Source organism: Microcebus murinus, chromosome X (assembly GCF_040939455.1).
Source record: "Microcebus murinus isolate Inina chromosome X, M.murinus_Inina_mat1.0, whole genome shotgun sequence".
NCBI lineage: Eukaryota > Metazoa > Chordata > Mammalia > Primates > Cheirogaleidae > Microcebus > Microcebus murinus.
Window position 1 is genome coordinate 35,404,826 of NC_134136.1, and position 288,358 is coordinate 35,693,183.

Genomic DNA, 288,358 nt, shown 5'->3' on the forward strand with positions numbered 1-288,358 from the left:
TACATTACATCTATAAATCATTTTGGGTAAAACTGACATCTTTATAATATATTGAGTCTTTCAATCCATGAACTTAGTAAATTCCTCCATTTGTTTATATCTGTTTGAATTTCTCTCATTAATATTTTATAGTTTCCTGTGTAGAGGTCTTGTTAGACTAATTCCTAGGTATTTTATGTTATTGTAAATGGTATCTTTTAAATTTTTTCATTTACAGTTGCTTGATGCTAGTATATTAAAATAAGATTGATTTTTGCATATTGACTTTTTATTCAGTGAAATTACCAAATTCACTTATTAATTAGAATATTTATCTGTAGATTCTTCTGTGTTTCTACATACATATTCATGCAGTCAATACATTTTTTTCATGAATGTATGTGTATATGTATGTAATCCAAATGTCCACTGGGAGACTGTAGCCAAGGGATGCCTTTCATGTGACTACAAACTAATCTATCCACTGTAGTTACCACTGAGCATTTACTCTGTTCCTTCTTCTTTTTCTAAATCCCATTTGTCTGCATTTGCTGCCTATCAAGCTACTCAGAAAAGCATCACCACTGACCACCTCTAGTGTCAAGTAGACCGTCTCTGCATGCTTCAAAAATGCCCAGTCTTTAGGGTATCAGACTTATATGGGGTCCTATGAAGAGGCAAAGAAAAGGGTTTCCCTATTCTGTGTTATACTGTGTTGCTTTAGATCTAAAGCTAACCTGCGTGTGTCCGGAATTTCAGAGCCTTTCTTGAATACTCCCTGCAGCTCTGGCTCTCTCATCCTTCTTTAACCACAAGGGGTCACTCAGTCCACAGGGCTGGGGACACATCCCCTATCATCACCTCTGTCCTCTTTCCTCATCTCTTTTGATTCCTCTTCCCAGAATAAAAACAAAACAAAACAAAATGAAAAAAAATTCTCATACTTTATGAATGGAAGCAAATAAACACTATTAATAGCATATGGAGAGTGGAGAGTAGACAGGGAGCTCCTTACACTAGCCGCAGCAAACATAAGTTCCCATTATACTTTAGCAATAGTAAAATCTTTGCAATCTCTTAATTTAATTGATCCTTCCTTAAAATGGTGTATGTTTTGGATGGGGTTGCAGTCACAAATACAGGCATACCTCAGAGATATTGCAGGTTTGGTTCCAGACCACCTCAATAAAGCAAGTCACAGATTTTTTGGTTTCCCAGTGCATATAAAAGTTATGTTTACACTATACTGTAGGCTATTAAGTGTGCAGTAGCATTATGTCTAAAAAATGTACATAGCTTAACTAAAAAATACTTTATTGCTAAAAAATGCTAATGATCATCTGAGCCTTCAGTGAGTCCTAATCTTTTTGCTGGTGGAGAGTCTTGCCTTGATGTTGACGGCTGCTGAGTGATCAGGGTGGTAGTTGCTGAAGGTTGAGGTGGCTGTGGCAATTTCCCTCCCTCCCTTCCTCCCTTCCTCCCTTCCTCCCTTCCTTCCTTCCTTCCTGTATCTCACTCTGTTGCTCAGGCTGGAGTGCAGTGGCACAATCATAGCTCACTACAGCCTCAAATTCCATTCCTAGCTAGATTTTTAAACTAGAGATGAGGTCTCGCCATGTTACCCAGGCTGATCTCCAACGTCTGGGCTCAAGCGATCTTCCTGCCTCAGCCTCCTGCAGTGCTAGGATTACAGGCGTGAGCCACTGTGCTCAGCAGCAATTTCTTAAAATAAGACAACAATGAAATTTCCCACACCAATTGACTCTTCCTTTCGTGAAAGATTTCTCTGTAGCATGCAATGCTGTTTGATAGCATTTTAGCCACACTAAAACTTCTTTCAAAATTGAAGTCAATCTTCTCAAATCCTGCTGTTGCTTTATCAACTAAGTGTATGACATACTCTAAATCTTTTGCTGTCATTTCAACAATGTTCACAGCATCTTCACTGGGAGTAGTTACCCTCTCAAGAAACCACTTTACTTGCTCACCCATAAGAAGCAACTCTTCATCCATAAAAGTTTTATCATGAAATTACAGCAATTCAGTCACATCTTCAGGCTTCACTTGTAATTCTAGTTCTCTTATTATTTCTATTTCTTTAGTTATTTCCTCCACTGACATCATGAACCCCTCAAAGTCATCCATGAAGGTTGGAATCAATTTTTTCCAAACTCCTGTTAATATTGATATTATGACCTCCTCCCATACATCACTAATGTTCTTAATAGCATCTAGAATGGTGAATCTTTTCCAGAAGGTTTGCAATTTACTTTGCTCAGATACATCAGAGTAATCAATATCTATGGCAGCTATAGCCTTATGAAAAGTATTTCTTAAAAAATAAGACTTGAGGCCAGGTGTGGTGGCTCACACTAGTAATGCCAGCACTTTGAGAGGCTGAGGCAGGAGAATCAATTGAGGTCAGGAGTTTGAGACTAGCCTGAGCAACATGGCAAGATTCCATCTCTACAAAAAAAAAAAAATAGCCAGGCGTGGTGGTGTATACCTGTAGTCCTTGCTACTATGGAAGCTGGAGTGGAAGGATCACTTGAGCCTGGGAGTTAGAGGTTACAATGAGCCATGATCACTGTACTCCAGCCTGAGAGACAGAATGAGACCCTGTTTCTTCAAAAAAAAAAAAAATAAGACTTGAAAGTCAAAATTACACCTTTATCCCTGGGCTACAGAATGAATGTTGTGTTAGCAGGCATGAGAACAACATTAATCTCCATGTTCATCTCCATCAGAGCTCTTGGGTGACCAGGTGCATTGTCAATGAGCAGTAATATTTTTAAAGGAATCTTTTTTTTCTCAGCATTAGGTCTCAAGATTGGGCTTAAAATATCCAGTAAATTGTGCTGTCATCCAGGCTTTGTTGTTCCACTTCTAGAGCACAGGAAATGTAGATTTAGTGTAATTCTTAAGGTTCCTAGGATTTTTGGAATGGTACATGAGCATCGGCTTAAACTAAAGTCACCAGCTGTATTAACCCCTAACAAGAGACTCAGCCTGTCCTTTGAAGCTTTGAAGCCAGGCATTGACTTCTCCTCTCTAACTATGGTAGTCCCAGATGAGGGACTTCTTCCAATCGGAGGCTGTTTCATCTCCATTGATAATCTATTATTTAGTGTAGCCACCTTCATCAATGATCTTAGCTAGATCTCATGGATAACCTGCTGAGGCTTCTACATTAGCACTTTCTGTTTCACCTTGCAGTTTTATGTTTTCAGATAGTTTCTTTCCTTAAATTTCATGAACCAACTTCTGCTAGCTTCAAACTTTTTTTCTGCAGCTTCCTCATTTCTCTCAGCCTTTATAGAATTGAAGAGAGTTAAGGCCTTGCTCTGGTTTAGACTTTGGCTTAAGGGAATGTTGTGGCTGGTTTGATCTATTCAGACGACTAAATCTTTCTCCATTTAAGCAATAATGCTGTTTCATGTTCTTATCATTCATATGTTCACCGGAGTAGCACTTTTAATTTCCTTCAAGAACTTTTCCTTTGCAGTCACAGCGTGGCTAACTGGTGCAAGGGACCTAGCTTTTGGCCTTTCTCAGTTTTTGACATGCTGTCCTCACTAAGCTTAATCATTTCTAGCTTTTGATTTAAAGTGAGAGACATTCAACTCTTCCTTTCACTTGAATACAGAGGCCATTTTAGGGTTATTAATTGGCCTAATTTCAATATTGTTGTGTCTTGGGAAATAGGGAGGCTCGAGGAGAGACAGGGGAACACCATTTCATGGAATAGTCAGAACACACACTACATATATGAATTAAGTTCACCATCTTATATGGCACCCCAAAACAATTAAGATAGTAACATCAAAGATCACTGATCACAGATTATCAAAACAGATATAACAATGAAAATGTTTGAAATATTGTAAGAATTACCAAAATGTGACATAGAGACATGAAGTGAGCACATGCTTTTGGAAAATGCCACCAATAGAGGCAGAATTGCCACAAACCATCAATTTGTAAAAAACACAGTATCTATGAAATGCAATAAAGTGAAGTAAAATGAAATGAGGTATGACTGTACATAGAAAATAGGATAATAGAAGGGGGTATTTGACATGCAACTGTAAACAGACTACAGAGATATAGAGACTGGGACTCTTTTGGCATACTAACTGATAGGAGTTATTTTCAAATGTTAGACTGATGGAAGTGGCTTCCCTTCACTCCATACTCTATCCACATGGATTTAAAGCCCTTTCCATCTTCAATGAAAGAACTAGATGGAACAGATAACAAACAATCTGAGTCAAAGACTGAAGCAAAGAAAATGTAGGAACTCAGAAGAAGAAAGCAGAGGGGTTTAAGAGCAGGAGGCAGCTATGGAAGGATAAATGAAGAGATAATGACTCCAACAAGAAGAGGTTCCCTGGGAGAAAGGTAACTATGTGGGTGGCTCCAAGAATCTAGACAAAGATTCAACACACCTATTAGGAAGCAGGCAGGTAATGCAGAAAATCTACTTCTAGTTCTCCTGGAAGGAGAACCCTTCCCTGCACATTCTTCTGTCATCTGGGCATGTGATTAATCTGCTAACAGTAAGATTTGTCTTTTTGGGAATGCATCTTATTGTGCTTTGTGTAAGTATGTAGAACATAGTAAAGAGGTTACACCCACCAACTCTAGAGTGTTTGGCTTGGAATGGCTTTCAGGGAATCTGCTGTGTTGGCAATGATCCTCATTGAATGCAAGAAGTAGAAGTTTCACATTTGACTCTGATGCCTTTAGCCATCTTCAGCCCCAATTAGGTCCTATGTCTATAGTTTTCCCTGCCCAAATGGCTAATACCGTCTTGTAAAACTCTCAAAACCATGGGACTAGCATTCCTGAGGTATAATCAGTTGTATCTGTTGCGCCTGCACATGATATGATGTCATATACCATTAATCAGTACCCATTTATGCTATTCTTCAAGCAAAATATTTATTTCTCTGGAGATAGCTTATATAATTTCTCCTACGAGGCCTTGGGTTTTTCCATTAATCAGCCACATTAGCTTGCATTCTATCCATTGTCCTTTCCTTTGGGTCTCACTTCTAGTTGGAACATTGACAAGTTGCCATGACCACAGAGTTAATCCCCATCATAGACTCAGTTTTTGGAGGCAGCTCCAAGCTTTCTGCTATTTTCCACTCAGAAAAGTATCTTACACATTTTTTTTTTGAGACAGAGTCTTGCTCTGTTGCCCCTGCTAGTGTGCAGTGGCATCATCATAGCTCACTGCAACCTCAAACTCCTGGACTCAAGCCAGTCTCCTGCTTTAGCCTCCTGCCCTCACCTTCCCAAGTAGCTGGGACTATGGGCATGCCCCACCACACTTGGCTAATTTTTTCTATTTTTTGGTAGAGGTGGGAGTCTCGCTCTTGCTCAGGCTGGTCTCGAACTCCTGACCTCAAGCAATCTTCCTACCTTGGCCTTCCAGAGGGCTAGGATTACAGGCATGAGCCACTGTGCCTGGCCCGTGTCCTACACTGTGGGAGCTACAAATGGCCCTGAACCCTTCATTGAAGATAGCCTGTAGTTTTGCCTTGTGAAAGACACCATCAACATCCTAGTCTTAAGCTCAGATCTATAGAAAATATCATACTGAATCATAAAATTAACATGTTGATTTTACTCCTAATAGCACCTATCTTGGCATTGGTAAGTACACACAGATAGGCAGTACTTACAAAAAGGCACATCATAAAATATGCTCTGTAAGAGCTCCTTTTAAAGTGAAGAACAATATTTTGTGAATAAGATATTGAGTCTCACCTTCAGACAGACTTATATTGGCAATAGCTATATATATTCTCTCTTCATAATTGTCCTAATAAACCACAATCCTAATTTTAAAAGAACGGTAAATACAAGGTTTGGTGAGGTCAAAAAATATTAGGACAGAAGCCTAAGCAGGTCATCAACAACTGAAGTATTTATCCATATGCTAGGCCTTTTCTGGCCAATTCTTAAAGGGGTAGGATGACCTGCCTACCCTATATCTGATCATTGAACTACCCCATTTTTAATCTGTTAACTCTAATTCAGTTCATAAAAAGGTTTCACAAGTCTATAGTACCCAATGAACCCCAAGAAGATCCTTAATTTCCTATAATTGTTGAACAAGGCCAGCTGATAAGAGTGAAAATTTTTTTTAAAAAATCTGTGATTGCCTGAAGTTGTGGCATAATATGCCTACACAATCCAGAACTGGTAGAATTGGCATTTGACAATGGAATTTTCATGGTTGCATTTTCTTTCAAGGGGTTCCATATCAGAAGCAGTCATTCATTGTCTTCCAAGTTCCTGGAAAATATGATTATGCCACTTACATAAACTAATATCTCCAGATAATTAAAATTACCCATCATTTTTCCATCAACTGCTGGACTATAGTAGCCCCTTCCCCAGGATACTTGGGGCAGCCTTTCAGACTAATAAAATACCACAGGACAGATGAAAGCTTTCTTTTAATTGTTCATTTCATCCATAGGAATTTATTAATACTTACACCACCAGTCCAACAAATATTAATTCATTACAACCCTACATGGTAGTTGCTATTATCCCCCTTCTACAGTAAAGAAACTGAGGCACATAGAGTTTAAGTGATTAGCCCAAGCTCATACCCTAGTTAATAGTGAAGCTGAGATTTGAACCCAAATCCAGAGTCTGCATTCTTAATCTCTACTTTTCAGTCTTGCTAGATGGTTTCTTACATGAGTAAAGATTCCTGCAACTCCATTTTATTTTATTTTATTTTATTTATTTATTTATTTTTTTTTTTTGAGACAGAGTCTCACTCTGTCGCCCAGGCTAGAGTGAGTGCCATGGCGCCAGCCTAGCTCACAGCAACCTCAAACTCCTGGGCTCAAGCGATCCCCCTGCCTCAGCCTCACGAGTAGCTGGGACTACAGGCATGCACCACCATGCCCAGCTAATTTTTTCTATATATATTAGTTAGCCAATTAATTTCTTTCTATTTATAGTAGAGATGGGGTCTAGCTCTTGCTCAGGCTGGTTTTGAACTCCTGACCTTGAGCGATCCTCCCGCCTCGGCCTGCCCAGCCAACTCCATTTTATACTTGTCAACTTGAGTACAGCCCACATTCCATTGACAGAGGGAGAAAACCCTATTCTTGGCTCAGAACTTCTTCTTCAGTCTTACCATCCTCTCTTTAGATGTTAGTGAGTTTTCCCAATTAAAACTTCCAGGATTTAATTAACCTAGGGGACCAGAAAGTGTTCTCCTCCAGGATAGAAATATGGTTTGGGGAAATGGGACAATGCCAAAAGAGAATTTTAAAAACCATCACTTCACTCAAACCAAAATGAGAAAGGATACAAATCTACATATCATTATCATAGCCATTGGCATGTAGGCTCTGCTAAGTCTACCACCAGGTTTGCAAATGCAGTGGAATTGATAAAAGAACCATTGAGAAGTTTGTGAAAGCAGTAGCTAAGATGGGAAAGAAATTCTTCAAATAGGCCTAAGACTTGGATAATTAAAAGTTAAACGTGAAAGTGGTGGCATCACCAATATTTTTCTGTGGAAATTTGAGACCATAAAATCCTATGTGATCATCATTGGTGTTTCAGGACACATTTTTTTTCCTTAAATATAATATTTACATAAACACTTTAGCCTGATAAAACTGACTAATGTGAAACAACAGAGTGTTAGTTTTAACAAAATGAATCCCACTGAAATATTCCACAACCACGAAATACATGAGGAAATTATCAAATGATCCAACCCTTACTTTTTAAAAATTGGCTACAATCCAGACACTCTAGCACTGTTCTAATTTCTAATTGGAATGGGAAAAATATGCTGGAGTCGAGCTCCAACCTGACTTCATCAAATGGGTGAAAATTAATATATAAGGATGACATTGCTTGAAATACACTGCTTGAAGTTTTGGGCTCCATCCTGGAGGAGGAAACATCTCTAACATTGTCTAATTTGGCCATGGAAGTTTAAGTATAAGACTAATTAATGATAATGATGCATCGTAAAACCTTTAGATGGAAAGATATATTTTGTGGATCATTTATTCTGTGGAAGTTTGTAACATACTATGTCAATTTCCCATCCAACAATTACTAGTCCCATTCCCTTGCTGGTGGAGGTATAATCAATTAAATATAGGCCAAAACACCTATATATGAAAGATTATTCATTCTAATCAATACCTATGCTTTAAAGAAAATACCTTTATTCTTTGCTGGAGGGGGTCGGAGGGGGTCGTATCTGCATGTGATAGGTGAAAATACTGTAGCAATTTTGCAATCATGAAGGGAGATTATTACTGATATACTGAGAATGGCAAAACTTAAAGAACACCTGAGTCTCTGATGACATCAGCTGCTGCACCAACTCAGGAACCATCATGCATCTTTACTTACTATGTGAGATGATAAATACATTTATCATTTAAGTTGCTTTAGGTTGGGCATTATGCTATTGCATGTTATGGGCTGAATTAGGTCCTCCCCAAATATTACTACATATATTGATGTCCTAACCCCTAGAACCTCAGAATGTGACTATATTTGGAGATAGGGACTTTAAGGAGGTAATTAAGATGAGATCTTTAGTTGGGCCCTAATCCAATATGATTGGTATGCTTATAAGAAGAGCAAAATTTCGACATAGACAGGCACAAAGGGAAGAGGGAATACCATGTGAAGACACAGGGAGAAACCATCATCTGCAAGCCAAGAAAATAGGCCTCAGAATAAACCCATCCTCTGGACACCTTGATCTCAGTGTTAGGGTGGAGAGCTAGTGTGGAGCTGGTGCACACGGGTTTGAGAAAAATTTCTCCAAGCAAAGATTAGGATAGAAGGAAGAAGTTTATTTTCTTTCCCAAAAGTGGGAAAGGGCTGAATATGAGGGGAAAAAATGGAAATGTGTGTTGGCCTAGAAAACCAGCTACTCAGACCGTTTATGTGGAAATGTAAAAAAAAAAAAAAAGGGATGAAAGGGGATTTATGGTTGTAGTCAAATTAACAGGGTGTTGTGAACTGCCCTATCCGCTCCTTCTCTTCTTCTTAACTGCAAGTAGATAATAGAATGGGCGGTGTGAAACTGCTGTATCCATTCCTTTTCTTTAGCAATAGATAGCAGTATTGGCTGTTAGAGATCTTGTCTGTGACCTTGCCCTCAAGATACAATTTTGGGCAGGGTTTGATGTCTGGAGTTTGTCCCCCATGCTGTCATCCAGGAGCTTCTCAGAAACTACTCCAGGCTTTGGAAACAGATGCTAAAAGGCAGTTTTAGTCAATAGGTCTAGCAACTATAAAAGGAAAAAATTTACATTTCCTTTTTGTCTGCTGGGCTCCTTTTAGATACTGTGAAAACAGAGCTCCCCAGGGTGCCTTACCTAGGAGGAAAGGGAGGGAGAGAGCAGAGAGACAGTGGAGAGTAGAGAGCTGATTTATTTTGCTCCCTAGACCCCACTACTGTCCTTTCACTCAGACTTCTAGCATCTAGAAATGTGAGAAAATAAATTTCTGTTGTTTAAGCCACCCGATCTGTGGTATCGTGTCAGCAGCCCTAGAAAACTAATACATTGCTCCCGAAAGCACCATAACCAATATATAATTTAGTTATTAGTTTATAAGATTGGTACTTTAAAAATGGAAACAACTTAACCAAAAGCTGCCACAGGTTTTTGGAACAATTTAAACAAAGTTAATGTAAAAACAAAACACAGACAAACAAAAAAGACTAGGTGGCAGGTGTCTGGCCACATTTATCCTTCCACCTGAAACAGCTATAAAACAGGACAAGTTATACAAAATAATGGATTTCAGACATTGTACAACAGGCAGTGCAGGACATTTATATCCAAGAGAAAGAAGAAGAAGAAGAAAAAAAAGAGGTGAGCTCTAAATTTTCCCAGCTTACTGCCTGGTAATATCCCTGAGTTGAGGAAACAATTCAAGGAGACCAAGACACCTAGTATTTGAAAGGCACGCTGCTGGAGATGAGACAGGTGAAGGAGGTAAGGAGAGGAGGGGAAAAGAAAAATGAAGAGGAGGTAAAGGAGAAAGGGAACAGAGTAGGAAGGAGGAAGGGGGAGAGAGAGAGAGCACGCATGACCTTGAACAAAAGGGTGAGCATGTGAGCACTCCAGAGATCTGCAGAGGTTTCCTTAAATTTTTAGCTGAGCACTGATCATGCATGTGAGGAAACTACCTGAGGCAAAGGGGAAGAGGAAGGATGCAAAAGCGTAGGAAGAGGAATTACTGAGCGCTCACATGGGAAGAGGAATATTTTGTATTTCCACCAGCCAGAATGGAAAACTCCATAATTCTAGGGCATCAGGAACCACAAAGGCATTACCTCAGAACAGGGATGAACTAGCTCTAGACTAAAAGCTGCTCTGGTCTTACCTAACAAAGTTTAAAAGTAAGCCTCAGAAGTAACACAGGATTTCCAAGTAATTTAACACCATCCTAGACAAAACACACAAAAAATTACAGAAATTTTAAAAATCCATCACTCATCAACAAAATATTCAAAATGGCTGACACTTAATAAAACATTACCAGGCATACAAAGAATCATGAAAATGCAACCCATATTGAGAATAAAAGTGAACTCATAAGGTCACTCACGCCTGTAATCCCGGCACTTTGGGAGGCTGAGGTGGGAGGATCACATGAAGCCAGGAGTTTGAAACCAGCCTGGGAAACACAGCAAGATGCTGTCTCTACAAAAATTTTTTTGTAACTTGCTAAATATTTTTACCTTTTTTAGGTTTCTAAAAAATTTCAAAGTATTATTGGGGTACAAATATTTTCAGTTACATGGATCACTTTTGTAATGCTTGAGTCATGGTTATAAGTGTGCCTGTCACCCAGATGGTGTTCATTGTACCCATTAGGCAGGTTTTCAACCATCCCCTCCCACCCCTTCCCCCTGCTTGATTTCTGTTAAGTTTTACTTCCCTCTATGCACATGTGTGCTCATCAGTTAGTTCTAATTTATTTAATAATAGTGAGTACATGTGGTGTTTGTTTTTCCATTCTTTAGATACTTCACTTAGGATAATGGTCTCCAGTTCCATCCAAATTGTTGCAAAAAGCATTAAGTCATCGTATTCATGGCTGAGTAGTACTCCATGGTATACTCCACTCATGAATTGATGAGTACTTGGATTGATTTCACATCTTTGCAATTGTGAATTGTGCTGCAATAAACATTTGAGTTCAGGTGTCTTTTTTATAAAATGACTTATTTTCCTTTGGATAAGTACGCAATAGTGGGATTGCTGGATCAAATGGTAGGTGTATTTCTAGTTCTCGGGCTCGCCTGTCTTGGAACCCCTCAGTCTCTACCATCAGTTGTGTTCATGTGGGCCTCCTCTCCACCAGAGTCTAGTTCCCAGATCTCTTCCCTGTGTCCCCAGTAACCCACTCAAGTCTGGGGGGCACAGGGTCTGGCCTGCTTGTCCAACCTGCTGGTGTGCGACTCCACAAAATGCTGGTGGGCAGGGAGCTCTCTAATTAGGCACCCGGGGTCCACTACAGGCCTGCAAGTAGAAAGGTGCAGAACCCTCACACTGTGGGAACCTTGGCCTACAGCACACGCCCACTTGAGGGGAAGCTGCTGCTCACCAAATTCTTGGCTCAAACTGCACTTCCAGTTGGGGTGGTTGGGTGAGGGATAGGGGTAGACGTGTCTGAATGGAAGAAAGCTGGCTTTCCAGCCTCTCATGACACTCTCCTTGGAGGGGAGCCCCACACAGAATGACCAAGCTTTGGGATCACACAAGTTTTCCCCACTATTCCATGTTGCCACCTTGCCCAGACTCGTAGGGGAGGAAAAGCCTCCAAGAAACTTGGTACCTTGCTGGTCAGTGAAGGCTCATGGATGGGAGAGAGGGACCCCGCCTTATCCTTTCTCTGGGTTCTGAGCCTCCGTGGGTTTGATCCTCATGACATCTTTTTTTTTATTTATCTTCTTCCTTCTCTGTTCACAATTTTCCTCTGTGAGGTCCCTGGCAGGCTCCAGCACCTCTCTGTATGATCTACACCTGATCTGTGTCTCTTCTCCCCTCTCCTGTATCTCAAACCCAATCTTCCCTCCGGGATGGTCTGGCAAGCAATGCCACTAGTCAGCCATCTTGACCCCTGACCAATTAAAAAAAAAAATTAACCAGTCATGGTATAGTCTCAGCTTGAGCCCAGAAGTTGGAGGTTCCAGTAAGCTATTATTGCACCACTGCACACTAGCCTGTCTCAAGAAAAAAAAAAAGAAAGAAACATTATAGAATTACTAGGCACCAACATTAAAATAGCTATTTAACTATACTCCATATGTTCAAAAAGGTAAAGGAAAATGTGAACACATTAAGAAGAGATATCGATGACCCAAAGTAAACTTCATCAGAAAAACACAATTTCTGAGAGGAAAAATACCCTCAATGGGAATAACAGCAGATTAGATATTACAGAAGAAAGATTAATGAACTTGAAGACATAGCAAAAGAAAAATCCTTAATGAAATACAAAGAAAAAAAGATACTATTTTTTTGTTTTGAGATGGAGTCTTGCTCTGTTGCCCGGGCTAGAGTGCTGTGGGGTCAGCCTACCTCACAGCAACCTCAAACTCTTGAGCTTAAGCGATCCTCCTGCCTCAGCCTTGTGAGTAGCTGGGACTACAGGCATGCACTGCTGCACCTGGCTAATGTTTTCTATCTTTAGTAGAGACAAGGTTTCACTTTTGCTCAGGCTGGTCTCGAACTCCTGAGCTTAAGCAATCCTCCCACTTTGGCCTCTCAGAGTGCTAGGATTACAGGTGTGAGCCACTGTGCCCAGTCCTAGACTAAAAAATTAACAGAGCATCATTGAGCTCTGTGGGACAACTTAAAGCAGTCTAATATATATGTAATTAAAGTTCAAGGGAAGAGAAAAATATTTGAAGAAGCAATGGCAGAAACTATATGATAAAATCTATAAATCCACAAATCCTAAAAGCTCAATGAATCTCCAGCACAAGAAATATGAAGAAAAATATACGAAGGCATATCTTAAACTGGTTAAAACCAGTGATAAAGACAAAATCTTAAAAGCAGCCAGAGAACACATTACATTCAGAGACACATTACTTACAGAAGAACAAAGATAAGGATGGCAGTAGATTTCTCATTGAAAACAAGGCAAGCTAGAAGAGGGAGGAACAATACATTGAAAGTACTGAGAAAAATACACTGTCAATTTATACCTAAGAAAAAGATCTTTCAAAATGAGAGTAAAATTCAAATTTTTGCAGACATATAGGAGCTCAAAGAATATATCACCAGTCAATCATCAGTTCAAGAAATGTTAAAGGGAATCTTACAGATGTGAGCAAAATGGCAGAGTGGTGGGCAGCTCCAAATACCTGCCTATTCACAGAAATATTTAATAACCAAAAAAAAAAAAAACAAAAAAAAAACCCAAAAAACAGAGCTGTCAGAACCAACTTTGTGAGAACTCTGGAAAACAGTCAAATGTTTACAGCAACCAGGCAACCTTTTTGCTGTTTTTACTTACCCTTGCCCCACCCCTCCCCAGTTTAACAGCAGTCTTGATGGAAGCAGCTTATGTTCCCATGTACATGCCAAGGACAGGACCACGCTTACAAAAGAGCCGACAAGACCCTGTTTTCATTACTGGCTGGTCTATAGGCTCAGTGCTAGTTAGAATTGAAGGCTGAGGCAGAATTATAAATGGACTAGCTAAGTGTTAAAGAAGGTTTCAGCACAGAATCAATCCGTGACTGGAAAAAGTTTATTTTTGGTTTTTGTGTTTTTTTTAAAGTTCCTGGCATTCAAGAAAATCTCAGTCAAAACACTGTTTGAACACAAGCTAAACTTTCAACAATCAAGAACAAACCCTGGGGAAGGGGGAAAAATCTGATTTCCGGATTTATCACATTATAATATTTGTTTGATTTTGAACCAAAAGAATCACAAATCATACAAAGAAACAGGAATGTATCTGGCCCATTCAAAGAAAAAAATAAATTGACAGAAACTGTCCCTTAGGAAGCCCAGACATTGGGCTTTGTCTTAGTGCCTTTGTGCTGTATAACAAAATACCACAGACTGAGTAATTTGTAAACAACAAAAAATTTATTTCTCATAGTTCTGGAGGCTGGGATGCCAAGATCAAGGTGCTGGCAGGGTTGGTGTCTGGTGAGGGCCTGGTCTTTACTTCTAAGATGGCACGTTATTGCTGCATCCTCCAGAGGGGAGGAACACTGTGTCCTCATGTGGCAGAAGAGCATAAGAGAGTGAACCCACTTTCTCAAGCCCTTTTATATGGGCCTGAATCCTACCCAAAAGGGCTTTGCCCTTATGAGTTAATCACCTCTTTTAGGCCTCACCTCTTAATACTATGCCACTGGTGATGAAGCTTTAACATATGAATTTGGGGGAAGACATTATCATTTAAACCATAGAAGGCTTACTAGACAATGGCTTTATTTTTTTATTTTTTAAATTGACAAATAAAAATTGTCTTTATTTGTGGTATACAATATGTTGTTTTAAAATATGTATACATTGTGGAATGGCTAAATAAAATTAATTAACATATGTATTACTTCACATACTCATCTGTTTTGTGTATGTGTGTGTTGGGAACACTTAAAATCTACACTCTTAGCAATTTTCAAGTATAAAATGCATTGCTATTAACTATAGTTACCATGCTGTATAATAATAGATCTCTTGAACTCATTCCTCCTATCTAAACTTTTATATTCTTTGTCCAGCATCTCTCCAGTCCCCCCAGCTCCAGCTTTTGGTAACCACCATTCTATTCTCTGCTTCTATGAGTTTAGCTATTTTAGATTTCACAAATAAGTGAGATTATGTGGTATTTGCTTTCTGGGTCTGGCTTATTTCGGTTAGCATAATGTCCTCCAGGTTGATCCATGTTGTCACAAATGACAGGATTTCCTTGACAAAAACTTTAAATCAACTGTTTTAAATATTCTCAAAGGGCTAAGGGAAACCATAGAAAAAAACAAAAGAAAACCAGGGAAACAATGTATGAACAAACCAAAAATATCAATAAAGAGATAGAAATTCTGTAGCTAAAAAGTATAATAACTGAAATGAAAAATTCACTAAAGAGGTGGAACAGATAATTTGAGCAGGCAGAAGAATCAGTGAAATTTGAGATAAGATGATTGATTGAAATATCCAGTCTAAGAAACAGAAACAAAAAGAATAATGAAAATGAACAGAGCCTGAGGAACCCATGGAATACCATCAAGTGGACTCCAATACATGCATGATGGAGGAAGAAGAGAAAGAAAAGTGGACAGAGAATATCTGAAGAAAAAATGGCAGCTGAATGCTTCCCCAAATTTATGAAAGACATGAATCTATACATTCAGGAAGCTCAACAGACTCCAAGCTGAAAAACCCAGAGATCCAACCCAAGACACATTATACTCAAATTTGCCACAAGCCAACAACAAAAAGAGAATCCTGAAAGCATCGAGAACATCTTGAAACCAGAAAGAGAGGAACAACCTTTACATGCAAGAGATCCTCAATAACAGTAACAGTTGATTTCTCATCAAATTATGAAGGTCAGAAGGCAGTGTGATGGCATATTTAATGTGCTAAAAGAAAAAAAAGTCAATCCCAAATTATATATCCAACAAAACTATCTTTGAATAATGAAGGAAAAATAACAATAATAAAAAAACAAAACCTAAAGGAGTTTATTACTAGTAGATCTGCCATAGAAAAAAAGTGAAAGGGAATCCTTTGGACTTAAATAATAGGATACTATACAATAACTTAAAACCATATGAAGAAATAAAGAACACTAGTAAAGGTATCTACATAGATAAATATAAAAGCCAGTATTGCTGTACTTTTAGTTTGTAATTCCTCTTTTTTCTATATTATTTAAAAGACAAATGCATAAAATAATACTGATAAATATACACTGATGGGCACACACTGTATAAAGATATAATCTGTGACAATAATAATATGAAGGAAAGAAATGGAAATGTATAGGAATGGAATATTTATATACTATTGAAACTAAGTTGGTATTATTTAAACTAGGTTGTTATAAATTTAGGATATCAGATGGCAGTGAGGGATTAAAAATTTACCTATTGGGTACACTGAACACTATTCTGGTGACAGGAACACCAAAAGCCCTGACTTAAGCATTATACAAGGTATCTTTGTTACAAGGTTTCTATGTAACAAAACCATTTGTACCCCCTTAGTATTTTGAAATAAAACTAAATAACAAATAAATAAATTTAGGCTATTTACTATAATCTCCAAGATAACCACTAAGAATATAACTAACATATATATACAGAAAAGGAAAGAAAAAGGAATCAAAATAGTAGACTACAAAAAATCAACTAAATATGAAAAATGTCAATAATGGAGGAATTCAAGACAAAAAGGACATAAGATATACAGAATGCAAATAGCTAAATGAGAGAAGTAAATTTTTCCAGTAAATTTTTCAGTAATTATTTTAAATATAAATGGATTAAGCTTTCCAATTAAAAGAAAAAGATTCGAAGATTGAAAAGAAATCTGTTCCATATATACACTTTCTAAAAGAGACTCACTTTATATATAAAAACACAAACAGTTTGAAACTAAAAGAATGGGAAGTGATATATCATGTAAATATTAAATAGTAAGCATAAGAAAGCTAGGGCATCTATACCATCATCAGACAAAATACAATTTAAGTCATAAAAGATTACAAGAGACAAAGAATTATATATTGATAAAAGTTTCAATGATTCAAGAAAATATAACAATTATAAATATACATGCACCTATAAACAGAGCCCCACCAATGAAGCGAAAAACTGACAGAATTGAAGAGAAAAATAGACAAGTCTACCATAATAGTTGGAGATTTTAATACCCCTTCTCAATAATGAATAGAACAATGAGACCGAAAAACAATTTTAAAATAGAAGACTTGAATATTATTAACCAATTATATCTAACAAACATATAAAGAACATTCCATCCAATAAAAGCAAAATGCACATTGTTGTGAGCTGCACATATAACATTCTCCATAATAGACTATATGTCAAGCTACAAAAAAGTCTTAATAAATTTAAAAGCTTGAGATTATAGAAAGTATATTTGTCAACCACATTGGAATGAAGCTAGAAATCAATAATAGAAAGAAAATTGAAAATCTCACAAATATGTAGAAAGAACACACTCTTGCAAACAGTAAGTCAAAGAAGAAATCACAAGAGAAATGGGAAAATATTTTTGAAATTTAAATAGCCATAAACACCTACATTAAAAATTAAGAAAGATCTCAAATTAATAACCCAATTTTACATCTTAAGTAACTAGAAAAAGAAGAAAAAACTAAACCCAAAACTAGCAGAAGGAAGAAAGTAATAAAGATAGACATGGAAAAATGAAATAAAAATAGAAAAATAGAGAAAATCAACAAAATGAAAAGTTGGATTTAAAAAAATAAACAAAATTGACAAGTCTTTAACTAGATTGACTAAGGAAAAAAAGAGAAGACTCAAATTATTACAATCAGAGATGAGAGTGGGAATATTACTACCAAATTTACAGAAATAAAAGTACTATAAAACTACAATAAACAGGTATACAACAACAAATAAGATAACCTACATAAATGGACAAATTCCTAGAAACACAAACTGCCAACCTAACTGAAGAAATAGAAAATCTGAATAGAACTATAACAAGTACAGAGGTTGTATCAGTAAATAAAAACCTCTCCAAAAATGAAAATTCCAGGACCAGACGATCTCACTGGTGAATTCCACAAACTATGTAAAGAAGAATTAACACCAATCCTTCTCAAACACTTTAAAAATATTGGAAAAGAAGGAACATTCCTAACTCATTCTATGATGCCAGCAGTATCTATTCTGCTACCAAAGCCAGAAAAATACACCCACAAGAAATGAAGACTACAGACCAATATCCCTTATGAATATAGATACAAATATCCTCAAGAAAATACTGGCAAATTGAACTGAGCAGTATATAAAAGGATTACACACCATGACTAAATGGTATTTATCCCAAGTATGCAAAGGTCATTCAACATAAGAAAATCAATATAATAAATCACATTAATAGGAAAAAGAAAAAAACAAACAAAAAAAACCCCACATGATCATCTCAGTTGAAACCCTATGAGACATTGGTCTAGGCAAATAATTTTTGAGGAAGACCCCCAAGGCAATCACTGCAACATCAAAAATAAACAAATGGGATCTGATCAAATTAAAAAGTTTCTGCACAGCCAAGGAAACTATCAGTAGAGCAAATAGACAACCCACAGAGTGGGAGAAAATATTTGCTCTCTACACCTCTGATAAAGGTCTAATAACAAGAATCTATCTAGAACTGAAAAGAATTAACAAGAAAAAAATCAAACAATCCCATCAAGAAATGGGCAATGGAAATGAACAGAAACTTCTCCAAAGAAGACAGGATAACGGCCTACAAACATATTTAAAAAATGCTTTACATCTCTAATCATCAGAGAAATGCAAATCAAAACCACAATGAGATCCCACCTAACCCCAGTGAGAATGGCCTATATTAAGAAATCCCAAAACAACAAATGCTGGCGAGGATGCGGAGAGACAGGAACACTCTTACACTGCTGGTGGGACTGCAAATTAGTGCAACCTTTGTGGAAAAGAATTTGGAGATACTTCAAACAGCTAGAAATAGAAATGCCATTCGACCCAGCAATAGCATTGTTGGGCATCTACCCAAAAGAGCATAAAACATTCTATTATAAAGACATCTGCACCCGAATGTTTATCACAGCACAATTCACTATTGCACAGTCATGGAAACAACCCAAATGCCCGTCAATTCATGAGTGGATAATTAAAATGTGGTATATGCTCACAATGAAATATTACTCAATTCTAAGAAACAACAGTGACCTAGCACTGTTTATGCTATCCTGGATTAAGCTTAAGCCTATTATCCAAAGTGAGGTGACACAAGATATGGAAAATGGGCTCCATATCTACTCGCCATCAAATTGGTACTGACTGATTAAAACTATGGTGCTCAAATGGTGGTAATGTTCATCAGGGACTGGGGGGAGGGGAGACCCACATCTTAGGGATGTGGCGAGCATTGCAGGGGGTAAGGGCATACCTCTAACCATTCTTAGGGAGAGGCAAAGATATACAATGTAACCAAAATATCAAAAAAAAGCAAACAACAACAACAAAAAACTTTTATCCGGTGGTGGGCAGGTGGGAGGGCGGAGGAGGAGAAGGGTGTATACTTACATAATGGGCGCGGTGTGCACCACCTGGGGATTGGACATGCTTGAAGCTCTGGCACATGGGGGGGAGGGGTGGCAGGGGCAATATATGTAACCCTAACAATATTTGTACCCCCATAATATGATGAAATAAAAGGGGGAAAAAAAAGAAAAAGTCATTTGACAAAATCGAATACCCTTTCTTGATGAAAACACTCAGCAAAATAGGAATAGAAGGGAATTTTCTCAACATGATAAAGGGCATTTATGAAAAGCCCACAGCTGACATCAGGCTTAATGGTGAAAGACTGAAAGCTTTTCCCCTAAGATCAGGTACTGTTTCTCAGGCCTGTTTCTGCAACTTCTATTTAACATTGTACTAAAAGTTCTAGGCAAAGCAATTAAGCAGGAAATAAAAAGGCATTCCAAGTGGAACAGAAGTTAAACTATATCTATTTGCAAATGGCCTGATCTTATATCTAGAAATTCCTAAAGTAGTGATCCCCAACCTTTGGCACCAGGGACCAATTTCATGGAAGACAATTTTTCAATGGGGGATGGGGTGGTGGTGGTGGGGAGGCAGAACTCAGGTGGTGATGCCAATGATGGGGAGCAGCTATAAATATATATGAAGCTTCACTCACTCACTGCTTACCTCCTGCTGTGCATCAAGTTCCTAAGTTTCATGGAAGACAATTTTTCCGCGGATGGTGCTGGTGGGGGTGGGTGGGTTGGAGCTCAGGTGGTGGTGTGAGGCCCAGTTCCTAACAGGCCAAGGACTGTACAGGGTGGCGGCCCAGGGTTTGGGGACTGCACCCCTAAAGAATTCACAAAAAACCTGTTAGAACTAATAAATTAATTCAGCAAATTTTCAGGATTCAAAATCAACACACAAAAAGTTCAGTTGTATTTATATACAACAGCAATAAACAATCCAAAAAGGAAATTAAGAAAATAATTCTATTTATTACAGCATCAAAAAGAATAAAATATTTAGGAATAAATTTAACCAAGGAGGTACAAGACTTTTACACTAAAACTATAAAACATTGCTGAAAGACAATAAAGAAGATATAAATAAATGGAAAGGCATTCTATGTTCATGGATTAGAAGACTTAATATTGCTAAGGTGACAATAGTACCCAAAGTGATATACAGATTTAATGAAATGCCTATCAAAATTCCAATGACATTTTTTTACAGAAATGAATAGTCATCCCAAAATTTATATGGAATTTCAAGGAACTCACAATAGTCAAAAGAATCTTGAATAAGAGAACATAGTTGGAAGTCTTACACTTCTCCATTTTAAAACATACTATTACTACAAAGCTACAGTAATCAAAACCATATTGTAGTGGCATAAGGCTAGACATATAGACCAATGGAATAGAATTGAGAGCCCAGAAATTAATTCTCACATCCATGGTCAATTGATTTTCGACAGTGATGCCAAGACCATTCAATGGGAAAAGAACAGTCTCTTCAAAAAATGATGCTGGTAAAACTGGATATCCATGTCCAAAAGAATGAAGTTGGACTCTTTCCTTACGCCATATACAAAAATTGACTCAAAATGGATCAAACACCTAAATTTAAGAGTTAAAAGTATTAAAATACTTATAAGAAACCACAGGGGTAGATTTGTATCATTTTGGATTTGGCGATAATCCAGCAAATCTAATTTATTTCTATGTATCTATATATTTATATAGATATAGATATGTATGTATATACCAAATAATTGAAAACAGGGACTTAGATACTTGTATGCCAGTGTTCATAGCAGCATTATTCACAATAGCCAAAAAGTGGAATCAGCCCAAGTGTCCATCAACAGATGAATGGATAAGTTTTATCTATATCTATATATACATGTATGTGTCTATATATATATATATGTTTTTCAATGGGGGATAGGGTATGTGTGTATGTGTATCACTATATATATATATATATATATATATATATATACACACACACAAACACATATATATGAATGAATGAGGTTCTTATGCATGTTACAACATGGATAAACTTTAAAAACATTCATTATGATAAATGAAATAAGTCATTGTATTTTCTTTTCTAATTTGATCTTGAGGTCTCTCTCACAAGATGGGCTATAAATTCTAGCCCTACCCTGATAGGGATCCAGGGATTTGGTTATGGGTATTTGCAATGTACCTTACATGGGATACTTGTTTATCCTGGTAGATGATCTAATGATCTAATGCCTCAGTGTCAACCTGTGACCAAGTGTCCCTCTCACAGGAAACTTGTTTATACTGGCAGATGCCCTGAGGCTCTTGTCTGACCTGTGTCCAGTTTATTCCTACCCAGATAGCCACTCTCTAGGACAGCCCTGACTGGGAAAGAAGTTAGGTTTTGGTGTATTGGCTAGGTGAGATGCAGAGGAGGCAATTCAACAAAACACATGAAATAACAGAAGCAGTTTATTACTTAAGATCCTAGAGAGAAGAGGGCAGCATGACACATAGAGCCAATGGGAAGTGAGGAAGTCTGGGACACACTCAACTAGCTGGTGGGGAGTCGGAGAGAAGGGGGGAGAGAGAGAGAGACCTGTGGGCTGAAGCCCTTATTGGGGTCCAGGGCATTACCCAAACAGATTTCTCATGGGGATTTCTAATTGGTAGATTTAGAGCAAGCAGGCATGAGTTCCACAGAATCATATTGAGACAGAGAGGTGCTAACTGTGGTGTATCTGCATAGTCCATGCACAGTGTAGGGGTCAGTGGGGCAAATCAAGTAGGTTGCATTTAGCTGTCCCATAGGAAAGTGGTCACCAGGAGGTGGTTATATAAGGTACATATATGGATTGAGTATACTAAGGAACAGGAGGGAGGTGGAAAACTGGAATCTGTGTTAAGGGTGACTAAGCCCTGCTTTTGAGTATGAGAAAGTCCAACTTGTATTTAAAATGGGTGCCAAGGCAACATAAAATTATAAGAATTCACTACAGTCAGAAAAAAAAGAACAAATATTGTATGATTCCACTTACATGAAATATTTAGAATTGGCATATTCATGGACAGAAAGTATATTAGGATGTACTATGTGCATGGGAGGGGGAAATGTAGAATTATTGCTTAATGGGTACAGAATGTCTGTTTGAAGTGATAAAAAATCTTGGAAACAGCAGTGATGGTTGCAAAACAATGTAAATGTAATTAATGACACCAAATTATACAATTAAGAATAGTTAAAATGACACAAAAATTGAACTATACCCTTATAAAAAAGAAGTTCTTCAGGTAAAAGGAATATAATTCAAAATGGAAGTCTGGATCTACACAAAGAAATGAAGAATACAAAAAAGGGAAAATGTAAGCTTTAAAAGATGAATATTTTAATGCAAAATTAATAAGAATGAATTGTGGGCTTTATAACATTTGTAGAAGCACAATTTATGCTAACAATAGCATAAAGGCTAGAAGAAGGGTAATAGAAGTATACTTGCTGTAAATGTCAAGTCAACTAATATTTGCATTAAGATACATTGTGATAAGTTAAATATGTATATGTAAACCCTAAGGTAACCACTAAAATAAAAAGTTATGGCTAATAACCCAAAAAAGAGATAAGAAGGAATCATAAAATACCTAATTAATCCAAAGGAAGGTAGAAAAGAGGGAAAAGAGAACAAAGGACAGGACAAACAGAAAACAGCAAAATAGTAGACTTAAACCTAATAATATCAATAATCACATTAAATGTAAATGTCCAAAGCCCTAATGAAAAACAAATATTGTCAGAATGAATAAAAAGCAAGACCCATCTGTAAGAAACCACTTGAAATAAAAAGACATAAATAGGTTAAATAATGTTAATCCTTATAATTGAGTGGAAAAAATATTCCACTTTAATATTAATCAAAGGAAAGCTAGAGTAGTTATAATGCTATCATACAAAACAGATTTCAGAGCAAATACTATTACCAGGGATAAAGCAGATCATTTCAAATTGAAAAAGGGGGCAATTCATTAGGAGGACATAATGTTTATGTGCCTAACAATGGAGCTTCAGAATTCATGAAGCAAAAACTGATAGAACTGAAAGGAAAGACAGACAACTGCACATTTATAGTCAGAGATTTTAATATCCCTCTCTCAATAAATGATGGAATATGTATATATAAAGCCAGTAAGGATATAGAAGACTTGAACAACATTATCAACCACTTTGACTTAATTGACATTTATAAAATACTGCACGAAATCATAGCAGAGTGCTCATTCTTTTCAAGTGCACGCAGAACATTAACCAAAGTATGCCATATTCTGGGTCATAATACAAGCCTCAATAAAGTTCAAAGTATTGAAAATGCATAAAGTATGTTCTCTGACCACAATGGAATTAAATTAGAAACTAATAATAGATTTGAAAATTCTCAAATAATTACAAACCAAATAAGACACTTCTAAATAACCTATATGTCAAAGAAGACATCAGAAGGGAAAATAAAAAGCATTTTGAATTGACTGAAAATGAAAACACAACATATCGAAATTTGTGAGACGAGCCTAAAGCAGTGCGTAGAGGAAAGTTTATAGCATTAAAGGCTTATATTAGAAAATAAGAAAATTCTCAATAATCTAAGCTTCTATTTGAAGAAACTAGGGAAAAAAAGAGCAAACTAAACCCAAAGTAAGCCCAAGTACAGAATAATAAAGGTTAAGTTCTCCCATGCTACTTTTGTAGCATGTCCCCTAGGTTTTTCTGATGTTCTTCTCATGATTGGACTGGAGTTTTGGGGAGGAAGACCACAGAAATAAAGTGCCTGTAATTCTAGCACTCTGGGAGGCCGAGGCCGGAGGACTGCTTGAGCTCAGGAGTTCAAGACCAGCCTGAGCAAGAGCGAGATCCCGTCTCTACTAAGAAAAAAAAAAAATAGAAAAATTAGCCGGGTGTCGTGGTGTGCGCCTGTAGTCTCAGCTACTTGGGAGGCTGAGGCAGGAGGATCCTTTGAGCCGAGGAGTTTGAGGCTGCAGTGAACTACAATGATGCCACTGCACTCTACCTGGGTGACAGAGCAAGACCCCATCAGAAAGAAAGAAAGAAAGAAAGAAAGAAAGAAAGAAAGAAAGAAAGAAAGAAAGAAAGAAAGAAAGAAAGAAAGAAAGAAAGAAAGAAAAGATGCTCATCATCACTAGTAATTAGGAGAACAAAAATTAAAATCATAATGAGATACCATGCTATACCTATAAGGATGGCCAACACCCCCCCCCCCAAGAAAAAACCCTGATAATACCAAATGCTGGCAAAAATGCTGGAACTTTCATACTATGCTGATGGGAATACAAAATGGTATATCTACTCTGGAAAACTCTCTAGCATTTTCTTATAAATTGAAACATACACTTACCATATGACCCAACAACTCCAGTCCTAAGTATTTACTATAGAGAAACAAAAAATTTACTTTCACTCTAAAACCTGTACATGAATGTTTTATATAATAACAACTCTAATTATAATCTCCAAAAAACTGTAAACAACACAAAAGCTCTTAAAGTGGCTAAATAGATAAATAAACGTTGAAATCCATACGATTGAATATTAGTCAGCAATAAAAAGGGACAAACTATTGATACATGCAACAGCCTGGATGAATCCTAAAAGTATTATGCTGAGTGAAGAAAGCCAGTCTCAGAAGGTTACATACTTTATGATTCCATTCATATTACATTCAAGGAAAGACAAAGCTATAGTGATTGAGAACAAAACAGTGGTTATGAGTGGGGTTGCAGTTTGACTACAAAAGGATAGCACAAGATAATTTTGGAGGGTATTGGAACGGTTCTATATCCTGATTGTGGTGGTAGTTACATGAATCTCTATATATATGTTATAATTCATAGTACTGTACAAAAAAAAGCAAAGTCAATTTTACTGTATTATTTTAAAAATAAAACCAAAATCAAAATGAGTTACAAGAATTATTTTTAAAAAGCTACATTCTGTATGATTCCATTTATATCATATATGGAAAGGCAAAATTATAGAAACAAAAAAATAGGTCAGTGGTTGCCAGGACATGGGGCTGGAGGGAGGGATTGATTCTAAAGGGCAGCATGAGGGGATTTTTTTGGTATTGGTGGAACTTTTCTGTATCTTGATTGTAGTGATGGTGGTCACACAACTTGCATGCATTTATTTAAACTCATAGAACTGTACCCCCCCAAAGAAGGAGTTTTTTAAATTTTACTAAATTTTACTAGAATATGGAAAAAATACACTTTTATGAAATGAAAATGCAAATCACAGTCTGATAAAAAATTTGCAAAACATATCCATCAAAGGACTTAATTCTAGAATATATAAAGAAGTTTTATAATTTAATAATCAGGAAAAACAACTCAATTTAAAAATGGGCAAATAATGTGGATAGACATTTAACTCAAAAGATATACAGTTGGGTGATAAAAATGTTATGGAATTACATAGCAGTGATGTTTGTAAAACTTTATAAATATATTAAAAACACTGAATTGTGTACTTTAAAAGGGTAAATGTTATGGTTTGTGAATTATATCTTAATAAAAAAGAAAATATTCGGATGGGATATAAGCATATGAAAAGATGCTCAGCATCATTAATCATTTAGGAAATGAAGATTAAAATCACAGTGAGATATCACTTTGAACCCATTAGGATGCCTAAAATTAAAAGGACTAATACCAACAAATATTGGTAAGAATGCACAGCAAGTGGAAATCTCATATATTGATGGTAGAATTGTAAAACTACTTGGAAAAACTGTTTGACAGTTTCTTAAAAAGTTAAATATATACTCATCATATGATCCAGCCATTCCACCCCTTAGGTGCTGGAATGCTGCCTACATGATTGGACAAGCCATGCTTTGCATATTAGCTAGGGCAGGCATACAACTACTAATGTTTCCACTAATCTTTCAGGAAATTTCAGCCTTAAAATAATATAATTGAGATTTGTGTATCCTTCTGTACACAAAATACATAGTCCCCAGTTTAGTCAATTGGATATTGGAGGACAACCACTACTCTCTGACAAACTGTTATTTTCCAATCTTTCCAGGATGTTTTTCGACAACGATATATCAAGTTCAGAATATATCAGCTGCATTTAATAGAAAGACTGAAACAAATTGCCTTAAATAATGAAGATAATTTATTGTGTCTTGTAACCAAAAGGTCCAAAGTTAGGTGAGATTTCAAGTGAGGCCTAATTCAACAGCTCAATGGTGTCACCAAAGATCCAGCATTATTTCAACTTTATTTTCTGTCTTCATTGATATCTGCTTCATTTTAAGGCTGGCTATCTTTCCATGTGCTCACAGACTGACTTCTGGGGGCTTTTTTTTTCTCATTCACATTCAGAAGAAAATGGACATCTTCTCCAGATAGCTTTCACCAAGGAAGTTTCTTATACAGAAACCCCAGCAGCTATCTGTTTGTCTTCTTAGACCAAATTAGCTCGAGTCAATCTAGACCTGAATCTGGGAGTGGAATCATTTCCATTAAAGCACATGGGCTGTGCTGGGGAAGAAGGGACAGCTACCTGAATGAAAATCAGGATATTCTTACCAAAGGGATAGGGAAATGGATACTAAGTAGCTAAAAACAGAAAATGTTCACTACAATTGGGAAAAATACAGATGGGATTTCATGGTCATAGTCTTTGCACATATGCTCTCTCCTGACTCTTATCTATAAAATGTTAGCAGGGCAGCTGACTTTGTGGCATCCTTGAACCACTTCATCCAGTGGTTTTCCCTATGAGGAATTATAAGAGGCCATACACCTTTTCTTCTTTCTTTTTCTTGTTTGAGACAAAGTCTCACTCTGTTGCCCCAGCTAGAGTGCGGTGGCATCAGCCTAGCTCACAGCAACCTCAAACTCCTGGGCTCAAACAATCCTGCTGCCTCAGCCTCCCGAGTAGCTGGGACTATAGGTGCAAGCCACCAGGCCTGGCTAATCTTTTCTATTCTAAGTTGCCCAGCTAATTTTTTTTTTCTATTTTTAGTTGAGACAGGGTCTCACTCTTGCTCAGGCTGGTCTCGAACTCCTGAGTTCAAGTGATCCTTCTGCCTTGGCCTCCCAGAGTGCTAGGGTTACAGGCATGAGCCACCACGCCTGTAAGAAAAAGCTTACACCTTCTTTTTCTTTGAACTTTTCATCATTTGTACTAGTATCTACAGTCACTTTAGTTTCTGGATTTCCTCTTTTGTGATCATGGTATCTCCCCTGCCAGGTAAGTATGGATTTCCTCTTTTGACTGGCTTACAACCTTAGCATTTTCCTTCTTTCTTTTCCACATCATGTGTAACATGGGAAGGAACAAGGGGTCTGTCCTTAGGTAGAAAGCTAGAGTTTTGGCTGCATGTCTCTCGGGATAGCCTCTACCTTTACTAGCTTGAGCTTATCAATTGCTTCCTTTTTTGACTGTCTTGAATAAGCATTTCCAGCCTTAAACTCTTAAGTAGATATCTTCCCCCCCATACTCTGCTAAGTAGGAAGGGGTGTACTCCACACATCCCTGTGGCTCTCAACATTGCCAAATGCCAACTCATGAGTCTTCAAAGTTTGATCTACCTGAAGCTTTGCTTCCCTGGAGAATATGAGTTACTTTAGGTTGTTTTCATCACTGCCCTTCTTGTTTCTACATCTGGCATATGCTATTCGTGCTGCATCTCAGCTGCATATCCCAATCAGAGCTTGTAAATTTCTTTCCTTGTGCTGGTATCAGGCTACCTGAGAACACTCAGTTCTTCCTTACTTACGATCAAGAAGAGGCTAAATTGTTTTTCCCCACCAACTGTCCACCAACTAAACTAATTTTTCATGTGAAACAATTAGAGTTTGGGCTGTAGAGGTGTTTTTATACCCAAGAAATCTGGTCACATCCAATAACATTTGTCTCTTCATTTCTAGGCAAAGATTCAGTCTTCTTTATAGGAAAGACTAAACAAATTTTTTTTGAGTCCTAGAGAGTAGGCTAAAATAACACATGCCATGTATTCCACTTTTCCTCTTTCTTTTTCCGGTATCTCCCAGGGCTTGCAGAATAATGCCGTCATGAAATGCTAGTAAGGCCACATTCACACACTCTTCTTCCCTTTTGAATAATTATTTAATATTTGGCATTATATATTTGCTGACTGAATTGTGAATTAATGGAAATATAGCAATTACATATCAAGTAAAAAATCCAGTTTTAAAACATATGTAATATTATTCCTCCCTTATAAAAATCACATATATTTGAATATGCTTATATGCATAGAAAATTCTGGAATTATACATAAAATATTGAATAGTTTGCTCCTGAGAATGGGGTGAAAAATTTAAAAATTTCTTTACTTTTGACATTTATTTTTTATTATTTCCTTCTTTCCTTTTTAATTTTTCTTCCCCTCCTTTATTCTTTCTTTCATTAATTTTTTTCTTTCTGCTATAATCATGTTTCAATTTTTTAATAAACTTTTAATTTTGGAATAATTTTAGATTTATAGGAAAATTGCAAAGATAGTTACATGGTTTCAGTTTCTCTTTATGTTATCTTACATTACCGTGGCACACTTGTTAAAACTAAGAAATCAACACTGGTGCATTATTAACTCAACTCCAGACTTTAATCAGATTTTACCAACTTTTCCATTAATTTCCTAGGATCCAACCCACTTGGATTTAGTTGTCGTGCTTCCTTAATTTGCTCTGGTCTGTGACAGTTCTTTTCCTTGTTTTTTATGACCTTGACAGTTTTGAGGAGTACTAGTCAGGCATTTTGTAGAATGTCCCTCAATTTGTGTTTATTGGTTATTTTTATCATGATTAGACTGGGTATTGGAAAAAATACCATAGACATGATGTGAGGAGTACATGGTATCAACATGACTTATCACTTCTAATGTTAACTTTGATCATTTGGTTAAGGTGGTATTTGCCAAGTGTCTTCACATTAAAGTTACTATTTCCCCTTTTCCAGCATGTATTAGTTATAATAACTAATAACATATTTTCAAAAGTAGAAAAATTACACCAAGGACCAGATGGCTCCCTGCAGATCAATGTCTTCCCAACATGTCCAGAGCCTTTCTCAGGAGAATCAGATATCAAAAATATTCTTACTTCCCAGAGAACAGAAGAATGATGACCTACTGAAAATTTCTTTTTATTTACTTTCCTCACAAAATTAAATTTCACTCATATCCTTTCCATTCTTCCCATCAGAAACATAGGACTTACTTTGTTGAAGCAGTTTGAGTGATAAAGGAAAAAGAAAGTTCCCACTTTGTTTTACATCAGTCTGGAAAGGAGTAAATTGATTCTTGGAAGTAGCTTGAGGTGTCCTAGGAGGATCCTAGACTACAGCTGTGCTGAATGCACCCTTACATTTAGGGTATGGTATCATAGAATGTTTCTCTGTTACCTTCACAACTGGAATGACATATCAAGGTTTCATTGTGGTTGAAGTTTAAATTTAAATAATTAATGCCTTTGTTGAGAAATTCTCCTGTGTCCCTAAAGCAATATAGAAAAGTGGCATTGTTGCTCAGGTACCGCAATCCTTTAATTTCAATCATGAAAAAAATGATGATCTGGTTTTTGCCAAATAATATTATGTAGTAGTTAAAGCTTTTTATTATATAGTAGTTATGTAGTAGTTAAAGCTCCATAAGCTTTTTTATGGATCCATTATTTACTATCTGTGTAGGTCCCTTAATTGTCCTGACACTTAGATTCCTCGTCTGTAAAATATTGGAATGATAAAAAAGAAATACTATCTACTTTATAGTATGAGAACTATTGTCTTCCTGTTAAATTGACCCTTTTATCATTATGAAATGTGCCTCTTTATCTCCAGTATTACTTCTTGCCTGAAATACTAGTTTGTCTGACATTAATATAACCATGAAAGCTTTGTTGTCATTGTTTTTGTTGCTAGTGTTGATGTTTGCATGGTATATTGTACTTTCAATCTATCTGTAACTTTATACATAACATGTGTCTCTTGTAAATGGCATATAATTGTATCTAGAATAGATTTTATTCTGTCAGACAATCTTTTGTCTTTTAGTTGAGGTATTAACATTTAGTTCATTTATATTAATGTAATTAATGATATACAGTCATGCATTGCTTAACAACAGGGATATTTTCTGAGAAATGTGTTGTTAGGTGATCTTGTCATTGTACGAACATCATAGAGTGAACTTACACAAACCTAGGTGGTGTAACCTACTACACACCTAGGCTATATGATATAGTTTATTGCTCCTAGGCTGAAAACCTGTACAGCATGCTACTATTTACACTAGCATCACCACAAACACATGAGTAATGCATTGCATGGTGACATTAAGACAGCTACAACATCACTAGGCGATAGGGATTTTTCAGCTCCATTATGATCTTATGGGACCACTGTCATATTTGCAGTTCCTTGTTGATGGAAATGTTATGTGGTTCACATTTGTAGTTGCATTTAAGTTCACCATCTTGCTATTGTTGTGTATTTGTCTAATCTGTCCATTCTTTGTTCCTCTTATGCTCTCTTATTTTGGATCAATTCAGTTTTTCATTATTACTACTCCATTTTGAGTCCTCCATTAGCATTTTATTTATATCACTTTCCAGTGTTTTTAGCGGTTATTCTAGAGCAATGGTTTCCCAAACAGGAGTGATTTTTTCACCCAGGGGACATTTGGCAATGTCTGGAGATATTTTTGGTTGTCACACCTTGGGGTAGGTGCTACTGCCATCTACTGGGTAGAGGCCAGGGATACTGCTAAACATCTTAAATACACATGATAGCCATCCACAACAAAGCCCCAAAAGTCAATGGTAACAAGGTTGAGAAACTCTGCTCTAGAAACCCTGCAATCCTTGATTTATTACAATCGACCTTAAATTAGTATGTTACCACCTCATAATAAATGCAAAAAAATATACAATAGTAAAAATCCATTTACCTGCTCCCATCCTTTGTGCTATTATCATATTTTTTTATTTCTACACATAACTCTACAAGGCATTGTTATTATTGCTACTTCAAATAATAATCTTTTGTATTTATCCACATATATACCCTTTCTGATGCTCTTCATTCCTTCCTAAAGATCTGTTCTTCAGCATAGTATTATTTTCCTTCAGCCAGAAGAAAATAGTATTGCTTACAGTGCAGTTTTGTTGGCAGTGAAGTCTCTCAACTTTTGTCTGTCCAAAAATTATTTATTTCACCTTCATTTTTTAAAGGATTTTCACTAGGCACAAAATTATAGATTTGTGGTTTTATCATATAGCATTTTAAAGATGTGATTACATTACATTGCGGCATCCATGGATTGTGCTGTGTTGTAGGGGGTTTTGTTAGTCTTATTTTCACTTCAATGAAGATAACTTGCCTTTCCCCCCCTTGGCTACTTTTAAGTTTTACTCTTTATCCTTGGTTCAGAAGTTGGACTATGATGTGCCTAGGTATGGTATTCTTGTGCTTATCTTGCTTAGTGTTTACTGAAATTCTTGAATCTATGGGTTGATGTCTGTCATTACTTTTGGGAAATTACCAGCCATTATCTCTTCAAATAGTTTTTTTTCTGCCTCATTCTCTTGCTCTCTTCCAAGATTCTAATTACACATGTATTAGACTGTCTGACAATCTGTATATCTCTCCTCCTTTTTTCTCTTCTTTCCATTATTTTTTTGCTATATACTTTAATTGGATAGTTTTTACTGAACTGTCTTTGAGTTCACTATTCCTCTCTTCTGTTGTGTTCAGTCTACTATTAAACCCATTCATGGAGTTCTTTTAAATTAAAGTGAAATGCACAAACATAAAATTAATCATTTTATTTATTTATTTATTTATTTTTCTTCTTTTTTTTTAATTTTTTTATTTTTTGCTGTGTGGTCGATATCTGAATATTTATTTATTTTTTGAGACAAGGTCTTGCTCTGTCACCCAGGCTGCGTGTAGTGACACGATTGTAGCTCACTATAACCTCAAACTCCTGAGCTCAAGTGATCCTCCAATCATCTTCCCAAGTAGCTAGGACTATAGGCGTGTACCACCATTCCCATATGATTAAGATTTTTTTTTTTGTAGAGATGAGGTCCCACTATGTTGCTCAGGCTGGTCTTGAACTCCTGGGCTGAATTGATCCTCCTGCCTTGGCCTCCCAAAGTGCTGGGATTACAGGTGTGAGCCACCATGCCCAGCCAAAATCAATCATTTTAAAGTATGCACCACCACCTCTAGTTCTAAAACATTTTAATTACCCCCAAAATAAACCCCATATCCATTAAGTAGTCACTTCCTATTCTCATCTCCCCATAGACCTTGGCAACCATCAATCTGCTTTCTGTCTCTACGAATTTATCTATTCTGGGTATTGCATATAGGTGGAATCAAACAATATGTGACCTTTCGTGTCTGGCTTATTTCACTGAGCATAATGTTTTTGAGGTACAATAAGATTGTATCAGGTATCAGTACATCCAACATCTGGATCACTAAAGGGTCTACTACTGATTATTTTCCTTTTCATTATGGGTCACATTTTCCTGTTTCTTCATATGTCTTATAATATTTTTGTATGCTGACAATCGTGTATAAAATGATGATAGAGTCTGATGTCAATGTTTATTTTCCTCTTAGAGAGGTGATGCTCTTTTCTTTGTCAGGAAAATGGGTGAGGAGCTAATGACCTCAAACCAATTAGGAATTGAGCTAGGTTGGCACTGGGTTTAGTTCTACTCTGTTCTAACTAAAACTCTAGAGGGCAAAATTTGAAAACAGATTATTTTTTTTGGTAGAGAACCTTTTCTCTGCCTAGACTTTGTCTCCTATAAATCATGAAAATTAAAGTGATTTATCTCTGATTTTCGAACCCAGCCTCTTAGCCTCCAATGCCACTCCAGTGGTCAAGAAAAGTCCATGGGAAGAAACCAAAGTGAGCCCTATTGTGAATTTGAGGCTCCTCCAAATTCTGATCTCTCATGTCAGGCCACGAGGTTGTCAAAAGTTCTGCTACATTTATCCCCTTAGCAGAGTGTCTATGGCAAAAAAATCCTAGACCCACACCCAGACTTGGCAGATGCCCCACAGGAGGAAAGTGGTTGCTAATCTTTGCTTTCATAGAAAAGACTCTTCTTTCTCTCCCTCTTCCTCTCTCTCTTTACATACATATACACGTACATACATACATATATATTTTTCTAGCTGTTACAGTAGAGGGAAAGTCTGTTCCTACCTTCTATATCCTGTAGATCCATCGGATCATGTAGAAAAGGGTTTATGAGAATTATATTAATTAATTTTACTAGTTTATTCAACTAATATTTATTTTTCACTTTCTATGTGCCAGGGATTGTTCTAAGCTCTACAGATATTTCAATGTTCTTAGCTTTAGCAGCTGTGTGAATAGCTGTACCATTTAAGTGGATGTAACATTAGGGATGGGATCAGTTTTTGAATAGGAAGTGTATCAACAGTTCTGTGTTGAGCAAGCTCAGTTTGACATGGCTATTAGGCATCCAAGTGGAGGTGTCATGTAGGCAGCTAAATATACAAGTCTAGATTGTAAATTACAATTCAGGGGAAAGACCCAATGTGGATAAATTAAGGGGGTCATCAACATATGGATGGGATTCAAAGCCATGGGTCTGAATGAGATCATCTAGGAAATGAGTATAGATAGAGAAGTGTTCTGTAGTACTGAGCCCTGGGGAAACCCAATATTAAAAGATGTGAGAAGAAAGAAGAAAAATCAGCCAGCAACGGACCAATGAAGGAGAAGCCCATGAAGGAGGAAGGAAACCAAGAGTATGGTGTCACAGAAGCCAAGTGAAGAAAACATTTCGAGAAGGAAGGAGTGATCAATTGTGTTGAATACTGCTAAGAGGTTAAGTAACATGGGGACGAAAAGGTGGCCACTGCATTTGGCAACTGGTGGCCTTAGAAAGAGCTGTTAAAGTAGAGAATAGGGCCAAAAGTCTGGCTAAAGTGGGTTAAGGAGAAAATCTGGAGGTAAAGAGGTTATAGGAGAACAGGTTCTTGGATGACCTTGGCCAACCCCACTCTTTCAACTCCCACTTGAAGTTCTTTGAATAACTGCAGAATATACCAAGAATGCAACATATTGAGATAAGGAGGAAGTGTCTGAAACAATATGGCCTATGCTCCAATTCTGCAACATTTGTGCTCAGTGAGCCAAGTGGTGCCCAAAGTATGTAAACTCAGGGCAAAGTGCTTTCAGGGTTGCTCAGCTGTGGTATGATGTGGGTCACGTGCAGACAAGACCAAACCACCCTGGGCAACTTTCCTGAGCCTTGAGGGACCAGCTTGCAATGGATCCTAGGCTTCTGTTTATCCTTGCTGCCTATATGTGACTGATGTAATCTGTTTTGCTTGACTTGTTGTGTGAGTGTTCTCTCTCACCAGACTCAGGCAAGTGGTAGAGATACTGGGGCATGTTTTGCTTCTCCTCATAGGTGTCCTCATGGTGTTGGAACTGCTGTGGTAGCTGGGTCCATTCTAAGCCCCTGCCAGATTTATGCATCTTTGCAGAAGTATAAACAACTCTGAGTGAATTTTACTATTAACGGGAGCAAAAAATGGGATGTCAGCTGGGAGGGCATCAACGGTCAAAGAAGAGGTTTTTCATTTTAAGAAATATGAGATTATATGACATATAAAACATTTAGCATGGTAATGGTAAATAAGTTATGTTTACTATTATTATCTTACTATAAGAATCCTTTGAACTTTGGAGATAGTAGTCCATACAATTCTAGGACTTTTAGTATTCATGTTCTGATTCTTTAAGTTTGGGCCAAAAAGGAAAGTCAAATTCTCAGAGAAAGAAATTCATAATTTTGTGAGCATACTTGTGGTAACTGACCACCCTGTTTGCTATATGCAAGCTTATCCTACCAGAGAACAGAAGGCATCCATAGTTGCCCAGGATTATAGGAGAAATAATTTTTTGAATGTGAGTTTCTTACTAGGATCATTGTAGGGAAAGATTCTGAGAATTAGATAATCTGTCCAATATATCTTTTCATTCACTAATTCAACAATTACTTATTAAGCAACCATGTGACAGACACTATTCTAGATGCTTGAAACATAGCAATTAAAAACAAGATTTCTGCTCTCTTGGAAGTCATATTCTAATGGAGGAATAGATAAGTATGAAAATAATTGGTAAGATAAATTCACATAATTTTGAGTGGTATGAAGGATATACACCAGGTAATGAGATAGAAAGTGACAAGGGGTAGAGTTGGTGAAATATGTAAATATGGTAGCCAAAGAAAGTTTTTTTCTGAGGAAGTAACATTTGATCTGATGAAGGAGGCAGCCATGTGTATATATGGGGAGCAGACAACTTTCTAGGCAAAGGGAACAAAGATATCAAGGTAAGGAGAAGCTTGACTTGTTTATAGAACAGAAAGAATGCCAATATGCCTGCTGTATAATGAGTAAGGGCAGAGTGGTATGAGAAGAGGTCAGAGAGGTAGTGAATAATCACATCTGGTATCAAGCTTTGTAGACTGTGGTAAGAGGTTTGCTTTTTTTTTTTTTAAGTGGAAAACATAACACATAAGTAGAAACACATAACATAAAACTTACCATCTAAACAACTTTAAAGTGCACAACACAGTGACATTTAGTACATTAACAATGTTGCTCAACCATCGCCTCTATCTAGTTCCAGAACATTTTCAACATGCCAAAAGGAAACCCTGTAATCATTAAGCGGAAAGTCCTCATTCTTTCTTCTCCCCAACCCTTGAAACCACTAATCTTCTGTCTCTATGGATTTGCCTATTGTGGATAGTCCTCATAAATTGAACCATAGAATATGTGACTTTTTGTGTCTGGCTTATTTCATAGCATATTGTTTTTGAGGTTCAACCATATTGTAGCAGGTATCAGTACTCCATTCATTTTTATGGCTGAATAAAATGTGGCTATACCACATTTTGTTTCTCTATTCATCAGCTGATGGATATTTGAGTTGTTCTCACCATCGCCTACTGTCAATAGTGTTACTACAAACACTAGAGTACAAGTATTGTTTGAAGGATCATCTAGTAATTCTATGCTTAACTTTTTGAATAACTGCCAAACTGTTTTCCATAGCAACTGCATCATTTTCCATGCTCTCCAGCCATGTATGAGGGTTCCAATTCCTCCACATTCTTGCCAACACTTGCTATTTTCCTTTTTAAAAATTATTCTTATACTCATGCTAGTGGGCATGAAGTGGTATCTCATTGTGCTTTTGATTTGCAATTCCCTAATGACTTGTGACATTGAATATTATTTTCATGTGCTTTTTGGCCATTTGTATATCTTCTTTAGAGATATGTTTATGCAAGTCCTTTGCCTATTTTTAAATTGAGTTGTCTCTTTTTTTGAGTTGTAATAGTTTTTAAAAATATATTCTTAATGCTAGACTCAGATATTTGGCATAGAAATATTTTCTCTCTTTCTGGGTGTTATCTTTTCACTTCTATGATAGTGTTCTTTGATTCATAAAAGCTTTTATTTTGATGAAGTCTAATTTATCTACTTTTTTCTTTTGTTATGTCTGCTTTTAGTGTCAAATTGAAAATCCATTGTCAAATGTAAGAACACAAAGATTTATCCTTATGTTTTCTTCTAAGAGTTTTATAGTTTTAGCTTTTATAATCATGTCACTAATTCACTTTGAGTAAATTTTTGTATATGGTCCAAGATAAGGGTCCAACTTCATTATTTTTTTTTATTTTATAAGATATTTTATTTGGCTTAGAATGGGATGCTATGACAGGGATGAGTATATAAAGTCATAGTTGATGGGAGGGTGTTCCAGATAGTATGGATCCATCTTTACAACTAGAGAACATGACTACTAAAAGGGCTCTCAGTCACACACAAAAAAACTGGAAGTTTTCAATACTGGGCAGAGATTAGTAGAAGGATTTGTTTTGTGTTTTCCTTCTTTATCCTGAGTCAGTAGGAGCATAGACAGAAAGAAGAACCTGTCTAGTGAGATAGTTTACTGTTCATTAGTCCCCTCCCTGCCTTTCTCTCTCTTCCCTGCCCCTCTTTGGGTGGTTCAGGTTCCATTTATGTTTACTGTATATTCATGAGAGAGAGTAGTAGGATGAATTCACCATATTGATGCAAGTCTGAACACTGATACTTTAGTTTTGATTCTGCCATCCCTATAAGATCTTGAACCAACCACAAACTATTTGGTATTTTAAATGCCTTTTTTCCCCATAAAGAACAGCTGAAACTTCCTAGTCCTCTCTGTTCTCACATTGATGCTGAGAAAATCACTGAAACAAAACATGTAGAAGTGCTTGAAACATTTTCACAACTAGGCAATTTTAACTATTATAGAACAAAAGAAAATGAAATATATGTATACTGGAGATAAACTGTTAAGAATTGGAGTCCAAGCATGTGAGCTTACCAAATTGGAATTCAAGGAATAAAAGTTGCAGCTGACACTGAGGGTCAAGGTCTTGCTCAGCCACACTTGAGAGGCAGAGCCTGGGTGGGGATGGTGGAGGGTGAGATCAGTTATTCCCAGCTTAGAGCAACTTTGGACACATCACTGAAGCTTTTAATATTTTATGTATCTACAGAAAGACACTCTTAAATTGGAAAACAAGCATGTGTGGAGGGCCTTTAAGAGCCGTTTCTTAGATTAGAAAAGACTTGTGTTGAATCCAAGGAAAGAAAACATCACGGTGAAATGGAAAGTTTACTTGAGTTTTAGTTAGAGCCAGAATTTTCTTCATTAAAGTAAGTTTAGACCAGTAGTAGTTAACGGTGCAAGCATGCATTTTCCAATGGCAAAAATGATAGAGACTAAGAAGCAACCTATAGGACAAATGGCCACAAGACATAAAATAATTAAAAATGACAGTTTTCGGTATAACTAGAGCTACAGTCTCTGAGAAATTACCTTTAATGACGACAGCAGCTATACTGAATAGGTAGAATTTTGGGTGTTTCTAAATGGCATGGGTACCTTATTCTTTATATTGAAACTGTATTGTAATTTAAAATTGCAAGGTGTGGGTTAAGCACGCTTTTGCCAACTTCATTATTTTGCATGTGGACATGCAGTTCTCTCAGTACCATTTATTGAAGAGGATATTCTTTCCTCATTGAATGGTCTCAGCACCCTTGCCAAAAATCAATTGATAATAGATATATGGGTTAATTTCCGGAGTCTCAATTGTATTCATCTATATGTCTAATTTTATGCCAATACAACACCATTTTAATTACTACAGTTTTGTTTTGAAATTGGGAAATGTGAGACCACCAACTTTATTGTTATTTTTCAAGATTGTTTGGGCTACTTGGAATCCCTTGCAATTTCATATAAATTTAAAGATTAGCTTTTCCATTTCTTCAAAAAATTCTGTTTGCATTTTGATAGGGATTGCATGAAATCTGTAGATTATTTTGGGTGCATTGCCATCTCAACAATATTAAGATTTCCAATCCATGAACACAGATTGTCTTTTCATTTATTTAGGTCTTTAATTTCTTTCAGTAATCTTTTATAGTTTAAAGTGCACAAGTCTCATACCTCTGTGGTTAAATTTATTCCTAAGTATTTTATTCTTTTTGATGTTGCAATAAATGGAATTATTTTCTTAATTTCTTTTATGGATTGTTCATTGCTGTAATGTAGAAATATAAATGATTTTTGTGTTAATTATGTATCCTGAAATTTTGCTGAATTCATTTATTAGTTATAACAGTATTTTATGGATTTTTAAGATTTTTCTAGATAAAATATCATGCCATCTGTGATAAAGATAGTTTTAATTCTTCTGTTCCACTTTGAATGGCTTTTTATTTCTTGCCTAATTGTTTTGCCTAGAACTTTTAGTATGATGTTAAATAGAAGTTGCAGAAATAGGCATCCCAGTCTTGTTGTACCTGTTCTTAGGGGGAAAGCTTTCAGTCTTTCACCATTAAGCCTGATATTAGCTGTGGGCTTTTCATAAATGCCCTTTATCATGTTGAGGAAATGCCCTTCTATTCCTATTTTGCTGAGTGTTTTCATGAAAGGGTATTAGATTTAGTCAAATGACTTTTTCAACTGAGATGATCATGTGTATTTTTTCTACTAATGTGATTTATTATAATGCATTGATTTTCTTATGTGAATGACCCTTGCATTCCTGGGATAAATCCCACTTGGCCATGGTGTATAATTCTTTTAATATGCTGCTCAATATGTTTTGCCAGTATTTTCTTGAGGACTTTGGCATCTATATTCATAAGAGATATTGGTCTGAGTTTTCATTTCTTTTGGTATATTTTTCTGGCTTTGGTGGCAGTATAATAATCTCATAGAATGAGTTAGAAAGTCTTTCTTCTCTTCTATTTTATGGGAAAGTTTGAAAAAGACTGATTGGTGTTAGTTCTTCTTTAAATGTTTGGTATAATTTACCAGTGAGACCTTCTTGTCCTGGGCTTTTCTTTTTAGGGAGGTTTTTGATTACTGATTCAATCTTTTGCTGTAAGTCTACAAGATTTTCTATTCTTTCTTTCTTCCTTTTTCTTTTCTTTCTTTTATTTCTCTCTCTCTTCTGTCTTTCTTCTCTTCCTTCCTCTTCTCCTCTCTTTTCTTTTCTTCTCTTCTTTTCTTTGTGACTTGCTTTGTTGCCTGTGTAACCTCAAACTCCTGGGCTCAAGTGATCCTCCTGCCTCAGCCTCTCAAGTAGCTGGGATTATAGGCACAGACCACCAAATCCAACTAATTTTTTTGTAGAGACAGAGTCTTGCATGTTGCTCAGGCTGGTCTTGAATATGTCTTTTTAATTTAGGTAGTTTGTGTTGCTAGGAATTTGTCTATTTCATCCAGGTTATCTGATTTGTGGTGGACAATTATTCATGGAATTCTCTTACAGTCTTTTTTATTTCTGTAAAGCCAGTAGTAACAGTCTCATTTTAATTTCTGACTTAAGTAACTTGAATCTACTCTCTTTTCTTAGTTGGCATAGGTAATGGTTTGTCAATTTTGTTCATCTTTTCAAAGAACCATCTTTTCATTTTGATGGTTCTATTGTTTTTCTATTCCCTATTTCATTTATCTTAACTCTAATCTTTATTATTTCCTTCCTTCTGTTAGTTTTGGGTTTGATTTCCTTTTTCTAGTTCCTTAAGGTGTAAAGTTGGATTATTAATTTGAGATCATTCTTTTTTAAAATTTAGGTGTTTACACCTTAAAATATCCCTCTCAGCACTGCATCTCATAATTCTTGGTATGTTGTATTTTTATTTTCATTTGTCTCTTTTTGTAGAATTGGTTAAGCATCTGTTGTTTAATTTTCATACATTTGGGGATTTTCCAGTTTTACTTCTGGTCTTGATTTCTACTTTCATTCCATTGTGTTTGGAGAAGACACTTCATAGTATTTCAGTTTTTTACAATTTATTGAGACTTGATTTGTGGCCTAACATATGGTCTATCCTGGAGAATAATCTTCCACATGCACTTGAGAAGAATGTGTATTCTGTTGTTGTTGGGTGTTCTAGGATGTTTATTAGGTCTAAGTGGCTTATAATGTTGTTCAAGTCCTCCATTTACTACTAAAGTAAATCTTTGTTTAGTTGTTCTATACATTATTGAAAGTGGGGTACTGAAATACCTGGAGGAGGGACTTCAAGATGGCTGACCAGAGGCATCCAACATTCACTTCCTCCATAAAGAAGAACCAAATATCAAGTAGATAATCACACTTCAGATACAGCATCTAAGAGAGAACACTAGAATTCAATAGAGAAGTGACAGAAAACATCTGAGGCACATAAATAATGGGTTGAGGGAGGTGGATATTTAAGTTATATTTTTTACTTGTTAAATTTGAAATGCTTTTGACATTCAAGTGGCCTTTTCAAGGAGTTGGTTGGATATAAGAATCTAGAGCTCGCCAGACAGGTCTGAGCTGGAAATAAACAGATTTGGTAGTCATAAGCTTATAGAGTAATATAAAGTTATGAGACTAGCTGAGAGATTTAAAGGAGAGGGGGAAGTCAGAAAAGACAAGTCCACGGAGAGCCCTGGGGCACAATAACATTTAGAGAAGTAGAGGCCAAGGAGCCTATAAAGGAGAATGAGAAGTTACCAGTGAGGTAGAAGGAAAACCAGGATTATGGTTTCATAGAAGCCAAGAGAATACAGTGTTTCAAGAAAGAGGGAGTACTCTTCAAATACATCTGAGCAGTTGAGAAATATTAGGACAGAGAAATAGCCATTGATTTGGCAAGATGGGAGGGTGGGTTACTGAAGACCTTGTCAAGAGCAATGGCTTACTGAAGTAGATGGAGGAGAAAATGGAAGAAGTAGAGACAATGCCCATAGAGAACTTAAGAAATGTTGCTGTGAAGCACAGAGAAATGCAGCAGTGGCTTGATGGGAATGTGAGGTCATGTACATTTTTCTTAAAAAATAAATGGGACATGCTAGAACATGTTCATATGCTGAGAATGATAGATTGGTAATGAAGTGAGAGAGAGCAGTACAATTGCAGTGAAGTCCTTGAGAAATCAGGGGTATGGAATCAAAAGCACAAATGAAGAGGATGGTCTTTGATCAAAGCAAGGACACTTTATCCATTATAATGATAATCTAACATTTATTGGGCTCTTACTATGTACCAGGCACTATTTAAAACACCTTACATGTATTCATTTAATCCTCACAGCAACCCTGTGAGATAGATACTATTATTGCCCTAATTTTTAAAATGAGAAAACTAAGGCACAGCTAGTTTAAACAACTTAGGGTCACACAGCTAGTAAATGGTAGCCAGGATTGGTCACAAAGCTAGTAAATGATAAAGCCAGTGTATGGCATTAGATCTCATGTCCTTAATAATTATGCTATTCAATAAGTGGAGGAAGCTAGAGTGTAGGTACAAATGTAAGTAGATAGTAAATTTGTGCTGAAAAGATAAGTGTCTCAGTACAGGCTGCTATAACAAAATACTATAGACTGGGTGGCTTATAAACAACAGAAATTTATTTCTCACAGTTCAGAGGCTGTACATATGAGATCAGGGTATCTTCATGGTCGGTTTCTAGTGAGGACCTCTTCCAGGTTGCAAACTTCTGAATTCTCCCGTTATCCTTACATGGAAGAAAGAGGGTGAGAGAGCTCTCTGATGTCTCTTTTATAAGGCCACTAATCCCATTAATGAGGACTCAGCTCTCCTGACCTAATTATCTCCCAAAGGCCACAACTCCTCATACCATCACATTGGGGTTTAGGATTTCAACGATATGAATTTTAGGGGGAAACATTCAGTCCATAACAATGAGAAAGTTCTCATCTAATTGCCAACATGATATTTAGTTGTATGGTTGTATTGCACTTTTTAAACTAAGTCTTCTATTGATGAACTTTAAAGTTGTTCCCAGGTTTTTGCTATTACAATGCTGCAATAAATATTCTTGTGCATATATCTTTCAGCACACATAAGTATTTCTATAAAATGGATAACTAAAAGATTTTCTAGATCTATACACTTACATTTTTAATAGATACTGCCAAATTGTCCTCCCCAAAGGTTATACTAACTTATACTCCCATCTGAAGTGTACATGAGTGTCTATTTTGCATACTCTTGGCAACATTTATCAATCTTTATATTTGACATTCTGACAGGTTAAAAAATGACAGGTCAACACCTAGTGCCCAGATCTAGGTTTCTAAAAATCATTTTTCCAATAAAAGGAAGTAGAGATCCATGTAGACATAGGAAGTGGACAAAAATGGGGACATGTCAAAAGGACAGAGAGGCCAACCTAATGGAACTCCCAATGGCCAAAGAACATCTGAGCAAAAAATATAATGATAGTATTATAAGTCACAGAATAAAATAAACATCCACGAGTCCATGCTGATATAAATACATGAGTAAATTAGTGGGAGATGGGAAATCTCTTTTACAGAAGAATTTCAATTAATATAGAAAGAATACAAGAAATAGAAAATCACTCCTATGGTGTGAATGTCACCTAAAATTTGTTTGTTGAAATTTAATCATCAATGTGATAGTATTAAGAAGTGTGGCCTTTAGGTGGTGATTAAGTCCTGAGGGCAGAGACCTCATGACTGGGATTAATGATCTTAATAAAAGATGTGCAAGGGAGCTGCCTCCTTTTTGTCCTTCTGTCCCTTCTGTCATATAAGAAGATAGTGTTTTTCCTCTTCAGAGGATGCAGCAACAAGGTGCCATTTTGGAAACAGAGAGCAGCCTTCACCAGACACCTTGATCTTGGACTTCCTTGCCTCTAGAACTGTGAGAAATAAATCTGTTCTTTTTGTTCCTTGTGTTTTTTTCCCCAATATATTTAGAGGGTACAAGTGCAGTTTTGTTACATGGATATATTGTATAGTGGTGAGGTCTGAGCTTTCAGTGTACCCATCACCCAAATAATGTACATTGTACTCAATAGGTAATTTTTCATACTTAACTGCCCTCCCAGCTTGGGAGTGTTCATTATCTATTTTTCCACTCTGTATGATCATGCATACCCATAGTTTAGCTCCTACTTATAAGTGAGAACATGTGGTAAACCTCTGTTCTTTATAAATCACCCAGTCTTTTTTTTTTGGTGATAGCAGCACAGACTAAGACAATCACCATTAGGTAAATCACTACAGTAATAATTACTGTGATCAAAAACTATTAATAAATGCTAAAAGTAGTAGGCAAAAGTATGAGAAACAGGATATTTGAATGGTCTCAATGTATCTTCCAGAAGGTATTTAGTAATTATAAAGAGGCAAATCATAACTTTACAGTAAAGAAACCCAGCAAACACCACCTTGACCAAGTCATGAAGATTAACATCACCAGTATTAAGAATTATCAACATCATATACTCCTGATATGGTGCACAAAAAAGGGTTCAAACTCACTTTTGCAGTAGTCTTACCAAAAATGCAAAACCTCAATCTAATTATGAGAAAACATCAGACAAATCCCAATTAAGAATATTCTACAAAATAACTGACCAGTACTCTTCAAAATTGTCATAATCATCAAAGAGAAAGACTTAGAGCTGTCACAAATAGGAACAGAATAAGAGACATGATAATAAAGTAAAATGTGGGATCCTGGATTTGATACTGGATCAGAAAAGGACATTAGCATGACAACTGGCAAAATTCAAAAAGGTCTAATAGAGTTAATAGTGTTGTATCAATATTAGTTTCCTGGCTTTGTTAATTGTACTACAGTTATTTAAGATGCTAACATTAGGTGAAGCTGAGTAAAGAATATATGGTAAGTTTCTTACTACTTTTGCAACTTTTCTGAAAATCTAAAAAGCTTTTAAAAAGTGAGAGCCCACTGCTAATTTGCATTACTACTCTGAATATATGTTAGTTTATTGGTCATTTATATTTTCTATAAATTTTCTTTCACCATTTTTTTTTTTTTTTTGAGACAGAGTCTCACTGTGTTGCCCAGGCTAGAGTGCCATGACGTCAGCCTAGCACATAGCAACCTCAAACTCCTGGGCTCAAGCAATCCTTCCGTCTCAGCCTCCTGAGTAGCTGGGATGACAGGCATGTGCCACTATGCCCGGCTAATTTTTTTTCTATATATTTTTAGTTGGCCAATTAATTTCTTTCTATTTTTAGTAGAGACGGGGTCTTGCTCTTGCTCAGGCTGGTTTCGAACTCCTGACCTTGAGCGATCCGCCCGCCTCGGCCTCCTAGAGTGCTAGGATTATAGGCGTGAGCCACCCACTGCACCTGGCCTTTTCCCCACTTTTTAATTGGATTGTTGACTTTTGTATTCTAAAACATTATATACACTGGGTGTTATGAAATTAGCTCTTTGTGTGTGATAAATGTATTTTCCAGTTTGCCTTTTGACTTTTTTTTAATGGTGGGTTTATGTGTATATGTGTACATAGATGATTTCTGCTGACCTATGGGCAGAAAATAAGGACATATAGCAAAATGGCTTTAAATTTTCAACAGTAATCAAAAGACCACAAAATAGAAACACTACTTAATGGAAATGACTGTCTCTACAAGTTTTTCTTTCCTCCATTAAAATTACATTTATTAAAAAATTTACATACAGTATAATTCATCCTTTTTTGGTATACAATTCTATGTTTTAACAAATGCATATTCATATAACTACAATAAACGTACAGAAAATTTCCATATGAAAACAAATCCCTTGTGCTCCTCCCTTTGTAGTCAAGGAGTATCCCACTTTAACCCCTGGCATCCACTGATTTTTTTCCTCCATCCTTATTGTTTTGCTTTTCCTGAAAATCATATAAATGGAATCAAACAGTAAGTAGCCTTTTGAGTTTGGCTTTTTCTACTTAGCAAAATGCATTTAAGATTCGTCCAAGTTGTTGCATGTACATTTTATTACTTTTTATTGCTGAGTAGGATTCCATTGTATGGATATACTACAGTTTCTTTATGCACCAGTTGAAGGATATACTCAATTTTATGTTCCTGTATTGTTAGTGGTTTGTAGGTCTAGTAAAGGGCAGAGGTTTGATTTCCCACCTAATAGAAAGCAGTTCCTTCTGAAAAGTCCAGCTTAGAAGTATGTCCCTGGATAACATGTGCAAGAGGCTATACCAGGATAATTTACTTCTTGTCACTTAAACTATATTTAAAATCGCAGAGTTAATCCTAAGTAGGAAGTATATCGAAGGAATAGGAGTTTGTCCTGAGTATAGTCAGATGATATCCTCAGAGTAGATCTGACAAATATTTTGGAAGCCATGCCATTGGCAGAGTATTTTTAAAAATTTTAATTTAAAAAATACTAAAAACAGTAAAAATCACACGAAATCACACCAATTTAAAAAGTTTAGAAAGTGAAAGTCCCTTTTCAGCATACTCAATCTCACGTCCAAAAGGTCTACAATTTGGTATGTATATTTCCTAGCTTTTTCCTAAAGTTATTTAGAAATACCTATAAACACATACACCATACATATATCAATGTTTTTGCTTAAAAATGTATTTACTATACATATTTCTGCATCTTTTTAAAACTTAATATAAAATCTTAGACATGAGTACAAGTCATAATATATTCATAGATATGCTCCGCTATTTTGATGGCTGCATAGTATTCTACTAAATGGACATGCTGTAAGTTATATACCCATTTTCCTAGTGATGGATATTTGTGTTATATCCAATTTCCTACTTTTGTGACAGTTTTATTGATATATAATTCATATACTATACTTCACTTATTTTTTGTACCATTTATGGTCTTTAGTATATTCAGAGTTGTGAAATCGTCACAATTTTAGAACATTTTCATCAACCCCCAAAGAAACCCCATGTACTTCAGCTATTACCACTCACCCTTCCCATTCCCCCCACCCTTTCCCCCAGCCCTTAAGCAATCACTAATGAATTTTCTGTCCATATATATTTACCAATTCTGAACACTTCATATAAATGGAATCATATAATATATAGTCTTTTGTGACTGGCTTCTTTCACTGAGCATTTTTTTTTCTTTTGAGACAGAGTCTTGCTCTATTTGCCTGAGCTAGTAGCAGGGACTACAGGCAAGAGCCAACATCCCCAGCTAATTTTTTCTATTTTTTGTAGAGACGGGATCTTGCTCTTGCTCAGGCTGGTCTCTAGCTCCTGGCCTCAAGCGATCCTCCTGCCTCAGCCTACCAGAGAGAGTGCTAGGATGACAGGCATGAGCCACCATGCCTGGTCACACTGAGCATATTCTAAGGGTTCTTCTACATTATAGTATGTTCCAGTAGTGTTCACTGTTCTACTTTTTAGAAGAGTTTGTGAAAATTTTGTATTAATTTTTCTTTAAGGCCAGGCGTGGTGGCTCACGCCTGTAATCCTAGCACTCTGGGAGGCCGAGTCGGGCAGATTGCTCCAGGTCAGGAGTTCGAAACCAGCCTGAGCAAGAGTGAGACCCCATCTCTACTATAAATAGAAAGAAATTAATTGGCCAACTAATATATATAGAAAAAATTAGCCGGGCCTGGTGGCGCATGCCTGTAGTCCCAGCTACTTGGGAGGCTGAGGCAGGAGGATTGCTTGAGCCCAGGAGTTTGAGGTTGCTGTGAGCTAGGCTGAGGCCACAGCACTCACTCTAGCCTGGGCAACAAAGTGAGACTGTCTCAGAAAAAAAAATTTTTTTTTTCTTTAAAGGTTCAGTAGAATTCATCTAAGCCATATGAGCCTGGGCTTTTCTTTGTGGGTATTTTTTAAATTACTAATTTAACCTATTTGTTATAGGTCTATTCAAATTTTGTATTTCTTTTCAAATTGGTTTTGGTAGTGTCTTTGTAGGAATTTGTCCATTTCATCTATTTAATTTAATTTATTTAATTTAATGACATACAATTGTTCATAACAGGCCTTTATAATTCTTTTTGTTTCTACAAGGTCAGTAGTAAAGTTCCCTCCTTCATTTCTGATTCTAGTAATTTGAGTCTTGTTTTTTCTGGTCAATCTAGCAAAAGGTTTGTCAGTTTTTTTCATCTTTTTATAGAACCAACTTTTGGATTCATTGATTTTTCTTTATAATTTCTCTATATTCTCTTTATTTCTCATTTAGTCTTTTTTATTTCCTTCTTTCTGCTTGCTGTAGGTGTTGTTTGCTCTTCTTTTGACAGGGTCTTTAGGAATAAAGTGAGGTTATTGTTATGATATTTCTTCTTTTTAAGTACAGACATTTATACCTATAAATTTTCCTCTAAGTATTGCTTTAGATGCATTCCATAAGTTTTGGTATGTTGTAGCATCATTTTCATTCATCTCAAATGACTTTCTAATTTTACTTGTGATTTTTTCTTTGAAATGTTAGTCATGTAAAAGTGTATCTAATTTCTACATACTTGTGAGTTTCCCAACTTTCTGTTATTGATTTCAAACTTCATTCCATGTGGTCAGAGAACATGCTTTGCATGATTTCAGTCCACTTATATTTATTAAGGGTTGTTTCGTGGTTTACCTTATGGTCTCACCTAAAGATGTTTCATATTCACTTGAGAAGAATATATATTCTGATATTATTAGGTAGAATGTTCTATGGATATCTTTCAGATAAATTTTGACTTATAATATTATTTGAGTCCCTGTTTCCTTATCTTCTAGTAGTTCTATTATTGGAAATGGGGTATTAAATATTACAACTCTTTTTATAGACTTGTATATTTCTCTTTTCCTTTATATCAGTGTTTGCTTCATGTATTTTGGGGTCTTGTGGTTAGATGCATACTTATTTATAATTGTTACATCTTCCTTATGGATTGACACTTTTACCATTATAAAATATCACTCTTTATCTATAGTAATTTTTTTGGTTTTAAAATCTTTTTTTGTCTGATATTAGAATAGCCACTCCAGCTTTTTTATGGGTGCTGTTTGCATGATATATTTGTTTTCCATCCTTTTACTTTCAATCTCTTTATATTTAATATCTTCTAAAGTATGTCTCCAATAAATAGCATAAAGTTAAATCTTGTTTTTCTTCTAGTCTGACATTCTCTGCCTTTGATTTAATTGTTTAATTCATTCACATTTATTATTATTGATATTAGAAAATTTATGACTATAATTTTATTGTTTGTTTTCTATTTGTCTTAGGCTTTTTTGTTTATTTCTCCATTCCTCCTCCTGTTTTCTTTTACATTGAGTATTTTTTAGTGGGGCACTTAAATTTCTTTAATCATATTTTTATTTTTTTAAAGTTATTTCCTTAGTGGTTGCTCTAGGGCTTACCATATATACCTTAACAAAACTGAATAGGCTTCAGATATACTAACTTATATCCAATGATATATAAAAACTTTATTCCTATATAAACTCATTCCTTCCCCCCCTTTTGTGATATTATATATATTATCTCTATGTTATAAACCCAACATACATTATAATTATTATTTAATAAAATTTTGTGTCTTTAAAAGAAGCAGAGACAAAAAAAAAGAGCAAGTATGTATTTACAGATTTTTTATGTTAATCTTATTTCCCATTTCTTACTCACTCCATTTGTTCCTGTGGATCTGAGTTACCATCTAGAGTAACTTCTTTAGTATAATATAGCTTTGCTTCCACCTACCTCCTTTGTCCTGTTATTGACAAATATATTACATTTTATATGTCATAGGCCAAACAATGCATCTATATACATATTATTTTATACAACTGCTTTTTAAATTAGTTAAGAAAGAAAAATGCATAGATTGTCTTTGATAATTATATAATTATCTTTACCTGTGCTCTTTTTTATGTATGTTTAGATTCAAATTATTATCTGAGGTCACTTGCTTTCAGCCTGAAGAACTTCCTTTAGTATTTCCTATAAGTTAGGTCTGCCAGCAACAAATTCTCTCAGTTCTTGATTATGTGGGAATGTTTTATTTCACCTTTATTTTTAGAAACTAGCTTTATTGTATATATGATTCTTGGTTGACAGTTATTTTCTTTGAGCACTTTTAATATATTATCCTATTGCCACCACCATTGTTTCTGAAGAGAAAACAGCTGTAAATCATATTGGGGTTCCCTGAAAAGTGATAGTTCATTTTTATTTGGCATTTTTCTTATGATATGTGTATTTATGGATTTCTTTTTGTTTATACTACCTGGGATTTGCTGCGCTTCTGGGATATGTACGTTAATGTTTCTCACCAAATTTGGGGTGTTTATGGCCATTATTTCTAGGACTATTTTTCTGCTCCTTTCTTTTCTCTTCTCTTTCTGGAACTCCTGTTACACATATGTTAGAGTACTCAATGGTGTCTCAGAGGTCCTATATTCTGCTTGACTTTATTATTTAATTTTTCTGTTCCTCAGCCTGGATAATATCGTATCAGTTAATCCTCACAACCCAATGAGGTAAGTAGATTATTCTCACTTTATAGATGAGAAAACTGAGGCTAAGATTAAGTGACCTGCCAAGGTCATGGAGTACTAAATGTGGCTATGAGGTTCAAATATAGGTCTCGCTCCAAAGTTTGTATCATTTTCTCTATACTATGTTGTCTTTTTATTTTCCAGTAACCATAAACAAACAACTGGGGAATTTGACACTGGCTTCCTCTCTTCTAGAGAACTTTTTCTTCCACTTCTTTTTGATATTCTTTGCTAGTATGTTCCTCTTGTAAAATTCCTATATGTAGTATTTAACATATATTAAACACTTATTCAATGTTTATTGCTTTGAACTCAATGACTACTCAATGGTAGCTAGCTTAAATGGTCATGAGAATATCAATATTTTGATCTAAAATATTTCATTAGAAAAATATATAGCTTTTTGAAGGTTCTGATAACTTAGTGGGAAAGCATTCATTAAATATGTTGACTGACTTATGAAACTACCTGGTGTTACTGCTGATAATTCTGACTTAACAGCATTTGTTGATGCTTAAGCCTGGGGTCCTGATTTTTAATTTATTTGGTGGATAAAATTAGGGACAAGTGGGCTCTAGTGAATAAATATTTCAACATTTATTTAGTTTTTTAGGTCTGTATATAGGAGGCAGTCTTGGAAAGATTGCTACCTCTAGGGACAAATATTGAAGACCCTAGCAAAATTATAAGGATTTTGAAAAATCTCCAGTAATAATTTTTTGTAATTTTATCCTGAGAAAACAATACTTTTTGTATATTACACTTCATACTTAGTATATTATCTGTGCCATAGTTTTTGATTATAGAAATTGTTTTCTACCAATTCTCTCCAAAAGCTGAAGGGGACTGTCTCAATTACTTTTTTCTCTCTCAGTTAGTTTCTCCTCTTCAACTCCAAATAAATTGCTATCTGTACACAAATCCTTGATCCAAGATTCGGATTCAAGAAAGACCATCTAGGACCCACAATCTATATATATTCTAGCTACCACTGATTTCTGTAGTACCATCTGTAGCACATGGTATGAGAGAAGCAGCTTGGAGATCTGATTGTTGGTTTTTCTTCTTTCCAAACTCTATCACCAATATTTTCCCACGTAGTTTGTATCCATTTACTAGATGCAATGCTTGGCATGCTATCTCCTTATCTAAGAGAGAAAGAAAAAATATCAGTTTACATAGGGCTTAGTAATTCAATTCTATTCCAAGTCTAGTTTAGGTTATTTTGCCTTAGAGTTAAACATAAGTTATAAGGCCATATGGTATAGTTATTTGATTTTATAATCTTTTCTATAATCTCCAATATGTATAATTTAGAAAGATTAAATTAATGCTAAAAATAATCACAAAAAACCTCAAAATGGATGTTTGAGGGTAGCTCCTAATTCAAAGATATAGGTAAAGAAACATGGGTATAGACTGTATGGTAAAGAAGTCTAAGCTATTACTAATTATACACAAGCCTCTATCTTAGATAACAATTATAGGTATTGTGAGAACTGGATCATTTTCAAAATGGGTAACACAATGAAAGAAGTTATTGTTTTCTTTCTTTTTTTTTTTTTTTGCCCTATGCCTTGAGGACAATAGAAAGAAATTATTTTTTTCTTTGCTACTTTTTCTTTCAGTGGGAGAGTGGTTTTGAAAGCCCTTATTTGGATAAATAAGTTTAAGAACTCTTGTAGGCATATGGAAGCTTGAGGTATGAAATATATAGCATACAGCAGGAGTATGTACCTTATGGGTCTCAGTGCCTGGATGTAGAAAACAAGGAGGGGGTGGATTATGGCCAGAATTGTGTGGAATCATAAGTAAACAATGTCTTTAGACTGAATCAATTTTTGTTTCACATGTATATACTATAAATTTTCAAAAGTATAGAGTTGCTGTTTTGACTAGTAAAACAGCTAATACATTTAAAAATATTTAGTTTATAAAGCTTTTTATTATGTATTTTTTCAATTAATGGAGATTACGTGGGAGGTCCACTAAATATTTTTTAAATTTAAAAGGGGTTCTAGTACTTGAAAAGATTGAAAACCACTGGTGTAGAGGATTTACAAACCGTCAGTAAGATAGGAAAGATGGTACAAGACTGTACAAAAGCAGTGGAGGGGAGTTTGGCAGTACTTGTGTGTAAAACCAATTGCCTGTATATCAATTAGTAGGCTGTTTAGCAATAATGATAGTTTAGGGACAATGAGAGTTACAGATCCTATCCAGCCTTCCCACCAAAAAGATATTATTTTGTTTAGCACAGAAACTGAAATTCCTACATTATTCTTCCCTTTGGCTTAGAACACAGAAGCCACACATTAACATGCAAACAATATTTAGAAGAATGTATCATCCACTAATTATGAATTAGTATATTAGCTTGCACTCACTTAGTCCTAAAGGAATAGGGCATAAGGCAAATATGTGTGTTTCGATCAGAATACCAACATATCAATTAATGAGTAATCTAATTATAACTTACATTAGAAATACTATTGTCAGCAAATGGAAAGACTTTGGTAGGGTAAGAAGGAACTGCCAAGACTGGAGAAAACTGAGGACACTAGGGTACAGTGGTCATGCACTTTCAATGGAGGAGAGGAAACACAGAAAGGGAGACAGAATAACACTAAAAACATATTTTACTTACTTTCCTTCTTCTCATGTGCTGTGGGTAAATCAAAGGACTATATCTAAATTAGAGAGGTTATTGGTAGTCTCTTAGTGAACTGAGGCTGCAACTGAGTAATTATCTACATGAAGCTACTTACTGGAAAAGGTGATGAAAGCCTGCCCCCTCATTCGTCCAGTCATTAGTCGGAATTCAACTGGAGGTCCTTTTTTCTCCTGGAATCGAGCGAACAATGAGACCAGATCTTTTTCAGTCACCTGCGGGCTAAGGTTCTTCAGGTATAACACCTAATACAAATTGAAGACCAAAAGAAATATCACATAACAGAGGTAAGGCAACTCTTTCATTATGGTTAGAATTAGTTTATTTCAGATAAAAATGGTGGATTGAACATACTGATTTAATTTCACTCCATCCAGAAAACTTCCTAAAACTATGGGAACTTAATAAAAAACACACACAAATGAACAAGGTAAGGAGGCAATAGCAATACTACTCAGGAAGCTGGAAAACAACTGGATGATTAGGAACCAACTCAGCACATTCAAGAAAGCTATGAAATCTTAAACTAGCAGTGGGGAAAGCCAAGAACCTACCCAATCGCCACTTAAGAATCCTCAAAATAGTTTAGGAAATGATAGCTTCAGGTACCACTGGAAATACATGTGAAGGGATGGGGTTAAAATAAGGTGGGTAAGCTGAAGGTTATTTAAAAACCTAATTTGATTTTTAAATACCCTCCTCCACAATATGCTACTGGGTAAAGGCAACTCGCCAATCCTAGTAGAATACTGGAGGTTCATTGTCAGAAGATGGAAAGTGCCATACAGAGTTGAAGATATGAATACTGTTTCTCAAAGCAAGGAGACTAAGAGAAAGAATGCACACTTAATGCTAAGGTCCTCCCAAACCTTTTCTACCACTTGGCTCCTAGAATGTTCTTATCCTTCTAAGAGAGAGTTTGGACAGTCTTCTTTGGGGACACTGATAGCCCCTAGAGGAAAGATATGAAAATATTGACTTGGGATTGGGAATTCCTCCAACAAATGGCCCAGCCACACCATTTTAAAGTGAAGCTAAAAATCAACAAGGGCCACTCATGTACTCAAAACCTCCAATCATCTTTTTACTCTCTAATAATAAAGTTGAGCATGGACTATTAGGCACCTGAGGAAAGCCTCTAATGTGAAAGACCGAGAACAAACAAAAAAGAAAGCAAATGATTTAACTAATATCCTCAGAAAAATAAGAGAAACTATTCTATTTATTAAGAATGGGATGCTATAAAAATTCAAGAGAACAAAAAGAGCTCTTATGTGTGACTGAACTTAAGTTGTCATAAGTTTAAAACAGATTGTTATAAATATAGGATGTTTTATGTATGCCCTGTGGTAGCCACAAAGAAAATACCTATAGACAATATGCAGAGAAAAATGAGACAGAAATCAAAGCATGCCACTACAAAAAAAATAATGAACCACAAAGGAATATAGCTAAAAGGGAAGGAGAGACCAAAAGAGCTATAAGACAGACAGAAAACAATTAATAAATGGTAGTAGTAAGTCCTTTGCCATCAATAATTACCTTAAATATAAATAGATTAAACTCTCCAAAAGACACAGAGTGGCTGAATGGATAAAATAGACAAGATCCAACTCTATATTGTCTAAAAGAGACTCTCTTTAGATCTAAGGACACACATAATCTGAAAGTGAAAGAACAGAAAGATATTCCATGCAAAAGGTAACCAAAAGTGAAAAGGGGTAGCCATACTTACATCAGACAAAATAGACTTTAAGTAAAAAAAAAAACTGTCACAAGGGACAAAGAAGGACATTATATAATGATAAAAGGGTCAATTCACCAGGAAGATATAACAATTATAAATATATATGCATCTAACATCAGAACACCTAAATATACGAAACAAACAATAATAGAACTTAAGGGAGATATAGATAGCATCATTATAATAGTAGGAAATTTTAATACCCTACTTTCAATAAAGGATAGAACATCCATACATAAGATCAATAAAGAAACAGAGGACTTAAACAACACTACAGACCAAATGGACTTAACAGACATATACAGAACATTCTATACAACAGCAACAGTATATACATTCTTATTAAGTGCATATGGAACATTCTCCAGGATAGATTACACATTGGGTCACAAAAGAAGTCTTAACAAATTAAAAAAAAAGAGTGAAATAAAACTAAGTATCTTTTCAGACCACAATAGAATAAAAACAGAAATCAATTAAGAAAATGGGAAAATTACAAATATGTAGAAATTAAACAACACACTCTTAAACAACCAAAGGGTCAAAGAAGAAATAAAAGGGATATTAGGAAATATATTGAGACAAATGAAAACAAAAATACAACACACCAAAACTTATGGGATGCAAAAAAAGCAGTACTAACAGGGAATTTTATAGCAATAGTAACTATATTTAAAAAAGAAGATCCCAAATAAACAACTTAACTCTACACCTCAAGGAAGTAAAAAAAAGAAGAATCAACTAAGACCAAAGTTAGGAAAAGGAAGGAAATAATAAAGATTACAGCAGAAATAAATAAAATAGAGAATAGAAAAAAATAGAAAAAACAATAAAACTAAGATCTGGTTTTGTTGAAAAGATCAAAAAGATTAACAAACCTTTAGTTAGACTAAGAAAAAAAGAGGATTCAAATAAACAAAATCAGAAACAGAAGAAGAGACACTACAACTAATGCCACAGAATTAAAAAGGATTATAAGAAAGTACTATGAAAAATTATACATCAACAAGTTGAATAACCTAGAAGAAATGGATAAACTCCTAGAAACATATAATCTACCAAGATTGAATCATGGAAAATAGACATAGAAAATCAAAACACACCAGTAATGAGTAAGGAAATTGAAACCATAATGATGTCTCATTTTCACTCCAGTTAGGATAACAAAAAATTATCAAAAAGACAAAAAATAACTAATGCTGGTGAGGTTATAGAGAAAAGGGAATTCTTATATATTGTTGGTGGGAATATAAACTAGTATAGCCACTATGAAGAACAGTATGACGGTTCCTCAAAAAACTACAAATAGAATTACCATATGATCCATAAATCCCACTACTGGACATTTATTCAAAGGAAAGAAAATCAGTATATCGAAGAGACATCTGTATGCCCATTTATAATAGCAGCAGCACTATCACATATATTATTACATAACTATATTATTATATAGTTATTATATATTATATAACTATACTATTATTATATTATGTAACTATTATTATATTATTGTTAACTGTAATTATCCTACAGTTATACTGAACACTGTTTATGGATTAGAAGACTTAATATTAAGATATCCATACTATTCAAAGTGATTAATGCATCTCTATCAAAGTCAAATAGCCAAAAGCCAAAACAATTTTGAGAAAGAACAAAGCTAGAGGATGCACACTTCCTTATTTCACAATATATTACAAAGCTACAGCAATCATAACTGTATTATACTGGCATAAAACCAGACACATACATAGGTCAATGGAACCGAATACAGAGCCCAGAAATACATCTATGCATCTACAGTCAAGTAATCTTCTATAAATAAGTATGCCAAGAACATATAATAAGAAAAAGATAATCTCTTCAACTTTATTTTTTAAGAATAGTTTTAGATTTATAGAAAAGTTGAGAAGATAGTATAGAGAGCTGCCATATACTCCCCAGTTTCCAGCTATTGATATCTTATATCTTACATTTGTTACAATTAATGAATGAATATTGATACATTATTATTAGCTAAAGCCCATAGTTTATTTAGATTTCCTTAGTTTTTACGCAATGTCCTTTTCCTGTTCCAGGATCCCATGCAGGTTACCACATTACATTTAGTTGTCATGTATCTTTAAGCTCTTCTTGGTTATATCGGTTTGTCAGACTTTCCTTGTTTTTAATGATCTTGACAGTTTTGAAGAGTACTGGTCAGGTATTTTGTAGGATGCCCAATACTAGAATTTTTATGGCATTTTTCTCATGGTTAGACTGGGGTTATAGATTATTGGGAAGAAGACTACAGTGTTTTGAAAAGTACAGCTGTGATCACATCATATTAAGCATACATATAGTCAACATGATTTATAACTGCTGATGTCGTCCTTGATCACCTAGTTGAGGTAGGGTTTATCAGGTTTCTCCACTGTAAAGTTATTCTTTTTTTTTCTGCATTCTCATACTGTACTCTTTTGGAAAGGAGTTACTATAAGCAGCTCAAAACTAAAGAATGGGGAGTTATGCTCTCCTTCCTCGAGGTAGAGTATCTACATAAATTATATGCAATTGTTTTTTATGGGAGATTTATCTCTTCTCCATTTATTTACTCAATCATTTATTTACATCACTTGGACTTACAGACAATTATCCTATACTTTGAATTATTATTCAAGATTAATTTATTTAGTTTGTTGCACAAGTTGTTCCAGCTTTGGTCATTGGAACTTCTTTCATGTGGCTTCTATGTTTCTTTGATATGCCCACAATGTCAAAGAACAACATAATAATTTTATTTTTTAGCACTTTCTTACTTTGTGGTACAATAAGATACAGAAGGCTCATCTTGTATATTTCCTGTTCCAGTATTAGAAGCAGCCATTTCTCCAAGGAACTTTCGTTCCTTTTATTAGAGAATCGTATTAGAAACCAAGATCTGGATGCTGAGCAAGTTATTTGCTACTTGGGTGTCCTTTCATTTGAGCCCTATCCAGCTGACAGAGCAAAAAATATGTTTATACTAATCCATATATATAACATATAAACATTTCTATATGGAACCAGTCATATCTATAGTAAGTTAAACAGTTGTTCATACTGATGTCTCCAACTCTATACCATTACCACATGGATCAATCTAGCTTCCTCCCTTTACTTATCTACAAATTCCAACAGTGAGAAACCTGGCTCCCACCATCTGTCATCCATTTACTTAATTGTTCCACTCCATTATGCATGTATAGCAATATCAGAATAGTTAACCAGTACCCCCATGGAACACAACCTTATCAACAGTGCCTATGTGCATTTGCATTTGCCTTCAGTCTTCCAGACTTCACACATGTCCAAATATATGTAGGTCAGCATGTTTTCCTCCATCCCTTCAATGAAGTTGTTTTATGTATTTATTTATTTATTTATTTTTTATTTCGGCATATTATGGGGGTACAGATTTTAAGGTTTCAATAAATGCCCTTCCCCCCCCTCCCCCCACAAGTCTGAGTCTCCAGCATGACCATCCCTCAGATGGTGCGCATATCACTTGTTATGTATGTATATACCCGCCCCCCCTCCCCAATACCCTATTACTATAGTACCTATGTGTCCACTTAGGTGCTACTCAGTTAACACCAGTTTGCTGGAGAATATATCTGGTGCTTGTTTTTCCATTCTTGGGATACTTCACTTAGTAATATGGGTTCCAGCTCTAACCAGGAGAATATAAGATGTGCTATATCACCGTTGTTTCTTAGAGCTGAATAGTACTCCATGGTATACATATACCACATTTTATTAATCCATTCTTGGATTGATGGGCACTTGGGCTGTTTCCACAGCCTTGCGATTATGAATTGTGCTGCTATAAACATTCGAGTGCAGGTGTCTTTTTTGTAGAGTGTCATTGGATCATTTGGGTAGATGCCCAGCAATGGGATTGCTGGATCAAATGGTAGATTCAGTTGTATCGCTTTAAGGTATCTCCATATTGCTTTCCATACAGGTTGAACTAGTTTGCAGTCCCACCAGCAGTGTAGGAGTGTTCCTCTCTCTCCACATCCACGCCAGCATTTGTTATTTGGAGACTTTTTGATAAAGGCCATTCTCACTGGAGTTAAGTGATATCTCATTGTTTTGATTTGCATTTCCCTGATGATTAGGGATGGTGAGCATTTTTTCATATGTTTGTTGGCCATTCTTCTGTCTTCTTTAGAAAAGTTTCTGTTCAAGTCCTTTGCCCACTTTTTAATAGGGTTATTTGATTTTTTCTTGCTGATTTTCGTGAGTTCTAAGTATATTCTAGTTATCAGCCCTTTATTGGATACGTAGGATGCAAAAATTTTCTCCCATTCTGTAGGTTGTCTGTTTACTTTCATGACTGTTTCTTTGGCTGTGCAGAAGCTTTGTAGTTTCATCATGTCCCATTTAGTGAAGAAAGTGGATAGCCACACTCCAGCGATCTGCACTTCCACGAGACCAGCTTTGCAAGCCTGCAGATATCCAACAGGAAACGGAGGGATAAGACCATCTACAGCCTAAAGCAAAGGTGAACCGATCATTCTTCCGCAAAACTCGGGGATTCGGAGGCACACATCAGGGAGGGAGCGAGGCGCGGCTTAAGCCGCTGCCGGCGGGCAGTGGCGCCAGCCCTAACTGGCGCTGAGAAACACCCCTTCCTACACCAAGCTCCACTCCCACGTAGGCCGGGAGGTGCCTGAAGTTGGTGAGAAGTTATGTATTTATTATAGTTATATTCTCTTTTCACAGTCTGCATTCTTTCCTGGGGTTCCCCAACCTCCTAAATGATTTCTTAATATTTGTATACAGTAAGGGTTATTCTTAGTGCTATTTGGTTTTATAGGTTTTGACAAATGCATGTCTTACTTCCACCATTACAGCATCACACAGAATAATTTTACTGCCCTAAAAATCCCTGTGCTTCACCTATTTCTCCTTTCCCCATTTCCCTCAAACTCTTGGCAACCATTTATCATTTTACTGTCTCCGTCGTTTTTCCTTTTCCAGAATGTCATATAATGAAATCATACAATATGTAGTCTTTCCATATCACCTTCCTTCACTTATTAATATGCATCTAAAGTTCTTTTATGTCTTTTTGTAGCTTGATGGTTCATTTCATTTCATTGCAGAATTATATTCCATTGCGTAGATCTATCACAGGTGAATGTATCCATTTGCCTACTGGAGGATACCTTGACTACTTCCAATTTTTGGCAATTACAAATAAAGTTACTATGAACATGCATGCTTTTGTGTGAACATAGGTTTTTTTCAAATCAAGTTGGTAAATAACTAGGAGTGCAGTTTTTGGATTGTGCATTCAGCTTTATAAGAGACTGCCAAACTGTCTTCCAAAGAGGTCGTATCATTTTGTATTCCCATCAGCAATGAATAAGAGGTTCCTGTTGCTCTGTATCCTGAACCCGATTTGGTATTGTCAGTTTTACTGTGGATTTTAACCATCTTTGTAGGTGTATAATGGTATCTCATTGTTTCATTTTGCAATTCTCTTATGAAAATAATGATGAGCTTCTTTTCATATGCTTATTTGCCATGTATATATCTTCTTTGGTGAGGTGTCTGTTCTTATCTTTTACGCATTTTTAAAATGGTTTGTTCATTTTATTACTGTTGAGTTTTAGGAGGTCTTTGTGTATTTTGGATACAAGTCCTTTATTAGACATATGTTTTGCAAATATTTTTTCCAGTCTGTAGCTTGTTTTTTGATTCTCTTAAAGGTATCTTTTACATAGCAGAAATTGATATTTTTATCAAAGGTCTGATTATCAGTTGTTTCTTACATAAATTGTGCTTTTGGTGTTACATCTGATAAATGTATCATCAACCACAAGGTCACTTAGATTTTCTCCTGTTTTCTTCTAGAAGTTTTATACTATTGTGTTTTATATTTAGGTCCATGATCCATTTTCAGTTAATTTTTGTGAAGGATATATGGTTTTTGTCTAGATTTATTTTTTTGCATGTGGATATTCAGTTGTTCTAGCACCATTTGTTGAAAGACTGTCCTTTCTCTATTGAATTGCCTTTGCTCCCTTGTCAAAGATCAGTTCACTATATTTGTGTGGATCTAATCCTGGGGTCCTTATTCTGTTCCATTGATCTATGTGTCTTTTTTTCCCCCACCACCACACCACACTACTTAATTATAGTAAGTCTTAAAGTTGGATAGTATCAGTCCTCCAACTTTGTTCTTCTTTTTCAGTATTGTGTTAGATATTCTGTGTCTTTTTGTCTTTCCATATAAACTTAGAATCAGTTTGTTAATATCTACAAAATAGCTTGGCTGGATTTTGTTGGGATTGTGTGGAATCTACAGATTAATTCAGGTAAAACTGATATCTTAACAACATTAAGTCTTTTAATCCAGGAAACAAAATATCTCTGAATTTGTTTAGATATTCTTTAATTTTTCTTTCCACACAAGTATTTCACTCCATTGTCTTCTTGCTTGTATGGTTTCTGATGAGAAGTCTGTTGTAATTCTTATCTTTGTTCCCAGATAAGTAGTGTTTTCTCTGTTTTCAAAATTTTTCATTGTCTTTCTGTAGTCTGAACATGATATGGTTATGTATAGTTTTTGGCATTTATTATGCTTGGTGTTTTCTGAGCTTCCTGGATCCGTGGCTTGTTGTCTATCATTAATTTTGGAATATTCTCAGCCATTATTACTTCAAATATTCCCTCCTATTTCTTGTCTTCTTTTGGTATTTCAGTAAGGTATATGTTACACCCTTTGAAATCATCTTCTACTTCTTAGTCTCTTCAATTTTTTACTGTCTTTTTTCTCTTTGTATTTCAGCTTGGGAAGTTTCTATCACCATGTCTTCAAGCTTACTGATTCCTTCCTTGGCTGTTTCCAACCTACTGATGAGCCTATCAAAGGCATTCTTCATTTGTTACCCTTTTTTTTTTTTTTTAATTTCTAGCATCTCCTTTTGATTCTTTCTTAGAGTTTCTATCTCTCGGTTTGCATTAACCATCTGGACTTGCATGTTGTTTACTTTACTAGTAGACTCCTTAGTATATTAATTATGGTTATTTTAAATTCCCTGATAATTCTAAAACCTGTGTCATATCTCAGTTTGGTTGTAATGCTTGTTTTATCTCTTCAGACTGTTGTTTTTCTTTTAGCATGCCTTGTAATTTTTTTGTTGAAAGCTGGACATGATCTATCAAGTAATAGGAATTGAGCCAAAAAGGCCATTAGTGTGAGGTTTTATGTTAATCTGGCCAGGAGTTGGGCTGTGCTTAATGTTTGCTCTAGCTGTAGGTGTCAAAGGTTTTAATTTCTTCTAATGTCTTTTTGTCTCCCTTGTTTCCTTTGGGTTTCCTTAAAAAACTGTATAAATAGAGTCTGCACCTTGTAGGTCTTTCAGCTGTAATTCAGTTATAATAACGAAGGCTTGTTGATGTGGCAGCTAGGTGTGGGAGAAGGGGAGGCATTCTGTAATACTATGACTAAGTCTCAACCTTTTAGTGTGCCTGTCTGTCTGTCTGTCTGTCTGTCTCTCTCTCTCTCTCTCTCGATAGGAAGGCTAGAAGAGCCTGGAGTAGAATATGGCTTTGGTAAAGTTGTTTTCCTTGCTGGGTAGCCCTTTGCTATGTAGAAAGTTCTAAATATACTTCAAAATGATTACTTTTCCTCTTCCCATGCCAGAAACAAGAGATTTTTTTTTCTTAGCTCTTTAGCTTGAGAACCTGCTGGGGTTCCTAGAAGTAAAAGTCCTTCATGATTGCAGCCCCCAGGAGTTTTGTCACTCCCACACTAGTCTATACTCTGCCTCCAGCAATTTGTCAAAGTTACTGCATAAGTGATCCTACCAGTTTATAGCTCCAGCAGATCCTACCAGTTTATAGCACCCTCAAACTCCTGTGCTCAAGTGACCCTCCTGCTTCAGCCTCCTGAGTAGCCAGGACTATAGGCAAGTGCCACCATCCCTGGCTAATTTTTATTTATTTATTTATTTTGGTAGAGATGGGGCTCTCACTATGTTGCCCAGGCTCGTCTCAAACTCCTGGCCTCAAGCAATCCTCTTGCCTCAGCCTCCTAAGGTGCTGGGATTATAGGTGTGAGCCACCATGCCCACCTTGCCAAAATATTCTTGAAAGTGGTTGTACTCATTTACAGTCCCCCTGGCAGTTTATTAGTGTTCTTATTGTCCCATATGTTCACCAATACTTGGCATTGTTAGGGCCTTAAATACACACCAACATCCTGAGTGTTAAATGGTATATATTATTGTGGTTTTATTTTGTATTTCCTTGATTACTAGTGAGATTTCTTAAGTTTATTGGCCATTTATGTTTTTACCTCTGTAAATTGTCTGTTTGTACCTTCTGCCCATTTTTATTGGGTTGTTTGTGTTTTTCTTATTGATTTGTAGGGAAGGATTTCTTTAAAATGACTCAAAAAGCACAAACTATTGAATGAAATAATGATAATTTGATAACTTTAAAATGAAAGACTTATACTCAACAAAAGACATCAGAAACTATGTTAAAAGGTAAACTACCCACCCACTGGGAGAAGATATTTGCTAGATAAATAGCAAGGATTTATACCCAGAATTTTAAAATATAAATAAATATGAAAAACAAATATGATCAAACAATGGGCAAAGGAATGGAACAGGTAACTCATAGAGTGTTGCTGAATGGCTAAAAAATGCATGAATACATGTGTAAACTCACTGGAAATCAGGAACATGCAAATTCAAACAATGACATATGTTTTCAAACATTTTCATCTGGCAAAATAAAGAATTTAATACTCCAAAGTTTTGGCAAGAATGTGAAAAGAATCTCTAAACCCTGCTCATTGGAAGTTGAAGATATACATACCCTATACACAGTGATTCCACTTTGAGGTATATAACCCAGAAGACTGATTCTTAAAATGTTACTCTCAGACTAGTAGCATCAGCATCTCTTGGGAACTTGCTGGAAATGCAAATTCTCAGGCCCCAATCCAGGTCTATTGAGTCAAAAATTCCAGGAGTAGAGCCCAGCATGTGATTAATAAGTCCTCTAGGTGACTCTGATGCACACTAACATTTGAGAACCACTGTAACAGAGTGACACTTTCCCAACATTTTTTACTGAGATCTACAGGAAGAATTAAAACCTGCATTATGGCCCATACACATCTCTCTCACACATATAGACACACATAAAATAAAAAATTTAAGAAATAGTAATCACTCTAACTGTATGGAATGCATTTTGATATTTCTATTCTATTCCAGTTTGTTTCATCAAAAAAAATCTGCTAGTTTTAAACTTCTGACTGTAACCTAAGTTTGAAAAACACTGTCCTAGATAAACTCTTGCATATGTGCAACAAGATATATGTACAATAATATTTGTTGCAGAATTATCTGTAATAGCAAAATAATGAAAAGGACAAATCTTTAGGAAAATGGATAAATAAATATTGGTCTATTCCTACAATGGAATACTATATACTTCCTTTATATCATTTGAAACAAATTTCAAAAATTTTATGTATATTGAGTCAAAAAAACAAGTTATAGAAGGATACGTAGAATATACGATCTATATAGTTTTAAAATGTATAAAACTGTATCTTTTAAAAATGTACAGTTATATAGTAAAAAACATAAAAATGTGTGTGGGAATGGTAAATAGTGAATTCAGGATAGTGGTTACATCTGGAAAGGAGAAAAGAGAATGGGATTGGTGAGGGATACATTTAAGTCTTCAGGTATATCTATAATGCTTTATTCTTTTAACTAAAACATAGAAACTATTGGGAATTAAAGATTGGTAAAGACTAGCTGAGTATACAGGTGTTTGTTATATTATTTTATATAACTTTTGGTATATTAGTTAACATTTCATAATAAAAAGTAAATAAAAATCAAGCTACCCTTGAACTAATAGCAAGAATATATCAGAAATTCAATCATTCAAAGGAAACTATTTTAATATCCTTCTTCTACAATGGTTTTTTTAAAAAATTTAGGGACAGTTAGAAACTATTTAAATTAGATACAACAAAGTGTATGCTCCAGGGGCTTGTGTTGCCTCTTTGGGTAACATGGTAATGAAGAATTTTCCATTCCAGATGTAACATATAGCATGAATGTGAAATAATGATTTGATCAATAAAACAAGGACTATTTACAATATTACTTGGTTACATGTTTTCCAATTTCTCAAAGCTTAGAGGACCTGTGCTTTTACTTTGCTCCTTTGCTAATAGCAACTTAAGTCATATGTCATATGAAAGCCAGCTGGATCATTCTGAAGAAAAAGCTCATGTGTTAATAGTAAATCCTACTCAGAAGCAGGCAGTCAATTTATTTATTGACTAATTCCAAAGGCACCATGGCTACCAGCTATGATAGTCCTATGAATACTACTTGATTATTACTAGCCTAGGAAATTAGAGGTTACTTTTCCTTCAATTCAGGGCTTCTACTAGGTATAGGCTAGAGTCTCATCAAGACTTCTTTAATATTCTAAGGGTAGTTTAGGATCTTAGAAAGCACAAAGAACATTACAGGAAATATGCTACTTATATAGTATGCAGAGAAGGAATAATCAAGGTCAAGGATAAACACAATCACTGTGCCTATGTCACGACTCTTTGGTATAATCAAAGTTAATTTAAAAGTATTAATTTAGGTAGAGGTAAATAAAAGTGAAAACAACCCATGTTGTTTTTCTTGGTTTGGCCTATACCTTGTTTGGCTCCCCTGGATTATATGAAGAAAACATAGGAATTTTTCGGATCTCTTCCTCTGACAAACGATTTCTCTGGATCTCATCTTCTGGGACAAATTCTACTGGCTGCGTCAGCTTCTTAGGCCCAGTCCAACACTGCTCAGGTGAATAATCAATAACTTTTGCCACATGGAGACTGGGACCTTTACCCTGTGCTGCCTGCTTTCCCTCGTCCTGGAGTAATGGCGGGTTCTCAGCTGTGCCACTATCACCCACTGATGTAGCTGAGACCAGTGAGTGGGAAGCAAAGGGTTCACCTCTCATAAGTTGGAACTCTTCAAGACGTTTTTTCATTATCATCTCTTGGTAAAAACTTTCCAGGTTGTTCATGGGATCACCTTTGTTCTTCTTTTGGGTTTCATCTGGATCAAGACAAAGAGACAGGGAAGTTCTACAACGCCTACCAATACAATCTTTGACAAATTAATAAAAATTAAATTCTAGATCTCAGAGATAGAAACTCTGCTAGGGCAGGTCTTTATAACCTGTGACAAATGACAACAGTATATAGCTATCTTATTACACTGCATCTCAAGCAAGGCCAGAACTATGGTGAGGCAAGTGAGGCACCTAAGACTCAGGGTCATGCAAGTATATGCAACTCTAACTGATAAGGATGTTTTAAAAATATAATCAGTGTGGCATTATATATTTCACAAAATTAATAATTCCTTATCATCTAATACCAAGTTCATATTCACATTGCCCTGATTATCTCAAAGATATTGTTTTACATTTGGTTATTTGATTTAGGATCTAAACCAGCCTTTGGCTAATATATTTCTTAAGTATTTTTTATTTTAAAACAGTACCTCTTCCCTCCCACCCCTCTAGCTCATTTCCCTCCCATCCATTGATTTGTTAGAGAAGCTACATTTATTCTATGAACACATGAATTTGATGAATTATTTCTCGATGAGTGTTGTTTAACTTGTTCCTTTAATCCCCTCTATTTCTTGGCAGTTAAATCTAGAACTATGCCATCTAATACAGTAGCCACTGGTCACATGTGTCCATTTAAATTAATTTTAAAGTATCAGTTCCTCAGCCAAACTTATCACATTTCAAGTACTCAACAGCCATATATGTGGCTAGTGGATACCATATTGGACAGATAGAAAAAAACTATTTACATCATTGCAGAAAGTGGCATTGGACAGTGCTGATCTAGAGGTTTGATCAGATGTAAGTTCAATATTTTCAGGCAAGAATCTTTCATAGAAAGATGTGTATTTCTTATTGCATCATGTCATAAGCCATATAAATGTTTGGTGGTCCCATTTTTAGATGATGCTGAAATTGATCAGTGGAGTCAGTTGGTGTTACTTTCATCCCTCCATTAAGTTTGCCCATTCACCTTTCACCGAATGAGTTTTATATCCATTGATGATCATTGCTTAGATCTATTAATTTATTAAGAGTTATAAAATGGGGTTTTCCTAATTTTATTATTTCTTTTTTATTTATTATCTGGAATTCTATAATGAACTTACCATCATCAACTATTTGGTTTCCTAAAATGCAGTTCATACAGGAAAGGCAGGATAAATGCTTGATTCTTTCCATTATTTACCAATTATGAGAGTAATAAGTTGGTACCTTAGAAATGTCCAATGGTGACCAAATATTTTCATATATTTCACGTGTGTCAATTAAATGTAGTCAATATTCTTTTTAGTGGCTAAATTATCCTACTTAGGACCTTCAAATAGGCTCCTGTATTGCTTCTTGGTCTTCTGGCACAGCAAGATATCCCAAGCTCATCTTGCATACTTCCTAACCCAAACCTAGAATATTTCTCCAAGGACCCCTGGTTCCTTTTAGTGGGAAGTGGTATTTAGAAACAACAGTGTGTTGCTAGGTGTGCTCATTTCTGTTGAGTTGTTGCTTCTCGGCATTTTCAGTGGATAAAGTTAGGACATTTTTTAAGAGAAAAATAAATAATGAGTTCATATGGGTATTTCCAATTCGAATTTAAGATCACAAGGTTTTTATTTAAATTCCTTGATTTTGGACTTATATCTCTTTCTGTATGCTTAAAATAACATTAGCAAAATTATTTATTAGCTTCTTCCTAAAATATACTTACAGAATTTTAAATGTTAACAATACTAATATGACCATCAATAATAAAACTACTAAATACAGTTGTATATTTCCTTGCAGTTATGTCTGTCCTTAGATTATATTTCATTAGAAATATACAAATATTGTTGTAAATTCACTATAAGTAATTGTTTTCTCAGTGTGGTTATGCTACCAACTTTATATATCATTAGGTTCATTTACTACAGGTAGTTTTTGAATTTTAGGGATTATTTTACCTTTTTGATTAAATTTTTTACTTTGCAAAACATTTACATCAATCTAAGGTAAAAATTGTTATACAGTACCTTCACAGATGTCTCACTTCCATCTCTGTTCCCTTTATCCCCTTCCCTTCCTTCCTCATAAATAATATTTTTATTATGTTTTGGCTTATGGTTTTATTATTTCTTTTTTGAAAATATAAGCAAACAGGCACACACACACACACACACACAATTCATTAGTTATACCCCTCTCCTACATAAAGTAACTTACTATAAGCACTGTTCTACAACTTACTTTTTTGTACTGAATAATATATCCTGGAGATAATTCCATATTAATGTGTAGAGCTCTTCCTCTTGCGTCTGCAAAGTACTCCATTGTGTGGATATACCACAGTTTATACAACTATTCCCTTACTGATACACATTGGTCTTGTATCCAATCTTATGTTGTTATGAATAATACCCTGACAGACAGCCTTCTGCACACAGGATTTGGTATTTTTCCAGTATATTTTTGAAACAGCTTTTAAGAAGTGGAATTGCTGATACAAAAGGTAAATATATATGTAATTTTTCTATATACTATTAAATTTCACTCTGTAGGAGTTATACTATTCTGTATTTCCACCAGCAAGGCACAGTAGTAGTGATGGAAGTATTTCTTAAGCCACAAAAAGAGGCCAGGTGTGGTGGCTCAAGCCTGTAATCCTATCACTCTGGGAGGCTGAGGTGGGAGGATTGCTTGAGCCCAAGAGTTCAAGACTGGCCTAAGCAAGAGTGAGAACCTGTCTCTACTAAAAATAGAAAAAATTAGCCAGGTGTGGTGGTGTGCGCCTGTAGTCTCAGCTACTCAGGAGGCTGAGGCAAGAAGATCGCTTTAGCTCAGGAGTTTGAGGTTGCCGTGAGCTAGGCTGACCACATGGCACTCTAGCCTGGGCAACAGAGTGGGACTACATCTCAAAAAAGAAAAGATACAAAAAGCACTAATCTTTAAGGAAAAGACTGATAAATTCAACTATATTAAAATTAAGAACTTCTATTCATTAAAATGTCATAAAGAGATGGAAAAGAAAAGTCAAAGAATAGAAAAAGTCATTTGCTACACAAAAAACTATTACAGAACTTCAATCCAGAATATACTCCTATAAATTAAAGAAAAAGATAGATGACCATTAGGAAAATTGGCAAAATATTGAAGAGATGTCTCAAAAAAGAATATACATAGCTAACAAATATATGCAAAAGTGCTCAACCATTAGAATTCAGGGAAATGCAATTTAGGAAGGGAAGAGATACTGCTAGAAAACTGACATATTGACAAAAATTAAAAAGAATGCTAATATCACATGTCAGTGAGATTGAAGAGCAGCTAGTACCCTCACATATTGCTGGTGGGAATGTATAGCCACAGTGCTAATCAGTATGACATTATTTACTAATGGTGAATATATGTTCAACATACAACCCATCAATTCTACTCCCACATATATACCTTAGGAAAATTTAGACATATATGTATGAGGACATTATAAGAAGAATTTTCAGATCAGTGCTATTTATAATTGCCTGGAACTAGCAAAAATACAAATGTCTATCTAAGAAGAATTATAAAATTCAGATAAATTTCTATAATGAAATACTATATCCCATAAGTAGCAAATTTCAGCTGTAGTCCAAGTAGATGAAAATACTAACATATTCACTCAAAAATACTTATTCAGTGACTATTTTGAGCCAGGCATTATTATGGGTTCTTGGGATACATCAATAAATAAAGAGCTGTACCTTCACAGAACTAAGTAGATTACATAGTATGTTAGAAGGTTATGAATGCTATCAAAAAGAAAAAAATACAGTAAGGTAAGATTGAAAGAACTATGAGGTAGTAGTGATGATGGTTACAATTTTAATATTGGTCTGAAAAGGTCTCATTGAGAAGGTGACATTTGAGTGAAGACCTGAAGAAAGTAAGAGCATATATCATGCTGATATTAGAGCAAGGGCCCAAGGTGGGAGTATGTTTCAAAAAATTTAACAAGACTGAAATCATAAAAAGTATGTTCTCTAACTACAATGAACTTACATTAGTGATCCACTATTGTAAGAAATATGGAAAAACACAAATACACGGAAACTGAACAACATAATTCTACATAACTCATAGGTCAAATAACTCACAAAGGAAAATTTGAAAATTTAAAAATATTTTGACCTGGATGAAAATGAAAACACAACATATCAAAATTTATGGATGCAGCTAAAACATTGCTGTATCAATATGAGAAAAATCTATAGCTTTAAATGTCTGTTTCAGAAAAGAAGAATGGTTTCAAATTTGTAACCTGAGCTTCTAAGTTAGGAAACTATAAAAAGAGTAAACTAAACACAAAGCAAGGAGACCAAGAAAAAAAAAAAAACTAATGAAGATTAAGCAATAATCTTTTCTTGTGACAGAAAACAGAAAAATAGGAGGGAGGAACATGGCAGAGTAAAGGTAACCCCCCGGATTCCTGCTCCCAGAGAAAGAGACATAGATCTTGGTCTCCTACGGGTAAGTGGATCTCCCCCTCACAAGAACAGCATCGTGAATCTGCAGAGGTTCAGCGCGGGACACTCAAAAATGGAAAAAACAAGGTGATAGGGAGATAAGATTGCATTCTCCGGAGAGTGCAAAACAAACAACAGAGCATAGAGCGTGGGAGGGCGCCGGCTCGCTGGGCCAGGGGGTGAAGTGGGATCAGACCCACAGGACAACCTCTTACTTCCCCATTGACCTCCACACTCACCCACCTAGAGACCTGTCTGAAGTTGGTGCGAAATCGCAACAGGAGAAGTGGGTGCTGTAGAGTGCGGTCATTAGTGGAAAGCACTGTGAACTGCCCCGGAGCCCCATGCTAGGACGGCACCAAGTAGGGAGGAAACCAGACTGAGCTGATATGGGAGGCAGTTAGATATTTTGCCTCTGGTAACCAGTGGGGCCAGTCCTACAGAGCTGTTCACTAAGTCAGAGACTCTAAGCTGGAACTGCCTCAGGGCAAATAAGCCTGCCAAGGGTAGGTCAGTAAGAGTGAGAACTATGGCTGAACAGGCATGAGTTGGTAGGAAGGCAGCATAGAGGAGGCAAGGGGGCGTACTGATGACCCAGACCCCCAACCCAGCACCTTCCACCTCATAAACAGTCGTCCCCAGTGCTGATACCCTGCAAGTGGGCAAGTGGTCGCCATTGAGGGGGTCCACAGCCCAGACACCGTGGTGTGATACAGTGCGGTGGCCAGATCCCCTACTCCAACCTACAGACTCTCCTGACAAATTCCACTGTTACACAATTTGCAATCGGCTGGCCAGGCCTGGCTCGATCAACGAATTACTGAGAAGACTAACGCCAAGGGGAGTTACAGCCACCGGGGCGCTGGGATGCAGGGCAGACTGGGGAGCTACCTCCTCCCTCTAGCTTGCATCTCTCATGCCGGAAGTGGTAGGCTCCACCCCTGGAGGAAGGGTGAGACAAGAAAAACCACTCTCCCCCTGATCTAGGATGAATCCGCTGGGCCTGTGCACAGATCAAAAGTGGGCAGTCAAATGACTTTGCTTTCCAGAATAGTTTGGGTCACCCAGTTGATCAAAACACGGGGGCTGGATCTCCTCCCCCAGTCAGCAGCCAACAGTCAGGACCATGGTCAAGGAACAAATCCCCTGTAAGTGGCCACAATAGGCTCCTTGAGTAACCCCTCACATCAGGGGTAGCCTCCCAAGTGTGGTGGAAGAGCTCCCCCCAGTGGCAGATCAAGAAACCATAGAAGAGAGGACCCATGTGTACCATCCAAAAAAAATCAGCTGATCCAGATGGGGAGGACTCAGTGAAAGAATTCTGTAACTATGAAGAATCAAACTGAAAACACTCCCCCAAAGAGATACACCATCTCTCAAGAAATGCATACTAACCAAACCCAAAACACTAAAATGACAGAAGAATTCCAAAATTGGATTTTAAGAAAGCTCAACGATATGCAAGAAAAAATGGATAACCAACACAAAGAAACCACAAAGAAAATTCAAGACTTAGAATAAAAATTCACTAAGGAAATCGAGATCTTAAAGAAAAATCAATCCGATCTCCTGGAAATGAGGAATTTATTCAGGGAAATATAAAACACAGTGGAAAGCCTCAAAAATAGGGTGGACCAAACAGAAGAAAGAATCTCACACACTGAAGATAACACCTTCAAATCAAATAAGTTAATCACAGAGATAGAACAGAAAAATAAGACACATGAGCAAAGATTACAAGAATCATAGGATCATGCGAAGAAATATAACCTGCAGCTCCTCTGGATTCTAGAGAAGGAGGAAGAAAAAACACAAAGGTTGGATAAGCTATTTGAAGATATAATTGAGGAAAATTTCCCAGGTCTGGTCAATAACTTAAACCTTCAAATCCAAGAGGCACAAAGGACCCCTGGGAGATACCATGCAAACAGGAAAACACCATGACACGTAGTTATCAAACTGGCCAAATTATCAACAAAAGAGACCCTTCTACAAGCTGTAAGGCGAAATAAGAAAGTTACATACAAAGGAAAAAACCCATCCGAATAACGCAAGACTTCTCAACTGGAACATTACAAGCAAGGAGAAACTGGGGCCCCATTCTCACTCTTTTGAAACAAAATAATGCCCAGCCTAGAATCTTGTACCCTGCAAAACTAAGCCTCATATATGAAGGAGAAATTAAGACATTCTCAGAAAAGCAAAGACTGAGGGAATTCATCAAGACAAGACCAGCTCTACAAGAAGTACTCAAAACAGTGTTACACACAGAACAGCATAATACTCATGAACGTAAAAACACCCAAAACCTAAAGATTAAAGGCCAGATATCACAATGGCTCAAGAGAGAAAACAAAGCAACAATCTCCAACCCAAAAGAATGAACAGTAATCTGCATCACCTATCAGTTCTCTCAATAAATGTGAACAGCTTAAACTCCCCACTCAAGAGACATAAGCTGGCTGAATGGATTAAAAAAAAAACAAACAAAAAAACAAGCCAAGTATCTGCTGTCTTCAGGAAACACACCTAACCTGAAAGGATGCATATAGACTAAAAGTTAAGGGGTGGAGATCAGTATTTCAAGCAAGTGGAAGCCAAAAGAAGGCTGGCATGGCAGTTCTGATCTCGGATAACTTAGTTTTTAAACCAACTAAAGTAGTGAAAGACAAAGATGGTCATTATATAATAGTGAAGGGTAAAGTTCAACAAGAAGATATAACAATTTTAAATATATATGCACCCAACTTAGGTACACCCAGATTCATAAAGCAAACCTTACTGGATCTAAGCAAATTGATTAACAGTAACCCTATAATAACTGGAGATTTCAACACCTCACTGACTGCACAGGACAGATCCTCCAAACAGAAAATTAATAAAGAAATAATGGACTTAAACAAAAGTCTACAAAAATTGGGTATGACTGACATTTACAGAACATTCTACCCCAAATCTACTGAATATATGTTCTTCTCATCAGCTCATGGGACATTCTCTAAGATAGACCATATCCTAGGACACAAAGCAAGTCTCAAAAAATTTTAAAAAATACAAATCATACCATGTATCTTCTCAGATCACACTGGAATAAAAGCAGAAATCAACCCTAAATAAGCTCACATTTCTACACAAAAATGTGGAAATTAAACAACCTTCTACTAAATGATTACTTCATAAATGAAGAAATCAAGATGGAAATAAAAAAAAGTTCTTTGAACTTAATGACAATGGAGAGACAAGCTTTCAAATCCTCTGGGACACAGGTAAAGCAGTACTGAGAGGAAAGTTTATTTCCATAAATGCCTATAACCAAAAGTCAAAGAGATCACAAATAGACAATCTAATGAATTGACTCAAAGAGCTGGAAAAAGAAGAACAGACCAACCCCAAACCCAGTAGAAGAAACGAAATTAACAAGATCAAATCAGAACTAAACGAAATTGAAAACAGGGAAGCTATACAGAAGATTAATAAAACAAAAGTTGGTTCTTCGAAAAAAATAAACAAAATCGACAAGCCTTTGGCTAGACTAACGAAAAGCAGAAAAGAGAAATCTCTAAAAAGCTCCATCAGGAACAAAAAAGGAGATATCACAACCGATCCCAAAGAGATACAAGATACAATTTATGAATACTACAAAAATCTTTATGCACACAAACTGGAAAATGTGGAGGAAATGGACAAATTTCTAGAAATACACAGCTTCCTTAGGCTCAACCAGGAAGAAATAGAATTCCTGAACAGACCAATATCAAGAGCTGAAATAGAAACAGCAATTAAAAATCTTCCGAAAAAGAAAAGTCCCAGCCCAGATGGTTTCACACTGGAATTTTACCACACTTACAAAGAAGAACTGGTGCCTATCTTGCAGAAATTATTCCACAACATCAAGAAGAATGGAATCCTCCCCAAAACCTTTTATGGAGCAAACATAACCCTGATACCCAAACCAGGAAAGGATGCAACAAAAGAGGAAAACTACAGACCAAAATCCCTTATGAATATAGATCCAAAAATTTTCAACAAAATCCTAGCTAACTGAATCCAGATGGTTATCAAGAAAATAATCCATCACAACCAAGTAGGCTTCATCCAAGGGATGCAGGGATGGTTCAACATAGGTAAATCTATAAATGTAATTCACCACATAAACAGAAGCAAAAGAAATACCATAAGATTCTTTCAATAGATGCAGAAAAAGCTTTTGACAAAATTCAACACTCTTTCATGATAAGAACACTTAATAAAATAGGCAAAGAAGGGATATACCTAAAAATAATACAAGCCATACATGACAGACTCATAGTCAACATCATACAGAATGGGGAAAAATTGAAAGCATTCCCACTTATAACTGGAACCAGACAAGGCTGCCCACTATCTCCACTTCTATTCAACACAGTACTGGAAGTCCTGGCTATAGCAATCAGACATGAAAGTGGAATTAAAGGTATCCAAATGGGGGCAGAAGAGCTCAAACTTTCACTGTTTGCTGATGATATGATATTATATTTAGAAAATCCCAAGGATTCAACCAAGAGACTCCTGGAACTGATCAATGAATTTAGTAAAGTCTCAGGATACAAAATCAATACACAGAAATCAGAGGCATTCGTATATGCCAATAACAATCAAATTGAGAACCAAATCAAAGACTCAATACCCTTCACAATAGCAACAAAGAAAATAAAGTACCTAGGAATATACTTAACCAAGGAGGTAAAAGAACTATGAAACACTGAGGAAGGAAATAGCAGGGGATGTAAACAGATGGAAATCCATACCATGCTTGTGGGTTGGCAGACTCAACACTGTTAAAATGTCTATACTACCCAAACTGATCTATAGATTCAATGCAATGTCTATTAAAATCCCAACATCATTCTTCAAAGATATAGAAAAAATAATTTTTTTACGCTTTGTTTGGAACCAGAGAAGACCCCGCATATCAAAAGCAATTCTAGGCAATAAAAACAAAATGGGAGGTATTAATATGCCAGATATCAAACTATACTACAAAGCTGTAGTAATTAAATATATTTGGTATTCGCACAAAAATAGGAAAATTGAGCAGTGGAACAGAACTGAGAACTCTGATATAAAACCATCCTCATATAGCCATCTAATCTTTGACAAAGCAGCCAAAAACATACACTAGGGAAAAGAATCCCTATTCAATAAATGGTGCTGGGAAAACTGCATAGCCTCTTATAGAAGGCTGAAGCAGGATCTACACCTTTCACCTCTCACAAAAATCAACTCATGCTGGATAACAGACTTAAACCTAAGGTATGAAACTATTAGAATTCTAGAGGAAAATGTGGGAAACACTCTCCTAGACATTGGCCTAGGCAAAGAATTTATGAAGAAGACCCCAAAGGCAATCTCAGCAGCAACAAAAATAAATAAATGGGACCTGATCAAACTAAAAAGCTTCTGCACAGCCAAAGAAATAATCATGAATGCAAACAGACAACCTACAGAATAAGAGAATATTTTTGCATCCTACACATCTGATAAGGGGCTGATAACTAGAATCTACTTAGAACTCACGAAAATCAGCAAGAAAAAAATCAAACAACCCTATCAAAAAGTAGGCAAAGGACATGAACAGAAACTTTCCAAAAGAAGACAGAATTGTGGCTAACAAACATATGAAAAAATGTTCAACATCTCTAATCATCAGGGAAATGCAAATCAAAACCACAATGAGATATCACTTATTTCCAGTAAGAATGGCCTTTATCAAAAAGTCCCAAAACAATAGATGCTGGCGTGGATGCGGAGAGATAGGAACAATCCTACACTGCTGGTGGGACTGCAAACTAGTTCAACCTCTATGGAAAGCAATATGGAGATACCTTAAAGCAATACAAGTAGATTTGATCCAGCAATCCCATTACTGGGCATCTACCCAAAAGATCAAATGACACTCTACAAAAAAGACACCTGCACTCGAATGTTTATAGCAGCACAATTCACAATTGCAAAGCTGTGGAAACAACCCAAGTGTCCATCAATTCATGAGTGGATTAATAAAATGTGGTATATGTATACCATGGAGTACTATTCAGCTATAAGAAACAATGGTGATATAGCACATCTTGTATTTTCCTGGATAGAGCTGGAACCCATACTACTAAGTGTAGTATCCCAAGAATAGAAAAACAAGCACCACATATACTCACGAGCAAATTGGTATTAACTGATGAGCACCTAAGTGGACACATAGGAATTACATTAATTGGGTATTGGGCAGGTGGGAGGGGGGACGAAGGGGGCGGGTATATACATACATAATGAGTGAGATGTGTACTGTCGGGGGATGGTCACACTTGAAGCTCAGACTTGTGGGGGGGGGAGGGCAAGGGCATTATTTGAAACCTTAAAATTTGTACCCTCATAATATGCTGAAATAAAAAAAAAAGAAAACAGAAAAATAGAGAAAATCAATGAAACCAAAAGCTGGTTCTTTGAAAAGTTTAATCAAATGAAAAACCCTTAGCTAGAATGACCAAGAAAATAACAGAGAAGACAAAAATGACTAAAATCAAGAATTAAAGAAGAAACATCAGTACTGATCCTACAGAAGTGAAAAACAATTATGCAGGAATTTTAAGACTAACTTTAGGCCAACAAATTAGAAAATTTATTTGAATGGACGAATTCATAGAAAGCTACAAATTACCAAAGCAGACTCAAGAAAGAGAACAGCTGAATAAACCTATAACAAGGAAAAAAAAAAAAACAAGTAAAGAGGTTGAATTAGTAATCAAAAAACTACCCACAAAGAAAAACCCAGGTCCAGATGGCTTGATTGATGAATTTTATCAAACACTTAAAGAAATAATAATGCCAGTCTTACACACTTTCAGAAAATAGATGACGAGGGAATACTTTCCAATTCATTCTATGATGTCAGTATTACACTGATACCAAGGCTAAACAAAGATATCACAAGAAAACTATAGACCAATATCCTTCATGAACATAAATGCAAAAACCCTTAATAAAATATTAGGAAGCCTAATCCAGCAACATACAAAAATGATTATATACTTATAAGTGGGACTTATTCCACTAATGAAAGATTAGTGTAACATCTAAAAATCAATTAATACAATACACCATATTAATTGATTAAACTTTAAACTACATGATCACCACAGTAAATACAGAAAAAATGTTAAACAAAATACAAGACCCTTTCATAATATTAATAATAAAAAACCTCAATTAACTAGCAATAGAAGGGAATATCTTCAATCTCCCTGTGGTAGGCTGAATAATGCCCCCCTCCAAAGATGTCTACATCCTAATCCATGGAATCTGTGAAAATGGTAGGTTATGTAGGAAAAGGGAATCTGCAGATGTAGTTAAGGATTTTAAGATAGGGAGATTATCCTGGATTATGCAGTAGAGCCAATATAATCACAAGAGTCCTTATAAGAAGGAAGCATTAAGGTTAGAGATAGGAGATTTGATGACAAATGTAGAAGTTGGAGTAATGTGAAGAAGGGGCTACGAGCCAAGGAATGCAGGTAGCCTCTAGAAGCTGAACAAGGCTCACCCAGAGACTCTAGGAGGAGTGCAGCCCTGTCAACATCTTGATTTTAGGACTTCTGACCTCTAGAACTATTAGAGAAGAAATTTACATTGCTTTAAAACATGAACTTTATGGTAATTAGTTATAGCACCCATAGGAAAGTAATATACTGCCAAAGAGCATGCACAGAAAATCTAAAGCTAAGATCCTACTTAACAGTTAAAAATTGAATGCTTTCCCCTTAAGAATGGGAACAAGGCAAGTATGTTAGCTTTCATCATCTCCATTCAACACTGTACTCAAGGTTCTACACAGTACAAGGAGGCAAAAAAAAAAAAAAAAAAGGCATCCAAATGGGAAAGGAAGAAGTAAAACTGTATTATTCACAGGAAACTTGTTTTTGTTTTTTGTTTTTTTTTTTTGAGACAGAGTCTTGCTTTGTCGCCCAGGCTAGAGTGAGTGCCCTGGCGTCAGCCTAGCTCACAGCAACCTCAAATTGCTGGGCTCAAGCAATCCTCTTGCCTCAGCCTCCTGAGTGGCTGGGACTACAGGTGTGCACCACCATGCCCGGCTAATTTTTTCTATATATATTAGTTGGCCAATTAATTTCTTTCTATTTATATTAGAGACAGGGTCTTGCTCCTGCTCAGGCTGGTTTCGAACTTCTGACTTTGAGCGATCTACCTGCCTCGCCCTCCCAGAGTGCTAGGATTAGAGGTGTGAGCCACCGCGCCTGGTGAAACATGATTGTTTTTATAGAAAATTCTAAGGTATCCATAATAAAACTATTAGAACTAATAAAAGAGTTTAGTCACACGATATAAAATCAATATACAAAAATCAACTATATTCCTATCGGTTTGCATATAACAATCACAAAATAAAATATGAAAACAATTATATTTGCAAGAGCATCAAAATCAATAAAATGCTTAGAAAAAATTCAATAAAAGCAACACAGGATTAAATTTAATAAAAGAACTATAACTAAAAACTACAGAACAATGTTGAAATAAATTGTAGAAGATCTAAATAAAGGAAGAGAGATTTCATGTTCATGGATTAAAAGATTCATTATTAAGATTCAATTTTTCCCAAATGGAATTACAGATTCAACTAAATTCCAGTAGGCTTTTTTTTTTGGTAGAAAAATTGACAAGCTCCTGCTAAAATTTACATGGAATACAAAGGACCCAGAATAGAAAAACTGATTTTAAAAAAGAGAAATAAAGATGGAGGAATTACACTACCCAATTTCGAAACTTACAATTAATACAAAGGTACAATAAAGAGATTTAGAGCATAAGGATAGGCATATAGATCAATGGAACCAAGTTGAATGTCCAGAAATAAATCCTTACATTTATGGTCAATTGATTTTTCCACAAAGGTTCCAAGACAATGGGGAACATGATAACCCTTATAACACATAGTGCTTGGACAACTGGATATGCACATACAAAAATATGAACTTGCACCCTTTACCTCACACATAAAAATTAACTCAAATGCCTACTAGATCTAAATGTAAAAGCAAAGACTATAAATATTCTAGAAGAAAAAATAGGAGAATATCTTTCTGACGGTGTGATACCAAAAGCACGTCATAAAATAGTAAATTGATAAATTGAACTTCGTTAAAATTAAAAACTTTAATGCCACAAGAGACACCATTAAGAAAACAAAAAGACAAACTACAGACTAAAAGAAAACATTTGCAAATCATATACCTTATAGAAGACTTGTATTCAGAATACACAAAGAACTCTTACCACTCAATACTAAGAAAACAACCCAATTAAATAAATGGACAATAGGCTTGAACAGACATTTCACCAAGGAAGACATATAAATAGCTAATAAGTACATGAAAAGTTATTCAAGATCATTTATTATTACAGAAATTCAAATTAAAACCACAATGAGGTATCAGTACACACACTAATTATGGCTGTAATAAAAAGACAGGTAATAACAAATAAAATGGTACAACCACATTAGAAAACAGTTAGGCAGTTCATCAAATGGTTATATGTAGTATTACCACATGACCCAGAAATTCTACTCATCCAAGAGAAATGGAAACATGTCCACACAAAAACTTGAGATGTTCAAAGCAACATTATTCGTAACAGCCAAAAAGTAGAAAGAACCTAAATGTCATAAAGTGGTGAAGAAATTAAAAAATGTGGTATGTCTATAAAATAGAAAACTAGCAATAAAAAGGAACAGATTGCTACAGACTTGCTACAACATGGATGAATCTCAAAAACGTTATGCTACTTGAAAGAAGCCGGATTCAAAAGACCACATATTATAAGAGTCCATTTATATGAAATAACTGGAAAAGACAAATTTATACAGGCTTGGGATATATGTGGGAATCATATAATTAAAGTAGGCACAAGGGAATTTTGCCAGGTGATGGAAATGTACTAAAATTGGATTGTGGATTCCATTGTACAATTCTAAAAACGAACTAAGAATCACTGAATTGAACACTTACAATAGGTGCATTTTATCATATGTAAATTATATATCTCAATAAAAATGTTTAAAAATAAATTATTCAGTCTCACAAAATGTGAGAAGAAATAGAAAACAGAAAATATACTGAAAGACATTAAAGAATAATTAAATTAATGGAAAGATAGCATGTTCACATTTGAAGATTTGAAGACTCACATTATAAATAGGTCAATTCACCTCAATTGATTTAAACACTAAATGGAATCTCAATCAAAATCATATAAAGGTTTGTGTACAGGTGTAATTTGAAAAACTGATTCTAAAATTTACATGGAAAGACAAAGTATTAAAAGTAGTTGAAACACTTTTGAAAAACAAGGTGGAAGAAATTATTCTGCTGTACCAGATATCAAAACATTAGAAAACTAGACTATATGATATTGATTCTAGAATACCTAAAAACACCAAAGGAACAAAAGAGAAAATCCAGAAGAGCACCAATCCATATACGAACACCTGATATATATGACAGAGGTAGCAATACAGTAACACCACAGGGACATTTTCAATATTTGGTGTTATAATAAAGGGCTATCTATATGAGGAGAAAAAGAAACTGAAACCCCTTATTTACACCATATACATAAATCAATTCCAGGTGGATTCAAGACTTAAACATGAAAGACAAAAACATAAAGCTTTTGTAATAAAGAGCAATATATTCCTGTACTCACAGTAGGGAAGGACTTATTAACCAAAGCACAAAAAGCACTAAGTATGAAGGAAAAATTAGTACATTTTATTACATAAAAAATGAATAACTTCTGTTCACCAAAAGAGGCCATAAAGGTTGTGAAATGATAAACTACAGAATAGGACAAGACATTTTCAACATATATAACCAACAAAGAACAATTATCTGCAATAATAAAAACACTTTTACAAATTTATAAGAAAATGCACCTAAAATTAGATAAGAAAATTGGAGATAGAATATTCAGAATGTATAACCCCAACAGTTTCCTGGTTCCCTCCTCCCTGTAGGAAGGTATAACAGTAATCACTGAGATCTGCTATACCTTTTGGCTTTTGGGTTGAGCTATTATTTGATACATACCTTAAGTGACCTCTGAACCAAGACTACATCTGGGCAAAGATACAACAGATGGAAAGACATCCGGCAGTCAATAGATATTTTCACATTTACTAAATGGGCAAAATATTTGAATAGCCATTTCACAAAGGAGGCTGTCCAAATGGTCAATAAATGTGTAGATGTGTGAGAAGGTACCCAACATCATTAGTTATCAAGAAAATGAAATTAAAACCACAACAAAACAAACAAGTTTGGACTACTGAAAAAATATCCATCCACATCCTAAAAGAAAGACAGACACACACACACATGCACGTGTACACACACACACACATGAAGGCAGGAGAACTGAAGGCAGGGGAATTGTTCTAAAGCAAACTAAATGCAATGCGTGCTCCCTGATTGTATCTTGGATTTAAAACGGAGAAATCTGATCTTTCTTTCATTGTCGATAGCATACATGTAAACATGATGAACGTTCCTAAAACCTGCCAGAGTTTCTGTAAGAAATGTGGCAAGCACCAACCCCACAAAGTGACATAGTACAAGAAGGGCAAGGATTCTCTGTATGCTCAGAAAAGCAGTGTGATGATAGGAAACAGTGGCTACAGTGGGCAGACTAAGCCGATTTTCCGCAAAAAGGCTAAAACTACAAAGAAGATTGTGCTGAGGCTTGAGTGTGTGGAGCCCAATTGCAGATCTAAGAGAATGCTGGCTATTAAGAAATGCAAGTATTTTGAACTGGGTGGAGATAAGAAGAGAAAGGGCCAAGTGATCCAGTTCTAAGTGTCTTTTATTATGAAGACAATAAAATCTTGAGGTTATGTTAATTAAAAAGAATAAAAAAATAAAATTGAGAAATCTGATAATAAACTGTGCATTAGATAATATTAGAGCAACAATGTTACATTTCTTAAGAGTGATCATAATACTATGATTATATAGGAGAATGTCCTTGTTCTCAGGAGACACATAACGAAGTACTTAGGAGTAAAACCTTGTTATGCCTGAAACTTATTTCAAATAGTTTAGCAATAAACTATTTGAGAGGTAAAGAGAGAGGTAAAGCAAATGTGGCAAGTTGTCAACAACTGGTGAATGTAGATGAAGGGTGTGGATGTATTTTTTTTAACTTTTTTCCACATTTGAAATTTTTCAAAAAAAAGGTTGAAGAAAATAACACTTGACTAGACTAAAAAATAAAGAGTAACATAAATAAATGTTAACCATTAATAAAAGGAAAAAAAGAATACAATAAAATATGAGTAAATATTCATTAATTTGGAGTTTGACAATACCCAGTGTGGAGAAGAAAGAAAAGAAAAGAAAGAAAAGAAAAGAAAGAAAAGAAAAGAAAAGAAAAGAAAAGAAAAGAAAAGAAAAGAAAAGAAAAGAAAAGAAAAGAAAAGAAAAGAAAAGAGAAAAGAAAAGAAAGAGGCAATAAGTAAAAGTACTGGGCTGAATAGTATACTCCACAAGATTCATGCCTACCCAGAGCTTCAAAATATGACCTTATTTGGAAATAGGGTCTTTGCAAATATAATTAGTGAAGATGAGGTCATAGATTAGGGTGGGCTCTAAGTCCAATGATTCGTATCCTTGTTAGAGGTCATGTGACGATACAGAGAAACAGTCACACAGGGAGAATGCCATGTGATGGTGGAGGTGGACACTGGAGTGATGCATCTGCAAGCCAAAGACTGCTGGTAAACATCAGAAGCTAGAAGAAAGGCATAGAACAGATTTTCCTTCAGAGCTTCCAGAAGGAACCAACCTTGCCAACACCTTGATTTTCTACTTCTAGCATCCATAACTGAGACAGAATAAATCTCCGTTGTTTAATCCACTCGCTTTGTGGTACTTTGTTATGGCAGCCCTAGGAAACTAATACAGATTTTGGTATCGTAAAGTAGGATGCTGCTGCAACAAATATCTAAAAATGTGGAATTGGCTTTGGAATTGGGTAATGAGTAGAGGCTGGAAGAATAGTAAAACCCTACATTGCTTGAGGAGACTGTTGGCAGAAATATGGATGTTAAAGACGATTCTTGTGAGGGCTTAGAAGGAAGTAAAGAGAACAATAGAGAAAGCTTCTGTCATCTTAGAGAACAATAGAGAAAGCTTCTGTCACACACACACACACACACACACACACACACACACACACACACACACACATACACCGTGAACAAAATGTTGCTAGAGATGTGAATGTTAAGGGTGCTTTTGGTGAGGCCATAGAAGGAAATGAAGAACATATTACTGGACACTGGAGGAAAGGTAATCTTTGTTATAAAGTGGCAGAAACTTGGTGCTAAATTGAATTCTGCTGTTGGGTAAAAAGTCCTTAAAAGTGATAAACTTGGCTATTTAGCTGAGATTTTGAAGCAAAGTGTGGAAGATGCAGGCTGGTTTCTCTTTGATGCTTATAATAAAGTGAGAGGGGCAAGAGGTAAATTGAGGAAGGAACTGTTACGAAAAAAGGAAACAGCACTTACTGATTGGGAAAATTCTCAGCTTATCCAGATAGCATACTCTGGAAACAGGGCCAAAGGTGTGGCTGGACAAACCAACAAGATTAGGTATGTGACTGATGGATCTAATCAACCATCTCAGCAGATGGGGTTATCTAGGAAGACTCTGTAGAGAACCCTCATGTCTAATGGTGTGGATTTCTTGACATATATGAGACTGACAAGGTTTTTGAGAATTTTACACCAGCAGACACAGTGCCAGCCTGTTGGGAAAGAGATAGAGAAAGGACAAAATGAAGGAAGGAAGACTGCAAAAGCAAAGCCACACAGATGGAGTGGCCAGAAAGGATGGGACTGCAGCTGCCCTAGTGGGCTGAGAGGTAGGCCCAGAGGACAGAGCATTGAGCTTTCAGGCCTTTAAAACCAATGGAATTTATGCTGCTGGGCTACAAACTTACTTTAGACCAGTAACCCCTTTATTTCTTCCTTTTTGCCCTTTCAGAATTAGAATATCTATCCTATGCCTATCTCACCATTGTATATTAGAAGCAGATAACTTGTTTTCTAGTTTCACAGGTCTCTGGATGGAGAGGAATTTTGCCCCGGGGTTGGACCATATCCAGAACCTCACCCATACCTGATTTAGATTTAGATAATAAGACTTAGAACTTTTAGATGAAATTTGGGACTTATACTTGATGCTGGAATGAGTTAAGGCTTTTGAGGATACTGTGATGCATGTGGACAGATGTGAATTTTTGGAGGCCAGAGGACGAACTATACTGGGTTGAATGGTGTACCTCCAAAATTCATGTTCATCTAGAGCACAGATTGTGAACTTATTTCGAGATAGGGTCTTTGCAGATGTAGTTGAATTAAGGTAGGGTAATACTCGATTAGTGCACACTAATCGGGCCCTAAATCCAATGACTGGAATCCTTATAAGAAGGCCATGTGAAGACAGATACAGACACACAGGGAAATTAGCATGTAATAACAGAGGCAGCGATCGGAATGATGCATCTACAAGCCAAGAAACACCAAGGATTGCTAGCAACTACCAGAGGCTAGAGCAGGCAAGGAAGGATTCTCTCCTAGAGAGTGCAGGGAGACCAGGGCCCTGATGACACCTTGATTTTAGACTTCTGGCCTCCAGAACTATGGAAAAGGATAAATTTCTATTATTCTAAGCCACCAGATTTGTAGTAATTTGTTATAGAAAGGTCGAACTATTGATACCCGTGACAATATGAATGAATCTCAAAAACATTATGTTGAACTAAAGAAACATATAAACAAAGAATATACACTGTATGGTTCCAGTTATATTCTAGAACAGGCAAAACTAATCTATGGTGGAAAAACAATCAAAACACTAGTTGCCTCTGAGAGGTTGGGATGGAAATTACTGGAAGCAAGTTTGATGGAACTTTCTGGGATGATGGTAATCTTCTGTGTTGATAGGGGTTAGGTTGCACAGATGCAGTGTGTACTGGACATGCTCCAATGATTGTGTGCATCTATTCCCAACTCCACGTTCTGTGATGGCACACTGGCAGCTTAAAATTTGACACATGGGGGGGGAAATGGGCATTTATTGAAACCTTAAAATCTGTACCCCCATAATATACCAAAATAAAAAAAATAATTAAAAAAAAAATTTGACACAATGGGAATATGTACATTATGGAAACTGGCAAACAATACAACTCAGGGCCTTTTTTTCTGGGGAGGTGGCTGTTAAACATTTATCAGTACATGACTACACAGATTTATATATTGGTCAAAAGTCAGCAAATGAACACTTAAGATTTGTGCATTTAATTGCATGCAAAGTTTACAGACAAAGAAAAGATGTAAATAGGCCGGGCGCGGTGGCTCACACCTGTAATCCTAGCTCTCTGAGAGGCCGAGGCGGGCGGATTGCTCAAGGTCAGGAGTTCAAAACCAGCCTGAGCAAGAGTGAGACCCCGTCTCTACTATAAATAGAAAGAAATTAATTGGCCAACTGATATATATATATATATAAAAAATTAGCCGGGCATGGTGGCACATGCCTGTAGTCCCAGCTACTCGGGAGGCTGAGGCAGAAGGATCGCTCGAGCCCAGGAGTTTGAGGTTGCTGTGAGCTAGGCTGACGCCATGGCACTCACTCTAGCCTGGACAACAAAGCGAGACTCTGTCTCAAAAAAAAAAAAAAGAAAAGATGTAAATAAATATTTAACTCTAGCTAACAATATGCATGCTGAAGTATCTGGGGGACATGCATGAACATCACTAATTTTCTAAAATACATTAATAAAGTAAGATGGATTGATGGATAGAGGAATAGGTAGATATATGATAAAATATTAATGGTAGACTCTAGATGGTAATATAATAGTTGTTTGTGATAAAATTCTTTCAACTTTTCTCCATGTTTGAAAATTTTCATTGAAAAAAAAGAATGAAAAATATTTTCCAATTTGAATATCAAAAATATTAACATGTATTTAATACTATCATATTTAGGACTTAAATTCTTGTATTTGATTTTTTAAATTAACTGCTACTTCTTATGGTATATAGTGAAAGAAGAGATCTAAATGTATTGTTTGCTCAAGTAGCTAAACAATTGAAGGGCATTTTTCATTTTTATCATTTGCTTTAGATAGCCCATGGTAGAAATATGTACACCATGGAAATTGGCAAATGATACAAATCACATTACAATGCTGAAATGAAAGAGGTAATTAATACTAGGGGTCTGCACAGCCAAAGAAACTGTCAAGAGAGCAAACAGACAATCCACAGAATGGGAGAAAATTTTCGCAAACTACACATCCGATAAAGGGCTGATAACTAGAATCTATTTAGAACTCAGGAAAATCAGTAAGGAAATAACAAACAACCCTATCAAAAAGTGGGCAAAGGACATGAACAGAAACTTTCCAAAAGAAGACAGAATAATGGCCAACAAACATATGAAAAGATGCTCAACATCTCTAACCATCAGGGAAATGCAAATCAAAACCACAATGAGAATACCACAAATGCCCTTTATTAACAAGTCCCAAAACAATAAGTGTTGGCGTGGACATGGAGAGATAGGAACACTCCTACGTTGCTGGTGGGACTGCAAACTAGTTCAACCTCTGTGGAAAGCAATATGGAGATACCTTAAAGCGATACAAGTAGATCTACCATTTGATCCAGCAATCCCATTACTGGGCATCTCCCCAAAAGAACAAAAGTCACTCTACAAAAAAGACACCTGCTCTTGAATGTTTATAGCAGCACAATTCACAATTGCAAAGCTGTGGAAACAACCCAAGTGTCCATCAATTCATGAGTGGATTAATAAAATGTGGTATATGTATACCATGGAGTACTATTCAGCTATAAGAAACAATGGTGATATAGCACATCTTGTATTTTCCTGGATAGAGCTGGAACCCATTCTATTAAGTGAAGTATCCCCAAGAATGGAAAAATAAGCACCACATGTACTCACCAGCAAATTGGTATTAACTGATCAACACTTAAGTGGACAAATAGGAATAGCATTTATTGGGTGTCGGGCAGGTGGGGGGAGGGGATGGGTATATACATACATAATGAGTGCGATGAGCACCAACTGAGGGATGGACACACTTGAAGCTCTGACTCGAGGGGAGAGGGGAGGCAAGGGCAATATATGTAACCTTAACATTTGTACCCCCATAATGTGCTGAAAAAAATTAATTAATTAAATTTAAAAAAATACTAGGGGTAACTGACTGAGGTCCCTTGGAAGATAAGAGGGATGGGATGTAGCACAAAGGTATAAAGATTAGCCTTAAGCAGGAAGGACTTCCCTAGCACTGAGTCAAGAGGGAAGCAAATGAGAGTTAGGGTGCAGAAGTCATCAGAGAGTGAAGCAGGATGTTGATGAAAGTTCTTGCTGTTGGTAGTGTTTCTTTTGAAATATGATGTTAGACTATCTGTTAAAAATGATGAAATAGTAGGATAGGAAAGAGTAATGAAGATCTAAAATAGTATTTATAAGGAATAAAATAGAGAGCTGACTAGGGAGTAGGAGATAGATTGCTGAACAAGGGAAAGACTCTAGACCAGGAGTGCGGAACCTATAGCCTTCTGATTTCAAGATTGTTCTTTTTTAAGCACCAAAAGAGGCAAGAAAAGCTTCATCTTTCTCTGCTGCACCCTTTTTAATAAAAGAATTTATTCTATAAAATTTGGATTCAGTCAAAAGGCAACACTTAAGGACCTAGAAGGCCACATGTTGCCTTAAGGCTGCAGAGATGAGGAACATGTACAGGCATTCATCAACCAAGGTATATGATTTTTCTCTAGTTCTACCCAGAAGCCATGATGCAGAAATAGAGAAGGTAATTAGCTGCATTGATTTGAGGTTGAGGTTTTTGCTGGGTGGGTGTGACACATAGACAAGGAAGTAAGGAGAATGATTCATTGTCAAGAATGTGGTTAAATAATGGATGATGAAGTCTAAGTGAGATTTCAAAAGAAGAAACGAGAAGGGGCTCACAGATTGGGAGAAAATAAAAAGGTCAAGGAACTAGAAATTTCAACAGGGTTGAAGAGATGGTATGATGGATGTAAGAGAGTTATGAGAACCAGAAAGATAATGTAAAGGTTTTGGTCAGAGGGTATTATGCTGCAGTTTAAGATTTGAAAGGAAGTATATTTCTTGGGATAATATATGTTGTTTTCTCACTGATTTCAGGTTAGAAAACGGGATATATACAACTCCAAAAACCATTTGTCTCAAGATATTGTAAAATCACACTCAATAAACCAATACATCTTTTCAAATCACATATACAACTGCTGTAGTCAAGAGCACTGACTTTTGTGTAAGAACAGACATGGATTTAAGTCCTAGCATGGCCATTTAATAACTGTGATCTTGAGAAAGTCACTTATCCCCTCTGAAGTTTAATTTCGTTATCTGTAAAATGGATATAATCACTGTACTATCTCATAGGGCTTTTGTAAGGTTTAAATACATTAATGTGTAAAAATACTTAGCACAAGGACTTGCACAAATAAGCCCTCAAAAACTATTAGCTATTAGGACTTCTCTTTCTGGGTAAGATGAAGTACACACTTTGCCCTGTCTCTCCTGCTGAATAAACTTATAAAACCCAGAGAGAATTTATGGTACATTTAAAGGCTGTGAAAAGTAAATGATAGCAAGTAAAACGAGTAAGAAGCCCAGAATTTGAAATAACAAAGAACTCATGCCCAGACATGGCATAATCAAATTGCTAAAAATAAAGAAAAAAAATTAAAACCCTTACCTTTATAATTAACTGATTTTCCACAAAGGTATCAAGACAATTCAATGGGAAAGGGTAGTCTTTTCAACTAAACGTGTCAGGACAATTGGATATCCATATGCTAAGAGATGAATGTAACCCTAATTTTACACTATATGCAAATTTTTTATTTCAGCATATTATTGGGGTACAAATGTTTAGGTTATGTATATTGCCCTTGCCACCCCTTCCCCAAGTCACGCTTCAAGAGTGTCCATTCCTCAGACAGTGCACATCACACTCATTATGTATGTATATACCCATCCCCTGACCCCCCTCCCATCTGCCCGACACCCGATAAATGTTATTCCTGTATGTGCACTTAGGTGTTTATCAGTTAAAACAAATTTGATGGTGAGTACAGATGGCGCTTATTTTTCTATTCTTGGGATATAGATGCAAAAATTAATTCAAAATGGTTCACAGACCTAAATGTATGAGCTAAAACTATAAACCTTCTAGAATGCATATGAAAAAATCTTTGGGATCCTGGGTTATAAATAAATCTTCGTTACAGGACCAAAAGCAGAAATTATAAAAAAAAAATTATAAATTAGACTTTTTCAAAATCACAACCTTTAGAGCTTAAAAAGATGCCACTAAAATAGGTGATGTCAGTGAAAATGGTAGAGTAAAAATCTCCAAAACAGCAATGAGAAAACTGACAAAAACTATCAGAATCAACTTTTTCCAAACTCTGGAAATTAACCAAAGAAAAAAACAGCTGAATCACAGTAAAAATAATGAGTTTTGTAGGGTTTAAACTTGCTCTATTCTTCCACTCTTTTCTCCCAGGTTGTGGTTAAACTTGAAAATCACTGACCTGAAATCAAAGAGAAAACAAGCATCCTGGCAGCCACTACTGGGAGAAGAATGGGGTTGGAGCCCCTTCCATACACCACTGTCAGAGAATTATCATTACTTGACCTGTCTGGTGTTTCCTGGAAAAATCTCAAAAGCAACCCTCTCTTTATTTTACCTGACTCAAAGTTCACCAACTGCTAGCAGCATTTTTCCCAGGAATTTTTGTCAAAAATGATCAGAGGCAGTTGTTGAATTTCATGGCTACCAGAGGTGGTAGACAATAGTTGGGGCAAACAACAGGTTAACCAAAAAGCTTAGAAGGAAAATCTGGAATGAGATACCCATAGGAGACTCTAAGAAGCTCCGACATATTTCTGGTAATCAAGGCCACACATGTGTGTAGGGCTATCTACATGCTTAGCTATAGGTGCATGCTTAGGAAAGACCTGAAAAGTCCCTAAGGCCTCACCTCTAACTAACCTTGAGGCTGCACAAGCAGGAAGTGAGGACTAAAATGGAATTATAAACTATGTGGCTAAGTGTTGAAGATGTGCTCAGCATGCACACAGAACCCCTCAGTAAAGACTGGGAAAAGTACTGGTTATAAACATAATGAAAACATTACATATATTAAATTGGAGAATGCCACATATTGTATAATTCCATTTATATGAAATGTCTAAAATAGGCAAATCCTTATAAGGACAGATAGATTAGTGGTTACATGGGCTGGCAGTAGAAATGGAGATTGAGAGCAATCTTTGGGGTGATGGAAATGCTCTAAAACTAGATTGTGGTGATGGTTAATGAACTCTGTAAATTTACTACAAATCACTGAATTATACATTTAAAATGAGTAGAGTTTATGGTATGTAAAATGATAACACGATAAAGTAGTGAAAATAATGATCTAATTACATATTATAAGAAATTCACTTGTTTAAATAAGAAATTCATTTCAAATATAATAATATAGATAGGCTAGAGAAAAATGATGTAAAGAAAGTACTTATGGAATGTTGGAATAAGAACCTCTGAAAATCTGCTATTCTATAAAAGAAAAAAAACCACAAAAATTATCAAAAATCAAATTTTTGATAAATCTGGAAACTGAAGGCTTATAACAAAACAAGGAACAGTTATTACACAGTTAGATTTTTAAATCTATTTTTAAGAACAGTGAGGTTTGTAGCATTTCAACTTTCCATAATCCCATCTCCCTCTCCTCAGCTTCATGGTAGCCTTGAAAACCAACAACAGGAAGTATAAAAACCAACTACAGGAAGTATAAAAAACAGCAGCCTAGCTGACAATGTAGTGGGTAGAATAGTCTGGAGTTCCCCAATATCCCCATCCTTAGAGAATTTTCACTATATGGCCTGTCTGACACCCCAAGGAAAAGCCACATTCTGAGGGCCTGTCTTTAACCTGGCTCATATCTTACTCTGTGGGAACAGTCTATCCCTAGGGAATTTGTCAAAAATCAGTCAGTGGAGATTGTTTAACAGTGCAGCTGCTTGAAATGGCATTAACAGTTGGGACTAACAAGAGGCCGACAAAAAATCTTAAAAGGAAAAATAGGTAATGAGATATCCATAAGAGCTCTAAAAGTTCAGACATATTCCTGAGAATCTAGAAGGTAACAAACATGTGCAGGGCTGTGTGTATGCCCTGGAAAGTTAGGGCCTGAGAAGACCCTAATGTGTCACATTTGGCTGACCCTGAGGCTCTGTGCAAGCAGGAAGTGAAACCTAAGGCAGCCTTGTAAATTGTCTGCCTGAACACTGAAAGAATCCTCCAACATACGCACACAGCTAGCTCCTCAGCAAGGGTTAACAGACTTTTTAGTTCAAGGCACTTAAGGAAAACTCTATTCAATCATTAGAGGACCACTACACTAACCGAAAATATAGAATACAGAATTTACAGAATTATTTCAGGAAAGTTGCTAAGCAAGCAGCAATAACAACAAATCCTGGGGGGAGGGAGTGGACTGATTTCTTGAATGGTCACACTATATTATTTAAAATGTCTATTTTTCAACAAAAAATACAAGACATTGCAAAGAAACAGGAAAGCATGGCCCATACACAAGGAATAAAAGTCAGTAAACTGCCCTGAGGGAGCATGTTGGGCTTCCTAGACAGAACTTTAAATGGTTATTAAAAGTTTCTTCAAACAACTAAAGGAAACCATGTATAAAGAACTATATGAAAGTTTCAGAATGTCTTACAAAATAGGAAATAAAAATAAACCAAAATTATAATAAAGAACTTAAAAGAAATTCTGGAGTTGAAAAGTACTATAACTGAAATAAAAAATTCAGTTGGCCAGCACGACAGAAGACTTGGGCTGGCAGAAGAAAGAATCAGCAAACTCAAGAATAGGTCAACTACCTAGTATGAAGAGAAGACCCCGTCTGGAAAGCAGAAAGAAAAAAAGAATGAAGAAAAATTAACAGAGCCTTAGAGACCTGTGGGAGATCATTAAGCCTGTGGGATACCAAAAAAAAAGTCTCAAAAGAAGTAAGAAAGGGGCAGAAAGATCATCTGAAGAGGTTATGGTTGATAACTTTTCAAAATTGACAAAAAACATTAATCTACACATCAAAGATGCTCAATAGATTCCAAGTAGGATAAACTCAAAGAGATACATACCTAGATATATAGCCAAATTGTCAAAGGTGAAAGACAAAAAATTAATCTTGAAAATAGCAAGAGAGAAGAGACTCATCATTGACAAAGGGTCTTCAATAAGATTAACAGTTGACTTCTCATCAGAAACCATGGAGGCCAGGAAGAAATGAGATGGCATAGTCAATTGTGCTGAAAGAAAGAGATTAACAACCAAAAATTCTATGTCTAGCAAAACTATATTTCAAAATTGAAAAAATTAAGACATTCCCAAATAAACATAAACTGAGAGAATTCATCACTTGAAGATTTGCCCTGGATGAAAAACTAAAGGGAGTCTTTCAGGCTGAAATAAATGGATACTATACAGTAACTCAAATCCACAAAAAGAAAGAAAGAGCACTAGTAAAGTTGACTCCTTTAGGTGACTAGGAGAAGGATTTTAAAATCCTTTAAAATAGGATTTTAAAAATCTATAAAGATGTAGCTGGTATGACAATAATAGTACAAAGGAGGAGGAGTACAGAGCTAAATAAAGTTTTTTAATATAATTGAAATTAAGTTGGTATTAAAAAACTAATTTATTTAAGGTAAGATGTTAATTGTAATCCCCAGGGCAATTAAATGGCATACTAGAAAAATCTATTTAATATAAAAGAAGGAATAAATGAAGGAACAGAGGAATAAAAAAAGATACAAGACATACAGAAAACAAAAAGCAAAATGATTGATATAAATCCTTATTAACAGACTCCAATTAAATACATTTCCTGATTTCAAAACTTACTACAAGGCTATAGTAATTAAAACAGTGTTGTATTAGCATAAGGACAGATATGTATGGTCAAATGATTTTTCAATAGGGTGCCAAGATCATTCAGAGTACAAGGGACAGTCTTTTTACAAGTGATACTGGGGAAACTGGATATCAACTTGTAAAAAATGAAGCTGGATCTTTGCTTTATATCATATATAAAAATTAACTCAAAATGGATCAAAGACCTAAATGTAAGAGGCTAAAAGCATAAAACTCTCAGAAGATAACATAAGGAAAAAGCTTCATGGCACTGGATTTGGCAATGATTTCTTGGATATAACACCAAAAGTAGAGACAACAAAAGAAAAAGTATACAAATTAGACTTCATCAAAATTGAAAACTTCATGCATCAAAGAACGTTATGCAGAAAGTGAAAAGGCAACCCATGGAATGGGAGAAAATATTTGCAAATCATATTATCTGATAAGGAATTCACATCCAAAAAAATATTTAGAACTTTTTACAACTCAACAACAAATAAACAAGTAACACCTTTAAAAAATGGGCAAGGGACCTGAACAGACATTTCTCCAAAGAAGATATACAAATGGCCAAAAAGCATATGAAAAGATGCTCACTAATAGCATTAATCATTAGGGAAATTCAAATCAAAATCCACAGTGAGATAGTACTTCACATCCATTAAGATGGCTATTATTGAAAAAGAGAAAATAACAAGTGTTGCTGAGGGTGTGGAGAAATTGGAATTCTTGTGCATTGCTGATGGGAATGTAATATGGTACAGTCTCTATGGAAAATGATATGGCCATTCCTCAAAAAATTAAATATAGAATTACCATCTGATTCAGCAATTCCACTTCTGGGTATATACCCAAAGAATTGAAAGCAGGTACCCAAATAGATGTTTGCATACCCATGTTCACAGTAGCATTATTCACAATAGCTAAAATGTGGAAGCAACTTAAGTGTCCATCAATGGATAAACAGATAAACAAAATGTGGTATATACATACAATGGAATGTTATTCAGCCTTGAAGAAAATTTTGACACATGCTGCAAGCTAGATGAAACTTGAAGACATTATGCTAACTAAAATAAGGGAGTCACCAAAGGACAAATATTGTATGATTCCACTTATTAGACTCAGACTGTGAGTGGCCTAGAACAGTCGAATTCATAAAGACAGAAAGTAGAATGGTGGTTACCAGAGGCTGGGGGAGGGGAAAATGGGTAGTCAGTGATTAATGGACAGAGAGTTTCAGTTTGGGAAGATGAAAAATTTCTAGAGATGGATGGTGTCAACAGTTGCAGAACAAAGTGAATGTACTTGATGCCACAGAACTATACACTTATAAGAGTTAAAATGGTACATTTTATGTTATATATATTTTACCACAATAAAAAAATTTGCTCTACAAAAGACACTATTAAGAGAATAAAAAGACAAGCTACAGACTGGGAGAAAATATTTGTAAATCACATATCCAACAGAAGATGGTGTTTGGAATACATAAAGAACTCTCAAAAGTCAGCAGGAAAAAAACAAACAATCCAATTATAAAACAGCAAAAGATTTGAACAGACACTTTAGCAAACAGGATATAAGGATGGCAAATAAGCACATGAAAAGATGTTCAACATCATTAGCCATTAAGGAAATGCAAATTAAAACTACAATGAGGTACCACTTCACATCTATTAGAACAATAAAAAATAAATACCGACAATACCAAGTGCTGACAAAGATGTAGAGCAACTAGAACTCTCATACATTGCTGGTGAGAATGCAAAATGGTACAGCCACTCTGGAAAATGGTTTGGCAGTTTCATACAAAGTTAAATGTACACTTACCATATGACCCAGTAATGTCACTTCTAGATATTTACCTTAGAGAAATAAAAACTTATGTTCACATAAAAACATGTACAAGAATGTTCATATCAATATTACTCATAACCACCATAACCTGGAAACAACCCAAATGCACTTCAATGGGTGTATGGATAAACAAACTTTGGAATGTCCATACAACGAAATGCTACTCAGCAAAATGAATGAACTAGTGATACACACAACAACTTGGATGAGTCTCAAAGGCATTAGGCTGAGTGGAGGAAGCCAGTCTCATAGGTTACATATTATATGATTCCATTCAAACAACATTCTCTAAAAGATAAAACTACTGTGATGGAGAACAGATCTTGGAGTGACTATAAAGCGATAGTATGAGGAAGTGTTTTACGGTGATGGAGCTGTTCTCTATCTTGATTGTGGTGGTGGTTACATGAATCTACATGATTTATAATTCACAGAATTGTACACCAAAAAAAGCCCCCATGCAATTTTATTGTAAGTTCATTTCAAAACTAAAATATTAGCTATTATCATTGCCATCATCATAAATAAGTATACTTTGCTGATTAATAAAAATATTCAGAATTTTTTGTGAAATGGGATCTAAAAATCATTAAGGTCAATTTATTTTTGGTACAATAACTTAAAGGTATAGAGAAAAAAAACAACAACACTGTATGTAAAAGCTTTACAACTTCTACTAACTCCTCTCTTTAATATTCTGTATCAGCATAATATGCTCCCTCTGGATCATTTCTTACAAACATTGTCATACACTGGAATTAAATAAGTGCTCAACTTAGAAGTCTGGGACCCTAGGTTACATTCCTAAATCTAACACTGTAAGAAAACTCTCGACTTGCCTTTTGTGCCTAATTTTATCTTCCTCTTCATTGAGGTCATGTACTTGTCTGCACTTGTCTTTTTGTGGTATGCTGTGAAGGTTTAAAGCAAGGAGTTTCAAAGATAGGAAACAATACAGATCCATACACCACCCACCCCACCACCCCAAATACCAGGTACTACTCTAAGTGATTTACATGTATTACCTCACTTAATCCTCCTAACAAGCCTATAACATAGCTACTATTAATATACTCATTTTACAGATGAAGAAACTGAAGCATAGAGAGATAACTTGTCCAGCATCTCATTGCTAGTAAGTGAGGGAGCCAGGATTTTCCCAGGCAGTCTGCTTCTAGAGCCTATGTTCTTAATCAGTATGCTATATCTCTCCACAGAAAGCTGTTCATTTGTTCATTCCTTCCTTCCTTCACCACTGCTCTGCCATGTCTATAGTCTTTCTGTTTCTAACAAATCATTCATTCTCATGTCTTTAACATATCATCTACGTACAGATGATTACCAATTCCATCTAGTTCTGACCTCTCTCCTGAGTTTCACTGTTGCATCTTCCAACTGTCTCAATATCTGCATTTAATGATTCTGACATTTTCACAAATTCAACATGTTTAAAATAAAACTCATCATCCTTCCTCAAAATTTCCCCATAAAAGCTTTCTTAATTTTGTCCATTATTAAGTCACACAACCTTGAAACACCTGGATTATTTTTGACACATTCCTCTTCAATGACCCTCCTCCTTCATTCTCAGTCAACAAATTTTATCAATTCTTCCTTTGTAGTATCTCTTACAAGTAAATCTACCTCTTTCCAATTCCACTGCCATCATTCTAGTCCAGATCTTCATGTCTAAATGACTGTAATACCTCCTAATCATTCTCCTTGCTTGCAGTTCTTCCTCTCTCCAATCCTATTTATTGGCCACTAGATTAATCATTTTCAAATATGGCTTTTATCATGTTACTCATGACCCCAAAACCTTTAACTATATTCAAACTAACTAACTGACTAAATAAGTAACTCTGTATAGGTCTATACTACCCACCAAATAAAGTTCATAATTTTAGCTACCTTTCTAACCTTGTCTCTCACAACTTCCCCAAATGCTCCATAGTGCTCACACCATCTGTTGCAACTGAAATGCCATTCCCTCTTCTTTCTAAAGAATAGGTGGTATAAAAAGAACATTTAAATCTTACCTCCTCTGAGAGGCGTTCTTCAACCACGTCAATACACAGTGGCCTTTCCCTCCTCTGAACTCCTACAGCACTTAGCAACTATATCTAGCATTGTTACTAAATGTTATGTTTCTCTCTCCAACCAGACTGTACTTGGCATAAGCTCTGGAAGCATTTCATAAACTTCTGTGAACCTTCCACAGTGCCTAATAAAACTTATCTGTTAAACTAATTCTTTCTGGTTAAGACACATACTATTTATCTATATATTTTGTGCTAGTTTATAGTTTAGCCTAAAGACCCTTCACAATTTAGCATCACCTCTTTTTCCAGTGTCATCTTCTGTCATTCCCTGCCACGCCCTGATTCCTGCCACACTGAACTTCTCATTGTTCCTGAGACACACCAGGTTCTTTCTCAATCTTGTTCCTATTCACTCACTATCTTTAATGCCCTTTCCTGCTTATTTACCTGACAAATAGCTGTTGATCCAACAAGACTTAGTAGCAATGTCAACTTCTGACTCCCCCAACTAGACTTAGATGCTCTATGTTCTGTGCTCCCTCAGCATTTTATTCAAATCTCTATAATAGCAATTTCCATGTTGTCATGCAAATAACTGTGTGTATATTTGTCTCTCTCATGGGACTGTACATTCCTCAAGAGTAGTGATAGTTTGTCTTTCCCCTGCTCCCTTCACTAACTCTCCATATTTAATGCTCTGCTGTTTAATCTTTCTCTCAGTGAAAGAACATATCAAAGTCAGTGGGGATTACATACCTTGGTAATAAAGTGCCTTGAGAAAAGAGTGACGATCGGCTCCCTGAAATAAAGAGTTTTCTATTTCCATTTCTCGTCGAGTCAGTTGTTTGCTCTTTGCAAATCTCTGGGGCAGGCAAAGGATGCGCTGACGTTCTGAGATCCTTTCTTCAATATCTTGAAGACGGTTCTGTATTGCTTCAGGAGTTGCCCTCAGTTTTGTCTTCTACAATCAGAGAAATGAGATGGCATATATCAGTGAGGATATACCCTGAAAGTGATGATCTGATGCATCAGGCAAGAAAAAAAGATGATCAGGGCCCAGAAGTGGACATTTATAGAAAATGTTAGCTAAGAAGTCAAGGAACAGCTTCTCTTTTACCAATGTCCCTATCCTAAAAACCAGAGAAGATTCAGACACAAAGCTCAGTTTTGTGAGAACTAAAAATGAAAAGGTTCTCAATGCCAAAATGAAGAGATCCTGCTGTGTATTTTCTAGGAAAAAAAAACATTGCCCCACTCACCTTTTCACCTGAAACATGGTTCTTCCATATCAAGATTTCTGTTTCATTAAGCCCTAGTTCCCTGAGTGAAGCAGTTTCCTGGTCCTTCTCATGCAGTGTCTGGAATTGGGACAATGTCATAGTCCCAGCTGCTTCCTTCCCAAAGGGCTTGTACATAGTACCAGGAGCAAAGCTCTCTTTCTTAGACATACATCTGCAAAACATGCAGGAGGACAGTAAGAACATCTCGAGGTTGCTACAATTCACATAAATGGGGGCTCACCATTATTAGAGGTACAAAGAAACTCATCAGTAATTTCTCTATCACATCCTATTTCTAAACTGAAGTACCTATACAACAAAGTGGAATTCCATAAATAGTCCCCTCATCCAGGAATAATAAATGACTGACTCAACAGATATTTACTGAGTGTGTACTATGCATCAGACACTGTGCTAGGTACTAAGGATTTATTAGTTTAAGAAAAAAATAAAAATGGCTTCTACTTTTGTGGAAAAACAATAAAAGAGAGGCAAGGAAACAGGCAATGATAATAATGGGGTTTTTTGTTTGTTTGTTTTTGGCAGAGTTTCACTCTGTTGCCTGGGCTAGAGTGCCATGGTGTCAGCCTAGCTCAAACTCCTGGGCTCAAGCAATCCTTCTGCTTCAGCCTCCCTAGTAGCTGGGACTACAGGCATGTGCCACAATGCCCAGCTAATTTTTCTATGTATTTTTATTTTTATTTTTTTGAGACAGAGTCACTTTGTTGCCAAGGCTAGAGTGAGTGCCATGGTGTCAGCCTAGCTCACAGCAACCTCAAACTCCTGGGCCCAAGCAATCCTACTGCCTCAGCCTCCCAAGTAGCTGGGACTACAGGCATGTGCCACCATGCCCGGCTAATTTTTTCTATATGTATTAGTTGGCTAATTAATTTCTTTCTATTTATAGTAGGTAAAGAGTCTCGCTCTTGCTCAGGCTGGTTTCGAACTCCTGACCTTAAGCAATCGCCCGCCTCGGCCTCCCAGAGAGCTAGGATTACAGGCGTGAGCCACCGCGCCCAGCCTCTATATATTTTTAGTTGGCCAATTCATTTCTCTCTATTTTTAGTAGAGACGGGATCTTGCTCTTGCTGAAGCTGGTTTCGAACTCCTGACCTTGAGCAATCCTCCAGCCTTGGGCCCCCAAAGTGCTATGATTACAGGTGTGAGCCACCGAACTCGGCCAATAATGGGTTTTAAGTGCTATGTTAGGGGATATACAGGGTGCTGTAGGAGGACATAGGCAAGGTACTTGGTCAAGACTTTGTAGGATATGGGAAGCTTTCTAGAGGAAGTGACATAGAAACAAAACTCTACCTAATAAGTAGAAATATGCCAAAGAAGGGGGTGGTGGGAGAGGATCATTCCATCTAGGATTTAAGAGGGATCTGTCACCTGGAGGTGAGGGTCTATGATGCTCTCTATCTGCAAAATCAATACATACTCTTCAATGGAGACAGAGGTATCAAGTTGATGCTGAAGGAGGCTTTTCAGCTGCCTCTCCCCTTCTGTTTCCAGCTCCTCCAGGACATGCTCATCACTCTTCACACAGCTATTTACCCTAGAGTAGATATAGGAATATATACAGAAAACAGAAGAGACAGTGTCTCAAAATATATTTCTTATCCACCATTAGTGACCCCATTTGTTGAAAGATACTTCTCCAAATATTCATTGCCCTTTATCATTCATTCCACAGACATTTACTACTAAATACCCACTTAAGCAGAAGGCACTGCGCTAGGTACTGATGGAAGTCAAAGATATTCAAGACATAGTCCCTATCCTCAAGAAGCCTGCAATCTATTCAAGGAGAAGAAATATATGCATGTATGTGGTGTGTGCATATGCCTAGGGGGAGAGGAGGAGGAAAGGAGGTGGAGAGGGAGAGAATACCAAATGAATAATGATACAGAAAAGCATATGCCAAATTAGTAGGAATTCACAGAAGAAAGAGATAATTGGGAGCTAGGGTGGTAAAGGAAGATTTCAAAAGGACTGGTTGTGATGAAGAAAAGAAGAGAAGGGAGAGAGAATATGAAGAGATAAAAATATTTACTGGGAGATAATGAGAAGTTCCATTTGGCTGGCATTCATTTACAGGAGTGCTGGAAGATGATCTTGTAGGGGTAAATTAGACACAGACAGTGAACAGCCTTAAATACACCAACTAAGGGGCCTAGACCTATTAATAAATGCATAGGTATTAGAAAGTAATTTATCAGGCAGTTAAGTACACAGTGCAAGTGATGGCTGAGGAAGATAAATATGGTTATAATATGCCATATGGATTTGAAGGGAAGAAACCAGAGGAACTAGTTAGGAAACTATTGAAGTATAAAGAGATGAAGGTCCACACTGGAGTGGTAACAGTAGAAATGGAAAGGAAGGGTTAGATGAGAGAGGCCTTTTGAAGGTGGGGCAAGGAAGTCAAAGATAGCCCCCAAATTTCAAGCTGTGTAACTAAGAGAACGATAGTACCAAAGAAGGAAAGAAAAAGCTCCAGATGGAATAAATGGTTTGGGAAAGACAAAGTCAATGTTGTTATAGCCATGTTGAGTCAACTACCTTTCACAATTGAAACATCAGCATGAAGTATCAGGAATACTTCAAAGACATTGAGTCTGAGGGTACAGCATGAGTGATTGGCTCAAAGGAAAGTGAGAGATTAGAGAATTGTTGTATAGCTGAGAGTCTGAGGCTGAATGTGGAAATCTTGAGTCATCTGTGTTGACAAGATCTGGAGCTATGACAGAGAAAAATATCTTCAAAGAGGAGAGTATAGAAAGAAATATAAAAAGTGTCATAACATTTTATAGCCTAGGCACTATGGTGTAGAAATCTAGGTAATGGCTAGCATGAGCTAACTAACCGTAAATAATTGAAAACTAGAGTATAATGAAATAACAAGGCCATTTAAGCATGCATCAACAGATTATAAAAAACAAACACAAAAAATGAGTTAACTCCATGAAAAACATAGATATTAAATACCTTCCTTATAAAATAGCCCTTTCCTAGTAGGGTTATAAGGAATGCCTAGAAAACCAAACCCCCATAATTATAAGCATGATTCCCATGATCTAGAAAGACTTGGCCCTATTTTGGAAAATTTTAAAATATCTTTAGATCCAAGATTTTTTAAAATTGTTCTTCAATATCTCAATTTTTATTTATTACTTCAAATTCCAAAAGTTCTTGCTAAGTTTAAAGTTTCTATACATCAATACACATGAATCATAAAAAGAAATACTGAGTTAAAAAAAGCAAGTCACAGAAAAATTTATACAATATGTGTCCATTTGTATGAAGTTGAAAAGTAGATAAACCTAGGAACCTTTTGTTTAGGGATAAATTTATATGTGCTAAAAATTATTTTTTAAAAAACAAACCAACAAAAAAAGCACAAGGGAACGATTAATGTGGTCACCTGGGGGGAAGGAAGGGAGGGAGGAGAAGTAATCACAGAGGAGACACAGGGGACTTATAAGGAACTGACTATGTCCTACTTCTTAAGCTTGCGGTGGATGCAAGCCTTTATTATTATTCTTTAAACTGTATATACACATTATATAAATTATTTTGCATGGATGAAATATATCATCATAAAAATGTTTAAAGATTATCTTCAGGCAGGGAAAATCAGAAATGGTTTTTAAAAAGACACAAGGAACTGATAATGCAGGAGAGCACATTAGTAAGTATTTTAAATGTACTGCACTCCTCCAGAGTGATGATTCTACTTGCGGAGTGAATACAAAACTAATTTAATGAGGATCCTTTAAAAAGGCTTTTTGTACTGCCAGTAATAGTGAGGCTCTGGCCCTCAACAATAAGCACCTAGATTCAAGCGGCCATTTACTACAGAACCAGTAGGGGGAACCCCTTGCAGCAATGCCTTTCTTATATTCCTATATCCTATTGATACATCGAACCAGTTTTGTACTTTCCTTCTAAATTTATACAAACAAAAGTACCACTTTCTTACTTTAAGATTGCTATATGGTTCCGGGGCCCGAGCAAGACACTGCAAATAAACAAGCCCACCCCTGATCCCTTTTCGAAGGCTGAGGTGGAGGCAGGGCGGGACAGGGAGGAGCTGGCCTGGGAATCGCCAGAGCTGGCAATCTGTCCGCCAAGACCCTTTTGCCTGGGCGGGTCCGTTTGAAACAGGAAGAAGTCACAGCACCCAGCCAGCTCCCAGGGCCTGGGCCAGGAGCGCATTCCTATGGAAACCGGCCCGGCGGCGGCGGCCCTTCCTGAACTTCACGCTGCAGGCCCGTCTAGCCCGTCTCCCCTCCTCCCCTCCCCTTTGTCTTCCCGCTCACACGAAACCGCATCACGAGAACACGACATACCCCAAACAGAAAGTAACAAAAGCCATTTTCAAAGTAAAAGGTAGAAAAGAGCTCCCCTTGCCGCCTGCTTCCCAGAAAAGCCCTTACCTCTTCATGTTTCCACAGGCCCCTAGCGCTAACTTGGGAAATAGGCCGCGGACCTCAAGTCCCAGAACTCTGTGCGGCGGACTCTAAGGGGACTGTGGTGGAGCGTGGGACTCTGGGAATTGTAGTAGCACAGAGCTATAGAGACGGAAAGAGAAGGTAGGTATTGAGTGACCGGTATGTTGTAAATTGAATGTCTCTTTAATTTCTCATCTAGCTTACAGAGAACACCCCAAATATCCCGCTCATAAACCTAGGAGTCACATTTGACTTATTGACTCTCTTATCCAGTATCATTAAATCCTGGCTCTTCTGTAGTTTCCCTCGAATTTATCCCTGTCAACACTGCTTCTCTTTCAAGGATTTATCTGGCCTACCTGCTGTTTCCAGTCGAGCCTCTTGTCCATCCTCTGCAGTGTAGCCAAGCTATCAGACACGAGTCTGATCATATCACTTGTATTAATGGTTCTCCTCTATCTATAACAGAGACTTCTGAGTTCTATCAATTCAGAATCATAAGTCTGTATATATGCAGGCCATTGAATGTTTTAGGTAATTATGGTGAATGGAGAGAGAGGTATAACATAGTGGTTAAAAGCTTAGGCTCTTAGTTCCCAGAAGCGGAAATGCAAATATCCTTAAGTATATGAAAAGAAAGATGTCCAATCTCACTTATAAGTGAGATGAAAATTTCAAAGTACATTGACTACTAGTACTCCTTGAAGCTATCAAGGTCATCAAAAACAAGAAAAGTCTGAGAATCTGTCACAACCAAGAATAAGCATAAGAGACATAATGACTAGAGTAATATGGTATCCTGGATGGGATCCTGGAACAGAAAAAGGACAGTAGGTTAAAACTAAGGAAATGTGAATAAATTGTGCACTTTAATTAATAATAAGGCTCATTAGCTGTGACAAATGTATTAGCGTTATGAAAGATGTTAACACTAAGGGAAACTGAGCATAGGTATATGGAACTCTATACTACGCAATTTTTCTGTAAATCTAAAACTGTTCTAAAAATTAAAGTTTGTTTTTTAAAAGTACACCAAAATAACATTTTTCACCTACCAGATTGGAAAAGATCCAAAGTTTGATAACACACTTGTTGAGATTGTGGGTAAACAACTACTCTCAATACATTGCTGATAGGAATAAAAATTGTTACAACCTCTATGGAGGGCAACTTCAGGATAGTATAGAAATCATAGATGTACATTCCCTTTAAAGCAGTAATTCAACATCTATGAATAGTATCCTTAAGTACATATGTGTCATTATTCATTATAACATCATTTATAACAATGTTGGAAACAACTTAAGTATCCAAGAACATGATACTATGAAAAGGTATCATTCAATGAAAAACTATGCAGCAGATACAAGACAGAGTTCTCTATGGACTGCTATTAAACAATCTCCAAAATAAATTTAGTGCAACAGCAAGGCACAGAACGATGTGTATAGTTTGCTTCCAGATATATATGTGTGTCTACTTGTATATGCAGAGAGTATCTCTGGGAGAACATACAGACAAATGGCCAGTCAATGTCTCCAGGTAGGGGAACTGGATGGCCAAGGGACAGGGCAGGAAAAACTCTTCACTGTTATCTTTTTATGCCCTTTGAATTTTGAACCATAGGACTATATTACCTAGTCAATAGTTTTGTTTTGTTTTGTTTTTGTGAGACGGAGTCTCACTCTGTTGCCTGGGCTACAGTGCCATGGTGTCAGCCTAACTCACAGCAACCTCAAACTCCTGGGCTCAGGCGATCCTCCTGCCTCAGCCTCCTGAGTAGCTGGGACTACAGGCATGCACCACCATGCCCGGCTAATTTTTTTCTACATATATATTAGTTGGCCAATTAATTTCTTTCTATTTATAGTAGAGACAGGGTCTTGCTCTTGCTCAGGCTGGTTTCGAAATCCTGACCTCGAGCAATCAGCCCGCCTCGGCCTCCCAGAGTGCTAGGATTACAGGCGTGAGCCACCGCGCCCGGCCTGGAATCGTTTTTTTAATTAAAGAGAACTCTTCTTATATCACAAGGATCCCAAGGAAAAAGATTTTGGGGGTGGGTCACACTGCTTAGATTTGAATCTCAATTCTCAGTTATTGACAATATAGCACTGTAGGGTTTTGGAGGCAATCTGGACTTGAACTTTTGTTTTGGCAAGTTATTAGATTATGAGAGTTTCAGTAAGTTTCTTTAACTGGTGTAGACCAGTTTCCTCATCTGTAAAATGGGGAAAATTCTTCAGAAGAATAGGGTTACTGTAAAGCATTATACAAAAGAATGGTTTTAAAGTCTCTCCATGATTGGGTGGTCATCAATGAGTAAATATTCCCAGATTATCCAGTAGGTTCAGACTTATTCCAACTGCTTTGTATTGCCGTGTTCAAGTTAGAGCAAAAGACCAAAGAGTGGCTACTGGAAAACATTTTAGTACTTCCTGAGAACTTCTAGCAGATTGAAAATATTGTGGCAAGTATTAGAGTTACCCTAAAACTGTCATATGCAAATGACTGTGCTCTTGAAGCACAACAGATGAATGAATGTAGACATAACATGTACCACTCGATGGCTTTGGCACAGAGCTGAATATAAGCATAAACAAAGTGTGGTCAGATAAATCCTATGTGGTGGTATAGGTAAATATTTCTGCTCAACCAAATTGACACATTTGGAAGGGAGGAATCGACACAATAAGGAAGTAAAAAAATACACCAAGTTTGCTAGTGGACTTGTCCCCTGGGAAGGTGGCAAAGGGTAGAACAAATAATACACTGACCAAACCATTTCACCAAATTTGTGTACAACTTCTAATAAAATATACAGCCTAATGGTACTGAAGTGACACACGCTACATTACAAATCCACAAGGTGGAATGAGTGGAGAATGAATGGCTAAAAGACATACTTACATAGCCGTGTAATTGCAACTGGAAAGTAAGGTCATAAGAAGTACTCTAAGTACCTGTGTAGGATTGAAGCCAGCCCAAGTGGTAGGTACTAAGGGATAAACATTCAAAAAATCACGCTAGAAGGAAGCCAGGCTATTTCTAGCTCTGCCAAACTTAATAAATACCTATGTAATAATAGCTAATCCATTTCCCACAACCTCCCCCTCCCCACCTTGGAAAGATATCAGACAGTGTGTTAAAAGCTTTGAGATCCTCTATATGTTATACACGAGCAAAAAGATTTTACCACAAGGTAATTTCACAATTTCACCCCTAGAAGAATTTCTGACAAACTGAAAAATATGCCTCATTTGTCTTTCTGACAATTTAACAAGGTTAGTTTAATTAAGCTAGAAGCTCCTCCTTAATATACACATTTTCAGAGCTTGTCCTTTTTAGGTGCTTTGTTCACAGCGCACTTCTGATGAATACATTATGAAGCAATTATAATTCTAACATATGGAAGAAGATGTTAAAACCAAAAATCTTCTTTTGAATCTACTCATCTAATATTAAGAGTAAACAACTGTGCATGTCTTTCAAATTTCCCAAATGAGATAGCATAAATGCTGTTATAGAGAATAAATATAGCATCTTTTCAAAGGACAAAAAAAAAGATAGATTATGCACTGGGATAGTGTCAACAATGCAAATTTAAGAATTCCCCTTGAGCTAATATCTTAGCTGGTTAATAATGATTAGGAAGGACTCAAGACTCCAGTGCCTAAAATAAATGATGCATTAACATTACTGGAAAAATGGGTTATTTCTGATCTTTTAATTAATATTTGTTCAACAATCTCATGTCTTCTAGGTACATGTTAGAATTAGTCAAAAGGAACCTTAGAGATGATTTAGACCGAGGCTCCAGATTCTAGACAGTACATTGAGATTCCCCAGTAAATCTTACAGAATTACTAGATTAATCTGGAAGCCACTTGCCATCTTCTACATACTGGATAAAACACTAGAACTCCCGGTGAACATAATGTAACAGTAAGATAGTGCAAGCAGTACTGTAGCCTCTTCTTTCTTTATTTTATTTAGGAATTTACAGTAAGCTCTCCACTAATAGTGAAAAAGCATAGAGGAGTCTCAAAACTTCAAAGAAATGAAAACTAGTTTCTTCTCACAGAACAGTTGGAAAAACCACAATTTGGTCCAACTCTTTCATTTTATAGATAAAGATAATGCCCAAGATGAGATTATTTGTCCATCTAATTAGACAGGTACAAGACTAGAATTGGTGCTTCTATATTCTTTTTACTGAATGTAGAACTTAGGCATGGGGCTACTTTACAAGAGTTAAATCTCCAAAACCAATGGGGAAAAATGTGTTTATCTAGGGTATAACTGAGCTCAAAAATTAGGTACTACTCAAGATAATACTCATAAATTGTGCTATCCACAGAAATCATCTGCAAGATTATATGGTCTCTAGATTATTTTCACATTCTATAATTTTGAGTGTTAACAAAAACTTACCTGATAAGAAGCTGCTCTTTGCAAAAGTTTGGGTAAGAAAAACAGAGGCCATGTAAAGTTGTGGTGTTTAGTCTACTCCTAAGACTAATCATTGGTAATATTCATTCCAAAAATATTTTCTTCCTGTAAGAATGGTCATGTGCAATGAGTACAACAGGAAGTCTGCGGGGTCATTATAGGTGACTGAGCTCTAGTCACTTAAAAACTTTTAAGTAGTTTATTTTGGTGTTATACTTTTTTTTTTTTTAGAACATCACCTTTATTTATGACTTATGTGAAACATGCAACACAAGAGACCAGACTGTTCCAAAGTCTGGAACAAGGCTTTGAACAAGGCTTTTATTTGAAAAACAAATAAGCAAACAAATACACAAAAACCAACAACTATAAATCAAATAAAACAGCAGGATATCTATCTGCACATCAAAAATAACTGAATTCCTTGAACTTTGCCCTTTAAAAAATAACTGAATTTAAGTTTCAAATCTACCCTAAACTTTTCCTCCCTTTTCTGAATTTCTGTAACACACTTTCTAGAATTCATAACATACTTCTTTGTATTGTCTAAATTGTTTTTATACAGACAGGCATTAATTATATCTCAAACCAGACAATAAGTTACTTCGAGGAGAAGAGACTTCACAGTATCTAGCACTATACAAGGATGTAACAGGCATACAGTAAAGACTGGTTGGTATTTAATTTTGGTAAACATGGCTCTAGGATGATGTGTATTGGTGGTAGGATGTGGAACTTAGGAGTATGATATAAATTACAAACACAGGGTCAACATCTGACAGATTGCTGCCTAGAAAAAGGGGCTAATACAGTTTTGATTTACTAATATAAAAAGCAAAACTACAGTATAATTCTCAACAGCACAATATTTAAATGAAAAAAACCCACAGGCATGCTTCATTGCAAGCAAGAGTAAATAGTAACTGTAAATACTACTCTATTTAACATCTGGATTTGTAGGTAATACATAATCCAAAAACAACATGCTGAAGGTATTCAATCAAAAGCAATCTTGACATTGCATTCCTGCTCCTTGGGATGACAATCCTCGAAAACCTGTGTTACCTCTTCTACCTTCCTTTGCAGCATGCCTGTATATGGGAGAAAGTCACACAATCATTAATCTGAGGTCAAAATATCCCACAAACATAATAACTTACATTCTCTCTTCAATATATAATTTATGAAATTTTATGTATCAATTTTAATAGCATTAAGTGTTAGAAAATACAGCAGGGGGGAAAAAAGCATTCATCTATCTGTTTGACCTATGAAAACAGTGGACAACACTGTTCTTTTTATGCTTTCCCTAACTTTCAGGCAAATAAGTCTACTTGACATTTATGTTTTGTTGAAGTGAAGTGTTAACTGCTTTTTTACTTATTACAGCCTAAAAGTGCCATACAGGGTGGTCATTATTTTGAGGGTATAGCTTTTGATGGGTCTTAGCTACCTATAAGCAAACGAGTACACTGAGTATATTTATATTTCTGTTCCTTTCTAATGATTTATTTAACTTGGTGGTTCTTAAATTTGCTCAGGGGCAGAGGACCACAAAATACCATTCATTTTACCATATAAAACAGTAACTTTCTGCCAGTAAAAATAAGCTGTTGAAGTAAGCATGACAATCTGAGTTTTTCTATTAACATGCACAAATAAACTTGGTCATTTGCTTTAGTGTCCATCAATGCTTACAAGTGAATAAGCAATAACTGGTGCCCAAGAAGAAAGAAAAATTTAATAAGAAAAAAACTAAAAAATTTAAATACTATACAGTTGACCCTGAACAACAGGTTTGGACTCCATGAGTTTGCTTATACGTGGATTTTTTTCCACCTCTGTCACCCCTGAGACAGCAAGACCAACCTCTCCTCTTCCTCCTCCTCCTCCTCAGCCTACTCAATGTAAACACAACAAAGACGAAGACCTTTATTATGATCCACTTCCACTTAATGAATAATAAATATATTTTCTCTTCCGTAAGATTTCCTTAATAACATTTTCTTTTCTCTAGCTTTATTATAAGAATACATATATAATACATATACCAAAATATGTGTTAATTGATTGTTTACATTCTCAGTAAGCCTTCTGGTCACCAGTAGGCTATTAGTAGTTAACTATTGGAGGAATGAAAAGTTACATATGTTAATTTTCGACAGTGTAGGGGGGTCAGCACTCCTAGCTCCCACATTGTTCAAGGTCAATTGTACTTTAATTTTCTTCAGCCAATTGGAAAAATTCTAATGGTATTCAGTTTTTAAAGTACAATATCTCATTCTGTCATATAACATAGAGACATTGTGCAAGATCATGCTTTAAGAACAAGTGATTTAAATGTTGACTGTCTACTAAAAGGCTAGAAGAACAGTGTATGTTGAGCATGGCAAAATAAATCCTATTTTTGTAATAGCTAACTGCAGGGTGCAATTTTTCCCCTAAATAACATTTTTTAATGTGATGGAAGCACAAATGAGCACTACAACAAACCATTAACTTGAGACCAGAAGTGTCAACATAAGCACAATCTACTAATTTGCTGATTGATACATATTAAATGCAAAGGAGTATATTTATAACAATTTTAAAAAATCAATAAAATGTCAAGAAACACAAGTCAGCAGTATTAAGAGAGCCTTTCTATAAACATTTTTCATGTCTTCTAATTGAATTCCCAGGACTATTCCTGTATTAATATAGTTTAAATTTTTTAGGATTTTCATTCTTTAAGGGCAAAAACTACACCCAGGCACTTACTGCCCAGAGTTCTGGTCCCATGATAAACATAACTGATTGGTTGGTTCCTGCCAGCATATTAAATAATATATCTTATTAGAAGTAAAATGATAGTAATATGCCATACACATTTTGACATTATTAAAAATTAATTGTACCTAACAATATGGAAATAAAACAATTCAATTCACAACAGCATCAAAAGAATTAAAATACTCAGGAATAAGCTAAACAAGCAAAGCATAAGACCTGTACACTGAAAACTACAAAATGTTGCTAAGAGACATTAAGACTATCTAAATATTAATAAATGGAGAGATATTCCATGTTTATAGATTGAAAGACTTAATATTTTAAGATGGCAATTCTCCACAAATTGATCTACAGATTCAACATAATCCCTGTGAAAAATTCCAGCAAGCCCTTTTTTATAGAAATAGTTATTTTAAATGCATATGGAGAGGCAAAGGATCCAGAATAGCCAAAACAATCTTGAAAAGGAAGAACAAACTGTAAGACTTAGACTGTCCAATTTTAAAACTTAGTAAGCAAGACAGTATGGTATTGGCATAGGATAGCCATAGAGATCAATTAAACAGAAACAAAGTCCATAAATAAAACTTTTTATTTATAGTCAATTCATTTTTGATAAAGGTACCAAGCCAATTCAATGGTGGCAAGCATAATCTTTTTCAACAAATGGTGCTAGGACAACTGGATGTCTACATGCAAATGAAATTGAACCCACAACGCTATATACAAAAATCAACTCAAGATGGATTATCAACCTAAATGTAAGAGTTAAAACTATATTTTAAAAAACAATAACAAATGTCCATCAACTGACGAATGGATAAACAAAATGCGGTATGACTAGACAATGGAATGCTACATAACAATAAAAAGGAATAAAGTACTGATACATGTTACAACATAGATGAACCTTGAAAACTTCACATTAAATGAAAGAAACCAGACACAAAAGGCTGCATGTAATATGATTCAATTTATATACACTGTCCAGAAAGAGCAAATCTCTAAAGACAGAAAGTAGATTGGTGGTTGCCTGAGGTTTGAGTTAGGAATGGGGAATAACTGCAAACACGTAAGAGAAAATTTGGGCCATAGTGAAAATCTTCTAAAACTGGATTGTGTGATGTTTGCACAAATCTATAGCCTTAGCTAAAGAGCCATTGGTTAAGATGACATATTTATGTATTTGAAAGCATTTGTAAGGAATGATTATTACTTCCAAAAGATTTTGGTGAAACTGCTTCCAGCTAGTCCCATTCTGTTTTAGGGTCAGGTGTTTTCATCAACTTAGCCTATTGCAAATATTTTAGGTAAAGACTCAAAGGTTATAAAAAGAGATTTAGTCATTAAACCCAAATATAGCTTTCTACTGTAATTAATTTTTTTATTTTTAAGTTATAAATGTTATTAGATAACATAAAAATAATGTACTCCCATAAACAATGCTATAATATATTTCTTATTCTCCTAGAAAGACAATTGGGACAGTAGGAGAAAAAATATCCTGATATAAAAACAGTCAAAAGACACAAACAGGCAATTTATAAAATGACATACAAATTGTTTATAAACATCTTTTTAAATGCTCAACATCATTAGTGACTAAAGGAATGCAAATTAAATTAGGAAAATATTATTTTCACCTATAAATTTTGGTTTGGAATGTTCATAATGATGGTGATGGTGGTACTGGTGATTATAGAAGTAGTAGTAATGGAAAGAGTATAGAAAAATGGTACCCTAATGAATTGCTGGTGAATATATATAAAGTAGTACAACCTACCTGGAAGGAAATATATATATATATCTAAACCTTTAAAACAGATATTATGCCTAATTTAGCATCTTCTAAGAATTTTATTTCTGTCCAATAATCATGGATATACCTTAACCTACAGCTAGGTTTATGGTAGCAAATTTATAACAGCAAAAAGTTGGAAACATTATCCAATACCTAACAATGGGCTATTTATTAAATTATGGTATATCCATATAATGCAATATTTAGCAGCCACTAAAATGTATAATATTTAATAACATGGGAAGATATTCAGGTACATGTCTCCCAGCTTTATATCTCTTTCTGCATCAAAAACTGAATAAAGTGTGCTGTGTACATGTCAGAGGACAAATAAATTAAAAGCATATATTGGCTCCCAAGCTCATGCCAGGCACTGCTAAATTCTGAAGATACAGAAATAATTAAAACATTATCTCTACCAAGAAGCTCAAATTCCAGTAAACAGACATATAAATAAATAACTGCAATACTGTATGATAAATGCTGACACTATATTATGTATAATACAGCATGGATACAAAGAAGGGGATAAATAACTACTAGAATGATGAATAAAGGAAGGTTTCATAGAAGAGATAGCTTATAAACTACATCTTAACAAGGGAGTAGCTACCAGGCAGACAATGACAGGTAGCGTAGTCCTGGCAAAAGAAATTGAACATCCAAAAATATGGAAGATGAAAGAACATCGGGTGTTTACAAAACCATAAATACTTCTTAGAGTTGAGGCTGGAGAAACAGGGAGTGATTAGGTTATATCAGGTACTTTGTATATAACATGCAAAGAACCAGAATTTATCATTGGGCAATGGGAACTAGTGAGGGGTTTTAATAAAGGGATGACTACAATGGAGTATTATTTTATAAAAATCATACTGACAGTATTTTGAAAGTGAATTTGAATGGTGTAAAACTGGACTAGGGAAGGAGACCACTAAGGTCTCCAGTTAAAGATTAGACACATGCATTTACCACTGTTACATTTCAAAACACCTGTAAAATAGCAGTAAAGCGATTTTATTGATAAAAAGAGGAAAAAGATAAAAGCATAAAACCATAAAGAGAAAAACAACAAGAAAGGAAACAACAATAAACCTTTGAAAATTGCAACTGGATTTGTACTGGAGAACCCTGAAAAGTATATGGAATTAGTAGAACTAGGTAATTCAAAGTGGTGTTGAAAGTGGAGCTGAAAACAGGATTATGAATGAAGAAGAAGCAGACTCCTCTTCTCCTTCATATCCTACATCTGGGCGATTTTCCCTACCCAAGTCCAGCAGCTGATTTTTCTTTGGAGAGGGTGAACCAAATAAGCTCCAGATCAGGGACACCAGACAGAGCTGAGGGCAAGGATTCTGTACCAAAAATAGAAATTAAGTGAACATTTACAAGGAATTATGTGAAAGTCTATAAGCTTTACATTAAAGCCTTCAGTCCCTTCTCCAACAGTTCCGAGAACACTGCCTTACTGTCTGGGATGGGCACGCTTGTAACTCTGACTCAGGTGGTGCAAAGGCAATATATGTAACCTAAACGTTTGTACCCTTGTAAATTTTTGAAATAAAAAACCCACTAGATTTATTAATCTCTAACCAGGAGCTAGAAGATTCTTCTTCAGAGTATTTGACCAGCTGAAGAAACAAATGCTAAATGTAATAGTCAGAGGTCCTCCAATGAAAAGGTCTAGCCAAATTATCCTATAAATTAATAAGCCCCACCTAGTGTATCATTCTTGAATATAAAAGGACAACCAAGAATCACCAGACATTTGAGGAAAGCCTCTAACATGAGAAAGATTAAAAGAAAACTGAAAGAAACAATCCGGAAAGAATAAAATGGATATATTTCAAAAAATCATTAATATCCTCAGAGAGATGATACTGAATTCATGAAATAAGAGCAGAATGCTATTTAAAAATCACATACACATATTTAATCATAAAACAAAACAAGTTCTTGCAAAATAAAATTATGGCAGAAATCAAAGATCAAATGAAAGATTGGAATAGAAGTTGAGTACATACCCCAGAAAATTTAACAAAAATATAAAAGAGAAAATAGGGCAGAAAAGAAATTCAGATTGGTCCAGGGCATCAAACATTAGAATAAGACGATTTCCAGAAAGAATAGACATAACATAGGGAAGGAAATTAGCAGAAATCTAATTCAAGAAAACAGACCCGATCTGCAAGAAATGAGTTTCTTAACTCACCAATACCAGACTCAGTGGATGAAACAGATCCACACTAAAGCATGTCATCTGAAATTTTAGTATTCAAAGGAAGACTCTAAAATCTTCCATGGGAAAAATAAAGCACAAAAATGAAGAGGTCATACAAGGTTCAGGAGTCAGAATGGTCCTCAAAGTTAGAAGACAATAGAACAACTTCAAAAGTTCAAGGAAAAATTATTTCCAAGCTAAAATTCAATACTCAATATGATCAATTAGGCATGAGAGTAGAATAAACCTTTTCAGACATGCAAGGTCTCAAAAATTTACTTCCCATACACTATCTTCAGAGCTGCTGGAATATGTGCTGCATCAGAAACAAGGGAATAAACCAAGAAACATGAAGTATGAGAGCCAGCAAAGAAAGTAGAAAGAACACAAGAATGCTGTAGAAAGGAGACCCTAGCTGAGTAACAGGTCAAGAGAGCAACAATTACAGATGGAAGAATAGAGACTAGAGGACTCGGGGAGAGATGAATTAAAGAAGATGCAATTGATAGATTTATATTAATAGCAGGGAGTTGGAAAATGAATTACTGGTAAGTATGTAGAAAACTAAGCAAATGAGGAAATAAAATTCAAAGGAAAACCAAAACTTATAAAAGAAAGAAGATATAGTATGTTACATGATCAGGCTGTGAATAATATTTGTGCAATCATAATTCAAATATTACATATTTATCTATGTGAAATGTATGATATATATAGGAACAATGAGGAAAATATGTGTGTATGTGCATAGAACATACATATACATGTGTGTGTGTCTGTGTATGATATGAAAGAGTTAGATTTTACCTCCCATTTTGGAAAGTCAGCAGAGAAGGCCTAATATGGAAAAACTAAAAAGTAACAGTATACATGATATTTAGAGATATAAAAAATTTAAAAAATCCAGCTAAAATAATCGAAAGTGATTGCCCCTGGGGAGTGGGAAAATGGAGTATGTACAAGGAGCTGATGTTTTTCATAAACTTCAAAAATTACTCTACTTTCAAGGTAAGAGACAAAGAAAGCCTGAAATAGAAACATAGCAGTGGGAATCTACTGAAAAGAAAGGATTCAAAAGTTATTTAGGAAGTATAATCATTGCTTACTGAAGAAATAAAAATAGCCTGCTTTAGATTCCTGAGTACATAGTTGTAATCTTTAGCTGCGAAAAAGAAAAGGAGTTACAGATCTGGGATGAACAGAAGAGGGTGAAAATAATAAGTTTAGTTTTAGAAAAATGTAATCTGAGGTTCCTTTGGTTTATCTATATGTAGATGTCTGTTAACATGGAGCTTTATAATGGATAGTACAAGAACCATTAGTGAAACTGGTAGTTGGGGATGGCAACTGGGATTAAAAATTAATAAAATGTGGTACATGAATACCATGGAATACTATTCAACCACAAAAAACAATGGTGAACTAGCACCTCTTATACTATTCTGGGTGGAGCTAGAGCCCATCCTTCGAAGCGAAGTATCACAAGAATGGAAAAACAAGTACCACATGTACTTACCATCAACTTGGTACTAACTGATCAACACTTAGGTGCTCACTTGGAAGTAATATTCACTGGGTGCCAGGCGGGTGGGAGGGGGGTGGTTGGGATGGGTAAACTCACAACTAATGGGTGTGGAGCACACTGTATGGGGGATGGGCATGCTTGTAGCTCTGGCTTGGGCGTGGCAAAAGCATTATATGTAACGAAAATGTACCCCCATAATATTCTGAAATTAAAAAAATAAATAAAAGAATAAAAAATTTTTTAAAAAGAGAGAGAATACAATAGCTCCCCCCCCCCTTATCCACAGTTTTGCTTACATGGTTTCAGTTACCAGTGGTCAACTATAGTTAGAAAATATTAAATGAAAAATTCCAGAAATAAACAATTCATAAGTTTTAAATTGTATGCCATTCTGAGTAGCGTGATGAAATGTTGCACTGTTCAGCTCTGTCCTGCCCAGGATGTTTAGCTCTGTCCTGCCCAGGATGTGAACCATCCCTTTGTCCAACATATCCACACTGTATACACTACCTACTCATCCATTAGCCACTTAGTAGCTGTCTCAGTTATCAGACTGTCACAGTATCACAGTGTTTATGTTCAAGTAATCCTTATTTTACTTCATAGTGGTCCCAAAGTGCAAGAGGAGTGATGCTCGCATATCATTATAATTGTTCTATTTTATTATTAACTATCATTGTTAATCTCTTACTGTGCCTAATTTATAACTTAAACTTTATCATAGGTATATATGTATAGGAAAAAAAAAACACAGTATACATAGAGTTCAGTACTATCTGCGGTTTCAGGCATCCACTAAGGGTCTTAAAACATATCCTCTGTGGATAAGAGGGGACTACTGAACTGTTAGAAATAAGGAGAGGTATAAAATCAATAATCTAAATTCCTACCTTAAGAAAGTAGAAAAAGAACAAAATTAACCCAAAGCAAGCATAAGGAAGAAAATAATAAAGCAAAGAATAGATATTATGAAATTGTAAACAGAAACACCATAGGGGAAAAAAATCAATGAGATAAAAAGCTGATTCTTTGGAAAAAAATCAATAAAATTAATAAACCTGTAGTAAGACAGAAAAAAAGTACAAATAGAGAAAACACAAATCACCAATATCAAGAAAGAAACAGAGAAAAGGAAATCCTATGAACAATGTTATCTTTATAAATTCAACAATTTAGCAGAAATGCACCAATTCCTAAAAAATCACAAGCTAAAAAACTCAACCAAGATGAAACTGATAATCTGAATAGTCCTAGAAACATTGAAGAAATTCAATTTGCAATTTAAAAACTCCCCAAAAAGAAATATCTAGGCCCAGATAGTTTCACTGAAGAATTCTACCAAACATTTAAAGAAGAATTAATACCAATTCTTTACAAATACTTCTAAAAAATAGAGGTCAGTATTACCCTAATACCAAAACCAGGTAAAGATAGTACAAAAAAAAAAAATACAGACCAATAAATCTCATGAACACTTAAAAATCTCTCATACATTTAAAATTATCAACAAAATACTAGTAAACCAACTCTTACAATGTGTAAAAGGAATTATAAACTATGACCAAGTAGAATGTATTCTACATATGTAAAGCTGATTCATTTAAAATGTATTAATGTAATCTACCATATCAATGAATTAAAGAAGAAAAAGCATATGATTATATCAATTGATGGAGAAAAAGCACTTGACAAAATCCAGTAACCATTCATAGTAAAAACTTTTGGCAATTTAGGAACACAGGAGAATTAACCTATAAAAGGCATCTATAAAAAAAACCTACAGTTAACATCATACTGAAGGTGAAAGTGTGAAGGCTTTCCATATAAGATCAGGAACAAAGCAAGGATGTCTGCTCTCATCACTCTTATTAAACATAGTATTGGAAGTTCTAGCCAGTGCAAAAAGGCAAGAGAAGAAAAACAAATGGCATACAGACTAGAAAGAAAAAAATAATACTGTACCTATTTGCAGATGACATAACTGCCTATGTAGAAAATCCCAAGGAATCCACAGACACACATACATACAAAACTCCTAGAACTGTGTTCAGCAAGGTCAAAGGATACAAGATCAAAACACAAAAAAATGTGTTTTTATATATATAACAGTGAACATGTGAAACACAATGCCATTTACAATCACTACAAAGAAAATGAAATACTAAGGTACAAGTCTAACAAAACCAAAACATACATGATGTGAATAATGAAAATTACAAAATATTGATAAAAGCCATCAAAAAAGAGCTAGATAAATTTTGGGACATACCATGTTGATGGATGGGAAGGTTCAACATAGTAAACATGTCAACTCTCCCCAAACTGATCTATAGGTTAAATGCAATTCCTATCAAATCCCAGGAAATTTTTCATGAAAAGTAAAACAATCTTGACAGAGAAAAATAAAGTGAAAGGAATCACTCTACCTGATATTAAGGCTTACTATATGGCTACAGTAATGAACACAGTATGATATTGGTTGGTGGAAAGACACATAGGTCCATGGACTAGAGACCTCAGAAGAAGACCCACATGAATATGCCAAACTGATTTTTAAAATTTCAAAATATTAAGGGGGTGCAAATGTTTTTGATACATGGCTTGAGTCAGGGATATAAATGTGCTCATTACCTCAATAGTGTTCATTGTAACCATTAGGTGGGGTTTTACCCATCTCCTCCTCCCCTATCCTCCCTGCTTGATTTCCAATGACTTTTACTTCCCCCTCTGTACTTGTGTGCCCATCAGTTAGTAAGTGGATTAACAAAATGTGGTATATGTATACCATAGAGTACTACATAGCCAAAAAAAGGATGAATTAATGCCTTTTGCAGCAATTTGGAAGGAAATGGAAACCACTATCCTAAGCAAAGTATCTCAAGAATGGAAAACCAGATTGATTTTTGATAAGTTGCAAAAGCAATTCAATTGAGGAAGGATAGCCTTTTCAACAAATGGTGCTGGAACAACTGGATATCTATAGGCAAAACAACCCCTGAACCAAAAAACAAAAAAACAAAAAACTCTACCTTGATCTAAACCTCCTATCTTATATAAAAATTAAATCAAAATGGATCACATCCTTAAATGTAAAATGATAAATCTTATAGAAAAAAATATACGAAAACATGTTTGGGATATAGGGCTAGGCAAAAAGTTCTTAGACTTGATACCAAAAGCACAATCCATAAAAGGAAACATGGATAAGTCCATAATGAAGTGAACTTCATCAGAATTAAACTTTTGTTCTGTGAACAACTCTATTAAGAAGATGAACAGATAAGCTACAGACTGGGAGAAAATATTTGCAAACCATTTATCTGAAAAAGAGTTGCATCTAGAACATATGAAGAACTCTCAAAACTCAACAGTAAAAAACAAATAATTTGGGCTGGGTGCAGTGGTTCATGCCTGTAATCCGAGTACTTTGGGAGGCTGAGGCAGGAGGATCACTTGAGGCCAGAGTTCAAGACCAGCCTGAGCAACATAGCAAGACCCCATCTCTACAAAAAATTTTAAAAAATTAGCTGGGCATGGTGGCACATGCCTGCAGTCCCAGCTAAACTGGGAGGCTGAGGCAGGAAGATCCCTCGAGCCCAGGAGTTTGAGGTTGCAGTGAGATATGATGGCACCACTGCACTCTAAACTGGGTGACAGAGCAAGACCTTGTCTCAAAAAAACAAAAGAATTTCAATTAGAAAATGGTTGAAAGACATGAACAGACATTTCACTGAAGAGGATATACTGATACAAATAAGCACAGAAAAAGATGTTCAACATCATCGGCCATCGGGGAAATGCAAATTAAAACTGCAATGATATCACTACACAATTATGAAAAGAGCTAAAATGAAAAATAGTGAAAACAACAAATGCTTGTGAGGACACAAACTGGGTCACTCATACATTTCTGGTAGGCATATAAAATGGTACAGCTACTCTGGAAAATAAGGTGTCAGTTTCTTATAAAACTAAACACACAGATACCATATGACCCAGCAATTGCACTCTTAGACATCTATCCCAGAGAAATGAAAATTTATGTTCACACAAGAACCTATAAATAAATGTTCACATAGCAGCTTTATTCATAATATCTAAAAACTCAAAACAGCTCAGATGTCCTACAACCAGTAAATGGCTAAACAAACTGTGGTAAACCCAAACCATGGACTACTACTCAGCAATAAAAAGGATCAAACTATTGATACACACAGCAACTCAATGAATCTCTGGGGAATTATGCTGGGTGGGAGGAGACAGTCCCAAAAGGCCACATGATATATGATTCCATTTATGTAATATTTTGAAATGATAAAATTTTAGGAATAGAAAATAGATTAGTGGTTGCCAGGAGTTAGGAATTGGGGGGCAGGGGAATGTGGTGGAAGGGAGATGGATGTGGTGATAAAAGGGGAACATGAGAAATCTGTGTGGTATGGAATTGTTCTGTATCATGACTATAGTGGTTGATATATAATACAAACCTACACGTGATAAAACTGCACAGAACTAAACATACACACACAAGTAAAAAAGACCAACACACACAAATAAGGTTTTGATTCCCAACCTCTTCTCCTAGAAGTGCCACTTCAGTAGCCACATGATATGACCTCCAATTTATGTCAGGCAACAGTTTTACCAAATCAGTTCTCACTGCTTAGGCCATCTTTTCAGCCTTCACCATATGTTTCCTCATTGTTTGTTGCCTGCCTGCTAAGCCAATGCTACATTTTAAGGTTTTAGTTATTGTAGAATCTGCCTTCTATATTAGTTAGGGTATGTAGCTGTTTAAAAACAATCTTGAAATCTTAGGAACTTAACATAAGGTTTATTTCTCATTCAGAAAGGGAGAGAGGGAGAAGGAGAGAGGGGATGAGGGGGTGGAGAGGAGACAGGGGGAGAGAGAAACTATTTTCCCATTAGTCATAGCTACTTTTAAGAAGATATCCAATTTATAAAAATTAAAGTAACATTCAAAATAAATGTACTTGAATTCTTAGTGCTGTCTCTGAGTGTGAAGAAGAGTACTTACAGAGATGTACAAAGCTCTATCTCTGTCATGAGAATTCACATCTGGGTCTTGCCACTGATACATAAAGGACAGTGCTGTGCACAGAGTACCTTTATGCAAAATTAATAAAAAAATACATTTCAAGGAAGTATATAAAAGAAAAAGATGGAGAAAGCATTCTGAATTCTTGAAGGCAGAGGGGAACATGGCAGAATTATTACATCTTAAGTGGTCTTAATTCAGTCATGCTCTTGAAATATTACTTATTTGTCTCATTTCAAATTTGCAGTCAAATACTCTTCCCCTGAGCTATACTCCCTCATTTCAAATTTGATCTCTTCCAGGAAACTAAGATTTTATTTTCTTTCCTTCACCATACTCCACCCACTCACTCTGTGCCTGTTCAAGGCAGAGGTGCCATTGATGTTTATGCCTCCTACACTGAGTAACACAGTGCCTTGGCACATAGTAGGTGCTTTGTATTTAGAGTTACAACTACTCTGTGTTTTCAACTTGCATCTAAAATAACACTTCTGAGAAAATAACTTGCAACCTACACATCCAATAAAGGGCTAATATCCAGAATTGACAAAGAACTCAAGCAAATCAGCAAAAAACCCCACCAACAACCCCATTAAAATATGGGCATGGACAGAATTTTTCAAAAGACATGGACAGAATTTTTCAAAAGAAGATAGACAAATGTCCAATAAACACATGAAAAAATGCTCAACATCACTGATCATCAGGGAAATGCAAATTAAAACCACAATGAGATATCACCTTATTCCTGTTAGAATGGCTTTTATTAAAAAGTCCAAAAGTAATAGATGCTGGTGTGGATGTAGCAAAAAAGAAACACTTAAACACTGTTGGTGGGACTACAAATAAGTAGTACAACCCCTATGGAAAACAGTATGGAGATTTCTCAAAGAACTAAAAGTAGACCTACCATTTGATCCAGCAATCCCACTACTGGGTATCTACCCAAAAGAAAAGAAGTCATTTTATCAAAAACCACCTGCACTCAAATGTTTACTGCAGCACAATTCACAATTACAAAGATGTGGAATCAACCCAAGTGCCCATCAATTCATGAGTAGATTAACAGAATGTGGTATATGTATACCATGGAGTACTATTCAGCCATAAAAAGGCTTAATTAATGCCTTTTGCAGCCATTTGGAAGGAACTGGAGATCATTATCCTAAGCGAAGTATCTCAAGAATGGAAAAACAAACACCATATGTACTCACTATTAAATTGGAACTAACCAATGCGCACACAAGTGCATAGAGGGAAGTAAAAGTCACTGGAAATCAAGCAGGGGGGAGAGGAGAGAAGTGGGGGTAAAAACCCACTTAACACGTACAGTGAACACTGTTTGGGTGATGGGCACATTTATAGCCCTGACTCAAGCCATATAACAAAACCATTTGTACTCCCTTAGTATTTTAGAATAAAAAAATAAAATAAACCTTTCTCTATCTCTAAAACATAAAAAATAAAATAAAATAACACCTTCCAATTATACAGCACTTCATTTTCAAATGCCTATACACATTACCTTATTTGAGTCCTACAATACCCTGGAATGAAGCAAATAATTAAAAACTCAGGAAGGTTAAGTAAATTCTCAAAGGCCAAAGCTAATGAGAATTTATACTAGGATCTGTATCTTTAGACTCTCATCTAATAGCACTTTTTCTATCACAGTGCACCTGTTTGTCAAGTTCTGTGAAAGTTTTAAATAAAAAGTACTATGCTGAGCTAACAGGCACCAAAAGGACAACTATTTGTTGTCCTTTCAAACGCTGAAGTGCTCAGAATGATGCTGGCCTATCTGAAGATTCCATCTGAGGAGGTTTAACTGGTGAAATACCATTCAGGTCATTTTATCTATGAGGTGGCCATTGAGCGTAGGCCCCAAAACAGCATTATAGCAAGGCTCCAGTGTACTGTATTTGTTTTTTGAGTCACTAGCAGGAAGAAAATTGCTTTGGAGAAAAATCTATCTTTCTCACAAACAATATATACTCTGCTATTTGGGAGTGATTTAAATTATGTTACATATAATTCATCTGGGGAGGCTCTCCAGCTTGAGGAAATTCACTTGGGCACAAAATGTACATAAGTAGGATTAGTGAGAAATCTAATTTTGCAGATGTATTGAGTGTATTTCAAATCTGGATTTACATACAGAAAAGGAAGTTTGGGAAGTGGAGCTCTGAGAATGTTAACCATCACATACCTAACAGCAGCTGAAGACTTGCTACATTCTAATCTTAGTACCCTAATCTAAACTACCAGTTCTTCAGAATCAAGGGACAAAGATGTGACAAGGAATTTATTTTGTCTGAAAAGGGGAGCAGAGATGAGCAAGTGGTTCATTAAATAATGAAAGGACATAAAATACCTTTCAATTACCTGCAATGGGAAGAACCAAGCGTCTTTATTAGAGCATAAGAGACCCTAAAAATGAACCTCACAGAGATGTCTTTGTGTTGTTGCCACACCTCTGGTAGAACAAGGGCATTTTCTTCTCAGGTATCTGAAATGGAACATTATACTCAAGAACAGAAGAGATGACCTCACCAATCAACCAACACACCAGCATTTCCCGAAGAATTTAAGAAAAAGAAGAGGTTAAAAAACAAACAAATAAAAAAAAGTTGATCAGTAAATCAGTAAAATCAGCAAATCAGATTCTATTCTAGAAAATGAAAGAGGAAGAAAACACTTTAATTGAAATTCAAAGACATCATTTGGGATCTCAGCATTTGATACTCTTCAGATATGAGAAGGTTAAAAGTAATTAATATTTTTTTACTTTGTTTGAGATACCAGTGATAGTTTCCAGTAATTAAAATTTTTAAAATCTTTGACCAATGCTACTAAAAAAAAATCCAACACCAAAAAAAAAAAAAATCTAATTTAAAACAATCTCCTCAAACAATATTAATTGGGTAAAAACAGATGTATGATTATGACATATCACACAAAGCTGCTTCTCTAAAATAATCTTAAAGACATTTTATGCAGGAATTAGTTATATCATGATAGACAACTAATAATGTTTTACATCAAAAAAAATACGGTGTTCATAGACATTCAGCCCAGTACTAATTTTGGAAATACTACAAGATCCCTTATGGAATGTTTAGTTACTCTAAGGAGTAATTCTTTGTGCCATAAATAGCAGCCTAAATGTGAACAGCTATCAAATAATTATGTGGTTCTATTCCATATGAGACTGCAATGATTACAGATGAAATATATTTTAGTCTTGAAGCTTTGAGACACTTCATGAAAGAAGTAAAATGCCATGAAAAGACTCAGTGAATTTTCAAATAATGACAAGTGTAAGATTTTCCATTGTCCATTCCTTCATTGTGGTGTTTGATAATATTAACAAATACGAAAATGGTTTGGTATACGAAGAAATAGAAAATGCCTATCCTTCACCCCACCTCCCCTCTCTAGGAGAAGTAGCTCCATATACTTAAAACAAGTAAGGAATTGGCTCAGATGGATTGCCAACTCTGTCATAAGTGGTCCCAAAAGAGCTGGAGTTGCCGCAGTTTCAATGACAGCTAACTCAGAAGACAGATGTGACTGCTGCATTGCCATTAAGCCAACCTCAAAATAATACTGTAAATTTTTATGAGAAAGACGAGAGGGGAAACTGGTATTTGACTATCGTTACTATTAACTTTCAATTATCTACACTAATCAAGGGGAAAAGAGGTACCAATAATGTTAAACAATGGATAACTATCAAATTTTAAAACTGGTCACTATCTGCATATGTTCACTCCTTAATTCAATACTCTTACATTTATCCCTGATCCCTTTCTAGTTTGGTCCCATATCATTGTTGGTTCCACATGAGTTAGAGGAAGAAAGGGGCCTGATTCTCTGTAACTTATTCATGGACATTGAAAAGTTGCTTGAGAGAGTGTAATATTTTAATATATTTAAAGTGTAATGTTTCATTTCCAACTCACTTTTAAAGAGCTTATTTTTAATTTAAATATGTGATCTTACTAGTGTAACAGTTGCCATGTTTTATGATGGAAAAAAATTTGTATTGACGTTAAAGACATTAAATCATAAAAACATTTCCCCAAAATGTTTTGAGATAAAGATTTGTCTTTATATATGTTAAAGATTTTTCTTCAGTAAAAAATGTAATATTTGTATTGTTAAAATAACACATTCATTAGCTTTTCTATAACTATTATCTGAATGTGAATAAATGGATTAATCGAGCGTAATCTTAAAACTTTTCAGCCCACAGACCATTTTAGCAGGCATAATCCAATTAACTATTAAAAAGCAAAATAAAGTAACAAAAAAACTCTCTTAGACAGCATAGTTAAGTCCTGCCTCTCTCCATTTCTTGATCATGTCATTTTCTGATATGAAAAAGAAAGGCTCCTTTAGTGGGAATGACAAAAAGGAGCCCAGTAGGCTTTTCCCCATTCTTTATCATGGCCCGCTTTGTGTCAGTTGAGAACCTATATGAAATTTCATTGGTTTTCTAGCTCAAATGAATTTTTAGCAAAGAAGTAACTCGCAGTAATCATTACACTCCACTGTCTTATTCTTTTGATCCTATGTTGACTGAGAACTTTACCCAGACACCTAAAACTTATATCCCACCCAAAGTACTATTAAAGTACTTTGAAAACTACTCTACTATTAGGTACATGACTAAGATTTGTTTTTATATTCTGTGATGCAGAGCATACCAGAAGAAAGAATACCATTCTGGTAATAAGAAAACCTGGATCCTGGTCCTAGCTATGCCATTAATTAACTGTGTTCTTAAGGAAGTCATTCAACCTCTCTGGACCACAGTTTCTTCATTTAAATGACATAGTCCCTTGCAACGCTAACAACCTTAATTTTACTAAGGAAACACTGGTTGAAAGCTTTGAGATTTCATTTATGACGAGGATCCCCAGCAAGAGAAAGATCACTATATTTTTTCTTTATAGCCCAAATTACATTTTGACAACCCCCTCAACTCCACCCAAGAAGCACTGCCGACCATAGAAAAACATGCAATAGACAGGAAGATAAATAAGTCAAACTTTGTATAATCTCATTCTTCAATGTTTTTCAGTTACTGACATTCTCCCACATCTCAGCTGTTGTTACAACTTCTCTAGGTAAGTAGTTTTTAATGATAATCTACCTGGAATTGCCTTCTGTAGACTCAATTTAATAGCTACATTTTGAACCACGTGAGCCTTCTTTTCTCTCACCCTGCCTCATATGCATAGTAAATTCTGATCACCAGTAACCACTTCTTCTATTACCATTTACTGACATTGCTTTCTTTTAAGCTTTACAAAACCCCTAGAAGGCAGATACTATCCCTCATTATAAAAATGTGGATAAAGACTCAGATTAAGTCATTAGTTAAGGTCACACAACTATTAAGTGGTAATGCCTTGACTTGAACCTACCCCACCTATCTGATTCAGAAACCTCTCCCTATCAGGTAATTTTTAAAAATATTAAAGAAATATACACTTTAACTTCCTTCAGATAATTGAAAACAGTTGAGAAAGGGACAAGACATTTCTTCCTCTAACACAGGAGAGAAGGAAGTAAAGATGAATGATGATATATGTATGTCTGGAAGGAAAACCTGCAGAAGTTCATGGTTGATGACCTCTATTAATACGGAAAATGAAGAATCCAAATGCCAAATAAAAAATGTGTATTATCGTAAGGCCACATCTTTAGAAATAGTCACCCTGATTGGTTAACTAGGTCTCATCTGTCTTAATTCCCGAGGTCTCAGTATATTCTGTATTTAGGCAAAGTCTATCAAAATGATTTTCTCCCAATTTTCATTTTAAATCTATAGGAAAGTTGAGAGAATAGTAAAAAATCACACATTTGTATGCCTTTTACCTAGATTAACCCACTGGTACCATTTTGCCACAAATTGCTAAATCTCTCTTTGCAAATGGTTTTTGCTGAATCACTTGAAAGTAAACTACAGACATGAAAATTCTCTAAATAATGTAGCCTGCATCTTCTAAAAATAAGGATATTTTCCTGCATAACCATTATAACTATCACACCTAGGAAAATAAACAATTCCTAAATATCATTTAATTTATAGTCCATATTCAATCCCCCAATTATCCTAAATTTTCTTTTTGGTTTTGATCAGTATCTAATCAAGGTTAACATGGTAGACATGAATGTTATGTTTCTTTTCACCTAAGACCTTCCTCCTAACTTTTTGGTTTTGAATTTTTTTGTTTTCCATGACAGACTGATTGACTTTTTGAAGAGTTCAAGCCAATTATCTTTCAGAATGTCTCACACACAGAATATCTGATTATTTTCTTGTGATTAGATTCAGGTTAAACATTTTGGGTAAGAATACTACATCACCTTTCAGAATGTCTCACATGTAGAATGTTGATTATTTTTTATGATTAGATTCAAACTAAACATTTTTGATAAGAATACTACATAAGTGGTGCTGTGTACTTTTTATTATGTCAGCATGAGGCACATAATGTCAAGTTATTCCACTACTGGGGAGGCTAGGTTTGATCACTTCATTAAAATAGTGCATGTCAGATAGCCCTGTTGTAAAGGCACATTTTCTCCTTTGCAATTATTAAATAATCTGTGGAGTGATACTTTAGAGATCATGTAAATATCCATTCCCCCAACAATCTTAAACTCATTAGTTTTAGCATTTCCTAAATCAATTATGCTGGGGCTGCAAACTGTTCAATTTTCCTCATTGAATTGTACAATTAAAATGGGTGAATTTTATATATGTAAATTATGCTTCAATAAAGTTATTTTTAAAATATTAACTCAGTAAATTATAGTCCATATTTGGTCCATTTCCTGTTAGCATATTTTTCTGCCAATAAATAACTAATAGTTGTGATATATTATAAATGAGGCAGGGTATCTAAGATCCAGGTGAGCTTAATAAAAAAAACTCTGTTGAAAGTTTTTTTAATGGTGGTTTTCTAATTCTATCATTCCTTCTATTATTATCCCTGTACCTCCCATTTCTCTCTCTCTCTTTTTTTTTTTTTTTTTTGAGTATCATTGTGGACTTTTTTTTTAACCCTCAATGTATTATAATCTGTTACTGTTGTTATTCTTTTTGATGTTCAAACCACCCTAACGTGGCCAGCAGGAGTCCCTTCAAGCACAATCTTGTGCTCTGATATAACCTCATTAGTCTTTGAACAATGCTTTCTTGAATAAAAAGTCCCAAGCTCATCCTGTACTTCCTTGCCTGAGACCTGAAATCAGACATTTCCCAAGATTTGGTTCCTTTCAGTATTAGAATAGTATTTAGAAACCAAGATCTAGGTGTTGGGTATGCTTGTTGCTTCTTGGGTATCTGTCATTGTTTCTAGGCCCTTTCCGTGTACAGAATAAGAGGATAGGAATGCATACTTGTATTTGCAATTCAAATTTATATTAGAAATATAAATGAATGAAAGGGAAAATAGCTTGTATCTCTTTTTTTTAAATTTCTATTATCATTAATATACTTATGCACTTGCTTTATTGCACAATATATATGAAATGGTAGTCATAATGATATAATTCTGAAACTAATAACGAACCTATTAAGAAAGTTTAAGATTTCATTGCAGTTCTTTTTATCCTTAGGACCACATCCTAGTAACGATACATCATCAAGCACACTATGTTCAAAGGTTACCTGAACTGAATGATTATGCTATAAATTAGTTACATAGGTTTGTTTGGTTTTAGTATGTACTCAATTTTAGTATTTGTCTTTCTTCACATTATTTTTGGTTTAATTCTAATTTTTGTATATAAAACATTTACATGGAAGGCAAAACTGTATAAAAAGATACATTCTGAAGTCCTGCTTCTACCCTATTCCCTATATCCCATTCCTATCCACTTTCCATTTTCATTAATTTCTATTTTATCCTATCTGTGTTTCATTTTGCAAAAATAAGTAATTATACTTTTTCAGAACTAATGTAGGTATACCATGAGTTAAGCAACACTCGTGCAACTGAACTCTAATGTGAGTGTGGTCAGGAAGCACGCAACCTGACTTATATCACATTTTCTACCTGCAATACATAGAGCTTGGCATACAAATAAACTCCCACCTGTATTCTGATCAATCCACCGCAGAGAGTTCACATGAGCATTCAAAATTTTGCGGATCTTCTGGAGCTAAAAATATATACAAGACTTTTTAGATTATGAATATTCTGAAGTAGTAAACACAAAATAAACATAAGAAATTGAAATTAGGAAGTGACTTTCAATTTCTTCTGGTAACAATGAAGTGAGAATGTACTAAATATTAATGGCTTTTTTTGCTATTTCATATTTGCAATGCTTATTACCTTTATGTATTAGTTCAATCTAATTATTTTGTAACTGTCAGAAATTGGCTACCTATAATTCATTAAGAAACTGACTACCATGGTACAAAAATGAAGAACATTAAGAAACATTTCACAAGATAAGAAATTCATATAAAGAGTTAAAAATAGCACTATTTGTCAACCAAATCAGCAATTTTTTAAGAATGGTAATACTTGGTTGTCAAGTATGCAGGGAAAATAGGCACAGTCATATACAGCCAATAGTAATATAAATTAACTCAACTTACATTTTGAAAATGTACATTTTTACAATATATATCAAAAGCTTTAAAATATTCATAACTTTTGACTCAGTACATTCAACTTCCAGAAGCCTATTCACAGTAAATAATCAAATCTAAATAAAACAGGGCTATTTTATATCGACCCAAAATTGGAAACAATCTCTCTACCAACTAAATAATAATTAAATTTATTATGGTAAAGTCACCTCTAAGAAAATCTTAGAGTGCCATTAAAACTCATGTTTTCAAAGAATGGTTAAAATTTTGGGAAAAGACCCTGAAAGAATATTAAATGAAGACAGAATGCAAAAATCTATATTGGTATGTTTCTAGTACTATTTAGAACAAAAGAAGCATTTTTACCAGCAGAGGAAAAAGACTAGAAAGAAATACACCAATATATTAGAAGGGTACTGGTAATATAAGTGATTTAATGTTTGTATGGATTCTGTAAGAAAATGTGACTGAGTAACACAGAGCATAATATGAACTTGCTCAATAAAAATTTTAGATATCATGTGGTCTCTCCCATTCACCCCTAAAAGAGGGAATAAAAACAGGTAAATCCCATCACCATGAACACTAGAACACATAGCTGCTATTTTTCTACCCTAGTATATGGCCCATAGTAATGAAGCTTTGTTGATATGGTTACAATAAATTATCTTATTTATTGTAACAATAGGAATCTTGTTGTCCAGAAAATGTTTTTCCAGCTTCCTGCCCAAGGATTTATGCTATCTGTGAAAAGAGATGAGTTATTGCTGATTTCTTGCTTCTTTTGTTCTGCCATCGAGGCAGCAATTACCCTTTAATTCACTCACCTTAAACATCCCAATCACCCCTGCCAGGAAAAACAAAAAGAATCAAACCATTTACTACCCACTACTAAAATAAAATAAAACAATCTAGGTCTTAGTAGAGACAAAGGATAGAGACAGAATTACAGTTTCCTTTTACTTACTCTGTTGAGAATACTATTATATTAACTCAACACAGAAGGACTAGACATCAGCTCTGCTTCATGTCTAAATCTTCATAGATTTATGCATCAAAATTCTATTACAACAAACAATTTTGAATTTTGGAATTACAATAGTAATCTAATATTTGATTAAAAGAAAATCTGTATTTTGTAAACTCTTGATCATCTGTGTGAACACAGGGAGATAGTAGGGATAATCCAAGATTAATTTATATTTGCGTTTGCTCAACTTTAGATTCACCCAAAGTAGAAAATGGCATAATTTTTATAGCTGGAAAGGACTTAAAGATCATTTAGTCCATCCTTGACATTTTGCAAAAGAAGGAACTAAGACCCAGAGAGATTAAAGGACTTGAAGAAAATTCTAATGCTTTCTCAGCTATAACACACTGTCTCTTTAGAATTAAAAAAGCTGATAATGTGTATGTAAAGAACTGTCTATATATAATTTGACAAAGAGCTTACCAAAGAATAGTCACCACTTATATATGTCATTCATCTTCATCTACTCAGATCCTGGCCCCCTCGTAATTATAATTATCTTTATAGAAAACACAATGGGAGCTCCCACAATGGGAGATTCCTCTTACCATTACTGTCATGGACAGGGAATGGGAAAAGGAGGACTCCATTTAGCTGCTAACACAATAGGGAAAAGTACAGGAAATAAGCTCTTCAATTAGAGTATAGAGAAAAGAAAAAAATCAATTCTTTCTCACCACCAAATTAATTCATGGTGTCTGAACTCTAATTGGAGCTCCAGCTGTATTTTCCAATGATATAATGCATTTACATTGTGAGCTAAGTAGTATTCTATGTAGCAGGTGGAAATCTAATAACTATATTTAATAAAGTTTCTATGGAAAAATATATGTTAAATCTCAAATAGTTAATTACCAAACTTTTAAAATATAACCTAACCATAAATTAAAGATTCCCTGGGCATGTCTAACAGACTCAAACATACCTACTAACATTTATATGAGTATGTAAATAAATATGTCAAAAGAAGAATCAACTAGCTAATTAGTAAATGAACAGAAAAACAAGTACAGGGACATACTTAGTTATGTGAAGAACAGGGAAGAAAACCTTGACAATCTCAGTAAGAGTCATTTTTTCACCCTCCTAGGAATAACCACAGAAGCTCACAACCTTTTCTGCCTCTAAATGTTTCCTGCTCCACTAACCACATCCAAGGGCTTCATATCTCTAGAGGCAGGTAAGCAGCCATATAGAGGACAGGAGAAGGTGACTAGCTAAAGGAACTATAGAATGCTAATTTCATACTAAATCTTGGTTGTCTAAATACGTAAAGCAGTAAACACACCGGGTCAGTAGTGTCAGAAGGATTTTCAAATGAATTCAGGTGATCGATAATGTCCTTGAGATCTTGGGCCATTCCTTTCAGCTGAGTATCTATATTTTCTGCTAATTTGTAACTGAAAAGGCAAGTAAAATAAAGGGATTAATAAGAAATGTTTTCCTATGATGATGACCTATTGTTATTGACATACAAAGATGATTCCACCAACTGGATTTGCCCCAATTCCCCTACCTTCTCAGTGGGTCTCAGTTATGACCAATGGTACATTTTCATAGATACAGCATCTGTGACCTTATTACTACCATATTCTAAAAAGAATCCAAAGGTAAAGACTTTTATTCAGCGTGCCATTTTTACTGTCACCTATTTGCCCTCTGACTAATGCTCTGGGCATTTCAGGAGCAAAAGAACTCTTTTTATGTGTCAAAATATACCCAGAGGACATTCAGATATATAAGATAAGTTATTCAGGGTTTAACAATATTCAGTAAATGCTGAGGTGTCTTCGATGATCTTGAATACACAAATTTTCAAAGGAAAACCTTATATACATATACTCCACCAGGCAACAAAAGATGTTTTGATAAATGAGCTTCACAATAATCAAAGGCAGATAAATTTACTAAGTTCTCAAATTGATTAGTTGCCTAAATTCTCAAGATTTCCACCCAGACTATTCACACACACACACACCAACTTAATGAATATGTTTATGAGAATTAAAGTGGCCAGAGGATTTTTCAAACTTAATGTGCATAAAAAATGATTCAATTAGATTTGTTGGTAACAATCTACTGCCTTTCTGTGCCAAAGTAATTATAGACAATTGATTTTCTAGATTGCTAAAGATTCTGGTGAAGATTTTATCATATTGTAAATATGACTATAAAAGAGCATCAGGAAAGGAACTAATGTTTCAAAGGTTTCTTCAAACTATAGCAAGGATCTTATGGCCAAAAATGTAACTACATGTTTCAAAAAATGATAGAATGCATAGAAAGCAAGCAAAGAAAAACTCACAAAAGCTGGAATACAAAAGCAGAAACAGAACTAGGGTCAGTACAGATTACCTATACTTACCACATTTAGTGGCCCTACAAAAAAGTTAACTTGCAAGCCTTTAAAAAATAAGCTCAATCCTAACTCATAAGAAGCCATTGAGAAAATGAGTTCTATTTAGTCTCAATCTAGATTATGTCGCACATTCATACAAGTTCTCCTAATACTTTATAAATTGGCTGATTACTAGATCTCAGTTTCAGAGAGATAGTTACTGTGGGAAACTTGACAATGTATCAACAGAAGGTAAAGACTGAATAGTATACAAATAAAATATACCTAGCCTAAGACATTGACAAAATCATTCTAGTTTTAAAAGTTATGCAGTTAGCCCCCAGATTAACAAATTGCCTTTAAAATAGCAAATGACTTATCACTAAAGCAACTGAATGAACATTAGGTTTAGAAGGGTCAATATAAATAGGAGAGCATAAATATCCCACCATACTATAACACCATACACATAAAATTTGTATTTCTAATTTAAGAACAAACTTGACAAATGTAAAAACTTTACAGCAGACATGTATAAATTTGAAATTAATAATAGTGTGCAAAAATGCTGTAAAACAAAATTGCCAGAATGATTCCTTCATTTTCAAGCATCTAGAAAAGATAAACAAGTTGATAAATGTCAAGTATAAAAACTTGCCCTTACCTACCAATTTTTATTCCCTGCCTTCCAATTTAATTTTTCTCTCTTTTTTGGAATGCTCTCATAGTAGGCAAGTCCTGCCCCATTCCTTGATCTTTATGCAGTTACTTACGTCTTCTCACGCTCCACATCTGCATGCTGCAGATAAATAAGTCCACTCTGGTCCTTCATAGAGTCCTCTAAAGGAGTCAACAGATCTTCTAGTTCCTTCTGCTGTGACAGGATAAAATCTAATTCTTTTTCCAACCTGAAGAAATCAAGCCAACAGAAGGGTTAATGAAAGGAATTTGGAGTGACAAAAAAAGTCAATAAAGTACAAGGAAAAAAAATTGAATAAAATGATGCCTTTAATCTTCCAACCCAGGAAATCTAAGGTTCTACCTTTTCTGATCCAGCTTTACTTTTTCCACTTCTCTATGTAAAACAGTAATCTATAAAGAGAAATAAGAATATAATAATGTAAATATTTGAATTTATTTAATTTTAGAGCAATATTAATGTTTCAAATATACTTCAAATATGAAAGATTTCCTAATACAGGGTACTTATTACCTAAGGAAAATATTTGGAAGATGCTCACCAATATTGGAATAGAAAATGAACCACAAAACACAGGTCTGTTCTCTTGTGTTCATCTGTAAATACCTGTACAATGCAGGTAGATTAATGAGAATATCTTCTTACCTTCTCACCATTCTCAATCAATGCACGGTCCCAAGCATTGACGTTCGTCACCTGGTGAAGAAAGTAGTTCTCTTGCTCCTCTAGCTCAAGGCTCCACTTGTTTGTAAGACCCTCCAGATGACCATATGTCATCACGGGAGTTACTATTGCACTAAAAAATAAAAGGATGTAGTATATGATCATACTTCTAAAAGTATGGTAGGATTTTTAAAATGAACAACACAGGAGGATTCAGGGAAGAAAATAGTATGTGAGGAGTTTCTCATACCTGCCTCCTCCCCAAAAAACCATAACTGGTAAAGATGATTAAAAACAGCCACTCAAAGTTTCTTTAAATTATGCTAAAGGAATATAGCAAGTAAAGATTTATTAAGAAATACACTAAATCACAACAGGAACAGATAAAGTCTGTGCCACAATCTGAACCTTCTTTCCCTCATCCCAGCTCAGCATGAAGGAAGCTCTTTTCTGTGTGGGTATGGGAAAGAGAAAGGACTCTCTCTCCCACCAGCTCTTGGTCAGTGATCCATTCCCCTGTCTGTATCCACAAGAGAGTAAGCATCCCTCACTGGGCAGAACCATTAGGAACTCCAATTCCCCTGCCAGGTTGTATTAATAAAGCTGAACAGCTAGCTGATCTTTGATCCCCTGACCAGCAGAGACAGGCAATGCTCTGATTTCTCTGCTAAGTCTACATCTCCTGAGTTTCTTAAATCACATTTGTTGGTTGAAGCAAAAATTATAACCCTATGTGATGTGATCTTCAATGTATACAGAGGAAATAGTTGAGATAATTATATTAATACTTAAAAGATAAGGAGGGTAAAGGAAAATAAAAGAAAGTAAGGTTTATACACTTCACTGAAAGTGGTAAAATGTGAAATATGACCACATTGCTGTAAATTATGCATGTGAACTATAATAAATACAGCAACCAGTAATAAAACTATACAAAGCAATATATATTTTTTAAAATACTATGAATAGAAGAAGATGAAACCCTCAAAAAAATTCAAACAACCCACAGGAAGTTAAAAAAAAAAAGAAACAGAAAGATAAAAATCAGAGATATCAAATAATAAAATGATAGACTTAAGACCTAACATATCAATAATTACCTTAAATGTAAATGTGCTAAATATACCAATTAAAACACAGAGATTGGCACAGTGAATAAAAACAATCAAAAATATGCTGTCTACAAGAAACTCACTTCAAATACAAGGACATAGGTTGAAAATAAAAGAATCGAAAAAGATGTACCACGCAAGATTAATTTTTTAAAAAGCAATGGCTATATTAATATCAGATAAAGTAGATTACGGAGCAAAGAAAATGATCAGAATCAATGATGGACAGTACATAACGATAAAGGAAGCAAGGCACCAACAAGAAGGCTAACAATCCTAAATGTGCAAGGAACCAAACAACAGAGACTCAAAATACATGAAGCAAAAACTGATAGAGCTAAAGGGAGAAATAGACAAATCTACAATTAGAGCTGGAGACTTCAAAAAGCCACTCTCTACAACTGATAGAACTACTACACAGAAAAGCAGCAAAGATACAGAATCTGAAATTATGATGAAGCAACAGAATCTAATTGATATATATATAGACCTCTCCACCTAATAGCAGAAAACACAATTTTCAAGTGTCCATGGAACATTCATTAAGACAGACCATATCCTCACACACAAAACAAACCTGAAGAACTGAAATCATATAGAGCATGTTCTCTGATCATAATAGAATCAAATCAGAAATCAATATGAAAAAAACAAGAAAATCGCCAAACACTTGGATATTAAATAACACATTTCTAAATAATCCATGAGTCAAAGAGGAATTTGTAAAAGAAATTTTAAAAGAATATAGAGCTAATGAAATCACAACACAACAAAATATGTGGGACATAGCTAAAGTAGAACTGAGAGGGATATTTATAGTACTACAAATATACATTAGGGGGAAAAGGTCACAAATCAATAGTCAAAGTTTATACCTCAACAAACTAGAAAAAGAGCAAAATGAACCCAATGCAACCAGAAGGAAAATAATAATAGATATAAATGAAATTGAAAATAGGAAAATAGAGAATAATCAAGGAAACAAAAGTTTGGTTCTTTAGAAAAATATCAATGAAATTGATGAAGATACAAACCACCAATATCAGAAATGACACAGGAATATCTCTACAGCTATTAAAAGGACAATAAGGGAATACTATGGACAATTTTACACTCATAAATTTGACAACTTAGAAAAAATGGACCAATTCCTTAAAAACTACATACTACTAAAACTCATCAAAGATGAACTAGATAAACTGAATAGTTCTAGAATCATTAAAGAATTATTGATTTGTAATTTAAAAGCTCCTATAAAAGAAAGGTCCAGGCCCAGAAAGTTTCACTGGAGAATTCTGCCAACATTTAATGAATTATCACCAATTTTACACACTTTCTTCTAGAAAACAGAAGAGAATTCTTCCCAGAATATTTTATAGGGCCAGTATTACCCTTATATCAAAACCATAGACATTAAAAAAAGAAGAAAATTACAGACCAATATCTCTCATGAACTTAGATACAAAAGTCTTTAAACAAAATACTAGCAAACCAAAAAATGTATAAAAATTATACACCATAACCAAGTATAATTTATTCCACACATGCAAGGCTACTTGAACATCTAAAAATCAATCAATGTAATCTACCATTTCATCAAGATAAAGAAAAAAATCTTAAAAGATTGTATCAATTAAGGCCAAAGAAGCATTTGACACAAGTATGTCCAGTTGCCTTTAGACAAAGGGGCAAAAGCAATTCAGTGGAAGAAGATAGCCTTTCAACAAATCATGTTGGAAAAATTGGACATCCGTAGACAAAAAAATGAATCTCAACCTAAAAATCACACCTTATACAAAAATTAATTCAAAATGGATCATGAGTGTAAATGTAAAATACAAAACTATGAAGCTTTTAGAGAAAAAATAGGAGAAAATCTTTGGTATCTAGGGCTAGGCAAAGAGTTCTTATAATTGACTCCAAAAGCACAATCCATTAAAAGAAGAATTGATAAATTACACATCACCAATTAAAAGTTTTTGTTCAGCAAAAAGACCTTGTTAAGAGGATAAAAAGATAAGTTATAGAGTTAGAGAATATATTTATAAACCACATATCTGAAAAAGGACTAGTACCTAGAATATATAACAAACTCTCAAAACTGAATAGTAAAAAAACAAATAATCCAAGTTGACAATGGACAAAAGATATGAACAGACACTTTACCAAAGAGGATATACTAATAGCAAATAAACACATGAAAAGATGTTCAATATCATTAGTCATCAGGGAGATGCAAATTAAAACCATCGTGAGGTATCACTTCACATTTATCGATAGGGCTAAAATAAAAAATAGTGACAACATCCTATCCTGGTGAGAATGCAGATACTTTGGATCATTCAAACGTTGCTGATGGGCATGTAAAATGGCACAGCTACTCTGGAAAAGAGTTTGGAAGTTTCTTTAAAAAAATAAACATGCAACTACCATACCACCCAACTGCACTCCTGGACATTTATCCCAGAGAAATAAAACATATTCACAAAAATACCTGTATATAAATGTTCATACCAGCTTTATTCATAACAGCCAAAAAACTGGAAACAACCTAGATGTTCATCAACAAGTGAATGATTAAGCAAACCATGGTACACCCACAATACCATGGAATACTAGTCATAAATAAAATAGGACTCACTATTGATGTACACAACTTGGGTGGATCTCAAGGAGTTATGGTGAATGAAAAAAAGCCAATCCCTAAAGGTCACATACATATGATTCCATCTGAATAACATTCTTGAAATGTCAAGATTATAGAAATAAAGAACAGATTGTTGCCCAGGGTTAGGGAAAGGAGGGGAGGATAGTGGGTGTGGCTATAAAAGGATAACAGGAGGAATCCTTGTGGTGATGGAACTATTCTGTATTTTTACTGTATCAATGTTGAGATATTGTACTATAATGAGATGTTATCATTGGGGGAAGTGATATAAAGAACACAGAGGATGTTTTGCATTATTTCTTACAAATACATGTGAATCTACAATTGTCTCAAAATAAAAAGTTTAATTAAAAAAATAAACAAATATTAGAGAGCAGTATGTAAGAATGTAAGCTCCAGAGTTTGGCTGCCTGGATTTTAATCCTGGCTCAATCATTACCAAGTGTGTGACCATGAGCAGATTAAAATATCTCTATGTGCTCCAGTTTTCTCATCTATATAAAGGTAACAAAAATAGTGCCTACCTCATAGGGTTATTGTGAGGATTAAATGATATGATGTTTGTAAAGCATTGTCATCTTGCTAAACATATAGCAATTGCACAACAAATGGTAGCTATTCTTAGTCATAGTAATGATTGTATTATGATGGTATTCAGAAGGTAAAGGTGTGCTATTGGTTGTTTAACTTCCTAAGCTACAGAAATCTTTCTCTGTTCCTTCAACTCAGTCATTTATCTAACTTTCAAATATTATTCTAAAACTATATAAGCAAATCATGCCTTGTACATGATAAATAAAATGAAACTCACACTAATTTTCAAATAAATAGGCTTACTTGACAGTTGAAGTAAGAAGTTCAGTGTTAGTAATCCCAGTTGATGTCAGTGGGTTTAGGTTCAGGATAAAGCCACTGGTGACTGTGGTAGTAGTGGTGGTGGTCACAGTGGTGGTGGTAGTCGTTGAAGTTGTAGCTGGAAAATAAAATGTATAATGTTAGCAAGAAATCAGAAACTTGGTTAGCCTTGATCATTCAAGTTAAAAATTATAGAAGTATTTTTTAAAATGTAAATTTGAACTCAAAGTTATAGATTTGAACTCACCACTGTTGTAATATGAAACGATATATGGCAGGCCAGGTAATCTGGACTAACCCTCCTGCCTAAAATTAAAAATCTTAGATAAACTCACAGAAAAATAAAACATATAACCTAACCAGCCCTATAACCATTAAAGAAATCAAACCAATCCTCAAAAATCTTCCCATAAAGAAAACTCTAGACTCAGATGCCATCACTGGTAAGTTTAACTAAACATTCAAGGAAAGAATAATTGCAATTTGCACAAAATCTCGGTACATCTATATCTTTGCATACTTAAATGACTATGTCTGTGTAATTAATTACTAGAAATGAAATTGCTAGATCAAAGTGTCAGCGTGCTCTAAATTTTAGCCTATCTTGCCAAATTGCCCTACCAAAATGATTTTTCCAATTTACATCCCTATCAAAAAGGGAGAGTGTCTCGCTATATCATAGCCAATGCTAGGCATATATTTTTGTGAATGTAATAGGCAAATGCCTTTCAAAGTTTTATCTGCAGGCCAGACTGCTGTCCAACATGTCTTTTTCTGTTGCACCCCTACTAAAATGCCTTGCTGTCTTCAGATAAAAATCCTAAGTATACTTCATAATCTAGCTCAAATTCTTTGTTCCCCATGTTTAAACTCACTTTTCTCCTACTTATAGTTTCCTGTTGGTTTTCTGAACTTCTATAGCATTTTTGGTTCTTACTATACACTGAGCAACTTAATGAACAATGTACAGAACACTGTGGCTGGTGGGGACCGGGAAGATTTTATTTTCTTCTTTTTCGTTCTCTGTATTTTCTTTCTTTTTTTCTTTCTTTCTTTTTTTCCTTGAGACAGAGTCTCACTCTGTTTCCTGGGCTAGAGTGCCATGGCATCAGCCTAGCCCACAGAAACCTCAAACTCCTGGGCTCAAGCAATCCTACTGCCTCAACTTCCTGAGAAGCTGGGACTACAGGCATGCGCCACCATGCCAGGCTAATTTTTTCTATATATTTTTAGTTGTCTGGCTAATTGCTTTCTAATTTTTAGTAGAGTTGGACGTCTTGCTCTTGCTCAGGCTGGTCTCGAACTCCTGAGCTCAAAGGATCCATCCGCCTCGGCCTCCCAGAGTGTTAGGATTATAAGCATGAGCCACCACACCTGGCCTGTTCTCCGTATTTTCAAATGTTCTTACAATTAATAAATGCTGCTCCTGTAACAAGAAATTTGTTTAAAAATATAACATGTACACAATTGTTTGTCTTATGCTAGCCTTGCTTTCCCAATTAGCAATTATCTTCAGGTTAATAGTCAAACTAGATAAATATGTAATCATGGTGCGTGTCACACACACTGACTATTCTAAAGGAGACTGGCTTATTCTATCCTATTCCTGTTGAAAGAACAGGCTCAGACATTCATTATTTATTCTAGGTAACTGTCCTTTGCTACCGGTTGATAGTTGATTGGGTCAGGGCTGTGCATCTGATGTATGGGAAGCCTTCCCTTATGCTACTAGCAGCCTATACAAGGATCTGGCACAAAAAGCTCTAGCCAAACAGGAATAAAATTGGTCAGAATCTCATTTTCAAAAATTTAGCAATGTGGAAAGAATCTGACTCAAGGTAAAAATATGCAAAGAATCAGACTCTTGGCAGATACTGTGAAATATTTCTAAAAGAATAAATCTGTAGGTAAAGGGAGCTGAAAGGAATGACAGAGGAAAGACATGAAATAGAAATAAGGAGCCATAAGCAAGTCAAAATTAAGAATAAGGTAAAACAGGAAGGCAGAAAAAGAGGTAAGGAAACCAATGGGAAGTTTTAGAAAGGAAAAAAGTAGACAAAAGGGGAATAACAATTATGTTTAGGAGATCCCCAAAGCTGGCTTAAGAATAATTCTTAAGTTCTAATTTCCTTTAAATAACAGTGTCATGGCAATGACTGTATTAGACTGACATAAAATTCCATTTCCATTTTGAACACAGGATCCTTATGATAATCCCCCATTCTTTGTGTTAGCTCTTGTGAGGGTGAAATGAGCACAGCAGAGGAAGACCATGCCCAATCACAAAGAAGCCCTGGAGTCACTATCATAACACTGGCGAGACTACAGATTGGATCCTTTGTGGCATTCTTTACAGCCATAAGTCACCATTTTATTCATCTGAAAATAAAAATCTTATCTGAAAGGAAATTTTTCCCAAGAAATGCTGAAAATGAATGATATTATCAATAGATTCCCTTTATTGATTAATTCCCTCAATTACTGAGTAACTACTGCATTCAAGACAGAAAGAAATTTTAACAAAAAAGAGTCCTTCCTATAAAGAAACATATCTTCACCCAAGGATGATTTTCTAATAAAGTAATATGTATTTTATGACATGGACAGATGTCCAAAGATGTATACTTAAGAGGAAAGAGTCAATTGTAAATTCTAGGATTGTGTGTATACGTATACATACAAACACACACACACAGAGTATGATTCCATTTTTGTAAAATAAATCAAATGTGTTTGTATATGTTGGGGAAAAGGCTGGAAAGATAAACACCAAACTGTTCTCCCTAGAGAAAATCATATATGTACATATATATATATACACACACACGCATATATGTATATTTTTATAATAGAAAAAGCAACTGCCATCACCATCACTAAAGAAACAGCTAAACAGAAAAACAAAGCACCTCCCCAAAGATATTGAGTGATACCTTCAGGAAATTAATACTTGTCAGGCTAAACATAAAGGAATCTTAAGTCTTATAAAAAATGGTATGATTATTTTAACCATTTTATATAGTAATTATTTTTGTTCTTTATCTTTTATGCTATTTTAAAGGTATAAATTAGCTCTGGCATATTCAAATAATAATGTTTCAATTAACAAAATAAGCAATGGATTTGAATGAAGGTTCTATAATAGCCTGATTTTTCAAGTTACAACTTTGGTCTAAAGCACTTAATATAGTCAACTCTACATTATCTGTGTAGTAAAAGGGAAGCACAGTTCAATAAATAATACAAAATAACTGCATATCAAATTTGGATTTACATTTAAATAAATCTCATTCTGTTGGTCTTAAAAATCACTATATAAAATAGTGAAAATTATCTTTAAAAGATCCTACTAGCCAATTTTTCTATCCTGTCACTGATCAACAACTGTTTGTCTTACTCCACGCTGGAATGGACATAATCACCTTCTTAGACTATAAAAAGCAAGTTTCTCTTATAATTTGCTGATTATACCCAGGGCAGAGAGTAATCCCAAATGGCTGTAAATTTGCAGATAAAGACACTTGAAAGCTCCTCTGCAGGGCTGTTTTGTGAGATGAAGTATCTGAGTAAGTAAATACACTTGAAGAGAAGGAAAGGTAAGTAGGGGAAAAAACAAGCCAGAATTGGGGTGTCAAGTTGAGAAATATCTGATAGGAAGAAGGGTAAGTACATAAGGTAGTGGGGGATGAAATTACTAAGGGATGGACTAGTGGCAAGAGTACCAGTTTGCAGGAAGGAATTTGAGACTTAGATATATATGGGGTGGGTTATGACAGAGTCATCCAAGAGCCTGCTAATTCATATTTCAATGATTCAACAAATGACTCAAAACCAGTTCTTTTTTTAAAGTTTTGTTTTTTTTTTTTTTTTTTTTTTGAGACAGAGTCTCGCTTTGTTGCCCAGGCTAGAGTGAGTGCCGTGGCGTCCTAGCTCACAGCAACCTCAAACTCCTGGGCTCGAGTGATCCTTCTGCCTCAGCCTCCCGGGTAGCTGGGACTACAGGCATGCGCCACCATGCCCGGCTAATTTTTTATATATATATCAGTTGGCCAATTAATTTCTTTCTATTTATAGTAGAGACGGGGTCTCGCTCTTGCTCAGGCTGGTTTTGAACTCCTGACCTTGAGCAATCCGCCCGCCTCGGCCTCCCAAGAGCTAGGATTACAGGCGTGAGCCACAGCGCCCGGCCTTTTAAAGTATTTTATAGGAAAATCATGTTACATTTTTTGCAAATAAGATAACTTGTAAAGTTTTCACAACAGACCCTTCACAACTCTCATAGGTTGGCCATTTTGCCTATTAAACAGTGGAAACTCAGGAAGTTTTGGTCATGTAAAAGAAGACATTAAGAGATGGTATACATTTCTTTTCAGGAATAATTAGTTTAAGCTTAAAAGGGATTGATTTTAGTTTAAGTCAGGCTGAAGATAGATTCATTTCAGTCCTAAGTAAACTTTTTAAAGTAAAAACAAACAAGACTTCCCTAAAATGGAGTTTGACTTAAATGGTAGGTTTAGGTAGCAAATGACTCCTAACCACCCAGCTCACAATAGCTATAGGCAATAGGTAACCAAGTTTTCTTCTACCTACAACTTAACTAGCTCGTAACTGGCAGAAACAAATTTAGGATAGGTCTAGGGAAACTCCTGTATTCAACTTTAGGAGAGGGTCAGCTTTAATACAGACCAAAACTTAAATTAACTTTTAGAGAAAAAAATCTTTATCAATCCCAATATATTAGGTCAATTAAACATTGTGATCAATAACAAAAATTCTTAAGTTTAAAATTTAACAAGTATCTGATAGCAGTTTTGACTATAGTCATCTCACAGAAAGAACATCATTGACATTGTCTCATTCTACTCTTTGGCAATATTGGTGTACCTTTTGGATACTCTGAAAAGATGGCCAAAACCATTAAGCCAGCCCTAAAAGCTATAGAACTACAACCTACTTACTGCTTATTATGTAGTACATTTCCAATAAGTGTCCCCATACATCCCAATAATTCTAAAATCTTACTAGATGCAGTGGGAGCTGCTCCACCTGCTCCAGGGAATTTTAATCCAAATCCCAAAGTTATACCACCAAGTGTTCTAGCCGAAGTTATTGGCGCACCAACTGCAGAGAACAATATAATATTAACTATTTAAATCAAATCTTTAAATCAAAGACAGTGAGGAATTTCTATAGTCTTTTTCATTTGAAGAGTTCTTTAGAAACTTTTTGTTAAACTTCAAAAAAAAAAAAAAAAGAAAGAAAAGATAACCATGGTCAATCCATTTATATGAAGTATCCAGAAAAGGCAAATCTATGGACATAGAAAATAGATGAGTGGTTGTGTATAGCTGAGGGATCTTAATGGGATAAGGGAAATGTTCTAAAACTAGATGTGGTGATGGTTACACAATTTAATAAACTAACTAAAATCACTGTATTGTACATTTATAAGAAGCTAATTTTAAGATATGTAAGTTATAACTCATTAAAGTTAATTAAAAGATACTGTGATCCAGATATCTTTTCATTTTGTAGGCAAGGGCATCAGAGGCAGGAGGCAGGAAAAAGTCTGTCAAAGGTCAGAAGGCAAGTCTTTGACTGAAGATGAAATTAATTTAATAATTTGAACTCCATACCTCAGACATAGTCATATTCATGAAATCTATTACAGTTGAGAAGGATATTGCTTACATATATCAACAGGATTCTAGAATCAGAGTCATGTCTCAAAATTAAAGTCCACTTTGTAGAAAATACAACTCATGTGGTAACCAACAATTTTAACTAATGTTTATGCCAATTGTACAAGAAGATGGGCATGGTATGTCACTATTCATGCTGGACTGAGCATAAGCATTTCCTGGCAAGTTTTAATCCCAGGAATGGTAATAATCTTGTTATCATAGGGCTTTGGGGGGAACATATTATAGTTAGGGTTACAATACAACAAAGTTTAATGATGAACATCATGGCATTATGAATAAGTTTATAGGGATCTGTAAGAAAGAATTGCTTAAAACATTACAGAATTCAATACTTTCAACATTTGCTATGACTCCTCTGATGGAAGATGTGTAACAAAGAAGTTGGGGTAATGAGATAATTAATGTCCTATCTCTCAGCTCAAAGCATCCAGCTGTGCCTTTTCAGGGGGAGAGGTCATGAGGTATCACACAGTGTCAATTAGAACCCCAAAAATATAGCTGGTCCTTTCTCATGTTCCACTTTCGTTAGGTAAAATGTAAAGACCACAAACCTGGTCTGTATAGAAGAATATACTATAGCAAGGCTCCAACATTTATTTCCCATTTTATCTTATTGACATGGGTAGTAAAGACTTCTTCTCTTTGGACATACTTGGCAAAACTCTCACTCTTCCTATTCTTTTTTTTTTTTTTTTTTTTTTTTTTTTTTTTTTTTTTTTTGAGACAGAGTCTCGCTTTCTTGCCTAGGCTAGAGTGAGTGCCGTGGCGTCAGCCTAGCTCACAGCAACCTCAAACTCCTGGGCTCAAGCGATCCTGCTGCCTCAGCCTCCCGAGTAGCTGGGACTACAGGCACGAGCCACCATGCCCGGCTGATTTTTATATTATATATATTAGTTGGCCAATTAATTTCTTTCTATTTTTATGGTAGAGACGGGGTCTCGCTCAGGCTGGTTTTGAACTCCTGACCTTGAGCAATCCGCCCGCCTCGGCCTCCCAGAGTGCTAGGATTACAGGCGTGAGCCACCGCGCCCGGCCTCTTCCTATTCTTAATAGCTTCAAAAAGTTGTTTCAAAATATCACATTAATAGATTATATGCTTAAAGTTATCATTTTAAGCTATAATAACTATGTTAATTAAAAAATTCATAGCTAAAGCCATGATCACTAGACTCTTAAACAAAGTTACTACTGACATCATCAGTTATAGATGGGTTTAAGAATAATGATAATTTCTGAGATGCAGTTAGTTCCATAGATTATATTGGCAAATTGAGTAAGGTGGTCTCATGGGAAATAATAGCATTTTCTTTGAAATGAGTAACTTACATGAGGGCCCAGTAGCAGCAGTGAAGGTAGAAGTATTTGATATTGAAGTAAACAGCATGGTGCTTGAACTAGTAGCGTTGGCAAGACTAGACGCTGGAGGCAAACCTAAAAATCAAAGTAACAAGTAGAAAAATATGTCACCAAAAATAATTTTTTAAAAGTAAAACACTGGCTGGGCGTGGTGGTTCATGCCTATAATCTTAGCACTCTGGGAGGCTGAGGTGGGCAGATCATTTGAGCTCAGGAGTTCGAAACCAGCCTGAGCAAGAGTGAGACCCCATCTCTACTAAAAATAGAAAGAAATTAATTGGCCAACTTAAAATATATAGAAAATATTAGCCGGGCATGGTGGCACATGCCTGTAGTCCCAGCTACTCGGGAGGCTGAGGCAGAAGGATTGCTTGAGCCTAGGAGTTTGAGGTTGCTGTGAGCTAGGCTGAAGCCACAGCACTGTAGCCCAGGCAACAAAGCGAGACTCTATCTCAAATAAATAAATAAAAGTAAAACACCATTATAACAAGGTTAATTTATATGGAGAAATAAAAACAAAGCAAGAGAAGGCAGGTACCCTGAAACCCAATAAATAAGACATAGTATAATAAAAGCCTGATTTAAAAAAAAAATAGTTCATCAGTACTGCTTAGTATATCCAGCCTTCTACCACCATCATAACAAAGATTCACTGAAAAAGTAGTCATAGGAGGGGAATGCATTTCCAGAATTGCAACATAACAAGTCCCATGGACCCGTTCCCCAGTAAAACATCCATAACATACAAAAAATATTTTTTAAAAAATTGAAATGGCTAGAAATGGTTCTAAAAATAAATACAGCAAATAAAGAAATATTTATTCAAGAAAATCTGCTAAGACTTAGCAGATTTAGCAGCCTCTAACAGTGTGAGGTGAAGGCACTCCCTCCTTCCTCCATCCCCTTGCTCACCTTGATGGAAGCCACACTCCAGGCAGGAGTGGCCAAGAAGACTGGATTCCCTCTGCCCTCAGCTCCCAATCAAAGGGATACAGTATCTCAATGGGAGGGACAGGTAGCTAGCATTTCTCATCACCTTCAACAGAGTTGAAGGGGTGAAATTCCTGGTGACTATAGCCAAGAGTCCAGAGGCTCCCTTCCTTCAGCTAGCTCCCACTCATAGGGTGGAGGTTCTACCCCAGGCACATCAGGCTGAGATCACTGGGGCCCCAATCACCCTCACTCTGATTGCCTCACCCAGCTCATTTGTAGGGCAAAGGTACACGCCTGAAGAGGTAAGGAAGACCAGTGGCTAATGCCATTCACTGCCCAGTACTCAAAGCACTGGCTCAAAGACTTTGCTCAGGGATAAAGGCTGTTCATGACAACACAGTTCCCAAGCTATCCCCAAAGGAAATGACTTTGTTTGAAATAGTGTGAGGACCTTCAAGCCAAAAAATTTGCTCTAAAAAATTAGAGATTTTGGTAATAAGCAATTAAGAGGAAGCAAGCAGCTTCATGAAAGTAACAATTTAGGCTCTAAGTCAGCTAGTTTACCAGACATAACTGGGGGGGGGGGGGAAATGCTGAAAAGAGCTGTATTGAGAATAGAAGAATTAAGTATTAATATGTACTACAACATGGATGAATCTTGAAAACATATAAAATGAAGGAAGCAAGACACAAAAGGCTACATATTGTATGATTCCATGTATTTGAAATGTCCAAAATAGACAAATCCATAGACAGAAAATATATTAGTAGTTCCCTGGGGCTCAGAGAAAGGGGTAGGTAATAGGGAGTGATTGCTAATGGGTACAGGGTTTCTTTTTGGGGTGATGAAGATGTTCTCAAATTACATAGCAGTGATGGGTGCTCACTCTATGACTATATTAAAAACCACTGAATTGTACACTTTAAAAGGGTGAATTTTAAGATGTGTGAATTATACCTCAATTATGCTGTTATTAAAAAAACACATTATCATCTCAATAGAAACAGAAAAAACATTTGACAAAATCCAATACCCTTTTATGATTAAAGTACTCAACCAAACTAAGAAGAAAAGGGAACTTCTTTAACATGATAAAGGGCATTAATGAAAAATCCATAGTATAATAGCATCATACTTAATGATGAAAGACTAAATACTTTCCTACTACCATCATAAAAAAACAAGGATGTCTGCTTTTACCACTTCAACAATACATTGGATAATTAGGCAATAAAAAGAAATAAAAGGCATCCAGATTGAAAAGAAAAAAGTAAAACTATCTTTATTCGTAGATGACATGATCATGAATACTTAAAATTCTAACAAATCCATAAAAAATCTATTAGAACAATAAACAAGGTCAGCAAGGTTGCATGATACAAGATCAATATATAAAAGTAAACTACATTTCTATGTTATAACAATGAACAACCCAAAAATGAAATTAAGCATGTAACTCGATTTATGATTGCTCAGAAAGAATAAAATACTTAAGAGCAAATTTAACAAAAGACTTTCAAGAACTATACACAAAAAATACAAAACATCACTGAAAGAAAGACATCCTAAATAAATGGAAAGAATTCATGTTTATGGATCAAAATACTTAATATTGTTAAGATGGTGTGATAGAAAAAATGGTCCCCAAAGATGATCTAATACCCAGAACCTCTGAACATACTACCTTAATTGACAAAAGGGATTTGACAGATGAGATTAAGGTTAAGTACCTTGAGATTATCCTGAATTATCCAGGTGAGGAAATCTAATGGCATGAATTCTTTAAAGTAGAGAAACTTTCCAGGCTGTGGTCAGAGGTAGATGTGACTACAAAAGAATCGTCAGAAAGATGCAAAGTTGCTAGTACAAATGGTCAACAAACACATGAAAACATGCTCAATGTCATTTGTCATTAGGGAACTGCAAATCAAAGCCACAGTGAGATACCACTTCATACCAATTAAAATGGCTATAATAAAAAACAGAGATAATATCAAACGTTGACAATGATATGGAGAAAGTGGAAATCTCATACACGGCTGGTACAAATGTAAAATGGTGAGGCCTCTTTGGAAAACTGGCATTTCCTCTAAGGGTTAAACATAGAGTTATTACATGATCCAGCAATTCCACTATTAAGTATATATATATGCCAAAAAGAAATGAAACATATATCCACACAAAAATGTATACATGAATATTCATAACAGCATTATTCATAGCAGATGAAACAACCCAAATGTCCATTTACTGATGAATGGATAAATAAAATGTGGTATATTCATAAAATGGAATTGTATTTGCCATGAAAGAAAAATGTACTAATACATGCTACAACATGGATGAGCCTTGAAAGCATTATGCTAAGTGAAAGAAAGCTAGACACAAAAGACCGAATAATGCATGATTGCATTTATATGAAATGTCCATAATAGAAAAATCTATAGAAACAGAAAGTAGATTAGTGGTTGCCAGGGACTGGGAGAAGGGAGGAATGGGTGGTGACTGCTAATGGGTTTCTTTGGGGGATGATGAAAATGTTCTAATATTGACTATAGCAATGGTTGCATAATTCTGTGAACCACTGAAATGTACATTTTAAATGGGTGAACTGTATGGTATGTGAATTATATCATAATAAAACTGTGATTAAAAAATAACAAATAGAAGTCTGGAATAAATTTTCAGAAAACAGATTACCTGCCTCTTGCTTTAAAATTTAAAAAGAAAAATATAAAGCTGGAGAAATTACATGCATATAGACAAAAATAAAATTAATGAGTTACTTGAAGACAAAGTTCATATCTTTTCACCCTAACTATAGATCACTATACACATGGCACATGGTAGTAAGTGTTCAGTAAACATTTCTGCTGAGCTGAACCAATTTTTTCTAGACTTCAACACATAATTACAGATATTCTTTTTCCCCTTTAAAAGGTAAAAGTTCTTGATAAGTAATTGCACTTGCATCTATTACTGCCTGCATCCAACTGTTGAGCAATTCATGGCAATATATGACATAAGACTCTGCTACCCAAAACATCTAGGCCCATAGTGGGGTGAAAGGATTCGAGGGGAGATGCTGGGGAGGAATCATGAACTTTACCACATATCTAAAACTATTATACTTAAAATGTATAGAGTCGAATAGCCCTATGTTTCATTTAGGAGAAGCATCATATGTATACTTTTAAAGAAATAACTAAGTTTATACCAAAGGAATTTAAATTTACTATTCATTAGCAAGTGATGAGGCTGAATTTTTATAATAATATGGGTTTAATGGCTACTTTAATTTCTCCACTTGAAATTGCCTATTCATGTCATCTGCCATTTTCTTATCAAAGAAAGAAATGCTATCTTATTATTGATTTTTTCATAAGAATGTGTATCAAGGCTGTTTATTTTGTCATATGTTGCAAAAATTCTCCTACCCCAATTTGTCATTCATTTTTCATTTTGTTTATAGTTTTTATGTAGTTAAATCTTTCCATCATTTTTTCCAATATGGTCTATGTCTCTACATCATGTTTAAAAAGACATCCCCCCTTAAATATATCAAAAGGTGTTCAACCTCATTTTTAAGAAAAAATTGAAAATTATAACTACATTGAGAATAATTTCACATAACAGATGGCAAGAAGTCAAAACTAATAACTCACTCTGTTAAGGACACTATAAAGAAACAGGCAGCCTCACAGATTCCTAATGGGAGTGTGAATTGGTACAACTACTACGGAAAATAAGTGGTCAATGTTTTAAAAATCATAAATGCATCTATCTTTTGAACCAGCAATACTTTTTCTGGAAATTTATCCACAAAAATGTTCTTGTATATCTGTAAAATGACATGCAAAATAATATCAGCATTACTGTTTGTATTAGCAAAAGGGTAAACAACCCAAATGCCTATTGGTAAGGGATTGAATATATAAATTATAGCACATCCGGACCATGGAATACTATGATGCTATAAAACATACTAAGGAAGCTCTCTATATACTGATTGATGTGAAAAACTCTAAATGTTTAAAATAAGTGTATAAAGTTGATAAGTTTAAAAAGCAAGGTACAGAATAGTGTGTAGAGTATATCATTGATGTCAAAAAAGGTAGAGGGATAAGAATATATATTTTTATTTGCTAACAGATCCATGAAGAAGCTCTGGAAGGATACATATAATTACAGTGGTTAGGTGAGTGCGGGAAAGGGGCAGGGGTAATATAGTGTAGATGGGTGACATTATACTATTTATACTATTTATAGCTTTATCTGTGAACTATTTGATTATAGTATTTAAAAATGATATATAAATGAATGGTCTTCTCCCCAATGTGAGAAATATTATTTATATATTCTTACATTCACCTATGCTTTAAAAAAATTTTTTTAAACTTTCCCCTGTTTAAAAAGTTTGAATGCTTTAAAAATTTGTGGTTTCATTTTCTACCTTTAGTTCACCTGAGATTTCTTTTGGTTAATCTTTTTAGGCAAAAATCAATCCCCTTACCCCTAATACCTGGTTAGCCAGCGACTGCAATTTATTTATTCACTACTCCATCCTCTATCCCACGGATTTGAAGTGTCACCTTCATAAACACAGGTTTGTTTCTGTACTGTACTTTAAAATATTTCACTGATTTATCTTTCTATCCCTATTCCATATCAGAATCTCAATTATTGTAGCACTAGAATTCACTTATTTTTATATTACATAATATTTTAAACTTGCAGGAAGAGAATACACTTATAACACATTTCCATATATTTTCCTGCAAGTAGTTCATCATTACCTTCCTTAAAAACAATGGAGATGGCTAGTTTCATGCATTTCTTCCCCTATTTGAACTTTAGAATCTTGTCAAGTCCCTCACTCCTTTACCTTCCCCAAAGATACCCATTATGATTTTATAAGAATTGCATTAAATGTACAGATAAATTTGGAGATAAATGACATCTTTATATTATTGAGTCTGTGCATTCAGTGAGTCTTTTTCATTTACTCATATCATCTTTTACATTCCTCAGTAAAATTTGTGGTTTTCTTCATGTAGGTCAGGTGCATTTTTAAAAGTTTATTCCCAGGCATTTCATACCTTTTAGTTGAAATCATTAATGGGATCTTTCTCCATTATACTTCCTAACTACTATTGCTTAAACATGGGAGAGCTATTGATTTTGTATTATTTATTTTGTAACTGGCCACACTACTGAAACCTCTTCACTACCTCTAATTAAATTTACACTTGATTTATGCCCGTATTTTAAAATCGTGATCATTTGTCTCAGATACTGGCATAATTTCAGGGGCCTGACCTTAAATCACATACCCAGAGATAACTAAGGACACAAATACCACTTAACATGATTTGCTTTTAAGTTAAATGAGTCTTGTTCTTAAATAGAAAAGCATTTAAGAGACAAAGACTGTTTCCTAATTATAGAACAAGATCAAGGTTTCTTGACATGGCACTACTGACATTTTGGGCTAGATAATTCTTTGTTGTGGGGGACTGTGCTGTATAATGTAAGATGTTCAGCAGCATCCCTGAACTCTACCCAGTAGATGCCAATAGCACCTTCTCAGTCTTGATAACAAAATATGTCTCTATATATGGCCAAATATCCCCTCTGGGTGGGGCATAAAATTGTCTCCAGCTGAGAATCATTGGACTTGAGGAAGTGTTCAGTATCATAATTTCCTCCATCTAGTGCTATAAGGATACCAAAATCAGCCTTAATTCCTTTATGTTTAAGAACATAAGAAAATGCCAACTATCTTAGAAAATAGTCCACATTTTTTTAACAGAATGGAGGAAGGTGGCCTTACATTGCAAGATGGTGGGGAATGCTACAATAACTAAAATGGTGATACCAGAACAAGAAAGGACAGATCAATAGAACAGAATAGAAAATCCAGAAGCAGAGTCAACCATATATATACTAATTTGGTGTATCAGAAAGGCAGCAACTCCAACCAATAGGGAAAGGATGTCTATTTAACAAAATACAATGCTTCAACTTATTAATCATTTAGAAAAAAAATAAGATTCTTAAAAATATAAACCATAAGAAACTAAAAAGAATTAAGAACATTGAAGTGGAAAGGCCTATTTAATAAGCTTAGAGAGAAAAACACTGAAGAATGAAAGATTTGACAATATAAAAATTAAAAATGTGGCCAGGCACAATGGCTCATGCCTGTGATCCCAGCACTTTGGGAGGCCAAGGTGGGAGGACCACTCGAGGCCAGGAGTTAGAGACCACCCTGGGCAACATAGCAACACCCCATCTCTATGAAAAATTAAAAATATTAGCCAAGTGTGGTGGCACACACCTGTAGTCCCAACTACTCGGGAGGCTGAGGCAAGAGGATCGTTTGAGCAATCCAGGAATTAGAGGCTGCAATGAGCTACGATCATGATACTGCACTCCAGCCTGGGGGACAGAGTGAGACCCTGTCTCTGAAAAAAAAAAATTAAAATCTTAAGGACTTCCATTTCCAGGAAGATGGAATAGATGTACTTTTCCCTTTTCTTCCCACTAGATAAAACTAAAACCTCTGGACGTTACATATAAAACAAACATAAGAAGACCCTAAAAGGTGGAGAGAAGGCAAACTGGCCAGGAATTTCAAGACCAAAGGAACAATATGGTGGTGAGTTCCTCAGGTTTTCTTTTTGCCTCATATTTGCCAGGCTTGGAGGCTAGCAACCCAGAAATGCCAATGGGTACAAACCAAAATAAATAAATAAATAAATAAAGCCCCAACAAAATAGCCTACTCTTTCTAGTCAAAGGACAAGAAAAGGAGTGACCTAGCAGGACAGAAAACTTTTAGACAATAACCATTCTCCTATAATCAAACACCACAAGAAAAACTGTGGTCCTACCCCCACCTATGTCATCAAACATCAAGTGGGGAGCCTTGACTTCCACCCTTGTGAGGCTGTAGTAAAGTGTCCCAACATCCTGGCCAGGGTGGTGTCAAAGAAGGCCAAGTACAGAGCCAGGTTTTTCATCCCTGCCAGCAGTTAATGAACCCCATCCTCACATTGTCAGCATAAACCATGTGGGGTGGGGGCAGGAATCCCTACCCTGTCTAGCAGTAACTTGGAAACCCTTCCCTCCTGTGTCCACTGAGACCAAGTATGAAAACCGAAGTTCTCCTCCCACCTTGCAGTAACAAGCCAACATTCTTTCTTCCCATGCTAAAGCAATGTCAAATAAAGCCAGCTGAAGCAAAAGGTTTAAGTCAGATCTATAGTCTCATAATATAATATGAAAATGTCCAGGTTTCAATCAAAAATTGCTATCCTATCAAGAATCAGGAAGGTCACAAACTGAAGGAAAAAAGATTATCAATAGATGCCAACACCAAGAAGAAAGAAATTTTATAATTATCTGACAAAGATTTTAAAGCATTTGTGGTAAAAATGCATCAATAAGCAATTACAAACACACTTAAAATGAATGAAAAAAAAAAGCCTCATAAAAAAGAAAAAAGTCTCAGCAAAGAAATAGAAGATATAAGAAGAACCAAACAGAAATTTTAGAACTGAGAAATATAATAACTGAAATGCAAAGGTCAGTAGAAAAACCCAGCAGCTGAATAGAGGATAGAGAGATAAGAACCAGCAAACTGGATGATAGAATAATAGAAATTATCCAATCTGAACAACACAGAAAAATAAACTGATAAAAATTAACACAGCGTCAAGTCCTGTGGGACTGTAACAAAAGATCTAACATTTATGTCATCAGAGACAAGAGAAGAAAGAGAGTGGGGCTAAAAGAGAAATAATAGCTGAAAGAAATAATAGCTGAAAATTTCTCAAATTTGGTGAGAGATATAAACCAACAGACTCAAGAAACAGAGCAAACCCAAAAAGGATAAACCCAAAGAAATCTACACACTGACACATAATAATTAAACTTTTGATAACTAAAGACAAAAAAAATCTTGAAAGCAGTTAAGGATAAAATGGCATCTAACCAACATAGGGAAAACTATTTCAATATCAGAGGATCTCTCATTAGAAACCACAGAGGCAAGAAGGAAGTAGCTCAGTACTTTTCAAGTGCTGAAAGAAAAGAAATATCAAGCCAGAACTAATGAAAATATCCTCTAGGAAAGAGGAGGAAATCAAGACATTAAGAGATGAAAACTCAGAGAGTTTGTCACCAGCAGACCACCATAAAAGAATGGTTAATGGAAGTTCTGGAAAGAGAAAGGAAATGATAAAAGAAGGAATCTTGGAACCTCAGCAGGTGAGAAACAACAAATAAAAGAGCAAAAATGTGGGTAATCACAATAGGCTTTGTTTCTCATCTGGAGTTTTCTTAATTATGTTTGATAGTTGAAGCAAAAGTTATAACCCTGCATGATGTGGTTTTAAATGTACGTAGAGGGAATATTTAAGATGAGTACATTACAAATAGGGAAGGGTTAAGAGACATACAGGGAGGAAAAGTTTATATACTTCATTCAAACTGGTAAAATGACACCAGTAGACTGTGAGATATATATACAAGTATAGACTATTATATATACAAGTTATGTTATATAATACCTACAGCAACCACTAAAAGAGCTATGCAAAGAGATACTCTCAAACACCACAATCAAATAGAATTCTAAAAATATGTTCAAGTAACCAATAGGAAGACAGAAATAAAAAACAGAAAAATAAAAAACATAACAAACAAGATAACAAATAAATGGCATCCTTAAGCCCTACTATAAGCAATAATTATAGGATATGTAAATGGTCTATTATATACCAATTAAAAGAGAGATTGGCAAAGGGGATTACAACACAGGACCCAACTATGTTGTCTACAATAAACTCCAAAAATAATGATATAGGCAGGGGCAGGTTGAGAGTAAAAAGATAGAAAAATATATATCATGCAACATTAATCAAAATACAGCAGGAGTAGATGTTATTATTAGATAAAGTAGATTTCAAAGCAAAAAAAGTTACCATAAACAGAGGAGGATATTTACAAAACAATAAAGGGGCCAATCCTCTAAGAAGTCTTAGCAATCATGTATGCATTTACTTAACAACAGAGCTTCCAAATATTTGAAGCAAAACCTGACAAAACTGAAAGGAAAAATATTAGTAGATAAAATTCTCTATTAAGAGTTAATTTCAACACCCGCCTCTTACCAATTGCTAGAACTAGTCAGAAAAATAACAAGGCTATAGAAAAACTCAAAAACACTATTAACCGTCTAATAGTCAGGATCTAATTGACATTTATAGAACACTTCATCCAGCAAATCAGAATACACATTCTTTTCAAGTGCCCATGGAACAAATTCCAAGATATTTTGGTCCATAAAACAAACCTTAACAAATTTATAAGAATTAAAATAAGAAAGATAACAGAAAAATCTCCTAACTTGTGGAAACTAAACACATTTCTAAATAACCCATGGGTCAAAGAGGAAGTCTGAAGAGAAATTTTTAAATATACTAAGTTGAATGAAAATGAAAATACATCATATCAAAACTTGTGGGACAAAGTTAAGGAAGTACTAACAGGGAAAATTATAGCATTAAGTGAACGCATTAGAAAAGAAGAAAAGTCTAATCAACAACCTAAGCTCCCAACTGAAGTACCTAGAAAAAGAATAGCAAAATAAGCCCAACGCAAACATAAGAAAATAATAAACATCAATGAAATTTTAAAAATAGAAACAAATCAATGATACAAAGAGCTTATTCTTGAAAAGATCGATAAAATTAACAAACCTCTAGTAATATTGACAAAGAAAAAAAGAGAGAAGACACATATTACCAATATCAGGAATGAAAAAGGATATCATGACATACTGTACAGATATCAAAAGAATACTATGTCCACAAATTTTATAATTTAGAAGAAATGAACCAACTCCTTGAAAAACATAAACTACCTTAATACATCAATATGAAAAAGATAATTTCATTAGCCCTATAACTATTGAGGAATTTGCATTCATAATTTTAAAAGTCCCCCCAAACCAGTCTGGGATGAGATGGTTTCACTGGAGAACTCTACTATATGTTTAAAGAAGAATTTCTTCCAGAAAATAAAACAGGTAAAACAGTTCCAAACTCATTTTATGAAGCTAGTATTAATCTTACACATTGACCCAAACCAAGCAAAGATAATAGAAAAAAGAAAACTGCAGACCAATATCCTTCATGAATATAGATGCAAGAATCCTTAACAAAATATTGCCAAATAGAATTCAGCAATATGTAAAAGAATTATATATGCCACAACCAAGTGGGATGTATTTCAGAGATGCAAGGTTGTTATAATATTTAGGGTCAACTGATGTAATCCACTATATTAACAGGATAATGAAGAAAATCATGTGATCATACTAATTGATGCAGAAAAAGCATTTGACAAAATTCAACACACATGCACAGTAAAAACTCTCAAAAAATAGGAATAGAGGGGAATTTCCTCAACTTGAAAAAGAGCACCTACAAAAAAACTACAGCCAAGATTATACTTCATGGTAAAAGACTGAATGTTTCTCCCCAACAAGGCAAGGATGCCTGCTCTCATCACTTTTATCTAAAATAGTGCTGGAAGTTCTAAGCTACTATATTAAGGAAAGGAAGAAAAGAAAGACAACCAGATTGGAAAGGAAGAAATGAAACAGTCCCTATTTGTAAATTACATGATTATCTATGTAGAAAATCCTAAGAAATTTACAAAAACCTCCTTAAAATAAATGAGTTCAGCAGTGTTACAGTATAGAAGACAAACATATAAAATCAATTATATTTCTATATATTAACAATAAACAAGTAAACACTTAAATGAAAAAATACAATATCATGTACAATTGCTAAAAAAACAAAAAAGAAATACCTAGGTATAAATTTAGCACTTTTGTCTTGTAAAATCACATTATCTGCTGACATTACTCCAATTGCTATACAAAAAAGGACCCATATAATACATAGCTATTTTGTATGCTTCTTTTCCTGACTAAAAAAAAGCAAAAAACAACCCCTCACAAAATCATGGAAACTAAACAATCTATTATTGAAAAATTATTGGGTAAAGGAAGAAATTCAGAGGGAAATCAAGAATTTCTTCGAACAAAATGATAACAGTGATACTTCTTACCAAAACCTGTGGGATACAGCAAAAGCTTACCTGAGAGGAAAACTAATAGCAATTAACGCTCACATCCAAAAAACAAAAAGCTTAGATACTGACAACCTAATGAATAAGCTCAAAGAATTGGAAAAAGAAGAGCAAACAATTTCCAATCCTAATAGAAGAAAAGAAATAACAAAGATCAAAGCAGAACTGAATGAAATGGAGAACAAGAGAACTATACTAAAGATCAACAAAACCAGTAGCTGGTTTTTCGAAAAGATAAACAAAATCTACGGCCCTCTTGCTAGACTGACAAGGACCCAAAGGGAAAGGACTCTAATAAACTCAATAAGAAATGAAAAAGGAGAGATCACAACAGATACCACAGAAATACAAAACATTATATTTGACTATTATAAAAAACTATAGGCCCCAAAACTACAGAACAAAGACGAAATGGACAAATTCTTGGATTCATACAACCTCCCTAAGTTCACCCAGGAGACAACAAAATTCCTGAACAGATCAATCTCAAGCTCAGAAATTGAAGCGGTAATTAAAAACCTCCCCAAACGGAAAAGTCCCGGGCCAGATGGCTACACTTCAGAGTTCTACCAAACATATAAAGACGAACTCATACCTATACTACAGAAACTATTCCACACCATTGAGAAGGATGGTATCCCTCCTAAGTCATTTTACGAAGCCAATATCACCTTGATACCAAAGCCAGGAAAGGATACAACAAAATAAGAAAATTACAGACCAATATCCTTCATGAATACAGATCCTAAATATCCTAAATAAATCCTAAATAAAATTTTAGTGAATAGAATTCAGCAGCACATCAAAAAAAATAATTGACCATGAACAGGTGGGCTTTATTCCAGAGATACAAGGATGGTTCAACATACATAAGTCTATAAATGCAATTCACTTCATAAATAAAATCAAGAACAAAGACCATATGATTCTGTCAATAGATGCAGAAAAAGCATTTGACAAAATCCAACACACCTTTATGATAAAAACTCTTAACAAAATAGGCATAGACGGCTCATACCTTAAACTTATCAAATCCATCTATGACAAACCCACCGCTAATATCATTTTAAATGGGGAAAAATTAAAATCTTTCCCCCTTCGATCCGGAACTAGACAAGGATGCCCACTATCTCCTCTCCTATTCAACATAGTGCTTGAAGTCCTAGCAATAGCAATCAGGCAGGAGAGGGGTATTAAGGGCATTCAAGAGGGGGCAGATGAAATCAAACTCTCGCTCTTCGCCGATGATATGATATTATACCTAGAAAACCCCATGGACTCTTCCAAGAGACTCCTAGACTTGATAACTGAATTTAGTAAAGTTTCAGGTTATAAAATCAATATACACAAATCAGAAGCATTCATATATGCCAAGAACCATCAAGCAGAAACTCAAATCAAAAATGCAATACCCTTTACTATAATCTCAGAGAAAATTAAATATCTAGGAGTATACTTAATGAAAGATACAAAATATTTATACAAGGAGAACTATGAAACACTAAAAAAAGAAATTGCAGTAGATTTAAACAGATGGAAAAATCTACCTTGTTCATGGATTGGTAGAATCAATATAGTCAAAATGTCAATATTTCCTAAAGTGATCTACAGAATCAATGCAATCCCCATCAAAATACCATCAGCATTCTTTACAGATCTAGAAAAAATTATTCTTCACTTCGTATGGAACCAGAAAAAACCTCATATAGCCAAAGCAATCTTAAATAAAAAGAACAAACTGAGAGGCATCTGTCTTCCTGACTTTAAGCTGTAATATAAAGCAATAATAGTTAAATCACCCTGGAACTGGCACAAGAACAGAAGCATGGATATCTGCAATAGATATGAGATACCAGAGATGAAACCATCAGTATACAGTAATCTAATCTTTGATAAAGCTGACAAAAATATACAATGGGGAAAAGAATCTCTCTTCAATAAATGGTGCTGGGAAAACTGGTTAGCTACATGCAGAAGAACGAATCAGGATCCCTATCTCTTACCTCTCACAAAAATTCACTCAAGATGGATAACAGACTTAAACTTAAGGCATGAAACCTTAAGAATCCTAGAAAAAAATGTTGGGAAAACCCTATCAGACATTGGTCTAGGCAAAGAATTTTTGAGGAAGACCCCCAAGGCAATCACTGCAGCATCAAAAATAAACAAATGAGATCTGATCAAATTAAAAAGTTTCTGCACAGCCAAGGAAACCATCAGTAGAGCAAATAGACAACCCACAGAATGGGAAAAAATATTTGCTCTCTACACCTCTGATAAAGGTCTAATAACAAGAATCTATCTAGAACTCAAAAGAATTAACAAGAAAAAATCAAACAATCCCATCAAGAAATGGGCGATGGAAATGAACAGAAACTTCTCCAAAGAAGACAGAATAATGGCCTACAAACATATAAAAAAATGCTCAAGATCTCTAATCATCAGAGAACTGCAAATCAAAACCACAATGAGATACCACCTAACCCCAGTGAGAATGGCCTATATCAAGAAATCCTTTCATCCTGCCCATTATCTTAGTGCACCGGTGCTAGATCTGGCCAAACTTGTGACTTAGTCAATTTAAAATTTAATTTAAAAAAAAAAAAAAAAAGAAATCCCAGGCCGGGTGCGGTGGCTCACGCCTGTAATCCTAGCACTCTGGGAGGCCGAGGCGGGCGGATTGCTCAAGGTCAGGAGTTCAAAACCAGCCTGAGCGAGACCCCGTCTCTACCATAAAAATAGAAAGAAATTAATTGGCCAACTAATATATATATATATATATATATCAGCCGGGCATGGTGGCTTGTGCCTGTAGTCCCAGCTACTCGGGAGGCTGAGGCAGGAGGATCGCTTGAGCCCAGGAGTTTGAGGTTGCTGTAAGCTAGGCTGATGCCACGGCACTCACTCTAGCCTAGGCAAGAAAGCGAGACTCTGTCTCAAAAAAAAAAAAAAAAAAAAAAAAGAAATCCCAAAACAACAAATGCTGGCAAGGATGCGGAGAGACAGGAACACTCTTACACTGCTGGTGGGACTGCAAATTAGTGCAACCTTTATGGAAAAGAATTTAGAGATACTTCAAACAGCTAGAAATAGAAATACCATTCGACCCAGCAATAGCATTGTTGGGCATCTACCCAAAAGTGCATAAGACATTCTATTATAAAGACATCTGCACCTGAATATTTATGGCAGCACAATTCACGATTGCATGGTCATGGAAACAACACAAGTGCCCGTCAATTCATGAGTGGATAAATAAAATGTGGTATATGCTCACAATGGAATATTACTCAATTCTAAGAAATGACAGTGAGCTAGCACTGTTTATGCTATCCTGGATTAAGCTTAAACCCGTTATCCAAAGTGAGGTGACAGAAGACATGGAAAATGGGCCCCACATCTACTCGCCATCAAATTAGTACTGACTGATTAAAACTATGGTTCTCAAATGGTGTTAATGTTCACCAGGGATTGGGGGGGGGGAACCCAATCTTAGGGATGTGGCCAGCATTTAGAGGGGAAGGGCATAACTCTAACCCTTCTTAGGGAGAGGCAAAGATATACAATGTAACCAAAATGTCAAAAACAAACAAAGGAACAAAAAGGAAAAAAAACTTTTCATTGGGTGGTGGGCAGGTGGGAGGGGGGAAGAGGGGAAGGGTGTGTACTTACATAATGTGTGCGGTGCGTACCACCAGGGGATTGGACATGCTTGAATCTCTGGCACATCGGGGGATGGAGGGGGGCACGGGCAATATTTGTAACTCTAACAATATTTGTACCCCCATAATATGATGAAATAAAAGGAAGAAAAAAAAAGCAAAAAACAACCAAACAAAAAACATGAACAGACAAGATAAACAGATAACAAATAAGCACAGGAAAAGATGTTCAACATCATTAGCCATCAGGGAAACTGCAAATTAAAACCACGATATGGATATCACTATCTATGAGAATGGCCAAAACAAAAAATAATGATAACACGAAATGATAGTGAAGATGCAAAGAAACTGGATCACACATACATTGCTGGGAGGTATGTAAAATGGTATAGATGACCTGGAAAACTGTTTGGCAGTTTCTTACAAAACTTAATATGCAACTACCACATGACCCAGAAATTGAACCCCTGGGTATTTATCCCAGAGAAATGAAGACTTATGTTCATGAAATACCTGCACACAAATGTTAATAGCAGCTTTATTCATCATAATAGCCAAAAAGTGGAAACAATACAAATATCCATTCATGGGCAAAGAGTTAAACGAAATGTGGTACCATCCATAAAATGGAATAGTATGCAACAATAAAAAGAAACAACTGATAGATATAACAGTCTGGATGAATCTCCCAAGAATTATCCTGAGTGAAAAAAACCCATTCCCAAAATATTACATACTGTATGGCTCAGTGTATATAACATTTTTGAAATGCCAAAATTATAGTAATTGAGAACAAAGTAATGGTTGCCAGATTAAATAGGGGGTGGGCACAGGAGAAAGGTGGGTGTTGCTATAAAAGGGCAAAATGAGGATGGGATCCTTGTAGTGATAGAGCTATTCTATATCTTGACTACATCAATATCAATATTCTGATAGTGATATTGCACTATAGTTACTGCACTAACACTGGGAGAAACTAGGTGAAGGGTATGCAGGATCTCTCCATATTATTTCTTACAACTGCTTGAGAATATACAATTATGTTAAAATAAAAAGCTTAATTAAAAAATTAAAATCTTTTAGATATCTATAAAACTCTAAGAAAAAATAATTCATATACAAATATCAAAGGGTTAAGATGTTGCAATTGCATATCAATGAGAAAAAGATAAGCACCATATTATAAAAGTAAGCAAAGGACACAAACAGGGAATTAATTCATTTTCTCTCTCCTCTCTCCATCCCCACTCCCAACTCTCTCTCCCTCTCTCTCTCCCTCTCTCTCTCTCTCTCTCTCTCTCACACACACACACACACACAAATATAACTAATCAATAAATAATTTAAAAAGAATTCAGCCTTACTGCTAATCAAGAAAATGTGAATAAAGATGATGATGATACTGTTTTCACTGTTAAGCCACCAAAACTTAAAAAATAGAGGTTAACATCCAACATATTCAACACTGCAGGGATATGTACACTTTCATAAAAACAATAAAAATAGCTAACATGCGTTGAGTGCCTATTACATGCCAGGCAAGGTTCTAAGCATTTTACCTATATTAACTTAAGCACTGAGGAGTTAAAGTAACTTGCTCAAGATCATAGAACTAGTAAGTGACAGAGCCAAGACTCAAACATTTATTTACTGGTGGTTTTTTAAATAAAAGATATGCATTATTTGTAACATAAAAAAATCATTTGTACACAATTAAAATGATGGCCAATGTTGCCCTCCTAAGGTAGTGACCAAATATTCTAGCATCATAATTACTTTAATGCTCCATTTCATCTCCTATGTCCTACAATGCCATACCAACCAATCAAAATTGGTATTATCCCTACTACAAATTATAAAGAAGTTATTTCTATATTATCTATAATTTTGAAAATATTTTTCCTTTTTGGCTATTTTAAAACCTCTGATTACCTGTAACCCTTGTCTCTAAAATGCATAAAAACCAAACTGTAACCCAGCCACAATGAGTCCACTTGCCCAAGGCCTCTTGGCAGTGGCTCTGTATCATGGTCATCAAATTTGGCTCAGAACAAATCTCTTTAAATTAAAAAAAAACAAAAACAAAAAAACCTCTGAAATGGTAACCATGAATATCTAACATAATAAAATATATTCTAAAATAAAATGTATTAACATCTTAGTGTATTTCCAAAGTTCTAAAATATCCCAGGCATCAATAATAAAACCAAGTTTATATGGCTTATAAACTGGAACTCTTTATCAACTCCATTTTGGTTTTATTTTACTGAATCCTAATAATTTGGAAACTGGTGACCCACATAAGATGTCTCTACTAGCCAAGATATTTTAGCAGGAATATACCATTCCTCAACCAAGCCGTATAACTGCTTTATTATTACATCATTATAATATTCTCTAAAATTTTAAAACACTACTCTAAAGATATTCTTTCCCGCTTTACTGTACCTCCTGATAAATTTCATTTCAGAAGTTTTATTTTTAAGAAGTAAAAAAAGTATCTAAGATCACAAATGAAATACTTGTTAAACACAAGCATTAAACAACTGAACAAAACATTTCAGTGTAGGCCGGGCGCGGTGGCTCACGCCTGTAATCCTAGCTCTCTGGGAGGCCGAGGCGGGCGGATTGCTCAAGGTCAGGAGTTCAAAACCAGCCTGAGCAAGAGCGAGACCCCGTCTCTACTATAAATAGAAAGAAACTAATTGGCCAACTGATATATATATATAAAAAAAAATTAGCCGGGCATGGTGGCGCATGCCTGTAGTCCCAGCTACTCGGGAGGCTGAGACAGAAGGATCGCTTGAGCCCAGGAGTTTGAGGTTGCTGTGAGCTAGGCTGCCGCCATGGCACTCACTCTAGCCTGGGCAACAAAGCAAGACTCTGTCTCAAAAAAAAAAACAAAAAAACAAAAACATTTCAGTGTGACTCTATCATTTCTATATAATTTGTCCAAACTACTGTTTATCAGAAGTTTGTAGCTTTTTCCAAAATAAACATAGATTGGTTCTAAAGCTAAAACTACAAACCAGAAGGGACTCTTTGTATTTAATTTCTACCTCATTCATCAATAACACTAACCTCCAACAAGAGAAGTGACCACATTCAGATCTGAGTCAATCAAGTAAGAATCTCAAAATCATTCTTGAATACTGTGCTTCTCCTTTAGAAAGCAGAGTTCAAACCTTACTGTCTGCCAAAGTTGAAAGGAGAAATTTGTTGTGTAGCATAATTGCAAATAATTGAGTTAGAAACATCACGCCATTTCTTTACTCAGTCCATGCTCTAAATTTAAAGTTTGTCTTTGAGAGACAATTACCTTTGTAACCACTAAAAGAAAAAGAAACTGTATTGCTCTTTCCCTAAAGAAAATCCAGTTCTTTCTGGATTTTGATGCAACTGCTGTTCCAAAGCTGAATCCTGCAGTCTGTGTGGCTGGAGCTGGATATGAAGATATACTTGCAACTGGTTGGGACAGAGTCCCAATCCCTCCTATACTAAGTGTAGAGAAAGTAAACCCTGTAGTTGAAGTGGCAGCTGTTGTTTCTGAAGAGCCAAAAGTGAACCCACCTGAAGGGGTACCAGTTCCTCCAAAATTAAACCTGCTCATGACTCCAAACCCTAAAAGGGGATAAGAGAATGGAAGAAAAAAATTTAGAGATCTCAACAAGATCTCTGAGTGAAGATGGTGCAGAGAAGCCACACTGGAATCACTCCCTCGTACTTCAACACCCCAGAAATACCAGTTAAAAATCATTGAATAAAAATATTTTTTTAAAAGAAAAAGTAATGTTTTTGCAGAAAGACAATTTTCCAAGGGTCAGAAGAGGGAATTTGTATTTATGAGCAGAAGCTGAAGCTGCTTAGTTCAAGAAGATAACTTGAATGAGCTATGTGCCTTAACTGCTGGAAATATAATGGTGGATTGTGGGTACAATTTAAGGCCACAAGGTAAGACCACAGGCTCCTGAATCAGGCTCCTGAACCTAGTAAAGCTTAAATCTGGGAAGCATCTACAGGAAAATGGAAAAGACAATGGAGACGTGCGAGAACCCCAAGCTAGTACAGAAGATACGCACAGATGGCTCAAATTCAATTTACCTTTGTGGTGTTGAAACTTCAAGCTAAGATGTTATCATAAAAACTGGTTAGGAGTTGATAAAACCTTCAGGGTCCAGACAGGTTGCCCATGGCATCACTCAACAGGAACATCTCCGCTTCCTAGGTCACACATGGACAAAAAAGCCCCCAGAAGATTAACTTGGAGACAGACTTACAAAACATCTAAGTCATACTTAGACCTCAAAAATGAGTGAATTCTAATCCAAGGAATTAGAGATCATAGAACAATATGAATAGCACATTAAAATATATGTTCTATATGTTCCAAGAGCTCAATAAAAAAATAGCATCTATTTTTTAAAAAAGTGAATGTGTAAAAGAACCAAGAAGAAATCCCAGAAATGGACTTCAGTATTAGAAATAAAAAGGCTCAAGAGATAAATTTTAATAATAGACTAGACAATTGAATAGAAAAAAATCAGTGAATTAGAAGAAAGAATAGATGAAATCTGCCAGAATCACGGGGCAGATAAAGGGATGGGTAAGAAGAGAAAAATTAAGAGATAAGGAGAAAGAGAAGCTCCAATATATATTCAGAAGAAATATAAAAGAAAAGAATAGAATGACAGAGATAATATTCAAAGAGTTAATGAATGAGTTTGCTAGAACTGAAGAAAAATGAGTCCTCAGATTAAAAAGGCCACCAAGTACAAGCAGACAACCCTCTCCCCACCACCACACACACATACCCTTATATACAATATGGGGTATATAGAATATTAAGTATAGATGAACCCTAGAATATTAAGTATAGAGAAAAAACTCTAAATTATCAGAGAGAAAAAAAACCCAGATTTACCTAATAAGGAATAACAACCAGATTGACAGCAGGCTCTCCATTAGCAACAATAAATGTTAGAAGACAATGGAAAAATATCTTAAAGTGTTATGGGAAAATCATTGTGAACTTATAATTCTATCCTAGTCAAGATTAATAAAATGGAATGTGACTAAAATTAATTTTTTACACAATATCTCTAAAAGGCAATTCATTGAAGCTAAGAGTTCCATTATTTTATGCACCACTAAGAAAGGAAGGGGGAAAAACACTAATTGTCGTAATTCCTTTTTATCACTTAATTTTTTAATACTTTTTGAAAGAGCTCTTTTCACTGTAGACATAAATTTTAATTAAAAATGCATACATTAAGAAAAAAGCATAAGCAAAGTAACTTGGTTAAGGTATCTCTAAAATTCACAGTCAGAATCCAGTTTTCAGCTTGCATATCTTGATGTTTTACCAAGAGCAATGTTGAAGCAGCATTTCTTAAAAGAACTCATAAGAGAACTAAAAGCCACTTTTGCTATGCAAATATGCATACCTGGCTTTGCCAATATGTAGACTAGCTTCCTTCTGTCTCCCATTTCAGTATATCAATAACTAAATATGATTTACTATCTCCTCCATTCTCTCCCCACAACCACTGGTTTCTAGGAATTGAAGGTGATCCTCCATTGTGTCAGGTATTTTTTATCTCAGTCACCCACTATGAAAGTTTTGATACTAGAGATTTTGGTATTACCTGTGCATGCAGGAACGACTATCATATCACAACTGCCACCCAGCCAAAAGACATCATCTGACTGTTAGACTCATTTCCATTTCAGAGATGTTAAAATATGAAAAAAATGTACCTTTTAAAACTGACCAGATATAGTATCTGTCAGTGTCATGGGTATAAGGGAAAACCTTCCCAAGATAACTCTGATGGACAACATTTATCTGAATGCATTAGTTCCAACATGCTTATTTTCAAGTCATATACACATCTTAAAATGTTTTAAATGTGTGCTTCAAATAGTGATTTCAAGTATAACTCAGTACTGGAATGCACAGAAAGGGAGGAAATCTGAGAATAAGAGCACTTCTTATATTTATTTTTATATTCCTAAGTGTACCACTTTCCTGGGATTACAAGTGTGATGTTGTTAGAAATTATTTTATAAAAATATTATATGATTATATATGTTTATAATATAATTATATACTTATATAAGTATATGATAATATTATAAATATTTGGTCATGTTCTCCATGTCCTAGAAAATAATATTATAAATACTGATAGAAAAACTCATTTTTCATCAAACCATAGTATTGATCCAATAACAGAAATTGACAAACATTTTCAGATTTAAGTATTGTCACCAATGTCATATTGAAGTTCAAAAGAAAGTTTTTTGGTAGCCATCAAAAGGTGAAATTTTTCCTGTGCCCTTGCATTTATGGACTTTCTATTCTTTTGGAAGTAATGTAAGCATCTTCCTATTAAATGTAGCATGTACCTTTAAATTTTTTCTGCTTCAGAAATTTAATAAAACAAAAAAATCACTTTTTGGACTAAAAATGTCATTTGTCACTAAAAATTTAGAATTAAAGATTCTCTCTTCCATCTCAGTTAGATCTTAAATCTTTCCTATCCTTTTTTTATTTTTTAAATCTATTTTGCTTAACCAGTTTCTGAAAAGGGGATTTAAAAAGCCTCTTATTATTATGAATTGTCAGTTTTTCCTTACAATCCCATTGCTTTTTCCCTTATATATTTCAAGACTATGTTGTTAGGAGTCCATATAAAGTCGATGGTTGATAGTCTCTTGGTAGATTGCTTTCCATCAGTGTGAAGTACCTATTTATTACTGAATTGCCTTAAGCCATATTTTGTCTGACATTGATGATGCCTTACCATTTTTCTTTAGATATTTGCCTAGTGTATATTTTTCCATCCTTTTGTTCTCAACCTTTCTGTGTCATCTTAAGTGTGGTTTTTGTAAACAGCATAGCTGAAAAAATTTAAATCCACCCTGACAGTCTCTTAATAAGTGAGCTTTAACTAATTTATATTTATTGTGACTATTACTGATATAATTAGGTTTTTCTTCCCTCTTATTTTGTGTTTCTTATTTGCCATGCTGTATATATCTTTTATTTTTTCTGCATATTTGGATTGATGGAATTTTCTATATTCCCCTAATTTTTCCCATGCTTGGAAATTATATATTCTTGTTACATTGAAGTTTTCCTTTTAACACAGACTTAAATTCATGTTTTTTAAGAAAGCTTGAAGTTAATCCCTATCCTTTTTTAACAAATAAAACCCTAGCACACTTTATCTTCCTTATGCATACCACTACTTTATTAAAAAATGGAAAACAGGTCTATACTCCCTATCCATAGCAATCAGTAGGAATATTCTACCAGTATCTCTGCCTTGTTGAGTTCCTCCATCCAACCTCTCTTCCTCTTCTAAGTAACCACTCCTTATCTATACAGCCTAACAATAGGAACTTGAAGTTGACAAAACTACAGCTTTATATGTTGACTTAAATTTACAGTTCTATCTTCAGTGCCTCAATGCAAATACACATATTCAAAGAAAGATACTAGATGGTAAATGCCTTCTGCAGAAAACCCACTAGGTCCAAAGAAATCATCAGAGTTCACTGGAAGTGCTACTGGAAATGGGCAGATGTATCCTGTCTGGCAGTCTAATCTAAATGGGGCTTACTGAATTAATTAAATGGCTGCAGAGAAAGAAAACAGTTGAATGAGTGCTGATGCCTACCAGACTATTCTAGTCACTCAAATGCATTGGAGCCTTAGTTTCCTCACTTCTAAAATTCTGGTGGTTTCCTAAGTGAGTAACCAAAATATGTTTTTTTTAAATAAGCTCACAAAGGATGCTCTACATATATTACTTTGTCAAATTTAATTTTATGTAAAGTGCTATGTGAAAGCTTTCCAAACTATAATGCTGGGGTTATCCTTGCTTGTCAGTGAAGGATCAGCAAATCAAAGATAATAATGGAGCACTTTCAGCTGGCCCAGAGAGTGAACACCAACCAAATTACAATTTAAAAAAAAAAAATTACTATGCCTCTATCTCATTTATCAGAATGAAAATTATCTGTTCTGTGTATTACCTACCGTCATTTATTGATGCTGGGAGTGTTCTGAGTAGTAGGAAACCTGATCTAGGATCAGTAAATGATGGTAGGGCATTTCAGGACACATTACTTTACCACTCAACTTCTTGAGTCTCTTATGTAATAAAGAGGAGAAAAGATAAAAGGAAGCACTTATTGAATCTGAAATCCTTTATCTTTAATTACCTAACAACAAATCAAAAAGGTATTTTGATCTTCATTCTATAGCTGAGGAAACTGGGGCTCTGAGACACTAAGTTTCCTAAGGTCAAGCAACTTAGTAAGTAAAGGAACTGGACACAGTACTTCTATTAAATATTTTAATACTAGCTTAAGCAACACATCATTAGGAAGATAAATCTACCGTGTCTCAAACAGCAGAAACAAGATGAGTTTAAGCCTGGGTACCTATTATAAGCCATTTCAGCACAATCTTTAGGGACTTCTCTCAAAGTATAAATGATTTTGGGGAGGATAACTCATACTCCTATTCTCCTACATTACTTTGAGAAATTACTATCAAGAGGTGACTAGCTAGCATAGAAGCTCAGCCACATAATTTACTAAAAATTGTTTCTGCCTTCTTGGAAGCAAATAGACTGTTCCTCCTTAGAAGCAGCATTTCCTCTAAACTGCCTAGTTACTTGACAATCATCAAGTTCCATGAATGCACTCCATATTCTCAATAACATCATGACTAAGAGATTTGGCCTGAAAATTCACGTAATGTGATTAGTCATGTTAGAAAACCATTCCTATAAATAGCAACCTCTGACAATCCATATGGTATTTTAACATATCATTAATTAGAGAGGCAGAGAAGCAAAGGAAAAATACAAATTCACCGAAGAAACCCCTTGTTCCACCAAGATATAAAGCCTTCCATAAAAAGTATGAAAGAAGAAAGTAGAAAATCTAAGCCTCAAAGCACAGTAAGGACCTGATTTGCCATTGATAGGTATGGACACCAACTCTGAAAGTAAAAACTGAGTTACTAATGTCTTATTCAAAATGTTTCAGTCCCCAGAGAGAAATAGGGAAAGGTAAAATTAGCACAGATATTCTGAAGGAAACAGAGAAGGATCAAACTTCTAATGGTGATCATTTTATTTTATGCCAAAATAAAATATAGGGCTTCTGAAAATAGTGCATTGGTTTCGAGTTCATATTAAATATCTTAAGCAGTAGGGCTTCTAAAAACGGTGCATTGGTTTTGAGTTCATATTAAACATTGTAAGCAGTATAACTTACTGATTATCTTTCACATTAAGTCACTTTCCCCCTTCATACTATAAATTCTCAAAGCCATAAGGTCAAAATCTAATTTTAAGATCTAAAAATACTGTCTGTTCTTGCATGTTGCCTAAAATAAAAAAAATAAAAAAAAAGGAGAAGAAAAATGATATGAAAAAAATAATAAATAAAAAAAAAATCTAAAAATAGTTTTTTTAAAAAATCCCAAAACTAAGATCCATTCTCCAAATATCAAAAATGTGGTATGACAGAAGACGGTATGTAAATCACCATGAAACAGGTCTCACTTTCATTGAATGACCTTAGCAGTTAAAAAATCAGAAAAGGGAAAAACCAGGGGTGAGATCAAAGGGGGTGATGACATAAGAACTCAAGAGAGGAAGAATCTTGAAGAAGTTGAGAAGGACCTAAGGGAAGGCAGGGTGTGTGTGTTGGGGTGCAGTCTCAAAGGAGGGTGGGCATGGAGAGCAGAGAGACTCAGGAGAAGGTGTGGCTGTGTAGAAAGTGGGTGGAGAGACCCAAGAGAGGGCAAAGCATAGGGTGAGGAAGAACAGGAGTATGGGATGGGGAGAGAAAGGAAAGAGAATAAAACATCCGACAGAACTAGTCAAGGAAAATAAGCTGCAAACAGCATTCATTGCAAAAGACAGCCTCAAAGGTATACCCATATTTGGAAGAATCTTCCCCCAAACTTTGGAGAAATAGAGAAAAACGAATTCTGAAGCACGGTATTCATAAAAACCTTTTACAAGCATGAGTAATAATAGTTGTCATTTAAAGATCTCAAAAACTATCATTTTACAAGGAAAGTAGATCTGGCTAATATAATTGCATTAAAGTTTATTTAAAAAAATAAATATTTGCTCTTTTCAAGGCTTCACTCCACAGAAAATAAGACAATCAAGCATATGTTTTTGAAAAATAAGCACAATTCTTATATTTGTAATTTTCATTTTCTTATTGTGGTAAAATACATACACATCACAAAATTTACCGTTTTAACCATTTTTAAATGTACAATTCAGTAGTATTGAGAAAATTCATAATGTTGTTCAACTGTCACCACTAACTATTTACAAAATTTTTTCATCATCCCAAACAGAAACTCTATCTGTTGAACCCTAACTTGTCATTCCCACCTCCTCCAACCCCGGTAACCTCTATTTTACTTTCTGTCTCTATGAATTTTGCTATTTTAGGTACCACATGCAAGTGGAATCACACAATATTCATATCATTTAAATGAGTCATATCTGTATTCTTGAAATAAGCTAAATGTCCAACAACAATAAGGGAATGGAGGTTTTTTTTTTTTAAAGTGGTATAGTCATATAATGGAATACTATACAGCAATAAAAATAACTTTACATTTAAAAATCTTAAAAACAATGTTGACCATAAAAAGTTGCAGAAGAGTAGATACACTATACCATTTATGTACATGTTAAAGACATACAAAACAATATTATAAGTCATTTGTGGCCACATTTCAGTGCATTTATAAACATAGATTGTAAAAATATATACCAACTTTGGGAAAGCAATTATCTCTGGAATAGGAAGGTAATGAGACTGAGAAGGGGTACAAATAGGTAGCTGTATTGTTTTAGTTCTTAAAAACATCAATATCTAAAAATGTGGCAAAATTTTAACAATTGTTAAATCCTTGGTAGGTACATGGATGATGGGTTATAATAGTTTATTTTTCTGTTTAAAATAGAAGAACTAATTAGCGTCTTAGAGTGACAGAAAATAAGACAATGTGTCCTTTGAAGAGGGAGATGTGCAAATATAGACCAATTATAGCTTCTTTTCTTCCAGTCAACTTAATTGGCTTCTTTATAAAAAATTTTAAATTACAAATTAATATACACTCATATAATCTTTGAAAAAAGATGTTCATAAAGAAAGCTAATCAATGCAAGTGTTATTATGGCACTTGAACTTGCTTGAATCTGCTATGATTCATATTTTTTTTACGTAAATCATTTTGAAAATAGACTTAGTAAAAAAAAATACATTCAGGCTGGTCCAGGTGCAGTGGTGTTTACAACCAATTGATTACACCCAGTTGCAGATTTCTTTGTTCTTTCTCACTCCCACTGCTTCACTTGACTAGCTTTAAAAAATACACTCAATCTAACTCCTATGTATCAAAGACACCACAGTTGATCACTGCTGCTCTAGCACATAGAAATCTCGGTGGTCAAATCCATACATCCAAGTGCAGCAAAAACTCCCAGCTCAGGTCCAGATCCCTGGCCTTCCTGTTAGGCTTCCTCTTGAACCCAGAGTCATGAAAGACAAAAGTTGCATAAACGATTTAAAATAACTAAGACTTTCCAGCATTATTTTACATGCAAAGTCTTCTGTTGTTGGTTTAGTTAGGCTGAGTAAATTATAGCCAACACACTCAGTGGAATATTAGGCAGCTATTAATAATGCAAAATATAAAGACTTTTAAAAATTCCCCAAACAGTATTAAATCAAAAGAACAAAAAAAAGTATAAACAAGGATTATAATCATGTAAAACTATGGGTATATATGGATAAAGATAGAAGGGGAACAAAACTCAGTTATACTACGGTAGTAGAATTCAGTGAGAATTTTCATCTTTAATTTCTTTCAATGCTGCTTTAATAAATTACTTAATCAGTGTTTTAAATAGTTACACTATATTTTATAAAAGAATTAGCTAAACTATATCCCTTTTTCATAGCTATAAACCCACAAAAACTTTTGGGTGCATTTCTTTAATCTTTTAGATCTCTCAAGTTTCATTACTTTAAAACCAAACTAGCAGTCAAATTCAGTTGCCTCTGCTCTGGGATAGGCAAGTCAGGGAAGCTGTCTTTCTGTTTCAACTTCTTTTAGATCCCACCTGCTATCAAGGAAGAAAGGACAAGAATATAGACTCAATAAAGTGAATTCTATTCTCAGAGATCCATTCACTGACAGCATGACCCTGGGCAAGTCACTGAACCTCTCTAATCTTTATGTTCCTCAACCTCTAAGTTTCTATATTTCTAACACTGTCCAGAGAAGCCAAGTGCTTAACGTTTCATCTCAAATCCTGGACCCATTCTCCACCTCTCTACCTCCTCAACCTGGGGAAAACAGTGCTTGGCACTGGGGCAGGCAAAACCTTGAAGAGGTGATTATATCTGTAAAGATAAACAACATTTGTTACCCAAGAAGGAAAGTAATATTCATTAAACACCTGTGCATCTGGCATTGTACCAAGCACTTCATACATGCTGAATCACACACCTTCCTGAGTCCCACACAGATCCACAGAACCAACTTCTGGAGTGAGGTAGAGCAATCTGCATTTTTAATAAATTCCCTAATAAATTCCCTTCAGTTTGAAAACTAAAGGTCTAGTGGCAATTTATTAGGGGCTTGTGGTGTACAATTTAAAAAATATAACAAAAAGTATCAAGAGTACATTGCAGGTAGTATTGTTTCTGCAAAACAGTGGCAGTTATATGTTGTGTATGTGTGTACTGGGTCACAATATAAAATGTATTTCTTACTAGGAGTCGCAGTAAGAGTCTGAAAAACACTGGCTGAGCATTACAGACTTAGAACAATGCACAATGAAGCAGAATAAAAATTTTTAAAAAACAAGCAAGAAAATGGAAATAGCATGATACACACAATTTAAGCTCCACAAGTATGGAGAGAATTAACAAAACACTTAAACTCTGATCATCCACAGTAATAAAGGGAATTATGGTATAGGCAATTTGGCCAATAACGTTACTTTAGCCAATAACTTAAATATTCTAACCCCATTTTTTTTTACTGTGGATAATAACAAGTAGAGTTGAAAAATTACTCAAACTTCAATATCCCCTCTGCCAGATGGGTGGAAGTTAAAAGCATGGCAGCAGAAAGAAGGTAAGTAGAATAGTTCATTCATAATCGAATTCCAATCTCTGAATAACCAAAAGTAACCATTCATTAAAACCATCCTATCTCTTCTTGCTTACAATACTCAAATAATGTATGTGGGGTCCTACCATTGATCATGGCTAATGAGTCCCAAATACTCTAAATATTTATTATGCCATCCTTTCCACCTCCCCTTTGTTTAAAACCAAACCACAGAATTCATGGCAAACTAGAATCACCACTCTACCTCTCCGTGAAGTGAAGATACCCAGATTCCCTAGCAGTGGCAAGCGGGCGGCGCGCCTGCGTTTCTCCACTCCAAGGCGGGAAAAGCAGGACACTGTCCCCGAGATTTTCCCTGAAGTGGGAGCGACGCGTAGCTCCAGCTGGTGCTACACGGGAGCCGTGTGGCTCTCCCTGGGGCTTAGGGCCCAGAAGGCTTGCCCACAGCAGAGAATGAAAAGCGCAATCCCAACCTACACACGCGCGCGCGCACACACGCGCACACACACACACACACACACACACACACACACACACACAGAGGTATGCCCAACCCGGACAGAAGCATAACAGGTGTTTCTGTCGCGGGGCGGGGGACAGTCGGGGGGGAAAGGACAGGGGCGGGGAGGGCGGGAAGAGTGTGTGGAAAGCCATAGGAAAACCTCCTCAATGCCTGCCCACGGACCCTACCCTTCCACCTTCGCTGCACCGGATAAGCAGGAGATGGAGTCCTCAGATCTGACATTCCCGAGCTGGAAAAGCGTAAAGGAGAGCAAAGCCTGCTGACGACCCCGACAAACGAAAACCTTGCAAACTTACCTGGGTGGCAGTTGCCTCCGCTTGCTGTCGGAAGCCCCAAAGTAAATGGGCAGGCCTCCTGGACTCACAGCCACCAGAGGGGCGTGTCTGGACCTACTCGAGCCGGAAAGAACCGGTCTCTTCGGTGGGCAGGGTCCCGCTAGAGTGACGCTAACCAAGACAGAAGCTTAAATGGGGTCGACCTAGTTAACTAGAAAGGGCGGCCATTGACCCGACCGGGACACGCTCGGATTGGTTGATTCTGGAGTGGCTGCAAAGGAGACTCTTCTATGATTGGCCAGGAAAGTCAAGCGGGAACCCGGAGATTGGGCGGGGGGGGCGGGGGGGGGAAACAAAGTTGTTGCCCAGGCAACAAGGAGACGCGGAGCTCTCCTCAAGTCTATTTTCGGAGCCTTTCCAGAGACCCGAAAACTGATCAAGGTGAGGAAACCTGAACCTCAGGAGGGGGAAAGATGGGGTCCTCACATGTCGTGGCTATCAAAGAAACTAGGGAAAACTCCACACGAAAGATACCCCAAAAAGCCACAAGCTTCTCAAGGTAGAGGAGACCCGTTCCCTAAATCCTGGTATCCTAGACGCTAGGAAGAGGACGCGGCTTTAACAAAACTTAGTCTCTCAGGATGTGAGTGAGAGATGGGGTAGCATACAAGGGATGGGTGCTATTCGATTGTCAGAAGGCCAAAATGAACATCTTAAGGTTTCCCAACTGGCCCTTCTCTCAATTCCCACACACACTTACTGGGTCTCCCTTCCCTTTAAAAATAACTACTTTGAAAGTGTATAAAAGCCATGTTTCCTTGTGGTAGATCTGGGTGCTCCAAGTTGGAGCAGCAGCCACTGTCTGTACCTTCTGCTTTATATGTACAGGCGTGGTTGATCCTGGACCAGCATTCCTTGGTTAGTAGATACTGGAGGAGGCGGGTAAAAGCACGTTCATATTGAAAAAAAATGGCCCCTGCCACTCGCTACATGAGAAATACCGTTTGTTTGAAAATTTGAACACGGTGGCCTGAGGGTTCCAACTGAGCTTGCGCAGATCCACTGAGGAGTGGGAGGCGGGCAGATCCGCACCTAGTGAACTGAGGTGTAGCGTGCAGAGAATACTTGTACCTACCAAACCTGCTAATTGGGAAGGTAAGTAAGTTATTTGACTGTACCGGTCAAAATGTGAGGAACTGTGTTTAAAAAATTAAATCCGAGTAAGGAGAGAGAACCGAGTTTGACCAGAGAGGTAGCAGTTGTTTCTCCTAAGAGTTTCCTGTTGTGATAAAGATTCAGAATGAGACCGTTTCTTAAAGAAATGAAGAAAATAGGACTTGGGGAGAAAATTTCACAGTATCAAAAGAAAATTTGCCACCTCAACTCCTTTTTAGAAACAGATGGAGTATGAGACTGAGATAAAGAAACAAGGAGAAAAATTATTGACAAGTAATGTGTGTGTGTATATATATATATATATTATTTTATTTATTTATTTTTTTTTTTGAGACAGAGTCTTACTCTGTTGCCCGGGCTAGAGTCCCGTCAGCCTAGTGCGTCAGCCTAGCTCACAGCAACCTCAAACTCCTGGGCTCAAGCGATCCTCCTGCCTCAGCCTCCCAAGTAACTGGGACTACAGGCATGCGCCACCATGCCCGGCTAATTTTTTCTATTTTTGGTAGAGATGGGGTCTTGCTCTTGCTCAGGCTGGTCTCGAACTGTTGAACTTAAGCAATCCTCCCGCCTCGGCCTCCCAGAGTGCTAGGATTACAGGCGTGAGCCACCGCGCCCGGCCAACGAGTAATATTAACGGTTTCTGAGCGGCCGGCGGAAATATCGGCTTTTGCGTCTACGACGAAAAGTGCGGCGGGCCGATGTACGTTAACTACCTAGAGCCGATATATGGACCCACCACACTTTTCGCAAAAGCAGGTACTTCGGCCCACCGCACTAAGAGGGTTAAAAAGTGTATTAAATTTGTCTTAATAAGTGTATTACTTGATAAGTGTGTTAAGTTTGTATGAAAGGTTTAATGCATTTGAAGCTCAGAATGAGTTCTATAAGAAACTAAGGATTTGCCTCTCCATATAAAAACTCACTTTAAAAAGAAAACAAAAAAGCCTCACTTTTCAAAAAGGATTGGGATGCTAGAAACTCCTTATAAATAAGAAGCTAAAATAAATAGAGGAAATAATAAATCAAAGGAGATTTAATAATCAATAATTAATTTATTGACCTTTTCATTTATTACAGAGTCCAGTTACTTTCAAAAAACATCTTCCATTAAATATATTTTAAATTTGTAACAAAAACTCTAAGTTCCCGTAGTAACTTAAAAGTTGGTACATTGATGGCAGTGAAAGTTAGAGACCTAAAAAAGGAAACTATTCTTGGTATTGTAAAGACATGCTCTAAATGAATTATTTTTAGTAGGTGGGGAATCATTCATGAGTATCGTCAAAAAATATAAAAAAGAGTAATCCTAGCACTCTGGGAGGCCGAGGCGGGCGGATAGCTCGAGGTCAGCAGTTCAAAACCAGCCTGAGCAAGAGCGAGACCCGTCTCTACTATAAATAGAAAGAAATTAATTGGCCAACTAATATATATAGAAAAAATTAGCCCAGCATGGTGGCACGTGCCTGTAGTCCCAGCTACTGGTGAGGCTGAGGCAGGAGGATTGCTTGAGCCCAGGAGTTTGAGGTTGCTGTGAGCTAGGCTGACGCCACGGCACTCACTCTAGCCTGGGCAACCAAGTGAGACTCTCTCTCAATATAGATAGATAGATAGATAGATAGATAGATAGATAGATAGATAGATAGATAGATAGATAGATAGATAGATAGATAGATGAATGAAATCAGTTAACCAGTATATTATAATTTATTTCAGACATAGGCAGAGATGATGTTTACTTTGTGTTCTCAAAAGAATTTTAATGCAGGAATTGCTAAATAAGGCACTGCGTAAATAAAGTTACAGAAGAAATGCCAAATTTATTTAGAGAATAAATGGATTTTGAATACTTTCAAATTATTCAACAGTCAATATTTTAAGGATATGTTTTATCTATTTACTTAAACAAGTTCCAAGAGGATACTATTTGCTGATTCTTTATTGCCCTGATTTTATTTACCATATATACTTGGATTAATATAATATTTATTTTTTGATGAATCTTGATTTATCATTTAAAGATAAGGGAGCCACAGTAAGAAGGCAAAAACAGATTTAAACGTTGTCTGAGATTGGTATTTGAACTTTCAAATATTCTTTTTTAAAAACTTCAGAATATTATGGGAGTACACATGTTTTGGTTACATAATTTGCTTTTGTACAATTTGAGTCAAAGTGGTAAGTGTGCCCTTCACCTGCATAGTGTGTACTGTACCTGTTAGGTGTGAATTTACCCATCCCTTCCTTCCCTTCCCACCTACTTGATTTCCGTTGAGTTTTACTTCCATATGTGCACATAAGTGTTGATTGATTAGTTCCAATTTAGTATTGAGTACACGTGGTGTTTGTTTTTCCATTCTTGTGATACTTCACTCAAAAGAATGGTCTCCATTCAGTTCCATCCAGGTTATTGCAAAAGATACTCGATTGCCCTTTTTTATGACTGAGTAGTATTCCATGGTATACATATACCACATTTTATTAATCCACTCATGTATTGATGGGCACTTGAGTTGTTTCCACATCTTTGCAATTGTGAATCGTGCTACTATAAACATTCAAGTGCAAGTGTTTTTTTTATAAAATTTCTTTTTTTCCCTTTGAGTAAATAGCTAGTAGTGGGATATAGACTAATGGCCTAGAAACACATGAAAAAATGCTCAATGTCTCTAATCATCAGGGAAATGCAAATCAAAACCACAATGAGATATCACTTAATTCCAGTGAGAATGGCTCTTATCAATGAGTCCCAAAACAACAGATGCTGTCATGGATGCAGAGAGAAAGGAACACTTATACACTGTTGGTGTGACTGAAAACTAGTACAACCTCTATGGATAGTAGTATGGAGGTACCTCATTTCTTTTGAATAGTCTGTAATTCAGAGTTTTCGCTAATTTAACCTAGACTCTTCTCCAATTAGTTAAAGTCAAAGAGCCAACCTTATTGATACTGTGGATGGAGGCAAATAAAACAGAAAGCATGATCCCAGCCTTACAACCAGAGTCTGACTTGATCCCAAAGTTACCAATACTGCTTCATGCCATGGTTCTGGAGCTACCCTGGTTGAACTTTTTTGGTCCCTTTTTTTGGCTCCAGTGTTTTGGTAATGACCTGGTTCTGTAGTGTCTGTCACTTTAGCTCACTGTGGCTAATACCAAGATACATCCTCCAATCACACCTCTATCTGTGAAAACCATAAGTGAAAACCTCCATACTACTTTCCATAGAGGTTGTACTAGTTTGCAGTCACACCAACAGTGTATAAGTGTTCCTTTCTTTCTGCATCCATACCAGCATCTCTTATTTTGGGACTTTTTGATAAGAGCCATTCTCACTGCAGTGAAGTGATATCTCATTGTGGTTTTGATTTGCATTTCCCTGATGATTAGAGACATTGAACATTTTTTCATGTGTTTCTAGGCCATTAGTCTATATCTCACTACTAGGTATTTACCCAAAGGGGAAAAAAAGAGATTTTATAAAAAAAGACACTTGTGCTGGAATGTTTATAGCAGCACAATACACAACCCAGGTTGATGTGGGAAAATCAAAGGCTCTGTGGAAAATGCTGCCATAGGCATTGGCCAAGCAAAAGAGAGTGATAGAAAAACAAAGGGCCTAGAAAATTTATTGTCTAAATAACCAAATCTCAAATACAAGATTTAGCAATATATTTTGTTTTAACTGAAACTCTTAAATTTTCCTCAGTTTAAATTTATTCTTGGCCTATTTAAGTGGCAGTGCCAGATTCAAACAGAGGCAGTATGGCTCCAGAATCTTTTTTTTTTTAATCACTACACTATACTACCCAAGTAATCTGGGCAAAAGGAAGAATATACTTCAAGGCACAAAGGCAGGAAATTATAAGGTATGTTTAATAGCAGTTTAGTTTTTAACAGAATGCAGAACACATGTAGGAGAATGATAGGAGGGAAGGGCAGAAAATTAGGTTGGAGCTATATCCTGAAGGACCTCGACTGCCAGACTCAAGGTAAACTTAAATGCATATCAAATTTACAAATTAAAGATAGCTCTACAAACTAACATTGATTGCATAGTTCATAAAAAGAAATCTCGCTTTAGTTTTTCAGATGTGATGTTTGTGTCAAATGAGCTTTAATATTTTTTATCAGAGTTTAATAAATTATTCTTAATGTGTTAGACTTCTGAAAAAGCTAGTAGAATCTTCATTTTCATCAAATTTAGAATGTTTTTTCCAAAAATTCACATAATTGTTTTTCTCTTTTGATACTTTGAACCTTTTAATTAGTTATTCACAAGATATTTGTGATTCTTTTGTTTCTCAAAATACAATATAAACAAACTTGTCATGATTTATTAATTGGTGTTTGCAGATTATTATTACATTTGATATGGTAAAAATTATTTTTGCTAAGGTACTAATTTTATTATATTTCTATTCCAATTTAGCTATAGTGCAAACGTATGCCATTTTTTGACAGCATAATTTGGAAGTTCAATTGGACTTTAAGAAGTCAAATGCCAAATATGCTTCAGATATAAAAAGTGTTACTAAGAATTATTGTGAATGATTTGTTTATGAAATACAAACATACAAATCCCAAAGATTGGCAACACCTTCAAAGTAGCCACTCTTGGAAGCTATCTACTTATTCTAATGATGTTGCTATTACTCAGATAGATTACTTTTGAAACTACTCTTTTAGAATCACCTTGAGGCCTGTGGCACATTCTTTTGAATATCCTCAAGAAAGCAAAACTTCATATTTTGAAAGTAGTTGTGATGTCTAGATATATCTAGAAATCTCTTGGAGACAAATTTTATGTGTAATCAAACTGAATGATACCATAATGATACATATTTTCTTGGTGATGCATATGAAGGCAATTCCAAAATATTTTGAGCATTGATAGCATAATTTACATCAATCTATAACTTTCCAAGGGGCTATTTTGAAATACAATATTCATATGAATTTAATCATGCTTCATGCAGTATTTATCAACTGCTATGTGCCAGCTCCAGTTATTGAAGATGTTCAGTCTATAAGTATAACTTCACTCTGCCCACACTGCCCTGCTTCTCACTTATTAAAAACCAGGCAAGAATTACTTCCCAGCTAACTGGTAGGGATTTAGAATTAATCTACTTTTCCTAAATCCAGTATCCAGTGTACCCAATGAACCATAACCTTCCTTCCTAACATCCACTGTGGATGCCCAGGGGACATGAGAAAGTTACTGATGCAGTGCCTGGTTTGTTTTCTCTTTTCCAGTTGGAACTTTGAGCCCTGCCCTCTTCTGAAACTTCATCTAGTTGCCAACTCCCCCATAATCCTTAAAAACTGGACCCTGCCAGTTATACTCTCCACCTATGGGACAGGGTCCTACTTCATCCTAAATAGATTTCCCTATAACCATGACTTCAACCTTTCTGTTCTGAAGCACTGCTTATATCCAGAAATTCCTGCTGCCATGTCCCAGCCAAGCAAATAAGACTACATGAATTATAATTCTGATTACTACCTCAGACACTATATTTGGGACTTCTAAATACCTTTTTATAGGTTAGCTTTACTGGTCCCAGTTAATTCTCCTTTCACCAGCCCACCATTGAGCTCTCACAAGCCTTATGATCAAAATATCTGTGGGTGTTGGCACTATGTGACAGATAATAATGACATTTTATATAACTTTTCATATTTTAGCAAACTCCTTTACCTACCTTGCATAATTTGACCATCACAACAATTTTGTAAAGTAGGTAATGCTGGTATCATAGATAATTTCTGTTATGCTTGTTTCTTAAATGTCTCATTTGTACAGTCTCAATTTAAAATACTAATTATATCATCGTATCTGATACCTGGATGCATTTTACCTTTCATTGTCAAAGGTAGAAAATGTTACAATAAACTTTCTGCTTTTAATGTTAGGTAAATTTTTAATGAGCACATAATCAACTAGGATTTTTAAAATATAAACAAGAGCTTCTTTGTTTAATTTGTATCAATTATTCATTTCCATAGCAGTCTATCAGACCACACTATGAGAGAAGATTGTTTTATCACCTTTTATTCCACTTTTTCCAATTTAATGAGTTTCCAAAGTAATGAGTTTTATCATTAACCTATTTCACATCATTATTAGACATGACAGTCACACCCAGCAAAATTGAACTTTCAAAGAACTAATAATAGCCAACATATCTTGAGTGCTTACTATGTGCCAGGCACTGTTCCAAGGTCTTTTTATGTGTATTATTAAGCTACTTAATCCTTATAACAACACTAAGAGATATATACTACTATTGTCCTCATTTTACAGATAAAAAAATAGATATAGAGAGTTTAAATAATGTGCCCAAAGTCAGAGAGCTAAGAAAGTAAATAATAGATACAAATCCAAGCAATGTGACTTCAGAGCCCTTACTTTTAACCACTATGATATACTGCGTCTGTGCAATTTAGGTTTGTTTCTTACCCTTGACATCTTCACCAGATATTAGGATCAGTTTTCTATTAAAAAAAAAGAAATTCAAACTATTGATAAAACATAATAAAACAGAAGATTTGTAAAACGCCATTTGCATGCAGATTGATTTTGACAGGTAACTATGCCACCACACATTTGAAAATCCTTTTGTATTACTCTTCTGGGCACAATGGAAAAATTTTCATGGATCATTTAATAAAAGTACTACATAAATGTTTCCTGTGACTTAATTTTATAAAATAATGTTTAAAAATATCAGCAGAAGTGTAGAAAAAAAATCCTATTATATTTATGCCCAAATCACTAAAAATAGGCCTAATTCTACAATCTTTATTCAGATTATTCACTAAAGTCTGACACCTGCATGATTTTTAAAGATCCTGAATTTCCTACTCGAAATATAACTGCAAATATTATTTGGTTGTTTGTTTTGTTTTGTTTTGTTTTTTCAGACAGGGTCTCACTCCATTGTCTTGGCTAGAGTATAGTGACATCATCATAGCTCACTGCAACCTCAAACTCCTGTGCTCAAGCAATCCTCCTGCCTCAGCCTCCCGAGTAGCTGGGACTATCAGCATGCACCACTATGTCCAGCTAATTTTTTTTGTCTTTAGTAGAGATAAGGTCTTGCTATTACCCAGGCTGGTCTCGAACTCCTGGCCTCAAATGATGCTCCTGCCGCTGCCTCCCCAAGTGCTAGGATTACAGGCATGAGCCAACACTCCTGGCCTGCAAAGATTATTTGAAAAACTGATGTCTAGATAGTAGGATTATAGGTAGCTATAGTTTTCTTAGTTTATACATGTAATGTATTTTTCCTGAAATGTTATAATCAAAAAAACAATTATTTCATTAACTTTCACTAAAGTCAATGAATGAACCCATTAGAGTTCTCAAATGGCAATGTGCTAGGCATCATCAAGGGTTAATTAAGAATTGAAATAAAGTAGAAGATGCAGGCCTGCCTGAGGCAGAAGTGTGAAATGAGTAAAGGCCTTGGTGGTATGTCCACCAAGCAATATCTTTTTCAGTTCACTAAGTAGAATATATAACCTAAACAGCATACATGAGATAGATCAAAAGATAGTCTAAAATAATGTTCTGAAATAATCATACATAATCTATATGACACTGATATACACTTTCTCTAGAGTTAGGGCTTAAGAATCTGCATTTTTAACCAACTCCCCAAGTGATTCTTAAGCACACTAAAACCCGAGAACCACTATAGTAGGTGCTCAATAAATGCTTGTTACATTGGGTATGAAGTTTTAGTAAAACATGCTGAATGCTTGAGTTTGCTCGCCGCCCAGGCCTGTGAGTTAGCAAAAAACATATATCTAAAGGAGTTTACAAGGATTTTCAAGGAAGGATGAGAGACAATGGAGTGACCCCGAGAAAGAAGGGAAGTATGACAATACAAAATTTTCATGTCTTTATAAAACTTAAAAGTAAATTATCTCTTTCTGAATATCTTCTTCCTTAGAATATGGATTCTGAAAATACAGAAGCGGAAAGTATGAGACCTAAAAATCTGGAAATTGAGACACTTTCTTCAATTTCTACTCTGGAAGCACTCTCTGAGCTAATTAATCCTGAAGAAGAGGATGATTTTGACTCTGGACAGGTGGCCATATACTTATAGATAAATTAGTTCTGTTCATGGGAAATTGTGAAAGTGTATTCGAACAATTTGTTCCCACCTTACTGTGGGAGCAGGACTGTGTCATCTGATACATTCACAGGAGACTGCAAGGCTGATTATGCATGAGAGTATAACCTCTAGTACATTTCTAGCAAACATAATTACATTTTTTCTAAACCACCTGAACACTGAATAGGAAAATAGTTCTGTAACTATGGTAGCAATAGCCACATTTCAAAATGTTTGTCATTTATATTTATGGCCTAAGAATGCTTGACAACTATTGCAAAGTGGTAGATAGGACTGTTTAAGCCTAGACAACATTTCCATAAGAAATATTTTCAATTATACAGTATTAATGGGACCCACAAGTACCAATCCCTTATTTTTTTTTATTTGTCTACACATGAAAGCAGAACAGAAAATATTTTGAACCAAATAATAGGACAAACTAGCTTCAGCCTATCAAAGTGGCTTCCCTATACATGCTAAAATAAAGCTGTGGAGTCTAATTAGTTGAGTAGCACTGGGGTCAGGACAGGTAATGCCAGTAAGGCTTGCAGCAACAATATGGGCTTCATTTTCTGTAGAAGAGTTCTGATAGAACTGACCTTTGGCCACTCCAAGGTCACTGCCAGTATTCCCAAAACAACAAAAGCGCTTTTATGTAACTCCTTGCTCTCCATTCTCCTACTCCTTAAATATCAGTGAGCCTTAGCTCTCAGACTGCCTATGATAAGACAAACAAAACTTGGGGCAAAAATCTCCTAACAGAATATATTAACTTGCATAAATTTATTTTGATGAAGTGTTTTGTTATTATGACTAGTTTACCATGAATAAATCATCATCCATGGAAATACATATCAATTTACTCCTTTCAAAATTCTTTTTTGTCATAATGTGGAAACATAAGTATATTCTGAATAAGCAGCAAATTCTGTGGCTCATATTGACACAGGATTGAGCTAGCACCATCCGGGAAAAGCTTAGGTGGAACAAGGCAGAATTAAATAAGACATGAAATGGAAATAAAATTTGTAGAAGAGAAGAACTAAGTCAGCTTGGATCCAGGATCAGAAACGAGGAAGCTTTAATCAGGGAAAAGAATCAGTAGAGGCCAAACAAATAAAGAAAATCAGGACGTTAATAACAGTGTTGAATATATGTAACAAACAGGACACAGGAGAAAAAAGGATAGGAGCAATGTTATCAATGAAGTCGGGAAAGCAAGCTCTTTTTTGCTACCTTAGTTGAAATAACAGAATGATCGTTTTCTGGAGCCTACATCCTGGGAAAGGGAGGGTGATGACATATGGAAAAAGTAAATTAAGTATTTGAGAAACAGTGATCTTGAATAAAGTGAAGGGGAACTTGTAACTGGAACAGATTCAGAGATAAGGATTTACTCTGGTTACAAAGATTGTTCCCTTTGGGGTTTATGGCTGGAGATGTTTATTTGCATCTAGAGGTGTTTCTAGGAGGAAAGATGAGTGCTTATGAGAACAGAGAGACTGACATCATTTTACTGAATTGTACAATTTATAAAGGAAAATTACTATAATAACATATGATTCTGTATATCTAGGTTATAAGCAATTTTGAGATAATTGGTCATTCAGATACCACAGTACAGATATCATTAGAGGATATAGAACTAGAGTATCAGAACAGTGGGAGAATAATTAATGTTTCTGATGAACTATTAAATTTTCCAGGAGAGAAACTGCTTTTCATTTTTTAACATATATTAATCTTGGGAACTGAGGGATGATTACAAGAGTGATTTGTTTTTAAAAATACACTTGCTGAAAGCAGCAAGAAAACTGTTGCATACATATTGGTTCATTTACACTATCCCTTTTCTTTATGAATTGGTAAGACTCTAGAAGATTGGGACTGGTGTATCTGTAGTTTTTCAAACTCACGAGGGGATCTTAAGGCCTATGGGAAATAAAGTTCACCATTCTTCACAGGTATTGTAGCAAGGATATTCTAACTGTCTTATATATTACAAAGTGGCATGAATTGCAATGATAAATTGTTCATATAATTGGCTGTAGATTCATGGTAAAGGCTCAAATGATGTTCTTATAGAAAACAATTACCAGAGGGTTTTTAGTGTTTTTATTATCCCATTCCATCTTTTCACTTGAAATTTTTATTTTTAATCATTTCTTTTCAGTGAGTTAATAGATTGAAACTCTGATATACTGATCCAATCATCACTGTTCATGGAGAGCATACCAATTTTTGTCAGGAATGTCCAAGATTTTATTTCTACTGATTTAAATTTTCTGTGGAAGGAGGCACTCAACAAAACAAGAGGCCCTCAAGTTCAAGACCCCGAGACATGCTTTACCCTGATTGACTAGTAGTATTCTGATGATTAATAATTTAAGAAAAGTACTACACATTTATATGACCTTAGTGATTAAAAAGAAAAAAAAGTCCTTAATATTGTCTTGGGATTTTCACATAAAAATGCCTGTAACACCTTTACTGCAGACATAGCACTTTTGAGACACCTTTCTGGAAGGGAATAGTTACTGTATCAGACACCGTTGAGATGTTGTAGATTAATTTCTGATTTATAACTGTTGAAATAGTTTAGCATAATAAAGACTCAGGTGAGCTCTTCCACCAGCTTTCAAGGACAGACATGACTCCATTTGCCCAAACAGGACATTCTAACTTTTATAGATGTCTGAAGTCTTAGGAGATGAAGTTGGGTGCCTGAGAAAGGAGAGATAGAGGTGCTAGTCTGCTAGGATCCAAGGAGATAAGAATTTTTGGACTGCCAGTAATGGAGTAAGTTGAATCTGCAGGGTCTAACATCAGCAAAAACAATTAGTAAGAAATTGGGATTTTCTTGAAATACCAAAAAAATCCCTGAGAGGGGCCAATGAGGTGGTGCCACTATACTGATGATGTAATATATGTTACACTTAGTTGAAAAAATGTACTGGTGAGTCAGGGGAAGTCCTGTGGGGGTGCACATGCTTATGCAGAGGATGACAAAATAAACTTGTATGAAAACTGAAACGCTTTAGCATGTATTTGACACTATTAATTTGGAGTTGCTGTTTAAATCCACTAGTTTAGTGTCATGAGATGGTGGGACAGAATAGTGTTGTATACCCATAGTGAAAAACAGTAAAAGCAGTTATCAGGGCTTTCAAATGGATCATTTGAAGTCTAAATACTTAGCCTCTACTTTCCCATACTTCTATCTCCCATCTAACTATAACTAGATACTTAAAACCCAAAAGTATTGATGCTTTTATACTAACACTTGGTTGTGATCTTCATAGAGATGAATGTGGCTCATTCCTCATCCCCAGGGATACATGATTCACTGAACTGGAACTGGGGATTTAGTCTGACTAAAGATCAATTCTGCCCTAGAGTCTATTAAACTGAATATTTTTTGAAAGAACAAGGAAAGCACATTCAAAATAATATGTGGCATCTGTCTCTCTGTTGTGTAACAAAGATGGGTAATTGAACTGGAAAGCTCTATGAGGTTTTTACATGGAAAGCTTATCAAATTTAAAGTATTACTAGTCATATAGATTATACAAGCAGTAACTACAGAATGTTGGATTATTTTTTCTTCTACCCAAGTCAAATTATTCATCTAGCGTTGGAGCCATGGGCCCTGGGAATATTGGACCACCACAAAGAGAAGAGCCTAAAGGTAACAAAGCAGTATAGATCAATATAATCTTTTCCTTGGCAGAAAAATTGTAGGGAGAGTACTAACACTAGTACTTATTAAGATGAACTAAATAACAATGTATTGTATACTTGCAAGTTGCTAAGAGAGTAGATTTTAAGTGTTCTCATCACAAATAAGTAATAAGTATATGAAGTAATTTGTATGTTAATTAACTTGATTTAACCATTCCACAATATATACATATTTCAAAACATTGTTGTACATAATAAATATATATAGTTTTTATTTGTCAATTAAAGTGAAGAAAAAAGATGAACTAAAATAATCATGGAAATGATAAACAGCCATTTATATATAAAGAAGATTTTACTGTACTGCTGGAGTTAAGTAGTTTTTTTAATAATGGAAATTAACATACCTAGGATTATCTACATTCCTTGGTATATTTTCCAATATAGAAGACCATGAAAGTCATGTGTGATCACATGACTTTATATATTTTAGGGTCTATCTATCAAGATGCTTAGCTTCTTTACCTCCCAGCCTCCTATATTCTGGTAATTTCATAGAATTCATTCAATAAATATTTTTTGAGAGGGGTCTCACTCTGTCACCCAGGCTGGAATACAGTGGCACAATCATAGCTCATGGCAGCCTTGAGCTTCTGGGCTCAAGCAATCCTTCAACCTCAGCTTCCTAAGTAGCTAGGACTACAGATGTGTGCCACCACACCCAGCTAATTTTTTAATTTTTTTGTAGAGATAGGGTTTTGCCATGTTGCCCAGGCTGGTCTTGAACTTCTGGCCTCAAGTGATCCTCCCACCTCGGCCCCTCTCAAAGTGCTGAGATTACAGGCATGAGCCACCATACCCGGCCTCAATAAATATTCATTGAGAGCTTATTATATATCAGGCAGTATGATCAAAATGATGCATATCAAAACAGAAAGAGTCCCTGCCCTGACGGACCAATAGAGTTTTGGAAAAAACAGTAAAAGTCTACACAATTTTATCTTACATTGAAATGCTTACAAATTAAAGTTTATGTGGTTACTTATAAAATCACAGGTCCAATAAACTAGAATAAATACTTTTTCTATGTTTTTCCAGCATTTTGGTCTATACATTTTTACAGAGTTGAACATTTACAAATCTTTAAAAATATAGAAGGCTTTCTGTTGATCACGGTTACTGTTAAACCAGAGGATGGGCAGGAAGAAGAAGTGAATTTTATGCATCAATTTAGCTAATTGTGAAAGCTTTATCTGGAAAAATGTTTAAAATAATGGCTAAAATGAGGTCTGAGGATGGTTTTTAAATTTCAGTTATTATTGCTGTACATATTCAAGAGGCTATTTGCCTTATTCAAGAGCTATTCACTCCGTGGAGGACTAGTTCAAACTTGATATATTTCTGTGCTGCCTGTATTTCTGATAATGTAGGTCTAATAATCTCTAAATTCTGAGGGTAATGATTCATATGTAAAATGTTCTATACAAATCTGTAGTTAGGCTTTACAAAGCCCATGCTAGATAGATGCAGATAATTTCAAAAGAATTGGCAGAATTGAGAACCTGGCAATCAGGTACATTTCTGGGAATGCTTTAAAGGACTCACAGTAATGCCCTGCACTTAATGCTGGTCTCCATTTGATGCCACAATAGTTAGAACAAATGTAAGCTGGGTTTTTCCATGCCTACTGGAGCCTATCTACTTTTAAACATTTTAAGATGACATGTAGTAACCCAAGCACATGCTCAGTTCTGCATAAAGGACAAGTGATAGAGATTTTCTTTAAAGCTCATGTCTACCTGAGGAAAATACTGGATTAAAAAAATGATCATTACCTCCACTGCTTTCAGTTTCTTTAATTGATATTATTGTTTTAAGAATTATGTCATGTTTGCATGGAGAAGTTATCAAAGGGTTTCTTATATAGCAAAACACAATGCAAGATAAGATATTTCTATCCAAATCAGATTGATTATATTTTTACATATGATTTTATTTATGTTTCTGAAAAAAATGTGTAATATTTCTTTGCAAATATATATATATATGCAATATATATATACAGGAAGAGAGAGAGAGAGAGAGAGAGAGAGAGAGATGGGGTGTGGGTAGGGGGAGAGAGAAACTGGAAGCACCAGAATGTTAACATTGATTATCTCCAGGCAGTTGGATTGTAGATTATTTTCTTCTTTTTGTTTATGTGTTTTCCCCTAATTTTCTACAGCTGTTATTACAGTTCTGCAATGTATTTGTTCTGTATTTATAAAATTATTTAAAGTCAGTTGTTATAAATTTAGCTTGTTTTGACCAGAAAAAAAGAGCTAGTGCTTACAAATAAAGAATGTTTTACTTTAGTTATCCCAAACTGAGGGTGAAGAAGAACAGGAGCAATTTACAAGAGGAAAACAAGTAACAGCTTCAGCTTTATCTTCCCTTTCTCCACAGTCATCCCTCAAGCCAGTGAGGAAAGGGGCGGGGACATCTGGAATCCAGAAGAGGTTCCAGAAGGAGCAGAGCATGATGATATGTGGGACGTTAGAGAAATCCCAGAGTAAGTCAGATGAAGCCAGGAATGTGTTTATGGGTTTAAGTAAGATGTGTCATCTGATACCATTCTATTTTTGACAAGATTCATAAAGTAACTTATACCACAGGAAAGATAAAACTATAGCAACACACAGAAGGCATGTATAATGGATGATTTTTTTCCTTCTAGAGTAGAAACAAATACTAAAACATAACACCTTTCTTGCAGTTATTATCTAGCAAAAAACAAAAAATACAGTCATTTCCATTATAAATTTATATTTAATATCAGTTATATAATGTGGAACTAACAGTGGAAGAAAACCAACCCATTAAATTGCAAGCATTCATACAACTAAATTTCAATACCATGTTTATGGGTCAAATACCTGCTTTTAATTATTCAATATTCTATAATTTCAGTAAAAGACTACAATCTCCCTCCAGTTATCAATTATTACCCAGACTTATTTATTAGATATTTCAAGATTATACTTAGCATTCAGTGTATTTTGCAAGTAGGATTCAAATCTTGCTTTGTATCCTTTTCAATATCATCAAATTGTAAATATGAAATTTAGAATTATTATAAAAAGCGTTTCATTCTGATTTTTAAAAACCACTCATACTTTTAATGAACTTAAAGTATGTTTATATACATAGTTGTAATTAATGCTTGACTAGACTAAGCTTTAAATATATATATATATATTTTTGAAATAAAATCTCGATAGAATATTTAGAATAGCTACAAAGATAAAGGCAATATTTACTAAATTATAATGTACTTTATACATTCTTAACGACTTCTATGGAAAGTGATCTGACAACTTTTCTAATTCTAATTCCGACTACAAAACTGTCCAATACTTAAGAAAAAAAAACTTTTGCTTCCATCTTCTACGTCAGTTCTGAAAATAGAAGCAGTGGGAGAGAAAGTAGTATCCAGCTTTCAAATAAACAATGTCAAAAACATAAACCTCACAAAAAAGTCAAAGGAGATTTTAGAACAATATTTTTGTCTGCATCCTAAAAATGAAGAGAGTAAATCTCAGGTTATGTTTACACAGTACCCACACATCCATATGAAAGGTAAGAATTAAGTCACTCATTTGTCATATTGTCTAAAGAATGTCAAACATCCATATGCAGTAAGCTTCAAATTTGAGTAAATTTTTCACTTTTTATCCTGATATTTGATGTTCTATAGATAGAACATCCATGAAAGCTTTACATGAATAATAACTCCAGTCAAGATATGAGGAAAATTGCTTTATAAGATTTTTTATCTTTATTTTCTACCTTATGAAAATGCATTTCAAAATGTTCCAGTGGGTAAAGAGGAAAACAGGTAAGGAACATGAACAGGCAGTTCACAAAAGAAGAATCACAAGTGGCCAAATAAAATAATAACAAGGGCCTCAGCTAAGGCACTGGCCTTGGGGAGAAGTATGAGGTCTTTGAGAATTTTGCAGGAAGATTTGGTATTTGATTAGACAAAATGGATGAGAAGAAAGCATCGAAGACGATGCTAAAGTTATTATACTAGCTTAGGTGATTGAGTAAATGGTGATGCAATAACTTTGATAGGGATTATAGGTGGAGGAGAAGCAAGCAGTGAGTTTGGCTTTGTACATGTAGACTCCGAGGTGCCTTTAGGACATCCAAGGCAAGCATATATAGTAAGCAGTTGGAAAATTGTGTCTGGAGCTCAGGAGAAGAGCAGGAGCTTGCAAAAATCCATTTGGGAGTCACGAGCATATGGATCAATCACTTCTCATCGTTTTAACCTGGCTTCACCTTTGTAACTACTTGGGAGATAATATAGCCCATTAAGAGAAAAGGGTCCCATATCAAATAGCTACTTATTGTTAGTCCTGTTCGAACTCAGAAATTCCTTTTTTACTCTTGGGCATTCTTATTTGCAAATGGTCAGAAGTTCAATCTAGTCCTTTAGTCTTCCTATACAGAGATTTCCCATTTCTTCATTAGGGTAGAATCGAGCAGAAAAAAGAATATGTAAAGGGTTGTTTTATGCTATATGAAGAGATAGAGTACCTTATTGCTGAGTGCTTCTATAAACTATGCTATCCCTAGGGGCACAAATTTGGAAAGAAGGAAAGACTTGTCAGGTGTGAGGTGAAATACCAGAAAAATCTTCTATTCAACTTTTCTGTAGTCCTAGATTCTAAACACTATAATGTAGCTGTGCTGACTACATTACTAGTTTCTATTACAACATTGTAGAGGTGGCAAAGACCATAGAGACAATTTAGTTCAAACCAACCACTCCTACAAATCATACAAATTTAGAAGCTGAGACCCCATGAGTCTGTGAGTTAACCAAGGTCCACAGTTAATGACAGAAACAGTACTAAACCTGGATTTTCTAACTCCGTGGTTTAATCTTAGCAGAGGAGGATTTCTATCTATCCATCAAACCCTGGGTTATGGGTCCAGTATTTTTTCTGAGTCATTGTTTTCCAGGAACAGACCCTTTTTTTCTTCTACTTTTAACCTTATTAAAATCTTATTAGATTGATGGGCACTTGGGCTGTTTCCATAGCCTTGCGATTATGAATTGTGCTGCTATAAACATTCGAGTGCAGGTGTCTTTTTTGAAGAGTGTCACTGGATCATTTGGGTAGATGCCCAGCAATGGGATTGCTGGATCAAATGGTATATTCACTTGTATCGCTTTAAGGTATCTCCATATTGCTTTCCACAGAGGTTGAACTAGTTTGCAGTTCCACCAGCAGTGTAGGAGTGTTCCTCTCTCTCCACAACCACGCCAGCATTTGTTATTTGGAGACTTTTTGATAAAGGCCATTCTCACTGGAGTTAAGTGATATCTCATTGTAGTTTATGTATACCATGGAGTACTATTCAGCTCTAAGAAACAACGGTGATATAGCACATCTTATATTTTCATGGTTAGAGCTGGAACCCATACTACTAAGTGAAGTATCCCAAGAATGGAAAAACAAGCACCAGATATATTCTCCAGCAAACTGGTATTAACTGAGTAGCATCTAAGTGGACACACAGGTGCTACAGTAATAGGGTATTGGGGAGGGGGGAGGGGGGAGGGGGGCGGGTATATACATACATAATGAGGGAGATGTGCACCATCTGGGGGATGGTCATGATGGAGACTCAGACTTTTGGGGGGAGGGGGGGAAATGGGCATTTATTGAAACCTTAAAATCTGTACCCCCATAATATGCCAAAATAAAAAAAAAATGAAAAAAAAAAATCTTATTAGAATATTCCTCAATCTATTTTATTTGTATAGCTCTCAAACAATTAAGCTTTACTTGAGAAAATAATAACAATCCTGCTTTTCAGTGTTTGGCATTTTTACTGCATTGCTAGACTTCTTTTCCTTTATATTCTACCACATGCCTGAAAAACTGCAAGCACTTTATTTAGTCCTTTTATATTTTTGTAAATAGCATATCCTAAGTTTCTAGTTTTCCACTCTGTGACAGGAAATTGCTTTCCCTTTTAAGTCTCTATTATCATTGACATTTTTTTCAGATTTGAGATAGTATTCCAACAGCAGGTGGGAACTGAGGATGTATTCCTGGCATTTACAAGAAAGGACCCTTCAACAGCATGTTGTCAGGATCTAGTGGTAAGCCTCTCCTCCTCTTCCCCATTTTCTATATGATTGTTGTAGCTAAATTGACTGACTGTTGTATGTATGTATACATATATATGTATATAAAATATTGTAGACAAGGCTGTAAACTCTCTAAAAATAGTGGTTGATGTGTTTCAGATACTAGGGGAATAGTGTGATGGATAGTTTAAAATTAATAGCATGAAACCAGGCTTGGTGGCATGCACCTATAATCCCAGCTACTCAGGAGGCTGAGGTGAGAGGATTGCTTGAGCCCAGAAATTCAAGACCAGCCTGGGCAACATAGCAAAACCTCCACCTGAAAAAATAAAATTAAATAAATAAAATAAAATAGGTAACATGTACAAAATAAACTAAGTGTCCATATTTTGGATAAGACTCACAAATAAACAGAATCATATGACGCAATACATGATTTCTAGTCCTATTAAAACAGTTCAATCTGATTGGACTAAATTTTCTTTCATCCCTTAGTTCTGTCCCATGTATGCCATCCGATTGGATATTAACTTCTGATGAGTTGACAAGCAATCAGAATGAAAGATTTCCTTCCCTGAATCCATCTTTATCTTTTATTTCTGTATTTCTTGCAATGACTCAGCTTGTATTGGGAGATTTAAAAAGGGATTTTCTTAATTTTTGGAACTTCTGATTAAAAATACTAAGATATCTAAAATGTTACTTGGCTTCTTTATCTGAATGACATTATAGCATGTTGGAAAGCATCCTTTACTAAGTCATTGTATATAATAGCAATGGCAATATCAACAGTATCAATGATACCACCTTACTTTTGCTTATTTGATCCTCATAATAATCTTGCTGAAAATTCTAGGCCTAATCTAGGAGTGTGTAATTTTGCTCATTTTGGCAACATACACAAGTGACTCTTAGGTTAAAATTTTGAGATTAGGGGTTATGTTTTTATCTTTTTCCCTCGTCTCTTACAATACATTATAGAATACTGAGCTACCCATGGGAAATGCTTAATATTTTTTCCTTAAGCAAATGATAAATGGAATTTCTCTTTTGCATAAATGTCAGGTTTTCTCTTATTAGCAAAATCTAAGACATTCATTTGAATCAAGTAACATAATGGGAATAGTGACATTAAGTACCTCGGGAGATTTTTCAAACTCTAATGAGTTAAGGTTTCAAGTAATCTTGAAGTAATTAGCTCCCAGGGTTTTACCAGTAACATTCAAATTTCTCTCTCTTAAATTACTGTAAAATTGTGTTTTTGGTGGCTAGTGTTAGAGATCGCTCTAAATTCTGGAGAAATTCTAGGCCCTAAATAAATAAAAACTGTTGGTAGCCTTTCCATTTCGCTCATGCAAATTACCACTAGTTTTAATAATAAAGATATTCAGAATGAAGAATCTTGGAAACTAAATCACACTTCATAATAGAAATATACAATTTATCTAAAATGTGATAAGTATATACAGAAGATGACTTGATACTTCCCTCTAATGAATTTATAATCAACTGAGGAGACAAACTAACATAAACAAACTCATTTTATTATTAAGAATTAAACTCAGTATAGACAATTGTAAGTTCTCTAGAAGTTCAGAAGGTTTGGATAAGGCATGGATACCACTGAATGGAAGCAGCAAATAAAGTGTCTGTTGGTGCTATGGCACTTTACCACTCATATACTGTTCTTTTTCTCTTTCTTTCCATTATTACTCTTTATTTCTTCATTTATTCAATCTTTAAATACCTAGTGCATGCTACTACATAGCAAGCACTGTCTTAAGTACTAGAGATACAAAAATAAATAAGAAACAGCCAATTGTCCTCAAGGAATTTATAGTAAAGGAGATGGATACCTAACAAATCATCGCAGTTCAGTATGGTAAGTACAAATTTAGAGTCATATACCAGGTACATAGTGACATAAAGCAGGAAAGGATCAACTCTGTTTGGGTGGATAGGATTTCTACAGTGGACAACATTCAAAGAAGGGCATTCCAAGCAGAGGGAAGAGCACATGGAAAGGTATCCAGGCATGAAATAATATGGCATATTTGAGTAAGCAGTGAGTATAACAAGAATAAATATTGGCAATGGTGCATTGGTAAGCTGACTCTCAAAAAATATAAAAAAGCCCCAATTTGTAGCTTGAATTTTATACTGTAGGCATATTAATGATGACATCTACCATAATGATGATAAGCCCCCTAGTAAGACTTGGAGTAAAGAAGCTGTTGAACCTATATCAAGTATTTTTGCTCAAATATATATGCTTACCATTTCTGTTAATAATATGTTTAATTGAATCTAAGACAATATCAAATTGTAAACATACTACTTACTTAATAACCACACTTAAGAGGAAAAATAAGTACACTATCATATTAAATGTATGCATTGATTGTATGATGCATCTTAATATCAGAAACATTATAATGTCGGGAAAATTGCACCTTAGAATTGGCAAAATATGCTATTTGGGTCCTGGACCTGGTCTCTATATAACAATATAACCCAGAGACTTTAAGAAGAAATCCCTTGCTTAAGCTGAGGAACATAATAGGAGTATAATTTATTTAAGCACAAGGAGTGTTTTGGGGTGTAAAAATTCACAAGGACCATCCTTTCCTTTACCCTCCCTAGATTCCAAATAAGAAAGCAAGATTTATGAATCCCAAATCAAAGTGATGGTCCTAAACAATATACTGAATTAGAAATATATATGTCTTCAGCAAACTTTCCTTCTAACCCCAAAGCCAAAGAGCCCCTTTATTCAAATTCTACCTGCCTTATTGTTATCCTCCGCTGCTTTACTCCCAAATTTGTAGCTACCAACTTTCCCTAAGCTAGTGGTTTACAGGTTTATTTTGTTTTGATTTTAGCTGTTAAGGTTTTTCTTTAAACAAATTTACATGAAAAATCCCAACATATAGAACACATAAAAGTACCACTGCCTTAAAAATAAAAAGGTGCCACCACCCATGAGGCAGCTCTTAGGGGAATGACTGGGGTTCCTTGGTAAACAGTTTGGAAGATGCTAGTCTAGTCTCTCCTTCTTATATTACAGTTTAGAAACTAATGTCAGATTTACAAAGTATCAAATACTCATAGAAATTAATGGAAAAATAATAGGAGAGCTAGAGGGCTTCTTCTTCCTAGGTGACATATACACTTTGCTTTAAACCTGATGAGTAGAAGGCCCCTACCTTATTTTATTTTATTTTGTTTTGTTTTTTATTGCCCCCTTCATCTTCTAGCTATAGTCTCCATCCCTCTCCACAAATCTCCCACTATAATGGGTTTGATATATATCCTTGACTATATATCTTTGTTTCATTGTTTGCTATAATTTTTAAAAATTCAACAAATACTTATTGAGCACTTACTATGTGCCAGATACTGGATATACAGTGTTGAACGAAATAGACAATATTCTTCTTCTCTCAAGGAGCTTACTGTCAAGACATCAAGCAGTCCATAAGCAGTAGTGCAATGGCAGCTACTAGGTGGGCTTTCCAGACTTTAATAGATTCATCCAATAAGGTAACAATGACCCCAAAAAGATAGAGTTTATTACTTACACAGACAGTATTAGCAAGATCAGTATGGTGTCAGCTCCCTGTATCCCTTTGCCCACAGGAAGACATTGAACCAAAGGGGCCAGATGACAGGCAACACAAGCAGCAGGGCACTCTGTTGCTGAAGAACCAACTCTAGACTGCAGCTAGCTGTTTTTATAGTTTAAATCTATACCCAAGGGGAGGGAGGTGGAAAGTCCTGTGTCTTACTGGTATCAGGGAGTAGGATGAGAAACTGCCTCATGGCAGCCTCCCACAAGGTAGAGAGGCAGATAAGAAACAGCATTGAGGCAGCTCACAAGACTGCTTATCTTCCCATGTTCCAGGAGGATCACAGGATGTTCCGCCAAGACCCAGCTCTTGCTGTAATTCAACTTGGCCTACATGGACTATGTGAATAGTGCAAGGTCACCAGAGTGTCATAGTGAAAACATTTCCCTACATTTACACTATGAATAAACATTTTTGTCCTTACTGTTTTCATTTAACATGACATAATAGAAATACTAATAGCAAACAATTTATCTGATGCTTATTATGTGCCAAGCATTTCTCTAAGAACTTTACACATAGTCACTCATTAATCCCCACACCAATCATATGAAATAGGTGTTATAATGATCCCCATTTTACAAATGAGTTACTGAAGTATAATCAAGTAACTTGCTTAAGGTCACACATTTAGAATCTGGCAGATTTGAACCCAGGCTATTTGAATTTGAAAAAAGTATATGCAAAGTGATATGAGTGCAAAGAAGAGGAAATCCAACCTGACTTCACAATAGAGGTGGCATTTGACCTGGATAATTGAAGGACAAATAATAGTTTGTCAGGCAGCAAAGGGTGAAAAGCTATCCAAGCAGAATGAACCACATGAGCAATGGCAGAGTCCTATGAAAACAGATGATAAATTTTGAGAACTATTTTTGATGTTCTTGAAGCCCCAGAATGCACTGGCATGAAGTAATATAGAAGACAAAACAAAATAAGTGGTTTAGAGCTGCTTGCAAATGCCCTTGAATGTCACACATAACCACTGTGCATTGAATATGTTCCCCCAAAATTCATATACTGAAACCCTAACTCCCAATGTGATGCTGTTTAGAGATTGGGCCTTTGGGAAGTAATTAGGTTTAGATGAGGTTATGAGAGTGGGGCCCTCATGATTTGATTAGTGACCTTATAAGAAGAAACACCAGAAAGTTTGCTCATTCTCTCTCCACCATATGAGAACATAGCAAGAATGTAACAATCTGCAAATCAAGAAAAAGGCCCTCACCAAAACTCAACCATGCTGGCACCCTGGTCTTAGACTTCTAGCCTCCAGAACTGTGAGAAAAAAAAATCTGTTAATTAAGGTGCCCAGTCTATGATATTTTGCTATGGAAGCCAAAGCAGACTAAGACACCATGAAAGTTGGACTTTATTTTGTGGGCATTAGAGTTAGTAAATGTTTTAAAGCAGATGAATGAAATGATTGGATGTGTATTACAGAACAACTCTAGTGGCATTGTGAAGATTTAATTTGGTGGTGATTATGATAGGAGATAAGTGTGAGTTTGGGATACTGGTAGTAGGAAAACCAGGTAGGCAATTGCACTAGTCTAGATAAGAGAAGTAAGAGCCTGGACTATGGCAGTGGGGATAGAAAGAAAAGAATGGCTTCAGTAGACATTTTGGAGGTAATATTGATAGGACTTAGAAAATGGTCAAATGTAATATGTCAGGGAGAAAGAGCAGTTGGATTTCTAGTTTGGGTGACTAGGCAAATGGTGATAGCATTAATCAAGATATGGGAATGTAATGTGGTTATCTCTGAATGGTAAACTTAAGGATGGTTTTTGTTTCTTTTTCTTCATCTGACTCTTCCATAGTTTTTACAATTACCCTCTACTACTTTTGGAATGAGAGTAAGTAATCAGAGGATGGTTGTGTTTGCATGCTGCAGGGTGGGGTATGGAATGCAACAGATAGAACACAAAGTTCTAGGAGAAAGATATTAAGTTTTGGTTATATATTAAGTTTGAAGTGCCAGTAGGAAATCTTGCTGGAAGTGTCCAGTAGGCTGTTAGAAATACAAATCTATATGGAACTCAAGAGAATAAAATGGACTAGAGATGCTGATTTTCAGAGTTGATGGTGTTTGCTCTGTGCAGGGTTAGAATATACCACCCCAGATTGTTGGTTTTGTATTAGGCTTGGAATAAAGAGGAACTGATTTCAAGTAGTGTGTGTGTGTGTGTGTGTGTGTGTGTGTGTGTGTGTGTGTGTGTGTGTGTGTGCGCGCGCGCGCTTGGGGAAGAAGGTTGAGAGGGATGCTATGAAACTTGCAGAATGGTGATAACTGGGGACAGAATAGGTGGCCCTTAGGATGGGGTCAACAATCAGGGACAGAGTTCAAACAGAGGCATTGTAAATTCTTACTCCAGTTTTAGGCCAAGTATTGAAAATAAAGAGGAACTGGATCAGTGAAGCATGGTTGGGATTGTGCCTTTAGAGATGCCAACAAAGATAATGGGTGAAGTAAAAAATCTGTCAGGTACCGCACCTCTTGGGATCCAGTTGGAGAGTGTGGGAAAAGAAACTATAGGTATCTTTTGATACCTATAGATACGATAGATAGATAGATAGATAGATAGATAGATAGATAGATAGATAGATAGAAAGATATGTATATATATATATATAGAGAGAGAGATAGTAAGATAGCCTGGTTTCTCCATAGGACTATTTGTGGCCTGAAATGGGATGGGTGCATTGGGGAAGTAGGTCAGTGGATTCCCATTTTCACCCATGAGTGTTGAACAGCAGACTATCTATAAAATCCAAAAATGAGTGGGGCTAGCCAGGGTTATTGGTATTCTGCCAAATTGCCCATTGTTTGTTCTAGGAGAGGGGGAAAACAGCTTGCAGATAGCTTGATGCTTTTTGAGCAAGAATGGATACATAATATTTTGGTGTCCTACTTTGATGGATTTATATCGATAAGGGGACATTCTGATGTGACCTAAAAAACAAGTCACTAAGCCTGTTTTTCTTTTCATTATCATCTCCTCCCTGGGATATGAACCTTCCCCCATCCCTAAATCTCACGGAGAATGGGGTAACAGTCAGAGACAGCATAGAAGTCAGTCACCATCTGGCTGACACAATCAGGAGCCACATGTTGATCACATTTTTTTTTTTAATCTCAGAAAGGGCTTTCAATCATTCTGAACAAAGTATCTGCTCATCCTCTAAGAATTCACTTGTTTCTGGAATGGTCTGCTTTTCAAATCCTGATTTCTCTCTTAAGGTTAAAACAGTTATATTCATTTACTTTTAATGAATAAATACATCTGGCTGCTTGATAATGAAATGGATTTTCTTTTCCACAGGATGGACACCTGTTTTTGTAATTTAGAGAATTTTTGGTAGGCTTTATGATTATGCTAACCTTGTTTGATTGGTTATATATCCGACCATGTGGCAAGGAGAAAGATATTTGAGCTGTAATATGATTCTTTATTATCAGTTCCAGGCAGCACAGTAAACCTTCAACTAAATTTCTAATGGTTCTTTCAGTAATATACATACCTTTATAATTAATATCATACAATCCTTCATAATGGTGGTGGTGGGAAAGAGAATGAATACTTCCCTAAAAGTTAATCTAATTGTATAGACTTAATATATTTCTGATTATGAAAATAATATACATTTAAAATTTTAAACAATACCAAAATTAGTACACTTAACAATAAAAGTCCCCCATAATGAGATAGAGATAGTGAGATGGGGGTAGAGACTTAATTTGGAAAGATTGTTTGAGATGGGCTTAAGGTCAGGGAGGGAATAAGGGTGAAAGATGTCTTATACACAGTACTTGGTAATAAATCAGTAATTTCATATTTTGATGGTCATTTTGAGGAGTTTCCTCAAAACATCTAAATCACATGGTCCAGAGTCCTTGAGCTGGAGCTGGCAAAAACTTCTGACTCCATGTGAGCATATTTACAGATCGACCTTGGAAAATACTACTACTTGAGGAGTGAATAAAGAATGAGGAAACTGGGAAGGGTATTCAGACATGGGAGGGAAATCACAGCAGTATCTACTGAGGTAGAGAAGTAAAGCAGGATTAGAATGCAGAAGGAACTTTTAGATTGTCAGTTAAGAAGCTTTTGGTGATCTTTGGAAGAGAGCAGCTTCAGTGGCACAGCAAATGCTGGACTGAAGAAAGCTGAGAAGTGAATAAAATGTGAGGAAAAGAAGGCAGCAAATACAGATTGTTCTTTGAGGAAGTTTAGCAGAGACGAGGAGAAAAGCAAGGAGACAGATGGTTGTCAAGATGGAGGCAGGATTTAGGGGAGGTTTTGAAGATGGGAGAGACTTAAGTATTTTCAACTGATGACAGCAATCTATTTGTTCATTCATGTAATATTTATTTGATTCCTACTGTGCGTCACTAAAACTAATAAACAGTAAAAAAAGTAGTCATGGTATAGGCCCCTAATGGACTTTCAGAAAAGGGTGGAGGCATTTTTGGTTGTTACAATGAATATAGGATGTTATTGTCATTTAGTATTCAAGGCCAGGGATGCAATAAGAGGGATAGTCCTCAAGAATGAAGAATTGTCCTATACCAAATGTTACTGTTGCATCCCTCCAGTTTAGAAACACTGATTAGAAAAAGAAAGATTGAAGATATGAGGGTGACTACTCAGCAGTATTCCACCCTGTTGACTACTCCCTTCTTCTTGAAACATTGTTGTCTCTTTACTTTAATGCCCCCCTTCCTGGTTTTCTTCCAGAATCACTGGACATTCCTCCTCTCCTTTTCTCCCAAACCACTGGTGCTTCCTTTGCTGCCTTAAGTTTTCTGGAGCTTTGACCTGTGTCTTTTTTCTCTATTTTCCTTCCATGTAGTCCCATAGCTTTAAATACCATTTAGCTCTCTTTAAATACCATTTACCTCTCCCATAAGCCCTAGATTGATATAACTAGCTACTTACATGGCATCTCCCATTTGTTTAATAAGCAACTCAAACCTAAGATGTCCAAAACAGAACCCTTAATTGCTTTCCCCAAACCTCTTTCTCATTCATCTTCCTCATGGCAACAACATTCACCCAGTTTTGCTCAAGCTAAAATCCTAAATCACCCCTCATTCCTCTTTCCTTTATACCTTATATTCAGTCTATTAGCAAGTCTTAATGGCTGTATCTTCAAGATATATTCTAACTTCATCTAATTTTCATTACTGCCACAATTGCTATCGTGTTACAAACCACTAGTGTCTCTACCTGGACCCTTATGATTCTCTTCTGACTTATCTCCCTGCTTCAACTCTTGTTTCCCTACAGCATTTCCACACAGAGTATAAGAGATCCTCTTCAAAAGCAAATCAGAGCATACTATTTCTTTGCTTAGAACCCTCAATGGCTTTCTACTGCACTTAGAACAAAATCCAAACTCCTAATCTTGCCCTATGAGGCCCTGTATGATCTAACCCTTACCTACTTTTACAGTTTTATCCAGTGCCGTTTTCTTCCTCGTTTGTTATGTTCTACTCACCTTGGCTTTCTTTCTGATCCTTCAATATGCCAGGTTATTTCCCAATTCCTTGCTATTCTTTCCACCTAGAATGCTCTTCCCTCAGATAATGCTAATTTTATCTCCTCTTTTCCAATAATTTTACCTCCTCTTATTTCATATTTAATTGCATCAGTTAGTACCTCCAGAACTACATTATGTAATAGTAGTGAATACTGGACATTATTTCTTATTTCTCACTTTAATCAGAATGGTTCCAGTGTTTCTTCATTCAGTCAGCTACTGACCTTTAAGTTGTATGTTGAGGCACTGTTCATCTATTCTGATTTTAAGAGTTCTAAGCAAGAATGGATGATAAATTTGATCAAATGCCTTTTTATCATTTGTGGAGATCATATGATTTTTTTTTACTTTTGAACTATTGGCAAATTATATTAATAAATTTTGTAATATGGAACCATCCTTACATTCATTCATTCATTTGTTCAACAAATATTTATTGAGTGCCTATTATGTGCCAGGTACTGTTCTAAGCATTGAGGATATCCTAGTTAACAAATCACAATTATCACTGCCCTCACAGAGTGTACCTTCTCATGGGAGAAAGAAATAACATAAATACATAAATTGTATTGTACATTATAAGGTGAAGAGGAAAGGAGAAAGGGGAGTGATAGGGAGTACTGGCATTGGTGGTGGCTACAATTTTAAATAGTGTGGTCAGGGAGGGCCTCACTGAGAAGGCAATATTTGAGCAAAGACTTGTGGAAGTGAGGTTTGGTTGTTGGAAGGGTTATCTAAGTCAATATTTAAATCACCAAGATTTAAGACAGGAGGTAATGTTAGAAATATCAATAGACAACAAGAAACTATTCTTAAAGAAATCTGGGGGAGTGTCCTAGGAATTGGTAGATGACTCCAACAAGAAGGGTAATGGGTGATATAGTGGGAGATCATGAGATTTTTGTATTGTATATATTTAAGATATATACAACATGATGTTTTGATATAAATATACATAGTAAAATGATTGTTACAGTCAAGCCAGTTAACATGCTCATCATTTCAGGTAGTTACTTTTTGTGGGGGGATTGGTAAAAGCACCTAAAATCTACGTTCTTAGAAAATTTCTAGTATACAGTACAATATTATTAACTATGGTCTTCATGCTGTACTTCATATCTAGAGATTTATTCATCCTAACTAACCCAAACTTTGTATTCTCTGATATGCATCTCCCCATGCTCCATACCACCTCTAGTAACCACCATTCTACTCCCTGTTTCTATGTATTCACCTTTTTTTTTTAAAGATTCCACATATAAGAGAAATCATGCAATATTTTTCTTTCTGTATCTGGCTTTTTTCACTTAGCATAATGGAAGACGTGAGATTTTGTTTTAAAACTAGGAGGAAGGAGCAGAGCCATTGATATGAGGGAGATGAGAGAAAATAACAGGCACCAACTGAGAGGACTACAAGGGAAGCAGTGTCATGGGGGGATGCAGATTTCAGTTAGACTATTAAGAAATTAAAAAGAATATTCAAAGAAGCTTAAGAGATAAGGGATGATGTACTGTGTATTCCAGAGGACCTAATGGAAAAGGTTCAGGATTGGATGAGGAGTGGGAAATGGAGACAAAATAGAAGATATGAAGACCTATATGGTAATTATTATGCGATAAGAAATGATTTGGTAGTCTGAGGCTTCTTGTGGTTATAGAAAAAATAGAGATAAAAATATAATGAATTTAGTTCTGGTGGTCTCAAGACAGATAGTGGTGGTGAGGCTGTGAGTGTTCAGGGGCTGAGGGTGGGTGCCATTGGATATATGGAGGAATGCTCTTACTCTAGAATGAGCTGAGCTTACTCTTTATTCTTGTGACAGGAAAGGAGTCTTGAGTCTAAGAACTATTTTTTTTTTTAAAAAAAAAGACAGTACTGGACTGTTTCAAAATGGTGACATTATAGGAAATTTATCCATTAGTTTTAAAAGATGATCTATTGGTTTTGTGCCCTAGTTTTGGAGAATACATACGTCTATATTTTTATTCTTCAGGGGTAAATATTTATATACTTTCAAAGTAGGGATCCATACCTTTAACCATTTTTTTCATGTTTATATAGATTATCATTGTTCATGGGAGTTTTCATGAAATACTTAGTATGGCTGCAGTGGGAAAATATCTCACACATGTTTCCATAGTTAAACAATGGGAAATTAAATCACTGAAGCAATTCAGAATGAAGCCTATCCAAATTTTTTCCATTAATCAAAATTTCCTAATGTTGTTACCTTTCAATTGGAAACTCAAATAGTATTAACTTCTTTCCTAATAATCAAATTTATTTGGAGGTGGTTGCTATATTTCTGTCAAATAGAAATATTTTTACGATATCTAGAACCCATAAATTATTTTAGAATATCTTCTAAGTATAAACCCAAACATTTCTTAAGAAGTGAAGATAGTGCAGACCAGCCAAGTTACATATAAGATTTTTTTTTCACTTATTCATCACTTCTGGTGGTGACAAAGTGACAGTTGAAGAGGAAACCTAGAATGGTTGCCCTCCATGGAACACTTCCAATTTGAACTTCTCATGTCAGTTTTCAATCATCTTGCAATAAGACCAAAGACATTAATCTGAGGAGCTGGGAAGCCTATGGTAATTGCTTACAAATTACACGAATATGATATTTTAGGAACCATCTTGTCATATAACTCTCTCCTAAGAACAAGATAGGAAAAAAGAGATTTAAAACTCACAGTGATAATCCCTCAATAATGACTCCCTCCAAAGGCTTTGGTATAGCATGCCGGCTCTGTTATGACACACATAGGAGAATAAATGAAGGCCCATGAAAACAATTTGTAAGCACTTTGATCTACCTTACCTCTCTCCAGGAAAGCTTCAAAGTAAATTCCCAGAGACAGACTGAGTAGTTTTTGACTAATTGCCTAAAGACAAGCTGAAAATGGGAAGGAGGGATCTTACAAACCTTAAATTAATGGATTTTTTTTCCTGTTACTTTTTATTTACAAGGCCAAAAGGCTGAACTAAAGTTAGTGATGGGTACTATGGTAGTCAGCTTCCAACATGGCCCCCAATGATTCTGATCTCCTGATATGCTTCATTTTGTATAGTTCCTTCCCATGTTCAATAGGGCTGACCTGTGTAACCAACAAGATATTTTTTAAAATGAAACAGTGTAATTTATGAGGCTATGTTTTTAAAAGGCTTCTGCTTTGATCTTTTGGATTATTTACTCTGTGGAGAAGACAGCTGTTGTGTTATAAGGATGCTCAAGAAACACTATGGAGAAGTCCATGTGGTAAAGAGCTGAGGCCTCCTCCCAGCAGCCATGTGAGTGAGCTACCTTGGATGCAGAGTGTCCAGCCCCAGTCAAAACTTCAGATGTCTACAGCCACAGCCAATATCTTGAATACAACCTCATGATGGACCATAAGACAGAACCACCTAGCTAAGCCACTCCCAAATTCCTGATCCAGGAAAATTATGTGGGATAACAAATATTAATTTTTTGAGCCATAAATTTTGGGAGGGGCAAAAATAGATAACCAATAAACAACAAATAACTAATAAGTGACAGAACCAGTCAAACCCAGTTTGACTCCAAAGATTGACCTCTCAAAAAGTTGAGTTTCTCAATGAATTTTTAGCAGTTTTTCTTAGTTTACCTATTAATATTAAAACAATTTATTCTTTGAAATAAATTCAATTTGTATCTTCTGTAAAGAGAGGAACATCAGTCTCTTTAATTGTTTGGTCAGTGGCATTATCCTGTATTTACTAATGTTTAAGACCTTAACAAGTTAGGTCTTGAGCACAATGAGTTAGAGGTCCATTAATAGCCATGTCTATTTTCTAGGTAGTCGTTGAAAGTATTGCTGAAGAAGTCTGATTCATGTTTCAAGAGTTGTTTTTCTGTTAAGATTCCTCATTCAATCTTCTATCTTGAGAGATATTAATGTGTACCATTCCATCTAATTTGTCCCTTCTTTGAAACCATTTTAGTATACAATTTTAATTTCCTTAAGAGGAAAAATTAGTGAGTTGTTTCTGAATTATCCTTCACTAGAACAGCAAATGATTTTAAGAACCACTTCAAAGGTCTACCCAAAAATTGTATCTAAATTTTGCATGTCATATTTTTTTGCTCTCTGAATTATCATTTTAACCCTGCAAAAATAATATTTTACCTTGAAAGGTCTAAACATTTTAGACTAAAGAAACAAATATTTGTAATCTGTGGGCCATGTGACATGAATCAACATGAGATGTTGATTCCTCCTCATTAGTATAGTGGGGAGTAAAAAAACAAAACAAACAAACAAAAAAGTACATCTCAACTTGATTATCAGACCTGAATTTTACTACAGTAAAAATGGGGCTTTCTTTATTCAACAGATGCTCATTTACTGAGGCAGAGCACCTATAACTATTCTCTTTAAGAAATGTTCTATTTCTCTCACTTAAAGCATCTCTAATTATGAAGATCTGAGTTTTCAAACTATAAATTAGGAGGTAACTCTTGGTTAAATAAAAATATTAACCATAGGAATTATTTAATAGTAGCATTTTTAGAGCTCTATTTACAAATCTTTGTTTATGTACAGATTTAATACAGTAAAATATAATTCACAGACATATATTGTTCAACATACATTATACTGCAAAAGCATAATTGCCTACTTTAAGCTTCTTAAAAGGAATTTCCCATTACTTATTTGATATGTATTTTCCTCGTAACTTGTTGCTTTTGTTCTGGCCATTCCAGCCATGAAATCACCATATGTCTAATATTTCAAGTCTTCTAGTTCATTTTAGAGAAGGCTTCATAATTTACCTGAACCTTATGTTTCATTTTCTTTGTTTTCTTTGTTTATGGAAACCATTTATCATGTCATCTCATTAGGTTCCATCAAAAAGAAAAGAATATAAATTAGAGAGATGAGACTTTGTGTTATGGTAAAATATACATAGTATAAAATTTACCATTAGTGAAATTCAGTATATTCACAATGTTGTGCAACCATCACCAATATATAATTCATACCCATTAAGCAGTTACTCCCCTTTTCTCCATTTCCCCAACCCCCAGAAACCACCAATCTACTTTTTGTCTCTATGAATTTGCCTATTGTGGACATTTTATATAAATAGAATCCTATGATATGTGACTTTTTGTGCCTGGCTTCTTTCACTTATAATATTTTTAGATTCATTTATATAACAGTCCTTTATTCTTTTTTATGACTGAATAATATTACATGGTATGGATATACCACATTTTGTTTATCCATTTATCAGTTGATGCACATTTGAGTTGCTTATACATTTTGGCTATTTCAAATAGTGCTGCTTTGAACAAAAACATTATGTCCATGTTTTTGTTTGAACACTTGTTCTCAATGCTCTTGAGTATATACCCAGGAGTGAAGGTGCTGGCCCATGTGGTAACTGAGATGAGATGTTTCTAAGTGAAATCTTATTAAACCAAGAAGTAGTCCTTTTTGGGAGGTGGGGGTCATATTGTTAATTCTCTTTTGTTATGATAACAACCTTTTTGGACACCTAAACCTTCCTAGGAAATATGGTATGGAGTTTATACCAAGAGACTAGAAGATGGCATTACCAACCCACACCCAATATGGGAACTAAACATTTTTTATACAAATTGCCCCCTGATATAAAGGTGATTAAAGGTCCCCAACTTTAGCAGCTGCACTGGTTTACACCTTCCGACAATGAAGGTTACAGGCAAGTAAACAAAATGTTTTCTATATAGGTCTGGAGGTAGATAAACCTTAGTCAAATTACAGATGGTTACCTTTGGGCCACTCATTAAATTTCTCTGTTATAGTTTCGCCATCTGTAAAATGGGGATAATAATCCCTGCTTCTCAAGATTGCTATAAAGATAGGGCATAGCTAAGAACATAGTTGGCACTTAATAAATATTAGTTCTCTCTTCCCCATATATTCTTACACTCTTCAAATTAACTGTTCTCCACGATAATAGTATTTTTATTCTCACTTTCTATTTCAGGTTAAAATTAAACTGCCAGATACAAACCCTTCTGATATTGACATTGATATCCAGGAAATGTTCCTTGACCTTCGTACTCCTAATAAGTGAGTAAAACTTAGAACTAGAATAGTGTATTATAATATTAATTAGTCTTTAGTCAGTATTATCTTTAAAGTATACATAGTTATTTTGCATCACCTCCTAAAGTCTGGAAAAAAGTGAAAAATTCAGTTAACCATTCAAATGTTTGATCTACATTATACAAACATAAATATGTTTGGAAATGCTTAAGCTTTTTTCTATTTTGCATCCATACATTTGGGGTGGGTTGATACCATCAAAATACAATCCTTGACATTTAGATATAGTTTGTGTATCTGTCAGGAAAAATAGCTAGAAGTGAGGATGCCTTAAGTTGTAAGTCTTGCATGTGTTTTTTAATACATTGATTGCATAAGAGAAGCAATATTTTTAAACTTCTTGGATGTTGTGGAGCTCTAAGGTTAAATTTGATTGCGTTTCTCTAAAAATCAACAGAAAGATCTTGTCATCAATTACTTAAAACAAAATTTCTAACAGCTCATTTTCATTAGATTCTTGGTCTGTGTGAACACATTTAAAAATAATACAGAAGATCATGGAATAATTCATTTAAACATTTGTATATTTTCAAGCATAGTTTTGTTGTTACATAGGTTCAAATCATGTTACCAAAATATAACACATACAGCAAAATTCTGATATAAAATGTTTCTATGGAAACATGGACAAATCAGTTCTGTCTCTCAAAACGAACTCTACAAAGAGGGACTCAATGGAATCTGGCATGTGTTAGATAAAATATCTAAATATCTCACTGCTTCTTTCACTTTTCATCTGATATATAGCAGTGAGCACACATTGGTTGATTATAGTAGTCTTTTCTCTGTAACTCATGAACATTTCAAACTGGGTTTGGGGAGCAGGCAGCTGCTGGCAAATTCTCTTCCTTCTATTTTCTGTACCTGTAATTCTCCTTTGCTGAACTTAGGGCTTCAAGAAAATAAAAAATAGATTCTTTCTGCAGAAGATTCCTATGTGTAAACAACCCAATGTGCATACATAGCTTAATCTTGATTTCTGTAGTAGATTCATTTAACCCAAAATGATCTACAGATGAATATATGTCAAATATTTTCTCATTATTTACATCATTTAAAAAATGTATTCTCATAAAATAATTGTCTCATATTATAAAAACAACATTCACTATTCTTACCATTTATTTCAAGGAGTATTGTACCCTTTTCATTGCATTTTATACATGCATTTACTCTTCCACATAACCTTTGCAAAGAAAGTTGGTTAAATAAACAGTCTTCCATGATATTTGCACGCTTGTTAAAAGCACACACATATTTACACACCATGGAGTTAATTTCCGTTTTCCTAGCAGTTCTCACTGTCTCCATCAATCTTCAGGCAGCTGCTGTGGCTGTGCTGTCATTCCAGATATCTATCAGAGCCCACTAAATGAAAGTCTCACAGAGAGGTATTTTTCCACATAGAACACAAGCTGCATTAAGCCATTTGTATCATAGTGTACCTACATATTAAATGCTTAGTGCAGAGAAGTAAATTTTCTTAATTAAGATAGAAGACAGAAGATAGCATTAAGGTTTATTTATTACATTTCCTGAAATACTTGAGCATCCTTTAGAGCCATGCTATTATCGGAAATTGTATTATCAGAAGTGTGTTTTATTTTTTAGTTTATTGATATTCACACCTGCTTTCTTTAGTTTCTAATTGTGACATCTTATAACACTGTTTATCCACTCTGAGAAAGATTTAAGAGGGGATATTCTGTTTATGTATCTATAAGGAATAACAAGTGAATTTATTTGAACTGAATTAACCAGTGATTTCAGTCAAACAGTAATCAATTGCACTAGAATTTTCAATAAAATCCAAGTATTTAGCATTATACAACCAAAAAAATAAATAAATAAAGCAATTTACTGAATTCTTCATTTTTTTTCCAATTGGTTGTTTTGGCATGTAGATTCCCAACATAGAGTATATGGGAAGGAGGAAAGATGGGGGAAATTGGATAATTTCTCAGAATCTTCTGACTTAAGACTTCATATGAGGTTTCATTATTTTCCTAAGTGAATTCTAAGAACATCATAAATGAATACCTTGAATATAATAATACAAACACATTCTAAAGACAAATATAAGCTAATTTGTGGTTGAGTGCTGCCTTAAGTTATTCACACATTTGTTGTGCTCCTTTAATTCAGATTAATTGAGAGTTGACTGACATTCAAAGACACTAATACCCCCCAAAAAAGCTTTCTAAATGAAATGGTTGAATCTCAGCTCAGTAGCTATTTCTGCATTTTCTTTGAAAATAGTTATGTTTCCTACAGAAAACCTTAAAAAGGACGCATCTATTTTTAACCCAGATATGTAAATCAAATAATTTCGTTAACTACGTTAAAATAAAAACTGCATTCTGTGAATATGCACAGAACTAGGTTTTCCTTTATTTAATTCTCTTGCAAGCAACATCAACTTTCTAATATAAATATAAACATGTAAATCTCTAAACTTGAGTTCACTGCATAAATAATTTTTTTAACTTTCATATATTATTGTTTGCATTTAAATAATTTCTAGTGAAAATTAACACTGGATGAGCATTTGAACACTGCCTAGACTGTAACTTCTTAAAAAGCAAATACATTATCATTGTAAAGGCAGAGGTATTGGGTTTAAGTGTTTATTCAGATTTTATAGTATTAATCCATGTTAATTATTCAAATGTTATTTTGTGGTGACCTGAATATTTGCTTTTCATTCATGTATTTATTCACTCAACAACCATTTCTAAAGTTTTTTGCTAGATAACTAGAGGAACACCAAGATAAGATACAGTTCTGTCCCTTGATGAATTGTACATGGATAAGTATTTTTAGAATTTTTATTTTGTTTAAATATAAATCTCAATACAGATAATACAGTAAAACAGACTAGACAAAAATAATTCCCTTCTCCTAACAGCTTAAATAAGTCGCACAATTCTATTGTTCAACATTTTAGTATGTGAAGCCATACTACTCAGAACTAGACAGAAATGCAGGGATAGATGGATCATTCCAATGGCCACTAACTGTCTCTTTTGAATTTATTTCTCTCTGGACAGAGAAGTGCACATTATCATTGGAACTCCTTCTTCAGCTGATTTATAGTTGTCTTGTAGTGCAATGAAACTACCATACTAAGCCTTGCTTTCTTTTTAAAGTGAATATATTATCATTTATAGAATAAGGGATAAAGTAAATCTAACTCTAGTAGAACACATATTGTAAACAGCTTTTAAAAATGGACTCTAAACGTTTTTTGTACCCTCTTGTTTTTGAGATGCCAAATTGTACAGGCTACATTAACATACATTGCCATTTAATTACTTCAGGTGGAGGGTGCGGTTTCTCTTACCCCATCTGGAATGGAACTAGAACACAAAAAATTTCTCCTTTAGGTTCCAGAAATGTGTAATAAATACTTTTAATGAGCCTAGTCTCCTGAACTTAGGTTTTTGCAAATGAATTAAAGAGGGAATTGATTTTCAAGGGTTTTGTTTTCAAATATGTACTAGCTCTCTATTCAAGTACCCGATGTGTCCCTAAAGAAGACCAGATTCCTTTACTGATTTGGATATTATACTTTCTAAAAGAGCCTTCTGCCCACCTTTTATAGAGATACTCAGACCTTCTCTACTGAGAATGTGAGGTAACAAGTGTTTCATGCGTTTAATTTTCTTCCAGTACCAGCATGTGCTGACCCTATGCATAATTCAGATACATGCCACTATGACAGAATTATGGATGTCTCATCCTAGCAATGCATCTAAAGCATACAACTATCCAGCAACTGAGCCGTAAACCACAAAATAAACCTAGCAATCTATCACAGAGAATTTTTGTCAATGTGTAGTAGAAAGAATCAGAAGCAAGCAGAGAGAAGCACTTTCATTGATCTGGTATTGAAATCATTCCAGGCCTGAGTTTGAAAAACTACACCTGTGGTAGAGACTCAGCTTAAAAGCTGTGTTAGCACAAGTATTTTAGAACCATTCCAATTTCCAAATTTGTAACAGTCAGCCACATTCCATCTACACATAAGAATGACTGGCCCGCAAACTTAAAGTTTCATGATTCTATTTCTATGCCTATAAACATAGCCTGAGACTGTTTCTTCAATGCAAAATGAGGTCAATTAGGAAAAAAGAGGGGATCCAAAACAACTGCTTGCATTTTTAAGGCCAAAAAACTAGTATACTATTTGTGTTATTTATGCATATTTTTGATTGAAAATATTGGGTTTTTTTGGTTTCTAACATTCTAGTGGTAGATGTTGCTTTCTACTGTCTTATTGAAAGTGATATATTACTCTAGGGATGTAATTCTAAGTTTTTATTTTGTATTTTGTGTGTGTGTGTTTTTCTTTTTAAGGAAGCTGTTGATAACCCTTCCCCATCCTGTGGAATGCAGCAGTGCTAAAGCATCCTATACCCGAGAGACTGAGACTCTCGAAGTCACTGCAACCATGAAAAGAGAGTTGGATGTTGTTAATTTTTTCTGAAACTGCATGAATAAGAAGAAATAGGGATAAAGTGGCATTATTCACAATTAAAAAATTTTGAAAAATTGGTTAATATTTTCTATATTCTCTTTGTTATTCTGACATATGTTGGAAAGGGCAAAAATTCAATTCTAGTGATATTCTGATATTCTGATCATTTATAGTCACTTCTACTACTTTGTTTGGAAATATTGTTTTCTAATACATAATGAGCTATTGCATTTTTATGATAGCCGAACAGAATATTTACAGGTTAACCAATTAGATTACTACATGATTGATTACATAACTGAAATATGACCGTGAAATGGTTGGTCCACTTATTTCAGTAGTTTGAAGAATTTAAGCTAATTAATTACACTGTTATGCAATCAGTTGCATAGCAGTTGGTCATTATTATCACCAGAGAAGTTCATTTGGTTGCCTTTTTATTGATTTATCAAAGGATTTAGAATGTTCTTTGTTTAGGCTGTCACTATTGTTCTGGAATATACAAGTAACAAAGGATTATAAACAGTTTCATGTACCATACTAGCCACATGTTTACTTGAATAAGAAATACTTTTGAGCACACAGTATTATTTGGCTTCTTCAGTCATGCTTTCAACGCTTGGATCTATTAGGTTAAAAATATTTTTATGTGCATTAATATTAACAATGCCTTTTCAGGTACTGTGTTTATATTTAGTCAATTGAAATCCTTGACATTTAAAAGGAATATAAAGAAAAGTGTGGTACATTTATAAAACCTGTTCTCCCTCATTTCCTATCTTCTTTTTTTATTTTTTTATTTCAGAATATTACAGGGGTACAAACACATATGGAAGTAACATTCATAGGACGTTGGGCATCTCCTGTCTTCTTAATTAGACATACCTACTTTTATGGATTGTGCTAATGCCCCTGCCTCTTCTATAATGTATTGCATAAGTTTATTTCAGAATTATTTATGAATAAATTATGTTTTAAAGCTTCTGTGACTTGGCTTCACACATTATTGTAGAACTGCCTGGGAATAAATTTTGAAAAGAAGTAAGCAACTAAAAGATGTTCATCACTACTATGTGAACCACTAAGGGAATAAATATTCAAGCAGATATTTTCTAGAGTTAATTACATATATAACTAAGAAGCATCTTAGAACTAAGAAGCAATTAGTGCTAAGAAGCAACTAAGAAGCACGAGTGTGACTGGATCAAATAGAATGAAAAGACGATTTTGGAAAAAAGTGGTTGGGTTAAAACACTAAGCTTTTGTACAGAATTTGGCATATAAATTACCACTATGACTTTCTTCTGTGGAGGCAAGAGTTGAGGGTGGGATTAACTGAAAGGAAGCTAGTGTCTGTGAATTTAAGCCTATGATGTTACAGGACCTAAAGAGTTCCTCCTTTGCTTTTTTTAGCATTTGTTCAAATGGCTGCATTTTAAGAATTTGAGAATATACCCTAAAGTTTAAACTCTGGGGCAGGTGGTGCATTTGTACCCCTGTAATGCCCTGACATTTTAAAAAAGTAAATAATAAAATGTGCATAAAAAAAGTTTAAACTCTGGGGCAAGTCTAAGCAGTACCTATATTAGTAGGGTTCTCCAGAAAGACAGGATCCATAGGATATGGATGGAGAGATATATGAGAGGCGATTTATTAGGGGGATTGGCTCACGTGATTATGGACGCTAAGAAGTCTTGCAACAGGCTGTCTGAAAGCTGGGGCCCTGAGATACTGGTAGTGTGGCCCAGTCCCAGTCCAAAGGCCTCACAACCAAGAAAGGCAGTGGTGTAACTCAGTCTGAGGCCAAAGGCCTGAGAATGGGGGGTGGATAAGTGGAGGGTGCTGCTGTAAGTCCCAGAGGCCAAAGGCTGGGGAGCCTGGAGTTACTGTCTAAGGACAGGAGAGGAAGAGTATCTCCCCATTCCAGTAGATAAATCAACAGTGTTTTCTCTGTTTTTGTTCTCTTGGGACCCCCAGCAGATTGGATGGTGCCTGCTCACATTGAGGATGAATCTTCCCTACCTATTCCATTCAGACTCACATGCTAATCTCCTCTGGAAACACCCTCACAGACACACCTAAAAGTAATGCTTTACCAAGCCTAGGTATTCCTTAATCTAGTCAAGTGGACACCTAAAATTAACCATCACAGTAACAGATATTTTCTTCTTCTCTAGAGAGTAACAATGAGTCAGTGGAAAATGTATCACTTTTTCCTGTGTTCTGGGCCTAATTACAAAGACCATTATTACTCAAGCTGACTGAATGTGTACAAGTTGTCCCTGGAAGAGAAGATAGAGCATATCCAGGCCAACTTGAATCGGTCTTTGGTTATGTGGTGCTGTATCAATTATATAATGAAACAGAGCTTCAAGAACAATAAAATGTGATCCAGTGATTTATACCTATCTAGAAATCATCCTACTTTACTGTCCTTGGCCTCACAAGTAACGACTACAGTAGTTATTTTGTTTTGTTGTTTTTAAGCTAATTCACAGGGCTTTCTTCTTTTAAAGGGGTATAGGCCACTAAAGCAAATGTAGAAAAGAGCATATAAAGGAAAATTTATCTTGTCAGGATTTGTTACTGAATCTTAGCCATTACCAGGAGAACTGGAAATTAAACCACAATTGTGTCATAGCATAGCCTACATATGCTTCTCTTTCATGTTTTTTATTCCATAATCTCTGGTAGCTTTTGTGGGGATTCAATCATTTGTTCATTCACTCACTCATTTATATTTCAACAAATCTCCACTGAGCACTCACCACATGTTTGGCATTGTGTTAGGTACTGGGGATATAGTAATGAGCAAACCAGATGTGGTTCCTGCCCTCATGGAGCATGCAGTGTACCAAGGGAGACAAATAATAAACAAGTAAACACATAAATATCTGTTTTTAAGCTATAATTACTGCTATAAAGAAAAAGAATGAGTACTTTGAGAATATCAGACAACCAAACCTAGCCTGGAAAGGGACACCAGAAAAGGTTTCCCTAAGGATTTAACATTTCAGCTGAAAAATAAAGTATACCTAAGACTTACATAAAGTGGGTATAGGGGAAAGGATAGCAGTAAGGCTTCTAAATGCAAGGAGTAGCAAATGTGAAGACCCAATATAGACAGGCTTGGGGAGTTCAAGGAAGTGAAAGCCAGTGTGGTTAGGGGGAGTGTGACTGGAGGTCAGGTTGGAAATGCAGGCTAGAGCAATGTCATGTAGAATCTTGTAGGTTAAGGTTGGAGATTTGGATTCATTCTAAGTGCTTGGGGGAAGAGAAGGTATGAGGAGATAAGAACAGAAAGGGGAGACCAGTTAGAAGGCTACTGCAATAGCCTAGGCAAGTTATTATTCTACATGTTATCCTAAATAAAATTCATTGTCGATGTTTTTGCTAATTCGAAAAAATACATGCTGAGTGCTATGGTTTCAACAATGGTTTGCCCCCACCAAAACTCATGTTGAGGCTTGGTCCTCAATGTATTGGGAAGTGGGGCCTAGTGGAAGGTGTTTGGGTCAGGAAGGCAGATCCCTTATGAACAGATTAATACTGTTTAGTGGGAGTGAGTTCTTACTCATTGGAATATATATATATTACTGGATTACCTACTGCAAGAGCCAGTTATAAAGTGAGGTTGCTCCTCGTGTTTGCTCTCTTTACACAGTTCATTGGCCCTTCCACCTTTCTGCTATGAGGTGAAGCAGCATGTACCCTCTTCAGAAGCTAAACAGATACTAGTGCCATGCTTCTATTCTTCCCAGCCTTCAGAATCCTGAGCCAAATAAACCTCTTTTCTTTTTAAGTTACCCAGTCTCAAGTATTCTCTCATAGCAACAGAAAACAGACTAAGACACTGAAATGCTCTAAGCAGGAAACGTTAACAATAGAGAAAAGCTCTTTAAAAATAAAGCAAAACGGTCGGGCGGGGTGACTCACACCTGTAATCCTAGCACTCTGAGAGCCCGAGGCAGGCAGATTGCTCAAGGTCAGGAGTTTGAAACTAGCCTGAGCAAGAGCGAGACCCTGTCTCTACTATAAATAGAAAGAAATTAATTGGCCAACTAATATATACGGAAAAAATTAGCCAGGCATGGTGGTGCATGCCTGTAGTCCCAGCTACTCGGGAGGCTGAGGCAGGAGGGTTGCTTGAGCCCAGGAGATTGAGGTTGCTGTGAGCTAGGCTGATGCCACGACACTCACTCTAGCCTGAGCAACAAAGTGAGACTCTGTCTCAAAAAATAAATAAATAAAAATAAAGCAAAACTAAAAATCACCTGTAAGTGAAAGAACCATGAATAACCACTGTTATCATTTCCAACCTTTTATTTTCAATGAATAACATAGGTATAATTTTTTCCCAGATGGGATGATATTACACACACTGGTTTTATAATCTACTTTCTTTTAATTTTCAAGTGCATTCTTTTTTAAATAATATTTTTCCCCTGAATTCTAATTTTATTGCATTGTGGTAAAAGAATGTGATAAATGATCTATGTGTATTTTAAAAGAATGAGTATTCTGTAATTATTGGGTACAGACTTGTATATATATCAATTCAAGTTTTGTGTGTGTTGTTCAAATCTTCTACATTCTTGTTAAATTTTGGTCTGCTTTATCTATCAACAGAGATGTACTAAAATTTACCACTGATTACAGATGTGTTGCTTTCTCCTTGTAATCCTGTCAATTTTTTTTTTCTTTTTTTTTTTTTTGAGACAGAGTCTCACTTTGTTGCCTAGGCTAGAGTGAGTGCCATGGCGTCAGCCTAGCTCACAGCAACCTCAAACTCCTGGGCTCAAGCGATCCTTCTGTCTCAGCCTCCCAAGTAGCTGGGACTACAGGCATGAGCCACCATGCCTGGCTAATTTTTTTTATATATATTAGTTGGCCAATTAGTTTCTTTCTATTTATAGTAGAGACGGGGTCTCGCTCTTGCTCAGGCTGGTTTCAAACTCCCGACCTCGAGCAATCCACCCGCCTCAGCCTCCCAGAGAGCTAGGATTACAGGCGTGAGCCACCGCGCCCGGCCTGTCAATTTTTTTTATATATTTTGAGATTATATTTGTATGTGCAGACAGATTTAAAATTCTTATATTTTCCTGGTGTATTATTCCCTTTATCAATATAATGTGACACCCTTTATTCCTAATAATATTTGTTGTTTTAATGTATATCTTGTTTGACATTAACATAGTTACATTAACTTTGGTTAGTATTTGCCTGGCATATTTTTTTCCATCATTTTGCATGTTTTCCATGTTTTAGATAAGACTTTTATGAGCAGTGTATAGCTAACTTTTGGATTTTTGAATCTAACCAAGATTCTTTCTTTAAACTCACAAATTTAGTCCCATTTTATTGAAATTAATGATACATTTGGATTCATTTACATCATTTTATCAATTTATTTATATCATCTTATCATGGATTTATCTTTTATTCTTCTTTTTCTACACTTTTTTCCTCCTTCCTTGACTTTTTTCCCATTGGTCAATGTTTTAAATTCTTTTTTTTTTTCTCCTATTGGTTTAGAAGTTATACATTAGGTTTCTTTTTTTTTCTTTTCTTAACTTAAATGTCTAAAATTTTTCAGTAGTTCTACCCTCCCTTAAAACAGCTCCAGGAAGGAGGGTTAAAACAGTTTTAACCATGACTCTCCAACTTTATTTGTATATTCCCAAATTATCCATCATTATCATTACTGTTTGTTACAGTGGATACTTATCTAGATTTACTCACGTTTCCCAATATCTTTGTTCACCATTTCTTTTACCACATTTGTGCTTCCTTTTTGAAGTACATACTTTAGTATTTCCCTCAGTAAGGGCTTATGAGTTCTTGATTCTCTCAGTTCATTTCTGAAAATGTTTTTATTGCCCTAATTCTTGAATAATAATTTCGCTGGGTTTAGATATCTAGGTTGACAGTTATTCTCCCTCAGAACTTTGAAGAGATATTTACCTGTGCTTTGGCCTATACTATTGTAATTTAAAGTCTGTTGTCTGTCCCCTTGTTTGGAGGTAATCTGTCTTTTCTCTCTGGTAATTTTAAAGATTTATCTCTTTGTTTTCTGGTGTTCTGCAATTTGCCTATAATATGTTTATATATAGATTTATTTTTTAGAAATTTTACTTTGTACTTGTACTTCTTAAGTCTTTGATCAGTCCTGGAAAATTCTCAGCCATTATCTCCTTGAATATTGCCTTTCTCCCATTTTATCTATTTTTCTTCCAGAACTCCTCTTAGATAAAAGTTGAACCTTTCATTCTATCCTCCATGTCTTTTAGCCTCTGTCATATTTTCCATCTCTCTTTGTTCTTAATACTGGGTAATTTTCTCAAATCTATTCTCCAGTTCAGTAAATCTCAGGATTCTAATCTTGCTGGTGACTATGTCCACTGATGTTCACTCATAGTAGGTAATTTAGTCTTATAGTTTTTTATTGTAGTAATTTATTTAATAAGGCTTCAAAAAACATTCTGTGAAAATCTCATCTGGTCTATATTGTGGGAGCATCCCTTAAAACTAATTTTACCTTTGCATCTGCTACAGTAAAGATTCCCAAGCCATGCAAGTAGTATAAATTAAAATCTAAACCCTACTTGAGTTCCAGGCCTGTGCTTTAATTCTCAGAATAACTTTTTTCTTCCACCTAGGGCTTAGACAGAAACAGGTAAGATTCCTTGTTTCCCTGTGCCAATATGCAGATTTTTTCCTAGTCCAACCTTTTATGGAGGGTACAGCCCTTCCAGGGGCCCAGCTTTATGATAGAATCCTTGGGCCCAAAACCTCATCTTCTGTCCCTGTGGTTGTTAAAAATCGAAACTCCCTTATAAGGGCAACCACAACTTTCACTCACAAAATTACCACTCTGGTTTTCAGTTTTCTCATTTTTGGCATCTGGGAATTTTCCTTTATTTCTTTGAGGCTCAGCTATTCAATTAAAAGAATATTTATGTATTTTACCTTCTGATTATAGAAGTTTATATCAAAATGGTTTTTAGTACATTTAGTTGGCCATATTGCTGGAAGTGTATTGCTGATCTGCTTTCTTAACTTAGCAATATATTTCAAATATATTCCCATATTAATAAATATTCTTCAACACGATTGTTGTAGATTTAATTTTTAGAAAGCAGACTCCACATCAGGCAAGAAGTTTCCTGGGGAATGTTCTTGGTATCAACACCTGTGGGAGGAAGTAAAGGATGCAAGACTGGACTGGACAAAGAGAGAGGATGGGCTATAATTCAGTCACAACAAGGTCTTAGTAGGCCTTAGGGAGCTCTGAATCTAGTATAGCCTTTTAGAATTGTCCCCAGTTGGAGCAAGGGGGCTGAGCCTTCATACGCCAGCATGACAGGGCACTGGACGCAAGCTGCACATGGAAAGGGGCGTAACCTTAGGCTAGGTCACTCTCTTCAGCTAAGGGAAGTTCCCAGAGAGGACTGACAGCAAGGAGTTGTCTGCCAGCATCTCTCCCAATAGCTAGGAGAGTAAGTTCTCCTGTCTTGAAGCAGGATCTGGATGGTCTTGATGGCACAGAAAAGTATCTACTACACTTATTTTTAATGATTTCATAGCATTCTGTCATTCATACATATGTGTGTGTGTATATATATATATAACATACTGACTCTAAATATCCAATAATAATGGATTGACTGTTTCTAATTTTTTCTATATGAATATTGCTGATATGAACATTATTGTACATTTTCTTTGTCAATATCTTTTGGAGGTTAAAGTCCTATAAGCGAAATGGCAATATATGCACATTTAAAAATATTTTGATAAATTTAACCAAATTGCCTGTCAAAAGGCTCATTGTACTAGTACTCATTTCTCTAAGAAACTTTGAATATCATAATCCCCTTTCATCATTTCCAATTTAATAAGGAAGAATAACATTATATCATTTTTATAAATTCTGTTCCTTCACATACTAGTGAGACTGAATAATTTTCCATACATTTATTGGCCATTTATGCTCTTGTGTTGAGGACTATTTATTCTTGTCTTTTGCTCATTTTTTTATTAGAATATTTAACTTTTTTCTTATTGATTTGTAACAGCTTCTTATATATTAAGAATATCAAACAGCTATCTATAATATATTTTACAAATATTTCCCACAGGTTGTGTTTTATCTTTTAATTTTATTTATGGTATTTTTACTAGGAAGCTCTTATTTTTATATAGTATATCCTTAGGTTAGTCACTTATTTTTATTCTGTTCATTTTAAGATTTTGTCTTTTACTTTTCACTGTATCCATCTGGAATTTATTTTGGAACAATAATTTTTGGCTTTTTAATTCTAGACTTGAACATTATAAAATATGTTTAAAACATTCACTGTCACACACTAGCCTTTTCCTATGTAATTTTACTATGAAATCATCCATAAATTTTGCTGCTAGAAGAGCAGTTGATGATTTGTAATATATTATAAAGCAACGAAATTTGAGTGCAATGCACTTCTAGTCAACTCCCCTGACAAGATACATTTTAGATGTTTCTATTTGACCTTAAAATATATTTCACATATATATGAATAGGTTTTACAGTGAATTTATACCAGTCCAAATTTCAGAAGCCTCATTAAGAACTTCTGATTTGAAAGGTGCTGGAAAGAGACCTGCTTTCCTTATCTTGCCATCTATTTAAATGTTTTTTTGTTTCTTATCCATGCAGAAAAGGAAGGTATCACCTTTCAACCTAAGCAGTGCTTTTATGTAAATACACTGAATATTCCCACACTCTACAGAGGGGATTGAATGTATAGGTAGTGGAGGTAAGAGGTAAACAAAAATAATTAGGAAATATTTGTAAACTGTACATCTGATAAGGGGTTAATATCCAAAGTATATAAGTAACTCAAACAACCTAATAACAAAAATAACTCAATTGAAAAATGGGCAAATGACCTGAATAGACATTCCTCAAAAAAAGACATACAAATGGCCAACAGGTATATGAAAAAAAGCTCAACATCACTAATCATCAGGGAAATGCAAATTAAAATCACCTCACCCTAATTAGAATGGCTATTATCAAAAAGACAAAAGGTAACAAATGTTGGCAAGGATATGGAGAAAAAGGAGTAATGGAAACTATAGTCATTATGAAAAACAGTATAGAGGTTCCTCAAAAAATTAAAAATAGAACTACTGTATGATCCACAAATCCCACTGTTGAGTATACATCCAAAGGAATTGAAATCAGTATATCAAAGAGATATCCCCCACATTTATCATAGCACTATTCACAATAGCTATGATATGGAATCAGCCTAAGTACCCATCAGTGGATGAATGGATAAAGAAAATATGGTGTGTGTATATACACACATGCACACACACTATTATAGATACACACCATATATATACATACACTATATAGATACATACACAAATTACTCTTCAGCCATAAAACAATGAAATTCTGTCATATGTAGCAATATGGATAAATGATAACATTCAACTTATGTTCACTGAAACAAGTCAAGCACAGGAAGACAAATATCACATGTTCTGACTCATAGGTGGGAGCTAAAAAAGTAGATCTCATGAAGATAGAGAGTAGATTGGTAGTTACCAGAGGCCAGGAAGGATAGCAGTGAAGGGAACTTGAAGAGATTAATGAATATAAACATATACTTAGAAGAAATAAGACCTGGTGTTGGATAGATCAGTAGGGTGATTATAGTTAACATTAATTGGTTGTACATTTCCAGATAGCTAGAAGAGAATAATTTGGATGTTCCTAGCATAAAGAAAAGATAAGTAATTAAGGTCATGGATATCCCAGTTACTCTGAATTAATTATATGAATGCATGAAATTAATGCATGTATTGCAAAATATGTACAGCCATTATTTAACAATAAAAATAAATAATTTTTAAAAGAAAAGCCATAAAAAATTAAAAACATAAATATAAAAAGAGAAGCTATGGTATATATACAGAATGGAATACTATTCAGCCATAAAAAGGAATGGAATCCTGCCATTTACAACAACATGGATGAACCTGGAAGACATCATGTTAAGTGAAATAAGCCAGGCACAAAAAAACAAACACCACATGATCTCATTCATATGTGGAACCTAAAAAGGAAACAGAGAGTAGAATGGAGGTTATCAGAGTCTGGGGTTGTGAGGTAGGAGGAGGGAGAGGCAGTTATTAGTCAAAGGATACATAATTACAGTGAGACAAGAGGAATAAATTTCAAGAGATCTATTGTACAGCAAGGTGACTATCATTAATGATGATATATTGTATTCTTGAAAAATGTAAGGAGAGTGGATGTTACCATACTCATCACAAAATTGATAAATGAGATAATGCATTTGTTAATTAGCTAGATTTAACCATCCTCCAATGTATGTGTACTTCAAAACATCATGTTGTATGCGATAAAAACATACAATATTATCTGTCAACTTAAAATAAATTTTTTTATAAGTCAGTAGAGGAGAAAGTCAACTATAGGATTTTGATCCTAGCCCCACAGCTCTGTCTTCCTTTGTACCTCTGAACTCTCTTTATTCTTTGCCATCCTTACCTAGGGCATGTTTTCTGATTTGGCTGCATGTATTGCACTAAGCAGGGAATCTGTTTGTGGATGACAGCTGGTTTTATTTCCCAAATACAACCTGTTCAACACAAAGACATAAACAATGAGCTCAATCTCAATTCTAATAAGGTTGATTAATCAACTTCTTTGCTAGACACTATGCAAGTGTATACAGAACTATAGAGTCAAAAATTGTACAGTTTAGTTCAGAAGGCATTAATAGCACATGTAATACAAAAGAAAACATGTAGGACAATATATGAGTGCAAATTGTGTACTGCAGGGCATTAGCAGGAATGGTGAGATAAGGACTTCCAAAAACCCTTTCTCCATAAAAAGCAACAAGAACATTAGAGAAAACTCTAAGAATTAACTTTTTCAGAACTCTGGAAATTTAACCAAAAGTTTACAACAATCTAGGGAGAATTTATTCAAGATAAATGGCTGAATCTGAGTAATAACAGCAAAATTTATGGCATTTTAACTTATTCTATTCCCATTCCCTCCACTCCCCAAGTTCCACATTAATTTTGAAAACTAATGGGCCACAATCATGGCAAAAACAAGCAACCAGGAAACCAATGGAGGGAGCAAAATGCAGTTGGAACATGCTCAGAATTACTCTGATACCTAAACAAGAAAAAGACTTCATAAGAAAAGAAAACTATAGACCAATATCCATTGCAATATAAATGTGAAAATCCTCAACAAAATACTAGCAAACTAAGGCCAGGCATGGTGACTCATACCTATAATTCCAGCACTTTGAGAGGCCAAGGTGAGAGGATTCCTTGAGTCCAGGTGTTTGAGACCACCCTGGGCAAAATAGCAAGACCCCATCTTTACAAAAAATAGAAAAATTAGCTGAGCAGGGTGGCACAAACCTGTAGTCCCAGCTACTCAGGAGGCTGAGGCAGGAGCCTTGAACCCAGGAGTTTGTGGTTGCAGTGAGCCATGATGACACCACTTAACTCTAGCCTGGGTGACAAAGTGAGATTCTATTTTTTAAAAAATGCTAGCAAACTAAATCCAGCAACATATAAAAATGGATTGTGCTCCACGACCATGACCAAGCGTGATTTATCTCAGGAATGGAAGGTTGGTTGAACATATGAATATTGAGCAGTGTAATATACCATATTAATAGTATATAGGACAATAACCACATGATCATCTCAATAGATACAGAAAAAGCATTTGACAAAATTAAACATCCTTCATAATAAAAATGCTCAACAAATTATTAATAGAAGGGAATTTCCTCATGCATTAATGAAGGGCAACTATGAAAAACCCACAGTTAACATCAAGAACAAGACAAGGATGTCCACTCTTACCATTTCTATCCAACATTTTACCGGAGGTTCTAGCCAGAACAGTTAGGTGAGAAAAAGAAATAAAAGGCATCCAGATTCGAAAGGAAGACTAACTCTATTTGCAGATAATATGATCTTGTGTATAGAAAAACATAAAGAATGTTCAAAAGAACCCTCAGATATAATAAATGAGTTTGGCAAAGCTGTGGGAAACAAGATTAACATACAAAAATCATTTGTGTTTATATACACTAGCAATGAACAATCTGAAAATGAATTAAGAAAACAATTCTATTTATAATAACATCAAAAATAATAAAATAGGAATAAAAGTTTTTAAAAGAACAGTATGTCTTGTACATGGAAAACTATGAAATATTATTGAAAGGAATTAAAGAACACATAAATAAATGGAAAGACATTCCATGGTCATGGACTAGAAGACTTAATATTGTTAAGATGGCAATACTCTTCAAATCAATCTATAGATTCAATACAAGCCCTAACAAAATCCCAATTGGCTTCTTTGAAAAAAATGGCAAGCTGATTCTAAAATTTATATATAAATACAAGAGACCCAGAATAGCTCAAACAATCTTGAAAAAACAGGAAAAAAGTTGGAGACCTTACACATCCCAGTTTCAAAACTTACTACAAAGATATAGTAATCAAAAATGGGAAGTATTGGCATAAGGATAGTTATATAGATTAACGGAGTAGCATTGATATCTCAGAAATAAAGCCATACATTTATAGTCAATAGATTTTCAAAACTGGTGCCAACTCGAATGTTTATAGCAGCACAATTCATAATTGCAAGGCTGTGGAAACAGCCCAAGTACCCATCAATCCAAGAATGGATTAATAAAATGTGGTATATGTATACCATGGAGTACTATTCAGCTCTAAGAAACAACGATGATATAGCACATCTTATATTTTCCTGGTTAGAGCTGGAACCCATACTAATGAGTGAAGTTTCCCAAGAATGGAAAAACAAGGACCACATATACTCACCAGCAAATTGGTATTAACTGAGCAGCACCTAAGTGAACACATAGGTACTACAGTAATAGGGTATTGGGCAGGTGGGAGGGGGGCGGGTATATACATATATAATGAGTGAGATGTGCACCATCTGGGGGATGGTCATGCTGGAAACTCAGACTTGTGGGGGGAGGGGGGGAATGGGCATTTACTGAAACCTTAAAATCTGTACCCCCACAATATGCTGAAATAAAAAAAAATGGTGCCAAGATTATTCAATGTAAGTAGTCAATAATATTTTCAACAAATGATACTGGGACAACCAGATATCCACATGCTAACAAAAGAAGTTTGACCCTGACTTCAAACCATATATAAAAATTATTTTTAAATCAATCAAAGACCTAAATGTAAGAGCTAAAATTACAACTCTGAAGAAAACATAGGTATAAATCTTCATGATCTTAGATTAGGCAATGATTTGGTATAAATTTTCATGATCTGAAGTAGGCAACTCTTTCTTAGATATGACTCCAGAAGCACAAGAAATCAAAGAAAAAATAGATAAACTGAACTTCATCAAAATTAAAAATATTTGCACTTCAAAGGGCACTATCAAGAAAGGGAAAAGACAACCCACAGAATGAGAGAAATATTTGTATATCATATACCTGATAATGGTCCTATATCTATAATATATAATATAAAGAACAGTTACAACTCAATAATAAAATGACAACCCAATTAAAACTGAACAAAAAAAGAAGCCAATCTGAAAAGGATATCTGCTGTATGACTCCAATTATATGACATTCCGAAAAAGGTAAAACTGTAGAGACAATAAAAAGATCAGTAGTTGGATGTGCAGGGGGGTAGGGAGTTGAACAGGTGAAGCCCAGATTTTTTATTGATTTACTTATTTTTATTTTTTAATTTTTTTATTTCAGCATATTATGGGTAATGTTTAGAGTATGTACATTGCCCTTGCCCCACCTTTATCAAAAAGTCCTGGCAGATTTTTTTTAAAGAGTGGTGGAACTATTCTGTATGATATTATTTTGGGAAATACCTGGCGGTATGCATTTGTCAAAACCAAATGTAGAACTTTACAGCACAAACCTTAATATGTACAAATGTTAAAAGTCACTTCACTAATAGGAGGATCCCAAAATGGGATACAAGCTGTGACAAAGAATCTAACTGTATTACACATGCATGAAACATTCTCACTAAAAGGGGTAGGGGAAAAGATGTTGACCTAAGTAACTTGGAAAATGAGGCTGTTAGACTAAAGGCAAAAGGAACTGCACATAAGCACTGTATTCTTGTTGATTAAGTTGTCTTCCACAGGGATATGGGTTAATAATTCTCATATTGCTATACATGTGTATTAAAACTGAACGATAACTAAATGGATGGTGATGAGTGGGGTAGGTTTCTCACTGTTTGAATGGAAGTTTAGAGAAAAGCAAGGGGAGGACCTTAGTATAATACATGTGATATTTGCAGACATTAGTATGAACTCATGTTTAGCTTAAAATAGATACAGATGTTTACATATAAAAATATTTATAGATATGGGCATATACATGAATTAGTATGCACACACACACACACACACACATATATACATCTTGCTATCATCTGAGGGGGCCTAGAAGCAATGGCACCGCAGTAGTAATGAGCATATTTAGCTTCCAGATGTTGGTTTCTAATATCATTTTCCCAAAAAGGAGAAATAGCTGATTTTAAGACTGGAGCATTACATGTACAAGAAGAGTCTGGAGCATCTTTTAATGCCAGAATGTAAGGAAATGCCAAAAAATAAAAGCACGTATTGACAAAGTATGTCAAGGGAACATAAAAGCCAAATGAAAAGAGCTCTGAATGGCCAAGGCTGGAACAATTTGAGCAACAAAAATTATAAATATTTTGGAATATAACTCAAAGTATAAAATAAATATCCATGAGTTTATACTGATATAAACAAATGACTAAATAAATAGATAAAAAGAGACAAATCTCCTCCTATGCAGTAAAATTCCAAATAATTTATGTAGGTACTTCCCCCACAAGGAGGTGGAGCTTAACTCCTTACTCCTTTAGTGTGGGTTGCACATAGAGACTTCCTTCAAAGAATACATTACAGAAAAGGGGGGGGGGAATAACTTCATGGTGGAGAAATTTGATAAACACTATCTCAGCCAGGCTATATAGATCAACATAAACAGTGATAAGTCATGTTCATAGTAGATACTCCCACTCCAGTCTAATTGTAAGAAATCTGATAAACCTCGATAGAGGGACATTCTAGAAAATACCTGCCCAGTACTCTCCAAAACTATCATTGTCATCAAAAACAAAGAAAATCTGAGAAACTGTCACATGAAGAAAAGCCTAAGGAGACATGACAACTAAGTGTAATATGTTATCCTGAATGGGATCCTGGAATAGAATAAGGACATTAAGTAAAAACTGAAATATTTTTTAATTAGTAAAATCATTTTAGTAACAATAAAGTAACTTTAGTTAGTGATAGTGTATCAATATTGATTCATTAATTGTAGAAAATGTACCATACTAATGGAAGATGTTATTAATAGGGGAAATTTGGTGTAGGGTATATGGGAACTCTCTATATACTATCTTTGCAATTTTTCTGTAAACATAAAACTAAAAAATAAAGTTTACTTCTTTTAAACGGGCAAAGAATTTGAATAGACATTGCTCCAAAAAAATATATATATACAAATGGCAAATAAGCACATGAAAAGATGCTCAACATCAATAGCCACTAGGGAAACACAAATGAAAACAATGAGATACTACTTCACACTTAATAGGAAGTCTATAATAAAAAAAAGATAGAAAATAATGTGTTGGCAAGGATGTGGAGAAATTGGAATCTTCATCTTTGCCATAGGAAAGTAAAATGTAAAATGGTGCTTTGGAAAAAACAGTCTGGAGGTTCCTCAAAGGTTTAAACATATTCTTACTATATGATCTAGCAATTCCACTCCTAGGTATATACAAAACAGAATTGAAAACATATGTCCATACAAAAACTTGTCCATGAATATTCATAGAAGTATTATTCGTAACAACCAAAAAGGGGTAAAATACAATTGTCTATCAACTGATGAATGGATAAATAAATGTAGTATATTCTTACAATGAAATATTATTCAGTCATAGGAATGAAGTACTGATAGATGCTACAACAGGGATGAATCTTAAAAACATTGTGCTAAATGAAAGAAGCCAGATACAAAGATCATATATTATATGATCCCTTTTATATGAAATGTTCAAAATAGGCAAATCCACAGAGACAGAAAGTGGATTCATGGTTGCCTAGGTCTGCGGAGAAGAGGGATATGGAGTGCTATGGACTAAGTGTTCAGGCCTCCCCCAAAATTCATATGTTGAAAATCCTTATCCCAGTGAGATGGTATCAGGAGGTGGAGCCTTTAGCAGGTAATTAAGTCATGAGGGTGGAGCCCTCATGAATGGGATTAGTGCCCTTATAAGAAGAGGCCAGAGGACTAACTAGCTTTCTTTTCCACTATGTGAGATACAATGAGAAGTTGGCAATCTGCAACCTTGAAGAGGGCCCTTGCCAGAACCTGACCATGCTGGCACCCTGATCTTGGACTTCCAGCATCCAGAACTGTAAGAAATAAATTTCTGTTGTTTATAAGCCACCCACTCCATGATATTTTGTTATAGCAGCACCAACTGACTAAGACATGTAGTGACTGCTCATGGGCATGATAAAAGGTTCTATAAATAGAAAATGGTGATGGTTTGTGGTATTAGACCTAAAACCTTCAATATTATATGCTGCCTTGAAATCTGAAATAGGAAAGAAGGTGTGGCTCTAATGCCTAACTGCAAGCCATCCTCAGGCAAAATTCCTGTTTATCCCTGAGTAGCAAATTTCAGTTCCCTGCCAGTCTGCAGAATTATTTAAACAAGCCAATCATATCCTCCCATGAGAACCAAGGGTCACTTCACCCTTTTGATACCACAAAGGCTACCTCCCACAGCTCCTGTTTGATCACTTTGTTCCTGAGTACAACTCCTGTGTAGTCCTGCATGGCATGCTGTATCCTCCAATGGGCTTTGAGTATCTGTGATGCATAAACTGCTGTCAAGCTCATCTTCCCAGTGTCAGGTGTCATGTGTTTGGCCATCCCCATAAACTATGGTAGGACTCCCTCCATTACCAATAGGTGAAGAGCAGTCAATCAAAACATGGTTCCACATCTTTGTGAATCTACTAAAAACCACTGAATTGTATACTCTAAAAGGATGAATTTTATGGTATGTGAATTATAACTCAATTAAAAATTATTTTTTAAAAACCAGATGAAAAATCTGTGTGCTACAGATGATAAATTCTGTAGGCATTCAGAGGAATAGGAAATCAGAAAAAGCTTCACAGATACAGGTCTTGATTTGGCTTTAAAGGATAGCTAAGATTGGCAGGTTCCAGGTAAGTGAAGGCCCAGAATTAGAAATCAACATGACAGATTTGATACATAGTCATAGTATAAAAATTGATCTGACTAAATTGGATGATTGCTTTAGGGATTAGCAGAGAATAAGACTTCCTAGGTAGGTGGGAGAAAAATTAGGGGGGAGCTTGAAATTCAGAAGAGGAGTTTAGTCTTCATCCAGTAAATACAGATTTTTATCAGAGAATTGACATTGATGCAGAGACAGGAGAGGGAATATATAACCTAGCAATTAATGAGCATAGGCTTTAGAGTAAGACAGACCTAGGACTGTATGTGGCTCAGACTATTTCCATCATGACTACTGTATCTTTACTATTTCACAGCTTTGAAGTTAGGATCTTTGAATCTTGGTATGGCAAGGCATCATTATCACTTTCTCTCATTAACTGTGCTAGCATTCTCCCACTTCCTGCTTGCTATAAATATTCTTTTCTTAAAGCCTAGAATGATTGAGAAACAAGGCTCCAGAAAAGCTTCCTAGCCTGATCCTCAGTTACATTTAAAGTGTTTAGAAAATTTCATTGTTTTGAAATAGCTTGACTTGAATTGAGCTAAAATTTACCTTTCATTGGTTTTCTAGGAAATAATATAAACAAAATGATATGTTGCCTCAAAGTAATGAGAAATTAGCTTTGTGAAGACTGTAGCAATGTATTGTTTTAATGCAAAAGCTAGAGCTAGATACAAATAGCTCTTTATTAAAGGAAGCCTAGCAACAAACCATTCCAGAAAGCCTATGTTAACAATCAAATATAAAATGTTAGCAACTATATTACTATAACTGTGTGAAATTAGAAAAATGTATTTTAATTGCATTTTATATCATTCTGATGTATAAGGCAGCAGCTATTGCTGCTGCCTTTTCTTCTACTTCTCCTTTCTCTTCCTATTCTTTCTCTTCCTCTTTCCTTCCTCTTCCTGCTCTTCCAAACTATGACCTTGTGGGATATTTTTATATTTCAGGAAAATCTGGCAACCCTCTGCAGGATGAATGGGAGGGGGTAGATACTGAGATACTGTTAGAAGAATCCAAGGGTAACATTAAAAGACTCTATGGATTGTATATGTTCTAGTACACAGAAGCTGGCTTGCTAGGCATAGCTTTTACAGGTTTTACTTAGGACTGAGGCACTAAATTTGCCCCCCACTAACAGGGCTGGAACACACATATAACTAAACTAGTGAGAACTACTAGTGACAAGAAGGCGTTCCCACTTCCTAGAATATAGACAAGCAGCTGAAGACTGATCCCTGTGCCAACAAAGGAACCAGAATAAGAACACAGGAAGGAATGAGCGAAGACCCAGAAGTTAGTGTTAAGAGAAGCCAGGTGAAGAGTATTAGATGTTATAGGGCGATCAGGAGAATGAGAATTGAAAATGTTATTTGAATTAAGGGATTAGGTTATTGCTTTAGAAGAATGTTGGGGAAGGGTGTGAAAGCTAGATTTGAAGGGATCAGTGAAGAAAAAAGGGGAACTTTGGAGAAATTTGGCAGGAAAAGATGGACCAGCAGTTTGATGGAGAGAGTGATATTAGGTTTTTGGTTTTGTTTCTGCTTTTTATTTTTGCTTTTAGATTTTGTTTTTGAATTTTTAAAGATCTGGATACTTGAATAAGATATAGGCCAAGTTAGAGAAGCCAGAACTAAAGATTTAAGGTAGGAAATTATTTCAATACAATGTACTAGAAGAGATGGTGTCAAGAGAGCACAGGTGATGGGTTAACATTGGTGTTGAGGACAAACACTTATCCTGTAGAGATGAGAGTTATAGGGATGATGATGATGATGATGATGATGATGATGATGATGATAGCTAACATTTATTAAAGGAATTATTCTAAGAGCTATACCTGAATTATTTGATTTCATCCTCACATTGGTCCTCTGAGGATGAGAAAACTAAGACAACAAGAGGTGTTAACTTGTTCAATGTGACACAGCTAGGAAGCACAAGTGCAGGAATTAAACAAAGACAGTTTGACTTCAGACTTCTATTAGAGAAAAACAAATAAGATACAAATAGATTTTTGAATTGTGGAATTTGTGAAGACAAAGTGAGATAGGCAGGAATGGTATGGAAGGCTTGAGGAGAGTGGAGGTGATTTGAAATAGCTACTTGTAGTCAATAGGAGGAGAATGGAAAGACTGCAATGTGGAGACCCTAACTGAGGTGGAGAGTATAAATAAATAATGGACCCTGACCTTCACCTGTTTGCAAATTTCTCTAGCAGCGTCCCAGGAGCAGAAGTAGAATTTGATGTTCAGAGTTAGGAAGATCAAGGGGCAAGGGATTCTAAACTGTTATTAAGTGCATTATTCATATTAATATATTAATATTTGTTGGAATGATATCAATGAAAATGGCAGAGTAAGGAAGTCCAAAATTCCACCCTTCCATTAAAGCAATGAAAAACCATCAAAAACTGTCAGATACAACTTTTTCAGAACTCTGGAAATTAACCAAAAGCTTACAACAACCTGGGAAGCACATATCCAAAAAAAATAGCTGAATTTCAGTAAAAACAATGATATTTGTGGCATTTTAACTCACCCAATTCTACTCCCTCCTCCCAAAGCTCAGTGGTAGCCTTGAAAATAACAGCCTGCATTCCACATACTGAAGGGAGCAGAACAGAATTCATTCCCTCAAAATTGTCATTATTTGATCTGTTCAGAGTCTGTCTGAAAGACTGACTTGAAAGGCATGTCTTTATCAATAACATAGTGCTAACAGCTTCTCCTCCAGGAGTTGTTTTTTGAAAATATTCAGAGGCAGGTGTTTCAATGGCCTGGATGCCTGAGGGATCTGATAAGGAGTTAATATCCAAAATTTATAAGGAATTCAAACAACCAAATAGCAAAATAACAAATAACCTGATCTTTTACATGAGTGAAGGACCTGAATAAACATTTTTCCAAAGAAGACATACAAATGGCCAATAGGTACATTAAAGGGTGCTCAACATCACTAATTATCAGGGAAATGCAAATCAAAACCACAATGAGATATCCGTTCACACCTATTAGAATGGCTATTATCAAAAAGACAAGCAATAAATGCCTGAGGTGATGGGTACCCCAATTACCCTGATTTGACTAATGCACATTGTATACCTATATCAAAGTATCACATGTACCCTATGAAGATATACAACTGTTAAGTACCCATAATAATTAAAAATTTCAAATAATAAAAGACAAGCAATAACAAGTGTTGATAAGGGGTTGGAGAAAAGGGAACCCTTGTAGTACACTGTTGGTGAGCAATACAGCCATTACGGAAAACAGTATGAAGTTTTCTCCAAAAATTAAAAATAGAATTACCATATGATCCAGCAATCCCACTTGTGGGTATATATTTAAAGGAAAGGAAATTAGTATCTCGAAGAAACATCTGCACTTGCATGCTTACTGTGGCATTATTCACAATAGCCAAGATGTGGAAGCAACCTAAGTGTTTATCAATGGATGAATGGATAAAAGAAAAGTGTTGTATAATGGAACATTATTTAGCCATAAAAAGTCAAACACATTGAAGCAGAGAGTAGACCAGTGGTTACCAGGGACTGGGGGTGGATGGGAGAAATGGGGAGATGGCCAATGGGTATGAAATTTCAGTTATAAGATGAATATGTTCTGGGAATCTAATATACAACATGGTGATTATAGTTAATAATATTATATTGTCTACTTGAAATTTACAAAGAGATTAGATCTTAAGTGTCTTCACCACACACACGCACACATACACACAAAAGTAACTAAGTGTGCTGATGGATGTGTTAAATAATTAGTGGTAATCATTTCACAAGATGTATGTATATCAAATCATCACATTGTATACCTTGAATAAATACAATTTTTATTTGTCAATTATACCTCATAAAGCTGGGGGAAAAAGAAAAACGATGGAGAAAAGTAATGAAACCAAAATTTGGTATTTGAAAAGATCAACAAAACTGAGAAAAGTTTAGCTAAACTGACCAATACAAAAAGAGAGAAGGCTGAAATTACTAAAATCAAAATAAAAGAAGGGAAATTACTACCAACCTATATAGAAATAAAAAGTATTATAAGGGAATACTATGAATAATTGTACACCGACAAATTAGATAACCTAGACCAGGGGTCCCCAACCTATGGTGAGTTGTATAATTATGTCACTATATATTACAATGTAATAATAATAGAAATAAAGTTCATAATAAATGGAATACACTTGAATCATCCCAAAACAATCTTGTTTTCCATGAAAACAGCCCCTGGTGCCAAAAAGGTTAGGGACCACTGACATAGATGACATGGACAAATTCCTAGAAACACAGAAACTACTGAAACTGACTCAAAATAGAAAATCTGTATAGACCTGCAACAAAATATTGAAATAGTAATAGAAAGTTTCCCACCAAAAAAAATTCCCTCAACAAAAAATACTTAAATGGTGAATTCTACCAAATGTTTTTTAAAAAATTAACATCTATCCTTCTCAAACTCTTCTAAAAAATACAAAAGAAGGAACACTTCCTAACACATTTCATGAGATATTACCCTGATACCAAACCTATATGCATTACAAAAAATAAAGCTAATGACCAATATCCCTTATGATTGTTGAAGCAAAATGCTAAACAAACTACAGTGCTAACAAACTAAATCCAGCGACATATAAAAAGGATTATGTAATATGACAAAGTGAGATTCATGCCAGGAATGTAAAGTTGGTTTAAACACTCGAAAAACTAGGAAAGTATCTCTGCTGATCATAAGACCTTATATCTAGAAAACCTAAAGACTCCTCCAAAAGACTCCTAGAACTGATAAATAAATTCAGTAAAGCTACAGGTTACAAAAAAGATCCTTATCCTAAGTGAAATATCTTAGAATGGAAAAACAAACATCACATGTACTCACTAATAATTGGGAGCTAAACAATGGCACAAAGAAATGTAAAAGACATTGGAAACCAATAAGAAGGGAGGGTGGGAGAGGAATGAGGAGTAAAAGCTCACCTATTGGGTATAATAAACAGTATGGTGATGGGCAAACTAAGAGCTACAACTTAAGCATTATACAAGGTATCCATGTAATAAAAACATTTGTACCCCCGTGATATTTTGAAATAAATTAAAAAATAAGAAAAAGAAAAACTAGGAATAGAAGGGAAATTCTTCAACTTGACAAAGGACATGTATGAAAAACCCACAGATCACATAATACTCAATGCTGAAAGACTGGAAACTTTTCCACAGGGATCAGAAACAACACAAGGATATCTGCTCTCACTACTTTTATTGAACATTGTGCTGAAGGTTCTAACCACAGAAATTAGTCAAGAGAAATGACTTTGAATAAAGTCATTCAAATTAGAAAAAGTGAAATTGTCTTTATTCACAACTGACATGATCTTATATATAGAAAATTTTAGAGAATTTTTAAAAATTTTTCTAGAGATAAATGAATGCAGCAAAGTTGCAGGATACAAGATTAACATACAAAAATCATTTGTGTTTATACACACTCGCAATGAAAAATTTGAAAAAGAAATTGAGAGAACAATTATACTTACAATAGAATCAAAAATAATAAAATATAGTTGGCACCCATATCCGTGGATTCTACATCTGTGGATTTGACCAAGTGCAGATTGAAAATATTCAGAAAAAAATGGATGATTGCATAGGTATTAAACATGTACAGACTTTTTTCTTGTCATTATTCCCTAAACTATACAGTATAAAAATGTTTGCACATAATTTACGTTGTATTAGGTATTATAAGTAATTATAAGTAATCTAGAGATGATCTAAAGCACACAGGAGGCTGTGGGAAAACTGTACTTAAGAATAAATATAACTAGGGAGGTGCAAGAATTATACACTGAAAACCACAAAACATTGTTAAAATAAATGAATAAGGCCTAAATAAATGGAAAGACATCCTGCATTCATGGATTGAAAGACTTAATAATGTTAAGATGGCAATACTATCCAAAGCTAGCTACCTACAGATTCAATGTCATCCCTATCAAAATGCGATTGCATTTTTTGCAGAAATGAACAAGATGTTCCTAAAATTTACACAGAATTACAGGTGACCCTGAATAACCAAAGTGATCTTGAAAAAGAAAAACAAAGTTGGAAGACTAGGACTTCTCAACTTCAAAACTTACTACAAAGTACAGTAATTAAAACAGTATGGTATTGGCATAAGAATAGACATATAGAAAATGGAATAGAATTGACAGTCAGATCGAAAGCCATATGTTTAAGGTGAATTGATTTTCAGAGGTGCCAAGACCATGCAGTGGGGAAAGAATAGTCTCTTCAACAAATGGTGCTGGTATACTTGAATACTCACATACAAAAGAATGAAGTTGGGCCCTTACCTCACATCATATATTAAAATTAACTCAAATTGAATCAAAGACCTAAATGCAAGAGCTAAAACTGTTAGCCTCTTAGAAGTAAACATAGAGGTAAAATCTTCATGACCTTGAATTTAGTGATGGATTCTTATTAGATATGACAAAAGCATAAACAAAATTTAAAAAACATAAATTCAACTTCGATAAAATTAAAACTTTTGAGCACCAAAGAATGCATCAAGGAAAGAAAAAGACAATTCACAGAATGAAAGAAAATGTTGGCAAATTATATATCTGATAAGGGTCTAATATACATATTATATAAGGAACCTGTATAACTCAACAACAAAAAGACAACCAAATTTTAAAATGGGCAAAGCACTTGAATAGACATTTCTCCAAAGATGCACAAATGGCCAACAGTACATGAAAAGATATTCAATATCATTAGTCATTAGGGATATGAAAATCAAAACTATAATAAGATACTACCTAATATCCACTAAAATGGCTATAATTTTAAAAAAACAAAACAGAAAATAACATGTTGGCAAAGACAAGGAGAAATTGGAAACTTCATAAATTGCTGATGGGAATGTAAAATGGTATAATGATTGCTGAAAACATGTTGGCAGTTCCTTAAAAAGTTAAAGAGAATTACCACATGACCCAGCAATTTCATTTCTAGAAAATAAAAACATATGTCCATACAAAAAAATTGTACATTAATGTTCATTGTGGCATTATTCATAATAGTAAGAAAAGTGGAAACATCCAAATGTCCATCAATTGATGAATAGATAAACAAAATGTGGTATAACCATACAATGGAATATTATTCAGTCATAAAAAGGAATAAAGTATTGATACATGTTATAACATGGATGAACCTTGAAAACATGAAAGACTACCTATTGTATGATTCCATTTATATGAAATGCCCAGAAGAGGCAAATTCATAGCCACAGAAAGCAGACTAATGGTTATAAAAGGCTGGGGAGAGAATGGAATAAATAGTGACTGCTTAATGGGTAGAGAGTTTCTTTTTGGTGTTCTGGAATTATATATTGGTGGTGGCTGCATGACATTGTGAATGTACTGAAAGCCACTAAATTGTATATTTAAAATGGCTATAATGGTGAATTACATGTGATGTGAACTTTACCTCAATATAAAAAGGATATATGCTATAGGTATGAGGCTATACATACAAATGATTGAGATATATTATAAACCGAGATAAAATCGAGAGTCCAGTAACAAGCGTATACATCTATGGTCAATTGATTTTCAACAAGGGTGGCAAGACCAATCAATGGGAAAAAATAGTCTATTCTAAAATGAAGTATCTATCACACTGTAAACATGCCTAACAAAGATTGGTTGAAGTTTGGGGTTATTGGCACCAAGGAAACAAAGAAAAATCTCAGAATCTCATCCTTGGACTACTAGGTTCAGAATCGGTTGAGGAGTTTATTAAAATCCCAATTCCTGGGCCCCTTTTAGTGAATCAAACTCTTGGGTGTAAGGTCCACTAGCTACCTAGGTAATTCTATTAATAATAAATACTGAAGTCAATGCATTAGAACAACTGATATTGAGGTCAATAGCATGAGTTTCAGAGATAGAAGAACCTTGGTTCAAATTCCAGCTCTGCAGATTAGCAATTTTAATTTCTCTTCTGAGTTGTCATTATCAACTCCTTGCACTCATCTGTGTTATCCTAGCTCATTGGCTTAGCTCTTACTATCAGAGGCCTGGGTTGTTTACTTTGTCAATTATAGTAACCACAATGCAAGTCAACAAACCCAGGTGCAAAAAATCTTAATACAAAACCTCAGTCCTTCCTTCTAGCACTATCCCATCTTTCTTATCCCAGCATCTCCAACAATGCCCTGTACCCCAGGTCTGGTACTCCCCACTCATCTTCCCATTGGGGATGGAGATATGAAATCAGAGAAAGTTTCATAGAGGAGGCTTCAATCTGAACTGAACCTCGAAGAACAATGCAGGATTTTCACATGCAGAGATGGGAAAGAACGAATGTTCTAAAAGAAGGCAAGGACATTAACATAAAGTTAAAGAGGGTAGTTGATACATAGTTTGAATTTACCACTGGGACCAATCAGGGGGCTGGGCCTGGGTTACTTTGTCATTGGTTTACCAGTTTCTCTCCAACTTGCAGTTTTCATTTTTCTGACCAATCAGGGAGCTTGGCCTTGCTTACTTTGTTGTTGGTTGACTCTAAGCTTCCTGCCCTTGTAGCAACCCCAACTCCAGTGACAAACTCCAAGTGCAAATTTGTGATCCTTCCTGACATTTCCAGCTCAGCTGTTCTTTCCCAGTGCCCCTAATATGCCCCTGAACCCCAACACTTATGCCTCTCCATAACCCCTCATAGTCATAGGACAGGTCACATCTACTTGGGGTAGAGGACACAAAATCTGGAAAGGCTTCACAGAGGAGGCTATGTTTATGTCAAGTTTTGAGGAATGGATTTTCCCAGAGATGGAGGGAAAAAGCATTTCAGAGAGGTAATAATATGGTATTATTTATTTAGTTAGTTATTTTTTTGAGACAGAGTCTCGCTCTGTCACCCGGGCTAGGATGCCGTGGCATCAGCCTAGCTCACAGCAACCTCAAACTCCTGGGCTCAAGCGATCCTCCTGCCTCAGCCTTCCAAGTAGCTGGGACTACAGGGGTGCACCACCACACCAGGCTAATTTTTTCTATTTTTAGTAGAGACATGGTCTCACTCTTGCTCAGGCTGGTCTCAAACTCCTTACCTCAAGGGATCCTACCACCTCAGCCACCCAGAGTGCTAAGAGCCAACGTGCCTGGCCAACAATATGAGCTCATTCATTCAAAAATAGTTATTGAAACATTTATTGGGCATCGGGCAGATGGGAGGGGGAGGAGGGGATGGATATAGACATACATAGTGAGTGTGATGTGCACCGTCTGGGGGATGGACACACTTGAAGCTGACTCTGGGGGGGAGGAGGGAAAGGCAACACACGTAACCCAAACATTTGTACCCCCATAATATACTGAAATAAAAAAAATAGTTATTGAGTCCTTCACCTTCTCCCATCAATCAATAATGCAACACACATTTTTGGAGCACCCACTAGGTGTTGTGCTAGGCTCCTAGATACTCAGTCACTCACTCAAATTCCCCCTTACCAAAACTTGTGCCATTTACCCATCCATGGACTCTGTAGCTGATGGAAGTGTGCTCCAAGGACCACCTGCATGACCTATCTAAATGGCTTATTAAACATACAGATGAGAAGTACCACCTTCAGCATCTTTGTTGCATACAGCGCTCCAGGCCCTAGATAATCCTTCTCTTCAAAGCTGCCAGGCATGCCAGGTAACTGCCTTCAGGGCATCAGGTTCATTCTCTCCCCTGACTCACTACCACCCCCAACTTCCTAGTTCTTACTACCAGATCCTTTTTTAAATAAATTGTGCCACTATATATATAACATAAAATTTTCCATTTTAACTATTTTTAAGTGTACAATTTTGTGGCATTAATTACATTCACATTGTTGTACAATCATTGCCACAATCTATTTCTAAAGTATTTTCATCATTCCAAATGGAAATTCTGTACCTATTAAAAAGTAACTCACCATTTCCCTCTCCCCTCAACTCCCAGTAACCTCTAATCAACCTTCTGTCTCTATGAACTTGCCTATTCTAGGTACCTCATATAAGTGGAATCACACAATATTTGTCCTTTCGTGTCTGGCTTATTTCACTCAGCATAATGTCTTCAAGTTTCATCCATGTTGTAATATGTATCAGAATTTCCTTCCTTTTTTGGTTGAATATTATTTCACTGTATGTATATGCCACAATTCGTTTATCCATTCATCCACCAGTGGACATTTGGGCTGTTTCCATCTTTTGGCTATTGTAAATAATGCTGCTATGAACATTTGCATATAAGTAGCTGTTTGCGTCCCATTTTCAATTCTTTGGGGGCATATGCCTAGGAGTGGAATTGCTAGGTCATATGCTAATTTTATGTTGAACTATTTGAGAAACTGCCAAACTGTTTTCCACAACAGCTGCACCATTTTCCACTCCCACTAGCAATGTATGATGGTTCCAATTTCTCTACATCTCCACCAACACACACCACAAACCATAAATAGCATCTGTATTGAAAATATACCTTTACTTAGGCAGTGGGTCCTCTTTACCCTGGCTTATTGAAAACTAAAAAGGTTTTATCCTTAATTGTACACTCTTCAACTATAAAAATCTAAGGTGAAGAACCTAGAATGGATCTCAAGCTACAGTGACAACTGAGCAGAAAATCTTTGAAAGAATTGGAGATGATTGAGGAAAAAGAGATTTGGTGTCCTTTGACACCCTTTCATCGACAGAACTCAAATTTATTTTGGTGACAGCATCTGTAGCCATGATAGAAAGGTTAATATTTCAGAGATCACTTAACAGCTCTGCCTATAGCCATTGAAGCGAAGAGGTCAGCAGACTGGGAAAAAAATGACACTATGCCAGTCACATTCTGCGTTGTCCTCTTTAGCTGATTATTTTAGAACTTTTTGGGTGATACAATTTGGCCATGTCTCCCGATTTTTAAAGTACTCAAGCAATTTAGGCATTTAAATGTTCTTCCATCTGTAAGAGGTTTAATCACTTAGCCCTGCATTTTCAATCTTCTTGAATCAATTGAAGCCTTACAAAGTGTTCCTTTTAGCTAACGTTGGAAAGAGAACAGCAGCAACTGAGCCAACCCTATTATTTGGAATCAGAGTGGAGATCAGAGTTGAGAAGTTGGGCTGCCACCAAGCCTTTTACCTGTGTTGCAGTATGTCTCAAAGTGTGGCCTAGGGACCACCTGCATCAGAAACACGTGAGGATGTTGGGTTAAAATAACTCTCCCCAGAACTAGGGTGGTCAATCATCTGGTTTTTCTCAGGAGTGAGGAGTTCCCCTGGACACCAGACTCTCAGTGACAAAACTGAGAAAGTCTTGAACAAACGAGGATATGTGGTCTCCCTATCCCAGAACTGCTGAATCAGAATCACTGCTTTTGTATAAATACTAAAGTTTGAGAATCACTACAGTGGCCAAACCACTCCATCTGCACTCCCCACTGTGAAACACCACCACCCTACCACCTACCTCCACCCCAGTTTTTCTAACTGCTTTAACTGTTATCTTCTTCCACTGTTCCATGTAGATAGCCCTCTTTCTTCATTTGAAGGACAGTGCTTTCAAGGCAATGCCTTAAAAATGGCTAAGCAAATAATAGAATCATCAGTGTTGTTCATGTCTATGTGCTAGGATAAACAGAGAAGAGGTTGTAGAAGTCCATTTCTTCATTTATTTATTCCATGAGCATTTGTTGAGCACCTTTCTATATGCCATAAGTTGCTCAGAACAATAAAAGCCTAAAGTTAGGTGTGAACATAGGCATGCTTGTAGAACATATGTCTGGCATGTTTCAGCATATAGATGAAGAAATACCCATTTTCCAAGAGCTACAACTATTTGGGAATATTCATTAATTGAGCAAACAATATTTGAGGACCTTTTATGTGCCACACTGTGCTGAGCACTGGGATATGACAGTGAGCAAGACAGTCAAACCTCCTGTTTTCATGGAGCTTACACTCTAGTACAGAAAGATAGATAAACACAAATATATAATGACAGGTGCTTTGATAGGTTTGATGAAAAAAACAAAGACAGGGTGATGTGATTGAAATGGACAGTCTGCTTTTGGTTGGCTGTTAAAGGAATGGCTCTCTGATGAGGCGACATTTGAGCCAAGATCTGGATGATAAAAATCCAACCATTTGCAGACCCAGGGGAGAAATGTTCCAGACAAAGGGAAGAACTAGTACCTGAGCCAGCTTGGCATGTTGGAAAAATGCAGAGATGGCTGGTGTGACAGGAATGTCAAAAATAATGGGAAGGGTCATGAAAGAGGAGGTTGGAGAGACAGCGATGATTCAGATCATGCAGGCTTTGTGGGCCTGGGTCAGGAGCTTGGCTTTTATTCTTGTTCTGACCACTTGTTCAGGGAAGATATTGGAAGGTCTCAAGCAGAGGAGTGAGGTGATTGGATTTACATTTTTAAAGATGTCTGGTATTTTTAGAGAATAGAGTGAGATTGGAAGCAGAGAAACCAGTTAAGAGACTATTGCAAAAAGAGAACATGAGAGAGGGTGGTGGCTTGGAGTAAGGTGGTAGGGAGCAGAGCCAAGGACAATTCTGTATGCACTTTCTAGTTAGGGCCACCAGGTTTTGGTGATGGTTTGGATGTGGGGTATAAAATAAAAGAAAAGATTCAAGGGCATTTCCAAGTTTCTTGACTTGGGTGAACAGTAGGATTATTTACTAAAATAAGAAAGACTCAAGGGAAAGGGGCTTGGGGAGGTGGTCACATATCAAGATTTCCATTTTAGACATGTAAAAGTTGATATACCTAATGAAACTCCAGATTGAGTTGTTAAATAGCCAGATATACATGTCTCAAGTCCCAGGTGATGTCAGAGTTAGAGATATTAATTAATTTTGGAGTCAATAGCACACAGATAACATTTAAAGCCTTGGGATTGCATGACATTATCTAGGGAGAGAATAGAATAGAAACAAAGAAGATGTTCCTGGACTGGGCCTTAGAACTTCTAACATTTAGATGTCAAACAGAGGACGAGGAGCCAGCAAAAAAAAAAATGGAGGGGCCAGTGAGGTATAAAATAAACCAGGAGGAAAGTGTAGTGTCACTGAAGCCAAGACAGGGTGGGGGTGGGGAATCAGGAGTTTCAAGGAGAGAATACTATTATTCCCATTTTATAGATAGTTAAACTGAGACATGAGAGGGTAAGTAGCTTGCCCTAGGTTACCTAGGTGGTAATGAAAAAGCAGGGAGTTAAACCCAAGCAATTTGACTTCAGAGTCTGTGCTTCTAATCACTACACTGGTGGCTCTCAAACTTTAGTGTTCATCAGAGTCATCTGTAGAGCTTGTTTAACACACAAATTTCTGTGCCCTACCTCCAGAGTTTCTGATTCAGAGGTTCTGAGGTGGGGCCCAAGATTTTGCATGTCTAGCAAATTCCTAGGAGACGTTGATGCTGCTGGTGGTCCAGAGGCCACACTTTAACAACTACTGTCCTACTGTCTTACCATACATTACCCCCCACGTGCAAAGAAAGGCTTCTTATAATGTTGTTTGTATTGCTTACTTTTTCCAATGGGCTTTGAAAGATTCTCCCTTAGTTTGCAGGGGAAGAATTATTCCACCATCCTATCCAGAATTATCTGAGTAAAGAAATCATATTTCTGACTAGTGTAGGGGATATCAGTTGAGTTCTAGAGCCTGAGGGACATGGTAGAACTGAAAGAAAAAAAAGGATAAGCCTACCAGCTCCTTGATGTTTACCACACTTCTATGGTGGTCCATGTGGGACATTATTAAACCCACTCAAGGGCTAAGAAGGCAAGAAAAAGTTGCATGGTAGTCTAGGCTTAGGACTCAAATAAGGATGGGACTGATACTTCAGATAATCTCTAGTCAGTTACCACATTCTTCTACTATTCTGTCCATAATCTTTTGTTTTAGCTTTATAAAGGCATCAAGTAGAAAAAGCATGCAAGGCATTGGAAGGCAAAAGATGGAATAAATGGATCTTGGCCTTGGATACACGAAAAAGTGCATGAGTACTAAGCTGGACATGCTGTGAGGTTCAAGGGCAGAAAAAGCAAGAGGAATAGAATAATAATAAATGAGTACTTGGTCTATGACATCCATTATCTCATTTAACCTTCACAATAGCCAATGAGATAGATACTATTATCCCCATTTTACAGATAAGGAAAACAGACTCAGTAACCTAAGGTTGCAGCTACTAAATGGCAAACCCTTGATTCAAACCTATGTCTGTCAAGTTCCAAAGTCCTAATTCTTAACCAACACACTCCAAAATGACTGAAATACAAGGCTTTTCTAGACTACCTCCCGGCAGGTAAGGTACACGAGGGTGGCATAGTTTAAGGAAGGCTTGGCCTGGAAGACTAAGTGAGGCTGCCACATGAGATTGAGGTAGACTGGCAGTGCAATGCCCCGGGCCAGTGTTGTCAACATTGCTGTTATGTGTAAGTTACCAGATTTATAAAAAGACAGTCAGGCCATAAGAATGCTACAGCTGAAAATAAGTGTGTGAGATGACAGACATGAGAAAATGACCAAGAAACACTGTACGTGATGTACACCACAATGAGTATCAAATTGGGAGAAAGTGAGAAAGTATAGGCATTTAAGTGAAGACATTAATGGAGAAAAAGGTCAGTGCTGGAGATAGAACATCTGAGGGAAGCAAATAGATTAAAGGCCTTTATCAGAATGAGACTGCTTATCGGAGAAGCCTGGAGTTGAGGATCTTCTTTTATTTTTTCCTTTTTTTTTTTATAGATTTTTCTCTTTTTACATTGAAATCTTATTTCAAAACTATAGATTCACATGCAGTTATAAGAAAGAATACAAGAGATCCTTTGTGCACTTTTCCTGATTTCTCCAAATGGTAACATCTCATAAAACTATAGTATATCGCCACAACCAGGGTATTGATGACACTGATATGATCCACTTATCTTATTCAGATTTCCCCAGTTTTACTTGTACTCATTGTGTGTGTTTGTGTGTGACATTCTATACAACTTTATCACCTGTGTAGGTTCATGCATCCACCATCACAGTCAAGATACTGAACAGTTGCGATACCACAAAATCCCTCCTGTTGCTTTAGAGCTATACTCATCTCCACCTCCCATTGCATCCTGTCCCTGATCCCTGGCAACTACTAATCTCTTCTCCATCTCTATACTTTCGTCATTTCAAGAATGTTATATAAATAGAATCATACAGTGTGCAACTTTTTGTTACTGGCTTTTTTCACTATGCATAATTTCCCTGGAGATTCATTCAAGTTGTTGTGTGTATCAATACTTTGTTCCTTTTTAGTGCTGAGTAGCATTCCATGGTATAGATGGACCACAGTTTGTTTACCCATTCATCTGTTGAAGGATACCTAGGTTTCCAGTTTTTGGATTGTGTTGCTTGTTCAGGCTGCTGTGACAAAGGACCAAAAATTAGGTGACTTATAAATAATACAAATATGTTTCTCACAGTTCTGGAGACTGGAAATCTGAGATCAGGCTTCCAGCATGGTTGTGTTCTGGTGAGGGCTGTCTTCCAGGTTGCAGACTGCTAACTTCTTCTTTTATCATGGAATGGCAGAAAGAGGGCAAGACTGCTCTCTGGATCGTGCAATGGATAATCATAGTTCACTGTAACCCTGAACTCCTTGACTCAAGCGATCCTCCTGCCTCAGTCTCCCAAGTATTAATAGCTAGGACTACAGGCACCACCACTATGCCTATATTGTTTTGTAGAGACAGAGTCTCGGGGGTCTCTCTATGTTGCTCAGGCTGGTCTCAAACTCCTGGCCTCAAGCGATTCTCCCACCTTGGCCTTCCAAAGTGCTGCTGGGATTACAGGTGTTAGCCACAGAACTGGACCTGGAGTCCCTTTTATAAGGGCATTAATTCCTATTCATGAGGGCTCTACCTTCGTGACCTAATTACTTCCCAAAAGCTCCACCTCCTAATTACCATCACATTGGGGGTTAGAGTTTCAAAAGAGGAATTTGAGGGGGGTACACATGTGGTCCATAACATGGCTATTATGAAAAAAAGCTGCTATGAATACCTAAGTACAGGTTTTTGTGTAAATGTAAATATAAATTTTCATTTCTCTGGGATAAATGCTGAGTTTAGATTTTTTATGAAGCTGCCAAAATGTTTACCAGAATGGCCGTACCATTGTACATATCCACCAGCAATGAATGAGTGGTCCAATTTCTTTATATCCCCACCAGCATTTGACGGTATTACTATTTTTTATGTTAGTCATTTTGCTAGGTATGTTGTGATATCAATCTTTTATTTTTAAAAGAGGCAAACTAGAGAGGTAAAACTTTTTGAAATTTCTGGGAGATAAGTTCTCTTATTGTTTCAGCTTAAGCTCCTTCTTACTGGTTTTGCCTGGAAAGCCATTTTGAACTTTTGCAATAAAAGATCTCCATTCATCTGGGAGCCAGTTGTCGGAAAGCCACAAAGCAATTACTTATTTTCTTCTATGTCTAAAGAAAAGCTGAGATAGCTACAGGAGATTCATCTGATGAAGTCAGAAGAGACAGGCAGAGAATGGATATAAAGAGAGAATTTCGGGGATAATATTTGAAAATAATAACTTCTCCATTTTGTTCTATGTTTCCTTTTGAAGGGGACAGTAGTCTGATTTAAATGTCTGAGTCATAATTGTGGTATGATGAGAGCTGATTATGTACATCTATTCCCAACTCTGTGTTCAGCGACTTTACATTGGTGCCTTGAAATCTGCCATGGTGGGAGTATTTACACCATGGAAATTGGCAAACACTACAAATTAGGGCACTTCCCCCCCCCCCAGGGAATTGGTTGGTCAACATTTACTAGCACACTGCTATGCACCTCTTTTCAAAGCATATTCTCTATCATTAAGAAGAAGGAGATGAGGAAATATTAGCTGAGCACCTACTAAAGTTGTTAGGTCATATAATTCTCAAAACAACTTTGTAAAGGAGATATTCTTCTACCCACACATATTGTAGATGAGAAAATGAGACTCAAGGCATTAAGTATTTTATCAATGTTGCATATCAAGTAAATGGCAGAGCCCAAATTCATTCTTGGGCCCAAGCCAGATACAAATCTTATCTTTCCACTATTTAACACTGGCTATCTAGAAGGGAGGAGGCATGGAATGTCAGAGAGAAGCAGTGAGGCAAAACCTTGAAAAACATTATTTCCTTGCCTTTAATTAAAAGAAAAGAAAGTTAATCCAAGAAAAAAGTGTGTGCTTGGCATTATATGGCATATTAGCTTATCTAAAGCATATATGTATTCTTATCTTAATTATATGTACATATGTATAGTCCAGTTGTGGTAGACATAGTAACTATGGTTTTCTTCTCCCTCATACTCTTTCTTACTTCCCTTCTTTGGGTTTCCCATCTCCATGTGACCCTAGTGCTCTGGCCTCTTCCAAACACAGTGTGGCCCAGCCAATTAGGGTCCTTTCCAGGACTTTTCTACTAAAGCTAGAAGAAATTCTTTATTTCTTGCTTGACTTGCTTATCTAGGACATTGTGAGTCTGGGGCTCAAATAGCATCATCAGAATTCTGCCTGTCTCGACTCTATAGATGAGATGGTTGCCTACAGCCCCAAATATACTCTATAGACTTTTCAGTTATGCAAGCCAATAAAGTATCTCCCCATTTGTGAGAGAGAGAGAGAGAGAGAGAGAGATTAAGCTAGTATGAGTTGAATTTACATCATTTGTAACAAAGCATCCCATCTCCTTTGTAACTACTCCAGCTCATTAGTCTGTTTTTCCTATGAATTCTTAAAACACTTATTATTTATATCAGCTCTGTTCAATAGAAAGATATGGGCCAGGTGTGGTGCCTCACACCTGTAATCCTATCACTCTGTGAGGCTGAGGCAGGAGGATCGTTTGAGCCCAGGAGTTTGAGGTTTCAGGGAGCTATGATGACACCACTGCACTCTACCCAGGATGACACAGCGAGACTCTGTCTCAAAAAAAAATAATAATAATAATATGAACCACATATATATAATTTTAATTTTTCTAGTAACCACATTTTTAAAAAGTGAAAAGAAATAGGTGAAATAAATTTAATAATATATCTTACTTAACCCAATGTATTTTTTAATTTGCTATTTTGACATATAATTGATATAAAAATTCTTAATGAGATATTTCTATATGCTTCTCTTTGTCTTAAGTCTGAAATCTGGTGTGTATTTTATATTTACAACACATCTCAATTCTAACTAATCACATTTCAGATAATGTTAAAGAAAAAAATGATTTAATAACACTTATTAAAGCACAGTAAGAAGACTTTATTCAGGATCATTGTGATACATATAAGGAGTACAACAGTGGGATTTTGCAGAAGGGGAGAGAGATTGGGCTCAATTCTAAATACAGCATGGGCAAGTGGGAATTTATAGTCAAGGAGCAGGGTGTGGGTCAATGGATGCAAATTTATTAATCCTACAAGGAAACATTAGGGATATGGGGGATTCTGGCCACCCCAACCTAACAGAATTCTTGCTGAAGACAGGCCATGGCGATCAGACACCAGTACCTGGGAGATGGCAGAGGATGAAAAGGGTGGGGGGTTCTTGCTAAATTTGCCTAGCAGGGTTCTTTGCTAAATCTGGATTTTACAGGGAAGTGCACAGATGAGCTTAAAAGAAGGTTCAGAAGCCTAAAGGTTGACCGAGCAGAAAAATCTTTGTCAGTACTCAATAGCCACATGTAGCTAGTGGCTACAGTACTGGATAACACAGATTTGTACTATACATATTGGCACCTAATAATACATTATCATGTATTACTATTTGAATGTTTTCATGTGTAAATGTCTAAACTTTCCACCTAACATATAAGCTGATTCAGCATAGAAATTTTGCCTTAAAATTCTTCCATGGTCCTCAAGTTTTATTATGGTGCTACACTAGCAGGTGGTAATACTATGAATAAGTGATTTCAGTTAACTCATTCAATGAGTAGAGGGTTGTAATTCACATCTTAATAAAGAAATGTGATTGAGCACATGAAACATTGCAAGTACACTGGAGAAATGTCAGGTATCTGCATATGACTGAAGGAAGTGTATCTCTGAGAGCAAATCATCATGCCCTAGGCCGAGGAAATAAGGACCAAAGTCATAAGAATGCCTTATGATTCTCAGATGAAAAGTGGTAAATTCAAAGTGTAAAACTAGTATCCTTTCCCAGTACCTTTTCATCTTGCACATGAGAATACTAAAGTGCAAGATGAGTGATTTCTACCTCTGATAACGCTAATTGATTTCTACCAGAAAACAATTAGCATCTGAACACAGAGAGAAGCTCTTTTGCCCTCATATAGCCACTCATTTTCTTCTTTGAAAAGGGCAGATGGACAGTGGACGGTGGAGGGGTGAGGAAGAGGTGGAGGAGATATAGGAATCACCTTACAAACTTTTCACCTTACAAGCTTTTTACAAGTATACATTCCCTTTCCTCACCCCAACACACACACATACTTCCCACCAATATAATATGAGTGTGTGATCAGAATCCCAGGGAGTCCCAGATATTCAGAAACTTTATTGGGCCTCCCCCAAAACCCACATATTCTCTTAGCTTCAAAAAGCCTCTCAGGTAAGTTGGTCATTCATTCATTCATTTGTTGGGTATATATGATATGCTAGGCACTAGGGATATAAACACAAAAAGCTCAGTCCTTTCAGAGTTTAATCTATTGTGAGTGTGTGTCGGGTGGTGGGGTGGCAATGATGGCAGAGAGTATTGCTAACTATAATGACACAGGATAAACACTGTCAGTTAGGTACAAAGTGTTACTATGAAATGATATACAGCAGTTAAAAGAATGAAATGCATTCATGGAAAAATCTCCAGGCATATTGTTTAAGGCAGAGGTTCTCAAAGTATGGTCCCTGGACTGGCAGCTTCAGCTCACTGGAGAACTTTTTAGAAGTGAGAATTCTCAGCTTCCACCCCAGACCTACTGAATCAGAAATTCTGGAGCTGGAAACAAGAAAATTGTGTTACAACAAGTCCCTTAGGTATTTCTGATGCATGCTAATGTTTGAGAACCAGTGGTTTAGAAAGAAAAAACAAGTTGCAGAATGAAATGTACAGCATGATAGTATTTCTATTAAAAAAAACACTATATGAGATATATACGAGGTCTGTCTGGAAAGTATCAAGCTGTGGTAAATATAGTGAGAATGGTTTCAGCAACATCGATGTAACCTGGCAGCCAAGGAGAGTGGACTGGAATGCCCATGCGTGAACAGTGACGATTTCACTGTACTAGTTAGTGGGGCGCTCTCACTGACTAGTCTCACTGAGCATGTATACTGTGTGGCCATCACATTCAAAACGACTGAGCAAGTAGAGCAACGAATCTGCATCAAATTTTGCATTAAGCATGAACATTACTCTGCAGAAACTGTTCAGGTGATTCAGAAGGCTTTGGGGGACAATGCAATGGGTGCAGTGCAAATAAAAGTGTGGCACAAATACTTCAAAGATGGTTGAGAATCTGTTGAAAGTGATCCACACTCTGGAAGGCCTGCAACAACAGAACAGCTGAGAATGCTGAACGTGTACGGGTTAGGTTAAGAGATGCTGGGAGAACTGGGTGAGGTCCCAAGGTGCATACTTTGACAGGGAATGAGGCATCATTGTCCTATGTACAATGTTTCCTATACCTTGTATCATCTTCAATAAATGTCTCTATTTTTCCTTTTACATGGCTGGATTCTTTGCAGACAGACCTTGTATATTCTATACATATATATATCTACATACACATAGAGGAAATCTGAAAGGAGATATAGCAAACTAATAGGGGTTACCTCTGGAGAGGGGACTAGGATTGCAGGGCAAGAGGGTAGGCAAGTGCTCTAGAAACACAAAGAAGAGAAACATTAAATCTTCCCAGAGGAGGCAGCCTTTGAACTGGGCTCTGGGGCTGGCCCAGTCCTTGCTCTCCATCCATCCCTACAGTTCGCCTGTCTAGGACGTAGCTCAAATTCTCATATTCTTGAGGCAACTCTAGAGAAGTTGCAATTTGGTTTCTGAAAGAGAAGGTGGACCACACACCTTCCCCCACACCTTAAGCCTCAGAGAAAGCACTAAGTTGAGATCCTGAGTTGAAGAGTGAAAGGTCCTGGAAAGAAAATGGGACTGCCTCTCCAATAGAGAGAAACTGCCCTCCACTTCGTGTTTTAATAGTGATGTTGATCCGAGCAACATGTTAGGGCGGATGAAAATGATGAAGCAAAGATCATTATTGATTCACCCTAAGCCAGTTTCATTCAAATTCAAGATGGAAAAGCCCTCGAGAGCCATCCGTGTCCTTGTCTTCCAGTGTCCAGTGACAACCCATTTTGGGAAAAAAGCCATGCCCTTTAGAAGGCCAAGCCTGCATTCTATTGACCTACTCTCTTTCCCAGTCTGTTTTGGATCTTTTTAGCTGATGAGATTGGTGGGAGGTGATAGAGGAGAAATAACAATGGTAAGATTCACCCAGAGCCCCTAGCATGAACATGGCCTTTTCAAGTTATAAAGATAAATAACTCTCTAAGCAACATTCTGGGGAGTTTGTTTCCAGTAAAGTGAATCTGAGGAGAGAAAAAAATAGTCACATTAACCTCTGACACAGCTTTCCAGGCAAAAGCTTTTATAACTAAGGGGCAATAATATGATGGCACAAAGAGCCCTGTAGAATGGGCCAGGTTGCCCTATATAATCAAGAGGGGTAAAGAAACTAACAGGCTGGGGAAGTATCCCTGTCATTAATGATCACTATCTGACAGCCTGGATACTGGAGGGGTGGGATGATGTGTCCCAGACATAACTGACTTGATAGGCTGTGGAGGAATGGGCACGTGCAAAGTTTCTACTGCTTTTTGAAAAGTCTGAGATGGAGAATCGACACTCATTGTGCCATGCTGTTTGACTTCGGGCAGTTTGACTTTGACTCCAGGGTTGTTTAGGCTAAAAGAGCTTCCAGAGCTTTTGATATAACAAGAAGTAACTTTGGATTAACAGAGAACATTAGGAGTTGGGGACAGAAAGATTCTCTTTGAAAGAGAATTTCTTTGATTTAGGCTAAGAATTTTGTTTTGTTTTGAGTATTAGATAGGACCCTTGCTCTCTGCTGAAGCATGTCAAAGCTTGTATCTGAACTCAGAGAACTAATTATCACTCAAATGATTTGCATTGATATGGAGATGCTAGAAAAATTCCATCTATTTTTTTTAGATAGAGGCTTTTATCATACTAAAAATTTTTCAAAAAATGTTTATTAGGCCAGCGAGGTGGCTCAAGCCTGTTATCCTAGCACTCTGGGAGGCCAAAGCGGGTGGATTGCTTAAGGTCAGTAGTTCAAAAGCAGCCTGAGCAAGAGCGAGACCTCATCTCTTCTAAAAAATAGAAAGAAATTAATTTTGGCCAACTAAAAATATATAAAAAGATTAACTGGGCATGGTGGTACATGCCTGTAGTCCCAGCTGCTTGGGAGGCTGAGGCAGGAGGATCGCTTGAGCCCAGGAGTTTGAGGTTGCTGTGAGCTAGGCTGACCCCATGGCACTCTAGCCTGGGCAACAGAGTGAGACTCTGTCTCAAAAAAAAAATGTTTATTGGATACCAGCTATGTGTGCAGCACTATGTTGAGTGCCATAACAAACACAATAAAAAACATTTTTATGGCAAAACGCACTCTCAAGGAGGTTACAGTACAATTAGGGAGGGACAGTGAAGGATGAGTTGAGTTGGCATGCATGAAAAGTTAACATTACAAATAGTATAAGAGCAATTTATGATTTAATGCCAAATAGTGACACAAACAAAAAATCAGATTAATGATGGCAAAAGAAGTTTTTGGGGAGAAGATTGGAAATTGTGTGTTCTTAATAAGTAAAAAGTATCTTGGGCTTGTGTGTGTGTGTGTGTGTGTGTGTGTGTGTGTGTGTGTGTGTGTGTATGTGTGTGTTTGAGAGGCTTTCAGTGGAGCTAAGTCTTAAGTGGTGGCTACTGGTAATTGATGTAGGACAAAACTAAAAAGTGTTTAAAAAGTTGTTTTTCCAACTTTCTCATCCTACCCTCATCCCTAGGGAGTGTAATACTGCTCAGGTTGCCTAGGAAATAAGGAATATCACCCAAGTTGCTCTTCTCTGCTTAATCCAACTTACTTGTTCTGTGTCATATTTTCTCAAGGTCTACCTTCTCCTCAGAAATGAATTACAGCTAAGATGATAATGATTCAAAATTATTTAGCATGATCTACTAGACTGAACTATTTAATTTCACAACACCCTGGTGGGGTAAGTTCTATTCTTCCTACTTAGCAGATGAATAAACTGTGAGAGGCAAAGTAAATTGGACAACTCAAATAAAGGCACTGGGATTTGTGTTAAGGTTTGTCATATGATATCATTATTCCAATAATTTATACAACTTGAAAAACTGCATACATGTGAAGATTTATAATTCCCTTTCAAATTAAGGATTCAGGTAAAAACAGTGAAAATGCCAGATTAGGAAATTCCAAGAGTCCATCCCTCCACAAAACAGTGAATAAATGAGCCCATCTCTCATTTATTTTATTGGAAGTCTGGAAACTAATCAAAGGTTTATAGTGACCAGGTCAATGTTTAACCAAGATAAAGGTGGCTGAATATTGGAAGGGGAGCATTGTGACACAATCTGACCCCTAAGCTAACTTAACTAAAACTTTAATTGTCATACACAATAAAGAATACAGACTTTAAAAATTAATTTGGAAAAGTCATTAAACAAATAAACAAAAGTAGACCTACCATTCGATCTAGAAGTCCCACTACTGGATATCTACTCAAAGAAAAAGAAGTCATTTTATAAAAAATACACAATTCACAATTGCACTAATTCACAGTTACTGTAGCACAATTCACAGTTGCAAAGATCAGGAATCCACCTAACTGCCCATTAATTGATGAGTGGATAAAGGAAATGTAGTATACATCTATACCATGGAGTACTATTTTTTCATAAAAAGGAATGAAATCATGTCTTTTGCAGCAACTTGGATGGAACCGGAGACCATTAACCTAAGTCAAGTATCTCAGGAACAGAAAAACAAGCACCACATATTCTCACAAATAAATGGGAGCTTTATTAGGGATATATATGGTCATAAAGTGGTGTAATCAACATTGAACACTAAGAAGGAGGGAGAGGGTGAAAGAAAAATCTACCTGTTGGGTACAATGTACACTATTCTGGTGATCGGTACACTGAAAGCCTTGACTTCAGCATTATACAATTCATCTATGTTACAAAAAACACATGTACCCCCTAAATTTATTAAAATAAAAAAGACTTTGTTTTCCCTTTTCATCATCGTTCTCTCATGAGTGTACAGTGGAGTTTTCCAGCAGCTTTCAGATACATGATACTGCAACAACTGATGGCAGCAGCAGATGCAAGGATCCAGCTGTCTTCTATCAACTCAGACACTACATTTAAAACTGTGAAATGTTGCTGTGCTTCTCACTAATTGCTTTTTGTTTTGGAAAATACAGTTATTTTTTCATAAAAAGGTTATATGTTAACATATAATGGGTTTATGATTGTTGAATGAATAAATATTTTTAAAACTCAAAAAAGGTAAAGATAATAACTAAATAAAAAGTCAATATTACTATATTTTCAGTTAGAGATTCTTCTTTTTTTCTATATGATTAAAAAGATAACCACATAAAGCAATAATTATAAATGTATGATGATGGGCATATACTGTATAAAGATGTAACTTGTGACAATAAAAACGTAAAGGGAAAAAGACAGAACTAAATAGGAGAAAAGCTTTTCTAAGGTATTTGAATTAAGTTGGCATTAATTTGAACTACATTATTATAAATTAAGATGTTAATTATAATTGCCAGGAAAAGTTACTGAAATTATATAATAAAGGAAATGAAAATGGAATCGAATTAGTAGAGTAGAAAATATCTATCTAACACAGAAAAGGCAGACAGGAATTTAAGCACAAAAATGATGTAAAATATGTAGGAAACACATACTAAAATGGTAGGGTTAAGTCCTTCCTTATCAGAAATTACATTATATGTCAATTGATTAAACTCTCCCATTGGAAGTCAGATGTTGGCAGAATGGTAAAAAAAAAAAAAAAAAAAAAAACAAACATGATACATGATACAACTATATTGTGAATACAAGAGATTAACCTGAGATCCAAAGACACAAAGAGGTTGAAAGTGAAAGAATGAAAAAAGGTACCATGGAAACAAATACCGAAATAGAGCTGGAGTGACTATATCAGATCAAATAGACTTTAAGACAAAAACTGTTACCAGACACAAAGAATGAGACTATATGATGTTAAAAGATCAATTTATCAAGAAAATACAATAATTATAACCATACATGCACCTAACAATAGAACCCAAAAATATGTAAAACAAAAAACTGACAGAATAGAAAGGAAGTAGGAAAATAAGAGCAAACTAAACCCAAAGCAAGTATAAAGAAAGAAAGAAAAAGATTACAATGTGTTAAATTAAATAGAAATTAGAATAACAATTGAGACAATCAACAAAACCAAAAGTTAGTTCATTGAAACAACTAATAAAGTTGACAAACCTTTCACTGTATTGACCAAGAAAAACAGAGATAAGATTCAAACCACTGTAATCAAGTATGAAGTGGAGACATTACTTCTGAGCTTACAGAATTAAAAAGAATTATAAAAGAAATATTTAAAGAACAATTGAAACAAGTTTTTCTCAAATTCTTCTCAAAAATGGAGGAAGAGTGAATACTTCCTAACTCATTCTCAGGCCAGGATTACTGTGATATCAAAGCCAGGCAAAGATATTACAAGAAAACAAAACTTCAGACCCATATCCCTTATGAAAACGGATTCAATAACCCTTAACAAAATACTAGCAAACCAAATCTAGCAGCCTATTAAAATAGTTCTGCAATATGAACAAGTGAGATTTATCCTAGTGACACAAGGGTAGTTTAGCATATGAAAATCGATCAATATAGTATACCATATTCAAAGAATTAAGGAAAAAACACTATCATCTTACTTAAAACAGAGAAAGCATTTGACAAAATCTAACACTCTTTAATAATAATTTTTAAAAATTCAACAAACTGGGAACAGAAGGGAATTTCCTCAACCCGATTCCTTTTTTCATCTATTAAAAAATCCACAGCCTGAGCGAGACCCCATCTCTACTAAAAATAGAAAGAAATTAATTGGCCAACTAATATATATAGAAAAAATTAGCCAGACATGGTGGCGCATGCCTATAGTCCCAGCTACTTGGGAGGCTGAGGCAGGAGAATCGCTTGAGCCCAGGAGTTTGAGGTTGCTGTGAGCTAGGCTGACGCCATGGCACTCACTCTAGCCTGGGCAACAAAGTGAGACTCTGTCTCCAAAAAAAAAAAAAAATCCAAAGCTTATGTGAATCAGCAAGATGGCAGAATAGGAAGTCCTAGCCCTCATCCTCCCACAAAACATCAAATTTAACTATAATATATACACCAAAATACCTTTATGAGAGGTCCAGAATCTAATTCGAAGTTGCAGTACCCAAACAAGCACACAACCAAGAATGGCTGCACTGAAATGGGTGAGAAAAACAATTTCGCTTTACTTGCATTAGTCCCTCCCTCAAGACAGCACGTCTCCATGCCAAAAGAGATCACCTCAGCCCATGACTTCTCCCACAGGGGAAAGAGAGAGTAGAGTGGACATTCAATATCCCACCTTTTTAGGGTACTAGCTGAGGGGCCTGTTTCTGTCCTTCCTCCCCAGAGTACTGCGGGAAATGGCATAGTTTAAATGCCTGGGGCAGGTAAGAGCAAAGGAAAGGGGCAAGTGGTTTATTGCAGGCAGCATGGCTCTGCAAGATTGGAAGAAGAAACACAACTGTTGTGATTTTTATTGTTACGATTTCTTTCTCATTTGGTCTTGAGTTCTCTCTTTCAACAGTGGCCATAAGCCAAGATAGCCAATCTCTAGAAGAGTCTAGACTAGGGAGTAGCTAGGTTCAAGTATGTCAGTCAGAAAAGACGTAATGAGGAGGTGAAACAAAATTGCATGAAATAGAAAAATTGTATTACTCACAAGCGTCAGAGAGGATGGAGTACTGCTGTGAGGCAGACGGGAAGTCTAGAGGCAGCAGGGAGCTCAATTAGTGGGTGAGAAGCAGGAGAAAGAAAGAGGACCTGTGGGGCTATGCTTTTATTAAGGTCCATGGGCATTATTCCTTAAGCCTTCCCATGAGGGTTCTGAATTGGGTGGTTTAAAGAAAGCGCAAGTGAAGGGGGGACTTTATTTGCACGACTCTGGTTTTGACCATTAGGTTTTATCATGGTCAGCAGCTATGGCATGTAGCAAGTTTGGGGTCAGTGAGATGAGGAGCAAGCAGGCTACATCACAAACAACCATACAGGAAGAGGAAAGGAAGTAATAAAGATTAGAGCAGAAATAAAAAAAAATAGAAAAAATTCAACAAAACCATATATGAGCTGGATTTTTTAAAAGAAAATTTACAAAACTAGCTAAGAAAGAAGACTCAAATGGAATCAGAAATAAAAGAAGAGACATCACAATACTGTACTGTGCATTTAAAAATTTTAAGAGGGTAGGTCTCATGTTATGTGTTTTTACCACAATAAAAGGGGGGAACATGAAGAAATTTTTGGAGATGATGTATATATTTATTACCTTGATTGTGATGATGGTTTCATGGGTGTATACATATGTCCACACTCATCAAATAGTATATATTAAATATTTTCAGTTTTCTGTATCAATTAGACCTCAATAAATATGTTTAAAAAACCCAAAACTAACATCATACTTAATTATGAAAGATTTAAAGCTTTTATCCTAAAATCAGGAACAACATAAGAATGTCTGCTCTCACCACTCCTATTTAATATTATACTAGAGGTTCTAGCCAGAGCAGTTAGGCAGGAAAAAGATAAAACTCATCCAAATTAGAAAGAAAGATGTAAAACCATCTCTACTTGCAGATTACATGATCTAATATCTAGAAAACCCTAAAAAGTCCATATACAAAAAAAACTATTAAATCTAATAAATGAATTCATCAAATTCTCAAGATACAAGAAAAGCATGCAAAAATCATTTGTATTTCTATATACTACAAATGAACATACTAAAAAATAAAGAAAATTATTTTTTATTTGTAAAAACATCAAAAAGAATAAAATACTTAGAAATAAATTTAACCAACGAGGTGCAAGATTTAAACTGAAAATTACAAAATATTGTTGAAAGAAATTAAAGAATACTTAAATAAATGGAAAGACATCTCATGGTCATGGACTAGAACACTTAATATTGTTAAGATGGTAATACTACTCAACTGAGTCTAAAGATTCGATATAATCTCTATAAAAATTCCAACTGCCTTTTTTGCAGAGACAGATAAGCAGATCCTAAAATTCATATTGAATTGCCAGACACTCCAAATATCCAAAACAATCTTGGAAAAGAAAAGTTGGAGAACTCACACTTTCATATTTCAAACTTACTATAAAGCTACAGTAATCAAAACACTGAGGTATTGGCATAAAGAAAGCTATATAGATCATCAGAATAGAATTGAGAGTCCAGAAATAAACCCATACATCTATTGCCAACTGATTTACAACAATGGTACCAAGATCCTTCAAGAGGGAAAGAAGTGTCTTTTCAACAAATGATACTAGGACAATTGAATATTCACATGCCAGAAAATGAAGTTGGACCCTTACTTCACATCCTATTTATTAGTCAGGGTTCTCCAGAGAAACAGAACTACTATGATATATACATATGTATATAGATAGAGATTTATTTTATTATTTTTTTTTTTTTTTTTTTTTTTTTTTTTTTTGAGACAGAGTCTCACTTTGTTCCCCAGGCTAGAGTGAGTGCCGTGGCGTCAGCCTAGCTCACAGCAACCTCAGACTCCTGGGCTCAAGCGATCCTTCTGTCTCAGCCTCCCAAGTAGCTGGGACTACAGGCATGCGCCACCATGCCCGGCTAATTTTTTTCTATATATATTAGTTGGCCAATTAGTTTCTTTCTATTTATAGTAGAGACGGGGTCTCGCTCTTGCTCAGGCTGGTTTTGAACTCCCGACCTTGAGCAATCCGCCCGCCTCGGCCTCCCAGAGAGCTAGGATTACAGGCGTGAGCCACCGCGCCCGGCCTATAGAGATTTATTATACAGAGTTGGGTCATGAGATTATGGAAGCTGACAAATTCCAAGATCTGCAGGGTGAGTCAGCAATCTGGAGACTCAAGATGATGATGGTATGGTTGTTGTCTGAGTCTGAAGACATGATAACCAGAAGAATAGATAGTGAAGAGTGAAAGGCTCTAGACCCAGAAAGAGCTAACGTTTCAGTTAGAGTCTAAAGGCAGGTAAAAGCCTGTGCCTCAGTTCAAAGGCAGTCAGGCAGGATGAATTCTCTCTCATTTAGGGGAGGGTCAGTCTGTTTTTCTATTTGAGCCTTCAACTGATTGGATGAGATCCACTCACATTAGAGAGGGCAATCTGTTTTACTCAGTTTACTGATTTAAATGTTAATCTCATCCAAAAACACCCCCACATAAACACCCAGAATAATGTTTGACCAAATATCTGGGCACTCAGTGGCTTAGTCAAATTGACTCATGAAATTAACCATCACATCACATAAAAATTAAATCAAAATACATCAAAGACTTAAATGTAAGAACTAAAATGATAAAACTCTTAGAAGAAAATAAGTGTAAATATCTGGGATCTTGGATTTGGCAATCAACTCTTTAATATGGCACCAAAAGCATAAGCAACAAAATACAAAAATAGATGGGATTCTATCAAAATTAAAAATTTTTGGTCATCAAAATACATTATCAAGAAAATTAAAAGACAACCCACAAAATGTGAAAAATATTTACAAATTACATATCCAATAAAGGTCTAGTATCCAGAATATATAAAAGCACACTTAACCACAAAAAGGCAAACAACCCAATTTAAAACTGGGCAAAGAATTTGAGTAGACATTTGCGTAGACATTGGAAGATACACTAATGGCCCATAAGCACCTCATATCATTAGTCATTTGGGAAATACAAAGCAAAACCACAATGAGATACCATTTCACACCCACTAGGATGGCTAAAGTTTTTAAAAATAAAATTAACAAGTGTTAGTGAGGATGTGGAGAAATTGGAACTCTCATACATTGCTGGTGGAAATATAAAATGGTATAGTCACTGTGGAAAACAGTTGGATAATTCCTCAAAATGTTAAACATACATCTCCAAGTGATGGAAAAAAATGTTAAACATACAATTACCACACAACCCAGCAATTCCACTCTTAAGTATCTACCCAAGAGAAATGAAAACATATGTCCACACAAAAATCTGTGCATGACTCTAGCTACCGGCATTGTTTTAATAGCCAAAAAGTAGAAACAACCCCAATGTCCATCAATTGATGAATGGATAAACAAAATGTCCATGCAATGAAATATTATTTAGCCATAAAAAGGAATGAAGTACTGATATATACTACAACATCGATGAACCTTAAAACCATTATGCTAAGTGAAAAAGGCCAGACACAAAAAGTCACATATTGTATGATTCCATTTATATAAAATGTCCAGAATACGTGAGTCCATAGGAAGTGATAGCAGACTGGTGGTTTCCAGGGGGCTGGTGGAAGGGGTAAAAGGGAGTGACTGCTTAGTTGTATGGGTTTCTTTCAGAGGTGATCAAAATATTCTGGAATCAGATAGTGTTGGTGATTACACAACACGTGAATGTACTCGCAGCCACTGCATTGTATACTTTAATGTGGATAAAATGGAGAATATTATGTTATATAAATCTCACCTCAATAAAAATTTTTAAATTCAGATAATTCTTATAGTCATACAGTCAAGTTACTAGACTTTCGGGGGGAGCTTATAAAATATGCAGAGAGTGGATCATCATCCACAAAGCATGTCAATCATTTAGGACAGGCGCTTGCAATCTGTAGCCTACAGGCCAAATCTCACCAGTGGCCTGTTTTCAGAAGGCCTACAAACCAAAATTGGTTTTTCTTTTAATATTTTTTAAAGTGGTTAAAAGCAGGCCAGGCGCAGTGGCTCACACCTGTAATCCTAGCACTATGAGAGGCCAAGGTGGGAGAATCGTTTGAGCTCAGGAGTTTAAGACCAGCCTGAGCAAGAGCAAGACCCCATCTCTACTAAAAATAGAAAGAGGTTAGCTGGACAACTAAAAATATATATAGAAAAAATTAGCCAGGCATGGTGGCACATGTCTGTCATCCCAGCTACTCAGGAGGCTGAGGCAGGAGGATTGCTTGAGCCCAGGAGATTGAGGTTGCTGTGCGCTAGGCTGACACCACGGCACTCTAGCCTGGGCAACAGAGTGAAACTCTGTCTCAAAAAAAAAAAAAAAGTGGTTCAAAGCAACAAGATCAAAGAAGGCTATGTGACAGAGAACTTTTAAGGGCAACAAAGCCTGAAATATTTACTATCTACACTTTACTGGAAAAGATTATTGGCAGTTACCTATAGTGATGATGAACAATAATAGTCCTTACACTTATAGTATACATTTCAGTTTATAAGGCACATACATCCATTTTTCCCTCTGCTGACTGACTTTCAAAACAACCTTGTGAGGTAGATGAGCTGTTATTCTTTTCTATCGTGGGAGGGGAGATTTGGTGAGGTTAAGCCACTCATACCCTTGCTGTGTCACTTGATAGAACTCAGATGGTCTGAATGTTATTCCGTGTTTTATGCCTGCAGCCCGCTGCCTCTTCCAACACGTTGGAAGAACAACTACAGGCTCTGTGAAAATGCAATATGATTTCGACTTAACAGATCAACCCAAGGTTGAGAAAAAGGCCAAGAGAGCTTTCGCTAACTCTTGCTGGGATCTTTCTTTCAGCTTTATATCTCCTCTGGCAATGGTCATATATTTTTCTAAATGAAATGCCACCCATATTGAAAGGCTCAGGAACTGTCAGGCCAAAATCTTTCAAGTGCCATAGAGTTGGACAGTTTGCTATATTTCAAGCACATCAGGGCAAACAATATAATAAAAATTGACTCGTTTGTGATATGTCCCTTTATAGAAGCTGTGACATTCACTCCTTCTCTTAATATCCTGCAACTGACCTTCAGCTTCAGCTGTCTTCTGGACAGCATATCATTCAGTTGCTATTCTGTCTTCCCACCAATTTACCAGGCGTCATATTTCCCTAGGCTAAGGGAGCTCAGCAATATGTGTGTTGGAAGAGGGCAGGTTGCAATTGGTACAATTATTTCCTAATATCCCTTCATTCTGGCCTTTGGTGCATAAGAAAATTCCCTTGGCACCGGAATGGCCAATCAGCAGCTTCAAAGATTGGCTCCCCACCTTGAGGTCATTATTCTTTCCCTCCATCCTCCATCCCACATGTGCCTGGCTTAGTACAATTTCATGCACCACTCGTACCTGATCTGTAATCTTCTCCAATTTTGGAGGATAGTCTTATACGAAGGGGAAGGAGCACTGCATGCACTGTTGATTCAGGTGCTCAAGGGCTATGAAGTAAATGGCTGCTCCTACCGGAGTCACTGTAATAGAATTGTGGGGGATTTATAATTATATCCTTCCATACAATTCAGTTAATTAATCAGCTCTTCCCACACACTGCCATTAGGTTCCTCTCATTAGGTAGGCCATTTTACTCACAGCATGGAGCTCCTCCATTCAGTTTTCTTCCTGCCCTTTTCTTGGGGCTCCTTTTTGCTCAGGGACGAGCATAACCTCTCCCCAGGTGCTCATTTTAAAATTTCAGGTCTTTCCCTTCCTTAGGGCCCCCAGATAGAAGCCAAATTACTGGTTAAAGTTCTTGTGTTTTGAATTTAATCTCCATGGCCAAACACCCCTGATTTTTAAGAAGCAACTTCAATTCTGCCACCTGACATTTCGATTGCATCCATAGATTGGATGTTAGCGTGATTTTGTGCACCTGTTAGGGGAAAGCAGTTAAAACCCTTTCCTCACTTTCACTACTGGGCCCTGATCTCCTTGCCTGTAACACTCTGGATTCTACGAGTCATTTGGGGACAAATTATTAATAGCCCCCTTTTTCTACCCAGGCAGCCCTAATACCTTGGAATTTTTTTTTGTTTTGTTTTCTTCTTTTACATGCAAAAACCTTGTCTTAATCAGCATCACTAGTACACCTGGCAGCCCATTACATTAGAGTCCTGACAGTTTAGACCATCATCCATCTAGACCTCCTTCTTATTCTCTTCTAAGTCTCCTTTTTCTTTGTGGGCTCAACTCCCCATGTTTTCAGTTCCTAAGCTGTGAGTCCTAGGTCTACCTTCCTCATCCAATGCTCCTGCCTCGTTGGGGGGCTTGAGATTGAAATGGCCTCCATGATTTTGCCCTCTCAAAATTCTCCCAAATCGGTGATGTTGTTCTGTCTTGCTCGGGCTTCAGCAAAAATAGTCTTCTTGGTTCACTGTAAGCAAGAAGCATAACTCCTGACAGAGTATTCCAGTGGGACTCTATTCACATATTTGTCCTAAGATTTATTTAAGGAAAATTCCACATACAGAACCTCATAGGGCACACAGATTATGATATGGTAGAATTGTAATTTCACCTATATTGCTACAAATCCCATACCTGGCAGAGAGGAGCTGAGAATGAGACCAGGTTGCTGTGTGGTTTCTCTGCAGTGATTTATCAAGAGGGAAAGTAGATGCTCTGTGGACTACTTCCTGCTTAGCCCTTTTCTATTCCAAACTTCTGAATCTTAGGGAATTTAGGTGCAGTTTTCAGCACAGATTATTGACCACTAGAAGTGAGCTGAAAGCTAATTATACCTTAATAATGAAAGCTTATTCTAGGCCATTTTGTGAATTACTCTTCTTCCCTCCTCATCTTCTAAGTAAACAACTGGGATGAATTCTGCATTCTTTAGTTTAAAGGTCTCTTTTTAAAGAGGTACCATTTCCATGACCTGCTCCCACCATCTATAAACTAACTTTCTGGAGTGTGTACTGGAACCTTAATTTGGTTTTCCACTCTCTGTGTATCAGTGTATCATTAGACAGGGTGCTGCCAGAGTAGCAGAGTTCGGTGATAGCTTTAAGCTTTGTGTTGCTGCTGGGAATCTTGGTTTCTATGTTTAATTATCCTTTGACAGGCTAGTGATCTTTTTAAAATGTAAATCAAAACATCACTCTCCTACTGAAAACCCTCCGGTGGCTTTCCATTGTGCTTTGAAGAAATTTCTAACAGCTTTCCATGGCTTACAAAGTCCTACAGGACCTGGCCTCTGCCTACCTTTCTGATGTCATCTTGCACCGTGCCCCCAGTACTCACATATTCTTCAGCCCCACAGAACTTTCTGTTTTTATAACCACATATTTCTACCTCGGGAACTTTGCACCTGCTATTCCTTCTGCCTGGCACATTCTTTCCCCAGATCCTTGCGCAGCTGGCTCCTTCTCATCGGATATCAGATCAAATGTCACTCTCTCAAAAAGGCTTTCCCTGACCACTCAATCCAAAAGAAAATAACTTTTTCTTCAATTCACTCACTTTCATGTCATCTTGTTTTATTTTCTTCACAATAGTTGCCACAATTGAGAAATGATTTTAAGTGTCTATATACATATCATCTGTCCTCCCCAAGTAGAATATAAGTTCCATGAAAGCAGAGGTCTTGTGTATCTTGCTCACTGCTCTGTCCCCAGTGCTGGGCACACAGTAGGTGCTCAACAAATATTTATTGAATTAATGAATGGATGGCACATGACATTAGTTCCTAGCTCACTGTCAACTTTGCTAAATGACTCAAGACTGTGGTTTTTGAAATATAACAGTGCCTGAATGTTTGGCTATAGGACTTTGGATAATTCATTTATTCAAGCATTTGCTGAGGGTCAGCCACTATGCTTAAATCTGGTAATATAAAAATAAATAAGACTATAGCCTCTGCCCTCAAGAATGTATAGTCTAGTGGGGAAAATTGACATAAACATGTTGTAGCACAGTGGAGTAAGGGTTATAATAGCAGTTTAAATTGTGTTGTGGTAACACTAAGCAGAAGAGGTCCATCTCTTTGGTGTTGCCATAGAGATGGTGGTGGTTCAAGGAAGGAGTCTTAGAGGAAGTGATAGATAGATATTTGAGCTGGATCGTGAAGAATGAGCAAGTTCATTGGGTCATGGGTGCAGGAAGACATTCCAGCACTGTGGAATATAGGAAAGAGAAAGAGCATGGACTATTCTGGGGATAGTAAGTTGAAGGATGTGCTGCAACACAGAGTGATTGTGGAAGATCAAGCTGGCAAAAATCTGTTGGGTTAAAAGTAGTGCCCATCTCAACAGGAAGGGGACAGCTGTATGATGTTCCCTATATACACTTCATCCCCTCCCACAAAAAGTAAACAAAGTTGCCATCTGAGTGTCAAACTAGTAAAATCCACGTGCAGGGGATATGGTTACACATCAATGAAAATTAACCAAGAAGTTGTCTGTAAATGTGTGGCTGGAAATTTTGGGAACTCTCAAAATTCTGCTCAAGGTGATCTAGGACAAATCTTAGGGAGGCAAAATTGAAATGCAATTGCAATTTTGTGAGTGGAAACCAAATTAATTATATTATACACTGCTTGGAGTGAATAGAAGGTAGTTGGCCAGCTAGATGCAAAGAAATGACAGTTACCAGCCAAGCTCCGTCCAGGAGAATGATCTTGGCCAAGTGAACCCAACATTATGGGTGTCTTGGCACAGCTGGCTTTGTAGTTGATGAGAGTGCTTCCAGTTGTCTAAGCTGAAAGACCACTCTTAAGATCAACTAACTCTCTTTGTTCTGATTTTATGCTTACCAAGCAATCTTTTGATAATTTATTTGGCTCCTCACACAACTTGCTTGCAGGGAAAGAATGCACTGATCTGCCTACTCAAGCATTTTGGCCTGCTTAACAATTGTATTTCTCATTGTAAATTAATAAATTGGCATCCTGGCAAATATATATATATTAATATATATACTTCTTTTCTGGATATATATATATATATATATATATATATATAAAATCAGAATGCCAATATATATGGGGGATAGACAGATATAAATATATAAATATAAATGTTTTAAAATTTCTCTATATATCAAAGAGGCATGTGAGCCTGCTGAAGTTGACTTTGCCTTATTGAATTTACTCAGTCCAGATTTCTGGTCTTTATTTAGCCTTGCAGCTCAGAAAGCTAGTTTTGTCTCTGCACTGAGAATCCAGCCATGTCCTGTAAGGTTTTTGGAAGCAACCAACTGGCATTGCCCAGGTGACAGGGGCCTCTGCATCGCTGTGTCCTGCACTCCAAAGTTTATGAAAGGGGTAGCATTCATTCTTCTGTTTGTTTTCAAATGTGCCATCCATATTGAGGAATTCAATCTGAGGGAGAATGAGAATTGCTGTAAAAAGGTGTGTGAACAGAACATATTCTTGTTTCATTTCTTTTTTTTTTTTTTTACTTTCAATTCCCAAAAGCAGACCCTTAGAAAATGATCTGGACACAGGTGGTTTACTGGGGAGGTGATCTCAGGAAGCACAAGAAGGAAATGGGGAAAGTGAGACAAAGAAGGGCGAAAAGTTTGTAACGACTGTGTTAATAAGCAGGTGACTGTGTGGGCGGCTGGGACTCAGTCCTTCTGGGGACTCTGAGAAACTGTGTGGAACAGTCTTAGAATAGTCCCACTGGAGAATGGAGAGTCTGTGGTATTTATCCATGGACTTCCATCCCTGCAGGTGGAAGCTTAGCTGCAGTGGCATTCATGATCTTGCACTTCCAGGTAGCACCTGGCTGTAGAAAAGCAAGCTTCCGCTGTACCTAAGAAAGCCCCCAGGCAAAGAAGAGAGACAGAGCCAGTTGAGGTGGGAGCCTATCAGGTTGCTGGAAACTGCAGGAGCCGGAGAAATCAGTGTGCCAGGGGAACATGGGGGTGGGGCATCAACAGCATTCATAGACCCTGAGACCCAAATAGACAAAAGAGCAAAGGAACCAACAAAATGTACACGAAAAATAAAAATGACCAACAATTATATATTTGAACATTTAACTTTGGTAGTAATCAATGAACTGGAAATAAAAATGAGATGCTATCTTTTATGCCTGTCAAATTAGCAAAGGCCTATTATTTTAATTAACAAAAAGCCATGTATTTGATTAGGGTACACACGCTCATTCACTGCAGGTAAGATTGGAAGTTGGTACAACTTTCCTGAGAAATAAGTTTTCAACATAACAAGCCATCAAATCATGTTTTCAAATATTCAATGGCACTGAATGCTTGTTATATAATATTAAAAAGCATAATACAAAACTATACATACAGTATGATCCCAATTATTTGTTTCTCTCTTTTTTTTATTTTGGCATATTATGGGGGTACAGATTTTAAGGTTTCAATAAATGCCCATTTCCCCCCTCCCCCCAAAAGTCTGAGTCTCCATCATGACCATCCCCCAGATGGTGCACATCTCACTCATTATGTATGTATATACCCGCCCCCCGCCCCCCTCCCACCTGCCCAATACCCTATTATTGTAGTACCTATGTGTCCACTTAGGTGCTACTCAGTTAATACCAGTTTGCTGGAGAATATATCTGGTGCTTGTTTTTCCATTCTTGGGGTACTTCACTTAGTAGGATGGGTTCCAGCTCTAACCAGGAAAATATAAGATGTGCTATATCACCGTTGTTTCTTAGAGCTGAATAGTACTCCATGGAATACATATACCACATTTTATTAATCCATTCTAGGATTGATGGGCACTTGGGCTGTTTCCACAGCCTTGCAATTATGAATTGTGCTGCTATAAACATTCGAGTGCAGGTGTCTTTTTTGTAGAATGTCATTGGATCATTTGGGTAGATGCCCAGCAATGGGATTGCTGGATCAAATGGTAGATTCAGTTGTATCGCTTTAAGGTATCTCCATATTGCTTTCCACAGAGGTTGAACTAGTTTGCAGTCCCACCAGCAGTGTAGGAGTGTTCCTCTCTCTCCGCAACCACGCCAGCATTTATTGTTTGGAGATTTTTTTGATAAAGGCCATTCTCACTGGGGTTAAGTGATATCTCATTGTGGTTTTGATTTGCATTTCCCTGATGATTAGAGATATTGAGCATTTTTTCATATGTTTGTTGGCCATTCTTCTGTCTTCTTTAGAAAAGTTTCTGTTCAAGTCCTTTGCCCAATTTTAATGGGGTTATTTGATCTTTTCTTCCTGATTTTCGTGAGTTCTAAGTATATTCTAGTTATCAGTCCCTTATCGGATGCATAGGATGCAAAAATTTTCTCCCATTCTGTAGGTTGTCTGTTTACTTTCATGACTATTTCTTTGGCTGTGCAGAAGCTTTGTAGTTTGATCATGTCCCATTTATTTATTTTTGTTGCTGCTGTGATTGCCTTTGGGGACTTTTTCATAAACTCTTTGCCCAGGCCGATGTCTAGGAGAGTGTTTCCAACTTTTTCCTCTAGAGTTCTAATAGTTTCATACCTTAGGTTTAAGTCTGTTATCCAGCGTGAGTTGATTTTTGTGAGAGGTGAAAGGTGTGGGTCCTGTTTTAGCCTTCTACAGGTGGCTATCCAGTTTTCCCAGCACCATTTATTGAAAAGCGATTCTTTTCCCCAGCGTATGTTTTTGTCTGCTTTGTCAAAGATTAGATGGCTATATGAGGATGGTTTTATATCAGGATTCTCACATCTGTTCCACTGGTCAATATTCCTATTTTTGTGCCAATACCATATTGTTTTAATTACTACAGCTTTGTAGTATAGTTTGATATCTCGCATATTAATGCCTCCCATTTTGTTTTTGTTGCCTAGAATTGCTCTTGATATTCGGGGTCTTCTTTGGTTCCATACGAAGCGTAAAATTATTTTTTCTATATCTGTGAAGAATTCTGATGGGATTTTAATACGTATTGCATTGAATCTGTAGATCAGTTTGGGTAGTATAGACATTTTGATGATATTGAGTCTGCCGATCCACGAGCATGGTATGGATTTCCATCTGTTTACATCCTCTGCTATTTCCTTCCTCAGTGTTTCATAGTTCTCCCTGTAGAGGTCTTTTATGTCCTTGGTTAAGTATATTCCTAGGTACTTTAATTTCTTTGTTGCTATTGTGAAGGGAATTGAGTCTTTGATTTGGTTCTGAATTAGATTGTTGTTGCCATATATGAATGCCTCTGATTTCTGTGTATTGATTTTGTATCCTGAGACTTTACTAAATTCATTGATCAGTTCCAGGAGTTTCTTGGTTGAATCCTTGGGGTTTTCTAGATACAATATCATATCATCAGCAAACAGTGAAAGTTTGATCTCTTCTGCCCCTATTTGGATACCTTTGATTCCATTTTCCTGTCTTATTGCTGTAGCCAAGACTTCCAGCACTATGTTGAACAGAAGTGGAGAGAGTGGGCAGCCTTGTCTGGTTCCAGTTCTAAGTGGGAATGATTTCAATTTTTCCCCATTCAGTATGATGTTGGCTATGGGTCTGTCATATATGGCTTGTATCATTTTTAGGTATGTCCCTTCTATGCCTATTTTCTTAAGTGTTCATATCATGAAAGGGTGTTGAATTTTGTCAAAAGCTTTTTCTGCATCTATTGAAAGAATCATGTGGTCTTTGTTTTTGCTTCTGTTTATGTGGTGAATTGCATTTATAGATTTACGTATGTTGAACCATCCCTGCATCCCTGGGATGAAGCCCACTTGGTCGTGGTGGATTATTTTTTTTGATAAGTGTCTGGATTCGGTTAGCTAAGATTTTGTTGAAAATTTTTGCATCTATGTTCATTAGGGATATTGGTCTATAGTTTTCTTTTTTTGTTCCTTTCCTGGTTTTGGTATCAGAGTAATATTTGCTTCATAAAAGGTGTCGGGGAGATTTCCGTTCTTCTCGATGTTGTGGAATAGTTTCTGCAAGGTAGGTACTAGTTCTTCTTTGTAAGTGTGGTAAAATTCGGGTGTGAAGCCATCTGGACCAGGACTTTTGCTTTTAGGGAGATTTTTCATTGCTGTTTCTATTTCAGCTGTTGAGATTGGTCTGTTCAGGGAATCTATTTCTTCCTGGTTGAGCCTAGGGAGGCTGTGTGTTTCTAGAAATTTGTCCATTTCCTCCACATTTTCTAGTTTGTGTGCATAGAGATTTTTGTAGTATTCATAAATTGTATCTTGTATCTCTTTGGGATCAGTTGTGATATCTCCTTTTTTATTCCTGATGGAGCTTATTAGAGATTTCTCTTTTCTGCTTTTCGTTAGCTTAGCCAATGGTGTGTCAATTTTGTTTATTTTTTCAAAGAACCAACTTTTTGTTTTATTAATCTCCTGAATAGCTTCCCTGTTTTCAATTTCGTTTAGTTCTGATTTGATCTTGTTGATTTCACTTCTTCTGCTGGGTTTGGGGGTTGGTCTGTTCTTCTTTTTCCAGCTCTTTGAGTCGTTTCATTAGATTGTCTATTTGTGATCTTCTTGTCTTTTGGTTATAGGCATTTATGGAGATAAACTTTCCTCTCAGAACTGCTTTAGCTGTGTCCCACAGAAGTTGATAACTTGTCTCTCCATTGTCGTTTTCTTCATAGAATTTTTTTATTTCCATCTTGATTTCTTCATTTGTGAAGTAATCATTTAGTAGGAGGTTGTTTAATTTCCACGTTTTTGTGTAGAAATGTGAGTTTCTGTTAGGGTTGATTTCTACTTTTATTCCACTGTGATCTGAGAAGGTACATGGTATGATTTCTATTTTTTTAAATTTCTTGAGATTTACTTTGTGTCCTAAGATATGGTCAATCTTAGAGAATGTCCCGTGAGCTGATGAGAAGAACGTATATTCAGTGGATTTTGGGTAGAATGTTCTGTAAATGTCAGTCAGACCCAATTGTTCTAGAGTTTTGTTTAAGTCCATTATTTCTTTATTAATTTTCTGTTTGGAGGATCCGTCTCGTGCCATCATTGGGGTGTTGAAATCTCCGGTGATTATGGAGTTGCTATTAATCCATTTGCTTAGCTCCAGTAAGGTTTGCTTTATGAATCTGGGTGCACCTAAGTTGGGTGCATATATATTTAAAATTGTTATCTCTTCTTGTTGAACTGTGCCCTTCACCATTATATAATGACCCTCTTTGTCTTTCACTACTTTTGTTGGTTTAAAAACTAAATTGTCTGAAATTAGAACTGCCACACCAGCCTTCTTTTGGCTTCTATTTGCTTGGAATATTGATCTCCACCCTTTTATTTTTAGTCTATATGCATCCTTGCAGGTTAGATGTGTTTCCTGAAGACAGCATATGCTTGGCCTGTATTTTCTTATCCATTCAGCCAGCCTATGTCTCTTGAGTGGAGAGTTTAAGGCATTCACATTTATTGAGAGAACTGATAGGTAAGGTAGATTACTGTTCATTCTGTTGGGTTGAATGTTGTTGCTATGATTTCTGTCTTGAGCCATTGTAATATCTGGCCTTTAATATCTTTGGGTTTTGGTTGTTTTTATATTCGTGGGTTATTATTATGATGTTCCATACGTAACGCTGTTTTAAGTACTTCTTGTAGGGCTGATCTTGTCTTGGTGAATTCTCTGAGCCTTTGCTTGTCTGAGAATGTTTTTATTTCTCCTTCATATACGAAGCTTAGTTTTGCAGGGAATAATATTCTAGGCTGGGCATTGTTTTGTTTTAAAAGAGTGAGAATGGGGCCCCAGTCTCTCCTTGCTTGTAAAGTCTCATTAGAGAAGTCTGATGTTATTCGAATTGGCTTTCCCTTGTATGTTACTTGCTTCTTTTGTCTTACAGCTCTTAGAAGGGCCTCTTTAGTTGATACTTTGGTCAGTCTGATGACTGCATGTTGTGATGTCTTTCTGTTTGCATTGAATCTCCCAGGGGTCCTCTGAGCTTCTTGAACTTGTATATCAAGATTTTGAGCAAGGCCTGGGAAATTTTCCTCTATTATATCTTCAAACAGCTTGTCCAACTCTTGAGTGTTGTCTTCTTCCCCTTCTGGTAACCCTATGACCCTCACGTTAGGTTTCTTCACATAATCCCACATCTCTTGTAGGCTTTGCTCTTTTCTCTTGTTTCTCTGCTCTATTTCTGTGACTGATTTATTTAATTAGAGGGTGTTATCTTCAAGCTCTGAGATTCTTTCTTCTGTTTGATCTACCCTGTTCTTGAGACTTTCCACTGTATTTTGTAGTTCCTTGAATTGATTCTTCATTTCCAGGAGTTCAGTTAAACTCTTCTTCATTGTGTCTATTTCTTTTTTCATATCCTGGAGGCTTTTTGTGGTTTCTTTGTGTTGGTTATTGAGTTGTTGTTGCAGCTGGGTGAGTGTTCTTATGATCCACATACGAAATTCCTCTTCTGTCATATTGGTTGCTTGATTTTGGTTGGTGTCCGTTTCTAGGGGGCTGGTGCTCCTCTTTGGGGGTGTGTTTTCCGTTTGGTTCTTCATATTTCCTGAGTTCTTTCGCTGATATCTTCCCATGTCGATCAGTTGTTGTTTCTTTCCTTTAGGTTATTGTTTGGGTATTCACACCCCTTGTTTAGTTTCTGAGGCGTTAGGTGGTGTCTGTGGGTGAGATTGGACCACTCCCTGTATACTGAGTCAGTGGATGCTGTGGAAAGGCTGTGCAAGATGCCGTCCCTGTCAGTAGGTGGCGTTTGCTTGGCGGAACAGGCTATGCTGTTGATTTTGTGTCCTGTTGTCAGCTCTTGTTCTGGGTGGAGCTGGGTTGGGTAAGCCTGCCCTCAGGCAGTTAGCAGGGGTCAAAGTTCTGTTCTCTGCTTCCAGGAAAAGCTGTCAGGGTGGGGCTGGAATGGTCCCGCTCAGCCAGAAAGTCTGTGTGTGTGGGTGGGGCTGTCTGAGACCCGCAGTCTGGAGCGTGCCTCGCTTCTTTCCACCCTCCCCAACTCCGCAGCTACTCCTGGGACTCTGCCAGCAGGCCAGACCACAAGCCACCAGGCCTCCCCGGACTGTGATGCCGGCGGGGAGGTTCCCTGCACAGGAACGCCACCTGGGCTGGGTGCACGGCCTCCTCCTGGGAGGAGGGTGCCCTCTAGGATGCTGATCTGCCCCTGGAGGCACACACACCTCAGTAGGCTGTTCACATATAACCCTTCTGTGCCCCAGGCAATGCTACCCTCGGTGCAGGGGATCTGGTCTGCAGGTCCGACCTCTGGGTCCCAGAGTTCAAACTGTATTCCCACCAGGGAGAGGATTTCTGGTCCCAATTCACCCACAGGGAGCCCAAGCCTGGTCTATGTCTCTCAGCCTCTGAGTCGGCACCGTTCTCCTGGGAACACCGTGCCAGCAGCACCTGGGAGAGCTGGCGGGTAGGGAGCTCACAGTCTGAGTTCTCCTGAGTCAGCTGTAGGGTCCCAAAAGGGAAGGTCCCATTCCCTGGAGGTGCCTCTGGCTGGTGGCAGTATTGTCTCTCTTGGCAGCCACGGGTAGGGTCGGCGGAGGGGAGGAGGAGGCAATATGGCACCTGCCGCGGAGCTCGGATCTGTGCACACGGAGGTGCCCGGAGGAAGTTTGGAACCTGGTGCCACGTCTGCTACAGGCTCACCGCTGGCAGGCGGCAGCCATCTCTGGGCTGGTGTCCGCAGGTCTCTCCACCTGCTGGGGAGCCCACCAGTAGTCCCAAATGCAGGGGAGGGGAAACAGCAAATCCACCTACCCTTGCCGCTGGTCTCCGGGCTGCTCCGGTGGTCTCAGCCTCCAGTTCTCCTCCACAGCCTCCTCCCGTGGAGTCTCCCGGGGTCTCAGGTACCCCTCCTTCCGGCCCTCGTCCGCTGTATGCTCATCTTCTTGCTTCTTTTTTCTAATTTCTGCTAGAATCTGTCTTTTCTGCAGAGACACTCTGTCTGGCGGTGTTATTCGTCCACCATCTTGCTCCCTATATTCCCAATTATTTTTTTCAATACGAAGATGACATAGATTGTAAGGCATTGGTTTATTAATAGTTTTGAGAGAAAGAAAGAAACACTATATGTAATACTTTATTCTGCTGATAGTTACATACATATCCATATGATTATACACCACTTTCTTCTTCAATAACACCGGCAAAAGTAGAGTCTAAGCTTTTTTTTTACATTTCAGAGTTTAAAGATTCTTTTGAATTACTTTTGACCATTGGCAGTGATGCAGCCTACTATGATGCTGTGGCTGCATTTCATAGCCCCAGCTTGTGATGATGTCACAAGATCAAAGCATGTACAATAATCCCAGGGGTTCATCCACATTTCCTATTTGGTTAAACTCATAGTTCATATTTTTTTTCTTTTCTTTGTATTGTTTTTCAATTCAATTATATTAGCTAGAAATCAATCAGTTTCTCTTGAAAGTCACCCAGAAGCTTTTGATAGATAGATGTTCAGTGCCTGAGTGATAGTCCCTCACAAGACATGAAATGGTCACACCAAACTTTCCTAGCTTTGAAAATTTTATGATCTATTAAAAGAGATTTGGCAATTTCTACTGCCTTTAATTGCATTGTCTAGCATGTGACAGGCAATCTTCTGCAGACACAATAATTTTTCATTTCAATGATGCATCATAGTGTAATTTTTAGAAGACATTTTAAGTGACAATAAGTGGGAAAGCCAAATTTAAGTTAAACATTCAACCACGAGTGGTCCTACCAGTGCAAGTGACTCAATTGAAGTGACAATCAAATGTACAGATACCCTCTCAGTTCAGCTAAGTCTGCATGCACATGAGCAATGACAACAATATCACAGTAGATTCCTTTGGCAATTTGCAAGTCACTTTCACATCCATTACAAGAGGCATCCTGATTTCAGAAATGAACAATATGTGTGTTAGAATTCAGGAAAATGATATGAAATATGTACAGAGATGTGCATATGTGCACACACAGAGAAAAGACAAAAAGGAAATGCACCACAATGCCTATAGCAGTTATCTCTGGGTGATGAAATGGCAAGTTGTATATATTTTTGCTTATCTTCGGCTTTTAAATGCCTGCAATAAACTTTAATGCCGTTAAATTGTGAAAAAATAATAAATTTTAAAAAGGACTGGTCTTTGGATTGTGCAGGCTGTTGTTCCCTATTGGGAGAAAAGAGGTTGAAACAGAGAAAAACAAACTTGAATCTGAGTCGGTTGGCTACTTGGAGGACCATAGTAATGTTTGGTGGCTCAACAGAACAAATAACCAAGTACTTTCAACTCAGACATTACTGAAAGGTGAAGAAACCAATCAGAAACTCCGAGGCTACATCTGTCATTCCAGCCCAGTGTCTGATTTGTCACATAATTTTGACAAGTTGCTTGTCTATTATATTTGTTTTCTCACCTATAAATGAAAGAATACCTTCTACTCTTCCTCTTGCTGATAATGACAGGAAGGGGAAATGACAAGAATGGGGTTTAAAACATAAGCAAAAAACATTGGTCAAATACTTCACAATCTTGATTGTACCCCTATAAGCAATGCAAATATCTTAGGAGGATCTCACCAGAATATTTCTTCAGGGTGTGTGTGTGTGTGCGTGCGTGCGTGCGTGCGTGCGTGCGTGTGTGTGTGTGTGTGTGTGTGTTTAGTGCGAGAGGGAGAGGAAGAGAGTGAGAAGACAGCCATGGCGCTCACAGGCTGTTTCTGGGGCTCGAGGGAAATGCCAGGGTTTGTGTAATTTGTCACTGGGCACAGGCAAATGAATTCTATACTGGTAGTCCTTGGGGACATTATCCAGCAGCAACAACTTAATTTCAGCTAATTAATGTGGCCCCAGTTGCCTTCTACCTGTTGATGGGGAGAAGTGTCTGGGGAATTTTCTCTACGTCACACACTCCTGCTAAATCTTACTCCCAGGCCTGACTCCCTAAGCAAAGTGGGTGACAGGAAGATGAGGCTATCAGTGAGGAGCTCAGGCTACAGGCAGCAGAGCTGCAGTGTGATGTGATGTGAAGTAGCAGAGCTCACAGCACCTCGCCCAGTGCAGCCTGCAGGAAATATGTGTTGGAGAGTTGCAATACCTTTGTTCATTTAATCTTCCCAATAGCCCGTGGTAGTGCACACTGGGGTTTGGAGGGGCCTGGGCTGCTTGGTTTATGTCTAGCACAGTGTAAACAATCGAAAAGCAGTAGCTGCTATTATTCTCATTACCACCATCATTACTACAATGACAGAAAGGGCCCGCTCATCAAAACCTCTTCCATGCCCCTGTCCAGGCAGGATTTCCACCATCAGCCCCTTCCTCTCGTCTGCACTGTCCTTCTCTGGGGCGCTAAAATTGCTCCTTTGAGCTAAAACAGTGAAAACCTATTATGATGTAGGTGTTTTGGGGGAGATGAGCTGCCTCAAGCCTTTCTCATCCATCAATAACTTTCCAGAGTAAGGGCAGCTAGGGTGGGGGTCTGGAGAACTATGTGACTGCAGAAGGAGGGGCTGGGAGATGAGGTTACTGGGGTCTGAGCCTTATAAGGTTGCCTCAGATAAGACCAACCTGGAATGTAGAGAGTAGGGCAGAGGTGGGGACTGAACCAAGACTGCAACCCAGGCTGGCTCACTGCCCAGGCCCATAGGGATTAGGGGCGGGAGAGAGAGGAAAACAGCGTAAGGCAGGAGAAGCCTCACACTTCGGCCTCAAAGCCAAGAGACCCCAGCTTTTGAGAGGGAAAGTGGATCCAGACTGGTAGAAGGAATATAATTTTCCCTTTCCTGGGCTCTCCAACGTCATGAGGGGAGGCCCGAGGAAGTATGCGTGTACGACTGGGTGGGGAGGGAGGCTGAGACTCACTAGCAGCAAGCTGGACACTGCTTTGGACAAGAAGGCAGGACACAATAATTGATTGCCTTCTAGCTGCAAAATCAAAATGGCTTTTGATGTTCAGCCATTCATTGCCATAGCTGGAATAATAACACAATTCATTTTAGCTGCAGCCCTGCAAATGGATAGCTTTAATAATGGCTAATTTGGGATGATGAATGTGCCATTTGGGGGTGACATTAGTGCTGAATAAGGAGAAGGGCGTGCAAGAGACAAAGGGAGGAAAGGATGAGCTATACAAGACTAGCCATGTTTGCTAACTTCTGAGGCTGCCAGCCCTTCAGTTCCACTCCGCGAGTATTGATTTAGCAAGTACCTACTCCCTACCTAGCACAGGGCTGAGGGCTGGGGAAGATTCTGAAGAGAAATATAATTAGGGTGACCATATGTCCTGGTTTCCCAGGGACAGTCCTGGTTTATGATGCAACCTGGTGCAATTATTAATAGCACCCCTGTCTCATTCTCAAAAGTGTCTTCGTTCGGATGATAAGTTATATTGTCATTCTGTGTGGATCACTCTCTGCTTTTTGTGAGAACACAGCTTTTCTGGGAAGACAAGTCTTATTTATGCACTTGGAGCAATTAAAGCACATCAGGAGACAGTGTGTAAGCAATAGATGAACCAAATAAGCTCAAGCACACAAATCAATGCTTACAATTTCTAAATTGGTGACAGGTATGGATTTAAATACATTGAAGAGAACTTTCATATGCATAGGAATGAAGTCCAATATACTATCTCACTTGATCTTCACAACAACCCTAATGTTACCCCTGATCTTGTAGATGAGGAACCAGAGGCCCAGAGAAAAGAGTTACTAGCTCAAGGTCACAGAGCTAATAAGTGATGGAATCAGGGTTTGAATCCAGGACTCTTATAACTTAAAGCCAACTATATTTCTCCTCTAGAATAGATGTTAGTGCTGCCTGGAGTGATCAAGGAAGCCAATGGAGGAACTGAACTGTTTCCAAGGAATGAATCTACAAGTAAAAGTGACTAGAGTTAACAGCTGGATATGGTGGCTGATGCTAATAATCCCAGCACCTTGGGAGGCCACGGCGGGAGGATCACCTGAGTCCACAGTTCGAGGGCTATGATCATGCCACTGCACTCCAGCCTAAGTGACAGACGTGAGAACCTGTCTATAAAACAAAAATTAAATAAAGTGTAAACAATGAAAGATACAAAGTTAAGAAGAGACAGTAAAGAAATTAAGTGAGGTGGGGTTAATCAGGGATGATTTGCAAAGGAGTTCGTGCACTAGGTTTGAAACTACTGATGAATATGGATTAACAGAGCAAAGAAAGAGTTTTCACATGTGTAGGAATGATAAATTCTGAAATCAGGGGGCTATTTCCTGGAAATGGTCAGGTGGATGGGAATGAGGTAAACAGGAGATGACAATCATTTGTAAGGGTTTATTTCTTAAACACGGTGGTAAATGAATGGGTGTTCAGCATACTATTCTGTATACTTTGTATATCTGAATATTTCATGATAAAATATTTTTAAAAGAGACAGAAATTGGTCTTTCCAGATGGTGGAACTGTAGTAAGCAGGACATCGAAGCAGGGACAATACACAGCTATTCTAGAGATGTCCGTCCGTCTTGTTATGATGTTTCTTTTTTCTGAGACAGAGTCTCACTCTGTTGCCCAGGCTAGAGTGAGTGCCGTGGCATCAGCCTAGCTCACAGCAACCTCAAACTCCTGGGCTCAAGCAATCTTCCTGCCTCAGCCCCCCAAGTACCTGGGACTATAGGCATGCGCCACCATGCCTGGCTAACTTTTTTCTATATATTTTTAGTTGGCCAATTAATTTCTTTCTATTTTTAGTAGAGACAGAGTCTCTCTCTTGCTCAGGCTGGTTTCGAACTCCTGACCTTGAGCAATCCGGCTGCTTTGGCCTCCCAATCCTCTGCTCTTTGAATACGGAAGTGTCTGTTACGCACTCTTGAGCAAGGTATAGCGGAAAGGGCTTTGGAACCAGACCTGGGTTGGAATCCAGGTCCAGCTCTCATGAACTATGTGACATTAGGCAGGTCACTTCAGCTCTCTGTAGTTATTGATGTCTTCTTCCTGTGGTTGTTGTGAGAAGTAAATGAGATAATATGGGCCAAGTGGCCAGTGCAAAGCTCACTAGAGCTAGATGAGTGTTAGCTCTCTTCCCTCCTCCCTGGTTGAAATAGCTGAACAACGTCAACCCATAACTCTGGGGCTGGGCCTGGCGATCTGTGTGTTGCCCCAGGTGACCGTGACACTGGCTCAGGTTTGAGAACCGCCACTGCTCTAAGGCTTGGGGCTCATCTTGGACCATGTGCTCTGGGGTTCCCTCCACTACCCTCTCCCCACCTGAGAAGAGGGAGGCGTGACAGCAGGAGCCAGACAACTCCAGAAGAGGCTGAGCTTTTGCCAGGAGGCCTTGGGAGTGACCTGTGCTCTTCGGCAACTGTAGGAGCCCCGGAGCAGGTTGCTGAGCTCTGCCCGGGCCTGGCCTCACTGAACTAGAACCTCCTCTGGGTCACAGGACGCAGCCCCTGCCTCTGCTCGAGGCCTCCCAGGACCAGAGACCCCTGAGTTTCAAGCAACTCAGTGCAGCCCCTAAAGCAGTGGTTCTCAAAGTGTGGTCCCCAGACCAACAGCATCAGCACCCCCTGGGAATATATTAGAAACACAGATTCTGAGGCCCCACACCAGACCTGCTACAGGTGGTTCTGATACAGGCTCAAGTTTGAGAACCACTGGCCCAGACTTTGCAAATGAGTTTAACTTCATCTGATTTTTAAACTTTCCCATCCTCTAGCTACTTCTTCCTTACTACCCAGAAGATAAAAAGGAAGACAAAAGCATGTTGATGGAGAGCACATATAAAGCCACATTTCCTAATTAGAGGAAACTCCCTTTCCACTTTACTGTTTGCATTTATCTGTTCTGACCAGTCATTTCGAATGGGACCTGCGGCTGGTCTGTCTCGATTTGCACTCAATACCTACTTCTCTAATGGCTGGTGTTACTGGTAAAAGCTTCAGCACACAAAAGAGAACATTCAGAATTTAATATAAACAAGCATTGTGAACAGAGATTTAAACCAGTTTCATTACAGCCACCGGCTTGGTGCATTTTACAGCTCTGATTTCAGTTCCAGTTGTGAAGACTCAGGAAAGGCCAACAGATTTCTGAACATAAACAAAGGAAACAAGGGGCAGAGGTGGGGGAGGTCTGCTCCCAACTGGCAGATCAGCAAAATTGGTTACATCTATAGCTCCTTTGCCTTATTTGAACATGTTTGCACAGTTGGCTGCCTGTGATTGGCCGAAACTCCGTGATTGGCAGAAGAGTGGGTTAGAGTCTGTTTACACATCCACTTACCATGTTTCCCGAAAACCAGACCTACCCATAAAATAAGCCCTAGCAGGGTTTCTAAGCATTTGCGCAATATAAGCCCTACCCCAAAAATAAGACCTAGTGATGGGCGTGGCTACGCAGCAGATCTGCACAACCCATGCATTTCGTCGTGGAGCGGTAAAGAAGATGCGCAGCCCTTCTCATCTGCCCCATGAGAGCTCTATTGCTCCACATGAGAGATTGGGGCCAATGATTCTAAAGGAAATAGAGTCGCAAGAAATTCAGGATGGAATTCGAGGTTTGGAGAGTTTTGATGATGTTCCAGAAGAAGACGACTTAACTATTGTTATATTCGAGATTCACAAGGCCGCAGAACAGAGAGACAGAGTCACCGAGGCTGTAATTATCAAAAGGAGTTTTATTGTCTAGTTCGAGCTAGGGTCCGAGCCCCCAGAGTGCCAGCGCAGTGGCCTCTTCTCCGGGCAAGGACCCTCCTTTGTGTGTTAGTCCCCTTTTTATAACTTAGTTTATATGCTGGTCATGCATCCGCCCCCACAGTGATTTTTACTTCAGCCTGCCCCTGATAGGCCCTAACCTGCTCCCGGTCCTAGCCAAGACACTCAGGTTTCCGCTCTCTTTGTCTTTTTCCTCTGCATCCCATAATATACTCATAATGCCTTGCGGTTAGCAAACAAGCAGTAAACAGAAGCTGGAAGGTGTCCATTGTCCTTATAGCCCAGTATCTTACACTATATTTGAATAAATGTAGATTATTGTACCGTACTTAAAATAATAACACATACCTGAAAATAAGCCCTAGGGTGTCTTCTTGAGGAAAAATAAATATAAGACCCTGTCTTATTTTCGGGGAAACACGGTAGGTTACAGTTCAACACATCTGGAGAGCCCTTTAAGCCGAACTTAAAATACGTAAAGAGGCAGGTTTAGGCTAAACTTACTTTAACAGAGCTAAATTAGTCAGGACATTTTATAGCAAGGGGGACAGGGGACTGTGCTAGGACATGACTGAGCTGTGGATCCCTCACTGGGGAAGGAAGGGCTGGGGCACAGCAGGGCTGGCTGAGGGCCTGGATAGGGGACACCAGACACAGTGGGCTCTGTGGGAGAAGCCCAGGGAGCACAGCCAGTGGGGAGGGGGGGGGGTTCAGGCCTAAGGGCTGAGGGTGTGGACTGCTAAAGGACTTCCCTTCCCAGCCAGGGCCAGGGCTGCATGGGGGGTGGGCAAAGGCCTTCCCTGAAAACAGAGGTCAGAGACTTGCTACCAGTCCCAGGGAGATTGTCCCAGGAACAAAGTGTTAAATTGTTCTGGCAAGTGTACAGCAAGTGTAACAGCAAGTCACAGAGAGTTGAAGGATCAACCTTTACTCCGACAGCGGGCTTAGAGAGGCTCTGGGCCCTGCTTCCTCGTGCTCCTCCAATTTTATACCCTTGGTGGGATTCAAAAAGCATCCAATCAGCAACAAGCTTTAACATCTAATCAGCAACAAGCCTTAACATCCAATCAGCAACAAGCCTTACATCCAATCAGTAACAAGCTTTAATAGCCAATCAGCAATAAGCTTTACATCCAATCAGCAACAAGCTTTAATATCCAATCAGCAACAAGCTTTACATCCAATCAGTAGTGAGTTCAGCCATGGGATCTCGGCTGGGGTTTTTTCCCTATCAAAATGAGAGTCTCTTCCACCCCACTCCCAGTGCCCTTGCACCCCAACCAGGCCTGCCTGTGGCTCCTTCCCCTTGCCCAGCAGGCAGGGGCCAAGCCAACCACTCTGGACTCCACACCGAGTTCCTCTAGCTCAATGGCATCCACGAGACCCCCCTAAGGAAAGCCTCTCTCCCACTTGGGTTTTGTTCGTTTTTAAAGGAACTCTCTCTTTCTCTTCCTAGGGTCTTATTAGGGGCCCAAGTGGACCTGCCTCGGGACTTGGGCCTTGGCTCAGCACAGAGCATGTGGGCTCAGTGGTTTCTGTTCCCATCTTGCCACATCTGGGCAGCTGCCTCTTGGCTCCTGCCTGACAAGGATGTGACAGCATCTCAGGGGGAAGGAGAGGGCAGCTCCAGCCGCCCCGCCCCCGGGGATGAATGAAGGGAAGGGGGTTGCTACTGTGGGGGGGAGGTGTGCCCCAGACCCCGCAGCAGTGTGCTGTTAGCTCACCAAAAGCTGGCTGACCCTGGGAATCCTTCCCCTTGGCGTCAGCTGGGCCAGGTGCTAGCCTTCGGCAGTGAGTCAACGACATGTGTTCTCTGGGTATGCGGCGTTCAGAGGGAAGAAGGCGCTTGTTTAACCTACACACAAAGGACTAGATGAGTAGCTTGTTAGCGCACACCAGCAGTGGAGCTCATGCCAAGCACACACACACACACACGTGTGTGTGTGTGTGTGTTGGTGATGGGAGAGTTGGGGGCACTTACATGGTATGATCTCAGTGTACTTCAAAGTAGTTCAAAATGCTAAAATTCCCACACTGGAGTCTATTCTTTGGATTAAGGCAATGAGAACTTAACGTAGTAACAATTTCCCAAACTTCCCAGCAAGAATTACTAAATGAGGTTAGTAGATGGGTTCTCCCCCTCAACCCCCAACTCCACACGTGGAATAGAACCTTAGCAAGAGCTCCTTGTTTGGGCACAGTGGCTCATGCCTATAATCCCAGCATTTTGGGAGCCAGACTTAGGAGTATTGCTTGAGGCCAGGAGTTTGAGATCAACCGGGGCTCTACAACATATTTTTTAAAATTTCAGAATATTACAGAGGCAGAAATGTTTTGATTACAGAACTACTTTTGTACAGTTTAAAGTGTTAAAAGTGCCCATCACCCAGATAGTATACTCTGTACGCATTAGGTATTTTTTCACCCAACCCTTTCTACCCCCTTCCACCTGCTTGATTGCCATCGAATTTTACTTCCATATGTGCACATGAGCACTGATCAGCTAGTTCTGGGCATCGTGGTGTGTGCCTGTAGTCCCAGCTACTTGGGAAGCTGACATAGGAGGATCACGTGAGCCCGGGAGGTCAAGGTGGCAGTGAGCTATGATCGTCATGCCACTGCACTCCAGCCTGGGTGACAGAGCAAGACTTAAAAATTTAAAGAATAAAAATTCCCCTGCATAAACACATTCTTGAGATAAGAGAAAAGCTAAGTGTGGAGAGTGGGCTGTGGACTAGATCAGGTAGCTCTGGAAGGGGGGGGCAAATCAGAATGTTCCATTGGGTGGATATAAGGAGTGTGGTGCACTAAGGCAGGGAGGAAGCATGGATAAGCGAGCTGGGGGGAAGGCAAGCCTTTCTCCGAGGTATAGTGGGAAGGTCATGGGCCAGCTCTCCAAGGGCCTGAATTCTAGCTTGGCTGCTCCACGTAAGGGCTCTCTGATTTGGGGTAACAACTTTCTGGGCCTTGGTTTCTTCATCTGTTGGGTGGGAATGACAATCCTGTTCTATCTGATTCACATAGTTGTGAAGCTCACATTAAAAAAAAGAACATGAATAACAAAATTTTATGTAGACTACGCAATGCAGTATGAATTTATTTTGCAGTCTTGCCCAGGGCTAGCTCTTACTGAAAGTGAATTTATGAAAATGAGCAATTTCAGATTGTAAAATATGAGACTAAGTGTGAATTTCTTGCTTGGTTTTTAATAGGCATAAGCCAGGTCTATTAGTATTCCTGAGTCTGAGGTTCTAGAATTCTCCAGCTTTACTTCCTAATAGCCTCTCTTTTCTCTAGCCAGGTCCTAGCACTGTTTCCAGGTCTTGGTGGCATTTTGAAATGCTTTCAGTGGAGGGCTCAGACTCAAACTTTGCGGGAACTTACATGCCCATTGCCACCCACATCCTTCCTGCCACAGCTGCCTCCTAAAGACCTCTTCTTTGCCTTTAGCATATGACCTTGCCCACATTCTCAGCCTAATTTTTCAAAGGTTTTCTGGAAAATTGGGAGGCTAACCCCTTTGGGTCACTGAGTAACACACCTCCAGGGGCCGCTGTTTACATCATAGACCACAGTGTGAATGGCACCCCCCTGATTTGTGCAACACAATCTCCCTGCTTGCAGCAGCTAGTCACTTCCTTAGCCCAGCCTGTCCTTTCTTTGACTCGCTAACTTCTGCTTCTTCTGGACTAAGCTCTTGCATCTTCTCCTCCTCTGGGAGGCCTGCTGTAGCCCCCAAGGCCAGCTGAGACGGCTGTCCTCTGCTTGCACAGCTCCCTCTGCCTCCCTCTGCCTCCCTCTGCCATAGCACTGGTCTTACTATACTGTCACAGCCTGACTAATTGTCTTTCTCTGCCAGTAGACTATACGCTCCTTGAGGGCAAGAACTATGCCTCATCTCTGTTTCCTCTCCTTGCCCCTGGCCTGGTCAGTAGTAGGCACTGAGGAAACAGTTGCTAAATGAACTGGGACTCTGGGACATTAGGGATTGTACAGCTGGAGAACTTGGGGAGTGCAACCATGACTTCCCTGCCTCACACCCAAAGGACACTGTGCTTATTTAATTACTTGGGGGGGCAGAGGGGTTCAAACAGATGTTATAACAGTTCACTTAGCAAAGGACAGTGATTAGGGTTTTCTTTTATTAACTAAATAGACAGCACCCATGTGGAATATTAAAAGCCAGCTGGCACAACTTTCATTTTGTGTATATCTGGAAGGGAAGCACAAAGTGCCAGCATTGTCCTGTTTAACCTTAAGTCCAGTCTCAAAGGATACTCTCTACCCACTTCTGGGTTGAGACAAATGCATGGAGTTACACAGGGCCTTGTTCACTTACCTGGGGTGACTAAGCCTGCTTCACTCCATGCCCATTTCCCTCCTACCCATGTTGGGAGAAAGTAAAAGGAAAGATGAAAGTCAGAGTCTGTGATGGGCTGAATTGTGTGCCCCCAAAATTCATATGTTGAAGCCCAAATTCCCAGTACTTCAGAATGTGACTATATATGGAGATAGGGCCTTTAAAGAGATAATTAAGTAAAAATGAGGCCATTAGCATGAGCGCTAATCCAATCTGACTGTTGTCTCTTATAAGGAGGAAATTTGGCCACACGAGAGACAGCAGGAGCATGCAGGCACAGAGAGATGACTATGTGAAGAGGCAGCAAGAAGGTAGCCATTCACAAGCCAAGTAGAGAGGCCTCAGGAGAAACCAACCCTGCCAGCACCATAATCTTGGACATCTACCCTCCAGAACTACAAGAAAATAAATGTGTGTTGTTTAAGCCAGCCAGTCTGTGCTATTTTGTTATGGCAGCCCAGCAAACTGAGACAGGGCCCATTCATAGGTAAACGTTGGGCTCCAGTTCAGCCTTGGTTGTTCCGCTAATTTCTTTCTATTTTTAGTTGAGACAGGGGTCTCACTCTTGCTCAGGCTGGTCTTGAACTCCTGACCTCAAGTGATTCTCCCACTTCAGCCTCCCAGAGTGATAGGATTATAGGCATGAGCCACCATGCCCGGCCCAGTTCAGCCTTGGGATGCCTGGGGTAACCTCAGACACATCCCTTGATCAAGCCTAAGTCATCTGGAGCCTTCAACACAGAGCTTGACCAGAGTTGTGCTTCTCCTCCCACACTCACCCCAGGCCCAAAGTTCATTTCTTCATAGTTGAATTTGTTTGTCTTTTTCCTTCCTTCATTTACTCACTCAACAATTACTAAAGTGCTGCAAGGGATATAGCACCCTGCCCTCAAGGAACTTAGTGTCTTATAATGGGTACATTTCTACCATGTAAGGTTAGAGATGAACTAGGTATGTGGCATCACTTCTAGCTGTAGTGATTGGACTGGTTAGTGAAGCAGGAGAAATATTAGTCTGTACTAAAAAAGGATTCAAGACTCGCAGTGCAATATGGTGTAGCAGGTAAGATCTTAGACTCTGAAAACCAGAGTGCCCTGGTATTGCAGTTAAGAGGATAGACTCTGAGGCTAAATTGGGTTCAAATATGGTA

At 36.3% G+C, this 288,358-nt stretch overlaps 3 protein-coding genes and 1 pseudogene across 6 annotated transcripts; 2 read left to right on the plus strand and 2 right to left on the minus strand.

Annotated features, from left to right (window-relative positions):
* Nucleotides 1-45,389: 45,389 nt before the first annotated feature.
* RBM41 (RNA binding motif protein 41) lies at nt 45,390-103,115 on the minus strand. 2 transcript variants are annotated; one of them, XM_012750994.3, is made up of 8 exons: nt 103,060-103,106; nt 100,059-100,175; nt 98,597-98,789; nt 98,094-98,298; nt 96,135-96,206; nt 65,387-65,790; nt 53,006-53,153; nt 45,390-51,385 (listed from the first exon to the last, which is right to left on the minus strand). In XM_012750994.3, exons 1-8 carry the CDS (start codon nt 103,065-103,067, stop codon nt 51,219-51,221), a joined length of 1,314 nt encoding a protein of 437 aa, XP_012606448.1. In that variant the 5' UTR covers nt 103,068-103,106; the 3' UTR covers nt 45,390-51,218. The 2 variants fall into 2 exon arrangements, with proteins under 2 accessions (XP_012606448.1, XP_012606458.1); XM_012751004.2 differs by lacking the exon at nt 96,135-96,206 and having other exon boundaries at nt 103,060-103,115.
* On the plus strand, nt 81,873-82,190 carry LOC105863655 (large ribosomal subunit protein eL42-like; annotated as a pseudogene).
* Nucleotides 103,116-107,826: 4,711 nt separating the features above from the next.
* On the minus strand, nt 107,827-175,945 carry NUP62CL (nucleoporin 62 C-terminal like). Of its 2 annotated transcripts, XM_075999341.1 has the most exons (11): nt 175,739-175,945; nt 165,820-165,939; nt 145,922-146,026; nt 143,913-144,011; nt 138,873-139,008; nt 134,238-134,388; nt 133,935-133,984; nt 133,666-133,800; nt 131,843-131,954; nt 129,019-129,085; nt 107,827-108,614 (listed from the first exon to the last, which is right to left on the minus strand). In XM_075999341.1, exons 3-11 carry the CDS (start codon nt 145,977-145,979, stop codon nt 108,520-108,522), a joined length of 903 nt encoding a protein of 300 aa, XP_075855456.1. In that variant the 5' UTR covers nt 145,980-146,026; nt 165,820-165,939; nt 175,739-175,945; the 3' UTR covers nt 107,827-108,519. The 2 variants fall into 2 exon arrangements, with proteins under 2 accessions (XP_075855456.1, XP_012606370.1); XM_012750916.3 differs by lacking the exon at nt 165,820-165,939.
* Nucleotides 175,946-176,081: 136 nt separating this feature from the next.
* Nucleotides 176,082-215,609, plus strand: DNAAF6 (dynein axonemal assembly factor 6). 2 transcript variants are annotated; one of them, XM_012750958.2, is made up of 7 exons: nt 176,082-176,158; nt 184,857-184,997; nt 188,643-188,715; nt 191,154-191,259; nt 194,775-194,871; nt 210,045-210,130; nt 214,526-215,609. In XM_012750958.2, the coding sequence occupies exons 2-7, from the start codon at nt 184,860-184,862 to the stop codon at nt 214,653-214,655; spliced, it is 630 nt and encodes a 209-aa protein (XP_012606412.1). In that variant the 5' UTR covers nt 176,082-176,158; nt 184,857-184,859; the 3' UTR covers nt 214,656-215,609. The 2 variants fall into 2 exon arrangements, with proteins under 2 accessions (XP_012606412.1, XP_012606417.1); XM_012750963.2 differs by lacking the exon at nt 176,082-176,158 and adding an exon at nt 176,785-176,872.
* Nucleotides 215,610-288,358: the final 72,749 nt, after the last annotated feature.

Excerpts from the sequence above, each read along its gene's own strand:
- DNAAF6 (XM_012750958.2), top strand. The coding sequence starts at position 184,860 with ATGGATTCTGAAAATACAGAAGCGGAAAGTATGAGACCTAAAAATCTG. Across the intron at positions 184,998-188,642 it reads ATGATTTTGACTCTGGACAG|TCAAATTATTCATCTAGCGT; the intron begins GTGGCCATATAC and ends CTTCTACCCAAG. Across the intron at positions 194,872-210,044 it reads CATGTTGTCAGGATCTAGTG|GTTAAAATTAAACTGCCAGA; the intron begins GTAAGCCTCTCC and ends TTTCTATTTCAG.
- NUP62CL (XM_012750916.3), bottom strand. The coding sequence starts at position 145,979 with ATGCTGTTTACTTCAATATCAAATACTTCTACCTTCACTGCTGCTACT. Across the intron at positions 133,985-134,237 it reads TGATTGAGAATGGTGAGAAG|ATTACTGTTTTACATAGAGA; the intron begins GTAAGAAGATAT and ends TTCTCTTTATAG. Across the intron at positions 129,086-131,842 it reads CTTCTGACACTACTGACCCG|CTCCAGAAGATCCGCAAAAT; the intron begins GTGTGTTTACTG and ends ATATATTTTTAG.
- RBM41 (XM_012750994.3), bottom strand. Across the intron at positions 98,790-100,058 it reads ACCTCTGTCTCCATTGAAGA|ATGTATGTCTAAGAAAGAGA; the intron begins GTATGTATTGAT and ends CATGTTTTGCAG. Across the intron at positions 98,299-98,596 it reads ACCATGTTTCAGGTGAAAAG|AAGACAAAACTGAGGGCAAC; the intron begins GTGAGTGGGGCA and ends CTCTGATTGTAG.